Genomic DNA, 288,358 nt, shown 5'->3' with positions numbered 1-288,358 from the left:
TAATATAAAATTTTGGAATTGGCTTTTGTCAAAAAGCACAATTCTATGGAAATTCTTTCAAGTTGTTGCATAAATCAATAGTTCTTTCTATGCTGTTGCTGAGCGGCATTTTTTGGTGCAGGTGCACACACTGATTCTCTGTGCACTGAAGGACATCTGGATGGTGCCTCACGTTTAACTATTGTGAGCAAAAGTCAGCAGAGTGTGGTTTTAGTGTCTACATGTCTATTCCTTTCTGAAGGAAATGCTCCAGAGTACAGTTGTTGACTTAGACTACAGTTGCATCTGTGGTTTTTAAGAAACCATGTTTCCAGATTGGTGCCACATGAGTGTTGCCCTTCTTGCCCTTTTTGTCTTTGACTTTGATCTTTCAAATTTTGGCTGCACCTTAGGTGAATTTGTTTTTGAGTGATGCTTTTCAGAGTTTGCTCCACTTATTGAATATGGAGGTTCATAAGGATTTTGTAAATCGAGCCGGGCAGTGGCGGCGCACACCTTTAATCCCAACACTCGGGAGGCAGAGCCAAGAGGATCTCTGTGAGTTCGAGGCCAGCCTGATCTACAGAGCGAGATCCAGGACAGGCACCAAAACTACACAGAGAAACTCTGTCTTGAAAAACCAAAAAAAAAAAAAAAAAAGGATTTTGTAAATGGAATTTAGGAAGTTTTCACTCATTGTTTTGTGTGGGTTAAATTATCAGGGCCGTCGCCATCTTCTTTACTTTTGGAAAGGCATGAGCGTTAGCCCTTTGGTTACTGTCCTGTGTGTTTGGTTACTGTCCTGTGTGCCCTGACACTCTGTTCACAGTTTTCCTCTCCTTCTCTGTTGCCCAAAGAGACGATTTCTGTCTCCTGTCATCAAGCCTGAAGATTTTTTCCTTGGGACCCTCCCTTCTCCAACTGTTTTCTTATTTTCACTTCTAAATGTCCAGTGTCTCCGCTTTGGTTCATCTTCATCATTTATAATTATTTTCTGAGACCTGCCTGGATTTTCTTTCTTTTTTCGTTTGTTTATAAATGATTATTGAAGCATTTAATGGTTGTTAATTTAAAATACTTGTCAGATAATCGCTTCCATTGATTCCAATTTTACTCATATTGAGATGCTCCTTGGTTTGATGACTATTTTTTAATTGAAGTTTAATTGAAACATGGACATTTCGGGTATCATGTTCTGAGACTCTGGATTTTAATTAAGGCTTCTGCTTTTGTTAGCTTACCCCCACAAAGTTTTGGCAGGGGAAGGAGAATGCTAGGTTACTTCTGTCAAGTGGGGGCCAGAAGTCCAGCATCCTCATTTAGACTTCATGAAGATTCACAACAGCAAGGGCTGTCACTGTGGCTGAGAGGCAGTGAACTGCCCTCTAACACTAGCCCCTCACTGATGGCATCACAGCTGAGATAGGTCAGAGGACACTGTGCTATTCCTGGGTGCCTCTCACAGACACTACAGGTTAAGGATGCTCTTCATTCCTGATGAGCATTGGTAAACAGTCCTGCATCCGCACCGTATTCTCTGACATCACTACAACAGGGAGGGCTAGGGTGCTCCATCACTGTAGAGTGAGGCTAGGAATTTAGATTCCTCATCCTCGTGTGGAGGAATGGGGGCTCTTCCTAATTCCTAGAAGAAATGAAGATCTACAGTCCTTTTTGGCTTCTTGGGCACCATAATCCAGCCATGAAGGAAGCTTTGATCCCTGCTCTTTGTTGTGATGGCTAAGTAATGAGAATACAGTTGTTTCTGTTGTTTTTCCTGCGGCATTGGCTACAGAAGGGGTCATCATTTATTAAACTGTTTCCTGGTACCCTGCCTCTTTCTTAGTTCTTTGACGAGAGAGAACAGGCTTCCCTAAGGGCTTAGGATTCAGTTCTAGACTCTGAGATGCTCAACTCTGAATCTAGTGTCTGTGAGACCGAGAAAACACAGGAGAGAAAACAAACAAGAAAAGAAATAGGGGAGGGAAGAAAGGAAAGAGGGTGGAAGGGACTGAGTGGAAGAATTTACCTTTTATCCCTCCTTGGAGAACAAGGTCCCTTGTACTACTGACTTCTTCCTACCTCTTCAGCTCTTAAGTTGGCTGCACATTTGATGCTCAGGGTTTTGACTTGTGCTTAGTTAGAAGGGCTAAGAATAAGAATTGCTCTGACAAATTCATCTTTCTAGAAACATAAGCTCAAACTATAACATTTTAAACACTGAGGTTGTTACGTGTTACATTATCAAAATTCAGTATTTCTACATACTTGCCAAAGAGTTTCCCTTTCCTTGAACTCTTAGCTTCTAAGTGAATGTCTAGGACATCCAATCAGAGTTGAGTCTGTGGATACAAAAAGGAATTTTTATCTGATTTAGTTCTGGAGAGAAAAATATTATTACCAGGTGAATTAGAAGTGAACAAATAATAAGACACATGAAGATGGCAAGATGAGTGAATATAAAATAATTTTGACTTAGCTGTACTTCAGATGACAAAAATGAGCGACTCAAATACTTTTTTTTCTCCTGAGTAACCATTCCTTTTTCTGGCACAATATCACGTGATCTTCCATTATTATTTTATCCATATTTTTTCTTTTTCTTTTTTCTTTTTTTCCTTTTGAGACAGTGTCTCTCTGTGTAGCATTGGAGCCTATCTTGGAACTCTCCCTGTAGATAAGGCTAGCCTCAAACACAGAGATCTGCCTGCCTCTGCCTCTTGAATGCTGGAGTTAAAGGCATGTGCCACCGCCACTTAGCTTATTCTATTCATATTTAAAGAAGGAACAAAGTAAAAAAAATTCCTTTTGGACATTTATCTATTCTTTTTTATTTGTTTATTCAATTTTTTTTTCTGTTTTTACATCCCAACCAAAGTTTCGCCTCTCTCTTCTTTTCCTAGTTCCTCCCTCCCTCCCTCTTCCCCCTCCTCGAATCCTTTCTTCCTCTTCTGTTTCTCTTCAGATACAGGGCAGACAGCCCTCCTATGGATATCAGGCAGCAATGGTATATCAAGTTGCAATGAGACTAGGCAACCCCTCTTTTATCAAGGCTGGATGAGGCAATCTGGTAGGAGGGAAAGGGTCCCAAACGCAGGCAACAGAATCAGAGACAGCCCCTGCTCCCACTGTTAGGTGTCTCACAAGAAGACCAAGTTACACATTTGTAACATATATGCAGAAATGGAAGGATCAGGTTGGGGGTAGGATGGAGGGAGAGACTACTGAGAGAGACAACTGGAATCTGGGGCATCTCCAAGATAAATTCGAAACCTAGAGCAATGGAAATTTCCGGGGATCTATGAGGGTGAACCTAGCTAAGACTCATAGCAATAGGGGACATGGAGCCTGAACCTGCCATCTCCTATAACCCTCCAGTAGAGAGTCTGGTACTCCAACCCAACCACAAACCCTTTGACCTACAATTTGTCCTACCTACAAGATGTGCTGGGGTAAAGATGGTGTAGAAATTGTGGGAGTGACCAACTAACGATTGGTCCAGCTGGAGACCTTACCCTGAATAGGCCAAGGGCCAAGATCCAGAGGCAGGATACCCCTAGACCTAGGATAGAGCCAAACACAACTGCCAAAAAAAAAAGTCAATGAAATGATTCCTAATGGTATTCTGCTAGCCCAGCTGTTACCAGAGAGGCTTTATCCGTCAACTGATGGAAGCAGATGCAGAGACCCAAAGCAAACATTAGGCAGAGCTTGGGAAATCCTGTGGAAGAAGAGGAATGATTGTAGGAGATTGTAGGAGACCAAAAGAAAACATACAGAACCAACTAACCTGGGCTATAGGGGCTCACAGAGACTGAACCCCCAACCAGGGTGCCTGCATGGGACTGAGATTTATTTATTCTTTTGTGTATGAGTGTTTTGCCTTCATGTATATTTGTGTGCAGCATGCATACCTAGTGCCTGTGGAGGCCAGAAGAGGGTGTCTAATCCCCTGGAACTGGAGTTACCCACAGTTGTGAGCCACCATGTGGGTGCTGGGAATGTAAACAGGGACCTCTGCAAGAACAGTCAGTGCTCTTAACTGCTGAGCCATCTCACCAGCCCCAACCATTTCATTTTGATTACAGTAACTCGGATCTGTAACAATAACCTGAGCTACTATCCTCTTCTTCGTGCCCAATTGCTTCTCTTCAAATGGTCAGAACGCCTCTGCCCTGGATCCCTTTCCTACTCTCTGAACATTATCCTTATTTCCCAGTTCTTTTCTGAACACTTCTTAGATAATGTTGTCTCACTTGTCTTTTGCCCACTGTATTCTCTCAGAAAGCCTTTCTATGGCTCTGGGATTTGCCGCAAGCATGCCAGCCTACAATCTGCTCCAGGAATGGCCCGCCATCTCGTAGGAGAATTAATATACTAATCTAGTCTTAAAGAATGAGTGGATTACTTTAGGTGCCAGGCGAAGTTGGGTAAGGAGGGAAGAGTGTGCAGGATTAGCACTCTCTGTGGGCACAGTGGGAAAATGAGTTAAGGGACAGGAGAGAGGAAAACACTATTTTGTTTTCCTGCAAACTACTAACAGCTTTCAACGGGACTGACTTCTAAGTAGGCGTGGTAGAAAGGCAGCTAAAATGCTGGGCACCGCTTCAAGAGGAATGAGGACTCAGGCAAGAAAGTTACGCTTTCTCAAGGGCTGCCCCTCTTCAAGAGGAATTGGATACACACTGGAACCATGCTGATTAGATCCTGATCTGCCTGTACAATTTCCATGTCTGCTGCTCTAGGATGAGGTCCCTAAACTTCCATCAGGTAGAACTATGGATGATTGCCTTAACGTACACATAACTTTCCTGCTTCGGGATCTCACTCCGGAAAAGCAACTTTTATTACTTGTCTTCTGCAAAAATACATGTAAGTTGATCCAATGGTGGTTGCAGGGATTAATGAACCAATGCACGAAAGCAACTGTACTGCCTGTCACCTATACAATTTTTTCCCTCCTGGCTACTTCTCAAATCTACTTCAAATGACAAATTCTGCAAGATGGCACATTCCTTAAGGCTAGGACTGTGTCTAAAATAGTGGCTCTAACCAAGGGCAATTTTGCCCTTTAAAAGGGACATATGGCAATGTCTGGAGACATTTTTTGATCGTCTCAGTGGTTGGCTGTCTTTGTTGTAGAATGGTCCTGTTTAAATGCGCACAGCTTCCACCGTGGAAAGCTGCCTAATCATAAATGTCAGTTGGCAACCCAGGGTTAGTCTCTATGGTGGCTTAGGTAGCATTTAAGAGATGCACGGATTTAGAAACATTGGAGATTATTAGAAACTACGAAACTCTCTACTGTGGGTAAATTTTATAAATTGCTACTGGAAAGACAGAATTAAATTAGAAATATATAGGTGCAGGAAAATTGGAAGATAGCAGAGTTTCTGAATCTGATGAATTGGGGGAAAGCACATTTACATTTGTATTTAGAGGTGACCAATTTAAAAGCTAAACTTCTTTTAATCAGCAGGCTTTTATAATGGAATGCAACAGGATTTACTTTTGTATCAAAGGAGCTCCCCTGGTAGTTAGAGAATGCAGCTGAATACAATTATAAGCTCACTGATAAGCAGGATGCAGGTCCTTAGCTGCATTCAGGGAGAGTACACTTAATAATTGAGAATCTAGCAGCGACACCTTAATGAGGAGTTTAAAAGCGCACTGGCCCTGAATCTCAGAATTTGTCAATACTTGTTACCTAGATTTTCATTTCAAAGTAATGAAGTGATAAGTAAGAATCAAAAGGAAAGTTTGTGATTGAGAAAAAATTGCTTTACAAATAATTCAACAAGTACTTAAAGCCTGAAATAAGAGATTAAACCATTGATAAGTCAGTAAAACTTGGCCACATATAGTAGAAACATAATGTGGTAGGGGAAGTAGAGAGTTACAGGCAGTACCTAAGGGACTTAGACAACATCCCAGATAATCATTAACTAGCTAGGGCCAGACCCAAGTCCCAAAGATACAATAGAGAATAGAGCCTTCCCATGGCTCTTGGCAAATAAAAGATTAGAAAAGGTTAATATAATCCCATGTAAATGCTCAAATCACTGTGACTTTTTTTTCATTTTTATTGTTAGTTTTTATAATTGTGCTCTAGTTTGCTTTCTGTTGCTGTGATAAATGGCCTGACCAAAACCAACTTGAGAAGGAGAGGGTTTATTTGGCTTACACTTTGAAGGAAGCAGTCCATCAGTGACGGAAGTCTGGGCAGGAACTCAAGCAAGAACTGAAACAGAAGTCATGGAGGGATGCTGCTTACTGGCTTGTTTCCAGGCTCATGTTCAACTGCGTTTCTTTTTACATCCCAGTCCCACCTGCCTAGGGATGGCTTTACATCCCAGTCCCACCTGCCTAAGGATGGTTTGACATCCCAGTCCCACCTGCCTAAGGATGGTTTGACATCCCAGTCCCACCTGCCTAAGGATGGTTTGACATCCCAGCCCCACCTGCCTAAGGATGGTTTGACATCCCAGCCCCACCTGCCTCAGGATGGTACCACCCATAGCAGGTCCTCCTACACCAACTAGCAATCAAGAAAATGCCCCCCAAGACATGCCCACAGGACAATCTGGTGGAATCAGTCCTGCCACTGAGGTTCCTTCTTCTCAAATGTGTCAAGTTAACAACAATTTAGACATCACAACAACAAAAAATGGATTTTGGATAACCGAGTGGTCATCCCTAAAACTATTTATTTACAAGAAACGCAAAACAGACTCATCAGGTTGTATTTATATAACTATTCATTATACATAAACAAAACAATGTATTTATCAACTAGATGGATACAGCTGGAGTCAAACATCCACAGTAGAGTCGAGATCCCAGTGACGATCATGTTGGAAGCCCACATGGGAATCTAACTGCTTGTCCTTGAAATGCTGCTCCCCCAGGGAGGTCAGACACTCTGGCTTTTGTGTGATGTCTAAAGCTTGTCCATTTTGTTTCAGCTGGCGGGCTTCATCTACGCCTGTTACGTTGTGAAATGTATAACTGAAGAAGAGGACAGCTGTAAGTATTAAAACTCTGCTCTGTGTCTTTCAAGTTCAAAGCTTCCCTTAGTGCTTCCTCCCCGGCCTTCCTGCTCTGAGACAATACCCCTCAGCACCCCTCAGAACAGATAATAAGCCTTTGGTGCCCATCATGCTAAGCTAGTCTTCACAAAAGAATCAGCATACTAAAGAAACAGAGCAGCACTCATTTTGGAAACATGCTTTTCCCCTTTCATTGAAAAGTATTTCAAAAATCTGTTCTTAGAACAATTCTAGTAGAGACTACAGATGGGAGATTAGAGACAGACGTGAATTCTAAATGCAGTTAGCTTGAATATTTTCCTTTGTTACAGTTCAGTTATTGTGTATTGCTAATTAATCAGTTTCATCAAGGACTACCAATCTCAACAATCAATAACTTGTAATAGTTCTTAAAACTCTGTCAATAATTGAATTCCTAATGGAAATCAGTTGCTATGACAATGATACGTATGCCATGATCTGAGATGGCATGGCATAAAATGCTATGATATGATCTGATATGGCATTGTATTGGCATGACATGTTAAGATATGATGTGATATGGCATAATCTGATATGAAAGATATCTGATCTGATATGACCTGATCTGGTATGTTATGATATGATATGGCCTGTTAGGGAATGACATGACATGATATAACATGAGATGATTGATATGATATAATATGACCCATGCTAAAACATTTTGAGTAGTGGGCCAGGACATGGTTGGCTACTGTGGGAAAGGGAAAGCTGGGGTCTGATGGGTTCCTGGATGTCTGTTATAAGTGAATGAGTACATAGAAATGCCCCTTAAGGAATGTAGAGCAGGGACACAATAATTGTCTGAGTGTAGACAGGTTGTTTGAGGTGTAAGAGAAGGTATGCAGCAAGCACTCATCATATGCACAAAAGCCTTATTCAGAGACCATGGCCGATAAGAGATACAGGGATTTTTAAATGTATGGACCTAACAGGCCATGTAATCGGCATCTTTCCAGAAGAACACTTTGCAAAAGAGATTCCTGAAATGCTCATGCTCATTTTACAAGTCTAAAGACAAGCAAATTTGACACTGAAGATTCAGAGTGCTTATTTGTACACTGACGTCCCTGAGAGTGGTCTAATAAAGAAGTATGTGCAATTTTTCCTAATTGAGTTTTGTTAGCATAGTACTAGGTAAGCAGAGCTGACAATACGGATCAAAGAGAGAAACAGAAAGATTTTCTCTATAGTCACAGTTCCTTAGGGAGAGTACAGCTTGTCCTGAACTGTTCCATAGGGAAGATAAAAAGGGTAGTCTTAGGACAGAAAGTAACAATGATAGAACTACCGTGAGCTGAGGCATGGTAAGCATGTAGGACTGACTAGTTGCTCTTAAAGGGAGTGTGCCTAATGAGCTAACTAGATGGCTCAGTGGTTAAGAGCACTTGCTGCTCTTACATAGCACCTAGATTCAATCAATACCCAGCACCCACACTGCTGCTGTTTGTAACTCTAGTTCGAAATGATTTGACTCCCTCTTCTGGCCTCATCTGGCACTGCATGCATGTTGTACATAGTATCATAAGGTAAAACACCCACACACATTTTAAAAAATAAAAATGATCTGCCTAGGCCAACAAAAAAAAAAAAAAAAACCCTGATCACCTAAGGTTGATCCCCAGAACCCACATGGTTGGAAGGAGAGAACAAACCCACAGGTTCTCTAACCTCTATGCACAGGTAAATTAAATAAATACAATTTTCAAAGAGCAGTGCCCTGTGAAATCCATGTTCACAGTCACTAGTAAAGCAGCTGGTTTCGAGCTATCTAAAATCCAAATGTGTTTTATAATAAGCTTAAGAACAGCTAGTGGGTTTTGTGGATGTTAAAACTTTGATTTATGGGAACTAATATATGAATAATACAAGGCCCAAATATTGGTATAAAGAACCCTTTCATAAAAATTCTTAATATGTCAGAGAATGCAAATTCTAAGGATGTGTCTTAGGGAATTCTTTCCTAAGTAAAAGTTTTTCCAGTATCATGTAAATCCAAAGAGATTAGATGTTTCCAACCTCTTCAGATGAATCTTCTGCCACAGCATCTCGTAAAATGTTACCCAAAACTTCTGAAAGTAATGTATTTTATCTATTTTGTTATCTCCCTCATTCCTGCTTTTATTAATCCAGAGTATAAGAAGCCATTTCATGAACAAGTTTCTCAGGTTGGTCTGAGAACTTAAGGAAATCTTTCTCTGTCTTCCAGTGGCCATTGGCACTGAGCTTAGATGCTAACAGGCCCAGTGGACAGTCTACAGATGTGTATCAGGGCTCCTTGGGTACAGTGATCTTTGGTGACTTCTAATTACGTTTGTTTGTGGTCATGTCCAGCAACCATCAGGAATGTTTACACAGCCAACTGTCGACTGGTATTTCTCACACATTACCATCGTCTTAGCCTCTTGCCATGTGCTTATCTGAAGATCCTGCCCAGAAATCCGACTTCTAATAATCTTATGTCAAGAGTTGAAATTTTTGTCCAACTTTGGGAAATCATAAAGAAAATTATTTTGACCCTTAATTTTTATGAAAAACAAAAAGTGTCCTCTGAAAGCAAGCCTTGGAGAATTTGAGAGAGGTTTGATGTCTGTGCAACACTAAGGCCAGTGTCAGGTCTGCTTGAAGCCACCTGCTTGCCAAATCAGTGACGTCTCCATCCCTAAGAAGACAGTCCAGGTTCCCTAACTTGGTGAGAACACACGGTAGAGATGAGGTCAGGCTTCTGACTGCTAGGTGAATAAAGTAGGCTTGGGGCTGACCTGCAGTTGAACAGCTCTGTGCTCGGTGCTCACAGACAGGAGTGTACCCAGCCAAAGTCAGAGGGAAGAGGCATCAACTCCCAAGGAACCATGAACCAGGAGCAAGGACACACGTTAGACTCTAGGACACAGTAAGACATAGAGGATGCTAAACTGCACAGCACAGGGATGAGGGGAGGAAGGGAGGGAGGGAGAGAGATTGAGAGTGAGAATTAACGTTCCAGGCTTCTTTCACACCTGCTACATAGCCAAGGATGACTTTCAGCCTCTGATCTCCCTGACTTCTCCTCCCAAGTGCTGGGATTGCCAGTGTGCCACCATGCCGTGTTTGCGCCACGCTATGAATTAAGCTCAGGGTCTCATGGGTACTCAGCGAGCACAGTACCTACTGAGCTACACAGCTCGCCTTACAGCAGCTGCATTAATACAAACATCTCTTTCCAGTGGAAAACCCCTGAACCTGGACTTATCTGTGTTTGACCCCTTCCTCTAAACCAGAACTGCAGCCTGGCAAATGAGCTAAAGGCACACAGTCACAGCACACCACTGCCACCTGCCGTGCACACTAGAGTATGACATCAGGTAGTGTGACGAGGATGCGCTCCTGCTTTCTATAAATCACTCGGGCTGCCATGATAACATACCACAGCACTGGCAGCTTAAACAACAGAAACTCATTTTCTCCCAGCTCTGGAGGCTGAACCTCCAAGATCAAGGTGTTAGCAACGCACTTTGTCCTGAGACCTCTCTTTGCATTTTCAAAATCCTTACATGGCCTTTTCCTCTTATTTAAAAATTCCAATCCAATTGGACTGCTGCCCTGGCCTGATGTAGCAGGAATCTTAAAGGGTCTTATTAATAAAAACAAACCCAGCCAGGTATTGGGGTGAATGCTGGAGGATCAGAGAAGCAGAACAAGCCACAGCCGCCTCACCTCACCAGTTCCTCAGCTGATTCTGTTTCCTCAGACTGGAAGCCTTTGAGTCCTCATCCAAATGGATCTCAGCTGAACTGTTGCTCAGAAGCCTAAAAGCTTAACCAGCTCTAGTTCCTTGTTCTCATGCCTTAAATATCTTTCTGCTTCCTGCCATCACTTCCTGGGATTAAAGGCTCTTGTTACCACGCCTGGCTGTTTCCAGTGTGGCCTTGAACTCACAGAGATCCACCTGGAATGCTAGGATTAAAGGCATGCGTGTCACCATTTTCTGGCCTCTATATCTAGTGGCTGTTCTGTTCTCTGACCCCAGATAAGTTTATTAGGGTGCACAATATTTTGGGGAACACAATTATCACCATACCCTGATGACCATATTTAACTTTAATGAGCTCTTTAAATGCCCTGTCTCAAAAATGTCACGCTGAATTTTAAGCCTTCTGCTCATGAGTTGAAGGGAGGGGACACAAATAAGGTTATAACACATACACACACATACGATAGTACACATGCATGTGCACACATACATGCACATGAACTCACAGTATGTTTCTTGGATGTATGAGTATATTTATGGGGCCAGAGTAGACCTAGCCTTAGATTAGAGCTTTGGGGTGCTAACACTGCCCACCATGCTTGCATGCTCACTGCCATCAGACAGGAAACCCAGCCATCACCTCCAACTGTGACCTTGTTGACTCTTAGATGGAAAGTTCCACACCAGGAAAAACTAAAACCTTGAACTCCAGCTCAACCAGGCACCCATCTCAGCACAGTGACCCTCACACCACGTGTGGGTGTGTTTGTTCTGCCTAAAGAGGACAGGCTTCCCCCAGGAGAGTGGGCGTCCTTACTGTGCTCTGTGTGGCCAGCTCTCCTGTCTCTGGCCATACAGAGTTTTCCTTCTAGCCCCAAGTCTCTTCCATCCCACTGTGTTTCTTCCTGTTTACAAACATCTGTAAAAGAAATGGAAGTGTCAGAGATTCTTGGTCTTTGGGACTTTTATCTTATACGTGGCTCTTTTCTCTTTCTTAGTTAGACCTCCCCTCTCCTGCACAGCTGTGGCTTGTACCACTTCTGTGACACAGATAAGAATTTATCTTTATGTGTCACCTGCTATTAAAAGATCTTTACAGAGGCCGGGCGGTGGTGGCGGCATACGCCTTTAATCCCAGCACTCGGGAGGCAGAGCCAGGTGGATCTCTGTGAGTTCAAGGCCAGCCTGGGCTACCAAGTGAGTTCCAGGAAAGGCATAAAGCTACACAGGGAAACCCTGTCTTGAAAAACCAAAAAAAAAAAAAAAAAAAAAAAAAAAAAAAAAAAAAAAAAGGGAATGGGGCTAGAGAGATGGCTCAGTGGTTAAGAGCACTGACTGTTCTTCCAGAGGTCCTGAGTTCAACTCCCAGCAACCACATGGTGGCTCTCAACCATCTCTGGCACTTATAATAAATAGCTAAACCTTTAAAAAAAAAATCTTTACAGAAAGAATCACTAATCCATGGCAGGGGGGAAGTCCTTCAATATATGACTTCTCAATTTTCATTACTGTTTTTTTAAGTATTGCCATTAGCACAAAGTGCAACTAAATGTTGGTCTCTTGCACATGCATCCATTTTTGAGTACCCTTTAAGTACATTTTCTGTATATGTGGGTTCCTTTATTTGATGATTCAACCAATGGTAGATAGGAAATATTTGGGCGGTGGAGGGAGTGCATTTGTACCAAATATGTCCAGGCTTTTTGCCCTTGTTAAAAGTTCCCAAATAGGATAACAGAGCAACTTTTATCACACAGAGCATTTGCACAGCATTGGGTATTAGGAATGATCTAGAAATGACTCCGTGTACCCCGCAAGGTGTGTGTGGGTTATATATAAACTTTGTGTCATTTTTTCTAGGGTACCTGAGCATTTGTGAGTTTTTGTATCCACAAGATGGTCCTGGAATCCCCATGGTTACTGAGGGATGACTGTACCTACTACCTTATCTAATGGAGATGCAATGTATTTCCAAATGTTATTCAATATTGAAATCACCTGGGAAAAAAGATGTGGAATGTCATTTAAAGATAATAACCTAAGGGACTTATTCTGAAAGCAATATTGGAAAATGAATTCTAGCTATTTAAATTTGGAGTTAGACACATACACATGCCCACCAACTAAACGCAAATGAATAAAAAACCTGTCCAGAATTCTCTGAAGTCAAGTAGCCTAGGGACAGAAGTCACAACTGATTTATAGAATCTTTCTTTTAAAAATGAAAACCACAGAAAATTATTCACTGCTTTCAGGATAATAATTTTCTATTATTTTTGTTTGATTTTTCTTCTCAAGCCTGCTGGCCTGTAGTATTTATCAAACTACATTCTGTATGGTTTGAGCATATCTCCAGATATCCAGAACCATCAGGCTTGAATGTAACTCCTTGAGCACAATCACTTACTATGCAGGGGCTGTACATGGAGATATATTCTGCCCTTAAAACATGATGCCTCATCTTGCTCGTAAATGAATAGAGGTTTGCTACAGAAAGCATAAAAAATACAGATAAACCAAACAGTAAGAGGCAAGAATATCAAAATGGCCAGAACTGAGTCCTTGTCTTCAGTTTATGTTTTGACAGATCATATCTTCGCGAATTTCATTCTGTCCTTTCTTCTTATCAACTGCCCTCCGTTCTGTCTTGTCTTTCCTCCTTCCCACCCTTCCTTCCTTCTTTTCGTACCATCAGTCATCTGTCTTACTTCAAATGTGGTTGTTCAGAGCATGCTACACACTGTGCTTGGTAACCTGAGGTCTCTTGTTCTTTTGAATCGCTCCTCAAACATAACCTCAGATGTGGCAACAAACAGTTCAGAAAAAGGTTCAGAGTACTGTGTGCCTGATTGATGGATGGAGTTGTGACGGGCAGAAAAATAGTCTGTTTTATTTACCGAGAGTCATACTCAAACAATACAGTGGAAGATGCAGAGTTCATATATCGTCATTTGGTCACCTGTTTATAATGATTGCAGTCTTAGGGGCTTAAAGATTACCAGATGAAATAGCCTTATCTAAACCTGCCAATTTCCAATCAGCCCCAAACTCACCATTTTTCCTTATCTCTGAGCATCATCACATATTATTAAAGGCTAAAGGTCCGGACGTCAGATGCCATTAACATGGAGCTGTGCCCTGTAGAGTCCTAGTGGAGTCCCGGTGGGAGATGTCATCGTCCTCCCTTCCCACCCTCCCTACGCACTGACACTTTGCATTTTACGTAAAATCCTCTCATTCTGCCTGAGATTTCTTTCCAGTGATGATTTCTTCAAGCTTTGAAATGATAAGATAAATGCTGCCTATTGCTCTAGTTCAACACCTAAATTTTATAAACCTCTAAAGATTAAATCACTGAACTCCCGTAATCCAGAGTATTGAAGCTGACTCTCCGGATAAAAGGATGTTGGGGTGCCAACAGTTACCCAGACACGTCTCATTTCCCACTGTGTCCTAGCACGGAGCATATCCCCACCTGGAGGAAGACTCAGTATGTTTTTGAGAAATAAGGCGTTAACCATTAGGCTGTCCCCAAACATTTCTTGGGATATATGGAAGATGGCACGAAATGCGATACCTCCTTAGATTTTGGTTGGTTCCAGGTGGTTGAAACGCTGAGTATACTAAAGCACCTTTTGTCACTTTCGAAACAAAAGGCAAAAGGGAGGAGGGCGGATTTTGCCATATGTAAAAATTAAAGATTGAGTATGTGATCAACACATGAGACAAATGAATACGCAGTGCCACCTATGAGTCACATGGGAGTTCCTTTCAGCAGCCGCTGCCTTGGTCTCTAGCAGTGATCCATGTCTCTTCACATTGCCTAGCTAGCGCAGGTCTCATCTCGAGCTCTTGCATTGCTCCCCCCTGTGGTCACTTCGGAGAACCGCACCAGCTCTGTTTCTGAACTTGGATTTTCAAATAAAAAGTGGGAAGCTGGTTCTTCAACAATCATTTCTTGTTTTCTCCCTTTTCTCATATTATCTACTCTGTTATGCTAGATGGCTTCTCATTCACACAAACACAGTATATCCGTCTTTATGTAAATCTAATCTTTCCGAGTCAAAAATGTGAGGGGAAAAGAAATGATTCGTTTTCTGTTGAGGCCCGGCTTTCTAAAGAATCAATATACAGGCAACAGCATTCAGATAAGCAGAGAAGATTTTTATCCTCGGCATACAAAGGAAGTAGTTCATGCAGAAACTATTTCTGGCACCAGGAACTTAAATTAACTAGTAGGGGCAAAGAACAGGGCGATTGTTTTAATCAGGCTCAACAGGAAAGAATTCCAGAGAATATGAATGGAAAGAGAAGTGTGATAGCATTAACAAAAAAAAAAAATCATTTGAAGAAAAAGAAATCTTCTATTTGATCATTTTTGCACCTTCCCATAGTGTGGACCCCAGTCCACCTGTGGTAAATGCTCTCTGTGCTTGTTACTTCACATAAATAATGGCATAGGAAAACTAGGAGCCAAGAACAGGCTTTGTGGCACCAGGATTGTTAGATACATGTTCATAAAATAAAGTTGCTTGGATACTTTTGTCCCAACTCCAAAGAACAAAATGGCGGCAAGACAGAGAGCTAGCTTAGGGGAAAAAAAAAAAAAAAAAAAAACCCTCTGGACCAGAGACGTCTTGACGGTTGTCTTCTCGTGAATGGCTGGTGTCCGCTGCACCATATCCAGTTGGGCTTTGTTTTGGAAGTGGTGTGGAAGAGAGACAGGAGGGTGATCTTAGCCATCCCCTTCTTGACAGAAGAATTGAGATATACCAGATCTCTGAGGATCCACTAACAGATATGTGAAATACAAACAACGGAGCCGGGATGCCTTGCGTGTGGGCCCTGAAAGAGGACCTTGTCACTGAGTGAGCTTGGAGGTAAGCCCTGGATCCCCCAGTGACATTTAAAGGCCTCTGTAGCAGAGAATGCTCTAGATGGCCTCTGCTACAATAGGTGGGTATTGTGTGGTAAGGAGTGAAAGAGAAACACACCTGAAGCTCACAGGAGGTACAGTTTGTTTAAATAATAGAAAGTAATTAGGCTGAAGACAAAAATCAGTGATGGCATTTTATAATTCTGATTAATTTAAAGGTTAATTTCCTTTGGTGCAAAAATCTTATTTAAAACGTTTACCAGGAAAGGAAATTAGGATGTTACTATCAAGGGGTTTAGAGCACTTCTGGGAATCCATGTCTATTATCAATTGGAAATTAGGTTAGGTCTGTAGTTGGAATTTCAATTCAGTGTGTGTGTGTGTGTGTGTGTGTGTGTGTGTGTGTGTGTGTGTGTGTGTGTGGTGACTCAATCTCCAAACCAACTCAGTTAGTTGGGGCAGACAGTGTGAAATTTGCATTTGTTTGTTTATTTGTTTGTTTACAGGATTAATTATAAATGTTTCCAACAAAGGAGTCTAGTCTATACATGAACAATCCTGACACAAAAAGAAAATTGGATATGGCTTGCTGCCTTTGTAACTAATGAAGTTGATGTTGAAAGAATTCCCAAGAGCAGGTCCGCTAAGGAAGAGCACAGGTGCACATCCAACATCACTGAGATAAAATGAACAGGAACAGTACTTCAGTGGGCTCCAAACCTGTCAATCCCACTCTCCTCTCCTGGGCCCTGAATTGTTCATCCCTCGGTTTTCCCACCGAGAACTGTCAGGTCTCAGGTTCCAGCTGCTATAAGCAATCAGCCTTCTATATCCATGGGAGATACCAGGATCCTCCATGGAATTGTAGATGCTGAAATCTCTTACATAATATGATATGGTGCTTGCAAATGACCTACACATAACTCTGGTATATTTTGAATCATCATGATAATACCTAACACAGTGTAGATGCCATATAAATAGTTGTTGCATTGTATTTTGAAGAAATATTGACACAAAGTCTTCACATGTTCAGTATCGACATTATCTTTTTTTTTTCTAGAACTTTCAACCCATGTTTGCTTATATCTATGCATGTGGAATGTGTGTGTATGTGAGAGAGAGAGAGGTAGGAGATGCAAATGAATTCATCTTCCAAGAAATTTGTTTAATAACATAATCATACTATCCAGCTAGAAATAATTAAATTATGGATTTACCCCTTTAATGTGTCCATCACTCCCATTGTGTGCAAACCAATCCCAGAAATACGGAATTATGCAAAATTATAGAACTATAAACAATATTGACAATCACATTTTTTAATTCCCTAACTTTACAGTAGCGGGAAGAGACACAGGAGATGTCTTGCTAGAAGTAGAGTAAGCAAGGGAGGCAGAAGTGAGACTGGAGTCTGTGGTTCTCAGCACACTTTCCTCATCACTTCACTCTGGTACCCCAGAGAGCTTCTTTCTTTCAACGGCTATTTGTTGAACAGCCCATCTGTGCACACTTCCAAGGAATGAAGCAAGAGACAAACTGATACCAACTTTACTTTCATGATGTCTACAGTCCAACAGCCAATTCCCAGGAGAAAAGAGACTAATAATAAGTCAAGAGAACTCAGACAAGGAAAGCCAGGGTACCATGGAATACAGTTCAAAGAATCTCGAGTGGTAGAATACAGGGGCATTATCCCCCAGGAAATGATACTCCAGCTGAAATTAGAAGGATAATTTACAGGGACACATATACAATTGAATGAAAATAGACATGTCTTTTGGTTTTTTTTTTTAAACCAGAAAACTACTTTAGCTAATTTTTAGGTCCATGTTGGCCAAAATTCTGCCATAATCAACATGTGAATAATTTTACATGTTTTCAATTAGCCTGAAATAGCTAAATTGCTTTCAATGTGTCTACATATCAATAAGAATGTTGGGTAACCACTGGCTACTCTCTTTGCTGAAACCACTACTGCTGCCCTAACAAGAGTTTAGGCTCGGGGATTTTGTGATTTTTCCTTTCTAGACCTTGCAAGATAATATGATTACACAAACATTACAAGGCACAAGGCAAGGAATATTTCTCTAATGGGTGATTATAGCATGCATATTTACATTTTATTTCTCTAAATATACATACATTAATGTGCCCACCATCCTAATTAGAACTGTTGCATTTAAATGGGTTGTGCATTCTAAATATATCCTGGATGTCAGCTAAGATATGCCAAATCATGTCTAACTAGCTCGTCTGTAACTTGCAATAACTGCTCCCTTCCATTTCTTTCTAAAAGGCATGTCATATGTAATTGAAAGCAATTCTAACAAGGGTGAACAAAACAAAGACTGCAGGATCCAGTCAATCTAAATGCTAACCAAGCCCAGGCACATGGAAGATGAAGTTGGCTTAGCCATGTCATCATAGTCTGTGTGCTTCTCCACATTTATGGAAAGTAGCAAAAATAACTGGATTCATCATTTTCTGACACTTTAGTTTCTTCACTTTCTCGGCGCTTATCCAGGTGCCTGATCAAGCCTCGCTTCACCCTCCCTGCTCCATTCTTTGCACTCGGCAGGTTGCACTTGGAGCACCTTCCTTACCGTGGGAGAAAGCTTCCCTGAGACCACCGTTCCGAGACTCTCTACCTTGTGTAACTTCTCTTTCTCCTCATTCTCCTGCTGCTGTCCTGGAGAAAATTTCCCTCACTCATACTTCTGAGCTTTGCTGCTCCTTTGACCCTCTTTCTTCTCATCCTCTGCCTCCAGGGAGGGCAAAGGCAACATTGCCCTTACACGCACACTGGATGCCCATCCTCACCTGCCTTTTTTTTTTTTTCTTCACACTTGCATTTGCAGCATCCATGCCTGAGTAAATAGCAATGCAGTTTCTCCATTTCTGATCATGGTTGCTTGCCCGTCAGAGAGAAAAGGCACTAACGCTGGCTGCAAATGCATACTCCACATGCCTGGCTGGCCGCTCGCTGCTGCTCAACAGTGTCCTTCACCCTTCTGACAGTGGTGTGTCACAGTCTCCACAAGGCCTGCTCCTAATTTTTTCAGGCTCCCTAAGCCAAGTATTCAGACACAACTTGACTCTTTGGTCCTCTTCCCCAGACCCTCAACAACTCTGGCAAATATCCTTTTGTATCCCTGAAGCCCTGCCCAAATCTGAAAGGAACTGGTAAGTTTCTCTTGGCAGAGTACTACATCCTCCACCATTTGACCTGCTGCCCAATCCAAGATGCTTGGCTCTCACTATCTGTGTTCTTGCCCACTTTCTCCTACACCCTTGCCAAATATGCACAGGCCATTAGTAAAATGGGATGGTCCCGGGCTCCCCTAGTCCTTATTGATAACAGACAAGCTGATTTCTAAAAATACTCAAAATACAAAAACTGTCTTATGCAACTGTCCTTTGATAAATCTCCCTGCAGTCTGGCACACGAGCTATTTTTTAATTATTATAAGACTGAAGAGTCTCCATAGACCTGCCTCTGCCCCCACCCAAGCTTATACTGATGATGTCCTTGTTTATATCACTCTGTATAAAACTCCAGTAAATTCAACTACAGGGTTTGCTTCTTTGAGCCTTATCCCCATCTATCTATTCACGTGGCCTGAGACATTCTAAGTTTGTCAGGAAATAGTCTAAATATGCATTTAAAGTATAACCCCAATCAGTCCCTTGTATAAATATTTTATTTAATAAAATAAAAATGGGATCTAACACCTATCTATTGTGTGTTTTTAAATGTTTTACATAGCTGAGAGATCTGATACTCTCAATCCTTCAAAGCTAAAATTGTTTAGATATCCCCAAAGGTGTCAATAGTGGTACTTACATCTCAGGAGTAACCAAAAGACATCAATGTAGACTTAAAGTCTACTTAATAGGAGGGAATTCATTTTTCATAAAGTAAACCTAGCCAACCACCTATGCATGGTGAGGTCATGGATCCTAGAGGAATATCTAGAGGAATGCCACCTTCCAGTTTAATCCATAACTGTATTCTAAGTATTTATTTTCATACCCACAGATACATGTAAATGCCACTCTTCATCAAGGAAACTACTTTTTGCAGCACATGTGAACAATTACAGAAAGTCACGACTAGTTAAAATGCAGAGAACCAACCCTAGTATAACCAACCCCAAACGATACATTTACAACACAGCTCCCACACTTAAGGCTCATGGAACATTCCAGAAGAGGAATAGGAGGACTATGAGAGCCAGAGACACAGGATGTCTGCTACAAGATGGTGTCTTCAGTATATAACAGGGAATCTGCATCCATGAAAACTCAACAATGTGTGTGTGTGTGTGTGTTTAGCAATAATCATTTTAAAAGAAGAGACCATGAATTTGAGAGGGTGTCCATGGGAGAAGTTGATGGGGAAGGAGGGGTGGAAAGGCCTTGAGGTCAGTACTTAAATATGAAGTTCTAAAAAAAAATTAGTTATATTTAAAAAGGAAGAAGAAAGTAAACTTCAGAGGAAATATGACTTGCTTAGAGATACCATACTGTAAATAATTACACACCCCCTCTGCCCAGATCTTATCCACCAGATCACCCACTTTAGGCTATCCCTCAGCTTCCCTGGGTCATTTCAACTGGTGTCATTATTCATCCAAAGATACTGACAATGAACTTGTGGTCTCAACATTAAACCATAAGACAGCCAGGTGGTGGTGGTGCATGCCTTTAATCCCAGCACTCGGGAGGCAGAGGTAGACAGATCTCTGTGAGTTTGAGACCAGCCTGGTGTACAGAGGGAGACCCAGGAAAGGTGCCAAAGCTACACAGAGAAACCCTGTCTCGAAAAAAACAAAAATAAATAAAAAAAAAACACACATAAGACAGTTTTTTTTTTTTTTCAAAAAAGGATTTCTCTGTGTAACAGCACTAGCTGTCCCAAAACTCACTCTGTAGACCTGACTGGCCTCGAACTCACAGAAATCCACCTGCCTCTGCCTCTGCCTCCTGCATGCTGAGATTAAAGGCATGCACCACCACCTAACTCAAAATTTTCTCTATGGCAAGACTCCCCTGGGGATTCAGCTCAGCCTAGTAGATTCAGTCAAGGCAGGTCCAGGCCCCTCTGCCCTTCACCCAGGCTGAGCAGTGTCCCAGCATTGGCCCCAGGCTCCAAAAAGCCAGCCCATGCACTAAAGACAGGTCCCAGGTGGGAATGGGAGTTGGATTGGGGAGCGGGAGAGGGGGCCGGGAGGAGGGAGGACAGGGGAATCCACGGCTGATATGTAAAATTAAATTAATTATAAAATTTAAAAAAAACAGAAAGAGAACTGTTTAAAATATACAGAAGATTAATCAGAAATGGCCCAAATTTACATATTTGGAACCTAGTGCCCAATCCTGCAATGTTGGGTGGTGGGATCTAATGGGAAATACCAGATCATATGGGCACCACCCCATTATATGGACACCATCTCATGACTGGATCCGTGCAGCTGTGTAAAGGAATTTAAGATCTAGGCTGTCTCTCTTGGGCTCTTCTGCACAGTGTTTGTCTTCTTGGCAAGATTCAGCACAAATCTTGAAATTAGAGACCTACTTGCCACTATCTTATTCTTATATTCTTTGGTTTTCAGAGCTGTGGAAAATAAATGTCCATTCTTTTAAAAAAAATCTCTATGATACTTTACTTCCTGAGAATTAGCAGAAACAGTCAAAAGAAAAAATAGTTAAGCATGTGCACGTTGTATTTCATTTTTATTAGATATTTGGAAACAGAAGCTTCAAGTAGTTATTCAAACAACTTCTAGCTAAATCCCCATTTTATTTATTATGATAGTAAAGTTGTTCTTGCTTTTCATTTTCATTGTTTAGCATGTGACGAGGGCTTAGCATTTTAAGCTTCTGCTGCGACTAAGAAGGACGTGAAAAAATAAGATCCCAAGACCCTAAGCAAATCCGCTTGACGAACAAAGGAAGGGAGAACCTGCTCTGAGTCAGTCCACAAGTTTCACGCCGTTCAGCATGGGTACTTGCTGGCTGGAAATTCTTCATAGCATGACACTTTAATGACCTTTCAGGCAACAGCAAGATCACGTGTCCTTACAGGGACTGTAGTTTCCTAATCAGAACTGAAGAAGGATTCAAAGTTCAAAATTCATTCAGGGATTTTAGCCTAGACAGCACACCTCAAGTTCGTACAATCAGTTTGAATTGCCGCCACCAAGGAGGTCTGAGTGGGAGGAAGGAGAGAGGCCCGTTCTTTTCATTTTGGCCTGTGGTTAATTGTGTTCTAAATTCCTTTTGTGCACCTGGATGTAAGAACCCTTGAAATTCATACCTGCAGAGATAACACTCGGTTTTCATAGGCCTACACGTATTCTTTAATGTCTTTCAACGTGCTCTCCTAAATATTTAGGCTTTGCTTTTGACAAGCTGCCTTTGCAGATTTCCCTTTATGGTTCTCTCCAGCTCTGTCTCCAGAAGAAAATATGTTGATTAGTGACCTTGTCATTAATAACAGAGGGACGATTTTATGTGACAATACCTCACTGCCAACTTGTATTTTAAAAGGCAGTTTTAGTTTGCTGGACTAAGTGTTCATGATTGAATTTAAAGAAAAGGGAGGCTCACAACAGGGAATAGATTTTAGCAAAGAACATTTTTATTTTCCTGGATAATTTTTTTTAATTCTGCTATGATTTGTGTTATTAAATTCTGGTTATTAAATTGATATGGTACTTTTCTAATTTAAAATAATTGCATCTCCCTCTACATCCCTCCTACCATAGGTCGGTATATACAGACACACCCTCATTGTAGATAAGAAAACTAAAGCCACAGGAAAGGACCCCAGAACTTGAAATAAAAGTCGTACTCCTAGAAGGTCGATGGAGAGGATGGATGTGCTGGCATCTCTGCTGTAGGGAAAGGTGCATGGGCATGCCAATGTTCACATTCATTGAATTTTGTGTATTAATTACGTAGGGATTTCGCATATTTTTTGTCTTCCTGGCACCAAACACAAATCCACCTAATGCTAAAGGCTAAACACGTTCAAATTTTATTTTGGCACCTTCTGTCCAGTTCTGCGCCTCACCTCAGGGTCCTGTGGATGTTCAGTAAGAATAATGTTTTTCCCACCACTTGTCAATAAATGAAACACTAGGGTAGCATCCAGTAGCAGATGGTCCTCTGCCATGCCACGTTGACACTAAAGCATGCCTCGACGACATCCTTCTTTCTCTCTTGCCTCTTAGCCAAAGAAGATGAAGTGGCAGCCTCTTCCTGATGAAATCTACAAAATTTATTTTGTTTGTATCTAAAAGATGTTCTCTTTATTATTGTTCAAGGCCTGGTGGAGGGGAAGATAAAAGCACTCGGTCAACTATTGCTTGAAATTTTGCTATCATCTTCCACGTTCAGATCAATCGCCTGATTTTCCTTTGTAACCTAAAGTGTATACAGTCTGTCCAGTAAATATGAATTGAGTGTCTTCCACAAGCCAAATGCTATTGTGTGTGTTTTTAAGCTACTGTAGTAAAAAAGCACAGGACAGTAAATCTCATACAACTTACATTATAGTGGCAGAGACAATCACAAAGAAACCAGTAGATTCATACTACGTCAGGTGGTGATAGTTACAATGAAGCAAAGAGAAGCTGAATGAGGAGACAGAAATCCATCACTTCAAGCTCCTGCTTTACAATGGTAGCTGCATTTCCCTTTTCCTGCGCCTGACATTTGGCTGTATCCCTTTTAATTTAAATACAATATTTCATAAAGGAAGCCAGCCACTAACTCCCTAGTGATATTTGCTTTGGTTCTGTGGAAACACAGCCATGTCGCACTAGTCAACAGATCCCCCCTCCCATTCCAACACCTACTACAGCCTGTGTTTCCTACCTCTTTGTCAATTTCTCTTGCATCCAATGACATCTTTCCCTCCCCACAGCCCTAATTCTGCTTCTGACCTCAGGAATTCTTCTGTCTGCCTTTCACATTTTTGTATTGAGGATTGAAATAACATAGACAATATGCCAAGTCGCTATAAAGAAAGCATCTCATTTCACTTTGAAAACCCTCACTATAATCAGAATCATACAAGACACCACTGAGAACAAGGACAACTCTGGGCAGAAAGGGCTGCTTAGGTGCTTATTTGGTGTCCTGCAAAAGTTTTCAGATGCCAAGCGCAGGACCCAAACCTTGAGCGCTGTTGCCCATCACCTTGAATATATTACAGAAAACAATGGCACTTCATTAACAATTCACTGGTAAATACTAGCAAAATAGTCTCCAAGTCAGTTCCTGTTGACACCAGAATCTTCCTAGATTATTAGATTGGAGACAGGAAAGAGATGAAAGCAGTTTTCCAAAAGGGACAGAATAAAGGTTCTGGAAAAAGAATAATAAGAGAGACATCTGCAGCTAGTCAATGACTTAAAGGACTCGAAATTTTGTTTAATGAATGATATAAAATGAAAACAAAAGGCTGAACGTTTTAGCTTGAATACAAGATGTAATTTGGTCCCTTTGATCACTTTTGGAAACCTTAAAGGGATTTACTAGGTAGGAATGAATGAGGAACAGTCCTCAGGTTCCAGTGTATTGAGGAAGAAAACAGAATGCCCCACTTCTAACACCATCCTCAGCTGGTCATTGCCTCAAGCAAAAACTTGGCTTTATTTTTAAAGATAACTATTACTGCTCCCCTGACAGTAATATCATAAAGATAAATGACAAAAACTGAGAAGGTCTGAGCAGCTACTCAGCAGTTTTAAATTGTCAAGAACTTGTTTTACTTTTTCTTTCAAGAGCTGAGGAGATTTCTCATTGATAAAAGGTCATGTTTTTCTAGAAAATAAAAATAAATGAAAAATACAGAGATAAATTATGACCCAAATGGTTAGCTGCTGTCTCAATTACATGGAAAAGATGGCTTAGATATTTCATAATCCCATCATTCAAGCAAGTTTCAGATAATGCATTAGCTCCTATATGCTATTTGTTCGATATAATTGTTATAGTCCAGGAGAGGAAGTTACAGACCACAACACATATGAAGCCAAATTAGAGTCGGCCACCCAGAGTAGGCTAACACTATAGAAAGACTATTAACCCTGAAGCTCAGGGTGCAGCACTTATAAAGGCAAAAGCCACAATGACATCATTGTCAGATACAGGAGAGGAGAACCTGGTAACATTGATTTGGGGTATACATTTAAGTACATATTTTTGGTTGTGCATTTCGGCCATGCACATGTTGCCAAGGTCAATGAGACTGTTTGGGTGGATAAGAGTTGAAAAGCACATGAGCAGACACAAAATGGATCAGGCTAAGATCAGGACAAGATAGTGTTACTTTGGTCACTCAAGTGATTATATAAAAGAAATTTAAAATAGACCAATGTGCCATTAAGATACATTTTTTTCTAATTTAGTCTAATTTATTTTTCATTGTTTTTATTTTAAGGTTATAATATAATTGCATCATTTCTCCCACTTTACTCTCTCCAAATATTCTCATCTACCCAACCCCCTTACTCTTTTTCAAATTCATGGCATCTTTTTCTTTAATGGTTGTTATTGATATACATAGGTAGGTAGGTAGGTAGGTAGGTAGATAGATAGATAGATAGATAGATGGATGGATGGATGGATGGATGGATGATAGTTAAATTCCTAAATACGTAAATACAACCTGCTCAGTTTGTATAATGTTACAGTGCACATATTATTCAGCGAATACAAATGGCTGACCATTTGGTATTGGATAACCATCAGGGCGCCCTTCCCTGGGGAAGACCATTTCTCCCACTCTCCGCATTCCTTAGCAGTCTGTAGTTCTTGGTCGAAGGCTGAGCCCTGTCATCTTTGGCCCTTCAATGTTAGACTATCCATTGCTATTGTCCTCACTAGGGTTCTGTCTAGACAGCCACGTTGATGAGGCTTTATAAATAACGCTCTGACATTCCTAAGATACACAATCTCATACCAAATTCCCTGTTCCTCTGGCCTTTTTAAAGTTCAAGTAATCCACAAGTAGTTCAACTTTTTCAGTTGAACTCAATCTTTTATTTCTGCTCTCTTTATATGTGCCATCCCAAAGACACCCACACATGGTTCAAAGAATTACCAGATTCACTTAACTGTATGCTCCACTAGGTCCATCTGATTCCTGTTCCTTCTCAGATCATGTAGAGAATCATCTAAACACTTAATGAGAATAAATACAGCCAGAAATTGACCACACACAACTTCCTAGACTGTTGGGCTTTGGCATGTACTTCAAACAATAAACAGTGTCAAACATGCCCTCCACTTCTGGTTTAAGTTTGCTTCCTCATGTGTGAAATGATAAAAGTCCATATAAATTACATACAGAGTTTTTTTTCTTTTCTCATAGATAACTAATGTTGGAACCAATACCATGCCCCATGTCTACCTGCAGGATCACAATCATCAGAAGAACTGCATTGACTCCTTTAGAGCTTTAGAGTTATCTTTCTCAATACCATTATTGTAAGCTAACCCCATCTACCCATCCACTCCCAACATACTGATCATGTATAATGAAGAGCAAGCTCCAGGCTACTCAGGCTGCCTTCATAGCACAATCTTGGGTCACACCTTCATTCCCTTCTGATCCTTCCCTAAGTCTTGAGGTCTAAATCGCCCCTACTTAAGTGGTAATCTCTGTTTTCAGATCTAATTCTGTCTTTCAGACTTGAAATTTTATCTTGGTTTCTTCAGGCTATCTACCCTTTAGTTCATTCCAAAATCTTTGACTCATGCTTCCCATGTGGTTTTTTTCATGTCATCCATCTTAAAGCCTTGAAAACAATGAAATAGCTCAAAGCAGCAGCAACAATCTCAACAAGCCTGGGTCTTGATTTCGGTGAAGACCTTTCTTCTTACTCCTGCCTTGGTCTTGAACTACTCTAGAGGCCTCCATTCTCTGATACTGTGGAGGAAACCATCCTAGGGAAAGGGAGCCTCAGAGCAATGATGTCTCACCACGTCAGTGCATCTCAGAAAACTAGTTCTTTAAGAACTATCCTTGGTAGCAAGAGTCCACATGCATAAAAGGGAATTTAGACACTGAGTCTCCTTCTCAAATGAAAACTTGTCAAACTTTAAATATGGCTGTCAACTATTGCTCATCCCGGTATTGTCTGTATTATAGATAATACAGAAATAGAGGCAATTTAGAAGATGAAAGTGCTTCACTCTGTTTTTATTACTCTTCCATAAAATACTTGATTTGGTTTGAAAGGTGTCTCAAATTTAGAATTTGTCATTTGGAGAGTCTGCAAAGTCACACTGGAGTCCCTGACCTTCTAACATTGTGCTCTCTCTGTTTCATTACATCATTCCACTCTTAATGAGAAAAGAGAATCTGCTTCAAACTAGAATACTAAAGTGAAATCCACTGCCCACTGCCATGCTATAGACACACACACACACACACACACACACACACACACACACACACACACACACACACACAAATGAACAATAAAACAGGGTGGGGTGGAGAGATAATCCAGTCAGTGAAGTATCTGGCCAGCAAACATAAAGTCCTGATTCTGCACCCCAGCACCCATGTTAAAAGTCAGGGGGCAAAAAAAAACAACAAATAGATGTGGTAGTATACACTCCTGTCTCAGTGCTGGGGTAGGAGAGGGGGAGGGGAGAGACAGATGGATCCCTAGAGTTCAATGCTGGACAGCTTAGCTGAATCAGCAAGTTTCAAGCAAAACTGAGATACCCTGTCTCAGAAACCAAGGTGGAAAATGAACCAAGGGAAACGCCAAATCTGTTTACACACATGTGCACATATTCACATGTGCACCTGCACAAACATGTGAGCCAGTTTGCACACACAATTGGAAAATACATAGAAGGAACTCAAAGGGAATGAAGTCAGTTGGAAAGTGCTGTATGAGGAGGGGCAGGACAACACACTTGGTAAAGCACTGCCACACGAGCCTGGTAACAGGAGCCCAATCCCTGGAGCCCACAAAGTGGAAGGAGAGAACCAACTCCGTAAAACTGTCCTCTGACCTCTGTATGTGCACAGTAATGTGCAAATGAGCACACACACACACACACATAAAATATCGGTTCTATGGTATTTTGCAAAACAGGAAAATTATCGAGACACAAAAAGATCAATTGCCACAGGAGCTAGGAAATAAGGATATTATATGGAGCACAGGGACATTTTTACACAATGGGGCTATTTTTTATACTATACTGCCAGATGCATGCCATATATATTTGTCAAGACCCATATACTGTACAAGACCAAGAGTGAACCCTAGAGGAAGCTATTAACTTCTGGTGATAGTGATGTAGTGATGCAGGTTAATCAATTGTAACTCACATACAGCTCTGATGGGGAATATTAATATTGGGAGAAGGTATGTATGTGAATATGACAAAAAGAGGAATATAAGTAGTTGTACACCCTTTACTAAGTTCTGCTGTGAGCCAAATATCACACTAAAGAATAGCATCCTTTGTGAGAGGAAGATTTTCTGTTGCATAGCCCTTATAGACTTAATGTTAGCTCACTCTTTGCTGGATGGACTTCCTATCTGTACTACTCTAGGGTATGAACAAGAGAACCAAAGGAAGACAACGGAAGCCAATGGAATAAGCTACTAGAAAAACCAAAGTCTCTGATGAATTCTAATCTGGTCTCTATTTTCCTGTAATCTCTTTTGTAGGCCTTTTATAGTTTTTTGTCTTCTATCTCATGGCACAACCTCAATCCGTGCGCCTGAAAAAGAGAGGGCAAAACGCAGCTTTTTCACAGAACTCAACTACCTTCCCCAATTTTGTTGTTGTTTGCTTGTTTGTTTCGCCAAAGCTTAGTGTTCCAACATAAGCAGTTGTTAAGCTTTAATCCCAGCACTTGGGAGGCAGAGGCAGGCAAATCCCTGAGTTCGAGGTGAGTCTGTTCTATAGAGTAAGTTCTAGGACAGGCAGGGTTACACAGAGAAACCCTGTATCAAAATAAAAATAATAATAATAATAATAACCTGAAGGTTCTTATTAATAATAACTCAAACAAGAATGGGGTAGTGATGGAATCATCTATGTTCTTTGGTGTCAGAGACCAGCTGAGCTAGGAATACCTCAAGACTGAGCTGATTCAACAGCTAGGGTCTGAAATCAGGTAGAGGCATTTTTCTCTCACGTGTCTGGAAGTGAACGGCAGCTATGGGCTAGGACCTCCGCTAAACAGTGGGTTAAATATGTGGGTGCTCATGGTTTTCTCTGTGTGGATTTGCTTGGGCTTCCTCACAGTATGGGGGCTTGTCTCAAGAGAGAGCCTGCCAAAGGAAAACAAGAAGAAAATAAATGAGCCTCAATGAGCTAGCGCTAAAATAACATAGCATCCTTGCTGCGAGACTCAAACCTGCCCCAACACCTCTACCCGTGTTTGAGAGGAAATGTCAGAGATCAAAAACATGGCATGGGAAGAGGGCCAGTGTTACTTTGTAAGAACGTGTGGAATAGGCAATGTTCTTGCTGCATTTTGGAAAATACCATTTGCCATAGTAATTCTTGCTGTATCTTACTGAATCTTTCACTTGACATCCGGATATGCAATGCATTTGAGTGATTGGCTAGACCTTGTTCCACATCTAACTTCTTATTGTTTTTGATTGTAAAACATATGATGGGATGGCAAGCAAAGCGATGTTGAGTTGCATGATCTTCAACTACAGTACTCTGTACTTGATCATCAGAATACATAATATTGATAGTAGTGTTGCAACTGTGGACAGATACATTGAACTGATTATGATTGTTGTGTTATAACACTTGTAATGTGTTCCCCCAAACTCCTCCACATTAACCAAAAATTCATAGTCCATCTTTAATGTGCAAGAGAAGTTTAATTAGTCCAATTATGTCTTCGTTACTTAAGAAATGTACAAAACTCATCTCCAAAGTATAAAGAATATTGTAAAGCAGTAATTAAATCTCATAGCTAAGGAAAGGAAATCACTACCTTGAAGAAACTATTTTTTCTGCTCTTTCATCATTGGTTAATTTAGTTTATTTGATTATTTTAACGTTTACGTTAGTAATTTGTGAGGACCTTGATCATTCATTTCTATATCTCCTGAAAAGTGAACTAACAAATGTAATTGTCTCTTTTCAGTTGACTTCATAGGTGGCTTTGACTCTTATGGATATCAAGGACCTCAGAAGACATCTCATTTACAACTACAACCAATGTACATGTAAGTACTCTACTTGGAAGATATTTGGGGGGTGGGGGTATGAAAAGATAATCAAGTAAATGTATCATGGCACAAAAAAATGCATGCAGCTTTCCTCTGGTTGTATATTTCCATTTTCTACTATTAATATTGTTTGGACTAGGATGATTCTAAAACATTTTCTTTGTGTTTAAAAAAATGACATCAAAAACGCCATCTTTAAAGTTTTCTTTAGTCTTATGTAAGTATCATCTAAATGGCTCAAAAGCCTCCAATATACAACAATTCTTTGAATTACCTAAAATGTGTGTATTTTGAAAATATCCTAACTGTATAGGCAGTTATATGCAACTATATAACACTCTCTGGCTTCCTCAGTACAGTCCCAACTGATGCTGACTGTGTTCATATCGTTGTTATCAGCCCTCCATAATAGTCTTGAGTGTTCATTTAGATGATAAATGCTAGTTCACCGTAGTGATGGATACATCTTCCAAAAACTCAAACTCTGAGCCATACTTTATCAGCATGGAAGTCAACATGAAACCGGAACATCAGAACTGAAACTGATCAAACCCTTAACTGTAGCACTCAAGAGCACAGACAATCAGAGCCTGATTTTTATATCTGTGTTTAGGCAAATTCCCTTGGATAACAACTGATAGCAAATTCTATATCTCAGCATCAAGTGATATGCTGAATTGCAAGAGAAGATCAAAATAGAAAGTAAGCTTCCAATTCATTTTAAAATGTGAACTTCTCTTTGAAGATATGTGTTTGTTGTCGTTGTCCTCCGCCATTAAGTCATCTGCCTTTTGATACCTCCAGCATGTAGGATAATGAATGGAGTTTGGGGGTACTTCTGCTCCAAACAGATGAGTCTTTAGACATGTCTCCTAAGTTTCTCTTTTAAAAGAGCATGATGGATACATTGTGCCTGCCTTTTTCTATGTGTCCCTTGTAGTCTTCTGCAAGTGTTCCAACAGCACCACTCATAAAAACAGATGACATCTGTTCAGAAGTCAAGCAAAACCACAAGCCATTCAAAGCATTACCTCTATACACAGTAAATCACACATCCTTCCTTTACATCCAAAACCACTGCCTAGTTCAAGCATCCATGATCCACTGTTGAGTTTGCCAGTTTCATTATTTCAGAACTTTTGTCCCATCCTATGCATGGCTGCCAAATTAGTGTTCCTAATTCCTAATTCCTCACTGATGCCTTCCCTTCCTTTCCAAAAGTTAACAGTGATGCTCTGAGCCCCTGACCATAGCCTTGCAGGAGTATGTTGATCTGGACACAACGTTTTATTGAAATATTCTGTCTTCCACTCTTGATAACTTTTGTGCCCCCGCTATAAGCAAGTGATGTTAAATGTTGCTAGGAAGACACAATGCTGGGGTAGAAATTACTAAACTTTTTCATTTGTTAGGAGCATAAATGCTCTGGAAGCTTCTCTCAGCCACTTTTTTTCCAACAAAACTGGAACATTTGTGTTCTCCCGACAATGACATGTGTTTTTCCACTCCCCACGTTTTTTCCTTGTACAAGTGTATTGTAATCAAACATATTGTTTCCAATCAAGCATTTCTAATTCTAATGTTAATATTTAAACAAGAATTTTAAAAAGATTATCTTTGTTAAGGATTAAATTCCCTAAGAACAAAACTTGCCCTAATTTTCTTAAATAGAAAACTTTGCCTGCCAAATAAACATAATCAGATATCATTTTTTCCCACCAATGCCTGAGAATGGCACAATTATATGACAGCTTTTAAATCACATTGTTCATGAATTTCTAAGCGTTTAATAGGACACATGTCTAGGATGTTAGGAATACTTAAGGTACATGAAAAATTACCAGTCAAAATTCTGCCTTCCACCTCTTCCACAAAACACCCCTTAGAAAACATCAGATCACAAAAATTCTGTGATTTTATTTTATAAATGAGGGAACAGAATCAAGAGACAGGAAAACAAAACTCACCCAACTTGCTACTGGTGCAGCTGAGAGCATCATGCGCTTTTCCTGACCCTGGTTTGATATCTCTTCAGTTTCTTAAATGGACTGTGAATTCAGCCTGGCATTGCCTTCCCTGGTTTGATTTCACTGATTTGCCCAGTTAATTTGGCTGTCACATTTCCATGCATGTGTCCCACCCTGTTTCTCCATCTCCCTTATCTCCTTTTGATTTTACACTATACAGTGTTGAACGAGGAGCTTTACAACTATGTGACCCTCAAAATCTGTCCTCTGAAAGCCTCTGCCTAGTGGGATCCTGTGAAAAATCAAACTTGATTCACCTATAAGCCTCATCCCCACTGCGAGGCAGAGCCCTGGGCACCTCCTCTGTCTTTGTCATTTGGAGTATACCTTTTCTTGTCAACTTGTCATAAATATGTCTTATAAAGTAAGAGTAATTTAACATCATGGACCAGTTCAAGCATCCCAGCAATATTATATAGCCACTGGAAATAAAAGCTGTTCTTTTGAAAGAAAGCAAATGCTAAAAAGCAGTGTACAGTTTTAGCTATGGGATTTCTATTACATCCAACAAATCTGTGACCTGGCTCCTGGGCAAAGCCATAAAGTCACTGACAGCAGGGACTCACAGTCACAGCCAATGGATAACCTTTATTGATAGTTCAGTTGGGTGTGTTCTTAGTTTATAATTCAGATATACAACCATATAAAAGAAAGACTTTCCCCCCTCCCCCCTTACAGTTTGTCACATATATACAAAATAAATTTATGGCTATCAGAAATTCCCATGTCATCCCATTAACTTTCTACAAAGTAATTGTTTTTTATCCCAATTTACTTACGTGCCATGGCACATATGGACATGATGGTGTCCCCTTCCTAATACAATCCTGCAATGTATTAAACAGCATGCGAAAACACTGCATCATTTTGGCAGCTTATAGCAGTACATACTCATTTCATCTGTTCCCTGAATGATCATAAATGGCCTCTATTGGTGGCATGAAACAGAGATAAAAGGGAGATGAAACACTGTTTAAAACCCAATTTGAGATTCTACTTCCTTTACGTCCCCAATCTTTTTCTTTTCTGTTTGCTCTTGTGTTTGGAGAAGTGGGAGTGGGAAGCAATAACCACCTAGCATTCTCTCTTGACTAAAAGCATCTTTTCTCTCTCTTAGGTCAAAATAACACAGATGACTTCTGTCTGCAACCCATGGACTTCTCAAATGACTTGTACAGTGGCCTCCTGCCTTTTATGAAAAGCAAGAAGCAAATGAATTTAAATACACATACATGTTATCAGACCAAACAGGAAGTTTCTACATAGACACGTGTAAAAACACACACGTGCATACACACACACACACACACACACACACACACACACACACACACACACACACACACACACACACACCGCTGTCACTATCATGCACACATCAACTCCACTGGGCATCCTCTTTCGGACTGAAACTGATAAATATGCAGGACACGCCCATCCTGGATTTCCTTAAAGCAGGCTCCTTTCTCCCAGGCCTTTGAAGGTGGGAAAGGAGACACGTTGGCGCCCTCTGCAGGCTGTTACTTACTCCTCCACAGCCCAGCCTGTTGACTCTGTGAGGTGCCAAGTTAACCCAGGCACACCAGTTTGGAACCCTTTTTCTGCACTCCATACCATACATCTTGATAGCACCACAGCTACTTAGGGAACATAACTGAAAAAAAAAAAAAAAAAAACAGACAGAACATGCTGTGATGACCTTGTACCAAATGCGAAATGGCAGGTTGTTTGCCCTAAAGGCTATATCGTACTCACTTGCCTTAACCCACCTAAGTTGTGTGCCCGAGACTCTCAGTGCAGGCGTCCCCCAGTCACTTCCTTTAGGCTAACACACTGCTATTGATTCCGAACAATTTGACTCTGTCTCACGTCAAGGAACAAGACAGAAACTCTCAGCAGCAGCAACGCGTCTGTGTAAGAAAATGATGCTTTACCACTGAGCCTCTTCAGTGGCCACAAAGAGACAAGTACCAACGACAACAAACAACTGTCATCTTCCTGTCTCTTAAACATGGTCTTCTGATGTAGTCGGGGGTGAAACAAAGTAAAATGTATTAATCTACTAAACTCATTAATCTACTGAAAGCAGAGATGGCTTGACCGCTTGGTTGTTTTTTCTTGCACTCTAGGTGCTTTTCTAAGTATCTACAAATGGCTTTTCCTAACACAGGGAACAGCTGTGGATTTCTATGACAGAGGCCAACTGACTATGTATTAGCTATGTTTACTCTTTTATATCTAACTCAAATCCAAGACCCAATGTAGGTGAACTTTCTTTTCTAACTTCGGCGTACGAGATTATTTTTGGGGTGGGTTGGGGGGGGAGCAATAGTTAACTTAGTGAAATCTTTGAGATCTCTTTGTGGTATTTGGGGGATCTGTTGTGTGTTAGAGTGTATTTCAATCCTCCTGTATTATTGTGGCAGAAAAAAAAAAAAAAAACCTGTGCTGTTGACGTAGTTGGCAATGAGATGCCTTTGGAGACAATAGTAGGTCAGTGTGTTTATGGGATATTCTGAACTCCTAGGAAATTTAGTTCTGTATTTTCAAGCACTGTTTGGTTTTCATTAGTGGAAAACATAACTAGCTCAAGCTTATCAGTAACACAAATGAAGTCATGTTTTTCTTGGATCCACTTGGACACTAAAATCAGGTTTTCTTTAACACATCATCTTGACGTGCAGTGCAATTCAGACTGAGAAGTTAGACACTGGCATGGAGCAACTTTGTTGTTTTTTTTTTTTTTCTTTCGGTACTTACAGTTTTATTTACTGGGTTAACCCTTTTTTCGTCTTGACCCATTCAATTCTCCGTAAGACAAGCCAGTGGCTGTCTTCACATCGACGTTGGTGAAACATGCCCACCTACCCATTTAAAACCGACAAAGGAACTGAAAATGACCATTGGAACATAAACCACATGCACGAAAAGATTTCAACACTCACACTTGAGTTTTCCCGGTGGCTTGTTTATGTTGGCCCCTACCTACATGCGTGAAATGAACAGTTGCAAGCATGTCGGTGAAACCTCATATGGTGTTTTTATAGTGATATGCATGTTTCATGTTTGAGGAAAACTATTCACCAATGTGCTGTCCCTTTATTCCTAAAATATAAATACTACACATGCCAGAAGCTATTCTAATGTGACTATTAAAATGAGGTTTCACGGCACTGCTACTGTGATGGGATTCCACCTTGTAGTACATGTGTTAGGGAGGGAATAACATAAGCCGTCATGTTTCTTTTTAAGTTGCAGCCAACTCTCCACCAAGTCACTATATCATCGCCACCAAATTTTTCAGAAACAGTTGTTGACTACTAGAGAGTAGTCAAAGGCCGGGCCTTTTTAGGAGCAGTAAGCACAGTCGTGTGGTTGATTCTATCTGGGGAAACATCAAAGTTGTACAGCTGTATCCTCCTCAAAATCTGGTGAAGAATGCTATTTTTCTAGGCTGAGCTTTTGTTATAAACCTAATATTCTGAAAGCAAGAGTTAACAACCCTGATCTGTCTTTTTTTTTCCTCTCTCTCCCTCTCTCTCTCTCTCCTGCATTTGTTAATTCTGAATGTATTTTTAACAGAGTGATTTTTTTGACTTACTAGTGTAATTTGCATTTTAAAAAATAAATGGAAAAACAACGAAGTTTCCGAGCCATCCCTGAAAGCCCCTGCTGCTTCTCACAGTGTGTCTGACGTCACTGACAGGGAAACCCTAGTAGACTTGGATGATGGATGATGCTACTAATAGTCTATGCAGTCCAGTGAGTGGTCAGCCAGGAAAGAGAACCGCCAAGTCCCAGCGCCGTTCATAACTCAGCTGTGGGTGGCACCGACTTACACTCTTCCAACACTGGACTCCCACTTCAGACTACCTGCAACAGGCTTGCTGTCACCTGAGGAACATTTCTTTTTCCTTTCTCCCGTGATTTTGTACATTAAAAGGGCACCAGATTAAAATCATTTGGTTTGGATCCAAAAAGATGGCTCAGGAGTTGAGTTAAGAGCATTGGCTGCTCTTCCAGAGGACCTGAGGGTGACTCCCATCACTCACTAGCAGCTCACCACCATTGTCACAATTCCAGAGGATTCATTGCCCCCCTCTTCCGGCCCTCACAGGCACCAGACACAAAATTGGTGTACCGACAGATGTACATACAGACAAAACACCCATACTCGTGAAATGAAATAATAATTTTTAAAAATCACTTGATTAACTTAGAGGTGGGGATTTTCAGTTTGATAAAAAAAAAAAAAAAATACTTGTTTGTGTGCTTGTGAGTGCCCATGTGCCTGTGTGGGAGCAGTATGTACGTACATGTGTATGGAGGTCAAAACTCAACATAAGGTACCAGTTCTCAGGAACTACCCACTTTGTTTAATGAGACAGAGTCTCTCACTGGGCTCATCAATTAGGCGAGGCTAGTCTGTCTCTGCTTCATGAGCACTGAGATTACAAGCAAACTGGAATCCAGCTCAGTTCCCAAGCTTATGTGGCAACGCTTTACCAACTGAGCTATCTTCCCGGCTCCTATTTTATTTTAAATGAAATAATTTAAAGACTACTGATTGCCCCTTGGATAACATAAGCTGTTGTTGATGTTGTTAGAATATGGATGTTCCCTTCAGTGGAAAACAGCTGTACGGAAACAGTCTGGAGTAGTGGAGGCAAACAGAAAAGACTAGCCCCTGGTAATTAGTCCTTAATTGCTGCCGAGGTTCACTGTAGGAATGGAAGGGCAGACAGGAGCTGGCCCAGGCTGACCAGAAGCTCAGGCTGCTGCTGACTTATGCTCCTCCCACTGTACACAGACACATACCAGCAACCACAAACCAAAATTCCAGCACTGCAGGAGAAAGTCGCAGAAGTTGCGCTGTGTACCAAGAAGCTAGAGATGGACTTTCAGTGTTTGATTTCCTGGCCACATGGTGAGAGCCTTGAAAGTGATAAAGCAGCTTTTTAGCTCTGGTTCCGGATGAGAACAGAATGTCCAGGTGGTGTTCACCGAAGCCTGCGAGGATGCATTTCAGGATGGTTCTTCACTGACTGTAAAGTCAAAGATACATAGCTTCTCCACGGTATCAAAAGTGATGAAATGAACAGCTCAACCATACATAGACACATACATACTCCCCAAGGAAAATGTTCTTCTGAAAGTCTCACCTAACTTATAAGATGTTGAAACAGCAAACACAGCTAAGGCTACAGTTGTAAGTATTTAAAACATAACCATGGGTACAGTGAAGCGTGTATCCAATATCCCACTGATGTGGTGAGTGCAGCATTTTAATTTGGAAATACAAAGTATTTTTAAATAATTTGCATTAATAATTAGCCTCTGAAATCCAGATCCATTCATTACAGAGACAAAAAAGTTCCAAGCAGTTCAGGAAAAAAAATCCAACATTACAATGTACTCATCTGGAAGTGTAAACAATTCCCTATTCCACAGAAAATTCTGCTCTACACTCTGGGCAGCATACAAACCCCAGACTCTATCAACTGACCCATGATTGTGTAAATTCAAATGACTTATGATAAGGAAGCCCCCAAGACAGTGTCAAAACATAAAATGCTTCTGAACTATTATATATTGGGCTTGAAGTAGTTTTGATACTAAAATATATTTTATTCTATTACAGTTCTTTCAAAAACCAATAACCTATACCCAGATATAAACAAGGATATATGATATGTCCTTCTGTATTAACCTACCAATTGTATTCAGTTTTATGAACAGGTTTCTTAGGGTGCATTTGGCCTACACTTATGAATAAGTAAGTTAGAGAGATTAAGATTATTTAAGCATTCCCATCTTGAGCAGTACATGAATTCATCAAGGAAATATTTCCTCAAACATTTTATTTGTCTTTGGTAAATTTCAGAACTCAGGGCTTATGCTAGAAATCTTTGATGTCAAGATCTCTACACTGGAAAAAGAAGTTTCTATTATTTTCATCCCATTTAAATCATTGAGGGTCTCTTCTCCTTTTATTATATATATGCCTCCTACCTGCTTCCAAGGAAGAAAAGAAAAAACTCCATGACCACTATGTGATTGTCCAATTTAAAACAAGTCAGTATACTGAAACAGACATTTTTGATGGCTATGGAGGAAGACTATCTCAAACATTTATATATTCTATGCCATTTAATCTAATGAGAAATTGAGCAAGATGATATGTGCTAGCATCATATTTATCACTGAAATCTTCTAAAACTTTGTGAGTTTTGACAGTAAGTGAAAACAGAGAGAAGTTCCTCCTGAAACAGGTAAAGAGGCAGGTGTATTTTGTATTCTATAGAATTATAATAATATCATTTTTTTAATCATTAAAGATTAGAATTAATGAACTCAAGGTTTGGATGGGCAATGAAAGGTGATATTTACATGATAAAATTTATATGATAAATTAAGAGAGGAAACCACATGTTGACTCTCTTAGACTAAATCATTATTAAAATTAATGTAAATCTCTTCCATAATGAAATTTCCTTAATAATATGTCACCTTAATATTAAAATAAGTATTTTGTTGGCTGTTCATTCTGCCCTCGTGTGAATTTAAATTGTAGTAGCAATGGAATAAAACAGCTCCCAAAAAAGATTACAAATTGATGCTGTCACTTCAAGCATGATGGATTGATTCAATTAATCAGTCAGTCTTTCCTAAGAGTCCTTCAGGGAGTTGCTTAGCAGAGGCATACCCTGTTTATTCCCTTCCAGGCGCCTGTCATTTTTCTTCATTATTCTTCTAGTTTTATTCATTATATCTTTGGGGGATATGCTGATCTTCACGTGCAAAAGGTTTTACACACAGCTGTCCAGACATAAATCTTCCAAGCTTCAAGCTGGAGGCCACCCAAACACCTGAGGCTCTTGTCACTGTTCTATCAGTATGACCAAGATGCTCACAGGATGAAGTCTAACAAATAAATGGACACTGACTTAGTAAATGGTTAATAAATAAAAAAAAAAAAACAGGCAAGGGAAGGTTGTGAAAATATTTCATTCAAAAAGATAGTCACAGTGCCCATGTGCGCCACGCATGTGTACTGGCCTTTCTGTCTAAGGCCAACCTTCTCAATCCCAAAAGAAGATAGGTAGAGATAAAGAGTTGAAAGTCTGGAACTCATGCCAAATACTCATGATAAGACAACACACACACACACACACACACACACACACACACACACACACACACACACATACACTCAGTGATTAATTTAGCTAATAACAGACAAATAAATATTCTTCAATATCAAATATTTCTACTTTCAATGAGTCAAACCATTTGCCTTTTAAAGTTGTAAAATGTGGTGCTGGGGATGTAGCTCAGTTGGTTAAAATACTTGCCTAGAATGCATGAGGTTCTGGGTTTCATTCCCAATATCACATAAAGCTGGATATAGTTTAAACAACTACAATCACAGCATTCAGGAAGCAAAAGCAGGTGGATTTGAAGTTTAAGTCATTTTTGAATATACAGTAAGTTTGAGACTAGGCTGGGCTACATGGGACTCCAAAGATATAATGAGTAAAACTAGAAGAATAATGAAGAAAAATGGCAGGTGCCTGGAAGGGAATAAACAGGGTATGCCTCTGCTAAGCAACTCCCTGAAGGACTCTTAGGAAAGACTGACTGATTAATTCAGTGTATGGAAGTGTATGGAAAAAAAAAACTATGATTTTGCAACCCAGGTAAAACTATGAGCAGAGAGGATCATAGAACACTAACGACATGGAAGAACAGGAGGAAATAATCTGAGCTGAAATATAAGTAGAGATGAAGATAGGAAGATAAGAAGATAAGAAGTGATTTAATCAAAACAATGATATATGATGAAGTCTTACAGAAATCCACTGGTTTGTAAGCTGTTTTAAAATATAATATATAGCAAAAAGTAATTTGACCAGAGTACCCTGCATGGGTAGACAACACTGCTCCCAGAAAACATAGGTCATTAAATGAAAACCTCAGTGCTAGGCACAAAATTTCTCCCTGTGAGTTATTGGTCAGGAAGACCCCAAAGGCACCCAAAACAGCACACAATGTTACTCTTAGTTACCCACCATAAACAGGAGGTGGACACCCTATTGCTGAAGATACCGTTCACTTTGAATGCAGTATATTGACAGATCAACTTCAAGGAAATTCCCTCCCTACAGGGTAGCTTACAAGTACCAAAAGAAAGTATTCAGGCTGCTGGAAAAGAAAAGCCACTGATCTCACTCAAGGCTGGACCTGAGTGCAGCACACTACAATAACAATCCCCCTGGCAAATGGTGTAATAGTGGCATGACAGTTATGGAAATGACCAAGCACTTTCTGATTGAATATGAGGCCTGCTTCAAAAGAGGGACTTCATGCCTGATATTGCAAACCTGGTCTAAAGCTCATGATTGAGGAGATGATAGGCACTGGGGTGGCGGGGCAAACCTACTGTTGTTATGTTAAACAATTAGGTTGTCAATCTGCCTCATAAATATTTATGCTTATACTCATATATTTGTGTTGCTCTCAACTTTGGTCAGAGAAGACTCTCTTTTTGCAGTGGGTAACAGGGCAGATACTCATTCTGGTCAAAGTGCCAAGTATAAGTAGCTGAGAGCTCAGCTATAGATGAACCATCCAAGATTCAGGGAACATCATGGAAGGAATGTGAAGAGCTGGCAGATGAGGAGGAGAGCTGGAGATTTTGGTTTCTGGAATGTCTCAGTGGATGGTCCCACATTCATGTGCTTATGGCAGCACTAGCTAGACTCAAGGGTTCATGTCAATATAACAACAACAAAAAATGGAAGACATAAAGTTTGGAGTGAAATGAGGTGGGAGACCCTAAGGGGAACTGGAAAGAAGAAATAGTAAATGTATATGATTAAAATGCAGTGTGTACATGTATAAAACTTTCAAAGAATAAATATCAAATATTTTTAAATAGCAATGCTTATTTCTCATCAAAATAGTACAATAGAAATCATTAAGGTTGATGATAGCACATGCCTAAGACATTTAAAAGAAAAACAAATGTGTCATTAAAATACACATAGAAATTGAAAACGTAGCTAACTGGAATACACACTACATGTCAAAAGACTAAATTGATAGAACTATACTTTTTGTTCCTTCATATTTTCTGTATGATGATACATGGGAAACTCTGGAGTCCACAAATTCCCATTCCACTCCTTTTCTCTCTCCCAACACTCTTTGATGCAATAAAATACTACTGAGTTTTGATGAGTCACATGATAGCCTACATGATCACCAACTCTAATAGATCCCAACTTCAAATCTTGTGATTTGTCTGGAGCCTACAGTTCTGGAAACTTCCTTCCTTTCTTCCGTCCTACTCCCATCCCTCAGCCCTACCCCAACTGAGTGGGTTCCTGCTCAGGGTATCCAGACAAGGAAACAAACTGAGTAAAAAGATAAGAATGAAAATCCAGTGCAGAATGACAACCCAGATCAGACCTTAGGGAGTCTAATGCCAGGTGCTTCGTTGTCAGCATATATAAAACACAGTACAATCTGAGAAAAAGTCTCCAGGCAACAATCAGCCCAAGCAGTCCAATTCAAGATATACGATAAAGCTTAAGGTGTGACTACATAGAGACTCTTCTACACAGTACATGTGACCACGAGGGTGGTCTATTAAAGGCTTAGAATTTAATGTGTCTCTGACCCATAGCATAGAGGTCAGCAGGCCATAAAGTACATGTGACATCTCCCCTAAGAATGAGTAATGGTCTAGGGAGGGAAGAGTTTGGGATAATCACTTGGGGGAATTTGGGTGAGATCTGCCTCTATAACAAAACGTGGTGAGGTCTGCCAGTACAGAAACAAAAAGGTCACGAGGTTGTTAACAAAATCCACTCTCAGCTTTCTGGATGGAATGCAGGTATGTGATGTCTGTCTCCTCCATTGAGGAGATGACAACCCTGCATGATTAACATTCTTGGTTCTCTTAGTGCTTCTCTGTGAGTACAAGGACCTCTGTGCCCCCAACACCTAACGTCTCCTGAAGGCTTTCACTTCATATAGGAAATGTGATTTCTCAACAGTGATTGAAGGTGTTGGACACAGAATAAATTTTAGAAAAAGATCCTACCTACTTTCATTGTGGATCTATCTGTCACCAACATGACTTCCTGCCTGTTCAGGGAGAAATAAAAGCACCGTATGTGTTGCTTCTGTGGTCCATTCTAAACAAAAACAAGGCTCCTGTGATACAATGTTCACACCTTCCTTTCTGCATCATCCCCACCTTGGTGGTGTTTGACATTTAAAATTGAAACACATGAAGGAATGTTAATCTAAAGTCCAAAGGAACATGGTCACAGTAAGCCGGGCCTTGCTAAGTTTTTGTTGCCAATGTCATTCATTCTCAAAGGCTTGACTGAATATCATCACAAAAAGTCATTTATTCCTGTGGGCCTATTTATGGTAGAAGCCTAGAAGAAAGCTAAATAAATCCCTTACCATTTTCCGACATTCATACAAAATGGAACGGTATTACCTCATCCCTACTCTGAACAAGTAGTTATCAGCAGTTTCTATTTCATAAATGAAAGCAGTAAATCATATTTCAACAAAAAAGCAAAACAAAAGCATTCCTTACTGATTTGGTTTTTCTTATATTTTATCCAGAAAAGTCAACAATTTTATATATGCATTGCGTATTATTCATATGGTCACAACTTTTGTTCATTCTTGCTTTAATTGATGAGTTATATATAAGGAAATTTTAAAAAGTACAACAGTTAACACGGTCCTCCAATTTTAATTCTAGATATAAATTAGCATGTTCATGTCTTGTTGTGGTGGTAACAAATCGCTACATCATATTGATTTAAAACGGCACAAACCTACCCTACCATTCCATCAGTCAGCAGTCTGGAATGTGCTTCACTGTGATAAAATGAAAGTGTCAACAGGGTTAATCATATTCCTTCTAAGGGACAGAAAAAGAAGGATTCATTTCTTCGCCTCTTCCAACTCCAGACGTTGCCTCCACTCCATAGATTGTACCCATGCCTCCATCTTCAAACTTCTCTGTGACTTTCTGCTCCCTCTTGTCATGGCCAGCCTTCTCTGGCTCTGACCATCCAGCTCTCTCTTATCTCTCCTTCTGATAACCTTCAATAATCCAGAGAAACCTTCCCATCTCAAGATGCTTAAATTAACCACATCTGAAGACTGATGCCCAGAGTCCCTTTTGCTATGCAAGATAAAATATCTACAGGTTTCATGTACATTGGGGAGGATTATTAGTCTAGTTACTACCACAATTTAAAAATTTAAAAGAAGGAACCATCTATTTGTTGCCTATAGAAAGAAATACATCATATTGAGAAAGAGAACAGACAAAGTAAAAGAATGAAAAGGCATATTGTAATCAAGGGGAACTAGAAATCAGGCGTGTGTAACAATACTAACATTGACAAAATAAACCTCACATTAAATTAGTCAGATGAGATCATTGTCATATATTATGCATAAAATAAACGTTTATGAAGAGAATACTTTAATTCTTTCTTATGTGTCAAACATCAGTACATGGAACTTCATAAAACAAACACTGCCAGATATCCATGCTGACAAAAAGCTCATCTAGATTAAATAAATAGATAATAAATAAATATAAATAAATAAATAAATAAGATTAAATGGCATTATAAATCAAATGAACTTGACAAACATCTAAAAAATAGCCAATCTAAACATTGAAGAATACACATTCTTCTTAGTATGGATAAAACATTCTGCAAAATATATATCATGTATTAGTACATAACCCAAGTCATAACAAATAGAAGAAAACTAAAGAAATTTCTTTTATCCTATCTAATTACAATCGATTAAAACTAGAAATCAACAGAAAAGAAACTACAGAAAATGCACAAAATCATGGAAATTGAGCAACAAAGCAATGAATGAGTGGGCCATCAAAGACACGGAGACAGGAATTTTAAATTCCCCAAATCAAATGAAAACAAAGCACAACATACCCGAACCAATGGAACACAGTGGAAGCAGTTCTAAGAAGAAAATGTATGGCTATAAATTTCCTACATTAAAAAGTCTGGTTTTCAACAGGTGGTGATGGCTCACGCCTTTAATCCCAGCGCTTGGGAGGCAGAAGCAGGCAGATCTCTGTGAGTTCAAGGCCAGGCTTGTCTACAGATCGAGTTCCAGGACAGGCTCCGAAGCTACACAGAGAATCCCTGTCTGGGAAAAAAAAAGTCTGGTTTACAAAAAATGGATTAAAAAAATAATGGAAGATTTACACAATGGTGTATTACTCATCTGTTAAAAACAATGACATCAGGAAATTTGAAGACAAATGGATGGATGGAACTAGAAAAAACACTCCTGAGTGAGGTAACCCAGACCCAGAAAGACAAACATGGTATGTACTCACTCATAAGTAGATATTAGCTGTAAGGTACAAGATAATGATGCTACAGCTCCAGAGAGGCTAGGTAAAAAGGAGGCCCCAAAGAGAGATGCATGGATTTCCCTGGGAAGGAGAAATAGAAGAGATCTCCTGGGTAAACTGGAGGCCAGTCGGGATGGGAACACGAGGGATCAGATTGTGGGGATGGATGGAGAGGGGGAGAAATGAATGAGACATCTTGATGGGGGCATTTCAGGGTCAGGTAAACCTGGTACAAGGGAAACTCCCACCAATCTACAAGGATGAGCCCAGCTAACACTCCTAGCAATAGTGGAGAGGGTGCCTAAACTGGCCATCTCCTGTAATCAGATTGGTGAATACCCAACTGTTACCAGAGAGTCTTTATCTAGTAACTGATGGAAGCAGATGCAGAGATCCACAACCAAGCACTAGGCCTTAGAATCCTGTTGAAGAGAGGGAAGAAGGATTGTATGAGCCAGGGACGTCAATGTCATCACAAGGGAACCCACAGAAACAACTAACCTGAGCTCATAGGAGCTCACAGAATCTGGACCAAGAGCCAGGGAGCCTGCATGGGACCAACGAAGGTGGCGCTCTACATATGTGTGACAGTTGTGTACCTTGGTCTATTTGTGGAATTCCTATTGGTGGAAGCAGGGCCTGCTTGTCCCTGACTCTTTGGCAGGCTTTTGGGAACGTATTCCTCATACTGGGTTGCCATGTCTAGCCTTAATACAAGGTGAGGGGCTTAGTCCTACCTCAACTTGATATGCCATGCTTTGTTGACACCCATGGGAGACCTGCCCCTTTCTGAACAGAAAGAGAGGAGGAGTGGATTAGAAGGAGGGAGGTAGGGAGAAGGGATGGGAGGAGAGGAGGAAAAGGAAACTATGGTTGGGATGTAAAATAAATGAATAAATGTAATTAATGATAATAATAAAGTCTGGTTTGTCAGAGGTGTCATGGAGACCCCCAAAACAATATAGACTATTCCCATCATTCTTGGTTGCCCACCATAACTTGGTAAGACACAATTGCTAAAGTAATCACATACATTGGTTATAGGACATGGAGAAATCAAGTTGGTAATGACCAGGAAGCTTCCTCCCTGCTGGCTAGCTAGCTGGCATAGTACTGGAAGGTCCCATCCAGGCTCCTAGAGTGGGGAAGGCATCAATAGTCTTACGCAGTAGTGTGGTGGTATTGTGTTTCCCAAAATATTGTGCAATCTAATAAACTTATCTGGGGTCAGAGAACAGAACAGCCACAATATTTAACATAGAGGTTAGGCAGTGGTAGCACACGCCTTTAATCCTAGCATTCCAAAGGCAGAGATCCTCTGGATCTCTGTGAGTTCAAGGTCGCACTGGAAACAGCCAGGCATGGTGACTCACACCTTTAATCCCAGGAAGGATGGCTGGAAGCAGAAAGGTATGTAAGGCGTGAGGACCAGGAACAAGGCCTGGTTAAGCTTTTAGGCTTTTGAGCAACAGTTCAGCTGAGACCCATTCGGATGAGGACACAGAGGCTTCCAGTCTGAGGAAACAGGATCAGCTGAGGAACAGGGTAGGTGAGGTAACTGTGGCTTGTTCTGCTTCTCTGATCTTTCAGCATTCACCCCAATACCTGGCTTCTGAGTTTGTTTTTATTAATAAGAACTTTTAAGATTCGTGCTACACAGTAGTAAATCCTATGAACTGTAATAATGACCAACACGGCAAGATATGCTCATAGCTGTAATAGTGTCACTAATGGCAGTAATGAACTGCTTCCTGATTAGATTTAAAGCCCTCCCCATACAAGGAAACATGGTACTGGTGCTGCAAATTTAGCCAAGAACCCATGGTTGGGATCTCATAGCCCCAGTGCTGAACCTGCTACTATCGATTTGCTAAATGAACATAGTATCAAACTGCCCTCTAAATTTGTATCTCCCTACCTGTAGGTCAATTCAGGTGTCAGTCGTCATCAGAGAAGTTTCCTTGTGCAGTAGATGGTTGCTATTGCAGAAATTCACAACGGATCAAAGTGCAGAGAATAAGTGACTGAGGGGTGCTGGGTCACCAATGCGACATCTGTATCACACCTCTTCCTCAGTGTTGAGGGACCATGATGGAAGAGAGGGCAGGGAAAGATCTTAAGAATCAGTGGCAGAGGAGTGGCCAGAGCAAAAGAATGTCTTCTGGACATGACTGGACTGGCACCTCACAGCAGCTGCGGTTGCCTGCGCAAGACCAAGTCAGCATTCAGCATTCTAACATGGAATGGGAAGGAGATCACAAGCTTTTACCCATAACTGAGAAGCTGCTGAGAGATGATGGCTTCCTGGGAGAGGGAGAGTCAGTTTTCTTTAAGAATGTGGCCCTTAGTAGGCTGACATGTTCCAGTGGATGGTCCCATACCTAGAAGTGTATGGATAGCACAAATGCAGCCCAAGGGTTATTAGATTTCAATAAATAAATAAATGTGAGAGAGAGAGAGAGAGAGAGAGAGAGAGAGAGAGAGAGAGAGAGAAAGAAAGAAAGAAAGAAAGAAAGAAAGAAAGAAAGAAAGAAAGAAAGAAAGAAAGAAAGAAAGAAAGAAAAAGACAAGAAAAGAAGTTATAGGATTAGGGCTGTAGGGGCAGACCTAGGAGGAGTTAAGAAGACAAGTTGTGGGCTGGAGAGATGGCTCAGAGGTTAAGAGCACTGACTGCTCTTCCAGAGGTCCTGAGTTCAATTCCCAGTAACCACATGGTGGCTCACAACCATATGTAATGATATCTGGTGCCCTCTTCTGGCCTGCAGACATACATGCAAGCAGAACATTGTATACATAATAAATAAATAAAATAAAAAGAAGACAAGCTGTGATGAGTGGGATCAAAATATTCATATAAAATTCTTTAAAAAATTAATCAGAGAAACTTTAAGTATGCAGCAATGATCCACTGCAAGTTCTTAGAAAGACAAAGAGAAGCAAAACCTAAAATCAATTGACAGAAAGAAATAATAAAGATCAGTGTAGAAATCAATGGTGCTTCATAAAAATGACCAAGGTGGGGCTGGTAAGATGGCACAGTGAGTAAAGACATGCACACAAATACACACACACAAACACATGCATGCACACGAATACACACACGCAAATATACACATGCAAACAATACACACATGAACACAAATACACACATGCACACAAATACGCACACAAATACACCAATAAAAATGTAATAAAATTAAACATGAAAAAGGAGACTGTATAAAAAAATCAATGAAGATTGGAGGATCATTAGGATCATACTTTGAAACCACATATCTAATGAATTAGAAAATCTAGAAGTGGATTAATCTCTAGATATATGACATGCCAAAATTAACCTAAGAGCATATAAACAACTTAAATAGATAAATAGGTAGATACACAACAAGCAACGAGATTGAGGCAAAAAAAAAAAAAAAATCCCAAATAAATGCCGGACCTAGCTGGATTCACCTCTTAATTTTACCAGATCTTTGTAAAATTATATCAATGCATCTCAAACTAGTCCACACAATGAAAAGCTGATTCTGGTGGCATGTGCCTATAATTTTAGCACTTGGTAGATAGAGGCAGAAGTAAAAATAATTTAAAGTTAATCTTGTCAGAGTTCAGTAAGAAAACAGAAAAATCACACAATGGTTTGAACAGAAAAAAAATCAACACATACAAAAAAGAAGACGGAAGTCGTGAAGGGTTGGCTACGTCATAGGAGGGACAGCGGGCGTAAGAGGCAGGTAGTACCCCACCACCCCCTACCCCTCACCCCTGAGCTGAGATAAGGAGCTCAGGCTATCTTTTCACAAGCTTGGCAACCAGACCTCACTGTGGAGTGTGAGAGCTTCGGGAGCGGCATTCGTCGAAACGCTGATTTCTGGAGTGGCAGAGAAAGCCATCCACCCAGAAGTTGCTTTGCTTCAGAGGAAGCCGTTGCAGAGCAAATATCCACCATGCCTCTGCCTATGCAGAATTCTCAGGTAAGCGCCATCTCATTCATAACAGAGGCAGCATCTCTGTTATATTCGTTAACTCTTTTTTATTCTTCAGTAGTCTCATGCAATCTATTTGTACTACACACACACTCTTCTCTCCTCTCCAACTCTTCCCACACCCCACCACATCACCTTCCCAATTTCACTTCTTCTTCCTCTCCTCCTCCTCCTCCTCCTTCTCCTCTTCTCCTTCTCCTCTGCCTCCTCCTCCTCCTCCTGCTTCTGCTTCTTCCTCTTCTCTTGGTAACCCACTGAATCCTATTAGTACTGCCCATATGAGCCTTTCCACTGGGGAATAAGTCATTTACCATGGGTCACACGGAATAAAAAGGCTGACTTTCCTTCTCTCAGCATCCATCACCGGCCAAAAGCTCCTCTGGCAGTAGTGGAGCCTTGTGACGCCCTCCCCATCCATGCTGGAGTATTGACTGGCTTGACCTTGTGTTCATCTTGAACGGGCAAACAACAGCTGCTGTAAGTTCATAAGTGCAATGGCCCTGTCATGTACTAGAGACACTCTTTTTCATCAGTCCCTGCTGGTGGCTATGTCAGAGGAGCAGCAGGTGGCAATTGAAGTTCAAGGTGTCAGCCCACCGGGAGGAAACTCCCTGATGGGTCACTCTTGGATAGGCAAGGCCCCAAGACCATAGACCCTGGAATGTCTTTTGCTTCTGCTGTGCCTTTGCATATTTGCTACTGCCATCTTTCTCTGGCATCTGGCATGGTGAAAATGGGTTTGAGGAGATCCCCACTGCCTGTGATGTCATGTGTTTTTCTCATGGATATATCCCACTCTACTTGGCATTTTTACCTGTGGACTGTTATGAAGATGATTCCTCCCTAAGCTGTACTGTCTAATTGATAATAATAATGTTAGCTTGTACAGAGTTTTGATGAATAAAAATAAATGCAGGAATTGTTATACAGCTAGGACCTATGGGTTTTACCTAAGGAGCTGCCTAGATGGCAGCTCAGGTTAATGATTAAAAAGAAAACAATTCAGTCCCCAGGAGGCAGGGTGGCTCTAATTCGCTTAATGCTGAAAGATGTAGTCACAGGTTTTGGTGTGCATCACTCGCTGAAACAGAGCCTCAAAAAGATTAGATCAGATGTTTTGATAATAGTTTTAAAATTAATAACCCCAGAAAACAATCTAAAGTTCACAAGGACACATCGCTGAGTTATACATTCATTAGGTTAGAGTCAAAAGTACAAAGCAGCCCAGTTGCTGCTAGCTGGTGTACTTTCCTTGCTAGGTTTGGTTGGTGATCAAAGATGATGAGGAATTCTTTGTGTCCACTTTTGCCCTCAATCTCCTGATATAAGAAACTATTGATAAGTGGATATGCACCCCAAAGATTTAAAATAGAGCTGACTGATTCTTTTTCATATATGAACGTTTAAGTTTGTGATTCCTTTAAGATTCCTTATAAGATTACCCTTCAAGAAAAGTAATAAAGTAATTGGCCCTTTCTTTGTAACAGCAAAACTGCAGCCTGCCAGTAAAAGACCTGACAGAAAAATATCTTGTTGGCATACACACTTAATCTATAACAAGTTGTTTAGGTATAAATGTATGTGGGTCCACGGTGGTAGCATTCTGAACCGCCCCTTGGGGACCCACCCAGCATCCTGATGTCATCTTACATAAAGTCCCTTTTAAGAGAAAAACCCTCCCCTCCTTCCTTCTTCTTCCTCCTTCCTTCCTCCCTTTCTCACCATGAGGTAGTGCATACCTCCAATCTCCCTCTTCCTTTCTCTCTCTCTCTCTTTCTTCTTCTTCTTTTTCTTCTTCTTCTTCTTCTTCTTCTTCTTCTTCTTCTTCTTCTTCTTTTTCTTCTTCTTCTTCTTCTTCTTCTTCTTCTTCTTCTTCTTCTTCTTCTTCTTCTTCTTCTTCTCCTTTCTACCCCCCTCCTCTCCCCCTTTAATAATAAAACTTTCCACATGGATGCCATATCTGCATGGTGTGAGGAACTTTCCACGACACCCCACCACCACCTGCTGCATCTGCATGGCATACCTCCTTGGCTGCTACAGGGCACCTTGGCCCAAACCTGCCAAGGCCTCTCAAGCACCATTTTACAAAACTTGGGATAATTTTTTTTCACCTGAAATATGTAAAATGTTTAATCTTGTAAGGGATATGGAAAACATGCTGTTTTTTACTGTTTGTTTTGTATTCACTGTAATCATTCACTTAAAAAACAGAATGTAACAACATTATAATTTGTATATTTCCTGAAAGATTTTGCTGTGATACATAAGCTATAAGGGGAAGAAAGATAGAGTTAAAATGGGCTAGAAGAAAAACATCAAGAATGAGAATTAGAAGGAGAACATCAAGAATGAGAGAAGGAAGTCACCAGGAAAATAATGAATAGAAAATGCAAAAGAAGAATAAAGAAAAGGTCTGAAGGAAACCCATCAAGACAGTGAGTGTCTTTTCCCTAACCCCCTCAGATAAAAAAGTCTTAGTATGTGCCGATACTGTGGCTTCCTTCGAGCCCTGGACTGTCTGGAGGCTGGTCCTCCAGGCAGCAATAAGTCCCCCTGACCCCTGGCTCTTACTATCATTCTGTCTGATTTTCCACAATGTTCTCTGAGCCCTGCTTAGAGAGAGGTGTAATATAGATGTCCTCGTTAGGACTGACTCCAGAGTCATTATTCTCTGCATTTTGACCAATAAAACAAGATTATTAAAATCACAGAATTGAAAGACAAGGAAGTTGACTAAGGTAAAATGTACCACAGAGATGAGAAGTGGAGCAACATTAGCCTAAGGAAACAAAATGAAATTATAAAAAAAAAAAAAAAAGGAAAACTCTCCAGGAATCAGCCTATAGAGGTTTTTTGTTTTTGCTTTGTTTTGTTTTATTTTGTTTTTTTAAAAAGCCAAATCTGTGCTAGGTTCATGTTTTAGGGGAAGAAGAAATAGGACAGAAGTGATGACTGCCCAAGAGGGGTAAAAATGCAACCACCTCAGCCTCAAGGAAGCTGCACCCATATTCTAAAGTTTGTGGAGCTCACAATAAAGGAAGTCTCAAAAAGCTACTTATATGTCTCTACGGGAGACAATTTTTTATTATGTTAATGTGTAAAAGGAAATAGTCTCAGAATCTGTACTTGAATCTTCCATCACCTGTCTTTGCATTGCATTTACAGGTAGATACATATAAGTTTCTAGCACGCTAATTAATATTGTACAGGAAACCATGTTTTATCCTAGTACTCTGAAAGTTTAGATATAACAACATTCATTGGAAAAAGAATATGCAAAAAGTCTAACAAAGTCCATGGAATTCTGTGAGGATTTATATCCTGATGCTCACTGATATTCATAAATTAAGTTAACCCCGATTCCAAACCAAACAAGCAAAGAGAAAGAATGGAGTGCTGAGCCATCCTATCCCTTCCTGTCTGTGAAACTGTTGCTTCTAGACAATGAGAAGCATGGACTCAAAGCTAACCCTCACCCGCAACCCCCGCCCCAAACCCATGATGGTTTCAGAGCTTGTGTCTGATGCTTCATTTATTCTCTGCTCACACATTATAAGAAATGATTTGGAATCTCCTTCCAGTCGTCCGGGAGGGTTAAGACAAGGGACAATGGCAGAACTGTTTTTTTTATTTAATACAATATAAAGGCCAAATAGAGATTTAGGTTATGCTTCTGTACCATCTCCAACACAGCTACTCAACTCTGCTATTGTAGTTTGAAACAGTTGCTGACATTATTCAAATAAGTGACTATAACTTTGCGATAATAAAATGTTATTTACAGATGTAGGCATCTGGACAGATTTAGCCGATGGACTATAGTTTGAAAACTCATATAGAATATTTAAAAAGGCTGGAAGAAGCAGCTATGGTCTTGTGGAATTGTCTATATTGAGATGAAATCACCTTGCTTTCAGATTGTTACATATTATGCTTAAATACAAGAACATACCTAAGACCACTATGCTAATAGTTCAAAAACACAGAGAAAAGCATAGGCTATGACCATAGAACAAGCGACTTCCATGTATATTTGATTTATTTTTCACATCCTTATGGGTTGCCTATGGCATATAATGAACTATGTTTTTTTTTATATAATGCTAAGTACTAAAAGGTACAAAAACATGGATAATATTTAGACCCTTTCATCAGGAATCCAGGAAGCCCAATATTATAAATAGTATGTTAATAAATATACATAATACAAACTATATATAGAAATGTGTCATGAAAAATGAAAACCTTTTTTCTAGATGGGGAAGAAATTGCTTTTGTCTGGCTGCAGGAAATGTGGAGGTTTCTAGGAGACCAGATCCTTTTCTTCAGGCAAATGATATCCAAAGAAGGTTTGCCAAACACAGTCAAGCAGAGATCAGAAAGGCAATACCCAAAGGGCTACAAAACAGTGGTCAGTAACAAAACAGCAAAAACTGTGGGGAATAAAAATGAGCAATTTTTTTTATAGGAATGTAAAACAGATGACTTAATGTAGATAAGGCCAGAAAGAAAGTTAAATAGGACAAGACTTAGTAAGACTTAGCAGTTGGAATGGGTAGATCCAGATGTGTACGGTGTCAGAGCCTGCCAACGAGTTGACTGGGTATCTAGGTGGACGCGTGCGGATGGAAGAGACAATGAAGAAGACAGAAAAGAGTCGAGAGGTCTGCCAGTCAATGCCGGACAGCCCCGAGTTTATTTCACAGCCAGCTTATGTACAGTTTTCAAGGACAGAAGTAGAACAACGCACAGCACAGGCATCCAGCCACTATCTATCCTGTCCTTGAGTCAAGGAGCAGGCAATTTCATAGTCTATCTCAATGTACCTCCAGCTGGCATCAGCAGCCTACGTCTAGCTAAATAGTATGCTTCTTCCCCTGGGCTAATCAGGACTTTCTCACAGCCCTGGAGCAAGCAAGCCTGAACTCTATTGACTCAGAATAGACTTCAGATTCAAACTGGGAAACTGAGTCAGTTGTGGGCTCCCACAATATATATAGAAGTTTATATGGTTTTTTTAGGCCTTATGAAAGAAAAGTTATCTAGGCTGTATGTGATGACACATACCTTTAACCCCCCACTCCAGAGATAGACATAGGCCTCTATCTAGCTTAGTCTTCTACATGGAGAGCACCAAACCAGAGCTATATGTGAGACCCTGCCTCAAAAAGAAATCTAAATTGACCATACATATTTGGAAGGAGAGAAGAAATAACAGCAAATAACTTAAATCAAATTAAATCAGATGAATACTGGCGGGGGTGAGGGGGGGATTACAAGAACCACAAACTAAATACTTGGACTGCATTCCTGACATTCCACGGTAGCCACACACCTCACACATGTCTCCACCTGACAAAGAATCCAAACGAACATTTCCTCTAAGCTGATCAAAATCTGCTGTTGGTAGTAAAGAAGATGTCTTTTAGCTTCATAAAACATTGCTAACCATGGCAAATTTTTCATATTATGGTCAAGTTTGGGAAAATCTTTACATTGCAAGGGTTTCAGGGCATTTCAAGTGATCCTGCACAGTAACTAATTTTAAGTTTTCCTGGGAAGGATGACCAATGTGTCGCTGCTATTCTCTGCTACTGGCATTAGTTTTGTGCTATCTTTGTTGAAGGAAGAATTATGAGTTAAGAATGCAAATATTTTCCCAAGGTGAGTTTGAATGATGCCTCATGATTAATAAATATCAAATAGACCAAGATCTGCCCATTACTTCATTTGGCAATACATTTCCTCTTAAGAAACTCAGAGGAGAATAATCTTGTGTGAGAGAGAAAACTGAAATATGGCATTATCTGTAGGCCACAAAAGTAGCACTTCAGTTAAACCTAATTATGAAATGAGACTTTCTACAGTTGATTCTTATTACCTACTTGAACCTAGCATGAAAAAGAGAAAGCTAAATAATTTGACACATGTGAAAAATGTACCAAACGAATCATCTTTGTAAGGTTCATAAAATTATCACTAAAGCTTGATGAATAATAAACTTATCATCGTATGCTTTTACTGCCATCTGGTGTTCAAAAGTATATATGATGTTTTCAATTAAAGATACCATATAGAAAGAATAAGCAACTTAATTTTAATTTTTTTCAACCTGGAGTCTTTGTTTCCACATTCCAGGAATTATAAGATTTTTATATTAAAAACTGATAGTAAAATAACTAATCATAAGACCATATAAGTTTCTAGGAATTCATGCCTCATGAAATCAGAAAAAAGAAAGAATTCTGTAACTGTTATGACAGGAGTCTCCCATCAGAATCTCAAGCTACCAACAATGTCTCATTCTCAATGAAGTGTCCAACCCAGCATGCTTTTCTCCACAAATCTTGGGCCCAGAAAGATAGAATTAGTTAAATTCAAACTACACTTAGCTGTTTCTCTTATTTAAAACAATGCTTTAGTTTCTGACTAACCAGATAGCCCTACTAAAAGCACATAAGTCATTTAACCAGTCAATTTATTACCACCATTAGATAAATCTTTAAATTTTATTAAAATTTGCTTGGTCAGTTTTATTTTTCAAAAAAAAAAAACTTAAATAGCCCACGATGAAAATAAGAGTTTCTTTGAAGTCTTCAAAATAGTTAATTGTTTTCACTTTTATTTTATTTGTGTGTGTGCACACACAGGTGTGTGCATGTTGTGTGTGGGTGTGTGCCATGCACACCACATCTATGAACATGAGAGGAAAACTTTCAGAAGTTATTTTCTCCTTCCACTGTGGCTCCTAAGAAGCAAACCCTGGGTTGGACCTCCCCTCTCCTTCCCCTGTTACTACAATGACAATATAAAACAGCTGTACATATGTGGTGTTAAGTGCAAATTAGTATTATATCCAGAAGCTTGAGGGTGAGAAACAGTGTCAAAGAAAATTACAAGTTAAAAAAAAAATAATTACAAATATCAAAAGATTCAGAAAGTCCCATCATGTTTCCATGTGTCTTCAAGTGAGATTCATTTTATAAAACTAAAAGTTGCAAACTACACTCCCATCAGCTCACAATGGTACTTAGAAGGCAGCAGCAACATAGCACAGAACTATTATCACAGCACATGCCTAACATGGTTTGTTTTGTGTATCTCCATGATTGAGCTAAGAGATACTTTGGGAGCTGGCAAAATACTGCTTCTGGGAATATCTGTGTGCATGCTCTCAGAAGAGGTGAATATTTGAGTGGGTGGATAAAACAAATAAGATGTCTCCACCAATGTGAGTGGGCATCACAAAACCCTGACTAGTACCAAGGCAGAGGAGTGGTTTCTCTCCTATTGGAAGCTGGGATAATGGGCCTCCCATTTATAAATCTTTAGACAAACCAGAATTACATACCTCTGATGCCTTTTAGTCTCCAGTTGGCAGACAGTGTGGGATTCTCAGCCTCCAAAGTTACAAGCTGATTTTTCATAAAGATAGATAGATAGATAGATAGATAGATAGATAGATAGATAGATAGACAGATAGATAGACATAGACAAATATAGATATAGACATGGAGAGAGAGAAAGAGAAACTTAACTAATCCAATCCATGCTCCTAAGAACAAGTAAATGAATGCTCACTGTTCAGTCCTTAGGAAAGTGAACAAGTTGTCACCTCCTGTACTACCTGTCTCTACAGAGACAGCTGCCCCAGGTCAATCAGTCTAGGCCCACAGAGGCCAGAGCTGTTTTATCAAACACAGTTAGAATGAGTCTGTGTGGCCTACCAAGAACTCAGAAATAGTGGATAAGTTCCTTCCATTTCATTATCAAACAGTAGATTGCCAGGGGTGCAAGGCCATTGCCTGATTGGACAGCTCCTTGTTTAAAATGTTGAGTAGACAACAACTGAAGTTGAATTGTGTGGGTGGAAGTGAGAATTTTGCATCTTAAATGACAAGCAATACCAGTAAACTTTTCAAATCATCCAACAGGGCATGCCTTGCTGTGAATTCACCTTTGATTCCTAAGCATGTATGTTATCTCTCCTATCATTTACCCTCTAGGAATTCATTAACAACTGTGAGTGATTTCCCCCTCTAAAAAGAGCTTATGCAAATGAGATATTTTTTCTGCATCTACAGAGGAAGCAATTTTTTCCTTATTAGTTTCTGATTAATCCAGGTGCTATTAAGTTTCACCTGCTGATTAGAGATGCAATGTTTGAAAAGCTCCTAGAAATATTTCTTGAATTATTTATCTTTACCCAAAAAAATTTATTCTGGTTACAATATTGGATATTTGATTTGGAGGTGATAATTCTTACTTATAATCAATTCCAACACTATTCCTCAAGCTGAATCCAAACATAATAAACAAGGAAAAGCATAAATTTCACTTGCTACTGAGTTTTGCTCATAATTTTTTTCTTTACACCCCGCATTAAAATTCAGATGCAATTTCAGGAAAATCACTAAAAGATTTAATTACATATTGTACTTTCTCTAAAACTATACTAATAGAAGAGTCAACTATCAATTATCTATTTTATTTTTAAAAATTTATTATTTTAATTTATCTGTTTATCTAACCCATTCCACAGAGAATCACAAAGAAGTAGCATTGGGCAGATTTAAAAGTTATTTCAAAGGATCCCCAAATCCTGATTACAACCATGCTCACTGATCATTTCAATATTTCATAGTTTCCTCTGTATAGAAATTATTTCCAATAAGTACACACTAGCATTATTGTACATTTCTAGTAAGTGCCCAAGCCTTTTTAAGGTCTTATATTCAAATAAGATCAGTATGAAAGCATCACTGTCTTCCATATACATGAAAAGCAAGCTCCCCAGTGGCTGCTGAAGCTTTCCTCTACAAGATGAGTGATTCTGTTTCCCATGGGCTTCATCACAGACCTCTAAAGTTCAGTAGTCTTTTGTTTTTGTTTTCTTTTTTTATAGTATTTTTATTTTATAATTAACTTAATTTCACATATCAGCCACGGATTGTCCCGTCCTCCCTCCTCCCATCCCCCAGCCCTCCCCCCAATCCACCCCCCATTCCCACCTCCTCCAAGGCAAGGTTTCCCCTGTGGAGTTAGCCCAGCCTGGAAGACTCAGCCAAGGCCGGTCCAGTCCCCTCCTCCCTACACCAAGTCTGAGCAAAGTGTCCCAGCATAGGCCCCAGGCTCCAAAAAAAGCCAGCCCATGCACCAAGGACAGGTCCTGGTTCCACTGCCTGGGGGCCTCCCAAACAGTTCAAGCTAATCAACTGTCTCACTTATCCAGAGGGCCTGGTCCAGTTCCATGGGGGTTCCTCTGCCACTGGTTCACAGTTCATGTGTTTCCACTAGTTAGGCTATTTGTCCCTGTGCTTTTTCCAATCATGGTCTCTATATCTCTCGCTCATACAATCCCTCTTCTCTCTTGCCAATTAGGCTCCCCGAGCTCCACCTGGGGTTTGGCCGTGGATCTCTGCATCCGCTTCCATCAGACACTGGATGAGAGTTATCATGACAGCCAGGGTGTTCAGCCATCCCATCACCAGAGCGGGTCAGCTCAGGCACTCTCTCGACCATTGCTAGTAGTCTACAGTGGAGGTATCTTTGTGGATTTCTGGGGACCTCTCTAGTGCTCTGCTTCTTCCTATTCCCCTGGGGTCTTCATTCATCATGGTATCTCCCTCCCCATTCTCCCACTCTGCTCCTGATCCAGCTGGGACCTCCCTCTCCCCTAAGCTCTCTTTCCTCTGACCCTTGCCCTCCATTAACCCCCACCCCCACCTCCAGTTTGCTCATGTAGATCTCATCCATTTCCCTGTCATTGGGCGATCCCTGTGTCTTTCTCTGGGTCCTCTTTACTAGGTAGCCTCCCTGGAGTTGTAGGTTGCAGTCTGGTTATCCTTTGCTTTATGGATATCCACTTATGAGTGAGTATATACCATGTTTGTCTTTCTGAGTCTGGGTTACCTCACTCAGGATAATGTTTTTCTAGTTCCATCTATTTGCCCGCAAACCTCATGATGTCATTGTTTTTCTCTGCTGAGTAGTACTCTGTTGTGTATATGTACCACGTCTTGTTTATCCATTCTTCAGTTGAAGAGCATCTAGGTTGTTTCCAAGGTCTGGCTATTACAAATAATGCTGCTATGAACATAGCTGAGCATGTGTCCTTGTGGTATGATTGAGCATTCCTTGGGTACATGCCCAAGAGCGGTATAGCTGGGTCTTGAGGGAGATTGATTCCCAATTTTCTAAGAAAGTGCCATATTGATTTGTTTTTGTTTTCTTGACCAAATGTTAGCTTGTTCATTCATTTAATAACGTAATTCTTCCAAGACTCCAGAGTAACTGAAAGCATCTGGCAGATCTTAAGTTTTCAGGATAAAGCATTTAGAAGAATAAAGACAAACAAAGAGTATATACAAGGAGGAATGAATGCCTTCTACCCATGAACATATTTCATTTCATGTTGCAAAACTTTTTTTATTCTACTCTCATACAATATATCCTAAGCACAGTTTCCCCTCCCTCCTCTCCTTCCAGTCCCTTCCCTCTCCTCCCCTCACCCCCAGATTCACTCCTCCTCTGTTTCCCTTCAGAAAAGAGCAGGCCTCCCAGGGATATTCACCAAACCCAGCATAACAAGATGCAATAAGACTAGGCACATACCCTCATATTGAGGCTGGAAATTGCAACCCAGTAGGAAGAAAAGGGTCCCAACAGCAGGCAAAAGAGTCAGAGACACCACCAAGCCCCCAAGTTAAGAATCCCACAAGAACCTGTCCCTGGTGCTTGAGCTGACTTTTGGGAACCTATTCCCCAGCCTGGGTTGCCTTGCCCAGCCTTGATGTAGGGGGAGGAAGCTTGGTCCTGCTTCAACTTGATGTGCCATGCTTTGTTTGCACCCATAGGAGGCCTACCCCTTTCTGAACAGACACCAAGGAGGAATGGATGGGGGGGGGGCAGAGGGGAAGGAAGAGGAGGAGAGGAGGGAGGGGAAAACTGTGATCAGGATGTAAAATAAATGAAAAAAATAATTAATAAAGATGAAAGAAAAAAAGAGTCCCACAAGAAGACCAAGCTAACAACTATACGTGCTGCCAAACTTAATGCAACATGAACAACACCATTCTTGGTATTCTCTGGGTAAAACTACCATCACTGTGAAGCTGTGTTCAACAGGGCTTTTTGCTTTAGAAACCAGGAAGCATTGTGGGAATAAGAATCACTGTTTAGTACTAGAGAATCGAGGAGACAAGCACAGTCAGCATCAGAAGGGCAGGGAGCATGTCCTCATTTCAGTGGCGCCACACAGTGTCACAAGAAGTGACATTTGATAGATCAAGTCAGCAGCAAGAGATGAGCACCAACAGCCTGAGAAGCCTGCTTGGATGGTCAAACTACCCAGGAAAGATAAGAACCTGTTCATCCCACTGGGTGAGACTAAGACCACTACCACATTTTTTAGCCAAATTTGAAGTAAGCCTTATTAAATACTGGCCAAGATGATGAACACTGGCCACGTCCATACCTAGAATTCCCAGACAGGGAAGTATAAAGGCAAATCCCACTAGGTCATGTACTTTCCACCTTTGTCCTATCAAGGGCAAGCATATATCCTGATGTATTTCCTCGTTACCTATTGCCTACATGTGATCAAGCACATCCTGCGCAACTGGGACAACCCACACTGTTTACTGAAGTGAAAATATGTGGCTTGTTGTCTTACATGATTAGTTCCCAGCATCCCAGGAAGTTATCTGTCCTTGGACAGGTGGGGCTTACATGTGGGACTTGCAGGTTAGAGACATTTTTGTTTTATAGATCTCATAAGCTGTACAGCAATTAAAACTTATGATGTTAGCCCTCACAAACTATAGCCATACTGCTTCCTGGAGGAGAGAGCATTCTCTGTGAGATATGCCTTCAGTGTATCACGTGAAGAGTCATTCTATGGATCTCTGCCACAAACCACCAGTTTCCCACTCTTGGATCATTGCCCTAGACCTTCGGGTAGCCTTCCCATTCCTTGCCTTGTCTTCTTCTAAATTCTAAAACAAGTGAAATGAAATCAACCTTTCTGACCATGGCATGAAAGACACACCCTCCCCAAAGCCCATGAAGCAACCCCAATTCCCATACACAGGCTTGATTCTCATCATGTTCTTCAAAGCTCTACTGGCCCACTTAAAGTACTTAAAGTACCTTACTGACCCACTAAAAGTACTCCAGTCTCATCTTAGAATTACAGTGTGGAGGAAAATAAGATGGTTGTGAAAAGCAGGAACAGAATAGGAGTCTCAAGCAGCTTTTCGTTCTCTCAACTTCTTTGGTTTCAAAAAAAAACATGTGGTAATGGCTCACGCCTTTAATCCCAGCACTCAGGAGGCAGAGCCAAGCAGATCTCTGTGAGTTCGAGGCCAGCCTGGTCTACAGAGCGAGATCCTGAACAGGTACCAAAACTACACAGAGAAACCCTGTCTCCGGAAAAAAAAAAAAGAAGAAGAAGGGACCTAAACCAACTGATAGGAAATGACGCAGTAGATCGAGGACAGAGAGAGTAAAAAAAGAGAAGAGGGGATCTCTTCTTAAAGTCTCAACAAACTGCTACACCTAAGCTGTTAAAAAGAGCAAATTTTATTAGGTGGGATTCTGTAAGTCAGAAATCCTACAGCTCTCCAGACCCCACAGGCTCAAATCAGAGTAGTGACAGGTCTGTATTAATTAATTAATTCGTTGGTTAATTAATTAATCAGCTCTGGAGCTGATTCTATTTCCATGTTTATGAAAGGTCATTGGCAGAATTCAGAGCCACGGAGCTGTACTGAGGCACCTGTCAAATTCCAGCTGTGGGAAGAGGTTGTTTCCAGTTCCTCCAGCCTGCCAGAGTTCACAGTAACGCTCAATCAAGTCTTTCTCATTCTTTGATTCTCTGATTTCTTTTTTTTCATTGTAGTGCTGAAATACTCTGCCTTCGTCTCTTGTATGTGTGTTGGTTTGGGTAGGTTTTTTGTTGTTGTTGTTGTTTTTTAAGACAGGTTGTATGCAGCCCAGTCTGACCTCAAAATTCCCTCTTGAGCTGAAGATGTCCTTGAACTTCTTGTCCTGCTTCTTCTGCCTCCTTAGAGCTGGGAGTACAGGCAGGAAGGCACTGCCATGCCTGGTTTAAGATGGTGATGGAGCTGGAACCAGGGCTTTGAGCATGCTACCCAAGGACTCTTATCAACTGAACTACATCCCAGACCTGCCTTTTTTTATTTTTTTAAAATGTATTCTTCTCTCACATATTACATTCTGATTTAAGCTTCTCCTTCCTTCTCCTCTCCCAGTTCCCCCACCCACCCATCCCCATGCACTCCTCCTTCGTTTCTCTTCAGAAAAAGGCAGCCCTCCCATGAATATCAACCAGACATGGCATATCAAGTTGCAGTAAGACTAGGCACCACTCCTTATATCTCATTAGGGTACTCTTATATATATTTGTAACTGGATTTTTCGCAAGTGTGGTCTGTGTGTGTGTGTGTGTGTGTGTGTGTGTGTGTGTGTGTGTGCTAAATTCTTTTTTTAAAAAGACGTTTATGTTGCATAAGCAAGGCATAAATCTAACAAAGGTTCTTTTCAATCCTGTTTAAGACATTTCAACCTGCCTTGTCTCTATGCTCATTTCAATAGTGCGGCCAAAAATCCTAATACTGAATCAGTGATCATGGCATTTCCATGGCAACACACCAGGGTGCCTCCGGCATGAAGCCATCTTCACTTAACACAGCATAAACAATTCACCTGATTATGGGCTATTAAAAGGCTAGACACAAGAGCACATGAACAGAAAAAGAAAAGGACAGGGTGGTGATGTAAATTGCTTTACATTTTGGCTATCACTAATAAGCCAAGATGAGAAAGAAGATCCCGAGAAAATGGTGTAGCATTCTTCTGGCTGATTTTGCTAAAATTGGACAGTTCTCTGCTAGCTGACATTGTCAAAGGGCTTCCACATGTCCCTTTTGCTTTGCAGATTTTGAAATGTTTCTTTCTCCTCCTAATTATCCACCAAAAAAAGTCTTTTTCTTGCTACATAAAAAAATACAAAAGTGAGAAAATTTATTTTATATATATATATATATATATATATATATATATATATATATATATATATATATATCCGCTATTTGGGGACAAAGGAAAGAAGAAAAGAATGTATTAATTTGAATTTTTACATAAAAAACAAAACCCAGAAAACTGCTTTAAAAATTATCACCCACAATGATTTTCAAAGTACTCCTGAATTCATGGCACTCTCCTGAGAGGTACTCAGTCAACTGCCCAAATTGCCAGATTATATGCCCCTCACCTGAGGTTTAAGACACTCCAGACACATCCTCACTGAAGTATGTATCTTTGTCTCTGCTGTCAACAGATGCATACTGTCTGTCTATCATATTGCTTTTTAAAATTCAAATACCTCTGAGATTAGAAAAAAGTTAATAAGTCACATTAAACTTAATGAGCCTTATCTTGAACAGTATCTTATTATATCACTGCTTAGAGCTTGTGGTCATCCTTTTATTTATTTATTTTCTTTCTTTTCTTTTTTTTATTATTAAGAAATTTTCTACTCAGTTTACATACCAACCACAGATTCCCCCTCTCCTCCCTCCTCCTCCCTCCCAACCTTCCCTCCCAACCCACCCCCATTCCCACCTCCTCCAAGGCAAGGTCTCCCATGGGAAGTCAGCAGAAACTGGTACATTCAGTGGAGGCAGGTCCAAGCCCCTCCCCCTGCACCAAGGCTGTGCAAGGTGTCCCACCAAAGGCACTAGACTCCAAAAAGCCCACTCATGCACCAGAGACGGATCCCGATCCAACTGCCAGGGTGCCCCCTAAACAGTTCAAGCTAAACAACTGTCTCCCCTATGTAGAGGGCCTAGTCCAGTACCACGGGGGCTCCACAGCTATTGGTCCACAGTTCATGAGTTCCAACTAGTTTGGCCTGGTTGTCTCTGTGCATTTCCCCATTGTGATCTTGATGTCCCTTGCTCATAGACTCCCTCCTCTCTCTCATCAATTGGACGCCTGGAGCTTGGCCTGGCACCCAGCCTTGGATCTCTGCATCTGCTTCCATCAGTCACTAGATGAGGGCTCTATGATGACAGTTAGGGTATTCACCAATCTGATTACCAGAGTAGGCCAGTTCAGGCACCCTCTCTACTACTGCCAGTAGTCTATGGTGGGGTCATCCTTGTGGACTCCCGGGAACTTCCCCAGCACCCTGTTTCTCACTATCCCCATGATGTCTTCATTTATCATGGTATCTCTTTCCTTGCTCTCCCACTCTGTCCCTGTTCCAGCTCGAACCTCATGTTCCCCTATGTTCTCATCCCCCATTCCCTACTCTCCATTACCACCTCCCTTCACCCCCAGTTTGGTCATGGAGATCTCATCTATTTTTCCTTCACAGGATGATCAATGTGTCCTTCTTAGGGTCCTCTTTGCTAGCTAGCTTCTCTGGAGCTGTGGGTTGTAGTTTGTTTATCCTTTGCTTTACATCTAGTATCTACTTATGAGTGAGTACACCATGTTTGTCCTTCTGAGCCTGGGTTACCTCACTCGGGATGATATTTTCTAGTTCCATCCATTTGCCTGCAAATTTCATGATATCATTGTTTTTCACTGCTAAGTAGTACTCCATCGTGTATATGCACCATATTTTCTTTATCCATTCTTTGGTTGAGTGGCATCTAAGTTGTTACCAGGGTCTGGCTGTTATGAATAATGCTGCTATGAACATAGTTGAGCATGTGTCCTTGTGGTATGATTGAGTATTCCTCAGGTATATGGCCAAGAGTGGTATAGCTGGGTGTTGAGGTACATTGATTCCCAATTTTCTGAGAAACCACCATACTGATTTCCAAAGTGGCTGTTCAAGTTTGCACTCCCACCAACAGTGGAGGAGTGTTCCCCTTTCTCTGAATCCTCTCCAACATAAGCTATCATCAGTGTTTTTGATCATAGCTATTCTGACCGGTATAAAATGGTATCTCAGAGTCATTTTGATTTGCATTTCCCTGATGACTAAGGATGTTGAGCAATTCCTTAAATGTCTTTTGGCCATTTGAGATTCTTCTGTTGAGAATTCTCTGTTTAGTTCTGTAGCCCATTTTTTTTAATTGACTTGTTCGTTATTTTGATGTCTAGTTTCTTGAATTCTTTATATATCTTAGAGATTAGCCCTTTGTCAGATGTGGGGTGGGTGAAGATCTTTTCCCATTCTGTAGGCTGTCGTTTTGTCTTATTGATGGTGTCCTTTGTCCTACAAAAGCTTCTCAGTTTCAAGAGGTCCCATTTATTAATTGTTGCTCTCATTGTCTGTGCTACTGGTGTTATGTTTAGGAAGTGATCTCCTGTGCCAATGCATTCTAGGCTACTTCCCACTTTCTCTTCTGTCAGGTTCAGTGTAACTTGATTTATGTTGAGGTCTTTGGTCCACTTGGACTTGAGTTTTGTGCATGCCGATAGATATGGATATATTTGCAGTCTTCTACATGTTGACATCCAGTTATGCCAGCACCATTTGTTGAAGATGCTTTCTTTTTTCCACAAAGAAGTTTTGGCTTCTTTGTCAAAAATCAGGTGTTCATAGGTGTTTGGATTAATGTCAGGGTCTTCAATTTGATTCCATTGGTCCATATGTCAGTTTCTATGCCAGTACCAAGCTGTTTTTATTATTATAGCCCTATAGTAAAGCTTGAGGTCAGGCATAATGATGCCTCCAGAGGTTGCTTAATTGTACAGGATTCTTTTAGCTATCCTGGATTTTTTGTTTGTTTGTTTTTCCATATGAACTTGAGTGTTGTTCCTTCCAGGTCTGTGAAGAATTGTGATGGGATTTTTTTTTTTTTTTTTTGGTTTTTCGAGACAGGGTTTCTCTGTGTAGCTTTGCGCCTTTCCTGGGACTCACTTGGTAGCCCAGGCTGGCCTCGAACTCACAGAGATCCGCCTGGCTCTGCCTCCCGAGTGCTGGGATTAAAGGCGTGCGCCACCACCGCCCGGCGTGATGGGATTTTGATGGGGATTGCACTGAATCTGTAGATTGCTTTTGGTAAGATTTCCATTTTTACTATATTAATCCTGCCTATCAATGAGCATCAGAGATCTTTCCATTTTCTGATATCTTCTTCAATTTCTTTTTTCAGGGACTTAAAGTTCTTGTCATACAGGTCTTTCGCTTGCTTAGTCAGAGTTATTTCAAGGTATTTTATATTATGTGTTGCTATTGTAAAGGGTGATGGTTCTCTGATTTCTTTCTCATTCCGTTTATCATTTGTATATAGGAGGGCTGCTGGGGTTTTTTGTTTTTGTTTTTGTTTTTTTAGTTAATCTTGTATCCTGTCACATTACTGAAGGCATTTATCAGCTGTAGCAGTTCCCTGATAGAATTTTTGTGGTCACTTATGTATACTATCGTATCATCTGCAAAAAGTGAAAGTTTGACTTCTTTCTTTCCAATTTGTATCCCCTTGATCTCCTTTTGTTGTCTTTTTTGCTCTAGCTAGAACTTCAAGTACTATATTGAATAAATATGAGGAGAGTGGACAGCCTTGTCTTGTTCCTGATTTTAGTGAAATCGCTTTGAGTTTCTCTGCATTTAATTTGATGTTTGCTGTCGGCTTGCTGTGAATTGCCTTTATTATGTTTAGGTATGTTCCTTGTATTCCTGATCTCTCCAAGACCTTTATCATGAAAGGGTGTTGGATTTTTTCAGAGGCTTTTTTCAGCATCTAATGAGGTGATCATGTGGGGTTTTTTATTTCAGTTTGTTCATATGGTGTATTACATTGATAGATTTTCATATGTTGAACCACCCTTGCATCCCTGGTATGAAGCCTACTTGGTCATGGTGGTTAATTTTTTTTTATGTGTTCTTGGATTCGGTTTGTCAATATTTTGAGTGTTTTTTTCATCAATGTTCATGAGGGAGGTTGGTCTGTAATTCTTTTTGTTGCATCTTTGTGTGGTTTTGGCATCAGGGTAACTATAGCCTCATAAAAAGAGTTTGGTAATGTTCCTTTTGTTTCTATTGTGTGGAACAGTTTGAAGAGTATTGGTATTAGCTCTTTGAAAATCTGGTAGATTTCTGTGCTGAAACTATCTGATCTTGGGCTTTTTTTTTTTTTTTTTTTTTTTTGGTTGGGAAACTTTTCTTCTTTTGGTTTTTGTTTTTTCAATACAGGGTTTTTCTGTGTAATTTTGGTACCTGTCCTGGATCTTGCTAGACCAGGCTGGCCTCGAACTCACAGAGATCCACCTGGCTCTGCCTCCCAAGTGCTAGGATTAAAGGTGTGCACCACCACCACCTGGCTGGTTGGGAAACTTTTAATGACTCTTTCTATTTCCTTAGGAGTTATTGGCCTATTTTAATTGTTTATCTGGTCTTGGTTTACCTTTGGTATGTGGTATCTATCCAGAAAATTGTCCGTTTCTTTCAGATTTCCCAGTTTTGTGGAGTACGGGTTTTTGAAGTATGACCTGATGATTCTCTTGATTTCCTCATTGTTGTTAGGTCTCCCTTTTCATTTCTGATTTTGTTGATTTGGATGTTCTCTCTCTGTCTTTTGGTTAGTTTGGATAAGGGTTTGTCTATCTTATTGATTTTCTCAAAGAACCAACTCTTTGTCTCATTGATTCTTTGTATTGTTCTCTTTGATTCTTTTTTATTGATTTCAGCCCTCAATTTGATTATTTCCTGGAATCTACTCCTCCTGGGTGAGTTTGCTTCTTCTTGTTCTAAAGTTTTCAGGTGTGCTGTTAAGTTGCTAGTTTGAGATTTCTCCATCTTCCTATGTGGGCATTTAGTGCTATGAATTTTCCTCTTAGCACTGCTTTCATAGTGTCCCATAAGTTTGGGTATGTTGTACATTCATTTTCATTGAATTCTAGGAAGTCTTTTCTTTATTTCTTCCTTGACCCTTTGGTGATTTAGTTGGGCATTATTCAGTTTCTATGAGATTGTAGGCTTTCTGTAATTTTTGTTGTTATTGAAATCTAACTTTAAGTCATGGTGGTCTGATAAAATACAGGAAGTTGTTTCAATTTTTTTGTATCTGTTAAGATTTACTTTGTGACCGAGCATGTGGTCGATTTTAAAGGAGGTTCCATAGGGTGCTGAGAAGAAGGTATATTCTTTTGTGTTAGGGTGGAAAGTTCTATAGGTATCTATTAAGTCCATTTGAGTCATAATATCTGTTAGTTCCCTTATTTCTCTGTTAAGTCTCTGTCTGGCAGAACTGTCCATTGGTGAGAGTGGTGTATTGAAATCTCCCACTACTAGAGTGTGGGGTTTGATGTGCGATTTAAGCTTTAGTAATGTTTCTTTTACAAATTTAGGTGCCCTTGTGTTTGGGGCATAAATGTTCAGAATTGAGACTTCATCTTGGTGAATATTTCCTGTGATAAATATGTAATGTACTTCCCAATCTCTTTCAATTGATTTTAGTTTGAAGTCTATTTTGTTAGATATTAGGATAGCTACACCAGCTTGCTTCTTAAGTTCATTTGATTGAAAAGTCTTTTCTCAGCCTTTTACTCTGAGGTAGTGTCTGTCTTTGAATTTGAGGTGTGTTTCTTGTATGCAGCAGGTTGGATCTTGTTTTCGTATCCATTCTGTTAGGCTGTGTCTTTTTATATATTGGTATTAAGGGATATTAATGACCAGTGATTGTTAATTCCTGTTATTTTTTTGGTGGTAGTGTTGTGTGTTGCCTTTCTTTGGTATTTATTGGTGTAGGATTATCTAGTGCCTATGTTTTCATGGGTGTAACTTCCTTAGGTTGGATTTTTCCTTCTAGAGTTTTCTATAGGGCTAGATTTATGGATGGGTATTGTTTAAATCTGGTTTTATCATGGAATATTTTGTGTACTCCTTCTATGGCAATTGAGAGTTTTGCTGGGTATAATAGTCTGGGTTGGCACCCATGGTCTCTTAGTGTCTGCATAACATCTGTCGAGGACCTTCTGGCTTTCAGAGTCTCCATTGAGAAGTCAGGTGTTATTCTGATGGGTCTGCCTTTATATGTTACTTGGCCTTTTTCCTTTGCAGCCCTTAATATTTTTTCTTTATTCTGTATGTTTAGTGGTTTGATTATTACATGACAAGGGGACTTTTTTTTGGATCCAGTCTATTTGGTGTTCTGTAAGATTCTTGTATCTTCATAAGCATTTCCTTCTTTAGGTTGGGAAAGTTTTCTTCTATGATTTTTAATATTTTTTGTGGCTCTGAGCTGGTATTCATCTCCTTCTTCTATCCCTATTATTCTTAGGTTTGGCCTTTTCATGGTGTCCCAGATTTCCTGGACATTTTGTGTTATGACTTTGTTGGCTTTTAAAGTTTTCTTTGACTGACAAATCTTCAATGCCAGAGATTCTCTCTTCCATCTCTTGCATTCTATTGGTTATGCTTGCATCTGTAGTTCCTGTTTGTTTACTCAGATTTTCCATTTCCATCATTCTCTCAGTTTGTGTCTTCTTTATTGTCTCTGTCTCAGTTTTCAAATCTTTAACTGTTTTCTTCACCTGTTTAATTGCTTTTTCTTGGTTTTCTTTAAGGAATTTATTGATTTCTTCCAACTTTTTGTTTGTCTTTTCCTCTATTTATTTAGAGGAATTTTTCATTTCCTCTCTAAAGGCCTCTACTATCTTCTTCAAGTCATTTTCAAGGTCAGTTTCTTCTGCTTCTTCTGCATTGGGATGTTCAGGTCTTGCTGACGTAGAACCACTAGGTTCTGTTGGGGCCATATTGATCTTTATGTTGTTGACTGTAATTTTGTACTGGCATCTACCCATCTTTTCCTCCACTCAGTGCAAGCAGTGTCTATGTTTGAGGGAACCTTTATTGGTCCAATCAATACTCTGGGTCCAATCAGAGCTCTTGGATCAATGGGAGCTCTTGGTCCAATCAGTGATGATGGACTCTGTGCCTCAAGGAGCAGCTGCAGTCTTGGAGAGTGGATGGGTTTGGGGTGTGGGGTAGGGCTTGTAGGTTACAGGGCCCATGGGGGATGGTGGCAGTATGTCCTGCCTGCAGAAGACCTGCCTGATGGCCTGAAACTGGGACTGCAATGTTTGGTGGTGTGGGGGCACAGGGTTGTGCCCCTGGACCCAAAGCCTAGAGGCTGGGGTGATCGGCTGTAGGAACAAAGACTCATCTCTTAGTCCACTCAATGCTGGCAGGCTCTCGCAGTCATCCCTTTAAAGGAGGACTAGAATCCTGGAGGCGCATGCTTCCTGTGCACCATCTAGGCTGCCTTTTTGTAACTTCTTCCTCAAATTCTGTGCTTGCTGTGCATTTCCCATGTTGGTTTTAACTTAGCCTTGACCTTTCACCAAGCATGTTCACACAAAACATTTTCCCCGTACACAGCTGTCTTAGGGATAGATCTCAAGGTTCTGTACGTGACCCCACCACCGGAAGTTTTAATACAAAGGGCTCGCTCTTCTCTAACAATCATTTTATCAGCAACAGTAAAATTAGTATTCCGCAAGTTCGACACTGTAATCTGATGGAGACTTACTGGACAAATATCAAATAAAGACAAAACAGAATTTCAAGATTGTCAGAAGGCTTTGAAATGACCCAGTGGAGCAGGGCATGCTCATTGATCTACAAACAACTAAAGGTAGCCATTTAAATAGTTGATAGCATTTATGAGCAGCTGCTTTAGCAAGACTTGGGGTTCAGCTTGAAAACTGAATTATGTTTTATGTGTAAAGTTTAACTGCAGTGATGACTTAGCCTTTAACATCTGCGAGATGAACCATAAATCATACTGTGACAAATACCCAGAAGAAATTACAGAGGTGTTACATATATACACGACCTTGACACAGTGGAAAGAGTGGAATCTTTAAGGACAGGAAAATTTTTCTCCCAGTTACAGTACCAGATAACTTACAAACCCTCCAACTTCTTTAGCTTCTCTGGCTATTAGTCTTCACAAGTATAAAATATGGAAGACACAAGGTCATATGATACCTTATCCCAACTGGATAATTTCAATAATGCTATTAATAATTACACAAGGACAATGGAAATGAACCCAGAGTGTTGACACATGCTAAAATGTATAATCATCTGTAAGATTAATTAACATTTGGGAACCAGAGAGATGACTCAGTGGTGTTCTTCCAGAGGACCCAGGTTCAATTCCCAGCACCCGCTTGGCAGCTCACAACTGTCTGGAACTCCAAGATCTGACATTCTTACATACATGCAGGCAAAACATCAATGCACATAAAATAAAAATAAATAAAAATATTTCTTTAAATTGGACTGGAGAGATGGCTCAGTGGTTAAGAGTACTAACTGCTCTTCCAGAGGACCTGGGTTCAATTCCTAGCACCTACATAGCAGCTCACAACTGTCTGGAATTCCAGTTCCAGGAGATCTGACACCCTCATACCAATGCACATAAGATGAAGTTAAATTATTTTTTAAATATATTAATTAATATTCAATATCTCTGAAAACAATGCTGTCAGGGAAAGGAAGTCATAGCCACACTGAAGGGAATCCACATTGGCAGAGCCACTTTGGAAGAAGACAGCTTGGTAGTTTCTTTCCAAATTAAACAGGTGCTTACCATATAATTCAGCAAATATACCTCAAACTATTACCTCAAGGAATTTTAAAAGTTATGTCCAACAAGGCAGCGGTGGTGCACACCTTTAATCCCAGAACTTGGGAGGCAGAGGCAAGTGGACCTCTATGAGTTCAAGGCTAGCCTGGTCTACAAGGTGACTTCCAGGGCAATCAGGACTATTAAACAGAGAAATCCTGTCTCAGAGAAAAAACAAAAAAAGTATGTACACACACACACATACACACACACACACACACACACACACACACACACACACACACACACATACACACACACATACACACACACACACACACACACACACACAAAAGGCACATGAGTGTTTACATCAGCTTCTTTCATAATTCCCAACACTCAGAAGCAACTAAAAATGAGTAAACAAGCCAGGTGGTGGTGGCACATGCCTTTAATCCCAGCACTTGGCAGGCAGAGGCAGGCGGATCTCTGTGAGTTCAAGGCCAGCCTTATCTACAAAGCAAGTTCCAGGACAGTTAGGACTGCTACAAAGAGAAAGCCTGTCTTGAAAAATTAAAAAAAAAATGAGTAAGTAACAAATGAATGAGTAAAGTCTGTTCTTTCTAGACAATAGGATGCCCATTCAACATTGGAAATGAATAAGCTAGCAAACCATTAAAATATACAGAGGCAAATTAAGTGTGCATTGATCAATCTGCAGAGGCTAGATATTGTATGTTTCCAAATAAATGGCATTCTGGGAAATACACAAAGATGGTGTAAAAGTCATTATTTGGCAAAAATTTTGAATAATGGAGAGATTAAAACATGGAACTAATTTGTATTTTTTATGACATGAAGCTGTTGTGAGCCAATAATAATGGGAATAATATGTCACTATACTTTTGACCAAACTCACAGAGGATACAGCCTCAAAGGGCAGATGTAATTCTCCTAACAGCAATCTCTGAAGCCTCCAGAAGGAAGATGGGGCCCCACAACAGCGATTCTACCTGGTTCATATTGAATCCATTGAGCTGATAGACACCACTCAGTGATAGGCTTTGGACTGCAGACTGTTCAGGACGGTTCCAAGATGGCTAGCTGAGAAGGCCCATCATATTATACTTCTAGCCAGAACTTCAGATAAGTTTTACCCATAACTCAGAGACTGACTACAAATATTAAGTCCAGTTCCTATGAGACCTAACCATTGCTTTAGTTTTTCACAGGATCCCACAGAGATACCATCGCCCCCTTCCCCCCAGACAGCAGGAAGCAATTCTAAGAAAACTACGCCCCCTCTCCCAGAAGGTTTTGTTTTCTCGAGATATGGATAATTGCCATCTGTTAGGGGTTGGTTTTAAGTTGTAATAGGGTTGGGGGTGGAACAATAAAATTTAGACTCAGTATTCTCCTTTAGAAAAGAAAAAGGGAAATGGATAGGTATATACTAAGGTAGATTATTGTATCTCCTAGTAAACTGATTTAGCAAACTATCAGCCTTGGATAATTTGCACTGATATGGATTCTTGTATATTTGATACAAATGTAAACTATTCTTTTTTTTTTTTTTTTTTTTTTTTTTGCAATACAATTCAGTTCTACATATCAGCCACGGATTCCCTTGTTCTCCCCCCTCACCTTCCCCCCAGCCCAACCCCCATTCCCACCTCCTCCAGGGCAAAGCCTCCCCCGAGGACTGAGATCAACCTGGTAGACTCAGTCCAGGCAGGTCCAGTCCCCTCCTCCCAGGCCGAGCCAAGCAACCCTGCATAGGCCCCAGGTTTCAAACAGCCAACTCATGCAATGAGCACAGGACCCAGTCCCACTGCCTGGATGCCTCCCAAACAGATCAAGCCAATCAACTGTCTCACCCATTCAGAGGGCCTGATCCAGTTGGGGACCCCTCAGCCATTGGTTCATAGTTCATGTGTTTCCATTCGTTTGGCTGTTTGTCCCTGTGCTTTATCCAACCTTGGTCTCAACAATTCTCGCTCATATAAACCCTCCTCTTTCTCGCTGATTGGACTCCCAGAACACCAGTAGCACAGACACTTGAGAGAAACAATCAATCAATGGGACCTCTTGAAACTGAGAAGCTTTTGTAGAGCAAAGGATACGGTCAACAAGGCAAAGTGACAGCCTACAAAATGGGAAAAGGTCTTCACCAACCCCACATCTGACAGAGGACTGATATCCAGAATATATAAGGAACTCAAGAAATTAGACATCAAAATGCCCAACAGTCCATTTAAGAAATGGGCTATAGAACTAAACAGAGAATTCTCAACAGAGGAAACTCAAATGGCTGAAAGACTTTAAGGAATTGCTCAACATCCCTAATCATCAGGGAAATGCAAATCAAAACAACTCTGCGATACCACCTTAGGCCTGTCAGAATGGCTAAGGTCAAAAACACTGAAGACACCTTATGCTGGAGAGGATGTGGAGCTAGGGGAACTCTCCTCCACTGCTGGTGGGAATGCAAGTTTGTACAACATAATGGAAATCAATGTGGTGCTTTCTTAGAAAATTGTAAACTATTCTTATATTCCTATTTAAGATAATTTGTATATTGATACAAAAACAAAACTATATTTGTCGTATTGTACACATGTTCCTACTCCTATTTGAAATATTTTGTATATTGATACAAATGTAAAATTATATTTGCCATGCTGTATGTATGTTCTACCTCTGTTTAGGATATTTTGTATATTGATACATATTAAGGATATTGTTACCATATTGCACTATACATTTCTAACTCAGTTTAAGAAATTTTGTGTATTGTCACAATTTTGAGGTCATTGTCCTTATATACTACATCTGTTTACAGACTGTTTATCTTATTAATGTGAAGCTTTAGTCCTTAGGTTATTTATGTAGAGAAGACTTACTGATTTATAGTCACCCGTGCTTGTCATTTCTATAGTTATGTTAGTTACATTCTCCAGATTTACAGAAACATATGTCAGATGGATAGGTAATCTTCAAACACTTCATAGACCTAGAGAACATGACATTTAAATGTTTTGATAACTTAGAATTCTGTTGATGTGAGACACGATTGCTCCTGGCAGTACTGATATGATCCCAAGAGAATGTTGAACTTCTAAGATATTTTTGTTTAGAAGTTTGTCTTCTTCTTGGCACACAATGGCCTGCTGGGCAAAGAACTGCCCTTGCTTCGACTGCTGACAGTACGAATGCTGTCCTTTCCAGACGAGCAGGACACAAGGAAAAGTGACTACTGAACTCTGCTATGACAGGATAAGATGGTCTTTCAAAATTCTTGCTTCTGAAAATGGTCTGTCAGATATTCTAGGCCTGTAACCAAATTGGATGTCCTAACAATGCTGAGAAACTTTAGGTGACTGTCCAGGCTGCCAGCTGTCTCTGTCTATTCTCACAAGAATTTCAGAAATTGCTTGCTTGCATTTTCTGTTTTCTCAGGTATAATTATGTTCCTTCTCAGGTCTTTGATGGAGTTGAAGACTGGATAGCTACAGTTACAATTTTCTCATATCTTAACTAGAACATATTAAGTACTAGAGTTAGAATCTTCAGGACAGGACAGCTATTGGAGGAATCTTTGTCATTTACCATTTACTTTAATGATCTGGACATTTAGCATGTCTTTCTTGTTTGATGTTGTGCTTGTTTGTTGTAGTTTCATTTTTGTTTATGTTATTACCTTTTGTTTTTCCCGAACAATACTTGATAATCATTCTTATTGTACATAGTTTGCATTAAGTTTTGAATCTTCTTATTTAGACAAAAAGGGGAAATGTAGTGGTATTTGCTCCACCCATGACCTTGGGCTATAGGGCCTGAAGGAGGTGGTGCTTCCTGCCATTGTATGTGACCTCTTAAAAGGTAAGGGAGAAGAGTCACGAGTCACAGAGCCCCTTCTCCCTCCTGCCTGCTTCCTGGTCTGATTGAACTGCCAGGTGGATTGGCTCCTAGTCAAATCAGAGGACAACTTCAGTTGTCTACTCTGTTCTGTATTCATGAGCGTATTTCCTCACTTACTCATTAAATAGACTCTCGTGGATTGATCTTCATAGGCAGGATTTTAATGCAAACCATGGACCCTGAGGGATAATGATATGTCATTGTCATTGTAGATCATCAGTGACACCAGGCATGCAACTTTGCTGGGGGTGCTGATGAGGGTGCATGTGTGTGTGGGGGGGGGGTTGACAGTGAATGGGATCTCTGTACGTTCTCCTAACCTTTGCTTGAACCTAAAAATAGCTTTTAAAAATAAAGACTATTAATTCTCTTAAAGGAAGAAAAAGTCAATGCCTAACACCAAAAAAAATTGTTAGGACAATTAATAAAAGCAAGATAATGAGATATCTAGCATATAATCAGTACTATCTAAAACTTAGTATCCTTGGGACTGGCAAGATGGCTCAGGAGTTAAGAGTACTTGCTGCTCTTGCAGAAGACCCAAGTTTGATTCCCAGCACCCATATTGGTTGGTTCACAGCTGTCTCCAGGTCTAGGAGATTTAATTCCCTCTTCTGACCTCCTGCACCTGCATGTATGTAGTACATACAAATACACTCAGACCCACGCCCCCCTACACACACACAACAAACATGCATAAAATAAAAATTTTTAAATCTTTTTTAAAATTTGTATCCATCCCTTATCTCAAAGATAAGTGTAGCTTCCTACCTTATTAAAGAATCTTGTTTTTACAGAACACAGAGGTCATTGCAGAAAGTCACAATTGGTTCAATTGACAAGAGCAACTTATAGTTGGGTGCCTAGCATTAACTGATATGTCTACAACACTATCCCTATGACTAAGGCTTGGGAAATGTCACAGGAGAGAGGGTGGAAATTTTGTAAAAGCCAGCAGACCAAATCATTTTCTAGGACATTTGTCTTCCAAATATGATATGAAGGCTGCACCTTTGGTATCTGAACAATATGCTTGCCTTAACAAGACCTGAACAATGACAACAGGTGACACACAAACACGGAAGGCAGAATTCTCCCAAGGCTCCATCTCTAGATGAAAGAGCTATAAGCAACTAATGTCTACTGAGAGAGAAAGAATCAACCTTCCCTAAGGTTGCTTATCAAATATCACGTGATTGGTCATAAAATCATATGCCTATGAACAACTCTAATGGACTCACAGGTTGTATTTATATATTTATTCATATCTGTAACAATAATAACTAAAGAAAAGAGGCCACAAATTTGAGAGCAGGGGGTGACACGGGAAGTGTTGGAGAGAGGAGAGAAATAACATAAATAAAATGACATAAATACTACATATATGAATCTTTAAATAGATGCAGAAATTATAAATTAGGATATATTTGAATTGTTTTAACAATACATACTGTACAACTTACAAGTCCAACCAGATTTGTTGTAAGCCACGGAACAGATGGACCACACACCTTTGCTATGCACCTCTCCTCTCCTTCCCTCTCTACTAGTCGTCATGTGAGTGAGGACAGAAGTTGGAGATGAAAAAGCCTGGATGCCTAGCCGCTCTGCCAGGGACACGAACTTGAGGAAACCAATTAAACTCTTGGTACCTCAATTTCTTCATCTGCCGAGCCATCTGTCACCAAAGCCTTTGAGACGATGGCTAGGGAATGACTCACTTCACCTCACAAACCTTCTCCTTTCCTTACTGGGCTCACACCTGACTCTGAGACGAGGGGGAAGAAATGGTTCTAGACATATATATTTTAAAAACTTCTGGTACATTAATAGCTCCTGGTCATCATGAATGGTACTTTAAGTATATTGCTTAATCGCTGTTAAAATTAGTCATTTATAGTTGCCACATTTCAGAAATTTAATTATAAAAATATAAAAATTGCTGGGAAGACGGCTCAATTGGTAAGTGTTTTTCTGCAAGCATGAGGGTCTGCTTTCAGATCCTCAGCCCCCACATAAAAAGCCAACATGGATGTGCAGGCCTGTAATGCCCCCACTGAGGAGCAGAGACTGGGAGATCTCTGGAGTTTGCAAACCACCCAGTCTAGTCAATTGTTCAACTCTAGGTTCAGAAAGGGACTCTGTCTCAAAGAAATATGGTGGGGAGGAGACAAAAGAAGACACATTATTTTGACTTTGTCCTCCTGAGGGGTATGCATGGACATGTGAATCTACATGCATGCACCATACACATGCACACGTGGAAAGAGAAATTCTGATCCAGTTATAGGAATCCAATTTTAAGCTATTTTTTCTTACCTAGTAGTAAACAGAAGAGGGCGCACTAAGACTAGAATTCAAATCCTAGTCTTACCTATTGCTACACCAAGCAATTTCTAAATCAGTGGTTTTCAACATGAGGGTCATGAATGTTTCACAGGGGTCCTATATCAGATATGCTGCATATCAGATATTTATATTGTGATTCATAACAATAGCAAAATTAAAGTAGTATGGTGGTTCTCAACCTGTGGGTCACCTAAAACCATTAGAAAACAGATATTTACAATTTATAACAATAGCAAAATTACAGTTAAGAAATTAAAATTATGAAGTAGCAATGAAAATAATTTTATGGTTGAGGGATCACCACAACATGAGGAATTGTACTAAAGGGTCCCAGCATTAGGAAGGTTGAGAATCACCCCTCTAAGCCATCATTACCTAAAATATGCAAACTATTTAATGATTTATATCCAACACAGTTACATCTACAACAGTAATAATAGAAGTTTAGGCTATTAAAGTCAGAGACACAGTAAGAAGTGAGTCTTGAGTTATCATTCAAGGATCTGAATATAGACTAATTTATTTTAATAAATGCAGTACAAATTCCTTTAATGATATTAACACAGTATGTTTGCTCTTTTTTCCATTACACATGTAGTTTTAAATGACACTCACATATCTAAGAGATACACAATTCTTTGTAAGGTTTCTTTATGTATAATAACATCATTTTAATGTTGAAAATATTTGATTGTAGAGAATGAAGTTATTTTCCTTTGGTTAAAATACTTCTTGCTTTCTCCTCATTGCTAAAATTTAGGACTTATGCCCAAGGTAATCCAATGGTCAACTGTTTCAATTACCAGTCACTTATCATATGACCCAGAGTGTAATTTTTCTGATAATTATATCTATTTTATCTATCCAAAATTGTATCTATGCTTAGATAGATAGATTTTTCTCTATCTATAATTTTATCAGTTCAGACCTCACAACTGACACGTTGGTAATTTGACAAAGTTCCACCAGACATTGTACAAACCATTTCATGACTTATATCCAACAGTAACATCAACAACAGTTAAAAAAAAAAAAAGAAGTTTAGGGTTTGCGTGCTTCAGTCAATAAGAAGAATTGAAGCATAGAAAGAAGAGAAATTAATCCCTCATCAATCAGCCTTTATCATATTTCCCATAAGAAAGCAAAAATAGGCAACCAGATATTTTAATTTATATTTAAATGCCTCTGTTTATCTGTGGAACTCCTGAAGCAGAATTTGTCTTACTCCACTCGGAATCTCTAAGAATTCTACTGCGGTTCCGGGTGGTTGAGCAGATTCAGTAGAGTAAAAACACAACTTCCTTACACAGTAGCTATAATAGCTCAGCTGCTAAATGATAGTGGCTGTCTTCATTTCTAATACTGCATGAACTTTATCAATGAAATTTTTGTTTGATACTATCAATCACATGCAGGAACCTATGAACTAGAAGATTTTCATATGAAAGCTTTCTCGGTAATAGAATCAATAGTTTGCTATAAAATGAAAGCACCAAGAAAAAGCCAAATTCTAATGAACCCCAGGACTTTTTTTTATCACTTCCAGGCATTTTGTGTCATAAGTCAGAGTTCATTCAGCCCTCAAACCTATTGCAATAGATCCTTTCATTGTTACCCTTTGAATCATAAAGACATGGAGAGACGTCTTAATTATCTCAAACTCCCACAGCTGGTGATTAACAGGTGATGCATTTGACCACAAAAGCCTGAATTTCCACTCGTTACCCTTCACTTCTCAAATCTTTTTTTTTAGATTGACTTAATTCCCATGTATATGTACATGTGCTTACACAAGTTTTCGCACACCACATAAGTGTAGGTGTAAGTTCCCGAGGGGTTCAGAAGGCATCAGATCCTCGAGAACTGGAATCACAGGAAGCTGTAGGCCCTCTGATGTGGGTTCGAGGAACCAAACCCAGGTCCTTTGCAAAATCTGTAAGTGCTCTTAACCACAAAGCTGCCCCTTCAGCCCCCTTAAATCTTTTCCGAATTAAAGTTGTTCAAATATTTTTTTGCAGTGGGATTGAAACATCTGATAGATTTTAATGCATTGGTAAACATATTCATTGTGCACATACCACAGTCCTAAGAGAAAGCTTTAATATGGAAATCACCTAGTAGTGGTTCCAGGCCGGTCTGTGCTCCATAACAAGATGGTATCCAAAAATATAAAACAAGGGAGTGGGGGGAGGATGAATGGCAAATCAAAACAAAAACAAAAATCTCAAACAACTTCAAACATTATTCCAGGTGTTATAACAGGCATTTTAAATTTTGTTTTCAATTTATTTATTTAGATTGATTTTTCTTCATTTATTTATTAGACAGTGTCTCCCTATGCAGCCCCTACTGGCAGACCTGCTCACAGAGATCCACCTACCTCTGCCTCCTGGGTACTGGTCTTAAGGCTTGCGCCACCATGTCTGGCTGAAAGAAAATCTGAAATAGATTTGTCTGTGTCTAAATTCATGTTATTGGGAATTGAAATGAAATTCTACCGAATCTGCATACCCGTTTGGATAACAGTTAGAATGTTTGCTCTGTTCAGACTTCTAGCCTGAAGCGGGATGTGTCATTCTGGGTCATTTTCATTTCTTTTATAAGAGATATTGAAGGTTTTCAGCACAGACTCTGTGTTTGTCTCGGTAAGTCTACGGTGAGTTTTTATGTTATTTTACACAGATTTATATTTCTAAGCTCTGTTTCTTCATCTTTCTTGATTTCTTCTTCCATCTTTCTGTGGATCCTAGGACTTGAACTCAGGTCACCAGGTCTGACTCCTTTGTTTCTTTAAGTACTAGATCTGTGAATATTCAAGAGTAAAGTCGATGTCTGTTTTCATTTTCACCTCCTGGACACCTACCCCATATGCTGATAACAAATGATACTGATATTGGACAATTATCAACAGAAGATTCTTAATAATGCAGGAATAATAATTTAGGTGTTTTTATATTGATTCTCTTAACACTACTAACTGTTCAAAATATAGAAAGTATATCCGTATCCCATGTGAAAGAACTAAAATCCAGAAAAAGGCACATTGCACCCAAGCTTGAAAATTAAAATAACTATGCATATGATGCAATATTATTGATGTCCATATGAAATAAATTTAGTGGTTCAAAAAACAAGATTTTCAGAATGTTCTAATGATTATTATTCAATAAAATATCATCAAATAGTTGTTTGGACTCATCAGAAATATTAGTCTTTGACAATAATTTTTTAAATTAAAATTCAGTATAACAATATTAATAGAGCCCTAATTATAGTTAATGAATTAGAACTGAAGAGTACCTAAACTGAAAATCAATAATACACACAGAGTTCACATTCTTTGAATGCTGGGAAGGGCACACCAGAACACTTATTGAAGAAAGTCATGAGTTCTCCAATATTACACACCCGAAAGACTAAAAGTCACTAGCATTGCTAGCTGTAAAGAAGGTAAGTTGTAGACAAAGATCATGTCTTTATCTGTGCTTGTCAATTGCCAGCTTGACACCTACTAGAGTTACCCAGGAAGAGTTTAGGAGTTACTGAAGTCAGATTGGCCAGTGGTCATGTCTTTGAGCATTTTGTTGATTAATGATTGATGTGGGAGGATCCATTCCATTGTGGGCTGTGCCACCCCTGGGCAGGTGGTCCTAGATTGTGTAAGCTGAGAAAGCCATGAAAAACAAACTGGCAACAGTGGTCCTCTGTGTCTCTGCTTCGGTTCCTGCCTTAGCTCCTATCCTGGTTCTCCAAGATGATGGGCTATGATGTAGAAGTGTAAGCCAAATAGACCTTTTACCCTCAAATTGCTTTTGGTCAGCATTTTATCAACAGCAAACTAAGATGTTATGCCTCTAAGGCATGAGTTATGTATGCATTAAGGTGAGGAAAATTATTAGAAGTAAAGAAGTAATTAGAAGAGTTCACTGAGAGTTTTGTATTGTCTTCGCAAGATAACATCCTCTTTCAACAGAAGATCCTCCTGAAAGTACCAGGTAAATTTTCCATTTACCCACCCTTTTCCTTCAATAAATAGCATAAGGTTCCTGTTATATGCCACACACTGCCCTGTGTAGCAGAAACACAGGAAGAGCAAGGCTCACAGTACTCACACTTCAACCGCAAGCCTGTATTGCCATCCTTAGATGACATAGAAACTCACCACATTAGACCACTGGTTTCTTCGTCTGCTTTACATAATGAAAACCCCTATTCGCTGATGAGAGAGTTCCGTGAAGTTCCAAAGAGCACAAACGTTGGTAAGGCTGGTTGTCAAGATCCGCAGTCAAAAGAACAAGAATTATAGCCTTTAAACCCTTGAACTTGGTGCTAAATCACAAGTTGTCACTGTTGTATATTAAGCACAACCTGCCTTTCAGCTACTTAGCACCGTCACCTACCACCACCAGGTGTGGTGCATTTCCACTGTCCCTAGGAGTTGCTTAGTAACACATGCACCCTTTAAAAGGTCCCTCTGATTATCACAGCTCTTTCCCATTCTCTCTCTCTCTCTCTCTCTCTCTCTCTCTCTCTCTCTCTCTCTCTCTCTCTCTCTCTCTCTCTCTCTCTCTCTCTCTCTCTCTCTCTCTCTCTCTCTCTCTCTCTCTCTCTCTCTCTCTCTCTCTCTCTCGTTCTCTCTGCCTTGTTCATTCTCTCTGTCTCTCCCTGTCTGTCTGTCTGTCTCTATCTTCGCTTCCCTTCCCGCAACAAACCTTTTGGGTTAGATTGGATCTGGCGCACGGTGTGATCTCTTCGTGGCTCACCTTGCCCGGAACCCACAAAAGTACATTTCTGCAGCTTTATCCTAACAGTCACGTCACACAACCTCAGGATACATCTAGACAGAGAGGGGAAGACTCGATGGGGAATTTCGAGTATCTATCTGCCTTCTCTGAAAACCCAGGGGAAACTGAGGGTGAGTCACAGTTGAAACCCAGCAACCACAATAGACAAATAATATAAACGGCACTGCTCTCTGTCACTGAAGCGTGGTGATGTGCCTTTTTCTAAATTAAACTAGAGCCATTGCTTTAAGTTGGTAACTTTTCATACCCACCCAGATGTCTGTCCACAAATGGCCCCCATCTTACCTAAGGATTTTTTTTTTTACAGGGAGAAAATGAATGGTGGAGAGTTTTTAGAGACTAGAAGTACCATCAGAGTACCATTTATAGCACTGACTCATCGTCCTCCGTTACACACGCTGAGGATTTCCTCTATTTATAACATGGGGGTCATAGAATTCGCCGGTGAGAATGTGCGAACCCGCAGGTGAAACTTAGTACATGGAGCCCGGTACTCGGATGGTTGTTACAGTACGGCCCAAATTGGAACTGGCTCTGTGACAGACGTGAAATACTGTTGTCCTGCAGAGCAACTGCAGCAAGTCTGTACATTCCTCGCAGACCTGAGAACACAGTGGAAAGAAAGGTCAGTGCTCTGGTTTTCCCTAAGGCCGCAGCTGTCGCTGCTCAAGTGACTGTGGAATGTGAGGTGAGAGGCCCCCTCCTGGCTGGCACAGTCATTGTCATCAGGGAGACAGATCACAGAGCCTCTATCATTTCTGCCTTGGACCGTCGCTCGCACATGTCAACAGACGACCAGAAGGCTGCCGGGAGATTAGAAACCTGAAAGACAGGAATGGTGGGTCCAGTCATGGAAGTTCAGCCATTGCTGATGAGCTTAGGAAGACCTAGGACCTCGAGAAAATTGCACCTGAAATTTTCTTAGGTTTTTACCAAGCGACAAAGAAACCCAAGCAAAAGAAACTTGGTGCTGAAATGTATATGTATGGGGTGGGGGATGGAATGGTTAGAAAGAACATGTCTCTATTGGCTGAGTAGGGTAGAAATTTAAGAATACATGAACAGAGTATACGTTTCTTCCCTTTTCAAGACCTTGGTTTTTTTGTTTTTGGTTTTTGTTTTTGGTGTTTTTTTTTTTTTTTTTTTTTTTTTTTTTTTTTTTTTTTTTTTTTTTTTTTTTTTCTAGCAGGATTTCCTGGTCACATCATCAGGGACAAAGTAAATATGCCCCATTTTGACTTAGTGACAAGAATCATTTCCTGTAAGGTTCTTCCAGAGAAGAAGAAAAAGAAAAAGAAAAGAAAAAAAAAGACCCCACACAACCCAAAATAGCCAAGAACAAAGTGCCATGTAAAATTTTGTCAGGAAGGTTTTCAAGAAACGTGAGCATGTTTCTCTGGTTTGCTCTTAGACTGACTGTTTCAGTTTTGCTTCGTGTTGCTTCTTAGCCACGTAAACCTGGTTGTTGCTCAACTATATCCCACTACCTGGAGTGCTTGGGGCTGTGTCTGCTTCCCAGACTTGTTCTTAAAAACCCCCTGTTTGTCTCCATTTCCCACCCCCTCCGTACATTTCATCGTCATCCTGAGTACTCCTCTGTTGACCGACCGAGCTGTCTAACTTAAAAAGGGAAACGTGCCATTTTTCCACACACCAGAAGAGGAGAAACACATGGAACTAGATGGGCCATTTGCCTTTCCGTTTCAACAATTCTCTTGCTTTCACTGTGGCCTTTATTTTCTCCACTGGTTCTTTAATGCCTTCATGGAGCACTATTCAGATTTGGGGAGAGGTAGGTAAGGATCCCAGATTTTATGTCTAAAGTATCCTTGTCACGTCTTTCCACCAGGAAGTCCTTATAGTGTTCAGCTGGTAATGGCTTCCTTGGACAAAAGTGCTCACGCTCCCCTCCCACCCACCTACCCCCACTGTCCTCCGTCCTGGTCATACTGAAAATCCATCTCTTAGTCTGTCAAGTTAGTACTCACCTGCATGTGCACTGAAGCGGCATTTACTCCAATGTCTTGTCCTGATATAAAATAGTAATGAAAGATGTAGGCAAGGGCTAAATATTAACTGTTTATACAATATGTTTTCTGTAGAGGAAAAAAAATGTTACAACTAGTATAATATGTGATGTTTTTATGGAGAACTAAATTTCTACAAAGCTCTTTACGTCATATGACATGTTTCTGAATGTTTCATTAGATGGTAATATTCCTAGATATATTCTAACAGAAAGAGCAGGAAAGTATTGTTAGCTCCTGGGAAAGTGTAGACCCTGGTAAGGTGACCCTCTCCAGTGGACTACCACACATCCAAGAATATTTGGGCAGCACAAATTATTCTTGAAAGATAAAAGAGAGAGAAAGACAGAGCAGGAGTAGAGTTGGGTAGGTAGGTAAGGAAGGGAAATGAACTAGGAGAGACATGGGGATAAATATGATCCTAAAACACATTCTAGGAAACTCTCAATGAACTACCAAGATATTCTTTAAAGGAAATTTAATGTACTCTGTACCAACCACATACATTTCCTAAATGCATCACCAAGTATTGAAAACAATGGTAGATTTAAAAGAATTACTTCATGTTATTTGGGATGGGGTGTTGATAATAGTTAAGCCAGAAAAGGCCCCTGTGACCAAGTCTGAAGGCCCCAGCTGGATCCCTGTGACCCATATAATTAGAAGAAGAAAACTAACTTCCACAAGTTGTCCTCTGACCATGCACCACATTATACTCATAAATAAATAAATGTTTACAAAGCTTTTTTAAAAGTGTTATGGCATAGAGAAAAGCCAGTAAGGCAAGTCATTTTCTAGGAAATGGAGGGAACTGGAGACGGTGTTAAGAAAAATGAGTCAAACACAGAAAGGTAAATACCACATGTTTTCACCCAGAGGCTGCAGTTGAAGCTGGAACAATCTTTTAAACATTATAAAGACACAGGATTGGCACCGGTTATGATAAGCTTCAACATACTTGAGGCAAAATATAGATTAAGTTTGTGACGAGGAACCTGTACCTTTGAAAATTCTTTTTTTTTCCCTATTTGTTCCTATCCATGGCTGAACCTGGACATTATATTACATACTCTTAGAGAAATTAGACTCTTGAGAAAAAATTCCTGATGGTTTCATTAAAAAAAAAAACTAGTATGTGGGACCTGATTATTATTGTAGAGAAAACATACTCTAACCTCACTCAGTGCAGCCTAAGGAATGTTCAAAGTAGAATTTAAAGAACCAACAAAGATGAACCTAGTATCCTAGCTTACGTCTGCTCCTTCCCATTATATCCAAAGACACCCATCCTCTTGTCCTAGGCAATATCTTAGCCATGTATAATGCAAGTGAAAGGTAAGTCTTTTTTTCTTTTTTTTTTTAAACTGGATTTGTCAGGCTAGAAAAGAAAAATCATGCTTAAGAAAAACCATCCCCTGTGAGTAATCCATGCCCTTGATGAGGTTTGGTTTTTACTGACTACACACACACACACACACACACACACACACACACACACACACACACACCCCTTGGGTTTTTAAAGACTGACTTCCAGAGCTACATTCCTTACGCTGTTATCCCATGAGCCTCTGTGCACACCTTCTCTCCATAAAATGCCAGGATTCTGGAGATTTCTATCCGTTAATCACAGCCTAAAGGCCAGGCATTTCTCTGCTAATTGCTCTCTAGTCTTATCTCAAAGTTTTCTTTTTCTGGGATTCATTGGGCTGTTCCTTTGTCCTGGGGTTTTCCTGTATGGTTACCCTCCGGGCCTGACCTGTTCTGTCCTCTGTCCACTTTACCAAGCTTTCTATTTCCTTTGGCACCCTTCCTCTTCCAGCAGAAAGCCTCCCTCAGACAGAGATTCTGGTTATTTTCTTCCTTCCCGGGTAAGCCCTTCCACTTCCTTCCGTCAGCCTCGTTTATTGTGACTGACTTACCCAGTGACCCCTAACTCCATCAGCCCCCACATTTCTTCCTGTTTTCAGACGATGGCACGGCCGGCCACCCAGTCTGTGAAAACAGATAACAACGCGAGCTCTCTTCCCTCCCAAGCTGTCTTCAGCCTCAGCAACTAGACTGTCCCCCATGGCTCTGAGTCTGCACGATCCTCTCTGCTTTCTCTTCAGTTTCCCTGAATCGCCCCTTCCTTATCACACTTACCAGGGGCCAGATTTGCATTTCCTTCCTCTGCCCTATCTTGGGCATCTACCTTTTCCTCCCCATGCAGATACCTGAGGCAGAGGTTCTTCTCTTTCACTAACGTATCTCTGACCTTTCCTGTGGCAGAAAGTCTTCATTTTCAGTTTCCAGTTTAAAAAAAAAAAAAAAAAATGGATGGCCATCCCTTCCTACATCTGCATTTTACGCCAGCTCTCCTTTTCGCTCTGCACTGAATTCTCTGTAATTCGAACATGTTTGGAAGCATAGCCTCCAAGGCTCTTTGCAAACGGCGCCTGTCTTCCCCATGCTATTTCCCTTTCTCATGCAAAGGAGAGAACTCTCTGCCAGCTCTTCATAACGCCCCCAGAGTATCCCGAGAGCCTCACCGGTGAAATTCCAAGACTGGGTGGCGGGCATCAGTGCCAGCTAATAAAACTCCTGTGATGCCTATGACGACACGAGTCTTCTGTGCTCTTCGATATGACAGCGCTACACAGGAGTGACTACTAGCAGCTGACACATGGCTGGCGCATCTGACGCATGTGTCCAGCAGCTACTGTATTAAACAGCACGGTGTAAGTGTACGTCCCGCATGTAAACGATACTATGTGTGATTAACCTAGTGAACATACTATAGGCTTTTCATCACACGCACACACACACACACACACACACACACACACACACACACACACACAAACACACACATACAAAGATGATAGCAAAATAATAACAGACCACATGCCGGGCGATGGTGGCGCACACCTTTAATCCCGGCACTCAGGAGGCAGGTGGATCTCTGTGAGTTCGAGGCCAGCCTGGACTACAGAGTGAATTCCAGGACAGGCTCCAAAGCTACACAGAGAAACCCTGCCTCGAAAAACCAAAAAAAAAAAAGAAAGAAAAGAAAAGAAAAAAGAAAAAGAAACAGACCACATAATCAAAATTAGATTTTAATATAAACATTGTGAAGATACCTTGCCAACTTAAAAATGACTTCATTAAAAACTCAAGAACGCCTTTAATCCCAGCACTTGGGAGGCAGAGCCAGGTGGATCTCTGTGAGTTCGAGGCCAGCCTGGTCTACAGAGTGAGTTCCAGGAAAGGCGCAAAGCTACACAGAGAAACCCTGTCTCGAAAAACCAAAAAAAAAAAAAAAAAAAAAAAAAACCAAGAAAGCTACACAGAGAAACCCTGTCTCGAAAAACCAAAAAAAAAAAAAAAAAAAAAAAAACCAAGAACACTGCGTTATGCTCCTAAATAATCTGTTAATTGTCTTTTCCCTATTTCCCACAATTTGTAATGCCCAGAAATCAAGTCATAGACAGTTATAAACTGAGTGGGTTTTTTAATCACCAAACTCTACCAAAAACAAAAATATATTTTAAAAAAATCTCTAAAATTATTATAGCAAAAATAAATATTTAATGTGGGATATTTTGTGACATGAGGTAATGAGACCTCTACAAGAGTAGTTAATCTGTATATTGAACTGATAGCGTGGGTTTCATACACACACACACACACACACACACACACACACACGTATATATGTATATATATATAAAATATGTGTGTATGCATATATATATGTATGCATACACACATATATATCCAGCTGTTTCACCCAATTCAAAGTGTGCTTCAAACACACACCCAGTCTCTCTTGTTCCTTTTCCTCATGCCTGCTCTTAGCCTTGCAGGACAAGGCAGAATGCTATTCCCACCTTGCTTCCCACTCACTTCATCCTCGACCAAGAAAGACTTCACACTCACACATAACCTTTAGCCTGCCTTCCGACTTCATCTGACTGCCCTGGGACTGTGCATGCTTGGCTCATCCTTCTCGGACCACAAACCCCGGCCCTCTCTCCTCTCGGAACTGGATTTGCTGGTGTGAGTAGGTATGAGGAACTCTTGAACTGCAAACCAGACTGTTAAGGTATTATAGCTGGGTGTTTTACCTTTCTATACTTTTAAAGTAGAATTTAAATTGTCTAAAACGTCAGCAATAATGGGTAATTTTGGTATTGCCTCTGCTGGACTTACGCAGACTCTGCATGTTATGATACCTGGAATCACAGATATGAAAATATCATCTGGTTTAGAGAAAAGGCTAATTGCTTATTGAGGAAGTATTTGGGGTGATTTTCCTGTAAATTAAAGTCATACTAGAACAGTGGCTCTCGTCCTTCCTGATGCTGTGACCCTTTAACACAGTTCCTCATGCTGTGGTGACCCCAGACCATGAAATTATTTTTGTTGCTACTTCATAACTGTAGTTTTGCTACTGGTATGAATTGTAATGTAATTTCTGTGTTTTCCAATGGCCTTTGGCGACCCCTGTAAAAGGGTCGTCCAAAGGAGTCGCGACCCACAGGTTAAGAACCACTGAACTAGAAGGACGTAGGTTTTGAAAACATGTGTTTAAAATGAATGGTTTCTCATCCTGTTCCAAGCCTTGGTCTTGGTTGGTGGGGATAAAATCAAAGCCTGGTCCAGTGACCAGGTTCATTTCTTCTTAATTTCCTTTTTGTGTTTTTTTTTTTCTGCTTCAATATATTGTCTGTGTGAAACTGAAGTCTGTCACCTATTATTAAGCTGTCAAACCAATTTAGTGTTGTAGTTCCACAGTGTAGACCACAGAGCCCAGGTAGTTTTCAGGGAGTCATTAGGTTAAAAGCACTCTCATAATAACGCTGAGACACCACTTGTTTTGTCCACAAGGATGCTACTCCCTGCACCGATGTCACAAAGGGCATTGTGGGTAAAATTATAGATCCTAGGCAGTGCAATCAGACTGTACAAGCAGCCATTGTATCATTCACAGTTTAAAAGTGTCAGTTTTACCTAGGTATGTCCCTGGCAAAATGGTAAACGTGTTTCTGCTATTAAATCTAACCCTAAAGCACATTTCTTTAACATTCTTCATGGCAAAATTAAAACATTTAGTAAGATTGCCTATGGAGAACTATTGTGACGATTTAATATGTCGACCCAATGGACTCTAAAAAAGCAAACATCTAGCCGCCTCTGTGAGGCAATGTTGAGATTAGGTCACGTAAGATGAGAAGACCTGTGGCAACGGCGGGTGTCACTTTCTATGGTTGGAGTTCTGACTGACGGTGGGTGTCACTTTCTATGGCTGGAGTTCTGACTGACGGTGGGTGTCACTTTCCATGGCTGGAGTTCTGACTGAATACAAAGGAGGAAGCTAGAGACGCTCAGCATCCATCACTCTCTGCGTCTTGACCACAGACACAAAGTAACCAGTAGTTGCCTTCGCATCCGCACACCAGGCCTTCTCAGCCAGGAGGGGCGGGGCCTTCCAACCGCGAGCCAAAGTAAGCCCTTCTTCGCTCCTTCAGCTATGTTTACGGGGCATTTTGCTGTAGCAAAGAGACAAGTCATGAATACAATTACTGTGCAACCAAGTTGTGAGCGGAACTGCATCCGTTACAGATGAAACAGCCTTTTTATTTGAAAGAACTATTGGAAATTGTTACGCCGGCTGCAGAATTGGACACTTTTCGGGACCAGGAGCACACTGTGGACTGGGATAAAGTTCCAGTGTCCAGCAGAGAGTGGAACATTAGAAAACCTGAAATAAAACTCCCGCTGTAGACTTGATAGCTTCCTGGTAACTTACTGACTTTTCTAATGAGTCGGTGACACTAACAAATGTGACTTCGAGGTATCATAAAGTTAAGTTGACAAACATTTGGCAATCTGTATCCCACAGTGAAAAGCTTTTCCTGACGGTCAACGCATGGTGTGCCAAATTGCTTATAGCTAAAAGAGCCACTCAAAGTTCAAAATAGGTGGGTGGGGCATACTGGTAATAATCCAGCTACTTCAGAGACTAAGACAGAAGTACAGCCAGGTCATTGTCACATTTTCAGACTCTATGGTGCAAATAACGTTTTAGAAATCACGCATTGAAGCCGGGCGGTGGTGGCGCACACCTTTAATCCCAGCACTCGGGAGGCAGAGGCAGGTGGATCTCTGTGAGTTCGAGGCCACCCTGGGCTACAGAGTGGGTTCCAGGAAAGGCACAAAGCTATACAGAGAAACCCTGTCTCGAAAAACAAAAACAAAAACAAAAAACAAAAAACAAAAAAAATCACCCATTGAATGTGGATGGGGTAACAAAGAATATCCACAAGACCTGCTAAGCTTCTCATCCCCTGGTGACACTGAACCCACTAGCAGGTTGTGTTTGCACATTGATCCATTTATACGAATTTTTTTTAAGATTTTTATTATTTATGTATATGAGTGCTTTATCTGCATGTACAACTTTATGCCAGAAGAGGGCATCAGATCCCACTAAAGATGGTTGTGAGCCACCATGTGGTTGCTGGGAGTTGAACTCAGGACCTCTGAAAGAGCAGGCAGTACTCTTAACCACTGAGCCATCTCTCCAGCCCAACAGCAATGGTTAAAAAAAAGAGGCAGCCTTACATTTGAGAGGAGGTGGAGTCTGACTTGGGATGGACAGGAGCAGTGAGAAGGAAGAAATGATGTAAGTATATTTAAATTCAATGAAGAATTTCTTGGAACAGCAAGGTATAACTAATCTGTGGAAATGCCAAGATAAAAGGTTAAAAGTATTTTCCTGTTTCTTTTTCCTTTTTCTCCAGTCTTCTATTTGCAGACTGTCCCAATGGTTCTACTTACAGAACAGAATAGTGGCTATCAGATGCCACGGAAAGTAGGATGAATAGAAGGTTGGGACATTGACCAATGGATACTAAATTTTAGTGACACAGGGAAAACAAGCGATTTGTAAATAATGCACTGTGGAGGACTGTCTTAGTTACTGTTCTATTGCTGTGAAGAGAGACCCACCACGACCAAGGCAACTCTTATAAAGAAAGCATTTAATTGGGAACTTGCTTATAGTTTCTGGGGGTTAGTCCATTATCATCGTGGTGGGGAGCATGGCAGCATGCAATCAGGTACTGGAGCAGTAGCTGAGAGCTATATCCTGACCCATAAGCAGCAGGGGAAGAAAGAGGAGACACAGAGAGAATGGGGGAGGGAGGGAGAGAAAGACTGGGCCTGACCTTGGCTTTTAAAACTTCCAAGTCCACCCCAGATGACACACCTCCTCCAACAAGACCACATCTCCTAATCCTTTCCAAACAGTTTATCAACTGGGAACTAAGCAAGCAAATGCATGAGCCTGTGGGGACCATGCTCATTCAAACCACCATAGTGACTGTAGGTAAACAGAATATATTGGATATTCCTAAAAACCAAGAAGGAAAATATTGAATGTTTTAACAGCAAGAAGTAAAAGTTTGAGGATGGATGGATAGATAGATAGATAGATAGATAGATAGATAGATAGATAGATGATAGGTAGATAGATAGATAGATAGATAGATAGATAGATAGATAGACGATAGATAGGAAATAGATAAGTTCACCTTGACATGAACTTTCTACAGGGTAAGCCTGTACATTACATGGTACCTCATGAGCATCTCCACTTTCTTGTTTTTTGTTTTGTTCTTATTGTTGTTGTTATTGTTTTGTTTGGTTTGGTTTGGTTTGGTTTTTTTGAGACAGGATTTCTCTGTGTAGTTTTGGTGCCTATACTCTTTCTCTCTCGCTCTGTAGACCAGGCTAGTCACAAACTCACAGAGATCCGCCTGGCTCTGTCTCCCAAGTGCTAGGATTAAAGGCGTGCACCACTGCCACCCTGCATACATCTCCACTTTCTATGTATCAACTCAATTCCTTTTAAATTTAAAGCATAAACTTAACAAAGGATAGTACAAAAGCCATATACAGTCAGTGGAGATCATATTTCAAATACTGACTTTTGATTCCCTCCCCCACCCCCCACCCCCACCCCCGGAGAGCACATGCAGTATGATGATCTTCTGTAAAGTTGGAGAGTAGCAGTGAGCTGCAGAGCCCACTGAGATGCATGGTCACAAGGAAACAGCCCTCACCCCATAGGGTACTGTGTGACTAACCTATGAGATGCAGAAAATTAGAGATTTATATTTTATGCATTTTCAACATATGATATTTATGCTTTGTTAGAATATAACCCTGCCATAAGTCAAATCTGCCCACAGTTTCTTCGTATATTTCAAACAAAATAACATACCTCATGTGACAATACTTAGCACAGACTGGGGAAACAAAAATAAATATGGGAATCTGGCTGTCACAACATAAAACTAATATAAAAATTAGTTCTAGGTTCAAAAATATAAAACTGTCTCTGTGCGTTTCCTGTAGAATATTTCCATCAAGTATAGTTATATTAATGTGTAGAGTGCAACTGTCATTTTTAGATGACTTAGTGTTTCTAATTGAAAGGACCAAGCAGATGACATAACAGGGTGTTCAGTCTTCTCTCAGAGATCAGGCCTCACTTTCAGTTTCCTGAGGCTTGAGCAAGCAGTTTCTGGGAGGGCCGTAAACAAAAGACATAGTCCTTGCAGTAGCTCCCTTTCTGCACGTACTCTGACTGCTCCAAGTTCAGCCAGTTGTTTATTGTCTGGGACCCCTCACCAACTTAGAGCTACGTGCATGGGTCAATGTGAATGTGTGGGGCCAGCCAGCCTCCATGGCAGCTCAAGGACAGAGCCTGGACCACTGAGTCAACCCCCACAGTCAGTATGTGCTAGGCCAGTCAGCCTCCATGGCAGCTCAAGGACAAAGCCTGGGACCTGTCCAGGCCTGCCCGAAAATGATAACTGTAACCCCCAACCAGTAAACTCAAAGGTTACATACTCTTACCCAATCATATGACGCAAAGGCTTGTACCACCCTGCTTGAGATGGCTCAGTGGTTAAGAGCACCAACTGTTCTTCCAAAGGTCCTGAGTTCAATTCCCAGCAACCACATGGTGGCTCATAACCACCTGTAAAGAGATCTGGTGCCCTCTTCTGACCTGCAGGGAGTACTGTATACATAATAAATAAATCTTTAAAAAAAAAAACAAAAAACACCCTCACCCTGAGAGCTCAGGGCCATCCTCCACCCCCGTGTCGAGTGGACACAGACCAAACCTGGGCTTGCGTGTAATCAATAAACCCCTGTGTGTTTTGCATTGGATATCGGCTCTGTGGTGGTCTTGCTCGGGGGTCTCGTGACGTGGGCACAACACTAATTATCTGCTTTCATTTTTGATATGGTAAATATTAGTCGGTATAACTCATACAAACAAAGGTTCTTTAGAGTCTTTAGATGGTAGAGAGTACTGAGACCAAAATATTTCACAACTACCAATTTAATGGATTTTTGTCAGCATTTTGATACTGAAATAAAGTATTAAAAATACTTTTACAGTATTATTAAAATCACATTTTATATTAACTTTGTGTTTTGTATTCTTAAACACAATATAGGTCAATATAGTCTCTTGAAACAAAGCTACAATTTATTCATATACAAATATGCATATAGATATATCACAAAATAAGAAGTTTTTTATTGATGCTCTCAAAACATTTTGAAAAATCAAATGTCCCAGGTCTTCAGTGTCGCAGTGTGGCCGTGCTTTGTCATTGCTCTAAGCCAAAAAATAGCACAATGCATACGACATTCACGCGATGACCCATGAATCAACTCAACAAATACAGAATGAACCCTGTCATTCTCTCAACGTCCACTTCCTCTGGGTCAGCACATCCTGTCGGCTCCGACTTCAAAGCCCCTCACCATGAAATCCAGGCCCCTTCATTCCTACCCTCGCTGTTCCCCTCAGATTCAACTTCTACCCTACAGCTTTTGTTTGTTTTGTTTTATGTTGACACAGGGTCTCACGATGTAGCCCTTGCTGGTCTGGAAGTCACGATGTAGACCAAACTGGCCTTGAATGCACAGAGATCCACCGGTCTCTCTCTACCTCTTGAAGGGATTAAAGCCATGTGCTACCACATTTGACTTCCTTCAGTCCGTTCTTAACATTCATGGTGGAGTTATTCCTTTGCCTGCCTATAGAAATTATTGTATCTCCTAAATACAACCTGCTCAGTCTGAAAAAAAAAAATGTTACTTATATGTATGTTTTCAGAAATGAAGGGGAAAGTGATGTAATTATGTTATAAGCATATATATATATATATATATATTTATATATAAAATCTCAGCTCCTGCTTTTTTCACTTTGCTTAGTCCCTGCCCCTCACTTTAACCACTCCCCCATCCTCATTTTCTGGATCATGCAGACCTTTTGCTACGGCTTAGAACTCATTATTTTAATAAGTTCCCTATTTATTTAGGAGCAACTAACTATGTACATATCTGATGCTGTAAACCTGATCATAAGTCCTGGCTAGAGAGGTCATGGGCCTTAGGGAGAGTGTATTACTGATACTATACTAAATGGACATGTTGTCAAAGTGCCTTCTAAATATTTATGATTAAACTCATAGGCTAGTTGGTCAGGGAAGCTTCTTTTTGCAGTGGGTGACCATTAGTGCAGAAACTCATAGCTGGTTGAAGCTATGCAAATTAAGAACTGTTGAGTGTTCGGTCTTAAGAAGATATCCATATCACCCCCTCTTCCAAGCCAAGGAAACAACGCAGATTTGGTGGTAGAAAGGTTGTAAGAGGTGGGGGATGGGAAAGCGATTGTGAAAAGCTATGTTCTAGATATGATGTGGTTACTGCAGTCCTGAACATACAGCAGCTGTGCTACCCACATAAAACCTGAACATGCATAGACACACACACACACACACACACACACACACACACACACACACACGCACACTCATGGGAGATTGGGGGGAGACCATGAAAGTAAGAGGATGTACTGGTAGGGTTTTGTTAACTTGACCCAAACTAGAGTCACCTGAGAAGAAGGAACTTTGGATTGGCCAGTGGGCATTTTCGTGGGGCATTTTTTGATTGACGATTGGTGTAGCAGAGTCCGCTCCACTGTGGGCCGACCCACCCCTGGGCGAGTGGTCCTGGGTTGGAGAAGAAAGCAAGCTGAACAAGCCATTAAACAGCGCTCCTCCATGCTCTCTGCTTCAGTTCCTGCCTCTGGGTTCCTGCTTGAGTTCCTGCCCTGACTTCGCTCAGTGTGGGGCTGTGATGTGGAAGTGTAAGCCACACAAATCCTTTCCTCCCCAAGTTGCCTTTGGTTGTGGTGTTTAACACACACTAGGTCAGAGATGATTCACTTTGGGAAGGGGAGTCAGCAAGCATGGGAGGGTGTTAAGAAGCTAACAGGGTGACTATGATCACAGTTCACTGCATATGTGTATGAGATTCTCAAAAATAGATAAAAATAAATTAGAACCATCTGTTCACCTTCTATTCCCTTGCCACCTTTTGCCACCTGCTTTTCTCAGTGATTTCATTCTTTTGAGGACTTCTTCCCCTATTCCATCGAAGCTCTCACTGCCAATGACAATCACCTCCTTATGACCGGGTAGGCAGCAACACCACAGCTTGTCACTGAATCACCTACATGCTAATCAAAGCTTCGCAGAAATTAGCAGCCCTTGACTCTGCATACTGCCCATAAATCAGCTCTCTGCAGATAGTTGGGGGTCATGTGAAATAAGAAATACTCCTAAAAAATGGATTGGGGAAATAAAAGTAAATTCAGGTGCACTAGTTCTAAAATAAATGGTAGACAAATTTGCAAGCAGAAAGGCTTCCTGATTTTGTTGGTTTGTTTGTTTTATCTTTTTAGACAGGGTCTCTCTGTGTAACAGCCCTGACTGTCCTGGAACTCACTCTGTAGACCAGGCTAGCCTTAAACTCTGAGATCTGCCTGCCTCTGCCTCCCAAGTGCTGGGATTAAAAAAATTCACCACTGCTGCCCAACTTGCTTCCTGGTATTTTAAGGAAGTAAAATCTGATGGGTGATGTCATTCTGTATGATGTAAAAATGTGTTGCTCTGATTGGTTGATAAATAAAGCTGTTTGGCCAATGGTGAGGCAGAATAAGGTTAGGCAGGACATTCTAAAGAGAGAGAAAAGAAGGAAGAAGACAGAGCAGGAGAGACACTGTTAGCCACCACCAGAAGAAGCAAGATGTAAAAGTACTGGTAAGCCATGAGTCACATGGCAAAGTATAGATTTATAGAAATGGGTTAATTTAAGATATAAGATCTATATAACAAGAAGCCTGCCATGGTCATAGTTTAAAAATAATCTTAGCCTGTGTGTGTTTATTTGGGTCTGAGCAGCTGCGGGACTGGCAGGTGAGAGAGGTTTGTCATGACCACAGGCCAGGCAGAACACAGGAAAACTTTCAGCTACAAAAAATCACTAAATTTTTCCATTTCTAAATTAAGAAAGACATGCAAATTTGTTAATAAGGCAGAGCAAGAAGGAAATATGATTAGAGACCAGCACTGCTGCTTCCTGCCCTTTGCATCAAATTAACTGAGTTGTCAAAAGTCCCAGCAAACTCAGGTAATCATATTCCAGGAGTTCACGCATAATAATGAATTATAATACTTTGATATTTAATCTGATAAATAGTTAAAATAGTTCAAATAAGTAGTTTAAAGAAAGAATTCCCTGGAATAATTCCAAACTATCATGATCAATACCCTTTTTGGAAAAGTAGCAAGGAAATCATGGTAGAGTAATTACTAACTAGGTAGCAGTTGTCTTAGTTAACGTTTCCATTACTGTGATAAAACACCATGACCAAAGCAACTTGGGGAGGAAAGTGTTTATTTCAGCCTACATGTTCCCGACACAGTCCATCAGGAAGGGAAGTTGGGGCAGGAACTCAAAGCAGGAAGCTGGATGTGGGAACCAAAATTAAAGCTATGGGGGTGCACAGCTAGATGGCTTGCTCCTCATGGCTTGCTCAGACCACTTTATAACTCAGGACCACCTGCCCATGGGTGGTACTATCCACAATGGGCTAGGCCCTCCTGCATCAGTCATTAATCAAGAAAATGCTTCCACGGGCTTCCGCACAGGCCCATCTGGCAGGACCTTTTCTCACTTGAGGTCCCCCTTTCCCAAATGACTCTAGATTGGGTTACATTGACAAAAAAAAAAACCTAACCAGGACAACACCAAACACAATACATTCTATACTTTGCTAAAGTTGTGGTTCTACCCCAGCCCCTAAATGATTATAAATCACATCAGACTTCTAAAGATGCTTACATGATACTTTTATTTGTGAAGATTTTATACACTTTAAGGAATAGAAAACAATATTAGAAAGAAACTATCTTATTTATGATCATGGAAATGAACAAAAAAGAAAGTGAGAGGCAAAGAGCATATGTAAGTGAGTACAGAAAATACAATTAAAATCATGGAAGATTAAACGAAAGCAAGATCATAATAGAAAAAAAAAATCAACTGGCTGCTTTTCCAGACCTTCAAGACCATAAGCCCAGACATTAGCTCTGTGTCCTTATCAGCTTAATGTTTCAGCTCATTTTGAAATGTTTCCAAGCTGCTCTTCTGGGTAATACCCTTCCTGTCTGGAATGACCTGGAATGTTCTTAATCAACACAGGATGGCATTGTAGCTAGAATTAATCTGTTCCCATAGTGACAGAGATGTTGGGGCCTAGGGTTAAGTGAGGGACGGCCAGTATCGAGGCATTATTGCATTAGGAACTTCTGGGGACATTTTTCAAGGGCTGCATCTAACAAACCAACTCAGGTTGAGTCTGTGTCCATCATGTATTTCTTCTCGGTGATGGAAGCGAGGATACATCTATCTACTTTGTGAAAATGGAGTAAAAACACTTCTATATTCTTCCCATTAACTACAATTAAAGCTCTGATATATTTACAAACATATATGTCATATATGTTTACATATATGTTTATACATATCATATATGTGTGTATACGTGTGTGTGTGTGTGTGTGTGTGTGTGTGTGTGTGTGTGTGTGTAAAATCAGAGAGACAGAGACAGATACAGAGAGAAGAGCCTTGCTGGGGATCACAGCAAGTCAAGACACATGAGGGTGGTAACTTTACTGTGTTGTTGCTCTATTTTTTAAGATTTTTGTCGCATAAATAGCACACTTAGAGCCCAAGAATATCCACATAGTCACATCAGTAGGTTCAAAGGAAAGGTCTCAACAAAACTGGGTGCTCTAGCCAAAGCACCCAAAATAGGACATCCTAGAAAGGCAAAAACCATTCAGTCAATAGCCGCTCTGCTCAAGCCAGGCATCCCAGGGAAAACTGTAGTTTCCACAGAGTCAGGGGCCGCAGAGAACCCACAGCTCTACTTTTGTGAGGCCCTAATCTGGGACACAAATGGCTACCTTCCAGCCCTGCTAAGACTGTGTCGAAAGTAACAGGAAACAGTAAAGATTTGTGTCCCTACCAGGCTCCCTTCCCTGCCTCCTCAGTGTCCCAGTATCTGCACAGAACCTGCATGGAAGAGACTGCCACACTATTCTGGCAGTAGTGAGGAGCCCTCTGTCTGCCTCTCCACCGCAGTGGTTTCAGGGTTTTAGAGCTTGCATTTAAGTCTTCTCTCCATTCTAAGTTGACTTTGTCACTGGTAAGAGAGGGCATGTAGTTTCTTTCTTTTGCATGTGGCTACCAATTTCCCTAGAGTACTCACCTTATTGTGTCGTTGCTGGCTGCCCCGTTTGAGATAGAGTCTTGCTTTATATATTGCGATCTTCCTCTCTCCTCCAGCTGCTGGGTCTACAGATGTATGCCTATACATTTGGCTCCTTGTTCTTTTAAATAACATGCCTAATTGTTTTGTTTTTTTTGTTTGTTTGTTTGTTTTTTTTTTTTTTTTTTTTTGGTTTTTAGAGACAGGGTTTCTCTGTGTAGCTTTGCGCCTGTCCTGGAACTCACTTGGTAGCCCAGGCTGGCCTCGAACTCACAGAGATCCGCCTGGCTCTGCCTCCTAAGTGCTGGGATTAAAGGCGTCGTGCGCCACCACCGCCCAGCCTAATTGGTTTTTTTATCTCAAGATTCAAGCAAAGTTTGTGTGCTATCTCTCTTTGTCAGAAAATAGTTTTGAGACGCTAATGTGATTTTTTTATTTTTATTTTTATTTTATTATTATTATTATTATTATTATTATTATTATTATTATTATTATTATTATTATTATTTTGGTTTTTTGAGACAGGTTTTCTCTATGTAGTTTTGGTGCCTTTCCCGGAACTCATTCTGCAGCCCAGGCTGGCCTCGAACTCACAGAGATCCGCCTGCCTCTGCCTCCCAAATGCTGGGATTAAAGGCATGCGCCGCCGCCGCCGCCGCCGCCGCCGCCGCCGCCACCACCACCACCACCACCCGGCCACTAATGTGATTCTTTAAGTTTCATTATTCCTGGGTGTGCTGTTACGTTTTTTGTCAACTTGACACAAACCTAGACATGTCTGCATAGAGAGGATCTCAACCAAGGAATGGCCTCCTTCAGACTGATCTGTGGGTATGTCTATGAGGTGTTTTCTCAATTGCTCACTGATGTTAGAGGACAGAGCCCACTGTGAGCAGTGCCCTTCTTGAGGCAGATGTGCCAGGCTTTCCTAAGGAAGGTAGCTGAGCAAACCGGAGGCAACAAGCCAGCAATCAGCACTCCTCTGTGGTTGCTGCTTTCTTAACTCCTGCCTCCAGGTTCCTGCCCTTCAGTGTATGCCCTGGCTTCCCTCAGTGATGAACCTGTCAGCTTCCACACATTAGCATGGACAAGGACTTTTTGGACAAAGCCTCAGGATTACAAGAAACAAAAGCAAACAGTGTAATATGATTACTTTAAACTAACATGCTTCTGGTAGATCACCTCTCAAAAATGGTGGAAGACTGAGGAACAACACCCAAGGTTCACCTGCTCCCACATCATGAACAAACAAGAAAGACAAACAGACAAAGAGAGACAGAGAGACAGAGAGACAGAGTCTTTAATGTGTTTCTACAGAGTTTTAAAAATACTTAACCAGACAAGTCAGTTGTAGTTTGCAATTTATAACCTAGATCTTAATTCTAGTGGAGTTTTTTGTTTGTTGTTTGTTTGTTTGTTTTGTTTTGTTATTTTTGTTTTTGTTTTTGAGACAGGTTTTCTCTGTGTAGCTCTGGCTATCCTAGAACTCATTCTGTAGACAAGGCTGGCCTTGAATTCGGAGATCAGCCTGAGTCTGCCTCCCAAGGGCTGTGATCAAAGGCGTGCACCACCACCACAACTGAAGTGAAGTTCTTATAGAAATGTATTTTTAAACCACTCTGACAATCTTAGTTTATTAATGAGTATATGCATGCCATGTACATTTAGTGTAAATACTGATATTTACTTTAAGACAAACATTTTTTCTTTTTTTTAATTCTCTCAATTTTTTGTGTTTTATTTTCGTATCTGTCATGAAGGTGACTTGAACACATATTTTGAATTCTATTTTAAGTATCCATGTAAATTGTTTTAGTATACATTTTTGTGGGACTTTGTAAAGCAATTGTTCTAGTGCCTACACACATACATGTACATAAGCATACAACAACCTGCTGGTGTTTCTATTACCTACAATTGGCTTCAGTAAATATAAAATAAAATCTCCTGTCCCATGTCTTTACCTAAACATTTCCAGAGTTAAATTTAGAAATCCAGAACATCTTAATTTTTTTTATTATTTTTGAAGTTTCATATTAATATTGTATTTGCATCATTATTCCCCTCTCCTTCCCATATCCCCACAGTTCCTCTTATATCCCTCTAACTCCTTATCAAGCTCATGGCTTCTTATCCTTTCACTATAGCATATACTTTTAATTTTAATGTATCATATAAATATCATGCACACACATATATATCCTGCTGAGATCACTTAGTGTTGCTCTTATGTCTCCAGGGCTGACATCTTAAGATTTGGTAACCTATCAGGGGGTCTCGTTTCTGGAGAAGACTGTCCCTTTCTCAGCAGTTATTAATTGCCTGTACTGTCTTCATCTAGAGGGTGAACCTTTATGAGAATTCCCCCATCCACATTGGCATGTCAAGTGATGTTGTCGTTTTTAAGGTCTTGTTTAGGCACACATATTGCTGAGATCTCCTAGGACAGCTTCCCCATGGTAGACAGAAGACACACTCTCACAGCGGACAGCCTTTCCTCTGGCTCTCACAATCTTTCCATCCCTCGTCCTCAATGTTCCCTGAGCCTTAGACGTAGGATGTATTGTACATACCTCAACTGGGGTTTGACACACCATAGTCAGCTGTTCTCTGCGCTTTAGTCATTTTAGCTTTCTGTAATTGTCCCTATCTGCTGCAAAAAAGAAGATTCTCGGGAGCAGGTGAGAGTTACACTTATCTGTGGGTATAAGGATAAATATTTAGAATGTAGAAATTATAGCGCTTTAATAAAGTGGCAGTAGTGGACTCTTCTGAGCTTTATGACCTCACCACACAGGTAGCTGGCTAGGCTTACAGTATCAAGCATGAATTCCCTCTTATTGAGTGGGCCTTAAGTCCAATTAGAGGCTGTTGGTTACCAACGACATATAAGGCAGCTATTGTGCCTTTGGGGATATCTTGCAGTGCTGGTCATTGTGGCAGTTTAGAGGCATCACAACTGGGTAGGAGTGTTGATGGCTTTTCCCCCTTGGCAGCTTGCACAGCTCCTTCGGATAGTATAAAAGCTGGTCCTCAGATAGGAGGCTTCCAGATCACTCCAGCTCGGTTCCTCTGTAAGTCCTCTGTCTGAAATGTATGGCAGCTTCAGTGATATGGTCTTGTCATAGGCAACAATATTTGCATATTTTGCAGGGGTCTCGGACTCCTCTAGCCAACAATTTGAAAGGAGTTTTCCTATGTCTGGCACTTGGCGGGGAGGGAGTGTGGGAGAGTCTATGGCTCTTGGGGATAACATTGCTATTCCAAGTGGCTTAACTTCATTTTAAAAAATAGATATATGATACATAGATAGATAGATACACAGATACATACATAGATAGATAGATAGATAAATAGATATACAGACAGATAGATGATAGATAGATAGATAGATAGATCATAAAGTATGAACATATATTTAAATAAGTCTAATTTAAAATTTTTTACTTCTTTTATTTTTTGAGATTGTATTTACCATCGTTTCCCTCTTCCCTTTCTTCCCTCCAAATGTTCTGATGTACCCCTTCTTGCTCCCTTTTAAATTCATGACCTTTTTTTCATGAGTTGTTGTTTTTATATGCATGCATATATGTATATACATATATGTGAAAGTTTAAGTAAGCATAAAACAATGTGACTCCATATGGCTTTTTCAAACCTCCTTACTCTTGCCGATTCCATCTCCCTTCCCTCCCTTCCCCCTCCCTGTGTCTCCCTCACTGTTGCCCTGTCTCCTTTCTCTCCTGGTAAGTCACACACACACACACACACACACCCCACTGCCACCACTTTCCTCGTTCCCTGACATAGTACCTAACGCACTGCTCTTCCCTGTCTAGAGTTCCTTCTCTCCACCACTGGCTGCATTTCTGTTTCCTCTGTTCTTTCTTCCTTTGTGATGCTCAAGATTCTTCCTTCTGTTGTTTTCTGTTTCCACATTTTCCTATTAGCCTGCTTGTGAGGGCAGGTCTGTGGCTAATCACTCCTTAGATTTCCTTCATCTGATGATGCTTCTGCTTATGAATATTCTACCAGCTTTATAATTCTCTTCCTTCCGCCTTTGGAAACTTTTCTTTCCTTCTGGTCTGCATGGTTTCTGACGAGAAATCTATCACTTAAATTGTGCTTTTGTCCCATGGGCCTGAGGAGGTAGTACAGTGGCCCAACACTCACTTGACTAGCAAATGTGAGGTCTTGGATCCAATCCCTAATATAAAAAAGTTAGGAGAAAATAAGTTTCTTCCTGTAAGAAAGGTGTGCCCCTCCTTCCTCCTCCTTTTCCCTCTTCTTTCCTTTTCTTCTGTCTCCCTTCCCATCAAGACTTTTTATTCGATTTCAGAATTTGATGACTTTGAACTTAACTGCTTGAGATTCACTAAGCTTCTTGGCTCTATAATTTGGTTTTGGAGGAGCAAATTCAGAATGTTTTCAACTGCTATTTCTTAGAATTGATCTGCACTGTCTCCTTTTCTCTCTGCCCTGTGACTGCAACTAGCAGAAATAGTAGATCTTCTATAGTTTCGACTTTTTTCATTGTATCTTTCCCTAGTGGTTCTTACCACATCATTTCTCTTAATCTATCTTGATGTTCATCGATTCCTCTGCCCACTCCATTCTACTTTTGAGACCAGAGATTGCATTTTTTATTTAGGTTCTGGTATTCTTGCCATACAGATTTTTACAGTAGATTCACACACACACACACACACACACACACACACACACACACACACACCTGTTTCTGTGCACAGACTCTTTTTATTTGCCTGCACTTGTTTTTTAATACTACTAAAGGGTATGCATGATAGTCATTGAAAAATATTTTGTATTGTGTGAGTGACCAACCAATGACTGGCCCAGCTCAAGACCCATATAGTGAGAGGGAGCTCACCCCTGAGGGCCAAGACCCAGAGACAAGATAGACCTGAGACCTAGGATAGAACCAAACACGATGGACCAAAAAATAATAAATAAGTCAATGTAATCATTTCTAGGGATATTCTGCCAGTTGCAAAGATTGGTTCCTAGCCCAATTGTCATCAGAGAGACTTGTATCCACGAAATGATGGAGACAGATGCAGAGATCCACAGCCAAACATTAGGCAAAGCTTGAGGGGGGGAAGGAACAATTGTAGGAGCCAGAGGGGCCAAGGACACCATAAGAAAACTCACAGAATCAACTAACCTGGACTCATAGGGGCTCACAGAGATTGAACCGACAACCAGGGAGCCTGCATAGGCTGACCTAGGCACTCTGCATATATGTTACAGTTGTGTAACTTGGTCTTCTTGTGGAACTCCTACCAGTGGGAGGAGGGCCTGTCTCTGACTCTGTTTCCTGCTCTTGGAACCCATTCCTCCTACTGGGTTGCCTCATCCAGCCTTAATAGGAGAGGAAGTACCTAGTCTCACTGCAACTTGATATACCATGGCTGGTTGATATCCATAAGAGGCCTGCCCTTTTCTGAAGAGAAACAGAGGTGGAAGAATGGATGGGGGAGGGGTGCAGGTAGAAGAAGGGAGGTCGGGGAGGGACTGGGAGGAGAGGAGGGAGGGGAAACTGCAGTCAGAATGTAGAAACAATAAATAAACTAATAAATAAATAACAAAAATGCATTTAATTCTAATATGCCTGTTATCATAGTATTGACACCTATTCATAGAATTGTTTTTGTTCACTTTTGAGATGGAAAGAATGGTTCCTACATTCTTTGAGGCTAAAAGAATCCAAAATAATAAGAATGAACCATTCCACACATCATGGTAGAAATGGGCTTTGAAGAGGGCGGATTGAATCCTACTTCTAATTTAGCATAATCAGTCTACAATCCTTTTGAGCTGAAATTTTGCTCGTCCTCACCATACTAGTCTACTCATTTTTCTATAGCCAGAAGTCATTAAGCCCTTAACGGAAAGAATGACTGAGGAAGAGGGATCTGAGAAATGACCTGCTTTTCTATGGCTGACCCCAGGGAGAGGAGCTGCTGAGAGAAGGTGTGATTGGCATGGAGAGGTAAAGAAGGTAGAGGCCCTGACATCCCTTAGAGGAAATAGGGTGGTAAGGAGTCAGCCTAAAGAGAACCCAGTGCTGGATTTGAGCTCTTGAGTTCCTGCCTGTTTCTAGTACGTGTTTTTCCATCTCTCAGGGAAAGGTTATTTTAGCTTTCCGAGACTTCATTTCCATAAAACCCTACATTTATTTATTTTTTTTTTTGATGAATGTATGAAAAGAAAAACAAAGCAAAATGACGACACCAGCCTCATCCCTTCTTTATGGAATGGCTAGCAAGGGTTCCCACACCAAAGGCAAACGTGGATACGGTGCGGATTCGTGCCAGGCAATCTGTACTCCCTAACCCATTTAATCTTAAAGGAGCTCCATGACGTATGCCCCTGCAAATAAACTTCATCTGTACACGACATGAGTTAGTAGCTTAATATCCATGATCCTCCCACCAGTGAGCTCTGTGGCTGCGGATCAAAGGCTTGAGGTCTTACAACGTAACTGCCGCGGGGCTTATTTCAGCCCTGTCCTAATCTTGTTTTCTAATGGATGTTTTGTTTACTGAACTCATCAGTGATGTCCTTTTTTCCCTCACTAATAGGATTTACACCAGAAGTAGTGTGCAGTCTGTAAACCTCCTGGCTTCTGTTACAGCCACACTACCCATGGATCTACGACATCAGAGGCCAGCTGCCATATCTGCCGGAGTCACGAAATCCCCCCAGGTCTCTGGGAAACTCAGAGTCAGATTTGATTATCTTTGAGCTCAAGGACTCTGTTGTTGATTTTTCCCCCCCTTTCTGGGATAAATTACGAACATCGAAGACACTTCCAGAGTATAATTGATTACATTTCATTACATCATTTTTGTTTACAAATAAAGCTAGGAAGATGCTAATGAATATTAAAAAAAATTCTTCATATCAAATTGACTTTCAAGCAGCTAGGAAAACTAGAAAAATCTAAGTATGAAAAAAATATCAACTTTTTTTTTGTTCATTCTGTTGCCGCTACTGGGTTGTAGGAATTCTTAATATGTTCTGTGTATTAGTCTCTCACGAGGCAGATGACTAACAAAATTTTTGCACATTCTGTGGTTCATGTGTTCACTTTTGATAGGGCCCTCTGAAACAAATGCTTAATTGTTAGGAGATTCAGTGAGGTGGTTTGAATGAGAATCCCCCCACAGGCTCACCTACTTGAATGCTTAGTCCCCAAGGGTAAAACCGTTTTTGGAAAGGATTAGGAGGCATGGCATTGTTGGAGGAGGTGTGTCATTGGGGTGGGCTTGAAGACTCAAAAGCCAGTCTCTCTCCCTCCCCCTCCCTTCCTCCCTCCCTTTCCCTCCCTTCTTCCCCCCTCCCTCCCTCTCTGTCTTGGTCTTGTGGGATAGAGGTAAGCTCTCAGATACTGCTCCAGCACCATGCCTGCCTGCCTGCTGCCATGCTCCCTACCATGATGGTCATAGACTCGCCCTCTGAAAGTGTAAGCAAGCCCCCAGTGAAATGTTCTCTTTTACAAGTTGCTTTTATGGTGATGTCTCTTCTCGGCAATAAGACATATCTACTTCTTTTCTCTGTTTGTGGTGTCAAAGCCTATGCAGACCTTTCTGCTTTCATCTAAGAACTATGTAATTTTTACCTGTTTCATTTAGATCTTTGGTGCGTTTTTAAATTTAATTTTGTATGTAGCATTTATTTGCTTTGCCTGCCAATGTCCAGTTTTCATAGCATTTGTTTAAAACATTGCCTTTTTTTTCCATTAAATAATCTTAACATGCTTGTTAAAAAATCTTTGGCTAGGGGGCTGGAGAGACGGCTCAGCCAGTTAAGAGCACTGGATACTCTTCCAGAGGATCCAAGTTCAATTCCCAGCACCCACATGGCAGCTCACAACTGTTTGTAACTCCAGTTCCAAGTAATCTGACATCCTCACACACAGACATACGTGCAGGCAAAACACCATTGCACATAAAATAAAATAAATTAAAAAGAAAATCTTTGGCTAACTTTTGGTATGATGAGGCATGCTTTCATGCCAGCACTCAGGAGGTAGAGGTGGGGGAGATGGGTCAGGGGAAGTGATCTCTGTGAGTCTGAGACAAGAATAGTCTACATAGCAAGTTCCAGGCCAGTCAGTGCTACACAGTGAGACCCTGTCTCAAAAAAGAAAAGTCTTTGGCCCTATATGCCCAAATATATTTCTGGCTCTCCATTTCACTCCTTTGGCCTGTGTGTCCTTTACCAGTGCCACACCACACTGGTTATTGTAGCCTTTAGAAATTGTTGACCTTGGAAAGAATTAGTTTCAACTTTGTTCTTCTTTTTTAAGATTGTTCAGACTAAAGAAGACGAATTGAGTGGGTAGGGAGGCGGGGAGAATCTGGGATGATTTGGGGGAGGGAAAAACACACGATCAAAATAGAGTGTATAAAAAAATTTAATAAAAATAAATGTTAAATAAAAAATCAAGTATAGAAAGAGCTACTAATAAGCCTGTAATATTTATAAATATGCATGACAACATATAAATGCTCAAAATCTCTGACACACATAAATAGAAAAAAGAGTTGTTCAGATTATTGAGGAAAAATTAATTTTTTTAATGAAGCAAACAAACGGAACTCATCCTTCAGAGTCGGGGAGACGGCTCAGTAGACAAAACCACTGGCCGTGCAAGCCTGAAAACCTGAGTCGGGACCCAAAAACCCACCTAAAAAAAGCCCGTTGTGGGGGCATGCATGTCTAATCCCAGCATTCCTATGGTGAGCTGGGAGGTGAAGATAGATTGCCCAGAAGGTCTTGGGACTACCATCTGAGAGTACATAGTACAAAAGCAGACTCTGCCTCAAAACAAAGTGGATGTGGTAAATGAACTCCAAAGTCGTCCCTGTGATCTTACATTGCCTAACACACACACACACACACACACTACAAAAATCACACCATTGAGGTTAGCCTTTGATGTAATCATACAAAAATGTATTAATCTTAGCTGAATAAGAATTCATCAAGGAGCTGTTCCTCTGGGAAGATTTGCTCTAAATATAATACAAAATAAAAGCATAATCAGATAAACAAGCAAGTTTCAGGACGCTGAAACTTAAGGGGAGGGTTCATCACGGAGGAGGTGAAGCTTGACGTGCAAAAAGAAAACCAGAGGTCGAGATGGGAAACGTTACATTGGTTCTTCTACTCTCCATGTCTACCTTGGTTCTATGTGCAATGGTAGGTGCTTCCAATATGTTTTTATATTATTTTTAAAAGCCATGATTAAAAAAGAACAGTCAAATAGTTACTTAGATAATGCCCCAAAATTCAGTTTGTTACATACTTCTCCAACTTTGAGGATAACAGCACACATATTTTTGATGTTTTTCAAGCTAGTAATCTTAAATGCCTTATTTAAAAGGCCCTGCTTTGAGTATCTGCGTACAATGACAAATAGCTCTAAAAGCAGACAGCGGCAGTGTTAGTATTCTGACCTGCCCGGCATCCTCCTGACACCATCCTACTTTAAGAAGGAAACTGCTCCCCTTTTGTCTCTCTTCCACCCTTCCTCCCTGCTCTGCTATGAGGTGTGCACCCCCCCCACCCCCCACCTCTTTTCTTTCTCTCTCCCTCTTTCCTTATCTTCCTCTCTATCTTTCTATTATTATAAACTCATTTCCACATGGATGCAGTGCCCGGGGTGTGAGTGACTGTTCACGTGACACAGCCCGCCGCCGCCGCCGCATCTGCCTGGCACCTTTCCATCATCCGCGAGACACCTTGGCCTGACCAGCCAGGGCCTCTTACACACAATGTCATTACAGGTAGTGGTTGCATATGTGTGTGTACTTCATGCTACTGAATTGTGCACTTAAAAACAGTTAAGATGAGAAATCGTATTTATGAAACCACTACTTTTTTTTTTTTTTTTTTTTTTTTTTTTTTTTTTTTTTTTGGTTTTTCGAGACAGGGTTTCTCTGTGTAGCTTTGCGCCTTTCCTGGAACTCACTTGGTAGTCCAGGCTGGCCTCGAACTCACAGAGATCCGCCTGGCTCTGCCTCCCGAGTGCTGGGATTAAAGGCGTGCGCCACCACCACCCGGCGAAACCACTACTTTTAAAAACAAAGATGCCTTTACTATCTCAGCTATATTATCTTACTAACCAGAAATATTTTGTGTTTAATTGGTGATCTGTATATATATATATATACAGATAGTATATATCCATGACACACGAGTGGCAGTACTGGACGCTCCTGCTTGTATGAGTGGATTTATAGTCCAGGGTAGGTGAACTAATAATGTGGGACTACAGGAAGCCAAAATGTTTCCAGGCACCTCCAGGAACAAAACCCAGTTATTTTTATTTAAATGATATATGTTCCAAAGCATACAAGAGAAAATGATTATTTAATCCCACAGCTTAAGTCCCAGGCACTACATATTCATGATGTAAAGTCAACTAAACAGAATTGTGAAATTAAAATAAAGAGATGGCACCTGGTGCCCATGCAAAGGGCTTCCTCTGGAAATCCGGTGGACAAGATAGAAGGAGATCCGAGTCTGGGACCAGCCATCAAGGGCTGCCAGGACCTCTAGCCTTTTCTCATCCATCATAAATCCTCTCCTCCTGCAGCTTCTTGCAAAGATGAGCCATGCGACTATGCCCCAGATCCTTTTTCCTTCCTGGTGCCCAAACAAATATTCTGGATCGAATTATCACAAGGCACTGGGTCTGATAGTGGAAGTCTGTAATCCCACCAAGTAAAAGGCCGAGGCAGGAGTGTTATTTATTAAGTGGCTCAATGTTATTCATTAAGTGGCACTATCTACCATGAGAGAAAAGCCACGTGGTACAACAAAGCCCACTATAGGAGTTTATTAAGGAGAGGAAATAGAAGGGGGTGCTTAGGCCTATGGAAAGATCATGTAGGAAGAGGAGGAGGGTTATGTAGAACCCACTTTTATAGATGCTCCCCTTGCACATGCACATATGAGCTTACGTAGCTACTCCACGCATGCACAGATTTTGTGATCATGCTGCGGCACGGATTGTGTAGGATGTAAGGCCCTGGGATGACTAAGCATCTTGCCGTCATATGTGCGGTCACAGGGGACTGACTAGGAATTCTAACAAGGAGGGTAGTGAGTTCTAGGGCACCTGGGTAGTTGCAAGCTAGAAGGGGCTATGTAGCAACACCGTATCTCGAATGAATCAATCCTATTAGCATTTTAGGATTCATGTTTTAAAACGATGGCAGTCTGACTGAGATCTGAGGTAGGAGGATATGAGGCTTCCACTCTACCCTATATTGGGCCTTCAGAATTTGATCCTTCAGATTCCTTCTCACTGAAATAATTATGACAAGATCTGCAGCATGCATTTGTCTCTTAAATGTTTGCTCAGACCTATTTTGTGAAGCCAGATGTGGTTGCCCATACCTGCAATCCCAGCATTTGGGAAGTGGAGACTAGAGGAGCAGGAGGGCAAGGTCAACATTGGCTACTGGCTACGCAGTAAGTCTAAGAATGAACAGGCTGGGCTACTTAGGACCCTGTCTGCCAAGAACAACACAAAGCAAAGTGTAATTTGCACATCAATAGGAAGAAAAGGGACATGACAGAGGCCACTGGCATCAACAATCTTTTAAAATAAAAGGAAAAGCTGACAGAGTCAGTCAGACTCTGTGGAGTGTTTATGCCTACAATATCACCAACTGTTCATGCATATAGCAGTCACTGACGGAGCATCACTCATGAGCTATGTCGGATTCAAGCATATCCTATCACCCGGGGTGATAGGTCTTGGGCAACAGCAAATCTTGTGTGCGAGCAGCAAGCAGAGAATGGAGAGGGAATGAAGGCGTTGGTGACATTCTGAGTTTATAGCGCTTTTGCTATCTTTCAGTCACTTCACTAAACACTTCGTTTTGAACATATCTAATCCCAATCAAGCTTCTTTTAAAAAGGAATAAACATCATCATTTTATAGTTTGGGGACACTGGAATATAAAGAGGTGAAGCAATTTACCCATGCTCATAATTATGTAATTTTCAAAAGTAGTTCTGCCAAATAAATGTAATCCTTTTTTGTTATAAAGAAAAAAAATACCATCCACACAACAAAAAGCAATCTGCATAGCAGGTCACTGTAGATTTCTATCAATAATAAGACAAGGGGGGGAAGATTAATTTTCCCTCTATTTCTAAGAGGTGGCTACTTGCTTTTATCATGTTTTAACTCACATGCATTATTTGTAATAAAAATGACTTGAATTTAAGATGTAGTTCTCTAAGATAAAGCAGCATGCACTTTGGTACCATGTGGTCTGCATCCCAGCTGTAAATATCTGAAAGCCTGCCCAGCTGTCTCCTGCAGGGGGGTTTCTCATTTGATCTTAAGGAAGTGTAGAATGTGCTGAGAAAGCAAAGCTCTCTCCCTCCACAGGAGCTGGCCTGAATCATTCCTGGGGTCTGATCCAGTCTCTAAAGATAGAGTGTCCATCCACACTTAAGTCCAGCATATCACGTATCACCCAAGATATAAAAACCCAAGGAATGCTGCTTGCTGGGGTCCCTCATTGTGCTACATGTGAGGAACATAGAGACAAGGGTCACCTTTCCAGGGCAGCTCTCCTGAGCCCCTGAGACCGCCTTACCATGAATCCTAGGTCCCTATTACCCCTTGCTGTCTCTGGAAGTAAGTCCACTTTTTATGACTTGTGGGAGAAGGGGGTCTCACCAGACCACTTTTTACATGTTGGTAACCCACACCCAGTGAATCTATTTCCTGACTCTTTGGGGATAATTCATCAGAAAGAGTTCTTCAGCTCCTCTTGGGCCAGAATGAATTGTTGAAAGAAAAATGAAATGTCCTTAGTCATGTTAATGAATGTCGGGTGCTCCTACTGACACTTCCTGCCTGGTGAGAGCCACGAGGTAAACATGCTCCCAATGCTGCATAGCTACATGATTCTTTTGTTGCTTGGTCAGTTTAAGCTTTATTTCCTTGAAAATCAGAAAAGCAGAAGCAATTTCTTTACATACCCCCCCCCCCCCCCCCCCCCCCCCCCCCCCAGGAATGGTTCACAGCCACTTCAGCAACAAGAAACCTAGAAAGGAAGACAGCAAATAGAGCAGGAGGCTTCACACGTGCAAAACTGTGGCCGGTGTTTGAAACCAGACGCTTTCTTTTGTGTGTCCACGAATGCTGGGGTTATAGTTAACTTTCCTTAGAAATTAAAATAACGCAGGAGATGAAGCCATTGGCACATAACCTAAGAAAAAAATAAATGCATAAATAACCAGTTCAAGAACTTCATTCACTGGGCAGTGGTGGTGCACAACCTTAATCCCAGCACTCAAGAGGCAGAGCCAGGCAGATCTCTGGGAGTTCGAGGCCAGCCTGGTCGACAGAGCAAGATCCAGGACAGGCACTGTTAGTTATTTGGCAGCGCTCTTACCCTGAGAGGAAATGTCACAAAACACGACAGAATCCACTAACAAGAGTTTTATTAAGATAAGAGAGAGAGAGAGAGAGAGAGAGAGAGAGAGAGAGAGAGAGAGAGAGAGAGAGAGAGAGAGAGAGAGAGAGGTGACAGGCCTGGGGAAAGACACGTGCATAAGGAGAGAAGCCAGAAATATGGCGCCGGCTTATAAAGGCTGGGCTGCGCCTGCGCACACAGGCTCATGTGGCTACTCCACGCATGTGCATAGATCACATGGTTGCGCTGCGTGCTTTACGCAACCATGCAAAGCCACGGGGTCCTGGTCACATGAGACGTTTTGACCCGGAAATGGCTAGGCGGAAGTGTCTAGGTCCACCAGACGTGCAAATATGCCCAACCGTGGGGCATGTTGTGAATCTATCAGGCACCAAAACTACACAGAGAAACCCTGTCTCGAAAAAAACAAAACAAAACAAAAAAGAACTCCATTCATTGGTTCTAACCATGCAGTCATTCCCTGCCTATATTCAGTCTCCAGAAACAGGACTATCATTGAACACAAACACAGACAAGGTTTATTACAGGCAAAAGTCAAATTAGAGAATTCATAATTAAAGATGTGACTCAAAAATAGCAACAATAATGTTTTTCACATCGTAACCTTCCCCCCGGACCCCCGCCCCCCCAAGACAGAGTCTCACTATGTAGCTCAGACTGGCTTCTAGCTCACAGTGATCCACTTGTCTCTGCCTCCTGAGTGCTGGGATTAAAAGCTTGTGCCATTACACATGGCTCCATGGTAAATTTTTTTAAATGTATTAATAAGCTTTAGAAATATAATTTTAAGTTCTTTTTTCATGTCCTTTCTTTCATTAAGTAAAAGCTAACATCACTGGATCCATTTTCCTTTTCCCTGGAGCTTGCCCTCTGCTAATTAAGGCAGATAGTGATGGCACTCACGTTTCATCTAATCTGGCTCTAGGTAATTACGCTTCATTGTAGCAATTAGAAGTTACGTTTATAATGAACAATACAGGGAAAACCTTTCCAGTGCACTTTATTAGGCTTTGAAACCTACAGAAGGGACAAAGAAGATAGATTTAAAGGGCAATCAAATTCTTTACAATGGATGCTGAACATGGACTGTGATTTCATTTACTCTCTTGCTTAACTCTAGAATAGCACAGCCATCCGAATGTCTCCCTAGCATTCTACAGAGAAGGTCTATCCTGCTAATTTACATAATGTGTAAAATATGGTCCTCTGAGTATTTGATGAAGTCTTTCTGTGCTTAGGGTCTTAATTTTCAGTGAGGGTGGAACTCATCATCTCTTTTTTGGTTTCCTTTTGTGGAGTTGATGCAAAGTCCACTTTGTGTGTTCACTTCTTTCCACCTCCTTTTCAAATCCCCTTCACTGGATGGTGCCCTAGGTCAACTCAAGGTCTGCCTGGGGACCTATCTTTTTAAGACCGTCTTCCTATTTATTTTAGGACTGTGTCCTTTCCGCTATGGATCCATAACAAAATTTCTCATGCCTATCATTTGCTTGATCCTTACAATATATTGTTGTGTATCAAAGATAGTTAGTTGCTTTAAAAAAAAAAAAAAGAGTTCAAGATAAGCCTGGTCTATACAATAAGTTCCAGTATAGCCAGATCCACAGCATGAGATGTCGCCAAAATAAGTAAATAAGTAAAAAGCAAATAAACAAACAAACAAACAAATAAATAAACTCTGTGTGTGTGTGTGTGTCTGCCCTATAGTGTGTTATATCTTACTTTGTCCATTTATTCCCAGGGTACTTACTAAACTTTTATTTTGATCATTGGCCTTCATATATTTTCACTTCACACTTTTTTTTCTGGCATATAACGGCCAGAGTGTCATATAATGACCTCTACATGCCAATAATTTCCAATAATATCAACACAGATCTTAGTGTCCAGTAAGGGATCACAAGTACATATATCTAGCTTGTTCTCAATATCATCATTTGAACATTCTGTAGACATCCAAAAGTCATGCAGTTCAAAAGTGAAGTCATCGTGTCTCTCTCCTCTGAAGTTTGACCTAGTTGTTTAAGCTAGAAACTTACGAATCAACCTTAACTGCAACTCTCCTCTTCCTGAGAAGTCACATACAAATAGAATGACCTGTCCCAGCCAGCCTCTGCTCTTTCTATCTGCCACTGCTTGGGATATCAAAACCTCTCAATCTGAAATATACGTGGTGAATCAGAGGGGCTCAGTGAGACCTGACTGAGTAAATAGTTCATTTAATTCATGATTTCACTTTACGTCTGCCATCGTCTGAGTGTCTCATCCATAATATGTTGAAACTTATTGCCAATGTAATATGATTAAAAGATGAGGCCTGGGGGTGGTGTTAAGTCACCCTAACAGTGGAGCCCTTATGGATGGCATCAGTGACCTTATAAAAGATGTGTAAGGGAGTTGTTCCTCCTTCTGCCCTCTTGCCCTTCCATCCTTTCTACTCTAAATGATACCATCTATGAGAAATGAGCCTTCCTCATACACCAGGCTTGCAGGCACCTCAGTCTTGGATTTCTCTGCCTTAGAGCTATAAGGAATATATTTCTAGGTATAAAGTACCCAGCTCCAAGTATGAATTCAGTCAATATCCTTTCATGCCTTTCTTTTCGCAACACCTGAACTTCCTCATTGATTAAATGTAGCCAACAACAGTACTTCCTCAGAAGGTTGGAATGAAACTTAAATGAGGTAATTGATAAAAAAAAAAAAAAACCTCTCAAATATAGCTGGCACACACAGCAAGCACTATAAATGTTAACTCATATTATACTACTATTATTTACAAATATAGCTGGGCATAGTGGCATGTATCTTTCATCTCAGGCTTGAAGGCAGATGCAGGTATATCTTTATGAGTTCCAGGCAAGCCTGGACTACATAGAGAGCTCTAGGACAGCCAGGGCTACATAGTGATGCTATGCTTCAAAGAAAAAAAAAGTGGAAAAAAAGAGACCCTCTTAACAGCGGATCTACATGTTTAACAAGTTCTAAAAAATGACTGTCGGGCAGTGGTGGCCCACACCTTTAATTTCAGCACTCAGGAGGCAGAGGCAGGCAGATCTCTGTGAGTTCAAAGCTAGCCTGGTCTACAGAGCTAGTTCCAGGACAGCCAGGGGCTACACAAAGACACCATCTTGGGAAACAAAACAAATGAATAACAACAACAAAATGACAACATTCCACTTAGCTATAGGTGCATACCAGTTGTCGCTTGAACTCTAAAGTTATCCCTCTTTCAAAACTGAAACTTCCTCTCATTGCTAAAAGACCAACTTTGTTAGGTCAAATTTTTCAAATGCTTATTTGAGCAGACAGAATGCATGGACCAGACAAATACTACCTGGAAGAGGCCTGGGACTCTGCCAAAGTAGCCTAGATGTGTAGGAGAGACTTCACAAAGTAAATATAGTAGCAGAGCAAGGAAAAGTCTCAATTGATGAAAGCATAGGCTTCATTTGGGTCATTCTAGTGGGAATTTCTTAGTGAGACATTAATTGACATTTCTGTTTGGTTAAAGACCTTTATGCCAGCTTTGGTTGCCATTTGCTTAATTATGAACCGGGAACACTGTACCAATCTGACTCATCACCTCTCAATTACTATGGAAACACCCTTTAGAAGCAGCTTCCCAGTCTTCTCCATCCCTACCTATGGTAAAGACTATTCCACTGTGTTTCTAAGTCTGTCTAGTTTAGATTCCTCATGAATGGAAACACGCAGAACCCTCCTATGCCTTGCTTATGTCCCCAGCACATGTCCTGTCACCCCATCCATGTTGCCACACTAGGAAGCATGTTCTTCTCTTCTTGTGTATAACATTCTTTTTTTGTTGGTTTTGCTTTTTGTTTTTTGAGACAGGGTTTCTCTGAGTAGCCCTAGCTGTCCTAGAACTCGCTCTGTAGACCAGGCTGGCCTCAAACTCACAGAGATCTGCCTGCTTCTGCCTTCTGTGTGCTGGGATTAAAGGCGTGTACCATCATCACCGAGTTATGTATATGACACTCTTTTATACAAAATTGTAAATGAATTCTTGGGTCATGAATATAAACTCTAAGTAAAATATACATTAGTAATAGGAATCTATTAATTGCTTCACCTATTAATTTACAAATATCTCAAAACCGATATAAATTTTCAGTGTGGCTCTATTAAATATATTCTCCAATGTATTTAAATTGTTGTGATCATAAAAAAGTGTAATTCAGTATATTCTGTCTCTGCAATGTATTCTTTTATCAAAATATTGTGTTTGTTATTTTTAGGATTATGTAAGCTTTAAGAAACATTGTATTAGTAGCCATCTGTTTGGGGGTGAAATCTAGAACTGGTGTTGAAATGTACTACATAATTTGCTAATTACCATCTTTTCTTAACTTTGTCTGCCAAGAAGTCATCAAAATGTTATCTGTTGGGTGTGAAGATCCACATCACTTTTTATACATGTTGAATTCATACTTGCAGATTTCTTATGGCAGCTGGCTATAGAGTGAATGGGATCAGAATATGGATGTCTCTTTAGTAAATGATACTTTGGCATAGACCAGTGGTTCTCAACCTTCGTAATGCTGCAACCCTTTAATACAGTTCTTCACGTTGTGGTGGCCCCCAACCATAAAATTATTTTTGTTGCTACTTCATAATTGTAATTTTGCCACTATTACGAACTGTCATGTAATATCTGATATGTGGCCCCAATGAAAGGGCTGCTTGTCTCCTGAAGGGGTCATACCACAGGTTGAGACCCACTGGCATAGCTATGAAAGGATGGAGGTTACTGAGAATCAATACATACAAAGAGAAGTCTTTCTGACCCTTCCACTATCCGAGCCAAAGTAGCATCTGCTGGGAAATCAACCAGGCCACAGCAGGGAGAGAGCAGCTCCTGTTTGGGACAGAGAACAATGATTTCTCACAACTAAACAGGCAGATGTCATCATAAACTTTCACGTCACTCGTGTGCTCTTCAAAACTCCACTTTTCCTTCCGTAAGTCAATTGTTGTTTTTCCTCTTTTTCTTTCATGACTGTCTTTTACCTACTAAATTAGGTTTTTAAGTCCCTAACCATGGCCATTTAGCAAGGTAACTATTTCATTTGCTGGCTCTCTATGTACAACGATGACCCCTTTCTTCTATTAACCTGTCCTTTGTCGGCCACATTCACCAACCCCGAGAAGCTAAACATGATAAAGTAGTAAAATTTTTGGTTCTCTTCTTCTATAAGAGCTGTGTTGCTATATTCTCAAATTGTAAAACTAATGAATAGACTTTCAAGCATGTTGTGATGGCCTGTAAATCTTTGCCCTATAAGTGTCCTTTGAGTGAAATTATTTTTAAAAAAAAACCATCTATTTAATATTGTATTACCTTTCTATGGCTGTGATAAAACACTATGACCAAGGCAACTTATAGGAAAAAGAGTTTATGGTTCCAGAGGGATAAGAGTTCATCATGGTAGGCAACATGGTAACAGGAAGCTGAGAGCTCATGTCTTAACTGCAAATAGGAGAGGGGGGGAAGGGAGGGAGGGAGGGAGGGAGGGAGGGAGGGAGGGAGGGAGGAGGAGAGAAAAGAGCATGTACATCGGGAATGACTCTAACTTTGCAACTTCACAGCCCACTCTCAGTTACATACTTCCTTCTGTAAGGCCACACCTCCTAAATTTTGCCATCAACTGAGGACCAGGTTTTCAAATACATGAGCCTATGCGGGACATTCTCATTCACACCACCACAGACACATCCCCAGAGTACTTTGTCAGATAAGGCCCAACAGTACTCTGAATAAGAATAAAGTCGGTTTTGTACAGAGGATATTAGCATACAAATGTCAGAGTCTCCTTTAGGAACATCCTGTGGAAGGGGAGGTCTCCAAATAGCCATGCTCATGGGGCTGTCCAGGAACTGGGCTTGATCAGGGGCCAGTGCCAACCATTTCTGCTGCTTGGCCCCTTTCTCACACCTTCAAATAGTCTAATTCTCATCTACCTATCTCCTACATGCAGAATGTCCTTTAGATACAATCCTAGATGCCTAAGGAATGAGACATACCCTTTGCATATATCCGATTTTCAACTCACCAAGCCTTTTAATCAAGTTAACACTATAAAGGATTTAAAAGTGGGCTGAGGGAAACATCTTTCCTTGCAGCTCTAGGTACAATTTCCTTCTGTCTAAAAGGGAAAATTATATAACAGTAAACAATGTTGACTTGCTCTTTTTACACAGAACTGGCTTTTGCTCTACAAAATTAGGATTTCTAACACTAATTATTCCCATTTGAAAATAGTTGGTTTTGTATGTTAAAGAAGCAGACACAAAATCCAAGGGTCAGACATCTTCACACTGGAGAGATGGCTCAGCAGTTAAGAGTACTGGAAGCTGTTATAGAAGACTCAAGTTCAACTCCCAGCATCTACTTGGTAGCTCTCAACCATCTGTAACTCCAGTTCCAGTGGACCTGATGTTCTTTTTTGGCTTCTGTGGGCACCAGGCACATAAACAGTACACAGACACACAGACACGCAAAACATTCATACATATAAATTAAATAAAAATAAATTTAAAAATCAAATACAAGAGGTTACTGTGGTGGTTTTAAAGAAAATGGCCCACAAAGGGAGTGGCACTATTAGGAGGTGTGGCTTTGTTGGAGTAGGTGTGGTCTTGTTGCAAGAGGTGTGTCACTGTGGAGGCAGGCTTTGAGGTCTCTTATATGCTCAAGATACCACCCAGTGTCTCAGACCACTTCTGGTTGCCTGTGAAATGTAGGACTCTCAGCTACCTCTCCAGCACCATGTCTGCCTGCACACTGCCATGTCCCACAATGATGGTAATGGACTAAACCTCTGAACTGTAAGTGAGCCGCCCCAATTAAATATTTTCCTTTAAAAGAGTTGCCATGGTCATAGTGTCTCTTCACAGAAACCCTGACTAAGACAGTTACTAAATACAGATCCTAAACAGCAACCCACAGAATCTAATCCTCTGATCTCCTGCATTCCAGTGCTTTGGGTAATGATTTGGAAATCCTGTTAGAATATGACTCAGTAGGACTTGTTAGGTATCTAATTATGGCAAGTGACACAAATGAATGGCATTTGTACAGGAAATATTCATAAGCATTCTACTTGCTCATAAAACTTAAGCCCTCCAGCCTTAAACACTGCACTTTTGTTCAACTTTCTAATTTTTAATTTGTGTGTGTGTGTGTGTGTGTGTGTGTGTGTGTGTGTGTGTGTGTGCCTGTGAAGACTTGAAGAGGCTGTCAGATCTCTCGGAAGAGAAGTTATAGGTAGATTTTAAGCCACCAACATGGATGCTGAGAACCAGGTCCTCTGGGAGAGAAGCAAGTGTTCTTCACCTGTTAACCAATGAACTACCTTGCCAGGCCCAACCTTCTACATTCAAAGAAATAAAATAATTGTATTATAACTACCACATACTACAAACCTTTCTATCTAGAATAATCCAATTTTCAGTTAATAAGAAGCTATTTTTCAAGTTATTTATGTATGTATGGGACTGGACTAGGCCCTCTGGATATGGAAGACGGTTGTTTGGCTTGAACTGTTTGGGGGGCACCAAGGCAGGGGGATCAGGATCTGTCCCTGGACTATGGGCAGGCTTCTGGGAACCCGGTGCCTGTGGTGTGATGCCTTGCACAGTCTTGGTGCAGTGGGAAGGAGCTTGGACCTGACTAGGCTCAGTGTGCTGGGCTCTGCTGACTCCCCATGGGAGACCTCAATTTGGGGGGTGTGGGGATGCGGGGTGGCTCAGGAAAGAGGGCTGGGGGGTGGGAGAGGGAGGACGGGAGATCTGTGGATGGTATGTGGAGTGAGTAGAAAATTTCTAAATAAAGAAAAACATTCGAAAGGAAAAAAAGAAGAAAATAATTCAATTTTCAGTTAATAAGAAGCTATTTTTCAAGTTATTTATGTATGTATATATGTGTTTGTTTGTTTGTTTGTTTGTTTGTTTGTTTGTTTGTTTTTCAAGACAGGGTTTCTCTGTGTAACAGCTCTAGCTGTCCTGGAACTCACTTTGTAGACCAGGCTGGCCTTGAACTCACAGAGATCTGCCTGCCTCTGCTGGGATTAAAGGCATGCACCACCACTGCCCATCAAGAATCATTCTTTTTGGAGGGCCTAAATTCTGGTCCTGTTTGAGGGCACCATGGTTCCCATCCTTTTCGACACCCTCTTCCCTCTCCAACGAATTAAGATCTCCAGGAGCAATCCTTGAACATCTTACAAACTTTCCGTGTTTCTTGTGCTTTGGTACACATATCATTCTGGAAGAAACTCCAGTTTCTGTAACCATAGGATGACACATCTGTATGCCACAGCAGCATTGAATCTACCAGCTTTTTTTTTTTTTTTTTTTTTTTTTTGGTTTTTTCAAGACAGGGTTTCTCTGTGTAGCTTTGCGCCTTTCCTGGAACTCACTTGGTAGCCCAGGCTGGCCTCGAACTCACAGAGATCCGCCTGGCTCTGCCTCCCGAGTGCTGGGATTAAAGGCGTGCGCCACCACCGCCCGGCAAATCTACCACCTTTTTAATTCCACTTAAAAATAATAGCATAGAGACCTTTTGGATAAAGCGAGCCTGCAGCACATGCCGTGGAAACCAAATAAGTGGGTCACACTCAACTGTCTGTATTCTGTAAGTGTGGACGGGTGAAGCAGAGCATGCCTTGTGGTGCCTGGGCACAGTAAAGCTCACGACGGGGTTTCTTTGAAAAGCGTGAGCTGCTGCTGGCTCTGCCAAAGGTCGGGATTTTATTGGTCAGCTCCCCCCCCCCCCCCCCCCCCCCCCCCCCCCCCCCCCCCCCCCCCCCCCCCGTAAGTGAAAGCATATTTCTTGCAGTTCTCCCCTCCCCCAAGCGATGACATGGAGCCCTGTGGAGCAATTTCCAGGAGAGACAGACATCTTTAGCTAGACCATTACCCGGGAGTCACCTCGGCATTCCTTTCTACCTACCAAACACATCTTGAAAAAAGAAATCCATTTAATCCCTTTTTAATGTGACCCGGTATGTTTTCCCAAATGAGAGATTTTTCTCAAATGTGGCATTCATACCAGTCCGCATGGGTTTATGTGGCATGAGTAAATCAAACAGGGAGACTTGCCATTTTGACAGTCTGATTTAATAGGACCATTTTTATGCCCAGAGAGCAGCAAGAACAAATACAGACAAGCAGACCAAGGAACTTCTAAACTGGCCCACCTAAACCTCATCTTTATTCACACAGACAACCACACTCACCTGAAAAACCCTGAATTTAATTCTATTCCACGCTTTCAGAGATTCCATTAGAGATTTTTGAGGACAAGGATTACTCTGTGCCCTACCAAAAGAAATATTTGTGGTTAGCATAAGTACAAGATCGAGATCATTTCTCCCACTCTTAATCACTGCATCATCTATTCCAAACCCAGAGAGCATGTTTGGGCCAATACTAGACATAATTGTTTGGTTAATTCCATAGGAAGCTGGAGTCTCGAGACTTCATTAGAGACAGCTACGTTACTGCTTTTCTATGTAAGCATCAAAAGAGAAAGAGCCCATTTTGTTTCGTGTAGAATAATTGGGCTCAGACAGTTTGCAGTCTAAAAGCTGACTGAAGAGATCCTAGCTTTGACCAGACAGATGTCACCAAAATCTGTTCACCTTCCACCCAGGTCCTATAATTTGATGACTTCGGGGCTGTGGTATTTGCGTTGCTAGGGCTTAACCCTCTGAAGGGGTATCATCGTTACCTGAGAGAAGCACAGAGATGACTAAGAAGGTACGCTCACTTCCGAAGCCAGTGAGTAGTTTCCCAATTACTTAAGAGCTAGGGCTAGTCTCTCAGACTTAAAAGCCAGCTCTCAAGCTTCACTGTTTATGGGAGGAAGAAACTCAGCACCGAATATCAGTCTGATTACTGCCAGCACAACTACTACATAAATGTCTATGAGATGAATTAACAGGCCTTTCTCCTAACTCAAAAAACAAATAAACAAAACCCTCAACAAACATGAAAACTTTAGACAGGAGATAGATAGATAGATAGATAGATAGATAGATAGATAGATAGATAGATAGATAGATAGATAGATGATAGAGTGAGTGAGTGAGTGAGTGAGTGAGTGAGTGAGTGAGTGAGTGAGGCATGGTGGCACACACCTTTAATTCCAGCATTATGGAGGCAGAGGAAAGTGGACCTCTGAGTTCAAGGCCAGTCTAGTCTACATAGTGAGTTCCAGGCCAGGTAGGGCTACATAATGAAGCCCTGTCTCAGAAAGACATACAACAAAACAAACTATAATCTAACACTATGGTCAGGTTAAAAAAAAGAAGAATTTATTTAGTAAAAGGGAAGAAAATAAAAACTCAAATATAGACACTCCTTTGTCTCTGCTGTACTGGACATTAGCCTTAAGCAAGCAGGAATCATGGTTTTGCAAAGCACTTGAAACATTGTCTTCTAAAAACCCAGAGCTTCAGATTCAGGTAATAACACGGTGATGTAATTGACTTGATAATATAATACATTCCTTTGCATCTAAGCAAAAATTTCAAACTAAGCAAACATTTCAAAGAGATTATTGTGTGCTCAGTTCTTCCTTAGAAGGCAAAATACCTATTTCAGTGCTCCATAAAGATTTCCCCTTACAAATCTATTCCCACAGAATTGTAATGCCTGCTTCCTGCTTTAGCACCATTACCATGTATATTTGAGTGGGTGTGTCATTTATGTGCCTTGAGTTCTCATTTCTTTTATATTGTTTTCAGTTCAAGGCCTAAAGCTAAAAATAAAACCAAGTTTGAATCGTATCCCAGATATTTATTACCTATGTAACTTAACTAAGGCATGCTTTTAACATTTACGAGATTCCGTTTCCCTCCTACAGAATGGTGATAATAATAATATTTTTCTAGTAGGATCACTATGAACGTTAAATGAAACAGGGCTTGTGAAGCATTTTAAATGCAGGGAATTGTAGTTGTGATGATTAGTTTTTAACTGACAACTTGTTTGAATGGAGAAATGCCCAAGAAATTAATAAAAAAATTAATCTGGATCTATCTGTGAGGATATTCTCAGAAACAATTTGATCATGCATTTTCTGAGCTAATAAATGGTTTTATCCATTTATGGATTCAGAATTTACACAGACTATGAACTGAAGTGTGGAAAGTGGGGCCTGGTTGGAGGCAGTAAGTCACTGATGGTGTATCTCCCCTTATCTCCTTCCTGTTTCTGTTCCTCTCTACTTCCCTTGCCCTGTGTGACCTGTTCTATTCCCCTTCTAGCCACGATGGACTGAAGTGTCTGGAAGCATGAGTAAATAGATCTTACCTCCTTTTAAGTTTTTTAGTGTCAAGAAATTCTGTCATCATAATGATAAAGATGACTGACGTAACAGTAATTGCAAAAGAAATGTTTTGTTTCTTACATTAGCAAAAGCATAGATTCTCACATAGTTTTATTTCTGTCCTTGTGAAGGTTATATTCAGATGGGACAGGCAACAGATTATACAATCCCAGGTAATAAGAAGTCTGTCTGAGTGACACAAAACAGAGCAACTTGTTCAGAGCCCTGGCTGATGAGCAACTAACAGCCATCATAGCTGAGAGAAAAGTGTGAATGGCTGAAAGATGCCTGCTGTGGATATCGTTCTGTATGCTGTGAATGTGTTGCTCTGATTGGTTGATAAATAAAACGCTGATTGGCCAGTAGTCAGGCAGAAAGTGCAGGCGGAATAAACAGATAAAGAGAATTCTGGGAGGATGAAGGCTGAGTCAGGAGACACCAGCCCACCGTCCAGGGAGCAGCATGTAATGGCACACAGGTAAAGCCACGGAAAACGTGGCAACATATAGATTAACAGAAGTGGGCTGAGTTTAAGTGTAAGAGCTAGTCAGTGGTAGGCCTGAGATAATGACCAAGCAGTTTTAATTAATATAAGCCTGTGTGTGTTCACTTGGGTCTGAGCAGCTACAGACTGGGAGGGACACAGAAAAACTTTCAGCTACAGATGCCCATGAAGGAAATGGCTTTGTAAAAGAGCCAAAGAGAACATAAAGAGACAGGTCATTTTATAAGAGTCAAGCAGATCTTGTAGGCCATGGCAGATAGGCCAGAGAAGGATGTCTGCTGTCACTCTCTGTGATATTCTCTTGAGACAGACTCTCTCACTGAACTCTAAGCTTGCTGGTTTTCCCACTAAGCTGGTTACCCAGCCAACCCTGGTAATTCTTTACTCCCAAACCCCAGTACCAAACACAGGTCCTCATGTTTATACCGTGGTTCCTTTTACCCACTAAGCCAACTCTGGGGCCTCATAATTTAATTTTTTTTAGTTATAATTTTATACTGTTTGGTTTACCTGGTTGATCTGGTCAAGAACCAAAAATAATTCAACCATATCAGTTATAGACCAGCAAGCAAATTTCTTACTCATCAGCATCTTGACTTCTTGATCTACAAAAGGAGGACTCTCGACTGAAAAGATGTTTTCCCCTAGGAATGTTATAGCCGTATAAGATGTAAACATTCAAGTTTACTCTTACATAGTATTAGTCTTTGACTTACTGTCGTCATCCATCTTCCTGCTACTCTAATAGAATAGCTGAGGCTAAGTAGTCTGTAGAGAACAGAGAACTATTTGTTACGGTTCTCGGAGCTAGAAAGCCAAATATCCAGAGGACCACATCTGCTGAGTGTCTTCCTGCTGAGTGTCTTCACCCCATGATGGAAGACAAAAGAGAAAGAAATCACATGGTAGGAAGGAGGGAAGGAGTAGTCCGGAGGTTCGGTTCATCTTTTGTCTAGATCACACTCCTGTGAAAACTAACTCAATCCCACAACAACAGCATTAATAGTTTTGAAGGCAGGGCCCTCATGATATCATCATATCCTAACCTTTCTACTTTTCAAAAGCTCTTGCTTTGGGGTCTGAATATGAAGCCTAGAGGACACATTCAAATGCAACTTTTTGTCTCTGGCCACCAAAATCTATGTCCATCTCACACCCAAAAGTCATTCATAGTCTGAAAATCTTAACTAATTTTCAACATCAACTCTAGTAGCCCAAAGTTGAGATTCTAGAGTCTATCTAAATCAAATGAATCAGAATTAAGGCATCATTGTGAGGCAAGTTTATTTCCAACTGTGAGCATATGAGTGCTAACAATTTTCTGCTTCACAAATTTAGTGGTGGGATAAAAATAGCACAGACTTTCTCCTGTCAGAAGAGAGAGATAGAATAAAAGGCATATCAGCTTCCAAGTAAGGATAAAACCAAACAAGGAAAGAGTGTTTAGTCTGAAAGCTGGAAAACCATAAAATAAATAAAATTTAACAACAAAAACTCCTTTGACTCCGTGTCTCACATTCCGTGGGGTTTGGACCTCTAACCTTAGGTAGGTTTACCCATTTCTGGGCTCCATTAAGTCTATATAAAAGTTCTTATATGCTGAAGTTTCATGCTAATGGTTTTCCAGGGTGGTGGTATATACAGCTTGCCCTACAGTTCTGGATCATCTCCTGTGGCATCACTGGACACCACACTCATGGGAGCCCTCTGAGGTGGCCCTGCCACAGCAAGTCTCCCCTACTTTGCAGCATCTCCCCAGCCTGTTGATAACATCCTGTGAAATTTAGGTGGAGATCACCACGATCCCACAGCTCTTGTGTTATAGATGGGGTCAAAGTTTATGGCTTATGCTTTGGGGAGGAGCAGGCCAAGGCTCACTTGTGCTGTGTGTGTCATTTGTGACTAGGGTAGCTCAGGAGGACTGTGCCAGAATTCAAGGAAGAAACTCATGTACTATGTTCCGAGAAGCATCCTTGGGCAATCGTTCCCCCCAGCTTACAGCTTGCCCTGAAGATCTCTAAACATCTTTGGGGTCATTCTCGCTTTGCTTTGGCAGAAGGAACCTGGCTGCTCTTCACCTGTATTAATCTCTTTAGCAGATCATCATTTGGCCATTCCTCTGATAGTCTCTCTCCAGGACACACTTTTTTAAAAAAATCTTTTCAAATAGCCAAGCTAGGAGTTATCCAAATCTTCCCTTTCTATTTCTTTTTTTAATTGCTCTCTTAAATAATGTCTTTTTCCTTTTTACTGCAAGTGGCCAAAAAGGAACAATGTAGTATGTCAAACCGTGCAATGGCTAAAACAGGGCATGGTCTTCAACCAACAGAGTCTTAAACCATACAGTGTCTTAAATACATTGTTGCCCACACATTTCATCAATGAGAACTCAATGCCTTTAAATTCTGACTTCCACCAAGTGTGTGGACACAGACACACTTGCGCCAAGTCTTGGCAGCTGTGTGACCAGGATGACCTTCACTTCACTTCCCAGTACCTTGTTCCTCCTTTCTGTCTGTGCCCTCAGCAGGGATGAATCTACCATTTGTATCTCTACCGATGATATGATCATGACCACTTAAGCCAGTGGTTCTCAACCTTCCTAATGCTGCGACCCTTTAATATGGTTTCTCGTGTTGTTGTGACCCCTCCAACCACATACTATTTTCCTTGCTGTTTCATAACTGCAATTTTGTTATCATAATGTAAATATCTGATATTTCTGATGATCGTAAGTAACCCCTGTGAGAGGGTCATTCACCCCCTCAAAGGGGTCACAACCCATGGGTTGAGAACTGCGGATTAAGCGCTCCCTTTAAAAATGTAGGCATGCTGCTTTTGTGTTCTTCTGAGCGTTCACAAGATCTGTCCTTACTACCACATTCATGGCCATCTCAGCGTTTTTTCTAGCCTGCTCCTTCAACGACTTCAAATCTCCATTACCCAGTTCTAAGCCACGTTTACATTTTCAAGTATTTAATATACCATCAGCATCACTTCTTAGTACAACTTGCTTCTTTCATCTGCTTTGTGCTGTTATCATAGAATATACGAGACTAGATAATTGGCAAGGAAAAGAAAAAGAAAAAGGAAGAAAAGGAGAAGAAAAATATTTTTCTTCTAATATCTTTGTAGGCTATTACATCTAAATTCGAAGGGCTCACATCTGCCAAGGGCCTTTTGTTGCAACCTCCCAGGGTAGAAAACAAAAACAAAAGAGCAAACTCACCATTTATTCAGAAGTCCTCTTCTATCATAACTAACCCATTCCCACAATAAAGGTGTTAAATCAGTTCCTGAAGGTTTCAGTGAGTGTCCCACCTCTTGACACTGTGGTGTTAGGGGATTAAATTACTAACACATGAACACCGGCGGAAATAGTCAAACTCCTATACCTCATTTTCCATTTAGCCTGACTTTTTTGTTGTTGTTTTTCGAGACAGAGTTTCTCCGTGTAGTTTTGGTGCCTGTCCTGGATCTCGAGCTGTAGACCAGGCTGGCCTCGAACTCACAGAGATCCACCTGGCTCTGCCTCCTGAGTGCTGGGATTAAAGGCGTGTGCCACCACCACCTGGCTAGCCTGACTTTCTAATGTGTCACTTAACAGACTCATTAAGCTGTTACACAGTGTTCGGGTCTTATGGGATTTTTAAGGTGGCTGTACTTTTAAAATGATTTAGTGTGTGTGTGTGTGTGTGTGTGTGTGTGTGTGTGTGTGTGTGTGTGTGTATGTGTGTGTATGTGAGAGAGAGAGACAGAGACAGAGACAGAGACAGAGAGACAGAGATGGCTGCAGGTGTCTAAAGAGTCCAGAGGAAGGTGTATTAGATCCTCTGCAGCTGGACTTACAGGCAATTATGAGCCGCCTAATGTTGGTGCTGGAGACCAAACTTGGGTCTTCTGAAAGAGCACTTTACCACTCAGCCAGCTCTCTAGCCCAGGTGATTATGGTTTTTGAGATGGTCTCACTCTGTAGCCCAGACTAGCCTTAAACTCATATGCCAAGAAAGAAAGAGGCGGAAGGAGGGAGGAAAGAAAAAAGGAGGGGAGGGAGGGAGGGAGGGAGGGAGGGAGGAAGGAAGGAAGGAAGGAAGGCAGGCAAGCAGGCAGGCTAAGTTAAGAAGTCTACACATCCGGGTGTGGTGACACGCGCCTTTAATCCCATACTCAAAGGCAGAGACAGGCAGATCCAGCTGGCCTGGTAGCCTGATCTACATAACGAGTTCCAGGACAGTTGGAACTACATAGTGAGACATGTCTGAAAAAAAAAAAAATCCACAAAACTAAAACAACTGAACTTTGTGATCATGGAGAGTTGAGTCAAAACGCTGTACAACAGAGCCGAATTATCTTGTACTATTTTTAGTCTTTTGGAAAGACATTTATGGCCCACCTCTATGTCTGACCTAACATCCTTGTGACCATCAAAAGCCTTTAAAACGTCTTCTTAGCAAACCACCGACTTCTACCAATTCAAAGCTAAGAGTGTCCTCAGATAGTTGTGAGACACGGGGCAGAGTTCTCTCCACTTCGCTGTGGCCTTGTACCTGCGGTTCCCACCAGTACGTTTTATTTTATGATTTTAAATCTTCCTATTTCACTATTTCATGTGTTTTACCTGCATGTGTATCAGCGTACCACGTGAATGCAGTGCCCACGGAGGCCAGAAGAGGACTTCAGATGCCCTGGAATTGGAGTTACAAACAGTTGTGAACTGCCATATGGGTGCTAGGAGTTGAACTCAGGACCTCCGGAAGAACAACCAATGCTCTTAACCACTGAGCCATCTCTCCAGGCCCGGCACCAAATATATTTTATAAATGTCTTGTTTCATGACTTGTTTGCTGTCCTGTGACGTAACAAAACTTTATGTATTATGTATAACCTGAATCAGTATTACTGGGTTCTAATCACTCATGTTTGGCTCCAAAATAAGCTGTCTTTTATTCCCTTTGAGGTTGGAGTTATGTTTTTTGTTGTTTGGTTTGGTTTGTTTGTTTTTAGACAGGGTTTCTCTGGGTAGCTCTGGATGTCCTAGAACTTGCTCTGCAGACCAGGCTGGCCTAGAATTCAGAGATTCCCCCAGCCTCTGCCTCCCAAGTGCTAGGATTAAAGGTGTGCGCCACCGCCACCCGCCGCCGCCACCGCCACCACCACCACCACCACCATCCAGCTGTGTTTGTATAGTGACACATTCTTTCTTCTTCAGCCTCCCCAGTACCAGGATTACAGATGTCACACCATACATGGCTACATAAGATCTTCACTTCCAAACAGCACCGACCTAGCTCCATATAGGGTTAGCAACAATTTTTAATTTATTATTAGTTATTTACTGTTTTCCTTATATTCACAGGAAATGGGTTTTCTCGGTGGAAACTTACGTGCTGACCCGGTTCTTAGGAACTGATGCAATGGTAGCGTGTATCATCACTGAGTAGACGACTTTCACCTGAATTTAGAAATATCTTTATATGCTGTATTATAAACCCCAAGGAAAGCAAAACGGCTTGTATTTTAGAAGTTTAAGCATATTTTAAAAAGCAAAACGTTTGCTTTTTTTAAAAAGCAAAAACGACTTGTATTTTAGCATTTTAAGCATATTTTAACTACTTACAACATAAACACATATTGAACATCTAAATAATGTGTGCTCAAGTCTGGAGCCTGGAAAATGAGCCCCTTCTCCTAGAAAGCTGGTCTTAATTTGCATTGAATTTCAATGGCTTCCTTAAGCAAACACCTGGAGGTCTTCCAGTCTAATGAAAATACGTGTCCACAGACACAATTCTGTAAACACAGTGAGCTCTTTGGCAGTTTTAGAAAGGTTGAAGGTTGGCCATGGTCCAGACCTCAAGCTGTTCCCTCTGTTATTCTCAGGCAGAAAGCTCGAGCAAGGTACATTATGCCTTTGCTCCAGGAAAGAGATTAATGCCAGATCCTGCTACAGTCTGATGTTCGTGCAATAGAGGAGTTCCACTGTCCTCACAGCCCCACTCTGAGGTCAGGAGACTCCTAAACAATGAGTTTTGGGACATTGGCCAAATCTCTGAGTCCTGAAATGTCTCTCCAGAGCTGCTCAGAGGAGTCTACACTAGGTGTAGACTAGAAGAGAAACAAGGGTCATGTGCTTCTTTGTGTCTCTGTCCTCATTCTTGGAGTGTGGATCTAAGGATCCCTTCACTTCCTTTATTGTTCTCTATTCCATCAACAACAAATACTAGAGTTAAGCTAAAGAAAAGCAATCATTGGTAGTAGACATAGAAAAGGGAGAATAAAAAAAAAAACCCTGTTAAACAGCAACAAAATAGAAATAACACTTGCTGTATATATTGGGAAAACATTAAATGATGCAGAATAGGAGAAAGTTAGCTCAAGTGCAACACCTGATCAGGAGAAATGGCAGTGGTCATAATCAGACTAGACTCTTGTGTGAAATAAAGTATGCTCTGCCCTACAGGGTTCTTCAGATTTCGCTCTATTGGGAGTTTGCACAATGTGGAAAAATCCTGTGTTTGTAATGCATTTGTCTAATGTGACAATGGGAAGATGTGGGTAGGTTGGCATGACAAAATGGGGTAGAGCAGGGGTCTACGAAAGAGGTAAGCAAGTATAATCATTGGCTGGGCATGTGGATCAGTGGGAAGGGATTGCCCAGGGTGCTGTGAGGTCCACTTTGAACACAGCATGGGGGTGATAGCAGACAGGACAGGGATGGAGGCAAGGACAACACTCCATTTTAAAGGAGTAACATTACACATCTACAAACATGGGTGATACATTTGCTTTGTGAGCCTAAGACAGAGGTAAAGTATTTACCCCAAAGGTACAAGTCAGTAGAAGTGATTAAATGACATGGTGCCTGAAGATGCTTTTCTGAACTCTGTGCCATTCTGATTTGTTTTGGGGCCTTCAAAAGCACAATATTTTTGTGTTCTACAGGGATTTCCAAGTACAAAAATGCTCTGGATTCATTACCTAAACAGTAATTTTAAACACCACTCTAGCTTGTTTCTAGCATGCCCATCAATGTATCAAGCTACCAAGGCCTTTCCAAAGAACTGTTGACATACTCTGGAGAAAAAGAAAAATTTAATTTTGTAAAAAAGATTGATTTATTTTTATTTCACATGTATGAATGTTTTTCCATTTATGTATGACTTGGCACCACGTGTGTGCCCATTGGCCACAGAAGCCATATGGTTGTAAACTGTCATGTGTGTGCTGACATCTGAAGCCAGGTCCTCTGGAAGAGCAGCCAGTGCTTTTAACCACTAAGCCATCCCTCCCCTAACCCCTGACCCCATTTTAATTTTTAAAAAAAAAATTGAGAAAAGTATTCTTTGAAAAACCATTTCAAAATTTGTTAACATTCTGGTTATTATTCTTATCTTATTAGGCCCACAGATTCAAAAAGAAAGACCACTGACCCAAATCACGACCAAATTAATTAAAGCAAGCTTTTTTTATTCATGAACATGGGCTGTCTCTCCCTAAGGTAGGGTTCAAGAGATCGGCATTTGACGTGAGGAAGATAAGGGTATTTATAGCTCAGCAGTGGGGGTTGGGGGGTTTCCAAATGGGGGATTTGGCGGGCAAATGGGCAGAGGTATAGAAACAGAATATAACCATAGAAAGTTAATCACAACAACCTCCTGAAACAAAGTCATGGTGGCAAGGTGGTCATAACAACCTTTAGAAACAAAGGTATGGTTGCTGTATCCTGACAGAGGCAGTACATAACCATTTGTAGTTAAGGTTACAGGTGGGGCACAGCCCAATCCTTGAGAAACAGAGATTTAATCATAACTAGGAATGAACCTAGTTTGTCTTTACTATAAGATGGCTTTTAAGCCCAAGATGGAGATAGGCTGGCTTATCAATTTTGCTGGTCTTTCAATACATCATGGGATTATTTAAGTAAATTATGTACTACATGTTCTGGGGATTATGCCATTAAGAAGAAATAGGAATAGATAAACTATGGCATTTTGGGTATCCAGTTGTCTTACATCTATAATCAAATCGGCATTTATTAAAATTTGACTAATACTATGATTTGAAGGTCAGTCCCATAATAAGCAGAGGAGCTGTGGGGAATAAAGTGAATTTCTTCAGGGTGCAAATGGATGATGTGGAGTCAGGTGATGAAAGTAATCTTATTTCAACAAACTTACATAAGCACAAGAACTTTAAGAAATTAATTATGCTTTCTCCCTTTCACCAGAGGGTAGTGCGTACCTCTCTCTCTCTCTCTCTCTCTCTCTCTCTCTCTCTCTCTCTCTCTCTCTCCCCTTTGCCCCCCCCCATAACACCTTTCTTTTTGGTAGACCTACATACCCACCTCCACCCTTCCCCTTCCCTAATAAAAACTCTTATAGTGGAAAAAAAAAAGAAATTAATTATGAGAAATAATTTTGTCTGAAGGTGAAGAAAAAGGGGAATTAACCAGCAAATTTAAGCTGTGTCAGGTATCTGTACAGATTGATTACCATTAATTGTTCTATTTAATTATATTCTAGAACACTTTTACATTATCATGAAATAAATGTATATATTCTGATTCATGAAATGGGCGTTGCCATACTGCTTCTCTAAATGAACTTTTTATAGATGTTCAGTGCTTAATAAAGTTACAGGGAAAAAGAAAGAAACCTACGATAACAGGAACGGCTGTTCTGTTGAGAATGATCCATGATCTAATTTCGGCCATGCAGTGACTGAGTCTTAATTTGTTCCAACATTCACTTGCGTATTAGGATGAACAGCTGGCTAATTTAATCCTTTCTGCTGTAATTCACTTGCTTCTTGGTTATAATTTCATCTGCTTGTTTTTTTTATCACATAACGCAATGGATATATTCAATTCCTATTTTGAAGATAACATAAAAGTTTCCAAATATTTCCTTTAGGAAACAGTTTCTTCGTCACAGGTGGATTCATATGAGATTTCTACTCTCAATAAATTAGGTTAGTATTTTAGAGTTCTTTAAGACCTTTGCCAAATAATATAAAATTGGGCAAAGTTGTTCCATTCTGATTCTACTGTGCTAGCTCTAAAACGATGCTCTCATTTGATGCTGCTCTTTTTGCAGTGGTATGATCTGTACAAAGCTCAGCAAGTTGCCTAAGCAAGTCCACTGGTTGCTATTGTCTCTATTCTCTTTGCTCTTTGTGGATAACTGTTAAAACTGGCAAACTTTAATCTTGAGTTCCAGAAGGCTAAAGTCCTGCATGCTAGGAAACACACATGTGTGCCAAATACTCATGATAAGACAACACACACACACACACACACACACACACACACACACACACACAGAGAGTACAACAAGTCAAACACAATCATGTGAAAAGAAGTCAGAATATGTGGAAAGAAATCAGGAGACATATAAGTGCATAGACCAGTTGAATGAAGGCATTATGCTTTTGTATCATTTTGTTGTTGTTGTTTTTCTAGACAGGGTTTCTCTGCGTAACAGTTCTAGCTGTCCTGGAACTTGCCTTGTAGACCAGGCTGGCCTTGAACTCACAGACATCTGCCTGCCTCTGCCTCCTGCATGTTGTAATTAAAGGTGTACATGCCCATCGTGACATTATGCTTTAATCTAACTGTCCTATGGTATTGTGAGCAGACTTTGAAAACGATAGCTTATTAGAAATACCAATGATACCTACAGACATATTTTCTGTGGCTGCTGACCTATAGGCTTAGATCTAATTTGCTACACCAATAAAATCATGGATGTTCATAAAGAAAAACTTTAAGTAACAGAAAAGTGACAGCTACAAAAATACTTCTCATTTACAAGGCAAATCAATGTATCTATAACAGACACCAGGTTAGCGTCTTTAATAAACATAAGATAATAAGCAGGAAAATGGCCAAAGATTATGCTCAGGCAGTAAAAGAAGAACTAAAAATAGTGAATAAACATGTGCTAAAATATTCAATGCTGCAAGGTACCAAAAATTGCAAGTCTCCTTGTAAGAAGAGGCCAAATTAGTAAACAGAAAAGCAATCCCTTCTTGTGTGCTCAAACAGAGCAAATAAGCTGCTCTCTGCTGTCCTGTTATCCATGGACACTCCTTTTCTCCTGTCCTTATAGCATTCGGGGTGGTTACTTCAACTAGCCTTTCAGTTTCAACAGTGAATTCCGGGTCTTTAACAATAAATAAGGTTAAGAAATAAACAAAGTTGAAAAATTTTTATTTGGCACTTACTTTCATACTTAAAAGATTCTATTAAATATGCCTTGTATTTTTATGATGTGGCAATAAAAAGAGAATGTATCACATGTTATCATAACTTTGTATGGAAATTAGAAAAAAATTACAGAACCTGAAATTGTGGAAACTTTTTAAAAGAAAGATTGCTTAGTTTACTATGTATCTCAGCAGGGAACATAACAGTTTGATTTTTTTTAATTATCATCATTTATTTTTCTAGAGTTAAACTTTCTTCTCCAAGATATCAAAATATGTTACATCTTAATATGCTCAGAGTCCCAGCACCTACAAGATGACTCACAGCCATCTGTAACTCGAGTTCCAGGGTATCAGATGCCCACTTCTAGCCTCCATTGGTACCAGTCACACACACAGTCCACTTACAAACATCTACGTGTAATGATAAAATACTCATTACACATAAAGTAAGAAATAGACATTTTTGTTTGTTTTTTGAGACATGGCTTCTCTATGTAACCCTGACTGTCCTGGAACTTGCTCTGTAGACCAAGCTGGCCTCCAACTCAGAGATCCACATGCCTCTGCCTCCCAAATGCTGGGATTAAAGGTGTGCACTACTGCTGCCTGGTTAATATTTTTTTAAATTGAAATGAATAACAATATTTATTTTGTAAATATTTTTTCATTATAGCTATGTGATGGATCCTATGCTGCATGCACGAATGGTTTCTTTGCCTTGAAAGAAATGATGCTTTCTTTGATGAAGAAGAAAGATGAGCAGACAAATAGTTCCAAGCCAGGGAAATCTCTGCAGGGTTAGCTGTATGCAATAGCCAGAGTGAGAATATTGATATAACCCCAGGATAACTTCAAATCACATCAGAGAACACAGGAAACAGGGGCAATCTTTATTTGACTGTATACTTTTATTACAACTCACTCAGCTTTTCCTAAAATAAAAAAACATGGTACAATTGATAAACAATAATGAACTGTATAGTGCAAATGAAAGTTCATTAGGAAATAGGTATTTAGAGAAGAAAATATACCTTAAGTCAGACTACCACGGTGAATGTTTGAATTTTCAGCTTAAAACATATTGCTGAAACTACATCATGAGAAAGACCATCTGTCTTATGTGTTATGGTTGCTGATACAAAGGATATATGTCATAAACCTTTTCCATCTGTTTAATAGATCATTTATTGTCTTGTAGATCACGACTAAATGTATGGTCGTTTGGAGATAGAGATGGAAAATCCCTTTTCAAAGTTGTCAGAAAGATTTACACAGGAGGACTGGGAGATGTCTCAGTGAGTAAAGTGCAGGCTGTGTGTGCATGAGGATCCAAGTTTGGGTCCCCATCACCCCCGAGTAAAGAAACGGGACCTGGAGGCCAGTGTCTATAATCCCAATGCTGGGGAGGCAGGTTGGGAGGGATCTCAGAGCTCTTGGTCAACCAGCCTTACTGACTTGGTGAGCCCCGGGTTCAAAGACACCCTGGCTCCACAAATAGAATGGAGAATCTGATGTCTGTTTCCAACCTCCATGTGAACCTGCACAGAGAGAGAGAGAGAGAGAGAGAGAGAGATCTATCCTCCATGTGAACCTGCACAGAGAGAGAGAGAGAGAGAGAGAGAGAGAGAGAGAGAGAGAGAGAGAGAGAGAAAGGGGGGTAATAATTTACATTTGTATTTTCAAAAGGACGATATAGTCACTCTTTCATGTTCAAGCTTTTTTAGAGAGTCAGATAGAGCCAGGCGGTGGTGGTGCAATAATCCCAGCACTCAGGAGGCAGAGCCAGGCGGATCTCTGTGAGTTTGAGGCCAGCCTGGTCTACAGAGCGAGATCCAGGACAGGCTCCAAAACTACACAGAGAAACCCTGTCTCGAAAAGACCAAAGACAAATTAAAAGAGAGAGAGAGAGAGAGAGAGAGAGAGAGAGAGAGAGAGAGAGAGAGAGAGAGAGTCAGATAGAGCAAAATGTCTGTCAACAGACAATGTCCTTCAGGGCCCTGCAGCTTTTCTTCATTTGAGAGCCTGGCTGGCTGCATCTGTTATTCCAGAACTATCTGTTCAAGTTTCCACACTAGATTAAGTTAGAATTTCTAAGCAGAAAAGTTAGGTCTAGTTTGTGCTTCTATTTTGTTTTTACCTGTAAATTACTGATGATTTCAAACTCTTAATAGAATTACCTTTAAGATTCTACAGAGTAGTAAGCTGGGCAGTGGTGGAACTGTCCTTGAATCCCAGTACTCAGGAGGTAGAGGTGGGTGGATCTCTGAGTGGGAAGCTGTGGAGCAAGTTCTAGGACAGCCGGGGTTTCACAGAGAAACCTTGTATTGAAAAACAAACAAACAAAACAAACAAGCAACAAAACAAAACAAAAGAGTCTGTACAATAACACAAAATTGGTATTTTTCCTCAATCTTATATGAAGGCATGTGATTAAAGAAAAAAAAAAAAAAAAAAAAAAAGAGCGAGATCCAGGACAGGCACCAAAACTACACAGAGAAACCCTGTCTCAAAAAACCAAAAAAAAAAAAAGACTTCTAAAAATACCTTTGAGTAAATGCTATAAGAATTTCAAATACAAAATCATTTGATCATTTCCAAAACATACCTTCTAGTTTGAAAAATACAAAATCAACAGCTTTGATCATTTCCAAAACATATCTTCTAGTTTGAAACTTCCCTGTCCCTCCAAATTATTAAAAATATCTAACAGAAAATTTGAAAAGAATATAGTAAGCACTCATTTATCCACCATCTGGACTCCCCACTAGTATATAACAACGTTTATACCTACCTCCCCATCTATTCATACATCGACTGACATATTGTTTTTGACATAGCTCAAAATGAATTCTAGCATCTGTGTACTCCCCTTAAATACTTCACTGTGCATATTTCGTGTCCAAAATTTTTTAGCAGCTGAGATTTAATAAATGTGCATATTAGAATAATTCAGCATATACCAAGACATTAACAGCCCCTTGGAAGTTTTCTCATACACCCTCTCCAGGGCTCTCTCCTCTTGTCTTCAATGCAACATCGTTCTGATTTTGTCGATGCATTTTATTATAGAACTTCACGTAAATGGTGGTCCACGTAAGGTGCCTGTCACCAGGCACAGCATTTTAAAATTTAAAAGCTCATCTGTGCTAACATAATGTGGTGATATTTTGTTTTACTCGTTAACAAATAAAATTTGCCTGAAGATCAGAGGACAGAGCCAGCCACCAGATTAAACACAGAGGTCAGGCAGTGGTGGCATGTACCTTTAATCCTAGCACTCAGGAGAGAGAGGCAGGCAGGTCTTTGGGAGTTCAAGACCAGCCTGGTCTACAAGGGGAGTTTCAGGACAGCCAGAGCTATTACACAGAGAATTCCTGTCTCAAAAAAAAATATATATAAAAAGAAAAGAAGAATAAATTTAGAACAACAACAACAACAGAAAGTAATGTGACAGATGTTTCTTTAAATACTAATATGCAATTTAAGGAAATTAAGAAGGAAAAAGATTTTAGACTGAAAGCATCCATATTTAATTGGTATGTGTGTGTTTGTGTGTGTGTGTGTGTGTGTGTGTGTGTGTGTGTGTGTGTGTGTGTTATACTCATTTGTGTATGTTTGTGTGTATGTGCACATATGTGAACGCCAGAGGTTGGTTTCTGGTGTAGTCCTCTGTTGCTCTTCATCTCATTTTTAAAGACAGAGTCTTGAAACTAGGGCCCTCAGAATCAGCAAGACTAGGTGGGTAACAAGCCAAGGCTCCTCCAGTCTGCATGTCCCCAGCACTAGGATTTATAGGAGTATGTCACCACATCGGGCTTCTCCAATGTGTGCCAGGAATCCAAGTCCTTATGTTTGCATTGCAAACTCCTCTGCTGACTGAGCCATCTCCATCCCCGTTAATACTTATTACCTTCTTCATTTCCTTTCCAGGATAAGGCAGACACTCCCTTGCTTCATCCCGAAGATCTGTCTTCACACTGGTTATAAGTGTGGTTGGATTTATTGATGACAACGCCGCCTACTTTTATGGTGATATTTTATTTGTATGTTAATAAATAAAGTTTGCCTGGAGATCAGAGGAAATAGCAAGCCATTAATTAGCACAAAAGTCAGGCAGTAGTAGCACATGCCCTTAATTCGATCACTTGGCAGGCAGGGTCTCTGTGTGTTCAAGGTCATACTAGGAAACAGAGCCAAGTGTGGTGACACATGTCTTTAATCCCAGTACCAACCATAGAGACCTGGAGGTCTGTACAGACATGCAGTGACAAGGAAGTGAGGTAGCTGGGCTAAGAGCCAATGAGAGGGCAGAAGAGCAAGGCAATAAAGGCATGGGTAGACAGGAAGTATCTCTCTTTGGAAGCTACGGGTGTGGTGAGGTAAGGTTGGTTGGTGGCTCTCACTATTTCCCTGATCTCTAAGGCTTTCACCCCTATATTTGGCTCCGTGTTTTTTATTTAATAAGACTGCTTAGAAATTCGGCTACATACTTTCTACCTGAAATGTCTTTATTTCACCTTTAGTCTACAGGGATTTTTTTATTTGTCAAGTAATTCTAAGTTGAAATTTTTTTTTTCTGTCTTAACAGAAAGATGGCGTTGCAGTAACGTTTAGCCTCAGAGTTCAATGTGTCCATAAACAATTGAAGCAGTGTTTTCCTACACAATGTTATTTTCCTTGCTTTATAAATGCTATCTTATGTCAGATTTTCAGCAATTTGATCATGACCAGCGGGGGCATTTCCTTGTGTTGACCATATGTGTGGCTTGCTGGAACCTTTGGTCGTTAAATTAGGGCAGTGTTAAATATTATGTCCTTAAAGTACTTTTTAAAAGTCACAATTGCAGCTGGGCGGTGGTGGCGTATGACTTTAATCCCAGCACTCAGGAGGCAGAGGCAGGTGGATCTCTGTGAGTTCGAGGCCAGCCTGGTCTACAAAGCAAGATCCAGGACAGGCACCAAAACTACACAGAGAAACCCTGTCTTAAAAAAAAAAAAGTCACAGTTGCTCACTTTCCATTCTGAGACTCCAGTTGCTCGCTGTTCTAGGTGAGGTTGGCTTCTGCTGCTGTGATAAAACATTCTGAACAAAAACAAGTTGGGGAGAAAAGGGTTTATTTCAGCTTACAGTTACAGTGGGGCATTCAGGGAGGCCAGAGGAGGAGGAACTGAAGTACGGGTCAAGGAGGAATGCTATTTATTGGCTTGCTTCTCCCTGCACATGCTCAGTAAGGCTTCTTACATAGCCCAGGACCATCTACCAGGGGTGACACTTGCCCACTGTAGGGCAGGCTCTCGCACATCCATTAGCGCTCAATTAGCGGCTGCGGTGGCGGTGGTGGTGGCACATGCCTTTAATCCCAGCTCTTGGGAGGCAGAGCCAAGCAGATCTCTGTGAGCTCCAGGCGCTCCTGGTCTACAGAGCGAGATCCAGGACAGGCACCAAAACTACACAGGGAAACCCTATCTCGGAAAACACAAAAACAAACAAACAAACAAACAAAAGAGAAAGAAAGAAAATGACTCACAGGTATGCCACATGCTAATGCTAGCAAGGCAGCTCCTTCATCAAGGTTCCTCTTTACAACTCTAGGCTGTGTCCAGCCGACAGCTAAAGCTAACGAGGCAACTTGCAAATCAGATATTTTGCGGTTGTTTCAGCAAATAAGGAGTACGCATTAAACATTTTGCTCTTTTTCAGATTAAATAATCAGTACTTACCCATCTTCAAGATTTATTGACTCTCTGTCATCTCTCTTTTGCCGTTAAGTCCACATAGTTATTGCATCCTGTATTTTTCCATTAGAATTCTCCTTCAATTTTGTTTTGCAGTATCTACATTTTTGCTGAAAATTCAAAAGCCCATCAAGAACATTATATTGCTGGTCCTAAGTGTAATGTCTTCTTAAAGACGTGGGTTATCCTGTAGATGCTGTCAATGCTGTCTTCTAAAAATTTTCCTTTTTGATTATATCAAGTACTTTGGGATTAAATTCTGGGAATTGAAGCAGTGTGTTGTAGAAACTCTCAATTCTTTGTATTTCTAAAAAAAAAAAAGCGTTTTCCTTTTTCAACCAATTTTACTTTTGACGTGATTCAAACTTCAAAAGCTGTTTCTCTGCGGCAGGGTGCAGCTCAGTTTCATTGTGTTATTAGTTGGGTTGCTCGCAACCTGTTAATGCACGTGTGTTACAGGGTCAGCCAGAGACTTTTCGCAGAATTAACACATAGAATATATGGCTTGGCTTTCTAGCATTTTTCTCTGGGTTCCCTCTTCACTTTCCAGTAGCCAAGGCTATTGGTACCTCTGCCTTCTGGTTAGTCAAACTTCTGGAATGTTAACTAGACTTCAGAATGTGATGATGCCCTGATGCTCCTTGTCTCGTATGAGCTACTTGGAATATATCCTTGAGGTTTGGGTCTCTACCGCAGCAGTTCTCAAACTGTGGGTCACGACCATTTTGTGGGTAGCATATCAGATATTTACACTACAGCTCATAACAGTAGCAAAATTACAGCAATGAAATAATTTTATGGTTGGGGGTCACCACACCATGAGGAACTGTATTAAAGGATCTTAGCTTTAGGAAGGTTGAGAACCACTGATCTACTACATCCCTACCTGTTACTAGTTCTATATTTCTATTGAATTCAGTGATACTATATAATTTAATGAGCTACCGAAAATCAAGGAGGGTGGTGTGCAACAAAAGTTCATATATATAGGGCAAACAAGATTGAGAAACACAAAATTTTCAATTAGTCTGTATAGAAAAGTAGGTCATAAAGTGCTGCTTGGCATAACAGGTATATCTAGTATCATCAAGGTGGCTCTGTAGGGAGAAGCACTTGTTCCTAATCTTGAAGGCCTGAATTCTATTTGTGGGACCCATGTGGGAGAAGGGGAGAGCCGACTCCCTGGAGGTGTCTTCTGCCCTCCACACACGTGCACCCTATACACAAGATACAATAAATAAATTAATAATTTTAAAAACCAATAGCTAAAGTAATATGCCCCAAATACTATCATCTTCCCACTTCTCATCCTTATTATCAGTTGTTCATAATGTCGGGACTAAGGGACACCAAAAGAAACTAGAATTCTCAGCCCTTTGGAGGGAAACTTCCGCCTTACTATTTTAAGATAGATTTAAAAGCAATGACTTCTACTTCTTCCTCCACCTGTGGCTTTTAGAAAGTTTCCCGACTGCACTTCATTTCTGCATTATTTGTGTGCATGTGGAGGTCCGAGAACAATTTGAGGGAGTGAGTTCCCCCCTTCCACCATGGAGGGGGGGGGGGTTCAAACTCAGGTCTTCAAGATGGGCAGAAAAAGTGCCTTAATCTCACTGGCCCCATCTGGAGTTCATACTGTTTACTTCTCTCTTTTTTTTTTTTATTAAATTTTTTTCTTCATTTTACATACCAACCACAGTTCCCCCTCCCTCCCCTCCTCTCCCTCCCTTCCCCACTCCATACTCCATCCCCCACCCCCTCCTCAGAGAGGGTAAGGCTTCCCATGAGGAGTCAACAAAGCCTGGCATACCAAGTGGAGGCAGGACCAAGCCCCTTCCCTTTGTATCAATCAAGGCTGAGTAAGGCATCCCCCAACTGGGAACGGGCTCCAAAAAGCCAGTTCATGCACCAGGGATAAATCCCGGTCCCACTGCCAGGGGTGCCACAAACAGATCAGGTCACGCAACTGTCACCCACACTCAGAGGGCCGAGTTTAATCCCATGCAGGCTCCCCAGCTGTCGGTCCGGAGTCCGGGAGCTCCTGCTAGCTCAGGTCAGCTGACTCTGTGGGTTTCCCCATCATGTCCATGGCGGCATTATTATTTTTTATTCTTTTGTTGTTGTTGCTCCCTCTTTAAACAGTTCCTTAACGTGTATAAAACCATTCTTAGTGTGAGAGGCTGTATGGGAACAGTGAGTTCTAGTTTACTATTTCCGGCTTCAACATTCTTACTGCATAGTGTGGCAGAAAACCAGACAACATGATGCATGTGAAAACACACTGGAAGTCGCTAGAGATGGATGAGCTATTATAATAATAAAGAAAATTACCTATTTGTCCTTCAGAGGGCTGTACAAAGGTCTGAGGGAATTAAGCATAGCCGAAGTAAGATTTGGTGGGGGGATGATATAGGAAAATTCTAGGTCTTGTCAGATGAATATGGCAAGTATTCTATTTTCTGTATAGTAATGTATAGTTCCTGTCCTAATTCCATGAGCAAGATAGGGGGAGTGAAATTCAGTGCACATATCATTTCCCAGTGTCCCAATGTCCCAATGTTTCTCTTTTTTTTTTTTTTTTTATTTTTTGAGATAGGGTTTCTCTGTGTAGCCCTGGCTATCTTGGAACTCACTCTGTAGGCCAGGCTGGCCTCGAACTCACAGAAATCTGTCTGCCTCTGCCTCTGAGTGCTGGGATTAAAGGTATGTGCCACCACTGCCTGGCTCATTTCCCAATGTTTCTAAAGCCAGACTTTAGCAAACAAATCCGCTTAGTCTGGGGTTAGAGGGAAAATATAGAAACTCTCTATCTTGATCATTTTCAGCCAGGAAAGGGCCATCTTGACTTTCCATAACTAGATTAGGACATGCAGGTTATCAGGGAGTGAACTTGTCTCTGAGTTCCTATCTTTCACTTTTATGTAAGAGTTTTTCAGCTGATTTTGGTTGGCTAATTTAAAAGTGAATGTCTACACCCTGTGAGTCTTCACTGATGCTTTTGAATGGCCATGAAAAACAAAACAAAACTAAAAAAAAAAAAAGAATCAAGGGCTGGAACAACAACTCAGTAGTTCAGAGTTACAGAGGACCCAAGTTTGGTTTCCAGTATCCATATCAGAGAACTCAAAAGCCTGTAACTACAGCTCCAGGGAATTTGATATTCTCTCTCTCTCTCTCTCTCTCTCTCTCTCTCTCTCTCTCTCTCTCTCTCTCTCTCTCTCACACACACACACACATACACACACACACACACACACATACACACAATTAAACACAAAAATAAAATCCTAAAAAAATTAAATATAAATTTTCACTTTTTTTATTGATCATAATATTTTTAGGAGAAACAGACAAGCCACCTTCCCCAAGATTCAAGTTCTGTTTAATTCAAATTCATTGACATTGCTGATAACAAAATCTATCCTAATTTAATTCATTAACCCTTTACATTTAAAGGGAGTATTTTTTTTAAATAGTCCAGCATGTCTTGTGAGCAAGGGACTAAGACTCTTGTGTGTTCAAGACTCCTTCTAACAATCAGAGATCAGGATTCTATCAAATCTCTGTATGCTGGTGCAAGTCATACACAGTCACTGTTTTAAGCAACAGTGGCACCAAGCTGGCTGGGTCCTTAGGTGCAGAAAGCACCCTGGTTTTGCAGTTTCACAAGATCTCTTAGTCATGTCAATAATTGGAAGCAGATGATTAAATAAAAACGTGCGTCCCAGAACATGCTTTTTAATCACATTACATGCATTGGCTAAGACTGTAACTTGACCATCGGGCACTGCATCAACTGAGGAAGTGCAGGAAGAGTAAGATGAACACAAACAGGTATCAGGAGAAGGAAGACGCTGGGCACCCTGGAGCCACAGCCCATGCCATTCAGAATGGTATTAGTGGAATTTGCCAGTACAAAATAACAATGTACAAATCAGAAGGACAATCTTAGGATTGTATTTCTGAATCACACAACCTACAGGCATTCTCATAGGAATTGCTAATGCCTATGACTAACATCCATTGGGATTTTTTTTTCTAATAATATTGGAAACTAACCCTCAAAATGTAAAATTCAAAACCTTTTTAGCAGATCTTCTTGACAGCCTTATAAGAAATGCATAAAGAAGCTACTTGTATGAAATCAGGATTCCCTAAGTAGGCATGGAACACGTCTGAGGCTCATATTAATTCTTCCTATTCTCTTTCTGTCACTCATGACTATATCATACTATTACCATTTGTTATAGATTTTACTTCGAATGGTTATGATCAATAATGAATATTTATTGAGCACCTTTTTTATGTTGGGTGAATTTCTATCAATAGACAGAAGAGTACTTTTCTCATGAAATTATAAATATATTATGAAGTAGATAACTAACAGAAAAATAATTATGTACTAACTCAGGTGGGAAGATCCTTGGGAAATACAATAAAAGGAGAGATGTAGGCAGACCTTTCTGTCCCACCAGCCAGCTCCCAAATAAATGACATTGAGACTTATTATTAATTATAAATGCTCAGCTGATAGCTTAGGCTTGTTACTAACTAGCTTATACAACTTGATCCATTTTTATCAATATACATGTTGTCATATGACTCGTGGCATTTACCTATCCTCTTGCATGTCTTGCACCCTTTTTGTCTGTCTGGGGACCCTTCTTCTTCCCAACATTCTCTTAGTCTGGCTCTCCCACCTAGCTATTGGCCAGTTGGCTCTTTATTAAACCAACAAGAGCAACACATCTTTTTTTTTTTAGTGTACAAACGGATTTTTCTACAGCAGAGAGAAGACTGGGATGAAGCAGTGAGAGTGGTAATGGTGTATGATCCAGAATGGCTTAGAAAGGTATCTCTGACAAAGGGTCTCTTGAACAGAAACCTGAAGAAAGTTGGTCTACAATCTATTAGTTAGGTTTCTCGCTGTTGTGAAAAACTGCTTGACCAAAGCAGTGTAAGAGAGGGAGGGCTTACATTGGTTCATAGATTGAGACTGTAATCCACCATTACAGCATGAAGGGGAGAGAAAGAGAGAGAAATGCTTTCCATTTCTCCAGCTCCGAACCCCAGAGTATGGGACAGAGCCACCCATATTTAGGGTAGATCTTCCTTCTTTAGAAACAGCTTCATGAGAGTCTAAATTCTGTCATGCTGACAATGAAGATTAACCATCACAGGGTGAGGATCTAGTGTCAGTGCTAAGGACACGGATTAAAGAACTAAGGCTAGAGCATGGTGGGATATTTGAGGAGGAACAAGAAGCTGATTAAGGTATGTGCAATGATTAAGGAAGAGTGGGAAAAATGTACACCACACAAAAGGTCAGAAGAAGACTTTGGATCATACCCTGGGACACAGGAAGCCTTTGACCATTGGTATCCTTTCCCACTTCCCATCCCATCATGACTTAACAACATAGTAGCAAGAGGTCCTTTCTTCATGGCCCTCTGAGACTCCATTCCCTAATACATATTTTAAGTTGCCAATATAACTAGTTTTCTTAAACCCAGACTGGATCATGATTCTCTGGTTAAAAGCATCCCACAACAGAAGACCTTCCAAATCAAAGTCAAATCACTCCAAGGGTAATCAAACCTACATAGTCAGACTCTCTGGAGAATAAAGATCTAAACAATGCATTTCAGAGAACTTATTAATGGCATCAGTTACAAAGACTGGACAAAGGTAGGTCTTGAGCAAGAGATAATTTAGTACCGTGGGGGGTAGTTTTCTCTTGATGTTAGTTAAACTATGTTACTCAAGAAGATCTGTAAAGTTCAGATCCCAAGCATTTCAGGATGTTTTTCTTACTTGAAGTAGAATGTATGTCCATGGAATTAGTTCAGATAAAGCCATACTGCAGTAAGGTAGGATTTTAATCCAAACTGACTAGAGTCCTTATGAGAAGAGGAAAAGAGACACTGATAGACAGATGGCCATATGATGGCAAAGACAGAGATGGGAGTAAAACCTCAACAAGGCAAGTGCTTAGTTAGTGTTCTACTGCTATGAAGAGACACCATGACCACTGAAACTCTTATAAAGGAAAACATTTAGTTGGGGCTTGCTTACAGTTTCAGAGGTTTAGTCCGTTATCATGATGGTACTGGAGAAGCAGCCTGGAGTTCTACATCTGGATTTGCAGGCAGCAGGAAGAAGATCCTGAGCCTGGCTTAGGCTCTTGAAACCTCAAAGCCTGTCCCCCATGACATACTTCCTCCAACAAGGCTACACCTCCTAATCCCTCTCAATGGTGCGTCTCCCTGATGACCAAGCATCCAAATATATGAGCCTATGAGGGCCATTCTTATTCAAACCACCACAGCAAAGAATGTCAAGGGTCATTAGCATCACCAAAGGTGAGAAGAGGGAAGGAAATATAACCACCCATACTTGGGTTTCAGCCAATACCATGAGTCTAGACTTGTAATCTCAGAACCACGCAACAACAGATTTCTAGAACTTTGAGGCATTCCATTTACTGCAGTACTTAATGTTTGTTGCTACTATGAGGGCCCCAGGAAGGTGTCTTAGACACAGAGGTGATAGCTCGGCCTTTGTCAGAAGACACAGATAGCATACAGGGACTTGTCAGGTTAGGAACCAGACAAGTAAACACCCCCAGTCCTTTCATCACCTGTCAGTCAGTTCCCTTGGATGAACTGGAAGGAAGAAGGCAAGGGAAGTATCTGACCTGTGATGCTCTGGGCCAATATCCGGAAAAACAATGGGTGGACAAGAGAAGAAACAGGACCGAGAACAGCCAACACAACTATCCTGCCCAAAGTCTCCAGATACCTGTGTGTCCTCTGTGTGCTCTGCGAAACCCATGACCAGTACCAAGAGCTGCTGCTGGCTGCCACTTAAGTCGTCTTATTTGCTGTCACTGTGGGCTTACTCCTGTAGCCTCCTTTTTCAATCATTTACTGCCTTTTCCACCTTCTCCGACTCCATAAAATTTGCCATGACAGAAGTCGCCACGAACTGACGTCCCCACAGGACTGAGTGTGTAGTTCAATGTTCACACCCACAAATTCTGTCTGAGGTCTTCATTGTCTATGTATCTTACTCCTGAAGAATCGTAGTCGTCAGGGGTCTGACTGAGTTATAGCCACCAAGTATAAGCCCTATCTATGCATATCAGGATGTTATGCACAAAAGACATATGAGCAAGTTGATTGAATAGGAAATTATAATTCTAGTAATGAAATGAACTCTAGAACAATTCAGTTAGATCTGCCCATATTGCAGAAGTGAAAACTGAGGCCTACGGAGTGAGGGCAAATGGATAACTAATAGAAAACAGGACTGGGTTACACACAAACCTTGGTACTTATTCCCACAGGATTATGGAACAGAAGTGATTCCCCTAAAGTTCATTGGAGCTGCATCAGAGTCATATAAATACCAGAAAATGTAAATGAGTCATGAATGTGTGAATAAAAAGCTGTTTTTGATACTTGCATATTGAGAAATTTAAATAAAAGTATTTGAGAAAATATTTTGAGCTATATTGATGCCACAGTATTTGAGAAACAGCTTGTGGCATTTAACATCCCCCAAAGGCAGCTGGGTTTTTCCCATTCCAACTTGGTAGCAGTGTGTTAAGAGATAAATAGATAAAAATTATTTGGCATAATTTTAAAATAAATTTAGCTGGATGGCTTCAACTGTTGGCTTAAAAACTTTCAGAACCATTTCATTCTCTTGATAGATTTTTGTCAAGCAAGAGATAACCAACTTCAAGTAGCCATTCTATCAGAAATGAAGGAGTTTTCTTTTCTAGACCATCTGAGAAAATCAACTTTCCCTTGTGACAAGAACCACGTAATTCATTTTCTCTCATATTTTCCTGTCTTTATCTTGAATTGGCAGGTACCCGATCTTCCCAGTGACACCCTTCCGCTTGGGACAAGAAAGCAAATGAGAACCTACAAGGACCAGTGAACTTCTGCTTTTCAAAGTATTGTCATTCAGGAGGTTCTTAAGAGAATCCTTGAGATAAATAATTCTCTAGATGGACACAGAACTTGGCAAAGCAGCCTGCTGTCAGTTATGATTGATCACAACGAAGAGCTAAATGCAGATAAAACCATCAGTAGGAAAGACAAATAGAGCCAACAGGCCCAGGCAGAATCACCTATTATCCTCTGCCGGTGGGACTGGCAGAGACAGTGCTCCAGTCTCTCAGAAATGATAAATGACAACGTCGATGGAATACAGGGAACCAGATGGCCAACAGAGAAGCTCACCCAGGCCTCCATGTTCAAGTTTTACTTGAGGTCAACAATGTAGACATAGTTGATCACCCATGTAGTTGACCTCAGTTTCTAACTTGTCATTGCTCAAGCTGGCACTACATGACTCAAAGCCTTTACCATAAATCATATTGTTGGTGTATACTGTGTTGCATGGACTAAAGATTCCCCCAAACCCTCTAGTGACTAAAGATAGGTCTAGTGGACCATTTCCAAGGCTGAGAGACTGCTTCCCAGGAGGCTGCGGGTAAAGGCAAAGCTACTTACTCCTCAGACAAAGTTAGTGCTTTACAAGTATGTCTTATAAATCCAAATGTTCAGTTTTTTTTTTTTATTTTTTTTATTTTTTTTCTTTTCTTTCTCTTTTCTCTTTGTAGAAAAGTGTTGCTAAAGTTTATTGAAGGTAGGAGCTTGGGTATCCAGAAGACAGCTATTAGGGCATTAAGACATCATCAAAAGAAGTAGACTGCAACCAGATTAACACTCAGTATCTTGACAGTTCAGTATCTTCACTATGCAATCTCTGAAAAGTAGCTCTGTTGCTAAAATTTTGTTTTATTTTAAGCCAAAATAGCCTGAAATAATCCTTTCTATTATAACTTTTTCAGAGGAAAATGGGAAACACACAAAGCAGGTAATACTACAGGACAGGATACCTGCACCTTCTGACCAGGTCTCAGTGAGGATTTATAGCTTTGGCTGGCCTATGATGCCTTTGCTCAAATGTTCAGTTTTAACAGACTGTATGCTTGCTCTCTGTCTGTCTATCTCTCTTCTGCTTCTCCTCCTCCTGCCCACCCCTTCTTCCTTATCCCTACTACCCCCTTAAGACTTACTGGAATTGGTTAGAATTGATCAGATTCTTGCGCCTAGGTTATTTTCCATGGCATTCTTTAAGACACAAGACATTTCTAATAATAATCAGGACCAAACAACCACAGTAGCTTGTATGGCGCCCAATAATAAAGTAATTCCTTCGAGAATTTTCAGCACTACATCATGCTCCTGCAAGTTTGTCATAGCTCTTCAGGATCTCTTGTTACACAGTTTGGAGACTACAATTCTACATGATGCTTAAGTCACTATAGAATAACATTATGCCATTGCTTCTTTCTAAATATATGCAGAAGGTTAGCTACCAGGCTTCCATATTTAGGTAAAACCTACTTGGGACAGTTTGGTATATTTCACACATGGAACAAAGTCAAGAATTAAAAAAAAAAAATTGGGGAAGAGGATTATTTTCTCCATTGAACAAATGTGTAAACTTCAGAGTTTCCCACAGGATCTAACAGACATATCTGCTGAGTCATAGCAAAAGAACCAGACCAGCTTGCCTTTATATGAACATGCATGCAAACAACTATCTTTAATATCTAGCCCATATTTTTTTGTTCTTAGGGATGAAACTGTTTCACTTTTATTTTTAAAAAAATGTCTTCCCATTGCATACATTATAAATGCAGAAACAGAGACCTGTCAGCATGAACTGAAAAATATTAACTGTGACTGAGTTTAGCTGATCAGAATACTACGATGAATAGTTAGTTAAAGAGAAAACTCAGGAAAGATGAGGAAGTGATAGTGTCTGTGATGGTTTGAATAAGAATGGCTCCCAAAGGGCTGCAGAGATGGCTCAGCAGTTAAGAGTACTGGCTGCTCTTCCAGAGGTCCTGAGTTCAATTCCCAGCAACCACATGGTGGCTCACAGCCATCTGTAATGAGATCTGATTCCCTCTTCTGGCAGTTGTATATGCAGACAGCACTCATATAAAAAAAAATTTTTTTTTTTTTTAAAAAAAGGGTCCCCATAGCCTCTTATATTTGAATGCTTAGTCATCAGGCAGTGGCACTATTTGAGAAGGATTAGAAGGATTAGGAGGTGTGGCCTTGTTAGAGGAAGTTTGTCTCTCACCGTGGGTAGGGGCAGAGGTTGGGGTGGACTTTGAGATTTCAAAAGCCCACACCAGGCCCAGTCTCCACTCCCCCCACCCCAGGCCTGTGGATCAGGATATAGCTCTCAGCTACTTCTCCAGCACCATACCTGCCTGCCCTGCCACCATGTCCTCTGACATGATGACAATGGACTAACCCTCTGAAACTGTAAGCCAGCCCCCAATTAAATGATTTCTTTCATAAGAGTTGTCGTGGTTATGGTGTCTCTTCACAGCAATAGACCAGTGACTAAGACACTGTTAGAACCCCAACCTTAGGTCAGAGAACCACATCATGAATATTTAATGATTTATAGCTAGAGGGGGCTCAACAGTTAGTACAGGATTTCTCTCTGTTTTTCTCATTTAGAAAACATGCCCCTGAATTTAATGTGCGATGAATAGTAAACAACCCTTAGCCTGCTTAGAGAAAGAGATTATCTTATACCCAGCAGGTTGCTGAGACTATAAGTTGGTGCTAAATATATTCGATAATGTGTGCCAAAAGCCTTCAAAATATACCTACTGCTTTCAGTAGTAATTTAATTCTTAGGACTTTATGGTTTATTATATTAGAAATGTGCATAAAAGTTACACTAAATATTAATAAGGTATTAATATTATAAGCCTGATGTATTTATTGAGATTATAAATTAGCTTTTTTGATACAGTATAAAACATATGACACAGGTATACACAGAAAAGTGTCAAATGGTCACAAAGCATGATGACTTACAGATACAGCAGTATAAAATGTGTTCAGGATGGATTATTACATAACAAAAGCACAGAAACATAACAAAAACTACCCAACCCAAACCAAACCAAAAGCTACAACTTCAAATATATATATGTATATAATTTTTAATTAAAATATTTATTTATCTTTATATGCATGGGTGTTTTGCTTGCATATATAAATGTGCACCAAATGTGTGCCGAGTGCCTGCCGAGGCCACAAGAGGGTCTAGACACCCTGAAATTGAAGTTACAGCAGTCAGTTGTGAGCTGCCACGTGGGTGCTGGAAATTGAACCCAGGTCCTCTAAAGAGCAGCCAGTGCTCTTAACTATTAAGGGATCTCTCTAGTCCCACCCATATATAGTTTATAAACACAGATGCAAATGAAAGAACAATGCGCGCCAATGTGTTAAAGTTATTTAAACGGTTATTTGGGGTCGGGATAATTGGTGGCCAGCCTCTTCCTCCTCACAGCCCATTCTTTCTCTCCCTCCCCTCTCTTTCTTCCTCTCTTTCTTTCTTCTCCTTTTTCTCCCTCTTCTTGGCTTCTTCTGTTTTCCAGGCATTTGGGCACGCATTGTGTTACTTTACATTTTAAAGAGATGACCATGTTTGTTTTTCTTGTAAACTTTTTCATAAATTTCCTTCTTTGGATTTTTTTCTCTTCCCCTTCCTTCCTTCCTTCCTGTCTCTTTCTTTCTTTCTTTCTTTCTTTCTTTCTTTCTTTCTTTCTTTCTTTCTTTCTTTCTTTCTTTCTTTCTTTCTTCCTTTCTTTCTTTCCCTCTTCTCTTCTCTTCTCTTCTCTTCTCTTCTCTTCTCTTCTCTTCTCTTCTCTCTCTTTCTCTCTCTCTCTCTCTCTCTCTCTCTCTCTCTCTCTCTCTCTCTCTCTCTGCAAGACAGGGTTTCTCTGTGTAACAACTCTGGCTGTCCTGGAACTCTCTTTGTAGACCAGGCTGGCCTTGAACTCACAGAGATCCACCTGCCTCTGCCTCCCGAGTGCCGGGATTAAAGGCGTGCGCCACCACCGCCCGGCTAGTAACTATATTTTTAATCAATCTTTAAAAAAAGAAGAAATTCCATCTGTGCAATTACCACTGGTACTTCATGAATTTGGTTGAAACTGAGGAGAAAAACCACAATTATAGCATTGCATTGTAGTGGGATTTGTCTGTGGGTTGCAGCTCAAAAATAATGACAAGGAGACTTATTATTAATTATGAAAGTTTGGCCATTAGCTTAGGCTTGTCCCACTAGCTCTTATAATTTAAATTAACCCATTTATATTAATCTACATTCTGCCATGTGGCATTACCTCATCTCTCTACTGCCCATCCTGCTTCCTCCACATCTGCCTGGCAACTCTGCCTTTCTTCTTCCCAGAGTTCTCTTATCCCCAGAAGTTCTGCCCAACCTCTTCCTGCTTAGTTATTGACCATTCAGCTCTTTATTACAATCACATCAATTATACCAATCACAGCAACACATCTTCACACAGTGTACAAATATTTCACAACATTTCCCCCTTTTTGTCTAAATAAAAAGGGAAGGTTTTAACTCTAACATAGTAAAACTATACACAATAAGAACAATTATCAAGTAAGGATTACATTCGCAATGTCTAGTCCATTTGTATTTGGCAAATTTGAAGACGATACTCTAATATCTATCTTACTTTGATGAGTCAAAAGCTTTATACCTAAACCATTTATTTTATCATAACTTGTATTATCATCCTAAAAATATCTTTTTAGACCTTAAAACATTTCTTAGATAAACAACTTAAGCTTTTATGTTTTTCAACCTTACAAACTTTACATCATTTGTGTAAGTTTTTTTTCTGAATATGCTAACAATGAAAAATGCATAACTATCTAGTCCTCAATTCCCATCAAAGACCCAAGAAAGATAAAAATATTACTTGAGTAAACAGGAAGATCATAGCAAACAATTTGCAAAACTATAAAAATGACAAAGACAAATGGCTGCCTAACAGTCAACCAAGGTTCCTCTGCAACATTTGGGCATTTCTGTGAAGCAGGAATGTTAAAGGACTTTCCTACCTTGTCTTGGTAATGTTTGGCAGTTGCCTTCCTTAGTGTCTGGCTTGTCCAGTTTGGACAGTATTCTGTCAATAGTAGAGGCAAGGGCAGTTTCTTGCCCAGTGGTTAACTTTGTCACAATGAAAGCAAACTTCATATAGAGGTTCTTTGATGCCCATCATCCTTTTTTGAAATAAATTGGTGCTGCCAGGAGCAGATATGTTTCACTGTCATGAAAAGCCTTATGTTATTAAAATATCTTAAATGCCATATTCTGTAGGTCTCTGAAGTGTTTGAAGACCATCTGTCTCTAAAATATATCTGTTTGACCTTGAAAATATATCTAACATGGTCACAAATATGACTGTTAGATAACTAACTACTGACCTGTGTTTCTTAATTATCCTAAGCAGTTTGTAATAATAACTTTCAAGGACTAGAAAATTTACATTACATTGTTAAATGAGCTGCATAAGTACTATACCTTAAATAAGAGCAGAACATATATACAATATAACAAAAATAAACTTAAATTATATCAATATAGAAAATTCGATACCAATGTTAAATATTTGAGGTTAATATTTGCTTTTTAGTTTAAAGTAGATCCAATAATCTATCTTTTTCCTATTGTTTCTATATCCTCCCTTTTCTTTTCGGAAAGAGATCTTTGAATCTAATCTCCTTCACTCAGCTTTCTCTCCGAACATGACCAACAACAATTTGTAACCAACCCCCTAAAATGATGATAAACATCCATAATCCATTGAACAACCAAAAACCATCTACTCCAACTCTTGGGAATGTGGGCATCCTGTTCTCTAGACTGCTTCCTGCTATCTGAGAAAACTGTGATAATGATCGAGACCTGGGAGAATTAGCTATATCATTTGTTGTCCAGTCTCTGTGTGATGGGAAAGTGCAGGGCTTATCTGAAATTGTGGTTAGAGTAGTGTGTGAGGCTGGACCATCTCAGCTAGTAGCTTTGAAGTTATTTTGGATGCAGAATTTTGAGAAAACTGCAACAGAGGTATTCTGAGAAGCTGGATTACTTGGGCTACTTGTCTTCATTGGTATCTAGTCCTTTTTTTCCTGAAAACACACAAATTCTTAAAGGTAACATATATGCCAGTAATAACACAAGTATGGAATGTGCGATATGCACAAGTCAGCTAAAGATGATTTTTTGTTTTATGTTTGAGCAAGTAAAAGGCATCTGTTAACTTTACAAGTCTGTTTGGACTGTATAACCAAACCTCTATCCATGCCATATGAAAATATGGCATTTAATAATAAGTCATGAAGACTTTGTAGCCAACAAGATTTATCATGTCTCATCCAATCTCAGAGCTGTTCCCATGTCAAGGGATTAGCATATACATTACCTGTTCTGTAGTTTTTCTTTTTTTTTTCTTCATGTCTGTAGCCAAGACTTTCAGGAGGTCTCCCCGGATCAAATCTGTTCTTCATTAATTTTGAAGAGATCCATAGCTTTTTGTTTCCTATGTAAACAAAGTCATAACCTCTCCCCCCCAATGCAGTATGTTTTCTGACTTCCATTCTGAAGTTAAGACATTTCAAAAATATATAGTTTGGTTTAATTTAGTAGTTTCCATAATCCAGTGTCTCTCAGCAGCTATTGTTTTTGTACTTTAGCATTTAAAAAATTCAAAGTCAACAAAGCTATAAATTCAAAGTCAAAAAACCATACAAGATCCAGACATCCTGTGCATTTTCCATTGTTAAGTGGCTTTTTCCTTTTATATTACTTTACTCTCTCTTTAAAGACTTTATTATTTTTAAATTATTTATTCATTTTGTAACTGTCTTCTTTTCTTTCTTCAGCATCTAAGAACATTTTTAAGCATACTATATCTGGTCAGAGGTTTTCTCAGTCTGGACCTGACTTTCTGCACATCTTCAGTGTTTTTCTGACCATGTAAGATGAATTTTTCCCCCCTGTCCTAACTGCCTGCTCCCAAATAATGAGCAGCTGCTTCCCAAATAACTGACTTGGAGACTTAATATAAATTATAAATGCTTGGCCAATAGCTCAGGCTTGTTACTAACTAACTTTTACAAGTTAACACATTTCTATTAATCTATGTGCTGCTCCAAAGCTCATGGCTTTTACCTTTATCCCACTTTGTGTGTCCAACTCATTTTGGTGACTCTCTGACTTTGCCCTTCCTCGTCCCATCATTCTCAGTTTGGCTTTTTTGCCTAACTTTATCCTGTTCAACTATTGGCCAGTCAGTTTGTTTATTAAACCAATCATAGCAACATATATTTACACAGTGGACAGAAGGATTATTCCACAGCATACTATATCAGTTCAGAGGTTTTCTCAGTCTGGACCTGACTTTCTATGCATCTTCAGTGTTTTTTCTGATCCATGAGCCAAACCTTAAATGGCTACACCAGCCTCAGTGCAGCTCTGCTTATGTCGCTGGTGGCTGGTCGGTGAGAGTTGAGCCTCATGCCTGTGGGCCCCAGCCTAGAGCAGCGTCCATCAGCACCAGCTCTGGGAAGTTTTTGGGTGCACACTACAGCAGGCATTTCTACCTAGTCTCCCAACACAGAGTAGCACAGGCTGCTCATAGCAGGGCCTCTTAAAGGAGTTGTGTCTCTGTATGCTGCCACAAGCACCCAAGACCAGGGTCGCTAGGAAGCCACCATCTACTCTGAGTTTGGAACTTTTTTTTTCAGGCCCTATGTGCATTGGGCACCAAATGTAGCGAGCTTTCTTGTTGGACTATCTTTGGATACCTAGCCCCCAAATAATGACATGGAGACTTGTTATTAATTATAAAGCCTCAGCCATTAGCTTAGGCTTTTTCCCAACTGGCTCTTATAACTTAAATTAACCCATTTATATTAATTTACATTCTGCCATGTAGCTTTACCTCATCTCTGTACTGCCCTTCCTGCTTCCTGAGTCTGACTGGTGACTCTGCCTTTCCTCCCAGAGTTCTCTCTGTCCCTAGAAATCCCGCCCAACCTCTTCCTGCCTAGCTATTGGCCACTCAGCTCTGTATTACACCAATCACAGCAACACATCTTCACACAGTGTACAAATATCCCACAACATTGCATTGTGACTTGTTTTTATACTGTAGGGGCCCTGTGGGTCTCAGAACCAATTCTAGGGGTGCCAGGCCCAGGATTCAGGCAAGAGTGGATTTATCTGGAGGAAGGAGATGGGACAACATGTTCCTATGATCAGAAATGGCAGAAGCATCCAGCAGGAAGAAGTCATGATAAAGAAATGGCAATGAGAATGGGCGCCTTCAAGAGTCCCAGTAGTCATCCATTCACCTGTCTGGGCTTCACTGCTGGCCTTTTACTTTTGAGGTGTGTTCTGAGGATTGACATTGGGTCTCCATGCTTCGACTGACTGAGCTATCGCTCCAGGCCACTTGAGTACCATTTAATCTTCAAAATAAGAATTCTTCTAATCCCAGCACTCCAAAGACAGAGGCGGGCGGATCTCTGTGAGTTCAAGGCCAGCTTGGTGTACAGAGCAAGTTCCAGGACAGCCAGGGCTACACAGAGAAACTCTCGAAAAAGAAAACCAAAACAAGACAAAGAATTCTTCATTCTTGGGTCAGACTAATGAGCGCTAGGGCATTTGGAGTGATGTAATTCAAGCTGCCCAGGTGTGCCTGAGTTGCAGCTGCATCTGATAGAAATGCATGGCCTTGGGTTCCACTGCTTCACCAGTACTGAATTCTTAGTCACCTTGTAGCATTTGCATCTGCTTTGGAAAATATTTTAGAACAACTCAATAACAACTTCAAGATAAAAAAAAAAAAATCTACACACTTCACAGTTTCTTTCTTTGACATGAATGTGTAAATTGAATTCCCTCCTAAGTTTAAAAAAAAAAACGGGGGGGGGGTTGGTTTCCCAAAAATGTTTTCATTGGCTTTAGAAAATTAAAACACACCAGTGTTTGGGTGACTAATACTTCCTGTAAAATAAAGATAGAGCAACACATAATTAAGTTCTGGCTCAAATATAATTGTTGTCTTGGAAACAGTTTTGGGTATGAATATGGTTATGTTAATCTCCCTGATTCCTAACAATGATCCAGTTGATTAATTAGGCCAGACTATCCACTTAAAAGGGTTAAGAAACAAACAAACCAAAACAACAACAAAAAACCCCACAAAAACAATTTCCCGAGAGAACACCGAGGGGCGGAAAAGGGATAAATCTCGGATTAGTTATTTGTTAGTGCTTCTAAGTATTCTAGTTGGAGGAGGAGGCGACAAGTGCTTTTTTGGATTACTTGTGGTTTTCAAAGATCTTGTCGCTCTAGACAGAGAACCCGGAACTAGGCAGAATACACAACAGTGTGAAGAATCCCTGCTGCTGCTTCTTGGGTGCAACATCCCAGTGTTTTTCTCGGTGTAGAGCCCAGTTTCCAGCAGTTTGGAAGGAAGTTCCACTTAAAGCACGGCCCTAAGGGGCCCCCCGGCCGCGCGCTTACGGGTTTGGCTGGGGCCAAGTGTGAACTCTTCAGGCGTGAGAGCGCATCTGAGCTTAGCTCACACTCACTCGGCTGTGCGTGCGAGTGTGTGCGCGGGTGCCCGCGCGCGCGCGTGTGTGTGTGTGTGTGTACGTGTAGGGAGGTGTGCGCTCAAGGGGTGGGGTGAGGGGGAGGGAGCAGGGCCCTAGGTGAAGCACGACGGGGGGGAGGGAGGTCGCCCGCTCCCGCCTCTCCCCCCCGGGGGCACCAGGCGGCTCGGCCACCTCTCGGTGACGCCACAGGCCCCGCGACCCTCGGATCGCCGGCCGCGCGCCCCGCCGCGGGGACAGGGATGGCGCGGGACTGACGGTCGCCTCTTCTCCCCTCCCTCCTCCCCAAACCCCCGGGACTCCTCCGCCCCGCCCGGGGCTCGCGGGATCGCGGCACCGCCCCGACCTGCATGCGGACCGGGCACCCGCAGCCTGAGGCCCTCGGCGTCCCCGAGGCGGTGCCCTGCCGCGCCAGAGGACGACGACGACAACTAGGCAGCGGCGGCAGCGGCGGCGGCGGCGGAGGAGGAGCCGGCTGGCCGCGCGCTGCGGCCCGGGAGCACGGGCTCCCCGGAGGGAGCTTGGGGCGTCCCGGCCCCGGAGGAGGAGGGACCCGGAAGCAGAAGCGCAGCCGCGAGTGGAGCCGAGCCGCTGCCCGCGCTGCCCGGCGCCGGCTGGGGGTCCCGGCGGCTGGATGGGCGGCGGCGGCGCGGGCCGCGGGCGGCGATGGGCGAGGAGCAGAGCACGGTGAGCGGCGGCGGCGGGCCCTGGGAGGCGCGGGCCCCTGGCGGGGGCTCAGCCGGCCAGCCCGAGTCCCCCAGGCCGCGAGGGGACCGCGCCGGGGCTCCCGGGCCGCGCGCCACCGCCACCGCCGCCGCCGCCGCCGCCGCCTCCTCCTCCTCCACCTCCTCCTCCTCCTCCTCCCCGGAGCTGAGCAGCGGCGGCGGCTGCGGAAGAGACCCGGGCTGCGTGGACGCGAGCGCCCAGGAGCCTGCGAGCCATCGGGCCCCGGCGGGGCAGCCCGCGGGACTGCCACTCACCGGGCCCCTGGACCCCCAGAGTTTGGAACTGCAGCTGGAGCGCGAGGCGGAGGGCGCCGGGCCACGGGAGGCGACCCCCGGTCGGCCGCCCCCCGACGGGCTGCTCCTGGACGTGCTGGCCCAGCGACACCCGCCCCCCGCCAAGCCGCAAGTCTTCTGCTCCGTGTACTGCGTGGAGAGCGACCTGCCCGAGGCCCCCACCGCCGAGTCATTGTCGCCGCCAGAGTCCCCACCTCGAGCACCACCACCGCCGCCGCCGCCGCCGCCGCCGCCGGGGCCGATTCCCGCCAGCCCGCCGCCCTCCTTCCCCAGCTCTCCGTTGTCGCTCTCGGCTGACCCCCTCTCCCCCGACGGCGGCAGCATCGAGCTGGAGTTCTACCTGGCTCCGGAGCCCTTCTCCGTGCCTGGCCTATTAGGAGCTCCACCCTACTCTGGCCTGGGTGGGGTAGGGGACCCCTACGCGCCCCTCATGGTGCTGATGTGCCGGGTGTGCCTGGAAGACAAGCCCATCCAGCCCCTGCCCTGCTGCAAGAAGGCGGTGTGCGAGGAGTGCCTCAAAATCTACCTGAGCTCCCAGGTAACTTCCACGGCTCTGGCTCTCTCGGCCCACTTTCAGCCCATTCACCATGCCAAAGTACTGGTGAGGAGGCTCTCCTCTAAGCTTCCTAGCAAGGGAAGAGGTGACAGGGCCCGCTTACCCAGGGCCTCTAGCCATGGCTACAGCCTTACTTGTTATTAAGTGTGTTTTTCACCCACACTGGTTTATTGGCTGGTTAACTCTGCCCTGAGCTTCAGGTTTTGGTTGGCAGCTGCTGGAGGAATGAGGTGGATTGCCCTCTGATTATTTCTTCTGTAGATTGCATGCAAGAGCTTGCTCCGGGGAGAGCAAGAAAGGCTGCCTCACTGGCCTGGCATCCTAGAAACTAACAGACAGTGAGCATAAAATAAATATTTGTGGAGCTGGTGAAGAGGAGGCTTGGGATTAGTGTGTCAGGGCTGTGATACCTGCATTTTAATTGTGTTCCCTTTCCATATCGAAAGGCATGTAAACTAAAAAAAAAGAAAATTAACTCTTGCCCGCTTCTCAGTTTTCCACATGAAAGTTAAAGTACTTTTCTCTACTGAAATTTTAAGCCTGCACAGTACTTTTATTTCCTCAAGAGAGAAACAAAAGAGAAGGAGCCAAACAAAGCAGAGAGAGAGAGAGAGAGAGAGAGAGAGAGCAAGAAGAGGTTTTTAACCCAACAGGCGGCCGTGGAACTTTCCTTCCCTCCACCCTCCTTCAGAGAGCTTGTTGGTTTTTTTTCTTGGAAAGCTTGAGAAACAGAGCAGCCCTCCTTCCTGGTTTTCAGTCTTCGGTGTTTCTGCCAGTGTTTTGCACAATCCTTAATGCCCTTTGATCCCGTGTCTGATTGTCCCAGGCCTGTTCATCTTTCAAAACCGTGTCTGTTCAGGTGCCAGCTCTGCTGTGACGCTTTACCTCATCCTCCAGGCCCCTGCCTGATCAGATATTTTTAAAATCTGTCTTCCAACCTCTCCTGCCCTGAAATTGTTCCCTTCCTGCCTGCTTGTCTGGCTAGACTGTCTGGATGTCGATTTACAGTCTGAGTTGGGTTGTTTCAGATGATAGTGTCTGTAGACTGGCTGAATTCAGTGAACCGACCAGGGTTCTCAGCGGTGGGGTTGCTGTGTAGTTTGTGGTCACTCCATTGCTGGGGTCTGGTCTGAAAGTGCGTACTGTGCCCCACTGGAAATGGGAAGAAAGACTTAATACAGACTGGAATGTTACACAAACAGGAGCTTGGCCCGAATGGCTGAGATTATCCAAACGCCCGGGAGGGAGACACCGTGGTGTCTGTTTTTAGGATTTATCTGCCAACGGAGACTTAAAGCAGGGGGAAGGCTGCCTGCTTGTTTGTGGTCGTTTCTATGACATCACCCTCGTGGAGATAGTGCTGCCATTCCTGTGCAGAGCCTTGTGGTGGGACTCCGACATTACCAAAATATGGGCCTTGCTCCAGAGAAGTCACGGAGAGAGCAGATGTGTTCAAAACATAGTGCACAGTAACATCCAGTGAGCTTTAAACACAGATACCAAGCGGCACCTTTATTTACTGATTTGTTTGTTTGTTTATTTATACGCAGGATCTTGCTGTGTAGCTCCGTCTGGCCTTAAACTGGCTAAATACCCGAGGTTGGCCTTGAATCTTTTAAGCCTATGGCCTCCACTTCCTTAGTTCCCCAGCTCCAGCCCTTACCTACTTACTACCTGCCGGATATAACCAGTAGCTGGTTTTGAAGTTCGAGGTTGGTACTCCTGGTGGGTTATGCTGCCTGATGGTTTGATTTCCTTACGCCGGGCCCTTTTTGTCAGCAAAAGTTAGTTTTTAGGAAGTTGGTGTTTGGAGTTGTGATGAGAAGAGGGAGAAGCAGCAAGTTGGATGAGTCGTCCTTTTAGCCCATTCCAACAAAAAACCCCTTCGAAGTGACCGCAGTGTCTGAACCATGGTCTGCAGTCTTTGAGACGACGCCAGCGTCCCTGACCCCCCCAAAGCAACTGGCAGGACTTTCTCCGGCAAGCAAGAAGTAGGCATTATTTCAAATAATCACAGCACAAGTGAAGTCCAGAAAGCCAGGCATGCTTCCACCTCAGGGCTGCGTACTTACTCCCCGGGACTCCCGCTCCCTGTTCCTTTACTTGCTCCGTCTGCCACCCCCACCTTCGGGTCCGTATTCACACACCATCCTTTGTGGTCTTCACTGAGTGTCTTTGTATGTGTGCATGTGCACATGTATGTGCCTGGGTTTGCAGGTCTGTGCCCTCGCACAGAGGCCAGAGGAGGACCCTGGATGCCCTGTTCTGTCACTGTCCTTGTTAATCCTTTGAGGCAGAGTCTCTTACTGAAGCTGAAGCTTGCTGTTTCGAATAGGCTGTCTGGCTGAGTTCCTGGAGTTCCTGGAGCCCACCTGTCTCTGCTCCCTAAGGTTGGGGTTGTAAGCGTTCTCATCCACGCCTCCCTTGTTTATGTGGATGCCAGTGAGGCATTTGCACTCAGGTCTTCAGACTTGTGCGGCAAGTTCTTACCAACTGAGCCATCTCCCCAGTCTCTGTGACCGCCTTTTAAAAGTTGAGCCTTGTCCCAAACTCCTTGTGTCTCTTCAGGGGTTTTAGCTTTTCTACATAGCACTAATACACTCTCTTGTTCCTCAGTAATTAACTTCTGTGAAGACAGAAGTCTCCATACGATTTTGCCTATTTAGCATATAGCAGATATTTGCTCAATAGTTATTGAATTTGTAAAGAACCTGAGGTCACCCTAGAAAGCTTGGGTGCCAAAGTTTGCTCAGAGATTTTTTTTTTTGTTGTTGGTGTGTGTGGGAGATTTCAGGATTTCTCTGTGTAACAGCTCTGGCTGTCCTGGAACTAGCTTTGTAGACCAGGCTGACCTTGAATTCAATAGAGATCCGCCTGCCTCTGCCTCTGGAGTGCTGGGACTAAAGGTGTGTGCCACCACTGCTGGGCTTGCTTTGCGCATCTTTACATTTAAGTTAAAAGACAAAGACTTAAAGAAGATAAATGAAATAGGGCTGCATTTGTTATTGTATCTAAAAGAGTCTAAGGAAACTTCTAGTTTATTTATTTTTTTTATTTTTTGGTTTTTCGAGACAGGGTTTCTCTGTGTAGCTTTGCGCCTTTCCTGGGACTCACTTGGTAGCCCAGGCTGGCCTCGAACTCACAGAGATCCGCCTGGCTCTGCCTCCCGAGTGCTGGGATTAAAGGCGTGCGCCACCACTGCCCGGCGAAGCTTCTAGTTTATGAAAACCTAAGTCCTTTTCCACTGGGTGATATACAGGATTGTGGTTGTCATATTTCTGATAGGATCCTGAATTTTATGATCTGGCCATCTTCATATTCAGAGCTCTCCGTTTCACGGTCATCTGTGCGTGGATCTTCTCATTAGTGAAATTTAACTGTAGACAGTGATCTGTGGTGAACCCACCAGTGCCTGAGTGAAATCGGGTCTAACTGTGTGGTTCCTGCCTTACTGAACCAGGGCAAAAGGGCATTGCAGCCAGCCTGATGGTACAGATCTATAATCCCAACTGCTTGGGAGATTGAGGCAGACAGAGAGCACAAGTTCAAGGCTTGCTGGGACAACTTTGTGAGTTCAAAGCTGGCCTGGGCAACTTAGTGAGACCCTGTCTCCAGGTTTTAAAAAAGGTGTGTATGTGTGGGTGTGGGTGGGGTACTAGAATTATAACTCAGTGGTGGAGTGCTTACTTAGCTTCTGTGTGGCTTTAGGTTTGATTCACAAAAACAAAAAACAAAAAAAACCAACAACAAGAAAAATAGGCAGGGGAGATGTTGCATGCTTTCCCTTTTGCATCTGATAAGATTTTTAAATTAAATTGAATTGAATTGAATTTTTGAGACAGGTTGTTTTTTTTTTTTTTTTTTTTTTTTTTTTTTTTTTTTTTGTAGCCTTGGCTTTCCTGCAACTAGGCTGGACTCAAACTCACAGAGATCCACCTGCCTCTGCTTCCGGAGTGCTGGGATTAAAGGTGTGTGCCACCACCGCCTGGCCTGATAAGATTTTTGACCTAAGCAAATCTGGCAAGCCTGGACTTCCAGGCTGCTTAAAACCTTTTGGGGGGGAAAAGCATGCATTTAAAGACCTATTAGTGACGTTTTCACATTTGAGTTTCTGCCATCTGCTTGGTACATTATTTAACATCATTTAAGAATGTAAAGCAAATGAGTATTAAACATTTTATACAAACATTAAAAATGCATATTAATTGTGAGTTGAAATCATGCCTGGTTGAGTGAACTCTTCTGACAGGAGTTGCGGCGTTCTTTGGCGGAAGACAGGAATTTGGGAGGTAGAAATGCTTTCCGACTTGGAGCAGCAAAGAGTCTTTCAGGGATTGAAGACGTGGCCAAGGGTGATGAACAGGTATCAGCAGTATTTCAGTATAGGCCTCAGCAATCAGAGAGTGACAGCATCTCTGTGTTGTGATTGGGTAGGAGAATCCTTGGTGGGATCACTTTGTAGTGCCGTAGTTACCATGCACTTTCTGAATACCGTGGTGAGGAGTTGAACGGTAGATTAGAACGTCAGCCACTGCGCTTGGCACTGACTGAGAGGTTACGGCACACCAAGACACAGAGAGTGGAAGTTCCCTGGCTTATATTGCTTAGGTATATGCAGGCTTTGTACATCTGTTTTTAGAAGTGCATTTCCCAATGACATACATGGTTAGCACATAGTCCGCAGGACGCCTGCAATGTCTCCCAGACTCCCAGGGTCTCCAAAGTGGCGTCTCAGCTCCTTTGGCCTTTGACGCATTCTTCTAAGAAGAAAGGTGCGTGGTTGCCATCTTTTCTTTCCAGACACCATCCACAAATACCTTTCCTTCATGACTTTGATTTAGATAGAAAAATGGGTTGTAAATATGAAATATGAACATTTAGTGCTTTGGATAACACAAAGGAAGAAGTGAGCCTTCTAACGGACTAGCTGAAGGCAGCAGCTGTTGTGACTTCCAGCACGCTGCTCAAAAGTGCAGGAGATTGGCAGATGCAGATGACTTGGAATGTATACACCTGTCCGATGGGTATTAATAGCAGCAAGCAACACATTTCTTCTACACACTGTGAGGAGAACAGCTGCTACACGGTAATGTCCTAAAATGACTGCTACTGTAGTCACCCTAGAACCAGTGACCTAGCGGCCAGAAGGAAAATATTCCCTTAGTAAATCTCAGTCACCCAGTCTTCATAGGTAAAGCAGTGTAACCTCGATTCTTTTCCTTTAAGTCTTAAAGCAGATGGATATATATTTTTTTTATCTTATTGAACATGGAGTTTGACTGTCATCGTCTTCACTTGGATAGATTTACAGATCCCGCCAGGCCAAATATGTTTTGGTAATCCTGAAAGTGTGAAGAATAACATGAGCATGCACTCTGTTTTGGAGTCATTTTACAAATTTCAAAATCGAGAATTGAAGACGATGTATGTATGCGTCTGTGTATGCAGTGTGCGTGCGTGTGCTCGCAGTGTGTATTTAGGGGGATGTGGTAACCTTTGTTTGCACATCTTCCTGACTTGTGCTCTTATTTTCTTCTTCTCTCTCTGCACCCTTCTCTTTAGCAATTGCTTCCGTTTTTCTTTTACTTTTTTTTTTTTTTTTGAGACAGAGTTTCTCTGTGTAGCTTTGGAGCCTGTCCTGGAACTCACTCTGTAGGCCAGGCTGGCCTCGAACTCACAGATCCGCCTGCCGCTGCCTCCAGAGTGTTGGGATTAAAGGCGTGCGCCACCACTGCCCGGCTTTTACTTTTTGTAGTCTGATTTTCACTGGCGCTTAATTTCTGCAGGGCAGTCTCCCGCCGAGCACTGAGGTCCAGGGCCAGCTTTCCCTTGCTTTCCAGCTGGCTGGAAGAGAGGCTTGGTAGAGCAGTCCTACACCAAGCTCCACCGTTAAAAGATCTCAAGTAACACTGCAAGTATTACTGACTCTCTTTATCAGCGGACACCTTTAGATGTGAGTTTTATTCTCCTAGAGTGGATGGAGCCTCAGGTGTTTAGATCTGAACACTCCTTTGTCCAGAGGTGATAGACCAAAAGGATTGTGGTAAAGCTTGAGTTTTCGGCATTTTATTAAGAGTTTGTGATGGGCAATGGAGACAGGCAGCTGGCAGTGGTTTCTTATAATTACCCTATTTGCTAACTAGTGTTCTATTTTTGCGTTAGCCCTATACCAGGAGATGCTCTATAAACATATTAAGTGCTCTCAAGAAGCCATTTAACAGCCTTGCTGGAAGTATTTTTTGTTTCCAGTTTTATTAATAAAAGCTCTTTTTCAAGCAGTTAGATACTTATCTTTTTCCTTTTTCTTATTCTCTGGGAGCTTCTTTTAAAACCATTCTAGGAACCAACTAACCTTTTATTAAGTGTTTTTTTTCTCTTACTATTTAATCAAAAATAATAAACCTATTTATAGTTAACGTGTATATGTATATTTATATGTGTATACACACACGCACACAAGCATGTATGTTTCAGAATACATTGCAGTTTTTAGAAATAGAATATCTGTAAGCACCCTCCTCTTTAAAATATTTACTATGTTAAGTTAAGGGAAAACATTATTTTTGCTAATTTTTTTTTGGTTCATTAATGACAGTTTGGCTGATGTTTATAAAGAAAGAATGTTTTTTCTTTATGTGCTGATGATGAAATGTAGGGTTGGAATATGCTCATCAGATGGTCTAGCTTCACTCTCAAACCCTACAGCTGAAAAACGTGTCTATTTTGTTCACGTTGATTTTGTTACAAGTATTTTACATACTAAACTAAAATGAAACTTCTCACATGAGTTTCTTTTATAAAATGATAATTTAGTGTCTATAGGAATATAGTATCCACTATTTACCATTCTCTGTGGCTTCCAACATCCCATTTACACCATCCCTTTCGGGATGATCGTGCTTGAAGTGTGTACGTACTCACAAATAGTGAGAACAACCATTGGTTCAAAGTCTTCATTCTAGTCATTCTCCTCATCCATAGTTTATCGTTTCATGTTACTTGACTTGTGTGTCTGCACCCTCAGTGTTACAGATACTGTGGTCTGTGCTCAAGGAGAAAAGAAGACAGCAAAATCCCTGGCTTCATGGAGTTGATATGCTAGGCTATGAAGAAGATAAACGCAAATTATTTAATATATTAGAGGCAATGAGGGCTGTGGAGAAAGAGAAACAAAGGAAAGTTGGTAAATACCAAAGAGGGGATTGCTACTAAGCTCATCATTTGAGGGGTTTTGTTAGAAACGGTTTCTTTTACAAAATCTCTTCCCTGTTAAGACCTTTGTAAGCCAGCAATGGAACAGACCATATACTATATCTGAAAAAAATGGCAATCGAGTCCCAGAGGCAGAGACTGCCTGGGCTGTGCCAGGGATGGCCAGGAGACCCATGTGGTTGGTACTTGCAGGTACAAATGGGTGCAGTAAGAGGACACAAGACAGGTATTTAAGGTCATAGAGAATTTACTTTTCATCTGAGTATGATGGGAAACTACAAGGAAATACTGAAGAGAGAGTAACCAGCCACGACTGTCCTTTCGAAGGATAGTCTCTGTGCAGAGTATGTTGTAAAGATCAAAGAGAAAAAGACCAGTTTGAAGGCAGCGACATTATTCCAAGCAGGAAAGGTATAGCCAGAGGATGACTGAAACTGACCATCGCCTTTCCCAACAGGGAGGTGGTCGCTAAATGGGAGTGGATCTGTTTTCATTGGCAGTTGTGCGGTTGGCCTTCAGATTACAGTCTTTCCAAGTGAGCAGGAACAACTCATTTGGAGCTGTAGGTAGTAGAACAGCAGTTCTCAACCTTCCTAATGCCGCCAGCCTTTCATACAGTTCCTCATGGTGTGGTGACCCCCAATCATAAAATGATTTTCATTGCTACTTCATAACTCTGCTTTTGCTACTGTTATGAACTGTAAGGTAAATATTTGATATGCAGGATATCTGATATGCAACCCCTGTGAAAGGGTCCTTTGACCCCGCCCCCCCAAGGGGTCACGACCCACAGGTTGAGAACTGTTGTAGTAGACCATTCTATGAGAACACCGAAGGTTAGAGAGATTCAGTAATCTCCTCAACGTCACTGAGCTACGAAATGTTGGACGTGGGATTTAAATTTTGATCGGTCGGTTTGGCTCTAGAGCCTGCAGCCCTTTTATAGTCTTTACGTTTGTTATCTTATCAAAAAGGCCATGACAGAAGGCCTGGGCAAAGCGGGGTGGATGGGGGCATAATACTATAACTAATTTGCATTTCCTCCCAGTGGGATTCGAGGGATAAGAAATGAGGAGTTGTTAGGTATGACCATCCCTTTAGAAGAAGTTAATGTCTGCCTGGAGACCACATCGTGGGAGTCAAAAGCCCCTCAGATGAGGAAGGCAGTGTTCCAGAGGGGAAATGATATTGCACGGAACCGAATTCTCCTGGTTGAGGAAAGAAAAGAAACGTAGTTGCACAGTTTAAGAAAGTGGGAGCTGCTTGTGGGATTTCGTAGGGAAAGGCTCCCACTCTACAGGAGTAACCGGAAACTCTAGAGAAGCAGTGGTTTGGTTTGCTGCTGAGTTCTAGTGGCACGTGCTCCTGTTGTCTTCTTGCCTTTGAGTCATTACTCTCTTTGAACCCCCCCACCCCAGCTCTCTACTGTTTGCTAATGTTTACTCCTGGGGTTCCGGTGGCCTCTCTCTGTTTTTGTCTCAGAATACTCAATCGGAACCCATTGCTCTTCCTAGCTTTTAACCATAAAGCTATCGTTCTAGCAGGACGTCCTACCCATACCTACCTGTAGACAATTCATTTTAAATCTTCCAAGTGGATTCCTGCTTCTGTTCTCTTCTTTCCCAGAGCTTATTTTCTGCTTTCGGAGTCCCTGCGTTCCTTCCATCAGCCATACCCAGTTCAGAAGCCCAGGCCATGCCTGCGTTCCTTCTGCTCCCTCATGCGGTTCTTTGTGTCCCTCATCCTGAGGTATTTTGCATTCTGCTATACCGTTCTTCATTTCTGCTGCCATTTCCTGTGCTCCTGACTCTACCTTTTCCCTCCTGGATCTGAACATTGTGTGTGTGTGTGTGTGTGTGTGTGTATGTATGTATGTTAAATATATGCAGGTGCGCGTGGGGGCCAGCGAAGGGCACTGGATCCCCTGGAACTAGAGTTACAGGTTGTTGTGAGCCCGGGTCCTGGAAACCTGTCTTGTGTCCACTGGAAGAACAGGAAGCCGTCTTAACTGGAGCCATCTCTCCAGTGCCTCCCTCCTGGACTCTGGTGATTTGATTCCTGTCCTCCAATCTCGACTCCAATCTCTTTCCCAACACTAAGGCCAGAGGGTTCTTTAAAATGCATGACCATTTTTGGCTTTCTCCCTCTTACTTGTTTAGGGGTGGCCTCTTGCTTGTAGAGTAGAATGTGAGGTTGGTGTGTACATGTCCCTGAGTGATCTGACTCCTGTGTTTTCCAAACTTTATCTTCAAGTAGCCCCAACTCTTTGTTTGTTTGGTTTTTACGAGACAGGGTTTCTCTGTGTAGTTTTGGTGCCTTTCCTGGAACTCTGTAGACCAGGCTTGCCTCGAATTCACAGAGATCCACCTGGCTCTGCCTCCCGAGTGTTGGGATTAAAGGCATGTGCCAACGCCGCCCGGCACCTCCAACTTTTTGATCTTTGAAGACTCATGACCCGCCTGAGTCTTTGCATTTGGTAGCATGAACTTCTGCCTGAGGAGAGCCCTTGTTCTGCCCTTGTGGGTCCACATCTCTGCTTCTTTCAGTCCTCCCCATTCTTCTAGTCTCAGGTTAGGTATTATTCTATGAGGATTGTTCTTGACTTCCTACATGTGGATTAACCATTCTTCCTATAGTCTACCCTTTTTATTTGAGGCTATAAAACAGTGTAAGAATCCTTCTGTAGGATTCTACTTACTGCATTGTATCTAAATTGCCTCTTTCCTGCTCTGTGTTCCATTAAACTGTGAAACGGTCTGTATGCAGATAAAGAACTTAGTACTGTTTTGTTTAGGGACTTCTGGGGGATCTGTAAAGTGCTGGCCGCACAAGCCTGAGGGCCTGCGTTAGGATTCCCAGTAGCCAGGTGGAAAGCCAGGTGTGACAATAATGAACTTTGGTTAGGTGGAGCCAGGGACCCCCCCCCCCCCCCCCCCCCCCCCCCCCCCCCCGCCACGCACACGCACACAAACACTATACTTAAATATACAGTAATTTTCTTTTGTGTTATAGGCATAGGAATGGTGCATATAAACTGGGCTTGTTTATTCTATTTAATACATTTAGGATGGTGTCGTCAGTGTAGGAAACACTGTACTAGGTAATGCTATGGTTTGGGTGTTGAATGTCTTCCCAAGGGACCAGATGTTGAACTCTTGATCTGCTGCTTGTGACACTATTCTGAAGTGGTAAAATTCTTAGGTGATACAAGCTAGTATAAGGAAGTCAGGACATTATGGACACGATTTGGAGGAGATGTTGGGACTCTGGCCCTCGCTCTCTCTTCTGCTTTCTGGAGCCATGAGCTTGGCAGCCTTCACAGTTATGCCCTCCTACCAAGAAGAGGTACCATGCTGCTACAGGCCCAATGTAACAGTGCTAGGTCACCTTTGAAAATGAGCCCAGTCTCTTCTCTCCCTTCCCCTCCCTTCCCCTCCTCTCCCCTCCCTTCCCCTCCTCTCCCCTCCTCTCCTCTCTCTTTCTTTCTATTTGGCTTTATGAGACAGGGTTTCTCTGTGTAGCCCTGGCTGTCCTGGAATTCTCTCTGTAGACCAGGTTGGCCTTGAACACACAGAGATCCGCCCGCCTCTGTCTCCCAAGTGCTGGAGTTACCGGCACGTGCCATCACTGTTCAGTTTGTGGGTTTTGGTTTTTTTTTTTTTTAATAAATTGATAATCTCAGGTATTTTGTCACAATGATCCAAACAGAGCTAAGAGCCAAATTAATCCTTTGAAATGAGAATTTCAGTATTGCATCATCTTGTTCAAAAACCTGCAGAACGTTGCTTCCCCGCACGCCACGTGAAGATCCTGGTTCCGCACACTACCAGGAGGATTTGTCGTGTCTTGTGTTTTTCATTCCTTTCTGTCATCGCGCTCTCTTTTCTCAAGGCATAATGTCCTTTCTGTGGTCAAGTCCCCTCAGCCTTCAGAGCTCTGCCAAGTCTCCATGTGACTCTTGCTTGCTCTCAGAGTTCTTTCCACCCTGTCTGTCAGCATGCACTTGTACCTTTTGTGTTCACACGCTTGTAGGATGATTGGTGTGTGATTTTTGTGATACTACCCTTGGTGTCTTAGTAACTTTCATAACTAGCACCTTTGATTGGCACCCAGGATAGGAGTAAGTGTTCAGTTAATATTTAATGAAACCAAAGGGAAGGACAGAAAAAAATGAGGCATGTTTAGATTGGTCGAAAAGCTAAATGATTTGGATCTGAACTTTTGACGCACTGTCCTGTGATCTATTTCAATTTTGAATGTGAGTAAATAGGATGGCTAGAGTCTGTCTTATACCACCCCACCAACACTCAAGGGTTTCTTCTTCAGTTCAGAGCCCTTGCTCTGGTTATGCCTGCTGCTGAACAAATTCTTCCAGAAGCCAGGGGCTTAAGATGACCGTTTTATTTTGACCATGACACTGTGGGTCAGGAATTTGGGAACTGCTCAGACGGCCAGTTCACTCTTGGAGTTTCTCATGTGCTTGTCGTCAGATGGCATACTCTACTCAGCTCACAGCTGTTGCCAGGGAGCTCAGCTGTGGCTGTCTACCAAAGTGCCTGCATGTCCCCGGGTTCTGTTTTGGAGATGGCTTTCCCTAGAGCCAGCGCCCAACCAGGTGAACGTTACCTAATTCTTTCCGCCCTCATTTGTAAGTCTCTCAGCAGCAGCATCTGGGCAAATCAAACACAAACACCACTCAAAGGGAAGGGCTGTTCACCCTATTCTTTTTTTTTTTTTTTTGGTTGTTTTCCAGACAGGGTTTCTCTGTGTATCCCTGGTTGCCTCTCGAACTCACTCTGTAGAGCAGGCTGTTCTCGAACTCACAGAGATCCGCCTGCCTCTGCCTCCCCAGTGCTGGGATTAAAGGCATGTGCCACCACCACCCCGGCCACCCCTACTCTTTCAAGCTCTATGTCAAAGGACTTTAGAGACATATTTTAATAACTACCATACAATTTCAGGTAAAACGCAGAAACATTGTTAATTTAGGTAGTAAAACTTTTTTAGAGTGTGTATTTTACTTTGTTTTTTAATGTTTATGTTTTACCAACCATTCACATATTTCCAATATATCATTCTGTTGGTTAATACAATTTAATGTTGTATTCTTGTGCATTGTGTTTGAATAATTTTATAAGGGCTCATATGAAAGCTATTCCTTCTCAGAATTATTTCAGATATTACTGTAACTGAAATATTTTGGGGTCAAGGTCAACTTTTAATTATTCTGACTAGCGTTCCTTAAAAGCATTCTCTCTAGTACAGCTTCCTTTCCATTATATCAGAATTTTTGTCACAGTGGTAGTTCAGAGTCTCCCTTGAAAAATTTAAGCTTTTTGATATAACAGATTCTTTTATCATGTAGGTATATTCTATATGGAGATGGTATTATATTTAAGGATACTTTAGAATTACCCCTCCCAGTTAATCCTCATTGCCTGCTGTTGGGGTTTTGTGGTTTATGACAGTCTAGTTTGTTTGAATGGTTTTATTGTCTGCTCAGTGTCTTCTTGAACAGGTAACTTGACATTTCCAAAAGCAAGTCTGTTGTCCTCAGAAGTCACTTCTCTGCAGAAGAGGGGATCTATCTATAATAGAGGGGCCCTGTAGTGGAGGGGGATCTATAATAGAGGGGCCCTGTAATGGAGAGGGATCTATAACAGAGGGATCTATAATAGAGAGATCTATAATAGAGGGGGCCTGTAATGGAGGGGGATCTATACAGAGGGATCTATAATAGAGGGGTTGTGTAATGGAGGGGGATCTATAATAAAGGGGACCTGTAATGCAGGGGGAACTGTAAGAGAGGGGATCTGTAATGGAGGGGGATCTATAATAGAGAAATCAATAGTAGAGGGGACCTGCAATGGAGAGGAATCTGTAATAGAGGGGATATATTGCTTGTGTGATGTGGCTTTCCCCCCTGGCTCAGGTGACTTAATTCAGGGATTAGTCATTGCCGTGAATGACTAATCCCCTTTTAAAGTCTTCCTAATCTATTCGCCTCAATACTATTCTCCACTGTAAAACTTGGAAGCTAATTATAGGCTACCTGGCAAATCACTTCCCTTTTGTGGTGTTCACCCCTGCCGCCTTTCCTCACGTGATCATTGGCCATTCTTAGCGGTGTGGGTGAGGCTGATTAGCTCTGGGTGGTGTGTGGCAAGTACCATCGCCACAGCCTTTTCTCCCAGTTGCTGAACAATGGCAAGGGCAGGGAAACGAGACAGTTGATTGTAAGCTGTTTTTTCTAATGCTTGGAATTTAATTAGTTCATATCTATCTAAGGACAGCTGTCTGGAAAATTTAGAAGTGACTTTGATGCAGCTGTATTGTCCTACACTTTCTGCTTGAATATGTGACCTTGGGAGGAAAGGCCAGGTTCACTGCTCCGCCAAAGATGCCCTGGATGGGAAAGGATAGGCACAGTCCCATGTGTCCTCATTTAGTCCCCCTTAACTAACCATGTCTCTAGGTGGTCTTCTCTCCCCTAGAGCCAACGTCCAACCAGGTGAACGTGTGTGTGTGTGTGTGTGTGTGTGTGTGTGTGTGTGTGTGTGTGTGTACTATGAGTATCTGTCTGCCTGTCAACTTTCAAAGTTACTTATTTGTGTCACAGGAAGAATAGTTACTAATTTTGAGAAATGCAAGTGTTCTCTTTCTCCAGCTAAGTTTCTGTTTCAAGTGTAGTTTGAATTAACCAAAATAGAGAATTCTTTTTGTGTTGTCCTAGGTTCTAATGTTACTTTGTGAGTCACTCGTAAGAAGTGGGAAGTAGTACTTAGAGGGAATGCTTAGGAGGAAGACGCTGAAAAGAGAGTCACGTTGTTTCCTAATACTTTGCTTGTATCTGAGTCTTTGTCTAAATGACGATTTTCAGAGAGATTTTGATCCACTTGTTTAAAGATTTGCAAGTTTAGTGCTGAATGTTTAGTTACAAGAATGGTGGCTTGTGGTCAGGGAAGACATGCCTTTCACAGCAGCCAACTTTCCCAAAAGCTATAAACGAGAGGCGAACGTGAGTAAGACGATGTAGCAAACGTAGGCCACAGTGCAATGTTTTTCATCTGTCTTCAGTTTGGGATGCTTTCTCAGATAGTTGTTGTCAAAATGTCAAAATGAACAGAATGCAGGCTTCGGAAACCCAGCATCACCAACAGCTGCCCCAATTTTCAAAAATAGTGAAGGCAGTTCTATGGCATTGCTTTTGTGTGGTTAATTGATTCATTAAACTTAAGATGTAAACAAACAAACATTAACCGATCACCGGAACTTGTGGATCGTTCCATTTCAGTATCCTTTTGGTTCGTTACAATCTAGACGGACTGGCAAAGCCCTTTTGGTTTGCTCAGAGTACCAGCTCAGGAGGCCAAGGTCAAGTGGGCAGTCTTCTCCGAGGCTGGTTAGCAACTTGATCTGTGGCCACATCCTTAACCCTGCACAGTCATGGAAGGGCCGGCCTGCTGCTGATCATGAGACCAGAGCTCTGGCAAGGTGGGGAATAATTAATCTTGTCACCTTTTCTGGACAAACCAAATCGCGGTTGAACAGGCAGCCAAGAGTTCCAGAGCTTTCTACAGAGAGGAATCTTCACTGTCCAAAGCTTTCTTTGCCTCGACTAGAGCCAAGTGTTTAGAGACCATCCCCCAGTACAGAGTAGACATAAGAGAAACGAGGAAGGAGGGACTCAAGTGTTCTTATTCCATTAAGACAATTTCAGAGCAGAGTGTTTGGGAGAGAGCACATACTTATCTTTTTGAGACAGACGGCTCTTCATACGGAAGTCCATGTTCAGTCTTCTCAGAAAACTTAGAAAATCAGCAGGTGTGAAATAAGCAAAGATTAGGATGTAACGTATGAGGCTAAATTGTATGTTACTGATTGTTGAAGACAGCAGTTCGAGGAAGAGAAAGCTGTGTTGTGTCTGAGTTGGAACTTGGCTGGTATCTGAACAGTGGCCGTTGCCGTAGGAGGTGGTAGGACGCAGTGAAGGGTTGGACAGTTGTGAGCTAGAGTTAAGCAGACACACACATAATCAAAGCACAACTGTGCAAATAGAGAGGATGTGCAGGTGACCATGATGGGAGAGGGGACGCCATCGGTCCATGTCTCAGCTACAGAAGAGAAACTGAGCCCTGAATGATGCGAGGCCTGTGAGACCCCCCACAGAGTGAAGTCTAGGCTGGTGCTGGGTGGGGGTGGGGTGGGGGTGGCCTGGAATAGACCCAGGCCTGGCCTTCTTCAGGAACAGGAGGAGGCAGCATGGCCCCAGCCGCTCAGGCAGTGGGAAGCTGTGGAGGGTGCACAGAGGCCACTGTGGGACCCATTCTAGAGCTCCTCTGTGGAATCGATACTTTATTCCAAGTGTGATGAAAGATCACTGGACCATTGGGTACCAGCTGCAAAGGAGTCATTAATGTTTTAAAAGATCCTCCCCTTTGTGTGGAGAGTAACCTGTGTTTAGAGGGAAGAAAAGCAGCAAGGAGGTGACTAGGAGGCAGTGGCTGTGAGTAGGGCAGAGGGGACAGTGGCCTTGGGCTATGGTGCAGGTGGTGCAGATGGCCTGTTTCTGCCTTATCTCCTCCTTGCCTTTAGCCGTCCACAGGTGTTGGGGGTGCACCCGCTGCAGTAGCCTGCAGCCACTCGGTGGAAAGGCCTGGAGGTTGCGCAATCCTGTCCACCCAGCTGCGGTCTTAGCCCCCGGGCAGCACAGCGAATGTCTCCTTAGCTTGATTCTCTGTCCAGATCTCACCTGCCTAGGATGGCTTTCTGTTTGCGTGCTTGGTTTTGTGTGGTTTGGAGACCCAGTGTAAAAAGTTGCTGCCCTAAAATACAGATACCCATGACTGTAGTTATTTCACTGATGGTTAAAACCAGTTCTGTTTTAGAAAAGAAGTTAACTGTTTGGTTTCCATTTAAAAAATTTCCTTTCCCTTTTTCCTTTCTTTCTTTCTTTCTCTCTTTCTCTTTCTTTCTTTCTTTCTTTCTTTCTTTCTTTCTTTCTTTCTTTCTTTCTTTCTTTCTTTCCTTCTTTTTAATTTATTATTATTATTATTATTATTTGGAAAAGAATTCTCTCCTTAACTTGATGCCCGGCAGTTAGCCTTCATCATCATGTGAGGCCCACAGGAGCTCCATTCTCCCCGCACGTGGACGGCAGAGGTGCTGCAGCAGGAGGACAGATAGTATTAAAGGATTCCGGGAACTCTGTTGAGTGCATGCCCTGACTTCGTTGAGTTGGGTAGGAACCGCCCTTCGCTTCTCTAGCTCATCGTGTCTAATCACCTGTGTTCTTCCTTCTAACTCTTGCTGTTGTAACCGGGTTCTTTTCTGTCCTCGACGCCACTTCCTCTGCCTTCAGTGGCACAGGCTCTGGGGTCGAGGCTCCACCAGACACAGGCTGCGCTGTTTTGATGTGGCTGTCCTGGTCTTTGTTTTCAGTAAGCATATGGTGATAAAGTGGCCGCTTAAACAAAGGTTTGCTCTGTTGGGCGGATGCCGAGTAACTGAGTTGCTCCTCCTCCCATAGACTGATTTATTCACCCAGTGCTTGGGGATTTCCTCGGATACATTCTAGGTTCATTGTAAAACCAGTAACACTGCAGTTGAGGTTAACGCCAGTGTGACGTTCTTCAGTGTGAGATAAAAACCTCGAGTATTTTACCTTTCCCCTAGATCTGTGCTCTAGTTATGTTTTGCGGGTATTTAAAAAAAAAACATAAACATGTACATATGTTTCACCATCAGTTGTTCAGCTTACTCTGTGTGACTCAACCACTAGGAAAAAGCAGTTTAATGAGTAGTGTTTGCTAAATGCAGAATATTTTCAAAGTAGATAGCGTGATCAATGGAAGGTACTGGGTAGTGTCCAGCAGTACTTCAGTATTTAAGTGTTTATAAAATAATTTTGGAAACATTAATAGTTTCACTGTATTTATGTTAACAGAACATTTCAGCTCTTTACAGGAACTTGGGCTATTTTTGTCTTATTTTATCCTACTTTGTTTTCCCAAATGGTACCCTTTCATAAAGGCGCAGGCAAGTTCCTTTCCACATACTGCAAACAGTACACATGAGCAATAAGTAACATCAGCTTATTTTTTAAAAAAATTAAAAGATCTCTTTGTATTTATATGTGTGTGTGTGTGTGTGTGTGTGTGTGTGTGTGCTTGCGTGCACGCGTGCGTGTGTGATGTATGTATAGGTGCTTACGGAGGCTAGAAGAGGGTGTCAGATCCCCTAGAGCTGGAGCAGGAGTTATGGGCAGGTGTGAGCAACTCCACTCCGGTACTTGGAACTGAACTTGAGTCATAATGTGAACTCTGAAAATTTCTTTCTAGATTTATTATTTTATGCGTATGAGTATTTTGCCTGCATTTATATATGTGCACCACGTGTGTGCTCAGTGCCTACAGAGACCAGAAGAGAGTGTAAGATCCCTTGAAACTAGAGTTACAAATGATTGTGAACCACCATATGGGTGCTGAGAATCGCACCTGGGTCCTCTACAAGAGCAACAGGTCCCCTTAACTATGGAGCCATCTCTCCAGCCCTTTTACCCTTTGGGGGCATATTTTGGCATGTACACAATGATGGATTTTATAAATATATTTTTATTCAACTGTATTATGTTCTTTGGCTATGTTTGTCTCCCTGTAGCCACCCTTCACCCTTCCTCGTGTGCTTATTTACACTTTGATATCATATATGTGAAGGAATGTATATGTCTACACAAACACAGTTTGTCCATTCATCTGTCGGCTCCATAATTTGGGCTGCTTCTCTAATTTAGCTATGTAATCGTGCTATAATAAACAGATATGCAAGTACGTCTGGGTATGCTGCCTTCAAGCCTTGGGATCTATTTCCAGGAGAGGTGTACCTGAATCATACAATAGTTCTGTTTCTAGTATTTTGGGAACTTTTCCTACTGATGACTATAGTGGCTGCGTTATTTATGCTCTTCCCAGCAGTATCCAGAGTTTCTTCTTCACACCCTCCCTGGCATTTTGTATGCTCATCTTCACTCTTGTTTTGTTACCTTGCTTATAAACTTCATAATTTCACGCAACGCCTTTTGTCGATTCTCGCTGTTGTTTCCTTAGATGTTGGAACCCTTTTGATAAAGTCCTTGCTAATGCGCTGTATTAGTTATTCGTTTTGTCGATGTGACAAAGTACCCTGACAGAGGCAACCTAGGGGAAGAAGGGCTTATTTTGGCCATCAGTTGCCAGGGAACCAATGGCAGCAAGAGCTTAAGGCAACTGATTACATTGCATCCATGGTTAGGCAGCAAGGGAGATGAATGTTAGCATTCAGTTATGTGTCCTTTCTTCAGTCCAGAACTCCATCGCATGGAATAATGCCACACTCGTAGTTAAGGTGACTTTTCCCATGTCAGCTACTATAATCTAGATAATCCTAATAGGTACGGCCAGAGGCTCCTTCCTGGGTGACTCTAATTCCTTTCAAGTTAAAGATTTAAAACTTCCTATGCCTGTACTTAAAATGTCTCCCCACACTTCCCTCTTACGGCTTCAGGGTTCCAGGTCCAGGTCTTAGTCAAGCTCCTTGATCCATTTTGAGTTGATTTCGTACAGGTGAGAGACAGGGATTTAGTTTATTCTTCTACACATGGAAAGCCAGTTTCCCCAGTACCATTTGTTGAAGAGGCCTCTTTTCCCCCAGTGACTGTGTTTGGACCTTTGTGGAAACCTCGGTGGCTGTTGTGGTACACGTTTGCTTCTGAGTTTTCTACTCTGTTCCAGTGTTTTGGCGACCTATGATTTGTTTGTTTGTTTGTTTGTTTTCTGCCATCACTGTTTTGTAGTAAATTTGAAATTAGGTCTTGTGGTGCCCCCAGTATGGTTCTTTGTGCTTTGGGTTGTTTTGGTCATTGATTTAAGACCTTGTTTTCTCTTCTATTTTTGTGAAGAATGTCATTAGAATTTTGATGGGAATTGCATGGAATCAGTAGATTCCTTTTGGTAATATAGCTATTTTCACAAATTTAATTTGGAACAGCTTTTTTATATCTGTATAATATGTAAACACTTAGATGTGAAAAAGTCAAATGTTGATGACTTCATGGTATATGAAAGCACTTTATTAAGTTCCTCAGAAGGGGACATGAATTTGTGTCACATGCTACCTTTGATCAGGTTGAAGGGTTGTCAAGAGGAGTCAGTCAACATTCTTGAGTTAGCAACTTTGGGAAGTCAAGGAAAACAGAAGTGACTATTGTTGTAAAATGACTTTTATAAACTATCTTGTTCTGAATGAGAAGAAAAGTATTTCTTAGATAGTTGTCCCTCCTTCTCTGTGGGAGATACATTCTAAACACCCCAGTCAGGGCCCACACTGAGGATGGTACTGAACTCGCTGTGCACATTCCTATAGACACATTCATGCATAAAATAGTTTAATAAATTAGGCACAGTAAGATTAACAATAATAAGATTGGTGGCTTTGTCAATAATTAGAACAAATGAAGATAATGGCGTACTGTAATAAGAGTACAGTTTCTCAGCATACCTTACTGTGTTTGTTGTGCCATGCTTGTCCATTTTATGATGGTGATGTGAGGTGATAACACAGAGCCGATATGATGAGATGAAGGGAGATGAGTGTCCTACATTTAGTTCAGGTGTTGTGATAAAAATACACCAACAAAAACCAACTTAGGGGGTTGTTTTAGGTCAGGTTACAGTCCATTTTTGTAGGGAAGTCAGGGAGGAACTTGAAACAGCTGGTCCCATCCATAGTCTGGAGCAGTAAGAAAATGAATGGATACACACATACTGTTCAGCTCCCTTTCTCTTCCCTTACGCAGTTCAGGACCCAGACCCAGGCTGAGTCTTCCCACATCCATTAATATATTCAAGACAATCCCCTCACACATGCCCACAGGCCAATTTGATCTTGACAGTCACTTACTGATACTCCTAGGTTATTGCAGAAAGTGTCGTGTTGGCAGATAAAGCTAACCATCACAGTGAATGACATTAGATTTGTAATAGTAGTAGACTAGTACTTGGAGGCTATCTAAACACAAGCACTAGTCGTACCAACAGTTGATCTCCTAACCAAGGGGAATATCGAGTGACTATCAAAGTAGGAAGCATGTATAAGGAGGTAACACGATACAGAAATGCTGGTCAAAGTGATGATTCTCATGTGCCACCAGGACCCACTGGGGTAGTGCAAGACCCCATCATACTATACAACTTAAAACACGAGTCACCTATTTCTGTTTTCATTTAATTTTTCAGTCTACAGTGTCTACTGGGTAACCAACCATGGAAAGTGAAAGCATAGATAAGGGAGACTGTTATATTTCCTGTTGAGCACACCACCCCAAACACTCCAGGGTCGATTAGTTCATAGACTGGCTTCAAAAATGTTATAAAACACCTGGAAATCTTACCCCAAGTCCTTTCCCCTTGTGATTTGGTCTATAATATTTATTACATTTTTGGACCATTACCCAAAAAATGAGTCACCAAATTTAAAGTTGCATGTAGAGACACACATGCAAATTCCAGTGATTATTTGATTTTCATGGTAAATGAGATATGGACTAGTACTCAAAATATTTAGCCAATTTAGGGCACAGAAGAGGCTGCAAAAATAAGATTAAAGGAGTGGGGAAAATATGACCCAGGTCTATGTAACTTTAGAGCCTGACTGGTAGGTTACTGAAAAGGACTTTAGAGACTAATCTGACCAAAGATGGGTTCTGTGTATCAGACCTCGCATGGTCAGTCATATACTTACATGAATGGAGATCGGTAAGAGACACTGAAACTTATGTTATACATTCCGTTATGTCTTCTGTAGTGACAAGTGGAGGAAGATGTATAATGAACCTTTACCCTTAGTAAAATTACTTAATTTCCTGTAGTGCTTACTGGACCTATTCGAACTGCAGAGCTTACAGAAAGTTAGAAGATTTGGTTTTGAGTCTTTGCCATATAATAATTCTTTAAAAAACATATAATGAGTCAGTGTCTTAGTCTATTTTTGCTGTTATGACAAAATACCTCAAATTGAGTAATTAATAAACATATCCCTCCCCTCCCCCAGGTTGTGGAGGTTTGAAAGTCTACCAGAATGCAATGTCAGCCTCAGTGTCTCAGGCAGTCTTGTTTTAGCTTCCAAGATGGTGCCTTTACATTGTGGCTTCTGGAGAGGATGATTGCTGTGTCTTCAGAGGGTGACAGAAAAGCAAGGGGCACTTCTTTCCACTGTTTCATAAGGTTCCTAATTCTGTACACGAGAGCTGTGTCTTATGACATAAGTGCCTTCCAAAGACCCTCATCTCTTCTTACTATCACATGGTGATTACATTTCAACATACGAGATTTGGAAACATTCAGAACATGGCGACTGATGTATTTGAAACCTCTGTACATTGTAGAGTTTGTTTATCAACTCTATTGATCAACAATACAAATGTGACAAAGGCAGACACAAAGAACACACGAACTTTAATGAAAAGATGTGACGGGAATTGGAGAGAGAGCTCAGTAGTTAGGAACTCTTGCTGTTCTTAGAGAGGACCAGAGTTCCATTCTCAGCACCCATGTTGGGTGGCTTACAGCTGTCTGTAACTTCAGCTTCAGGAGATCTGAAGTACCCTTTAGGCATGTACACATACACACATACAAAAAATGCATAAATAAAAAAATCATTTTAAAAATGAGGATACGATAGTCCCATTTCCCTTCTTAATTTTAAAATCCTAAATAAAACACTAGAAAATAAAATTGAGCATATATATATATGACCAAATATATATATTTGGTTTTTCAAGACAGGGTTTCTCTGTTTAGTCCTTGTTGCCCTGGAACTCACTTTATAGACCAGGCTGTCCTTGAACTAAGAGGTACCCCTGCCTCTGCCTCCCTAGTGCTGGGATTAAAGGCCTGTGCTACCACCGCCTGGCCAGAGCAAATATATTAAAAAGAAAAAAAAAACCCAACTATTTCATCAGAGGTGCAGAAGTGTTATTGAATTATTTACCACTGGAATTGATTAGAAAAAGAATTTGTTCAAACGTATTTCTAGAATTCAATCTGAAGATGTGCAAGACCTTTCCAGAAAAAAATATTAATAAAGTAGGGAAATAAAGGAAGACTCGAAGTCATGGAGTGAATTGTCCCATTAACAGAATGATGCAGTATTATGAACACATTTGTTCATGATTAATTTATAACCTTACTTTGTATATATTGATAAATAAAGAGCCAAGACTCACAAAGTTTGAGATAAGCTAATAGAGAAATTTTCTCTAATCAGCATCAAAATATGTTTTCAAGATAATTCTTAGTCTACTTAGATTGCTCTAAGAAGAACAATCTGACTGACAGAAATGACCAAAATTCATTTTTCACAGTTCTTCACAGGAGATTGAATCATCCAAAACCAAGAGGCCATTCTTCATGGACTATACCGTTCTTAGATGTCAGAAGGGGCAAAGTGGCTCCCTCAAGCTTCTTTTATGTGTACTATAAGGACACTGATGCCACTCCTGAGGACTATGTCAAGATTACTTCCCAAAGGTCCCACCCCGTAATGCTGTTGTCCCTGGAAATTAGGTTTCAACTTTACTTTTAGGGGAAAACAAACATTTAGACCACAATCATGGTAATTAAAATAACATAATATTTTTAAAAGTAGAAGTTCATCTGAAGTGCTTGAAGCCAGAAGTATGCAAGATTTCAGTTTTCAAGCAGTAAGGGTTTTAGGAGGTGATATGGTCATGAAGGCTCAGACCTCATGGATGAAACTTGTGCCTCCTGTTTGAGACCATGGAGAAGATGCATGTGTCTGTGAAGGACAGGATCTTGCTGGATACAATCTCCTGGCTCCTTGAGATGTGCCCATTGTTTATAAATCAACGAAGGTAGGGTATTTTGTTATAGCAGCTGAAGCAGACTTGGACCGTTCTTTGGTGTTTTCTAAGTTAACTGTAAACAATCAGAGACATCCTTGTAAGGACCGATGCGTGAGCACTGCAGTCTTTGAGGTTTGTTCTAGTCCCAGCTAATTTCTGTGGTCAGCAGCACCTTTATGATGCATGACACAGTATGTAATAGCAGCATGTCCCAGCAGAGGTGGTTGGATTTGAACTCCCCTTCTCAGGCTGGCCGAAGTACTCAAACCACCAGAACCCTCTGATGGAGTATACCTGACATTTCATAGTTATTCACCATGCTTTTAATTTTTTAAATTAGCACGCAAAGCAATGGGTTTCGTTATGGCCCTTTCACGATTTGTCCTGTTTTTCACTATTGTCTTCTGCCTTCATGTTCTCTGCACTTTAAAGTAAATTCTGGGTCAGTCACAAAAGCGGCAATTATCACCTTCATTACAGGAGTACAATTCACGTCTCACTCCTGTTACTCTCCCTTTTCTTCTGGACTGACAGGGTTCTTGAACTTACAGCTGTTTTGATGTGCAAAGCCAAAGATCACTGTTCCTGCCAGTGCTCTGCCCTCTTCTGTAATCTCTCTTGTTCTAGTTGGTGCCACGCTGACCTTTTTCTCTGTGTTGAGAAAGTTGTAGTTTCATAATGGAGAGAGGACAAGACCTGCCAGACCGTAGACCCCCTCTTGCGATAGTGTCATGTACAGATGTGAAATGTGCACTCCTACTGCTGAGATTCCCTCTCTGGCTGGCTGTCTTTGACCCCTTACCCCTCCAGGCTAATGTATTTTGATTATCATGCAACCTAACTCCATGCTAGTAATTGTGCTGATCATTGTAAAGTCGACTCTTAAAATGGTTTTAAGAAAGCATTTTATGTGTACGAATGTCTCCCTGTGTGCATTAAGTATACCATATGTGGGTCTGGTTGCTCACAGATGTCAAAATAGGACTTTGGATCCTCTGGAGCTATAGTTACTGGGCGTTCGTGAGCTGCCAAGTGGATGATGGGCACTGAACCCTGCTTCCTCTGCAAGAATAGCAAGCACTCTTAAGCCATCTCTCCAAAACCTCAAAGTAGATTTTAAAAATAGTTAAAAAAATTAAAACAATTATGTCCGCAATAGTTTACCTATTCAAAGCAATTCTCTCACATTTATCTACTCTTCAACATATAACAGAGTAGGTTAACACTTTCTGTAAAGGGCAAGATTGGAAATATTTTAGGTTTTCCAGTTCAAGAGATAAAAATCCCCAATTTTATGCAGGTACTTTAAGTACTAGAGAAACAAATTAATCAATTTGCTCCTATTTTAGATGATACATTCAAAACAACGGTAGTTGTGATACTATCAAGATATTTAAAATTTGTAATGCTTTTCTACAAATAAAAAATTTGTTTCAGACCACAGTTTGCTTGATGAGAGTCCAAAGTTATCAATGCTGATTTTGTCAATATTATCATGTTGTTCTGTATTGAGATTTTATATGTTTCATTATTGAACATCTTTTTACACAGATGGCGGCCAATACTGTGTCAGGCCACTGGCTCCTGTGGGTAGTCATAATTCAGAAGTCCTTCCCAAGATTCTCGAATTGTTATGCCACTGCCAAATCAACAGTGTTTTGCTGTCTTATCCATTCTTCACGGTGCCAGCCTTCAGAGCATGGGCCTTAAAGTCTATATTCTTTCTTCTTTTGATACATAGAACAAATAATAGTAACAATAAAGTGTTACAGTAGGGGCTGGAGGTATGACTGTTAAGAACACTTCCTGAGTCTGATGGTGGTGCATACCTTTAATCCCATCACTCAGGAGGCAGAAGCAGGTGAATCTGTTAGTTTGAAGCCAGCCTGGTCTACAGAGTGAGTTCCAGGACAGCCAGGGCTACACAGAGAAACCCTTGTCTTAAAATACAAAAACAACAACAAAACCCCAAAACAACAAACAAACAAAAACCATTTGCTTCTCTTCTAGAAGACCTGAGTTTGGTTCCAATCACCCATGTCTGGTGACTCACAACCTCCTAAAACTCTAGCTTCAGGGAATCCAGCATCCTCTCTTGGCCTTCCTGGGCACCTGCATACATATGGCTTACATACATACACACACACACATACACACCTTTTAAAAGTCACTGAAAAAAGAGTTGCAGGAAGATGACGCAAGTCCCTCAAAATACTGTCAAGTTATAGGGGTGTCTCTGCTTCACAGTGATCTGAGCGGCAGTTGGAGTGTCCTGTATTATCTCGTTCACAGCCGAGCTCTGCTCTTGTTGTACAGAAGCAGCCGCCACGGACACTGATGGATGTGGAGCATAACCATTATTCCCAGCAAAGCTTTGTTTGTGAACATGGAGACATGAATGTGATATGATTTTCATATGTCATGGAACGGTCTTGATTTTTCATCCACTTGGAAAGGTAGAAACCATTCTTGGCTTATGCTCTGTACCGATCATGCGGCACTCTGGATTTGGTTCATGGGCCAGTAATGGTTTACTGAACTGCATCCTGTGTCACTTTCCCCTCGTATTGGATCTTTCCCATCTGCATACAAACCAGTTGTTACTGCTATTTTAAGGAACAGGGCACGGGGTGGGGTGGGACCGCTGGCTTTTTTCCCGTTATCACAGCTATCCACTTCTTTCTAAAATTGGCTAGTCCCCCTCTCCTCCTACCATGTCATCTGATCCTACGTCATCCAAGCTTCATCTCCGCCTTCCACTGTGACTGTGTTTGTGAGGCTCACGGTGGACTCTCCTTTGACTTAATCCAATGCGCCATTTTGTTGTTGTTACATTATTTGATTTCTCAACAGTATTTGAAACAATTGATCCCTTACTCCACTTTGAAATACTTCCTTTGCACAGTTTCAGGGACATTATAGTCTATTGATTGTCTTCCTTCCACACTAGGTAATTGTTTGTGATTCTTAGTGAATTCATTCCCTTAACTTTCCTTTGAAATCTTTAAACAACCTCAGCCCTTTTTATTCATACTCACCGCTCCTGGTTTGGCTTAGGCTAAATGTTCACTGATATTCTAACTGATGTCTGCGAATTATTTACCCATCTGTAAAATGTACACGACTCTTGGGTATCTTATATATACTGTACAAGTCAAAGACTCAACTTCATATTTCTTTCTAAACCTGCTGGCTAGAATGCATGCAAGGTGCTTGGATCAGAACCTCAGAGTTGACTGACTTTTCTCTGTCTTATAACACACTCATATATTTCATTTACTATTCTTTATCCCATCTTTAACATATAAACAGAATAAAGCCACTTCTCATTATTCCGACTCCTGGCACTGGGCACCAAGCCACCATCATAGCTCACAAGGTACTAGCCATAAAATCCAAGTTCTTCTCCCTGGTTCGGCCTTAGTGCCTTTGTACCGTGACCTTAAGAGTTAAAGCCAGAGGATTGGCTCCAAAGCCTATGTTGTATCATGCTACTCTTCTATATTGGCTGATCAGAGTAAAGGCCACGAGTTCATAGGATTCATAATTTCTGTGCTCCCTACCACTCCTCTCACATTGTTCTTCAGGACCAGCTTCCTTGGACTCTTTGCTCCTACAGTGTTCTTCTCTTCTGCTCACACGAAGACTGTTTCAGTCGCTGCCTGCTCTCCTGATGCGTCCTGGCTCCTGTCTGCTCCTAGCTTTTGCTTGGATGCCATCTTCTCCTGGGAATCTCCTCTGAGCATGTGTGTAGGAGGGCCACCAGTCCTCATCTTCAGGCTAGCATTCTTAGTTTGTTCTGTTTTCCTATAGCATTATTCTCTTCAACCAGTGTGCCATTTTATTTTTATTATCTTCTTTCATCATAAGACCGTAAGCTGTAAGGACACTTTGGTCTCTTTTCTTCTTTGGTGAAGTCGGAATGAAGGCTACATTAGTAGTTACTCCAAAGAGAACTCCGCTTCGATCACCATCATTGCTGTCATAATTATTATTATTATTACTGTTACTACTACTTATTTAGATAGGTGTTTTGCCTGCATATATGGCTGTATACCACATTCATGCCTGGTGTCTGTAGAAGCAAGAAGAGAAAGTCAGAGCTCCTGGAGCTGGACATACAGATGGTTGTGAGTCACCATGTGCCTCCTGGGAATTGAACCTGGGTCTTCTACAAGAGCAGCCAGTCTTCTGACTCACCTCTCCAGCCCTGAGAATTAGTTTTAAACATTTTTGTGAATACAGTTTTATAAGGCAGTTTTATTTCTTTTATTTTGATTTTTGGGTTTGGTTTTGAGACAGGCTCTCTGAAGCTCAGGCTGGCCTTGAACTTTATGTGTGCCAAGTAGAGGGGTGTGTATGTCTTTGTGTGTGCATGTGTCTGTATGTGAGTGTGTGTGTGTGTGTGTGTGTGTGTGTGTGTGTGTGTGTGTGTGAGATTTGTTTGTTTTTTAGAGACAGGGTTTCTCTGTGTATCTGTTCTTGGCTGTCCTAGAACTCAATCTGTAGACCAGGCTGGCCTCAAACCCACAGAGATCTACCTGCCTCTGCCTCCTGAGTGCTGGGATTAAAGGTATTTGTTGCCAACACCTCCTGGAGGAGGGAAGGAGGGAGGGAGGGAGGGAGGGAGGGAGGGAGGGAGGGAGGGAGGGAGAGAGAGGAGAGAAGGGAGGGAGATTGATTTTCAAGTTGGTTAGCACTTTATTTAACTTTGGGGATTGAATCCAGGGCCTTGAAAATGCTAGGCAAACACTGCATCCTGAACTGCTTCCCTTTCTGAGACCGAGTTTTGGTTCTGGCCTAGACAAGTTTCCAGGGCCTGGGCTCAGTTGATTCTCCCACCTCAGCTTCCAGGGTAGCTGGGACTCCAGGCCTGCAGCACTGGTCCCAGCTGGGATTTTTTTATATTATAGTCCCTATATCTAGCTGTATTAATAGACACTTGGTGCTCTATATCTATACATTAAAATAAATCATTATTAAATAAATGAAGGATGTGACTCTTCATTCTTCATGGACATATTAAGTGCTCTTGTGAGCTGTGACAACAGTCTCTGGCGGCACAGGCACAGAACTTTTCCGTCATCAGAGACAGTGAGAGTGGACATTCCTGCCTCGGGTCCTTGGATTCCTCAACGCCATGCAGATCATGGTCTAAAACCCCGAGGACCCAACTTGGTTCATGCAAACTGCAAAGTAGTGTTTCTCATATGAGTGCTCTGGAAGGAACTCTTCTCCGCATTGTTAACACAGCGATTGTGTAGGACGGGGCGCAGGAAAGAAAAGGCGGACAGGAGCACTTCCTGGTATGGTTCAGGTTCTTCTTGTAAGTCAAAGAGAGAACATATCCAGAGCAGAGATGAAAAGAACCGGACCGGACATGGCCGGCAGACTGGGCATCGCCAGGGCTGTCTGCGAGAGAGGGGAGGATGGCAGGGAGGCGGGCAGCGGAGATAGTGAGAGACCGTGGGAGAGCAAGGGGATAGAGATACCAAGGGAGGGAATAGTGAGAACGGCGGGGGCGGGGGCGGGGGGATCCACCTTGCAGTTATATAAAGAGAACAAATAGATATCTGGAAGCCCGGGGAGGTTCAGACAGCGATGTGATGGTGAAACTTCTCAGGATCTAGATCAAAGCGTTCTGTGCTAGGCAGCCGGAAACCTCACTGAGCATGCGTGTCTCAGGCGCAGCAGGTGCTGGGTTAGGATTGGGCGTGGCTGCTGGGGTAGGATAGGACAGGAAGGCTGTTAGGAGGATGTGACCTCTGAGGGCAATTTAGGAGTGAGCCAGGCAAAGAAAAGGAGCTGAGGAAAGAGCTGGCCCAGCCTGCGAGAGTGAGAGGACCGCATGGCTCTGAAGCCTCCAGGGCTTCAGATTGGCCCAGCAGAAGCAAAGGTTCTCCGGGAAAGCAGCCCTGAGTCAGAGATTTTGTTCCATGGCAAGGGGTTTGTATCCTGCAGCTAGTGGGGAGTCATTTAGAGAAGTAATGTACATTTTAGAAAATAAATCATCCGGGCAGAGTGCAAGGGAAGGATTTTTAAAGAGGGAAAGAGCACAGTGTGCATTATTATGTGAATCTAAAAATGTTTAAAAGTGGCTAGAATGGTACAGCCCTCACACCAAACTGGAAAAAAGAAAGCTTACTGGTAGTTCTCTAGGTGGACACGTAGTTTCAGAACTTGTTTTTACATCCTCGATATACCAAATACTGACCTGCCCAGCATTTTCTACTGCTTAACAAGGCTGCTAATGCTGTGTGTGGCATTGCATTCCCAATTATGCTTTCAGCTTACTGCGCACCTGCTATTTGACCCTGACTTTCTTAGCTCATGGCCGATCCTGGCAGCCTCAGGAATCTGGATCTCACTGTCTGAAAGAGATAACTCTGAGATAGTCAAGGATATATTAGAATCTTTGGTGACCTGGCCACTTACAGCTTCATTTGTAAAGCCAGGCTCGTAGTACTGCACACAAGTGGGATGCAGAGTCTTCAGATTTCCCCGAGCATGACTTACAGCTCTATGGTTAAAGAACCTCAAGCAAGGTTATTAGTAGTTCTGGGCTGTGTCTGTTGCTTTGAATGCGGAGGTACCTGCATCACTTTCTAGATTCAACATAACAAAGTATTAGTATACTTTGATTGCTTTTCTCTAATCCCGTTAACATTTTTTGTTTTGCGATATAGTATACATACAAAAGAATATATAAAACATACCATCAGCCGGGCGGTGGTGGCAAACGCCTTTAATCCGAGCACTCGGGAGGCAGAGGCAGGCGGATCTCTGTGAGTTCGAGGCCAGCCTGGTCTACAGAGTGAGATCCAGGACAGGCACCAAAAGTACATGAAGAAACCCTGTCTTGAAAAAACAATAACAAAAAGTAAGGTGGATGATTGAGGGAGACCCTTGCTAGCAACCACTGAACTCCATATGACTGTACACACGCATGCACATGTGCACAAGCACACACCTACACACATGTACTGCCATGTCAAACACTTGGGCCATTTTTCATGTTTGGCGTTGCTTTTACAGACAGCACACAGGGAATTCTACCCAGGAAAGATATAGCTGCTTTACAAACCTGTGCATCTTTAGTTTGACTGGGATTACCAAAGCGTCTCCAGAGTGATTGTTCCCACTGCTATTTGCTTGAACGTTCCAGCTTTTCCATTACCTCTGTAGTAATCTGCATAGCGTATTTCATTTGGCCAATATGCTGGATATGAAAAAGAACCGTGGTTTGTAGACGTATTTCCCTGGTTTACCGTGAGGTTGCACTTGCCCTTCGGTTTTGCAGGTTACAGGTTATTTATGTTTTCTTTGTCTCTTCCCTTAAGAGTGTAGTTGCATCTAAAATACTAATCCTCTGTTAATTTAATGTGCCTCAAAGAGCTCCCGGTTTGTGGCTTTCTATTTTTAGTTGAGCGTGTGATGTTCTTTTGTTTGTTTGTTTCCGTGTTTGTCTTTGTGGTGCTAGACTTCCCCGCACCCAGGACTTCTGGAGTGCTAAGCGTACACTGCATCCCAGAGCAAAGTCTAAGCTATTCACAAACAGTGGACTCTGAAGATCCACGCTTTCTTCACATTATTGTAATTCGGCTCTAGTATCAACAGTTGACATTTGTAAGATGTACACAGTCTCATGAGGACTTGTTTGTATCTGTACGGGTTCACAAATGGGAATGGCTGTAGATTCTGGTTTGTTTTGTTTTTTTAATTATTGCTAACAGAAAAGGCTTTCTTTCTCTTTTTTTTTTTTTTCTGTGTGATTTTTTTTCCAAGTGTTAAACTGGTAAGAAAACTTTGGTTCTGACCAAACACAGGGGGCAAGCGTACTGTTAATTGTTTTGAGCTTGGTGATAGGGGAAAGGTTTTCTGCATATGAGTTTATGGCTCTATGTTTCATACCTTGTTTATTTATCTCTCTCTGTGTCTGTGTACTTTCAACAAACACAGCCAAGTGAGTGCTGTCCCAGTCAGAGATTCCTCGGAGCTATTCCCATACCAGTGTTCCTTAACTGTGTATCCGTGCTGACTAGATGCCATACAGATTCATCCCCCATATTTGAAGTGAATATAAGGAGACACTTAGAGTCTCCTTAGGGAAACCTGGACAAAGGCCGCCTCCTAGCTGCTGTGATGACCGCAGACACATGGATGGAGGGAGAGCAGAGTGGAAAGAGCCAGGGTCCTGACTGAGTCTAGCCAAAACATTTCTGTAACAACACCAGAATAAAGGAGCCCGTTCCTGGGACCTGGGTAGAAGTCTGTGTGGATGAGGGCCCCTGACTCCAGGCCTGGGTCAGCCTGCTGAGCCCGCTGACTCCGACCCTCCACCGACTGTCCCTCCTCTCCCTCTGCGTCCTCTCCAGTCTTAGCCTTATCAATCTCACTCCATCATTGGCATTTCCCAGTCTTCGCTCCTCAATTAATTTAATATATATTTAATTAATTCATAACACACTTAATTACTATTATCTTTTTACTTTCCCTTTCTTCCCCGGCAGAATCCTCCTGACTTCATTGATTCCATTATTTCAACTGCTCTTTTGTGGCTCCCGTACCTGACTTCTGCTGTTTAAGCCCAGATCCTTTCCCCAGGCATCAGCCTCCCTTTCTAGAAAGAAAGTTTAGGAAAACATTTCCTCGAGACAGTTTGTCACGGTGTCCTCCTCAAAGGCGCATTCCCAGCCCTCGCCATTTCTGTTCTCTAAACGTGTTCCTCTCCACAGCCTCACGCTCCACTCTGTGCTTCCCGACTCCTGCTCTCTGGTCTCCCTTTCCACAGATTCTGTTTTCTCTAAGCTTCATGGGTGCTGCCTCCCTCAGCTCCTGTCTCCCATTTCACACTGTCAGAAGTACAAACTGCTAGGAGTAAGGAGAAGACCAGCTTAACTGTTTCTCTTTTTCAAATGTTCTGGAAACACACAAGTTTTCCTAGGCCTTCACTCTGCTAACTGCCTGCAACTTCAGGCCTCTGACATTTTCCATGCACACTGATTTTACTTTCCTCCTTACCTTACGAAAATTTGAAGCGACCATTTGGCAGCAGATTTTTTTTTTTTTTTTTTTGGTTTTTCGAGACAGGGTTTCTCTGTGTAGCTTTGCGCCTTTCCTGGAACTCGCTTTGGAGACCAGGCTGGCCTCGAACTCACAGAGATCCGCCTGGCTCTGCCTCCCGAGTGCTGGGATTAAAGGCGTGCGCCACCACCGCCCGGCTTGGCAGCAGATTTTAAAAAGACTATAAAATTAGGAACTTGTAATGGACAAGTAATCTCTGTTCTCATTTTGGTCAGAAGCATTACGTGACATGTAAACTGGCTAAGGTCCTTTTTGAATAGACTCCTTCGGGATCACTTTGCTGCTACATCCCCCCAGCTATGGGTTGAGCACCCCAATCTGAAAACATCATACTGAAAATGCTCCAAAATTAAAATCATTTGAGTGCTGACCTATCACGCTTAAAAGATGCGTGCACACCTTTAATTCCAGCACTCGGGGTGCAGAGCCAGGCGGATCTCTGTGAGTTCGAGGCCAGCCTGGGTTACCAAGTGAGTTCCAGGAAAAGGCGCAAAGCTACACAGAGAAACCCTGTCTCGAAAAACAAAAACAAAAACAAAAACAACAATAAAAAGATTTTTTTGAGCATTTCAGATTTCTAGATTAGGTGCTCAGTCTTTAAAGTCTATGCAAATATTCTAACACTTGGAAAACTCTTAAAATCAGACACTCTTCTTACTCGAGCATTTCAGGAAAGGGATATAAGCCAGGACAGATCTATCTTCACATATAGCCTAGAACCTGTCATTGACTAATGGCAGTATTTGACATCAAGCGAAGGTTCATCCCTCAAGGTGACCTTGATGGTCTAAGAAATGCATAAAGAAAAACATAGCTATTCCGATGAGAACGGGCCAAGCCTGTCCGCTCTCGTCAGCTCTGGTTCTAAGTCTCTCAGTCGAGTTCTGGGAGGAGTTGGTCTCGGGATGTTTCATTTTAAATTTCCTCCTGTGGGAACATCAGTCCACTTTTAGCCTGCTTGTGACACCAGCGGCTAACCGCGGGTGGCCAAGGAGCTTGGCACTTGCAGCTGGCAGGAATTCATTTCTCCCTCAGCTGACGGCCAGCAGGCGTCCTCTCCAGTTTCTCTGGCCACCTCCTGTTGTGTGAACATCTTTAAGTGTGTCTCTTCCCCTTTCTCTCCCACTTCGTATCATTTTTTTTTTTTATTTTATAGTACAGTTACATCATTTTCCCCTTCTCTCCTCCAGACCCTCCTGTGTACCCCGCCCTGCTCTCTTTTGAGTTCATGGACTCTATTTTCAGTAATCGTGCGTGTGTGCGTGTATGCACGCGCATGGGTTTGTGTACCTAAATACATAAATATAACTCATTCCGTCTGCGTAATGTTACTTGTATTTGTTTCCCTGGCTGACCACCTGGTATTGGATAACCAAGTGGTGTGCTCTTCCTCGGGGAAGACTGTTTCTCCAGATCTCGGCGCTCCTTAGTTGCCTGTAGTCCTTTGTCTAGAGTCGAAGCGTCATGAACTCTCCATGTCCATATCAGCATATATATTGGTGCCATCCTCGTTCAGCTCAGCTCATGTTTAGGCGTCCACGTTGGTGAGGCTTTATGGGTGTAGCTTTTGACATTCCTAGGAGACACTGTCTCACAGCAAACTCGCTCATCCTCCGGCTCTGTCTTTCCACTCTCTCTTCCACAACGGAAGTGCTCTTGACTGACGACCCATCTCTCCAGCAAGTTTGAAGCTGTGCTGGTTAGCACTGGGAAACATATAGACCTTGGCATTACCATTATAATATACACAAAACACCCACTAGTACTTTCCACATGCTTGTCCCTCCTGTACAGTTACGCAGCTATAAAACAGGAACAAACATGGGAAGCACAGTGATCTCAAAGCAGACTAGTCACACCTTCAGATTAACAGAGTAGAACCGTTGTGGTTCCCTCCCTACCCCAGCACCTTCTCGAACAATCAGTGCGGATGCTGTTGCACTGATTGCGGCCGCTGGTCATGTGATGACTCCGTTCTCTCTGGCCTTGTCTCCTCCAAGCGTTGAGAAACCTTGGGTTCAGTGCTGGGCTTTGTCATTCAATGTATACAATTTGCATTCAGATCTCTCTTCCTTCCTCTTGGTTGCTCGGCAGTCAGAACCACAGAACCCTGCCCCTTGGCGCCTTTACTGTGCCCATAAGTCAGTGTTGTGATGTCTGTCCGACTCTATAAACTGAAGGCCTGTGCTATTTGGTACGAAAACTGATCCCCTACAAAGAAGTTTGGTTTACAAAACCAGAGCTGGAGAGAGGGATCAGCAGTCAGGAGCACTTACTGTCCTTGCAGAGGACCTGAGTTTGGTTTCTGGCACCTACACAGGGTTGCTCTCAACCTCCTGTAACCCTACCTCCAAGGGATATGACACCCTATTTGGGCCTCCATATTCACTTGCACTAACACACTCACAAATTCACACACACACACACACACACACACACACACACACACACACACGAAACATATAATTAAAGATAAACTGGTTAAAAAACAAAAACAAACTTCTGGACTTACTTATATATGTATATGTGTGTGTGTGTGTGTGTGTGTGTATATATATATATATATATATATATATATATATATGAATCTCTGAAAAACACTGGCACATATGTAATACATCATAATCTGTTACATAATGCATAAGTGCAAGGGTATTATAGATTATCTGATGGCAGTTATGGCTTATTTATTATCCTTTTTATATGAATATAAAATGATGTAAGTAAAACTTTAAAAAATATCGTTACTTCACCCTTAAGTATCTATTTCAAGAATTCCTAAGGAAGATTTGGTCCTATTATTAAGTATTCTAGGAATACATTTTGCCTTTCAGATTTGAATGTGTAGTGGAAAAATAGACACACTGAAACATATTTAATCTAAATACACTGACTTAAGATACATGAGTATTTGCATGCTTGTGTCCTAAGGAAGTTCTTCATGTTCTAGCTTGAATTGTAGTTTCAGTTCAGCACTATTCTGTATTAGTGGAATACATAGTCCTGAATGAATTATTCTGGCCAAAAAAAGGATTTTATAAAACAGAATGAGCTTAAATCCCTAGACTTCAAGAGTGGCATGCTTATCTCTAGCACCCTTCATCTTTTCTTTTATATTTTATTGCATAAATTAGTTTTCAGAACACCTGTATTCGTTAGCAGTATGATGTAAGAGAAAAATGAAAACATTTAAAAGCGACCTTGGCAGGCAGTCTCAACTTTCTAATCAACTCAGAGATCATCTCCTACTTATTGATTTGGCATCTTGCAGAATATTAATTTCTAAATTGCCCTTCAATTTCTTTATTGATTAAATATTCTCCAGCTGCTGATTTAATAGATTTTTTCCCATAAGGAAATAAGAGAAGGCGAAAGTATCTTAAGGGGTTAGAGCTGTTAGAGCTGTGCAATTCCGTCTAAGTTTTCTTACCTCCTTATCTTTTCACCCCCTTTTCAGTTTGTTATTTATTTATTTTTAGGCAGGGACTCAGTCTCCAGGGCCTGCTAGGCTGTTTCTCACTATGTAGCCCAGCTGGCTGCAGCCTCCTGCGTGTTGAGGTTACAGATGTGAACCGCTGCAGGAGGCTCTTCACGTGGTTTTGTCATCCATTTTTTTGTGGGTTTATTCTCCTCCCTATCCCACCTTGCTACCCTGAATCTTTAGCGTCTAAAGTGAATTTGGCTTTCAGGTTTGTTGGATTACATCTGAAAATTCTAGAATAAAGGATCTACTGAATGCTGGGTGAAGAGTCCCATGCTAATGCTACCACCTATTACTATTATGCAACATGGCTGATAAGATGTAATAATATGTTTTATCAACTAGTAATTAAAATATGACAATAGGAATAAATTAAAATAATTGAGTAGATTCCTTGCAGCTGATTCTTAGATGTGCATTCTCACAAAGTTGAAATTTGAATCATAATTGTTAAGATTAGGAGTCATTGTTTATTCAGAATTCACATGCAATCTGCAGTGTTTTCTGTTTTAAGTTTCCAGTTGGCATCAAGGGTAGAGTTTCGCTTGTGTGCAGTAGATCCGCATTGTGATGAAATACTCAGTGCCTTACTGCATGGGTTTTGTATGATTTGTGCTGAGAGAGGGGAACAAAATGATTTTTTTTTATGCTGAGTGATATGATTCAAAGCAATGATAAGTGAAAAAATGCACAGAAGCTGAAGAGTAAGCAAGGGTGGTCCCATCAGTTATCCTGACAGGACGGAGTGAGAGTTCTGAGCAGGCTTCTAGAATTACTGTTTCCATCCAGGTGGGGAGAGGCGGGGGCCAACACCAGGACCAGTTCTTCATGTAGGTTTGAGCTGCTGTTAGGTTCTCAGTATGAAATGAGATTTAGTTATAGACATTTTTATGGACTCCAAACTCCCGTGGATGGTGTGCATTGAATTATTTTCTGTGAGAAGGGAGACTGCTGGAGACTAATTAATCCCTTCCGCCTTGACTGTCCCCACCAGGGCACCTTTCTCAGCCGGTAGCTGCAGTTTTTTACAGGCCTGGTGCTGAGTGGGAGGGACCTGCCTGGGTGCTGAGGAGTTAAACTGCTGCTTCCTGAGCTGTGAACAATGTACTTATGGCCCGAGTTCCATCCTTGGAACGCTTATTGTGCAGGAGAGCACTGATTCCTGAGCGTGTCCCCTGACCTTCATGTGGGGGCCGGGACAAGGCAAATGCCTGCACATTCACACAGATGCTAGATACTAAGTGAATAAATAAATAAGATAAATAGAGATTTACTGCATACCATTGTGACCATGTCTCAAATATTTCAGAGCCACTCACATTGAAAATATTTACCAAATAAACATAAGCAGATGAGGTGATGGGTATGTTAATTAGCTTGACTTAATCACTCTACAGTGGATGCTCAGATCTTCATAATCTATATGATTATTATTTTTAAAAAATAAAGCCAGCAAGATGCTTGGCAGGTAAAAGCACTTTCCACAAAGTTCAATCCCAGGACTCACATGGGGAAGGCGAGAATCAACTTCTGCAGGTAGTCCTTCAGCCACCGTGTGCTCACCAGTGTGCTACACACACACACACACACACACACACACACACATACAGAAACACATACATACACACAGAGACATACAGACATATACATACACACAGAGACATACAGACACACACAGTCATATACACACACGCAGACACACAGAGACATACAGACACACACAGTCATATACACACAGAGACATATACATACACAGACATATAAATACACACAAGTACAGACACAGACATACAGACACACACAGTCATATACACACATGCACACACACATACACATACAGATACACACATGTACAGAAACACATACATACACACAGAGACATACAGACACACACAGTCATATACACATACACATAAACACAGAGACATACAGACACACACAGTCATATACACACACAGAGAGACACAGAGACATACACATACATATACAGATACACATACAGATACACACATGTACAGAAACACATACATACACACAGAGACATACAGACACACACAGTCATATACACACACAGAGAGACACAGAGACATACACATACATATACAGATACATATACATACATACACACACAGACACACACATACATACAGACACACAGATATACACACACAGACATACACATACACAAATATACACACACACACATACATACACACACAAACACACATACACACAATACGCACAGACATACACACGCACACAATAAACAATAAATGTTAGAAAATAAAGGTATCTTCATCAGAGAAGAAGGCAGGTATATTTTGGGCATTTGCATGTGTCTGTTACTGCAGCTTGCACCAAGCAGTTTCACTTAAGCAGTGTCCTTTGCTTTAATGTCTGGTGAGGCCTGTAGTTTCTGGAAGAGAATTTAGGTTCAGGTAAGTTAGGCAAAGCCCGTGATGGAAATCGAAAGTGATCGATGTCAACATTTATGCTTAATCTTATTGTCCAACAGCCAAATAATGTCAAACCCTGAAAAACATTCTACTTGAAATGCTTTTAAATTAGATTTTTGATTTTAATCTTTTCTGTATATGATGGAATGGGATAAGGTCCCCCCCAACCTTATTCAGTAGTCAAGGTTACCTTTCTTCGAAATAAATTTGAAAACTGAGTCTTGCCAGGACACTTTAGTCAGCCTCAGGGGCATGCCAGGTTCGTCATCTGTGTCTTGATATAGGGCATGCAGTCTACTCCTTACCTGTCCCTGTAGCATGGGTCACATGGAGCCCTGGGGCTGTTCCAGAAATGCCTGTCATCAGACACTAGCATGTTCCCACCTGTGCCTGAGCCTTTCTGCTCTGGTTAGGAGCCTACTTGTGCCCTTCCCCTCCAGCCATACCTGCCAACTTCCAGCCAGGCCAGGTTTCCCGCCCTAAGAATCTTATCCTTAAGAGAGGTCAGCATAGCCGGGCGGTGGTGGTGCACGCCTTTAATCCCAGCACTTGGGAGGCAGAGTCAGGCGGATCTCTGTGAGTTCTAGGCCAGCCTGGTCTACAGAGCGATATCCAGGACAGGCACCAAAACTACACAGAGAAACCTTGTCTCGAAAAAACAAAACAAAACAAAAGAGGCCAGTGTGGGAACTGAAGTGAGCTAACCAGAGCAGAGGAGTCCTTCCTAGCTATGGGAGAATAAATATCTACCAAATCCAAGGTACTAAGAATGACGGCCTTGAATCCTTAAAGGCAAGCACAGGAACATACCGAGTCATGATATCACCCTTAGGAGAAGGCAAGGCCCTCAGGAGGGTCTGGGCCTTTGAACTAGAGGTGCTTTGTGGGAAGGGAAAGCAGAATTATGAGTGGGTAAATATATACAAACACCAAGGACCACAACTCATGTCAATTCTTCCTGTTCTTCAAAAGCCGGCCTCCCTACTCTACAGTCGTACGAAGTCTTCATTTAGATTCTGTGAAGTTGTCATAACATTAAAAGCTTCTTCCTAAAAGCCCCTGTGCAAGATTGACAACAGCAGTGGATTCTGGGAACTTGGTCTTGGACACGGGGCTTCCTCGGGCTGTGCAGGGGATCATCGGATACTGCTCGACATTGATATATCAGCATATTGAGACATCAGAGGATAAGAAGCCTCCATGTGAACATGTTGACTCTGCACTTTAAAGACAGACATGTCTTGCATAACATGAGGGCTCAAGGTGAAATGACTTCAGGGTGATGAGAAAGCAGAAAGATAATTCTGTTTTTCAGGCAATAGAATAAACTTACTGTCGGCTGGAAAGCCACAGTAAAGGAGGATTTAGCTGGGTTGGGCGTTGGGCCATCCAGCGGTCATCACCTAAGCTTCCTGGAGCAGCTCTTTAGATCCTTGGAAAGTCTTTGGAAATACTTTTTTAAGCCTGAATTTTTGAAAGGCTATTAAGAGAAACCCTTTAATTTTTAAGAATTGTTATGATATAATGCTAGAAATTCTTCTACCATGTTAACTAAATATGAAAGCACATGATAACTCTCTTTGCACAAACTATACAGTATGGAGTGTTTGAGTATAGATTACTAAAGTTTCCTGTGAAATAGACAGTATTAGACATGTACATATACAGGGTATATAGTTAAGAATTATGGGAAATAGGACTGGAGAGATGGCTCAGAGGTTAAGAGCACTGACTGCTCTTCCAGAGGACCCAGGTTCAATTCCCGGCACCCACATGGCAATTCACAACTGTCCATAACTCCAGTTCCAGGGAATCTGACACCCTTACACAGGCATACATGCAGGCAAAACACCAATGCATAAAAAAAATCAAAAATAAATAAATTTTAAAAAAGAATTATGGGAAATTATTATTTACATGGAAAATTAAGTCTTGATTTATACTACTGTTGCTAAAAATAGCATTTAATATTTAGTTAAGTATGATCTGTACTTTGTTCTGTTGCCCTGAGAAGTAGGTAAGGAAAATTGTTTACCAGGACCCAGTAATGCACTATTAATCCAGTAGATGCTTTTTTGGAATCACTCTGCTAGGCTCAGTAAAGTGCTACCAAAGTCCCCATCATCTCAGGCAGCCTCTCTCAGCGACTAGAGGCCTGGGATCTTTCCCAAGAGGTCTTGCTTTGTCTGAGATAGCTTTGTGCGGGTCACTTCAATAAAGGGTGACCAAAGGGTGGCCAGAGGTAAAATGTTCTTCTATGTCGAGGATGTTTATGTTGTAATTAATGAAAAGAGATCTGTAAATGAGGTCCCCAATTTACATTGTAACTGTGAATCGAGAGTCAAAAACAGGCTGGAGAGATGGTCCAGCAGTTAAGGACACTGGCTGCTCTTCAGGAGGACCTGGGTTTGATTCCTGGCACCCACATGGCAGCTCACAACCATCTATAACTCAGTTTTCAGGGGATCAGTGCCCTCTTCTGGCTTCCTTAGACAGGAGGCATGCAAGTGGTGCAAGTATGTCTACACATGCACCAAAACATTTATACACATAAAACAAAATGAAAATAGGAAGAGCTGAGGTCGTCCCTTGGAAAGAGTTGCCTGATGCAGGTGTCCTAGTCAGTGTTTTATTGCTGTGAAAAGAAAAGCTACCGTGACCACAGCAGCAGGTTATTTATTTATTTTTTTTTTGGTGTGAGGGGCTTGGTTTGAGACAGGGTTTCTCTGGGTAGCCCTGCTGTCCTAGATCTCGCTCTGTAGACCAGGCTGGCCTCAAACTAACAGAGATCCACCTGCCTCTGCCTCCCGAGTGCTGGGATTAAAGGTGTACACCACCACCACTTGGTTCTAAAGGAAAACATTTAATTGGGGCTTGCTTACAGTTTCAGAGGTTTAGTCCATTATTATCATGGCAGGAGAGAGCCTGGCAGCAAGCAGGCAGACGCATTGCTGGAGAAGTAACTGAGAGTTCTACATCTGGATCTTCAGGAAGAGAAAGACACTGGGCCTGGCTTGGGCTTTTGAAACCTCCACCGTCCTGCCACTTCCAGATACCTAAGCATTCAAATTTGTGAGCCTATGGGGACCCTTCTCATTCAAACCACACAACAGGTAATTCATAATTCTCAGTCCTTAACTACAAGTCTACAGGCAAGATCAACAGAATAGCCCCACCTCCCTAGCAGAATCTCCCATCATTATTTTACCTGTAGTTATTTTTTTCAATGACATGGTAAATAGTTAAAATTACTGAACTGAAAGTTTGAGCATGCCTTTTCCCACTTGGTTTAATCTTACATTTCATCTTCCAATTGCTTCACAAACTTTGTTCTTAATTTTAATCAAGGCTTATTGCTCCACCAAATGAGTGTAGAGCAGCCTAATCGTCTGAATCATTACAGTTATTTTTGGCTTTAAATTTTAGCATTAAAATTGACTTAAAAAGAACATCTCTACACTTGTAGCGTTGTCAATATTTTAGTTTTTTAAAAAAATTATAAGTATAACTATTGGATATGTATTGACTATATATAAATATATATGCATATATATATGAGGTTGAGACAGGGTTTCTCTGTGAATCTCTGCCTCTCCTGAGACTCAATTTGTAGACCAGGCTGGCCTGGAACTCAGAGAGCCACCTGCCTCTGCCTCCCAGGTGTGTGTGCCACCATGACTGGTTTATTTTATACATTTAGAGTCAACATTTAGTATAGAGTTGTAGATAATTTTCTGAAACTCATATTTCAGTTCACTGATTTGTCTTCCATTCTTGTCTGACTATAAATCAGCTTGTCAACTGAATGATTTCAGTGGCTCTCCACTTACCAAGAATGTGTTTTATTTTACTTTATTTTCTCCATGAATTTCTTTCCTTGACTAGTAGTTTCTTTTCTTCTCACTGTTTGAAACTCTAAGTCCTATGTATTTTCAAGTCTCTTTTGTCCCCAGTGCTTGAAATGCTGATGTTGTGTGGTGGTGTTCTTGGTGCATTCGTCCATAGGTTTGTGTGTGAACTTTCTCATCTCCTTTTTGACAGTGGTCATGTTTGTTAGGTGACAAAGTTTTTGTTTCCTCCAGCTTTCCTATGTTCTCTGGCTTAAAGAACCATGTGGACAGAAACAATGAGTGTTACTCAGTCTGACCTGGTCATGGCTTTGCTCTGCTTGGGCTCCAGCACTGGTAATGAGGGACACTCCCATCAGCCCCTTGGAGGCACTCCCATCAGCCCCTTGGAGGCACTCCCATCAGCCCCTTGGAGGCTTGCAGCACTGGTACTGTCTGGCACTCCAATCAGCTCCTTGGAGGCCCCGATGCACTGCCTCTTGGAGTGACTTTTTATGCTCAATTTAGTGCTGAAAAGAAGCCTTTTGCTTTCATTGGGTGTTGGAGTTTGGATCTTGAATCTTCCAAAAGCCAGTACATTATAGGATAATCTCTTTCCTGTGACACTGTTAGGAGGTGGTGGGGCCCTTAAGAGACTGGCCTAGTTGGTAGACATTAGTTATAGGGGACATAGACCCTTGAATGACAGTTTCTTTCTTTCTCTTTGCTTCCTGGTGGCCATGAGGTAAATAAAATAGGCCTTTGGAAATCAACCTAGCTGGTGATATATTGTGACCCCACACGCCCAAAGCTACAGGGCTAACCAACCATGAATTAAAACTTCTGAAGCTATGAGCCAGAATGAACTTCTTCTCCTTTTAAGTGTGTTCATCATAGTAAAGAAAACAGATTCATACTGTAGGATGCTGTGCGATCTTGTAAGTGGACCAGCCTTCCATCCCTGCATCTAACAGAACTTCTTTTCTCCAGCTATGGATGACTTTAGCTATAGGTTGTATCTGTCTCTAATCCCTCCCTATTGCTGATCTTGGATATTTTCTTTTATTAGTACCAAGCTGAATTGCTGAATTAGGTGCAGAAATATGTTGTTTTGTTTCATTTCATTTGATACCGTAATGGGCACATGACTTAGGAAATGTTTCTTCTTATACATCCAATTTACTGGATTGAACTAAAGTTTACAAATTACTTGTCCTAAAACCAGCAGTATGTGAGCATTATTCTCCATGCTGGTGCTAACATGGAGTGTTGCCGTTTATTTGATGGTTTGAAAGTGATGCCCTGTGATGTGTGTTCTTATATCTCATAGCATTCAGTTATATATCGCTAGTTCAGAGAGCAAGGAACTAGATAGAATGTGCTTCCCTAAGTAGATGTGGCAATATAGCCATGAATATAAAGGATTTGTTCCTTGACCTTGTACCGTGTTTTCCTACCTTCATACTCATGGGTCTGTTGCCGGGACCGGTTAAGGTCCGGAGTAGGAGCATCAGGCTGTTGTGTAATTAATTTCCTTCTCATCCACAGTCTTGAGCCAGTTCCCAAAAGGAATGAAGGTAGATTATATGGAAGACACAGTGGCATGTCGGTAGAATGCTTGCCTAGCATTTATGAGTACATAGGTTTGAAGAACCCAGGTACTGTAACAGAAAGCAAAATCTCCTGCCTTGGTGGTACACACCTAGATTGGGAGGCAGAGCGAGGGGGAACACAGATTTGATACCACACTGGACTGCATAGTACGTCCCAGGCCTTCCTGGGTCACAATAGTGAGACTGTGTCTCATCTCTTAGGAGCCCTTAGATTTCTTCAAACACTTCTCATCAAGCCGTTTCATAGAACTGGAACTTTGGAGAACATTTTTTTTTTTTTCTTTTCATTTTCGTAGAAGCAGAACTAGCTTTCTATCAGCTGAATCTGTTGATAGTTTCTTTCTGTTAGTAGAATGAATAAGAGAAAGCAGAGAAAGAGGGAGGTGGGGGGAGGAGGGGGAGGTGCGGGAGGGGTATATGTAAGAATGAATATCTGCTGTGGAGCTGTATCCACGGAGTAAAGTGTGTCTTGGGGCCATGGGACTTGGATGCACAGTAGCAGCTACTGTCCTTTCACGATGATTAGCTGAAGGCTTGACTTTTCCTCACTTCCCTCTTCTTTTCTCCCCTCTCCCCTTCCACTCTTGCCTATTATGCAGTCCTCCTGAAAAACATGGATACCAAAGCCTTTGCTTGTGTGTGTGTGTTGTGTGTTATGTGATCATATGTGTGCGTATGTAGAGACTCGATGTCTCCATAGGGGAGACACACTCAGTCACTCTCATTTTTTTTTAAAATAGGGTTGCTTGCTGAACCTTCGGCTCTCTGATGGATTGGCTAGGCTGACTAGCCAGCAAGCCCCTGAGCTCTGCCTGTCTCTGCCCCCTGGGTGCCGGGGTTACAGGCCTGCGTCCTCACACCCAGTTCTGTGGATCCAGACTCAGGTCCTCTTGCTTGCACAGCAAGCACATTGCTAACTGAGCCCTCTCCTTAAGCCTTTGCTTTTGAACTCATGCCAGAGACACTGCTGAGAAACGACATTCTGTGTCCATGTAGAACTGCAGTTCGTTTCCTGGAGACCTTACCTCTGTAGTAATAGTCTAGACTCCTTAAAACAGTTTAGATTCCCATGTTCCTCCAGTTACTTTTCATTCATTTTAGGAGATTTTCGCTTCCTGCTAGTTCTTTCCCACCTCATGTTAATAGCATAATGACAGCTCTGCATTCTTTTCACCAGATCCTAGGGTCAGACAGATTTTCAGAGCAGCAGGGTTAGCTTTCCCAGACCCAGAGGGGACTCTAGTTGCTGGCCACCCCCACGTACTGTCTTTGAACTCTCCACTCAGGAGAGAAATCTGAATTTTCTTAAGTTGCTTCTGAAGAGATTTGTGTCAAAGCAATGAGGATGGAGTTATTCACTAGCAGAGGCTCTGTGTTGATTGTGATGAGAAATGGCTTCCTCTCAGATAGGATTGCCAGACATAATGACTTGCCATGTGTCTTAGTTAGGGTTTCTGTTGCTGTGAAGAGACACCACGCCCCCGGCAACTCTTACAAAGGAAACATTTAATTGGGTGGCTTACAGTTTGGAGGTTCAGTCCATTATCATCATGGTGGGACATGGCGGAGTGCATGCTCTGTCATAGCACCACCCATGATGGGCTGGGCTCTCCCACGTCAATAAATTATGAAAATGCCCCACAGGCTTGCCTACAGGCCAGTCTTGTGGAAGTAGATTTTTTCCTCCCTCTTCTCATAAGACCCCGTCTGGTACTAAGCTGGCAAAAAACTTAACCATCTCAGCTTATCTTCCTCACCGTCTGGTGCTGGTATGTGTGATAGCACATTCCTGCAGTTACAGCATCCTGCAGGCTGAGGTAGAAAAATGCTGAGTTCAAGACTAGCTTCAACTACGTAGTGAAACTGTCTAACCTTAAAAAAATCCAACAAATTTAAAAAGAAGAAAAAAAGAAAGAAAGGAAAGATGTTACAGGCCTGGAGAAATGACTTAGCAATTGAGAGTAAGATTTGAGTTCGATTCCTAGCGCGCACGCACATGACTGCTAACAACCAGGCTGTAACTTCAGTTCACCTTTCTGGCCTGTGTGGGCACTGCAGACACATGGTGCACAGAAGTACATGTGGGCAAAAGACCCACACATGTAAACTAAAAAACAAATCTCAAAAAGTCAGACTGAGAAGAAATTATCTGCGTTATTATAATTGTCTCCAAAGTGAGCAGTTCATGGGAATGTTGACTCTTGAAAATTTGTATATCTTTACCAAATTCTATCCATGTGATAGAAACTGCTTTTTAAGATGTCAGGAAAAAAAAATCACATGGACACTTTTACCTCCTAATGTGTGACTTCGGGGATATAAACTTTTTTATTTAAACTCTAGGAAATTTTATCAGAAGTACTTCAGTCACGTATAGTTTATTCAATAGAATTTGTTGTATACAACAAGATTAGTGAACCTTTGAGAACTTGAGACATACAGTGTAACTAGTTTGGTTTAGTATATACTGCTTCTTAGACCCAGGCTACTTAATCCTAGTGACAAAATTCACAGAAAGGCCACTTGCTTCTTTTCTCCTAAGCATCTCATTACTTCACAGCCCTTCGGGGAGGAGCCTGCCCCTTCACAGGGCCTCTGAGGCCTTAGCCTCCTCAGGTTTGCTGGGCCTGTGCACAGCAGACTGGAGCGTCGGGAATTAGCGCTCCTGGCTCCAGACTCATCTCTCCCTGTCTGCATGGCTTGGAAGATTCCGTGGTTAGTTAGTCTCATGGTTTCAGGTCATATGTGCTCCCAAACAGACAAGAGGTGAAATTAAGTCATTACTCGGGCAGGAGGCCATTTAAGGGGGTGATTGACACATTAATTAGCCCAGCTTCTTTAGATTTGTGAAGTCACTGTAGAAAGCAGCAATTTTGAGGGTGGCATGGTAGAGAGAACACAGTATTTCATAATTGAGAGCGTGTTAAGGAAGCAGAACACAAAAGATGGATTTTTTAATTTTAATTTTAAAGTTCTGTTTAGGAATAACTCCAGACAAAATTTAATTTCTGAGGACAGTAGAAGGCTGAGGACAGAGAAAACACTAAATGCAACTGGACTGTCACCTAGAGCTATGCAGAGCAATGACCACAACCACATTCTACATGTAACACAGGTTAAGCCATCACTTTCTGGGCCATAATAACTGCGGTTTTTTTTTTTTTGTTTTTTTTTTTTAAGTTTTTCGAGACAGGGTTTCTCTGTGGAGCTTTGCGCCTTTCCTGGAACTCACTTGGTAGCCCAGGCTGGCCTCGAACTCACAGAGATCCGCCTGTCTCTGCCTCCCGAGTGCTGGGATTAAAGGCGTGCGCCACCACCGCCCGGCAATAACTGCGGTTTTTAGACTCACCATGGTCTAATTTGAGTGCCTCAGGATTTTATTCATCTTACTCAGGACTTTGAGTTTCTTGGTCTTCTGTTTCAGCCTTGTCAGTAATTTTCACTAATAAACTCAGAAATCTCTCTGTTTGTCTCAAATTTGTGCCAACATGGCTGTAAATGCATCATCATTTATCATTATCATTATTAATAATAGCGGTTTGATATCTAATCATTTGAAAGAGAACAAAGAAATGTTGGGTTCTGAAAAAGTCACCTTTAGTCGTAGCAAATGACTTTCAAAAACAAGGTGTTTTTATTTGTGTATATACATGTGCCTGCAGAGGCCAGGAGAAGGCATTAAATCCCGTGGAGCTGGAGTCACAGGCGATAGGCTTTGGGATTTGAACTCAGGTTCTCTGCAAGAGCTGAGCGCTTTAACCATTGAGCAATCTTCCCATCCCTTAAAAATGTGTAGGAGGAACAATAATTTATTGTTTCTTTAATGATGTTTCAGTCTACTTTTTCTTTCTATTGCAATGCATTTTTTTCTTTCCATTATTCCTTCTTTGTGTACATTTTCATCAGTGGTTCTGTGTAAGGGTTTTTTGTTTTGTTTTGTTTTAAGATAGAGTCTCACTATAGTCTAGTCTGGTCTTGAATTTATAGTCCTCCTGTTCCTTTAAGTCTTCCAAATTCTGGGATTACAGAAGTGAGCCACTACACCCAGCAGGAAACTCCTGGCTAGATTAACTAGTGTCTCCCTTTAGGCTCTGAGTCCTTGGCTTTTTCTTTGCCTTCATAAGCATCGTGGTGTGAAATCAAGAGGTTCTATCAGGAGGCTGACCAAATACCATTTGGATATCCCAAGCCACTTTCTCTTTTTAAAGAGACACTGAGTATATATTGAATTTGACTGAATAGTATAATCAAAAAAGGTAGTCAGAGTGGTTTGATATCTAATCGTTTGAAAGAGAAAACACACTTAGAAAAAAGTAGCAGGAAGTTATGAAAGAATAACGGACCATGGCAGTTTAGATGTTTCTAAATATTTAAAAGATAGCACATAAGTACAATGGAAAGTATTCCCAAGCAGCTGTCTTGGTTGGCTCGACAGAGTGAGTTTTGAGTTGAGTACTTCACTGAATAGAATTTGGGAAGAAGATTGCAAATTCGTATTTACTGACAAATGTGAGCCGACTGAAATGAATGTGACATTTTAATGTACTCCATCATTTCTGCAGTGTTTTTTCTATCAGTTATATTAATGCTGCCTGTAGCCATTATGGTTAATGGTTCAGAAACTTTTATAAGGCCTTTGGGATTCTATTTAAAACATTTTCATAATTGCTGTCATTTTATTCAAGCCTTTTTTGATAAAGATGGATTTACAGCTAGGCTATTATACATATTCCAAGAGGGTATTAGTTTTGTGCTTTACAGAAATTTCTTCTGCTCCAAATTCTTAGGAATTTGTTCCTGTTTTCTGCTGGTACCATAGCACACTGTGGTAGCAGACAGCTTGTGGAAATAAAATTAATTTTATTTTTATAGCATACTTATCTGCCAGTGTTGGAATAGAGTATGTAAGTTTTTATTTAATTTGCTTTTAACTTTATTGGCAAATCTACAATCATTTTTGAAATATTTATTCATGAGCATTATGTTTGATGGCTATAATCTTTAGATTAAAAGTATACTTTCAGTACTAGAAGTAAAATGTCTTTATACAGTACATCTTTTCAATGGGTAGATTTTAAATATAGAATATTATAAACTACTAAAAACTACTGCTTCTACATTTTTCTTAAAGATTGTATTGAAAAATACAAGTATTGAAAAATATTTAAAATATTAGATATTTTATTTGATTTTTTTTATTGAGTCAACATATGTTGCTAGAGCATCTGTGTACTCCACAAAGTTTTTATTGTTCTAGAGCTACGCTAGTTAACTAAAATTACATACTTTATATAAATATGAAACAGGATACATACAAGTTAAAGAAGATACAGATGGGTGATGTAAGGGTGTGGGGGGCAGTTCTTGTCCAAGTGCTGTTTTAAGTATGATTATGGAAGGATTTATAGATGATAGAAAGCTTTCCATTACAAGATGAGAGCTTTAGTTGTTTTTAAAATGTAGATTTATCCATTGTATAGTTCTTACTCATCTTCCATATCTGGTTCATAATAAATAATGTAGAAGGAAAAATATCTAAACTCTCCAAGAGAGACATAGAAAAATATTCCATATTTATTCATCATGTTCTAATGATTCACTGCTACATGACTGAGTTACAACCAGGAAGTGAATCATACCTTTAGGCCTAGCATTAGATCCCCACTTGATCATTATTCAGCTACTGAAGAATATTTATCAAGTAAATGAAATCTAACAGTATTGCAAGTAAAAGGTGTTCTTCATTTGTAAAATGTATTGGCATGAATCCCATATATATTGTCATCTTGGCTACATGTGCAAACGTGACTGTCAGTTTGTCACTGTTTGCAAAAGCATTTAGTTTAGGTCAGACTTGTCTGTCTGTTTAGTGTGAACACAGGTGCAGAGGGCACGGCTTTCCTGGACGGCCCCAGGTATCTTCACCTTTGGTGCTTTTTTTCCCCCCATGGAGCTGGGCACAGTGGTTGGTCCCAACTAAAATCAGTGATCGAGAATCGACAGAAAACTTTCCTCTACCTTTATCAAACTCTCACTGTGGAGAGTAGGCAGGGAGAGGGTCTGAGTAACAGTGGTAGTGGTGCAGGTTATTGGGTGCTATTGCTTCATACTGGGCTCTAAATGCCCTGCTCACTAATCCTTGAAGCAAGTCTGTATGGTACCTACAGACAAGGAAATCAAAGTGCAAACGGGAAAAATCGAATGATAATTGAGGTAAGATTCAGCTTTCTCATTATTTCGTATTATGATTAATCATTTGGTACAGCATTCAGTCAAGCAGTATATCTGGCTTTCTGATTCAGGAAATGGGGTATGAATGCATTTCTGTGCTGATTAAATCCAACAGGACAGACTAATCAGCCTCTGGAGATGACCAGATCTTTTAGCCAATTATAGTCAGAAGCTGAACAGCAAAGCCGAACTTCCATTACCAAAGACTTCGTTCTTCCAGTGACTCACTCATGGATCTGGGGTGCAACTTTCTGAAGAAGCCATTTCTGTAATAAAGAGAAACTAGTTTTTAAATTGAAAGTGAATGCTATTTCATGGCAAGCCGTCTCCTGTATACGTCATTATGGTATTGTTGGGGACTCAGTCATGAGCTTGGCTGGTCTGAGCAAATGCAGAGCTGCTTCTTCCCTTCAGAGAGACCCAGATTCTCTGTCGCTGTCTCTGTTTCCCTCTCTCATTCTCTCTTTCAGATATAGACACACAGCCTGTATAGGGATTTGGGGGGCTAGCCTATATTAATTTTAAAAAATTAGATAACATTTGGAGATAACCTCCAAGTCCACCAAAAAGATAAAGAGCTAATAAAATTTTGTATAAAGTGGAATATGATGCAGAACTTTAGCATTCAGTATATATTATATGAAGAACCATAGAATTTTCTTAGAATTTCATGTTTCTTTCCCATTGACTTCACATGGTTTTCTCAGTTGGACAGAAATGGCTACATGCTATGCTGTGATAATGACTGCATTATGGCAATACTGTATTTCTGTTTAAACACCATGTTTTGTCTTCCGTTTGTCCTCACAACTAGAAAGTCTTCAATCAAGTTGGGGATTAATGGAGCTGCCTTGCAAGGCTTTGTAATTAAGGTCCTAACTCTTTGATAAACCCACAGGTGTTCCCTTAACTTCTGATTCACAGTATTTCCTCTCTGTTACAACTTGTTTTAAGATTCTTTTATGGAATAAGTTGGACATAGAAATAAAGTACCACATGAATGCCTAAAATAAATAACCTGCTTTAGGGGGGAAAGGTTTCTTTTTAAGTATTGTTATTGTAAGTGGTACCTACATTCTCTCCATTGGTACTAGGATTGTGTGTTGTATAGGCGTTTAAGCTTAAGGGAATGTAACCCTATGTTTAAAATAGAGATTAAATTCTTATTTGTGTATATTCAAACATCACTGAGTTTTTACGGGGAAGTTACTGAATTGTAACTTTTTTATAGTGTGAGCAACAATCCCTTAAATCCTTCTATTCAAATGTGTTCAGTGGTTGTTTTGACATAAGCGCAGTATTATAATGAATTAACTCATTGAGTACTGAAATATTGAGCTAGAATGTATATAGTTACACAGCAATGAGTTAGGAAAGCAGCTAATCACTTTATAAAAGAGGCTACCACATGTCTTATTCAATTCACACAAGAGGTTACTATATATTTTATTAGCCAGATTTTTCTGAAGCATTTAAATTACTTTGCTTACACCCAACCCTGTAACAGCATAACCTGCTGAATTAGAATTGTTCTGAGGATAACCACTGGTTACTGGTCGTTTGTAATACTCGCTCTCTCAGAGCCTGTGAGAAGGTAGCATGAAACAATTTAAGAAAGACTTTGTGTTTCTATGGAGACAGTGTGGGGGCTCCTTTGGCATTGGCACAGACTATAGCGTAGAACCATGTAATGCTTGGATTGGCATAGCAGTGGTACACAGTCTTAACAATTTCCAGTTAAGCCTCCTGCATTACATTGGGGAAAGTTAGAATTATCTTTTATTTTTATCAAGTCAAGTGACTTGCTGTAAATCCAGGGGGCCTTAGAGTTGATGAAATATGAGTTACTTAACAATATTTTCTTTTAAAAACTGGCTTAACTCATATCTCATTTTTTATGCCACAGAATGAAGTCTTTGTATCATTTCAGGGACAGATGTCCTTCAGCACAAGAATTGAAAACATAATACCTTGTTTGTTTTTGTTAAAGACTTTCCAAACACATTCACAAAACTTGAGTTTTAGCTCACCAGGACAATGGGAACAAAGAGGAAAAAAACAGTGGACCTGAAATCCAGACTGATTTTTAGAAGGAGATTGTTGGAGAAATAATTGACTTAACAGAGCTCTTTGAAGTTTGGATGACTATAAAAGAAATACCAGGAAGAAATATGTTAGTCCATACCAGTGAATATCAGAAGATCCTTGGTGTAGATTAATGGTTCTTAACCTGTGGGTTGTGACCCCTTTGGGGTCAAAGGATCCTTTCGCAGGGTCACCTAAGACCATCAGATAAATACAGATTTTTACATTATGATTCATAACAGTAGCAAATTTACAATTATGAAGTAGCAATGAAAATAATTTTGTGGTTGGGGAGGTCACCACAACATGAGGAGCTGTATTCAAGGGTCTCAGCATTAGGATGGTTGAGAACCCCTGGTATAGATGGTATTTGAATATTTATATTGATAAATTATTGATATTGAATATTGAATAAAATATTGATAAATTATGCATGTGAAAATAGTAGGATTAGTTGGAAATCCGAATAAAGATAGGAATGCCCACCCTCTGAAATACATACTTCTCTCCAACCTTGAACAGATAGACGATTCCTCTCCTTCCAGGGTAATGGCTGCGGGCTTAGCCAGTGGGCTTGGTGCCTTGGATGAGGTAGCCCTAGATTGAGACTAGGGATTTGTGAAAAGTACACATAAATTGCCTGTTCTCCCCAGCAGCTTCTGGCCACAAGTCCCACAACCAGTAGCACCAGGCATGAAATAGAAAGATTCTTCTTTGGAGAATGTGGACAGCCCAAGTTAACAACCTGATATTATGACAGGTGGTGATTTCCCAGCAAAAAGGCCAGCTGGCCAGTGATTGCAATAGATCTTCCAATTCGCCTTTTACTACTTAATCTTAACTATGGGTTTCATGATTCGTCTCTGAGTATCTTCTTCAAAAATACAGGAACCAGGAGGCAAGTAGCAGGTCTGGTACCCATCTGTGCCGGTTCTGGGCAAGGCTTCAGAAAGTATGCTCCAGGCCAGGCATACCAGCTTGTAGCAGGTCTTTCTTGTCGGACTTTCCTTGGACCTCCAGCCCATAAATAATGACATGGAGACTTGTTATTACTTATGAAAACTTGGCCTTTAGCTTAGGCTTGTTCCCAACTAGTTCTTTTAACTTAAATTAACCTGTTTCTACTAATCTAAATTCTATTACATGGCTTTTTTACCTCTCCTCCATTCTGTACGTCCCACTTTCTCAGCGTCTTGCTGGCATCTTCGGAGCACCTAGATTAATCCCCCTGAGTTCCTCTCTCTGTCCAGAAGTCCCACCTAGCCTCTCCTGCCTAGCTACTGGCCATTCATCTTTGTGTTAAACTAATCAGAAGGCGTCTTTTGTACAGTGTGATCAAAGATCCTGTGATACTAGCTGATGTTTGTAATCCATACTTGGGATCTGGGGCTGGAGGATTGCTGTAAGTTCAAGGCCAACTTGGCCAATAGAATGAGAGCAGTCTCAAAAACATAAAACACACACACACACACACACACACACACACACAATTAAAGGGGGAAAAAAGAAAACTCCAAGAAAAGAAAACAGTAGGTCTTGGTAGACTGACCCAATTTCATGGAAAAAATCTTCAGAGAAATTTATAATTCAGTTGGAGAGTATTTAAAAGCAGAGAAATGGGGATAGAGAAAACCAAACAAACACATAAAAAACAGGAAAATTTTAAGTCTTAGCAATAACAATGAGTTCTGTGACAATGTAAGATGAGGCGCCATCATGATTCAGTGAGCTGAAGAGTAAATCCTGCCTGTTTAGCCACCCTCGGTCAGACGTGGATTGCTAGTTAATAAAACATTGTGCTGTAACTGTTGGGATGATGAAGCGAAAAATCTAAAATGTTGAGAAATGCATGAGCATTCTCAGTGCTGGTCTTCTATGAGAGGAAGTCAATACATGTTCCCTAACACAGGTGCATGACCACAAGGGACACAAAGGAACATGGGAAACAATAACCAATAGCTGAAACTCTGCCTCAGGAATGGAGCTTAGGCTTGCTTAAATTTTGTCATCCTCCTTTTAACTTTTTTTACTTCAAACACTGTGGATGTATAATGTTTTTAAGGTAGGGTTGGCAGATACATGTAAATGATGTACCCAACCCTAACTTTGAAGTTCCCTAGATAGAGTTGTGTTGGTTTGTAACTTTGATACTTAGTCTCATCTTTTGCAAAATGGGGATAATTGCAGTAGTTATAATAATAGAATAAGCTCCCATGAAATTACACAGAGAAAAATGAAATTACAAAGAGAAAAGTGATGTGTGCGAAGCCCTTTGGTCCAGTGTTTGCCATAGTTGCATTTGGCTCTCAAATCCACTGTATTTTTGTTTAGTTGGGAGAATTCAAATTACATCCAAATGATCTTTTGACTGTAATTCGTACTCTTTAAAGTAGGAAGTGACTGTAGCCTGGTGGCATGGCTTCTTGGAAGCTAGAGGTGGATCCTAAGTTCCAAACCTGCTTGAGCAGAATGAGTTTAAGGCCGGCCTGGGTAACTTAATTAGACCATGCTACACACTGGAAAGTAGAAAGAGGGCTGATGGTGTAGCTCTGTGGTACAGCACTTGCCTGGCATGCACAGAGCTCCTGGTTCAATCCCTGCCATTGTAGTATATATATATATATAGCGCTGTTTGTAGAAATCTCCATTTTAAGTTTTGTTTCAGAAGACCATTGGCTTGTGTAGTCATTATATCCAATTGAGTTTTTGGCTTATCTCTACTGACATCACTGAACATCTCAAATTTACTTCTGAGGTGCCTTTTTGTGGTTCTGGTATATCCTGTTATAGTGACTGCTCCGTTTTTCATGTGTGTGGCGCAGTTACAGATGTACATAATGTCTGCTACCTGCCTTCTTACTAAAAAGTCCATTTAGTGAGTGAAAAAAAAAAGTTTGTTTTTACTGTGACGTGCAACTGGAAATGCAAAGCTTTAGATGATTGTGGCTTTTAAATTTAGTGCATGATTGATCTGCCTGTCAAAATCTGCCTCTGACTGCTTCTTATGGCATTGCTGTGGAAGGTCTTCAGAACACGTAATAGGCCTGTGTGCATTTTCTCTATCGTTTTTGTCTCTAGGGATCTGCCCTGTATTTGCCAGTTAAGTTTTTATATAGAAATTCCTTAACTCAAGTAGATTTAGAATGCTTTGGGGCAACATAGGGAAATGAAAATAAAGTTGTATTTGTTTCTGTATAAAAGAAACATGTTGGAAACAATGAACTAGATAGAGATGGGAAGGGATGGAGTGGAAAGCATGGTGTGTGGCAGCCTGCGTTCCTACGTGGAAATGCACTATGTATTTTTCACATAGTCTTGATTCTTGAATGACATTGTTTTACTTACCAAGACCAAAATTAAATAAAAGATGAAAATGTTAAAAAGCAACCCTTAGCTGGGTGGTGTCGGCGCACGCCTTTGATCCCAGCACTCGGGAGGCAGAGTCAGGCGGATCTCTGAGTTTGAGGCCAGCCTGGGCTACAGAGCTAGTTCCAGGACAGCCAGGGTTACACAGAGAAACCCTGTCTTGAAAAACCAAAAAGAGAAAAAAGAAGAAGGAAAAAGCAAGCCTAAAAATAGAATAAGAAATGAACAAAGGAACTTAACTGTTTAGCAGATGGACTGTAATCAAGCTGAAGAATTAATGTGGAAAAGTTACAGGCACCTTGCTGTGAGAGTTGCTCAGAGAAATACACCTTGGATGCAGAGAAAGAAAGTGTTTGCAGCAGTTTTCTCACTGCAGAAAAGAGTCGCAAACCCAGAATGAGAAGAGAACTGGAGGCATTAGTGTGTAATCCTACTTGAGAATAAGCAAGGGGATGGATGGGTATTGTGGTTTTGATGCCGAAGGGTCCAGAAATGGTGATGCTTAGAAACAAGTGCATCGCCAAAGCCCAGATCATGATTAACTCCCCATTCAAAGATGCAGAGCTCTGGAGAATCAGCTGATTCCAGCCCCAGGACAAGGAATTATTCAAGACTAATGCAGACCTGCCAAAAGATGCTGACGTAATAGGTTCACTGGCCAAACTTGGGACAGTTGGGAAGATGGTAATGGATTGTAACACAATGATTAAAAAAGGAAATGCTGAGTATACAATGTTATTTAAAAAAAAAGCATGAAAAGTACTCTATCAGTCCAAAAACTTCCAGCTAATAGATGTAAAAGGAATGCTAAAATGCTAGAACTAGGAAAAAGTGTTTTGTGACACCCGCCCCCCCACAGTGCAACGTCTGATTCAGGGACAGGTCATCAGCAGATGGGAAAGCCACCATGTAAAACATTCTTGGGGATGTTTTGGAATGGAATGCGGTTCCATGTCTAAGTACCAACGTATATATTATAAACTAATCACAAAAGGAATAGGCACCGCTGTGATGGAGAGCTCTGGCAGACATCACTAAGGGAGCACACTTGCCCTCAGCACCTGTGGGGAGCTGGAATTGTGTGCCTCCTGATGTCGTGTTGAGGAAGACACAGCGCAGGAAAAAGTTCACCCAGGTTTTCTTAGGATGACGCAATCAACACATCCGAATTGTGAGACAGTCTTCAAAATAACTGACCTGAATTTCTCACAGTTTAATGACAGTATTTTCTTCAGATGAAGGCCTGAAGCAGCTGGTTCACTAGGACAGCTGAGTAGACTCTGTGATCCTTGGTCAATACTGAATCATTTGAAAAACACAACTGTAAAGGACATTGTTGGGGAAATTGAGGAAATGTGAATATGACATTAATCTTAGGTAAAAATGCTTTATCTATGCTGTTCTAATCACATGGTCACATTGTGATTAAATAAGTACTTTCAAATGACTAAGGCCAATTTTAGAAAAATGTGTGTGAGAAAGAAGATATGAAATGTTTCAAAATAGAAAACTAGAAATGAATTATTTGTTGGATAGATTATAACCTTGTGTATATATATTTTTCTTTTTAAAATAAAAGATATATTAATAATGCTTTGCCAATAAAGGAATTTGACATTTTTAAATCTGCAAACAAAGGAGACTGGAACAGAAGACAGTATTGTATTTTCCTAAATGTGGGTTAAGTCTGAGAAATGTTTTGGAAATATCAGATCACGTCATTTGGGGACCTCAAAACAAAACTCCTTCTTAGTTGCCATGTACATCCTTTGAAAAGCACTTTCCCTTTTTAAAAAAATCACCTGTAATCATCTGTTTCGTGAGAAAATGGAAAAAAAATGTGCTAAATTATGTCCAGAAAAATCTTATACTGCCAGTTTTGCATAGGAGATTAAATAGCAGCTTGCCTTCTGGGTGGCCTGCTCTGTGGAGGGCGGGACAGCTGATCTGGGCAAGAAGCCTGGAAGGTCCTGAGTCGCCACCTGCTCCCCCTCCTTTGTGTGGCTCCTCTGGTGCAGGGGGCTGGAGTGAGTGATCTGTGCCCTACAACAGGACAGAGTTATCCTCTGTCTCTGGCCTGGGGACATATGTCTGACAAGATTTTGATGATTTCGTTTCAGTTTATGGCAACAAATAAATACTAAGTCTGGTCGTCTGTGGTACAGGTCCCGGTGGTACTCAGGATACCAAGATTTAAAAAAAAAAAAATTCAGCATGTACCTCTGAGAGGTAATCCATGGAAAGAGGGCTGGAGACTGTTAACTCACCACCTATTAGGTAGAGAATCGAAGCGGTCCAGGAGGCAGATGCACGTTAAGCTGTGACTGCCTAGTGACTGAGGTCCCTGCCTTTCTGTCCCGTCAGCCTCACTTTCTCAAAATGGAGGACCAGGCCCAGGCATCCAGATGGTTTGAGCCCTTTACAGAGCCATGATTCACGGACCTGAGATCTGGTTGTATATTTTTTTTTAAATTGCCCTGCTTTCTGATGCTAATTACTGCAGCGAGGTTGCCAAGTCAACATCTGCTCAGGGCTGGATTCTGGATACAGGCTGCCCTTTGGCTGGGCCTGCTGGAAACTCTTCATGCTTCACATAGAATATTAGATAATCTCCATGAATACTGCATAGTGTGGGAACAGGATTAGGCTGTGATGGGCCAGTACATGGTTAGGAACCTCACAGAAAGGGGGAAAATGTACTGACGTATACTGAGGCTTACAGTTAGCAATGTATACATACATTAACATAATGGCATTGCGATTTCGCTTGTCAAATTGAAAAGATTATGAGGGGTGTGTGTGTGTGTGTGTGTGTGTGTGTGTGTGTGTGTGTGTGTGCCTTTTTTTTTTCCTTTAGGTGATCATGTTCCATAGAGAAAAAGTAAAATGGTTGATATTATATAGTATTAATACAACCCTGGCAATATGTTTTAAGAATATTAGAATAATCATTCCCTTTGACCTAGTAATTTCAATTCTGGGAGTCTAGCCTAAGAAAATAACCTCAAATACAGAGCACTGTTTTGCACTGAGGTATTCATCCCACATTAGTGAAGTACGTCAAGCTGGAGGCAGTGTCCACATGGAGGGTGACTGTGGCTTCTCACTCAGGGGTATGTTCAGAAACGTTCTCTGCTTCCTGAATACCGGAAAGTAATCACAGATAGTAATAACACGAAAAGAGCTCCCATTGAGTGGGTATGGAAAGGTAAGACACTAAACCGAGTTACATGTTGTCTAAATAGGATATAAGTATATTTATATGATATATACATATATAGAAAGTACATTCTCAAGGAAAATAACTTGTTTAAAATGATAGTATTTAGATGATAAACCAAAAGCCTAATTTTTCTACTTTTCTATTTTCCATATCTCTTTTATAAAATCCTTGATCAGTTATGCAAATACAGGTCATCTCATTTTTTTTCTATATGAACAAAATAACTAGGAAAATCAGATATTGTATCCTTCAGTAAATAAGACCATTCACTGGCCAAAGCTGGCACAAATGTTTCCCGGTGCTCTCCAAACCCCCAATATGTCTTCATCAGAAAAAAGAGAAGTACAGTGGTTACCGTTGCAGAGTAAATAAATACAGCTTTTGCAAGTCAGTATGTCTTAAGAGTCTTACAGTAATCACACACTTTGACCCAACAATACAGTCCATTTCCCTGATACTTCCACCCAGTGAGACCCAAATTATAGCCTCTTGGTTTCGGGGGGAAAAATCTCTCTCTCTTATGAAATAATGAGATTATTCAACAATTAGATAAAATTTGTATAGTTCTATAATGTTTAGCAGAAATCCATGGACGTCTTAGTCCGCCAGTGAAAGTTTGGTAACTAAAGTATTAATGAATGTCAGCAACAAATGTTTGGGTTATTTAGCTTTGGGTCACTAAGACAAACACGTAAGAGAAAACTTTAGTGGGATTCTTCTTGGCTCATGGTCTTAGTGTTATTTATTTGCAGCATTATTTACTGGGCGAGAGAGAACACGAGGTACCATGGAACCCAGTATATGATTTTTATTAGGGGATGGAAAGGGGGGAACGTGAATAGGCCTACCAGAACGAATAGTGTGGGGAGAGTTGGGAAGCGGGGTACAGCCTGCTTTTATGGGTCACCTCAAGCATGCTCATATGGGCTTATGTAGCTATGGCAGGCATGCATATAGATTACGTGATCACGCTGTGTGCAGATTACTTGACCACACAGCACATGGATTATGTAGGACGGAAGGCCCTGGAGTGACTAAGCATTTTGCCTGGCCGCTGGACAGTGCATGTGCGGTCATGTAGCTAGGAATTATAACATTCAGAGTGGCTGGAGCTCTTGTTTCTGGGCTATGGGGTGTGGGAACAAGGTGATGGAAAGTGTTGTTGACTGTATGGTTTCCAGGAAGCTGGGAGAATTGGCAGGATGGGGCCAAGTACAAGGTCTACCTTCCAGAACACATCCTTCAAGCATGCCTTGCCTTCCTGAATTTCATCACCTCCCAATTTTCTATGGAGATTTTGAATGAATCAGTGGATTAATCCATTGATAAGGCACAGTGCTCAAGAGCACTTGTATCGGAGATTAATCCTTTGATATCTGAGACTCTTGGGGGACACTTAATATTCAAACCATAATGTTGCCTTTTCTCCTAAGCTGCCTAGGACACTTACTTGCGGGAGGCTGGACTGTGAAGAATGGACAGAGAGGGTCATAGAAACTCCCTTGCTTACACACCTCTTTCAATTGTTAGCACTAGCGTCTGAGACCTTAGCAAGCCAGAGATACAGGTGATCTCTTACGAGCCTGGCCTTCCAGCCGGAATGAGTCTGCCCTGGTACTTAGGCCTGGTCATTTTTATCCTCATAACCACTGAGTGAGGCCATTTTGCATGCCCCCTCTCCCTCGTTAAAATAGTCCAGAACCATACACTGTTTGTTCCATAACAGGGTCATTTTCTCACCTACACCTTATCACCAGTGATACCCGATCATTACATAAACGGCCTCATGCAAACTGTATTAACCTCTTTTTGAATTTCAACACATGTTTATTAGGTACCTCCTCTGTGCCAGGTAGTCAGCAGGGTGTAGTGGGTACAGGAATAAGCAAGACACAGTTCCTCTCCTTAAGGAGCTTTTAAGATAACAGGAAAAACAAGCAATTCTAACATAAAATAGCTTTCACAAACAGCATTTGCCAAAGGGGCATATATTGTTTAAGATCGTCAGATGCAGTTTTGAGAAAATAGAAAAGTCTTTCAGTAGGATTTGACATCTATACTAAGATCTAAAGAATTTATATGAGAAAATGTTTATAAAGTATGTCCTAAATGATGTAAAATGTGCCCTAGCATATGTAGGAGCCCAGAGGAAAACAAATATGATTGAGACATGGTCTGTGATGGGGGAAATAGGGAGCCCCCCAATGTGGCCAAATCATGAGTTCGGGCTTTGTTTCCCATGGGTTCACATAATGAGAAGTTTTCATTTCATTTGAATGTAAAGGTGTTGGATAAATTAATTGATGAAACGTGATGATCAGTATTGTATCCTAGAAATAACCCTGAACACTGTTGGTGATGATGTTAGCATAGCTGTTCTAGGAACCGGTTACAGTAGAGCTACCATATAACCCAGTGACCCCACTAGTGTGTGTTTCCCAAAGGAAGTCTAACAGTGGTGTTGCCATCCCCATTGTAGTCCTGGCTGTAGCTATGATGTGGAAACAGCCCGGATGTCCATCGGTGGATGAGTGGATAAAAAAATGAACATGTAAGCGATGAAATGGCCTTACAAGAGAGGGATGCTCTGTCGTTTGCTAACCTAGAGGACATTGTTTTGATCAGGATAAGGTATGCACAAAACCCAGTTACCACACGATGTCACTTAAACATCAAATCTAAAAGCACCAAATTGATGGCAGCAGAGACTAGAGTCAGGGTAAGAGGGTCCAGGAGGAGGGACTAGGGAGATGCAAAGGATGCCAATGATTTCAAAGAGGGTGGCACAGCCACCTTAAAACCAATGTTAAACTCACTTAAATACAAAAGTATAGAAATTGGACATTAACACATATGTGACACCTCAGTTTTCCTTAAGCTCAAATACTTGTTCAGTAATACGGATTTTAAAAGCCCTTTTTGGTAATACTCGCTGGGGGTTGATGAGAAGTAGGGAGCTATCTTCTCAGAGAATCAGGAGAAGTTATCAACTACTAAAACTCGATTGGTATCTGATAACACATCTCAGGGTGCTTCTCAAAGAGGGAAATTGCATTGTAGTTATGAGTCTTTGCAATAATTAAAGAAAAAGCATGTATTGCCCTATAAATTCCTGAATCTAAACATTCTGCATACCTATTAGGAAAAGCTTTGTTTTGCAATTAGTCATGAAGGATTCTCTTAGGTTGCCCTCTTGTTTGTTCAGAGATACAGTCTTACTGTGTTGCTCCAGCTGGCCCCTGACTTAATGGTCCTCCTTTTTCTGCCTCCAGAGTAGTGGAGTTACAGGTGTGAGCCACCCCACCCGCTCTCTTCCACTGTCCAGTGGAGAACAAGTTAGTCCTACCCATTAAATGCAAACATTCCCTTTAGACCCAATAAGTCTTATCTAGGGCATTCATCTACTTAGCAATTGTGTACAACTGAATAGCCTATGTAAAATATTACACATTCCAGCATTGCTTGACACAACAAAGTACTAGGAATAATATAAATATCAATATGGGCAGTATGATTGGTTACAGAAAATGGTATACTGTACTGGGAGTTATGAAAAGACAGGAACACCTACTCATGTTAATATAAAAACAGCTACAGGATGCATTCCTTGGTAAAGAAAGTAAGACAAGTGTTATTCACTAACATTGGAGTTTGGGAAGGATGGAGTAGATCTTTGCATTTCTCACTCATGTTTTAACATCTCTGCAAGGCAGTCGCAGCCCTGTGGGGAATGGAAGCAGCAGGGTGATGCCAAGACATAGGCTTGCTTTTCTGTGTTTGCTTTGTACTTCTTAGTTTAAGAACCATGAGAACTTACAACCTTACAACACATGAGCCTAAGTGCTTACATCTGCTTAAGCAAATGATTATAAAAATTCCGAGAGTAAAGTAATACAGGAGGATGGTTACTGATTGTGTAAAATCCAATAACCCGTTAATTCTATAGTTACTTCAATTATTTAATATTTGTTGTCGTCCCCCCCCCCGTGTGTGTGTGTGTGTGTGTGTGTGTGTGTGTGTGTGTGTGTGTGTGCGCGTGCATGCTGTATGTGTGTGAGTGCTGTGTCAGCAAACGCTTGCCATAGTGTGTCCAAGGACAATCTCGGGTGTCCGTCTTCAGCTTTTGTCATATTTGAGATCAAATCTCTCATTTCGTGGCTGACTGTACCAGGCTGCCCGGCCCCTCCATGAGCCTCTGGGGCTTGTCCCCTCTGCCTCCTGTCTTGGCACAGGAGCACTGGTGTTCCTAACACGTGCTACTGCACCTGGCTGTACATGGGCCCTGGGAGCTCAAACATAAGGCTCATGCTTCCCCAGTGAGTTCTTTACCAATTAAGCCATCCCTTCCACTCCCCACAGGCCATGTATTGAATCTTCAAGTGCTAGGAGAGATGCGTTTGTTGATTCCGAAGCACCTGCCCTGTGGCTCTTCTCTGAGAACTCAGGAAGCTGAGCACACTTTGATATCCCTACTGGTCATATGGGCGTCATGTTTTCTGAAATCCTTCTACATCCTTTGACCATTTTTTAATGGGTTGGTTGTCCGTATTTTTATATACTTTATATTTTCAGGAGATGTCCCACTTGTCATTTCTGTTTTGTGGATACCATCTCATAATGTTGAGTTTCCACTCTCCTAACTATTTATTGGTGAGTATAGGCTTAAATTGACCCATTTTTATAATGAATGTCTCCCTGTCACGTGTAAGAAACCTTTCCACTCCAAACGCGTTCTCTGTCATCTTTGGAAGCTTCCTTTTTTAACCTTTCATGAATGTAACTATAATGCACCTCATGTAAAGTGTGTGTTAAAGACTAATTTTGGTGGCTATTTAAGGGACCCGGGGAGTTTCTGAAAAAGCTGGCAGCCACCCTGCTGGGTGGTGTCGGCACGTCTAGCTTCCCTGTAGGGTGATTTTTTTGTTCTGTACTCCCCTGTGGTCCACTGTGGTGGCAACTGTCCTTCTGCCCGCGTCACACTATTGTAATTCCCGTAGCACTCTGATTGGTTTTAAATCTTGTAGAACAAGTTTTACTGCTGTGTTTTTCTAGATCGAGTGTTTACTTAGTCCATTCATGCCTTTATAATCAAATATCACACGCTGGGGAGCTGTTCTCATTCAGACATTGAAAGCCCCTCACGGCTTTACATGTGGGAGGCTGGTTCACATCCTGTGGTGCTATAGGAAAGTGGGGGTTCCCTTAGGAGGTGGGGCCTAATGCAAGAAAGGTGGGTCACTGGTGACTTGAAGGGAATATTAGGATGTTGCTTTCCTTTGTTCTTTCCTTTCTAGATGCCGTGAAGTAAGCCCGCCTTCTCTGCCACATGTTACTGTCACATGCACCCCTGTGCCACTGAAGGCCAAAGGGAGCATGAACTGGAACTTTTGAAATTGAGCCCTGAGACTGCCTGTGTCTCTTAGACAGCTTTTTTCCAGTGTGTCCTCTCAACATGGAAGGAGAGAAGCAGATCTCTGGGGCATGTTTCAGAAGGTTACTAATCCCACTTGCAGGGGCTCCCACCTTCATGACTTAATCTCCTGATAGTTATGGTGGTAATTAAATGTCAATATGTGAGCTTTGGGGAGCACAAACGGGAGAAAGGGTCGTGATTATGCATATATGTTTTCAAATTATCTTGTAATTTTGAGTCGACTTTTCCTCCAAAATAAAAAAGGAAAACTGCTAGAAATTTCACTGAACTTGAATTTGTAGCTCCTTGTGGGTTGGCTTTCCGTCTGACAGTGTTGAATGTTCCAGTTCAAGAATGCAGTGTGTCCTTCCATTCATTTGCTGCTTTCCTAACTCCAAAATACTCCAGATGTTTCTGCAAGGAGGTATTGTGTTACATTATTTCTGTTGGAAATATTTATATCATCTGAAATGTCATTGGCTCTTGAACATTATTTTTAATTTCTCACAACCAGTCTATAGAAGTACATGAGATTTGTATTACTGACCTACTTAGCCGTACTTGTTTATGTGGAGCGGAGGAGGCCTTGAATGAATGTGTATGGAGTGGATGAAGTCCTCAGTGAATGTGTGTTGTTGACTTGAGCACAACTATGTCAACAACCCCAGTGCCTCAGACCCATGGGAACTGCAAAGCCTTCCTCTGGTGAGGCTCAGAGGAACAGCAAAGCCTTCCCCTGGTCCAAGTGTGAATGTTGACAGCCTATGCAGAAACTCTCAACCACAGCTTCCTCCTTCCAGATGATTGCAGCCCAAGACAGCAGCCCTACAGAGACCTTGTTCAGCTGTAACCAATAAACCTGCCTCTGGTTCAGATGCATAAAAAGAACATGCCAAATTTCTAGTTGCTGTTTCTGCTATTGGTGGTGCATCTCCATCCGCAGCCAGCTTTTCTCTCCATGTGTCTGTCTGTCTGTCTGTCCTTTCTTTATTCCCTTCATCAAGTCCGGTCAGGTCAGGTTTCCAGGACCAAGCTGCAGGAGCCTGTGCTCACTGGATTCACATTTAATTCTAGGTTGTTCTCTGTTAGAACTTGACTTTTCTATGTGTATAATCATGAAATCTGCAAGTCATGAGGGATCTGGGTTCTTTATTCCCAATGCTTTCACTCTCTTTTCCTCTTTCTCTCATTTTGCTTTGGTCATGAGCACTAGTCAGTGTTGAATAATAGTGGCATTGGGTATAATTTGCCCCATGTCCAACTTCAAGAAGAAATTTCACAATTGTGATGTTTCCTGTGGGCTCTCTTGTAGCTATTCCTCATCACATTAAGGACATTTCCATGTAACCCTAGTTTGCTAAGATTTTTCTCTTGAATGGGTGTAGAATATATCAAATATGTTTTCCTGTGTAATGATCAAATGATTTTTTTCTCCTTTATTGTGTTTTAAATTTTATTTTTTTTAAAAATGGGATTTTTTTTTAAAAATTTGGCCCTATTAAATTTTGAATTTTAAACAGACTTTAGACTGGTGCTTCGTGGTCATTGGCATCTGTCCCAGCAGCAGCCACTCCAGACCTCTTGCCTTCACCATGAAGCTCCAGGAGCTTTCCCGGCTCAAACCTGACCTTCTTCAGTATTTTTCCTTTTCTAGGGAAAGCACCCTTGAAGGGTTATCTGGACTGGCAAGCTGTCCCACGTTTTCCCCAGTGCTGGCCAGACTCAGTGTATTAACCACTTCTTTCAAGATATCTGTGTGTGCTCTTGGATCCTGATTCCTGTTATCAGCTTCTGGGTATGGCTGATGTGTTGGTGCTGAGTTTAGGAGGTCTTGCCCACTGGTTGTTGTGTTTTGTAAAGCCAACGGAGAATAGATGAAGCCAGTCACTGTCAGGAGGCTTAACATTTCCATAAACTGTAATGGCAGTCGGCCTTTTGTTGTTGTTTGAGAATGTCATAGATGCATGTGTGTTTTGATCAAATCCACCCCGTACCTTCCTCTACAATTCCGTCCCTATCCCCTCAACCACTTTTCCTTCCTAATTTTATGTGCTTGTTTTTAAAACCTACTGAGTTCCTGTATGTGCAAGGGCGTAGGACTGTCTACTCTAGCATGACTAACCTCTCAGAGGTCTCATCCCTGACCTGAAGAAAACTGACTCTGCACACCACACGAGACGTCATCGGTTGCCAAGAGTTCCTCGGCTAGGGCTGTAACTTAATGAGCTCTCCCGTCCACGCTGGGGTTTTGGCTGGCTTGGTCTTCTGCAAGCCTTTTGGATGCGGTCACAGCTGTTACGAGTTTCTGTGTGCGGTGGCTCCGCCATGGCCTGCAACTACCTTCTCACTGCCAACAGTTACTACTGCTGGCTCTTCGGTTCTCACTAATCCCTCTTCTGAGGTGAGCCTTGAGCCTTGAGGGGAGGGGTTTGTTTCAGATGTCCCAATTAGAGCTGAGCACTCCACAGTCTCTGAAGATCTCCATGTTGACCAGTTGTAGGTGTCTGTATTAACCTCTGTCTATTGCAAAAAGGACCCTCTTATGAGCACTGAGAAATGCATGATCTATAAGCATAAAGAAAAGGACTTGTCAGGGGGCACTTTGATGATGTGTTCATTTGGCAGTATATTAGGATCTTCCCAAGGGCCAGTGACCTAACCACATTCAGGGTTTTGGTGCAGTTAGTGGTACTAGGCATGATTTCATCTTAGTGTAATGGGCCTTAAATCCAATCAGAAAGTGGTTGATTAATCCCCTAACGTTCCTGCCACTATTGCACTAGTGGACCTATCCTGTCAGGCTACTCATTATTTATAAAACAGCTTCCAGGGTTCACAGCTGGGTAAGACTGGTGGTTATGTTTCTTCCCCAGGAGCATGAGAGAGGCTTCCAGCACTGCGAAAAGCTAGCCAGTGGGGAGGAAACTTACAAGATTGTAGCAGCTTGATTTCTCCATGTCCTGTGACTCACATATGTAGTATCTTCAGCAACAGGGTCTTTTTTTTGTGGGGGAGGGGGAATTGAGACAGGGTTTCTCTGTGTAACAGTCCTGGCCATCCTGGCACTTGCTTTGTAGACCAGGCTGGCCTCGAACTCACAGAGATCTGCTTGCCTCTGCCTCCGAGTGCTGGGATTAAAGGCATGTACCACCATGCCCAGCTAAGCAACAGGGTCTTAACATCAAGGGTAACCCAAAGCAAGGACAATAGCCTGTAATGATTAAGGGTGGTCTCTAGGACCTTACTGATCAACTCCATTTTTTTGACCATAGAATACATTTTGTTCCAGGTAAGATCCTTTCCGTGGAAATTAATCGGACAGTCTTACGTCATCAGTAGTTACACACATGGTCAGTAGTTAGGTCAAAGTGCCAAGCTGGTCTGCAGATCAGCTTCATACACTTCACTTCATACACAGCCACTGAGGCTGTGGGACGCTGTTCCAGTTCCTTGATTCTTTGTGACCATTGGTTCCCCACTCTTTCTAATACTGATCTATCCAGAGCTTTCGTATCTGACAGAGCTTTCTTAGAAAATGGATGAACCAGTTTCTTCTTGGCTCCCCTTTACCACCTTTTGCCCCAACCCCTTGTTCTTGACAGATACCATGGCACTACTCAGAGCCAAGAAGGCTCCTTTGTACTATTGATGTGTGAACTGCTTCAGCTGACAATCTTGCTTGCAGTTTTGAAATATAGCCAACTTCATCATATCTCTCATGCACTGGTCTGTTTACTTTGCTAACACTTGGTCAGGGTTTTTGCATCAATGTTGATAGAAGCAATTGCTCAAAACCTTCGTTTGCAGGTTTTGTTATCAAGATTTTGCTAACTTCATAAACTGACCACAGCAATGATTTCCTTCTCTCCTCCTTCTTTCCCCCTTTCTCCAAAAATTACTGTGCCGTATTAATGTTATTATATCCTTGGATGCTTAGTGAATTTACCTTCAAGGTACCTAGGGCTGAAGTTTTTCCATTTGGTGATAGCCTTTTTTCATTGGGTTGCATTTATTAGTGTGTGTGCTCGCGTGTGCGAGCTTATGTTTGGTGTTTTTGCTTCAGGTCCTTAAATACAATCTTCTTTGCACCAATCCTGCTTGTACCTGAGAGAATTCTTGCTTGACGATTTCCCTCATTATGAAAAGAAAAAAAAAACTCCCAAGTCGTCATCATAGGGTGCTATGGAAGCTGCTGAGTATACAAAAACCAAACCAAACCCAAAAACCATGTGTAGATGACTCAGTAGATAAAGTCCCTGTTATGCAGTGAGGACAGGAGTTTGAATCCCTAGCACTCACATGGAAACCCAGCCTGTATTCCAGGCACTCAGGAGGGAGAGACAGGGGATGGCAATGCCATGTTGGGTAGGCTAACTAGCAAGCTTTGGGCTCAGCAAGAGACCCTGCCTCAGTAAGTAAAGAAAGCAATGGGTGAAAACACCTGTCTTTAATCTTTGGCCTCCTCACCCAAGTGCACACACATGCATGCTCATCCACACACATGCACACATATGCCCCCTGTCCTCCAAGCATGTGCCCTGGTAGAGCAGGAACCTTTCAATGGTTGCTCATGCGGCACAGCAGTGAGCCAGGAAACCATTTGCCCAGTGGTGCCCGGCACTCACGGCACGTAGTAGTTGCCGAAGGCGTCTTGCTGCTGTTCTCTATAGTCAGGACAGGCAATAAGAAGTCCGTCCGTATCAAGTGAGCAAAAGCCTGTAAACACCCTGTAAAAATCTCATGTCTGGCACTTAAAACCAAGGTCCAAATCAGGCTATACATTTGTCAAATGGAGTTGGCGGCCCTAGACTGTGCTTTTTTCTGTCCTTTTCTTTGGAGAATTTAATTAATTAATCCGCCACTTCAGAGGTCCCTCTCACCTTAGCCACTAAATTACTTTTGAGTTCTCTCCTGTGGTAAATTAGCCATCCAGCTCAGGTGTTAAGTGGATAATTATGCCTCCTGCTGACACCTTGGAGATTGTCTTACAGTTAAGTAATTTTTTTTTCTTACAAGAATGAACTTGTTCAGAGGAAACAGAGAACATATTTTTCAGTGATGTAAGTAGTGGCATCAGCATTGAGCACAACAGAAATGCAAAGTGAGTTTATGTATATATATTCAGAACACTAATGTACTGTAAACAGAGGTTAGGTGACATTTTGAAAAACGTTGATTTGATATTAACAGACGTGGGAAAATGTTTGGCATCGTGTGTGTAGTTGCCAAGGAACGTCTCAGTTCTTGGAACCATCTGAAAATGTTTATGAAAGGAATTGACATGATGTTGGGTATTTGCTTCAAAATAAGATGCAAACACTGAGTGAGTCAAGGCTCCCCCCAAACAGGATTTGTCAAGAGTTGACAGTTGTCGCAATGAGAGAATGAATTCTTGAGGACTCATAGTGCCTAGCTACCATTTTTACCATATGTTTGTGATTATTCCTAAGGAAGGTTTTACAAAACAATGGGCAGATTTTAAATGAAGTGGTTCCACCAAACCCAAGTGGCAAAGACTGTCAGCACTAATTGATGTTGTCAAGGCCACGAAGGATGGTTTCACTGATTCATCGACTTTATATGCCTGTTATTTTTGTTCCTATTCCTATAAAAATGTTCCTACAAAATGTAAACAGGGTAAATGCTACAGAAAAGAGAATGTGGGGCAAAGAGAGCACTTGGGTACTAGTGATGGGAATGTCAGTTTCCACAGCCAGCCTGGTGGGGTGGCTCACTGGGTAAGGGTGCTTGCTGGTAAGCCCGAACATCTGCGTGGAATCCCCAGGAGCCACGTGGCAGAAGGAGGAGAAGTGACTACTGCACACTGCCCGCTGACCTCCACATGTGCTGCACATGCTGACCCCCCCCAAATGAATTTTAAAGTAAATCAAATAAGTTACTGCAGCCATGATATACAATGAAAGAATGGTTCCCCTCAAATTAATCACCACAGAATCACTCACCACAAAATACGTGTTCATATATTTTGCCCTATCAAATAATTAAATACACACACACAATAATTAATATGTAAAAGAGATATCTCCACTCCATGTTTATTGCATCATTGTTCACAAGAGCTGAGATGTAGAATCAACCTAAGTATTTATTAGTAGATGAAGACAATAAGCTTTCTATCAGTGGCTCTCAACTTTCCTAATGCTGTGACGCTTTAATACAGTTCTGTAGATGAATTTCTAAATGATCTTATTAAGTGAAAAACACGGAGTCAAATATTTGCGTTAAAGCCTTAGAGAGATCAGGGAAATACAGAAAACCCCAGCTAACCTCACCTCACCAACTCCTTAGCTTCCATGGAGAGCAACTTCCTGTCTTCCCAGGCTTATATGCCTTCCTTTTCTGCCCTTTCATTGGCTCTTAGCCCAGCTACCTCACTTCCTCTTCCTACACAGCTCTGTCACTGTCTGTCTGTCTATCTGCACAGACCTCCAGGTCTCTATGGTTGGGACTGGCATTAAAGGCGTGTGTCACCATGCTTAGCTGTGTGCCCTAGTGTGGCCTTGAACACACAGAGATCCTGCCTGCTAAGGGATTTAAGAGCATGTGCTGCCTGACTTCTTTGTTTACTTAAGATGACTGGCCTTCCCTCCCAATCTCCAGGAAAGCTTTATTTATTAATGCACAAATAAAATATCACCACACAGTTCCTCGTGGTGTGGTGACCCTAACCATAAAATGATTTCCGTTGCAACCATAAAATTGATAGCTGCAATTCTGCTACTGTAATGAGTCATAATATAAATTTTTTTTTTAGAGATAGAGATTTGCCAAAGGGGTCATGACCTACAGGTTGAGAACCACTGCTTTATTTATAAATCTGCATACCCACACATTGGAGTACTATTCATTCCTTAAAAAATCTTGTCATCTGTGACAGCATTACAAATGTTGAGTGACATGTTGAGTGAAGTAGGCAGACAGAAAGAAAAATGCTAGATGATTTTAGTCTGAAAATTTAGAACCTGAAAAGGATGAACTCAGAGAAGCTGAAAAAGCTATAATTATCCAGAGCTGGCTGGCAACCGTGAGGGGAAAGATACTGGGCAGATGTTGGCCAAAGGATACAAAATTTCAGTTAGAAGGAATAAATTCAAGGAAACTGTTGTCCAGTATGGTGATGATGGTTAAGAATGATAAGCTTGAAGGTTGCTAAGAAAATGGGATTTTAATGTTCCCACTCCAAAATAATAAATATTGGAGCCAGATGTAGCCAGTCCACAGTTTATTTATATTTTAAAGCATCGTGTCCTGTGGCATAAACACAGATCATTTTTGTCAACTTAAAAAAGTCCCCATTGGTCTCACTTCCAAAAGTCACACGGGCTGCCCCTGAGTTACCCAAGTTCAGTCACCAGCTGCCTGCTCCCTGGGCATCTGGTGGAGCCAGGTTTCATTCAGCTGAGGGCTGCTGTTTTCTTAGCCTGCACTTTGGCTCCTGTATGGTACATTCTCCTAGAAGACCTTGAGTGTTTGGGTTTTTTTTCCCCGCTTGTTCATTTGTTTGTTTTTAGTTTGACAAGTTACTCCTTCTTTTAAAACCCTGGAAATGATTCATAATGAATTTATAATTTAATCCAGAATTCTTAATATGATCAGCAAGGCCTATATGATCATATCCCACCTGATACTCCAGCTTCATTGCACATATTTCTGTCCTTGGCTTAGTAAACTTTATCCTCTGGCCTGTGTTCTGAACATAGGCACACCAGTTTCCTCCTGTCTGGGAGCCATAGTTCCTTTGCCTGGGGAAGTTTCTCTGTATTCCAGCTCTTCAGGCCCAATGGAAAGTGCCACTTCTCCGTCACAGCTAAGATTGTAATCTGCATTTTTTTTCTTCATTTCTTCCAGCAAGCCTAGCACAGCCATCCCCTTCTATCTCCCTAGGCGTCCTTCATGGTACCCCCGCCATGAAGCCCACAGTTTGCTGTAATCCTCCAGGTGACTAATTGGAGGATATGCTGTTGTGCCATGTACCACCCAGAAAGACTAAATGCTTAACAACTCTTGCTTATAGGACAATTTTTCCTTTTTTAGTGTTAAAGGGCTTTTCTAAATGTATCCTTGAGTTAATAGACTATATATTGCTGGATAAATAAATGCGTACACATTGCGTACTCAAGATGCTTGTCTAATCATCTTTTGAGAAAACCACCCTGAACACAATATGCATGTAACTGCCAAGAGTCAGATAAGTCATTAGTCACACTGTGCATGAAAAGGGGGTGTTGTTCTTAGGAGGAAGTATGAGTAATTGAAAGGTTTGAGTCATTGTTCCAACTGCCAATTATTGGCTTCCTGAAAAAATTCAAATTCTGAACGTGTGGGTCTAGAGTAGGCCAGGAAACTTAAACCCTCAAAAGACTTTTCCAGGGTCTTTTGTGCAGTTGTTCTAGAAGTTAATTATGTCTTATATCAAAGGAAGCCAGAAGAGAGAGGGCCAGATGGAGATAGACCGATGGAATTGCTAGCGGACTATTGGGTAGAATGTACAGCGTGTCTCCCTGTGATCAGTTAAATGCTGCGTGAGGTCACTGGCTCAGTGTTGTGGGGTCAGGATTTCAGACCTTTGAGAAAGAATAGAGAGTATGAAAACTACGTGAAATGAGGTGTCCATGGAAACAGAATAGGTTTGCAGAAAGAGCCAAGAACCACTGAAATAGAAGAGCAGGTGCCTGGCTGGATGCTGGATGGCCTCCCAGTGTGGTCAGGTAATAAACACCCTCTGCTCCAAGGGTAACAAGATAGCCTCGTCCTTGGGATGTCTGGAATGGATCTACTCTCCAAACTGCCTGGCATTCCATAAGACCTGACTGTTCCCAGATAGCTATAAAAATGCTGTATCCATCACTACCACTTATATGGATAAAATAAGAACTACAAAAGTAGAGGAAGATTACTTCAAACATCAAGCTGGGAACAGGTAGCCTGGGCCCTTAAGCACAAAACTGGGCTGCTCCCCTAATAATCTAGAGAAACTGTGCCTTCATGTGCGAAGAACTGATTATTTGTCTGTTTTTATAGGGAAAAAAGTCCAGGGGCCTCAGAGATCGTAATGACCTGCCTGCCCTTGTGCTCTGATCTAAGTTCATGTTTACAGCCTCTTCTGTCCTCATACTTTGGGGTCCAGTCTTATATTTTTAACCCCCTTTTAAGGGTGTAATCTTAAGTTCACATGAATGTTTACTGTGTAAGTCAATACTGTAGGAGTGAACAGAACACAGCACCCCTGCCCTAGAGAGCTTGGCATTTCCCTCCAAGCCTTTCATCTGTTAGTTCTTTTGGCTGCTTGGAGCAGCTTCATCCTCATTGGCTAAGTCCCATTGATCGTAAGCTCTCACCCAGCTTCACTCAGTCGAAGACACTTAGGCTGACCCTCCCAGGTCTGAAGTGACCAGGCTTCCCCCAGCTTTTGGTGACACCGTGCACCACCATGTCAGGCTGACATCGTCATCACTGTGGGTCCCGACTGTGCCTGCCTCATTCCGGATAGGCACCTGCCAAGCTTCAGCACTTAAATTGGTGCCCTGTTCTGAGCGGGGCTTCACAGATACATACAGAATATTAAAAGAAGGAACATCTTATCATCTTAAAATATTTGTTGCAAACTTCATAAACTCAAACTCTTACTATTCCGTGGGTGTTTTTGTCTCTACGAAAAGCTTATAAGGACTTCTTTCCTGAGGTGTAAATTAAAATAATTTATTATAAAACATAGTTGGAAAGCGGGGTGTAGAGGCACACCCAGCACTCAGGGGGGCTGAGCAGGGAAGACTCAGTTGGAGGGCAACCTGGGCTATAAATTGAACCGTCTGAAAGTCTAGTTTACTCCAGAGACCTTACAACCTGCATTTATCCAGAAGACCACGGAGCTAGATTGGGAGAGAAGGATGTTACCATTCGCATTTGGAATGGGTACTAGATGCCACTCACAATAAACTTGACAGGAAATGATTAAAACAAGAACTTCTAACACAACTGGTTTTTAAGAGATGAAGAAAGTAAACTTTGAATAAAGGGGAGCTGGGATGCTTTCCAAAGCAGTGACGGGCGACTCTAGCCACAGCACAATAATCTCCTTTGCCCCCAACCCCACGCTGTGCCAAAAGGTGGCACTGGAAACTCACACGACAAACAACAGCTCTCTGATTTTGACACGCTGCTTTCTCACACCCACCCACGAGAGAGAAGAACGCAGGAAGACAAAGGTAGAAATAGGAGAAAGCCACATGGTCTGGAGAAGAGAAAAAAACATGGCCGAAAAGAGCAACTAAAAATAAACGTCTCAAACACACACTGGCTCTCGCCTTTGCTGTTCATCACACACAAACTTGAGAGAAAGTAGGTGAGAAGTTGAAAGTGGAAGGAAACTGGGGAAGACATGGTAATGCCAGGAAAAGCCATGAGCCAACCTGATAATAACGTAGAAGAGGTTTGGATGGTTTTAAATAAATGCCCTTACCGGTACATTAGTATACTGGTAAAGGATAAATTACTCTATAATTCTACATTAAAATTGTAAAAATTGTGTCACAAGCTGGTTTATTTTTTTAAATGTCTCCATGATATTCATTTGTTGATAAGTGTGCTCATAGAGACAACCAGATTTTACCATTGTACTTACAATGTCATGATACCACCAATGTGTTTTTGGCCGTTTTATCTTTAGTCATTTGGTATATGTGTGGGTCAGGGGACTTGCTTATGCCAAAGTGTGCATATGGAGTCGGAGGACAACTCTTGGAAGCTGGTCCTCTTCTACTGTCTGGGTCTGGGGGATCGAATTCACACCGTTCGGTTCAGTGGCAAGCACCTACACCTGCTGAGCCGTCTCAGCAACCCAGGCTTTTCTGGTTTTTCTTTTCCTCCTGACTTCTAAGATTGTGATAACATCAGCGCTATTTATGTGCTTGTCAGGGAAGGGCCAAAGAAAACATTAATTTGGGGTCATTATTTTTATAAACTAATAGCTATTAAACATAAACGCTTCGTACAATTTCTCTTTTTAAAGATGTGCCCAAAGCGTAGGGCTGAAACAGTGCAGTGGGGCAGAAATCTCTGAAATGCCTTTGGTTGGCAGGTCCCGGGATGCTGAGTCATGTGCACGACTTATAGCTGGCTCGCTGCCTGCCTGTTCTCTCCCCCTGCAGTTTCCAAAAAAGTGGAATGGTCATTTGCTTCTTTAATGAGCCCTGTGACAAACACGGTTGTCAACGAGCTCTTAAGCATCCTACGGATCATGATTAGCTTTTGGTACTCAATGTCGGTTTCAAAATGACTTAGCGTTCGTTATGCTATCTGGAAAGAACACCGATAACCTGTTCTTGAAAGCATGAGATAATTCATGCTGTGTGCAAAAACCAGCACCCAGGAACCTTAATAACCAGTGGGCTTTTCCTTCTCCTTCTGTCCTCTCGCCCAGGTACAACTTGGCCAAGTAGAAATCAAATGCCCAATCACAGAGTGTTTCGAGTTCCTGGAGGAAACTACTGTCGTCTACAACCTGACCCACGAAGACTCCATCAAGTATAAGTACTTCTCGGAACTTGGCCGAATTGACGCCAGCACCAAGCCGTGCCCCCAGTGCAAACACTTCACCACCTTCAAGAAAAAAGGACATATCCCCACTCCTTCCAGATCAGAGAGCAGATACAAAGTAAGCATGCTCTCTCCGGAGTAGTAGGTTGAAGGTCACGGGATGGGAGCAGCCATGGTTGGCTGACTGGGCGTGGGCATTGGTTGGGCTTCCTTCTCCCATCCCCTTATCCAGAGCCCCAGGTCAGCAGACGTTGCCTGTGAGTCTAACTTGTAGTCTGGGGAGGCCAATGCTAAGAGATTGCTTTGGAGGATTTAACTGAAGTTTTCTTGACTTTAATCACGTTGAAAATTCTTTTAATAACCTAATGAAGGCTGAGCATAAGAGTGACAGTCGCCGGGCGGTGGTGGCGCACGCCTTTAATCCCAGCACTTGGGAGGCAGAGGCAGGCGGATCTCTGTGAGTTCGAGGCCAGCCTGGGCTACCAAGTGAGTCCCAGGAAAGGCGCAAAGCTACACAGAGAAACCCTGTCTCGAAAAACCAAAAAAAAAGAGTAACAGTCATCACTGCTACCAAGTGCTAAGTAAATAGTAGGGCTTCCCTCCCCACCCCTTCTTTTAAGTAATGGGCTTGGCTTTTCAATTTTCATTTCCTCAGCCTTTGTCTATAATGAGCAAAAATGTATACAACACGGTTCATTCACTATTTGCCAAAAAACCAGAACAGTGATTGATATGTGCTTGGCATTTACTCACATTAGGTGACAAACAAATGTGACCCTGTCCCTGCCTCAAAACAGTCTCATAAAGGTGTGTTGGCCAATTTTCTGTTACTGTAACAAATACCTGTGGCGATCAACTTATAGAGAGAAAAGGTTTGTGTTGTCTCTTGGCCAGTTTGAGACGTTACAGTCCAGGGAACTTTAGCCTGGTCATTTTGGGCATATGTAGGAGAATCAGCAAAGCAAAGCTACTCATCTTGTGGCTGTAGGCAAAAGAGAGCTGGGGGAGGGGGAGGTTGGGGCTCCAAGGTCCCCTTCAAAGGGCATAGCTCCAGTGATCCGAAGGCTTGCCATTAAGCCTTGCCTCCTAAAGCTGGAACACCTCTCATTACTCCCACCCTAGGAACAAGCCTTTATTTACCATACAGACATCCGAGGGGACGGTGCTTAAGATGCAGTCTGTTGCAGAAGGGACGTGTGTAATACGCATATGTAAGTGGACAGCTTGGGTAGGCACTAGCTGGGATGGTCAGAATGGCTTCATGGAGAAGGAATTGTTCTGGCTGCCAGAAGAAAGCATTTCAGAGAAAGCATGAGTCAGTGCTTGGGCCCAGAGGCTGAGGCTGGGTGTGTTGGAAACAGCTGAGGAAAGAAGGGAGAGGCAGCTGGGAAGAGAGGTAAGTGCAGGTCAGGCTGAGTCTTGTACAGCGTGCTCACGAGTTTGGATTTAATTCTGTAGGCATCCGAGAGGCATCGGACCGGCAGCGTTCAGAGGCTGCCACAGAGGGCCAGACCAAGGACAGGAACCATAGGCTGAGCTGTGGGATGCAGCCTAGACAGCCATCAGGACACAAGAGTGCATTAGCCCTGCCCAGAACAACGGTCTTGCAATATGTAACACCTTCCGAGGAACAGAGTAGGGGACTTTCAGAATGGGACCGCGAGGCTGATGCCGTGGTGTCTTTCTTCACCATCACAGCCTCTCCCTTTAGGGACAGTTCCTGCCCATGTACTGTGTCTTGGAAACAGTGGCCGCTCCATTATTCATCCTGGAGCCTCAAGGAGACTGGTTTAGTGGGTATTTTCCTCCCCTCCACTGTGGCAGTGGGGAGCTAGAGTCCTGCGTGGTTAGTCAAAGTCTCTTCATGACTAATTGGCCTTTGAGGCTGCTCAACTCTCACAGCTATAGTATTTTATTTGTGGTTTCATTAGGTACTCTAGTCTCTTTAAGGCCTAACTGTCAGGAAAAAGTCTTCTGTTAAAAGCCTGCCATCTTGAGATTATGAAATTGTGTCACTGAAACAATGCTCTACAGAGATGATGGATCTTAATAGACTATTTTTTATGTCATGCTTTGTAATCTTAGGCTATTTTGAGGAACTACACCAGTTGTATTTTATGAATGTTATCAAGAAATGTTTAGTTTTAGAAAGACTTGTCTTTCCCTAACTTAGAGTATTTTTTCCTAAATTATTTTTAGAATTAGATATATGTATAAAATGAGACTACTCAGTTTTTGTGATAATCTAATTTGTGATAATCAAAACATGAATGAATAGTTGAATCAAAGTGAAAATAATTTGAGTAATTTAAACTGTAATGTTATTACTAAATGGGCAACAAGTACTATAATTTACGGTACAGTTGCTGTAAGAATAAAATATTATGTCTTGTTTCATCAAAACCATGTTAGGATAAACATAATTTATCACCTCACATATCTATTTAGCTCTGTGTGGTTTTGAGTGAAGCAAAGGTATTTGGATAATATATCCCAATAACAGGCATCTTCCAGTGACTGTCAGCTGGCCTGTAGGTATGCAAAGGAGCAGGGGACAAATGGCCCAGGAGAAGAGAAGTTGCTTTGAGGAGAGCAGAAATTTAGTAGAAAATAAATGTTGCTCAGAATAAAGCAGTTTACATCTTCAGGGTTTGAGAAAGATTGGACAGCAAGTATGTGCTAGCTAGCTTTATGTCACTGAGACAAAATGCCAGAGACACTACTCAGGTTACAAGGAGGAAGATCGCCTTTTGGTTTCAGTTCATGACTGGCTGTCCACATTGTCTTGGAGCCTGTGGTGAGTAGCAGGAACATGTAGAGTGGCAGAGGAAGTAAAAAGGGGAGGGAGGGGCTGGGCCTCAATATTTCTTCAGGGACATACCCATAACGACCTAACTTTATCCCCTAAACCCCACCCCTAAAGGTTTCATACCAACCGGTAACACTGTAGGTAACAACCCAGCCTTCACCAGCATCCGTGGCCTTTTAGGACGTTCCAGATCCAAACGGCGGCACAACTCGAAGCAGAGCTATTGTGCAGATGTCAACAACAGCCACGCTACCACTGAATGTGTGCATGGTTATGTGTGTTGCCCCCTGGTTATTCTCCTAGAGGAGAAAATCACGACAGACAAGAGACATATAATCTCCCTGTCCCATCCTGTCCATAGTTTGAGGCATGATTCCAGTGATTCCTGAAGCAGTGTTTCTTACTACTTTAATATAAAGCTCACATAGCATCTCTCATCACCAAACTCAAGCTGTGCCTTATTAGCACTACATGATTTGCATGCTCAAAATTATCTCCATACTGAGTTAAGAATGGCGTGGATACGGTCATTCCAGCAAGCCCCATGGCATACATGCTTGCAGGGTGGAGTTGTAAACTGACACTAAGGTCTTGATACTTGAGGTGAGCAAATGGACTTTTTTCATTTTGATGTATTTTAATCATCTATCCCAATAACCAAATCCACTTCCAATTTGATATAGTGAAGAACTCAGTCAAACTGTGGCATAAGTTAACAAATAAAAAAGGTCACCTGTAATCCCTAATGTCTCTGAGTAATTTAATATCTCTTTATGATATTATTTATACTCCTAGGCAGGTTTGTACCTATCAACAAATCCTTTATTGTGTTTAATTATTTCAGTAGTACTGTTTTTGAATCATTGGGTTACAGTATCTTCTTTGAAGATGTCACTTTGAGCACTTATTATACTTTTGCCTATCAAGTCAGAAGCACTTAAGATAAGATTGATTTAAAATGTCACAGTCATTTTCTAGCTGAGTGAATGCATCTCACATGAAGCTAAGATCTAAAATGCCATAGCTGAGCCTTTCATTTGTATAGTTTTCTTCATAAAGACAGTTTGTTAAATATTTGTACTAAACAGATGAAAACGGAACAGGTAGAAGATACCACCAGTAATCAGAAGTCTGGGTGCTCATTTGTCCCACCCAGGCCCCCAGTTAACAGTTTGCATAGTTTGAATAAGGTGTGCTGTGTTCTAAACACCATCAAATTCATATCAAATTGAGTAAGTGCTTTCCTAAGTTGAGAAGTTTACATTGAGACAACCTTGTCAAATCAGTTTTACTTTTTTTCATTAAAAAATTTACATCATTTCCCCCGTCACTCATGCTGTAAGGTCAAAAATTTGTGCAGTTCCTTTTCTGTAAGGCTGACTTCGATTTCTGATTAAAAATACAGCCGGGCGGTGGTGACGCACGCCTTTAATCCCAGTACTCGCAGGAGGCAGAGCCAGGTGGATCTCTGTGAGTTCGAAGCCAGCCTGGGCTACCAAGTGAGTTCCAGGAGAGGCGCAAAGCTACACAGAGAAACCCTGTCTCGAAAAACCAAAAAAAAAAAAAAAAAAAAAAAAAAAAAAATACAATTTCTAGCCTAAATAGTCCTTTTAATGTCTTGATGTCATACTTACTGCCTGTCAAGCTGCAAGCAAGTAAACAATGAGAAAATCAATGTGGCTTACATGTACTCACATCACACCTAGAGACAAATGCATCACCCGCCCCTGAAGGTCTTCTCCATAGAGATTATCATTTGGGATTTTATGGTACATTTGTGTAGTTGTTTGGTTAGAGTCTTGCCTTCTAACTGATCTCTAGGAGGCTGTTTCAGGCTGACTTCATTCACTGCTAATATGTAGCCGTATGACCTTGAGAGTACGCTTATGAAATCTACTTGCTAAGGGAACTAATAAAGGGCCAATATGTAAATAATAAATAATAATAAATATGTCCTGCAATAGGTGGCAACTGCTTGGAGTGTAGGAGAAGAAAAGAGGAAGGATTGGAAAGGCTTCTTTAAAGAGTAAAAACATTAAGCTTTTAAATGTTGAGTTTGCCCAAGTAGGTCAGAACACTGGCTTTAAGCTTGATTTATATTCTCAGCCTGTCACACTTTCTCTCATACCATGAGTGTAGTTTACACATCTCTAACTGGAGGTAGTAATAGCATCTCTGCCCTAAGAGTGTGATAAGAATTGAATGAAATCACACATGTAAAGGCCTGCACCATGACTAACACTTCGTACATGTTCAACACAAACCAGAAACCGCTATGGTCATTATTGTTAGACAATAATGAGCAAAGTCAACAGCCCTGAGTATTACAAAAGGGCATAGAGTCAAAAAGAGTAGAGATGGAGCCAATGATAGGGCCAGAAATGAATGGTAGGAATAGAGGAGTGATGACATTGACTGTGGAAGAAGAGAAATGGGGTAGGTTGGTAGGTCATACATAGAAAACGACTTCAGTTAGAGCTATGCTAATGGTACAAAGTGTAAAGACCCTTTGGGACGTCAGAGAGATGCCCTTGAACTATGGGTCAGAAGTGATTTATACAGGTCATCAGTATTAGGAGGTTGGAAAACAGATTGATAACTTTATTATTCAGGGTTCTGTAGACTCTAGAGTCTAGAGGAACAGAACTGATGGGTGGATGGATAGATGAAATCTTCTGTGTCATCTATCCATCAGTGTATGTGTGTGTGTGAATATATCTATATCTATATCTATATCTATATATATATATATATACACACACATATACATACATACAGAGAGGGGGGTGGGGTGGGAATCCAGTGTATGTTCAGTTCACGAGACTGGATATTTCAGCTGGTCTTCAGTAGATGCCAGAATCCCAAAGAAGTAAGCTCTAATGCCAGTGGATTGAGAGTGAGGCCAGCAGGCAAAGAGCTTCCTTCTTCTACATCCTTTATATAGGCTTCCAGCAGAAGATGTGGCCCAGATTAAAGGTGTGTCTTCCCACTTCAAATGATTTAATTAAGAAAAATCCCTTCCAGCTGTACCCAGTCACTTGGGTTTTAATTAATTCCAGATGTAGTCACATTGACAACCAAGAACAGTCATCACAGTAACCAAACTTATAAAAATGAAAAGAAAAAATTGCTTCAGGGGAGAAAAGTGAGGGTTGTTCTTCTAGGGAGAGAAGGAGAAAGAAACAGCTTACCATCGAGGATCACAAGTAGCTTCTTGTAGTTTACCGAGGTCCTTCGATCCCAAGCTCCCCTCTCCTTCCAAATGTAGACTAGGAATGAGCCACCTTTCATTCTGACTCAGCTGGAGTTGAACGTCATACATATCAACACAGCGAACATGTCAAAGGCACCTCTGTGGTTCCTGAAGGCAAAACTAACAACAGCCCTTCACTCCTCACAGGTGTTAAGCAGAACTGTGGTGATTTGCGCAATGCTGCTGTGACTCACCATCAGGTAGAAGGAAAAGCTACTCAGATGTTCTGGAGAAACGGCCTTACAGCTTTAGCACCTTCTGGGATGATCACAAGCCCCCCTGGGTAATCATTCTATAAAGCTGCACGAATATGCTGTTTCAGTGTGTAGTGAAAATAATTTCTGAAGGGCTTTCAGAAGGCTGTGGAGTCAGTCTGTGTTGGAAAGCGTACTTTGTCTTACTTCCAGTAGAAATGAGAGAATTTCTTTCTATATGTAAAAAATATTTCAGCCTTCCCCACGAATGTGAAATTAGTATGCTTTGCTCTTCTTTCTATATGCACTCCCTCCCCCCCGCCCGGCCCTCCCCACACCCCATCACTTCAAGCTGACTGGTTACAAATGAGAAGCAAGCTGCCAATCACAGGTCAGTTTAGCTCCTAACACACACTGATTTCTCTTGGGATTGATGCATCATCCATGTCAGCAACTGACAGAAAACAAATGTAGTTTCTCAGATGCTGTTGCACAAGAGAGATAAAAATGAAGTTGTCCAGCCAGATTTAAAGAAGCCAGCTAAACAAAGGGTGTGTTGCATATGTTAGCCTTAAAGTGTTTACTAATGCTCAGCTCTGATGCAAGCCTAGATTTTATGAATACATTTCTTTCTTTCTTTATTTATGGAGTGGCTTGCCAAATTGGCTCTTTTTTGTTTCTTGATTTCATAAAATAGCCTTGTTTTTTTTTTCTTGCCTTCAACTTCTAACAGCCAAATATTGAAATTCACCTGATGCTTTATCCTTACATCTACCCCACAAACTCCCTAAATAATAATACCAATCCAGACCTATAGTCATCATAAAATGACATACAGTGGTGTTTGGAACAGGTTTTGTTGTTTTTTGTCATCACGCTGTCTCCGGAGTCTTTAGAACAAAAGACAACCAAGAATCATTTCTGGTGTTGACCATCGAGGAGAAGGGTAAGTGAGCCAAGCCAGGTGCTGGTGAACAGTGGTCAGAAAGTGTTGTGGAACAAGAAGAGTTGGGACTCTCTATTTCTTCTCCTTCATCCTCTGCACACCAGCCTTTTCTCATTTAGTCCCTCATCTGACCAAGCTCAGTGCAGGGCCACACTGGCCTGCGGAATAGGCAGCTCAAGGCAGAATTTTCCAGTTCTTCCCTTTTATACATCAGTGAAAAAGTAGATTCCCAGACAAGATGTAGCAGACTCTTCTCTAGGCCTTGCTTTCTGAGCTTAGAGGGAAGGTCTATAAAGTATTTCTAGGTGGGCTGATAAGAAATGATGATCCCAGCTAAGGGGACAGAGCTCTTTGGAAGCAGTCCTCCTTTGTGGGTTCGGATAAAATACCTTAGATAAACATGCCTCCAGCATGAAAAATCTTTTTTAAAGTTTTGAGGTGAGTGTATTGTGCAATGACTGTGTATGAAATATGTAATATTAGCCACAAAGTTGGTATTATGGGAGGTTAGCAAGGTCACAGGTTTGGATAAGCTTGGTATCTTGATACACCTTCTCCTGCCCTGTGTGACTCTTCACATGTTTTCTGCCTTTTTGGTTCCCAGTCTTGTGGGCTTTCTCTTTTCTTTTCTAGCCTGATTTCCTCTCTGCTGGGCAACCAGCAGGCAAGACTCATTTGACCACATCCAGGCTCTGTTATGAGATCCTTGACTCAAGCCTGTGGGTTCCTGTACTTCTAGAAGAGACCCCAGTGAAATCTCTGAGAATAGGATTGTACAAGTCCACCATGAGACGGTCTGGCTACTGCTGCCTCTCTGGCTTTAGGACCGGATGTTAAATAGGATCAAATAATGCCTCTTGGAGGTGTTTGAAGCTGTATATCAGATTTATTTACTCCCCTCTGTAACCCCTGCATACCTTCACATTTTCTTCTCCACAAGACAAATAAATAAATAAACGAACAAAGTAAATGACGAGAAAGAAAGAGAAGGATTTTCCATTCTTAAAAAAATATAGTCTTATAACTCACTTTCTGATAATTTATTATATTGGTTTGATTCTTTAGGACACACCATAGGCTGAATTTTAGATGATTCATATAAGGAGTGTCTGAATGATTATATATCTTGGTGCATATGCCAGGATTATAGAGATTTGTAGACTCTGTCTATTGGATATATCAGCAAGGCTCAGGGTGAGCTGGCCCGTCTTAGTTCAGATTGTTAGAATACTTTGTTTCTTTGTGTGCTCTCAGGGCCCTATCAAGTACTCCGGGTAGACTGCCTGACAGAGGGTCTTATCTCATGTTATAGCAACATTATGCTCCTTGTGCAAGACCACAATCACTCTGAGAATTTGTCTTCCAGCCTTCCCTGAAACATCTTTCCCAGGGCAATGACTTGATCTTCAAGCTTCTACCCTGGCAGTTATACACGATCTTATTGCTGCCCAGCTTCGTGTCTGTCTGCTCCTAGTAAGTTCCTGACAGACAGAATATTTTCATTCTTTTCTGTGTGGAAAAAAAAAAATCAGTATGGTCAGTACATGCCACTCAGGCGCTATGTAAATCTGTTTCTCATGAATTGGTGACTGTGTTTCCTTATTGAGAATCTGTTTGACCTGATATTCTAGTAAAAGGAATTCCTCCTGGAAAACTGAAGTAGCTCTTAACCTCATACTACTTCAGTTATGCATGAATGTTGTCTAACTCTGAGCATGATTTATTTAAAATACAGGGCTGGGCATTGGCTCAGTTGGTAACTTGATATGGAGAACCTGCATTCAGATCTCCAAAGCCTATATAAAATCTGGGCATGGTGGCATCTGTAATCCCCAATACTGGAGAGGCTTGGAGAAAGGCAGATTCCAGGAGCCCTCTGGCCAACCAGCATAGCTTGGTGAGCTCCAAGTTCACTGAGAAACCCTGTCTCAAAATCAAGAGAAAGAGCAATAGAGGACAACATCAGATATTGACCTCTGGCTTCCGCACACAAACGCAGAAATCCAGATGAACCTACACATACATACACCACGCATTTACACAAGTCGGTTTTTAAAAAGTAAAACTGTATATAGGAATATGGAAAGTTAGTGAAAAAAATTGTCTACATTTTTCTTTAGTTTGACTTATCTTGAGTGTTTTCTTGGTGTGATGAGTCAACTGTATATAGGAATATGGAAATTAGTGAAAAATTATCTACAGTTTTCTTTATTTTGGTTTCTTTGTCTTGAGTGTTTTCTTGGCATGATGAGTGAACTGTATATAGGAATATGGAAATTTAGTGGAAAATTATCTACCATTTGCTTTATGTTGGCTTCTTTGTCTTGAATGTTTTCTTGGCATGGTGAGTTTGCAGGCAAACATCATTTGCTTAGGGCAACTGAGTTTGATTGAGTCTTATCACCTGAGAGTGAGTATGACAAAGGTTCCTGTGAAAACTAATGTGCTTCAGGTATCATGCTGTAAAGTTCTTTTCTATTTCTTAATTCATGCAGAAGACTTTGCACCTTAATCATGATGATTGACAAAGTGTCATGAAGATGAAATAGTAAACATCATCTGGTGATGTGGTAGTACCACATCAGTTACTGGATTTAATTGGATTCCTTTTACAAAGAATTTACTGATTGCCTATGTTTTACTTATTAGTTTAGAGAATCCAGTCTTTGCCCTTAGTGAATTTGTAAACTCTTGGAGAGGTTGGATGTCTGCATACCTAACGTAGTAAATTTCCTGGTGAAGGTACTAAATCCTGTTGGGAAGTATAGGGAAGTCATTTTGAAGAAAGAAGCTTTCTCAGGATATGTCAATGGACAGATTGTGTTAATTAGACCCTTTTAAATTATAGGAAGCAGATAGGTGATCTTTCTTAGGCCATGGAAATAAGGTTTGTTAAGTACTCCGCCCCTCCCCTTCCCTTGGAAGTGGGAAGCAAGAAAGCAGGGCTCAGGGCGAACCAGACAGTTCTGGTAGCGTAAGAGCACAAGTCAGTGACAGTTCTTGTCTCCAGAGATCTGCACACACACTTGTCTTTGCCTCCACGGTAAAGGCTGAATGCATGTGTATCCCCATTTTGCATCTAAGGAGAACAGAAATATTTTGCTTCTCATCATTGAAGAGTGAGTAGTAACCTCTGCTGTCGAAGCAGAAGTCAGCTACTTCTTCGGCAACTTGTCAACTCTGTCAACTGGTAGATACATGTATTTGGAAGATTCTCTGAGTCCAATAGTCTGTGGTCAAAGAGATGGAGTTGGAAGGCATAGACTAGTCCATTTCAAACTTTAGCATGGTTCTGAATCACCTGAAGAGAATCTTGTAAAAGTGTAAATTCTTGATTCATTATGGATGGGCTTTCATGAGTCCTGTGTTTCCAACAAGCTCCCAGAGCTGCTGTTCTCCGAATTAACTTTGAGTAGTATATTAGTGACCTTTCTCATTGTTGTCAAGGATACCCGACAAGAGGCAGTGAACATGAGTTGTTTAGGCCTGCAGTTCAGGGGGTTGCAGTCCATCCTGCTGGGGAGTGTGTGGCAGGAAGAGCAGATGGGGCAGCTTTGCATCTGGGGCCACATTGTGTCTGCACTCAGAAAGCAGAAGAGTAGACAGGAAGCAGGAAGCGGGGCAGGGCTCTAAAGCTTCAGCAACTGCCCCAGTAACCCACTTTCTCCAGTAAGGCTTCACCTCCTAAAGTGTCCACAACCTTCCCCAACACTGCCCCCAGCTGGAGACCAGGTGACACATCTCACATTCAGACCAGTCCAAGTGGGAAGAAGGGAGTACAATGCTTCTTCAGCGTGAAGATGATTTTATTCAGAAGGCAGAGTCTCCATGTGGTAGGCCTGTGGTTGTGAACTGGCATTTCCCGAGAGCAGTAACTGAACACGGGAGCGGAGGAAGTTGCAGTGTTGATGTCTGTGCATAAGGCCAATTTTGAATATGGTTAAGAGCATAATAAATAAGGCATGGCGTCTTCAGACAAAAGCCAGTACTGTAACAATCTGGGTATCCTCTCTGAATACCAAAGTTGCTATTATTGTTTATTATTTTAGTTCAAAGTATGGTAAGCAGTTGAGTGTGAGTTTTTGTTATTCCTAGTTACTTCAGATCTTGCTTTAAAATGGGCTTCTCAGTTTGTCTCTACATCTGTGTTGATAAGAATTAGTAGTAGGACTCACCTTCTGTTGGGCACCACATTCTTTAGTTGTGACACCAGGTACCAGGCTCCTTCATTATGGTACCTTAAGATAATCACATATTTCTAATTATCACTGTTCAAAATCTGTAGATGTGATGATAGTTCAACTTTTGGCCACATGGATCCTTGAGCCATTGTAGTATCCCACCTTCATGAAGTGATTCTCAAAGTAACTTTGTAATACTTCTTCTATTCACTAATAAATATAATCTAAATCTAATTAAAAACCCTGCAGGGGAAGGAGAGAGAGAGAGAGAGAGAGAGAGAGAGAGAGAGAGAGAGAGAGAGAGAGAGAGAGAGAGAACGAACATGTGCATAGTTCAACCTCAGGCACCATCCACCTTGTGTTTTTAATTTTTTGAGACAGAGTCTTTACTTGACCCTGTACTCAACCTTACTGATTTAGGCTATGCTGGCTAGCCACTTAGCCCTGGCTATACCTGCCTCCAACTCCCCAGAGCTACAGTTACAAGCATGAACAACCTCCATGCCTGGCTTTTGTTAAATAGGGGTTCTGTGGATTGAACTCAGATCCTCAGGCTTGTTTTAGTTACTTCGAAAAGGGCCTTACAATTTTTCGTCTAATGATGGCTAGAGTTTGGTGATTGAGACTGGTGCATACTGTCTAATAGGAGACGATTGAATTGAGTACTCAAGCTTTCTGACATCTGCGAGATGAGTGGTGGGAAGATGTGTTCTTCACTTCTTTCCCGTTCATGTCTCCCATTTGCATGCAAAGGGAACTCCCCCCCCCGCCCCCGTTTATAATAATGGTGTCTATTCTGCATTGTTGAATAACCTAAGAGGAAAAATAGTTTCCCTTGCTTTATTTTCTGAAGCTTACCCACGTCAACTCATTATTCTTACCTTAAAAAAATTACTTGCTTGGGAGATGGAAGTGGAAGATCAAGAGGGAAAGATCATCCTTTGCTACATAGTCATTTGGAAGCTAACTCAGTTACATGAAACCCTCTCTTAGGGGCTGGAGAGATGGCTCAGAGGTTAAGAACACTGACTGCTCTTCTAGAGGTCCTGAGTTCAATTCCCAGCAACCACATGGTGGCTCACAACCATCTGTAATGAGATCTGGTGCCCTCTTCTGGCCTGCAGGTGTACATGCAGGCAGAACATTGTATGCATAATAAATAAATAAATCTTTTAAAAAAAAAGACAAAACAAAACAAGCTTAGTGTATAGACACTTACTGTTGGTGTACCCAGCCCATATTGTATAAGCCAATCTAATAAACTCCCTTTTGTTATTTTTAAAAGGACTAATCTTAATTTTAGTATACAGAAAAGGCAAATGTGTTTTTTTTTTTTTTTTTTAACCACTGAATAGTAGTAACCTGCCCCTGCCCCAAAACTAAGGCGTCTCCCTATTTATATCAGGAGATTGGGAATCCTGTAAAATGGTGGGTAGCTGAGCAGTGTAACCATGGTGACTTTTGAGTCAGAATTTGAAGTTTTCACTTATGAAGGAATGCCACCGAGTGTGATCAGGTGTTTTGATTCAGTAAAGAGTATGCTGGCCATGTAGCCAGACAAATTTAGGCTCTAGTACTTTCTTAATACCTGTATGCTATGTTACTTTGGGTGGGTTACTTAATATCTGTCATCATCTGTTCTGTATACTTATGAGGGCCTTTTGTAGCATTATTTTGAGAATAAGAAAAATAGGATGCATTATTACCATTTAACAGAATTTTGAAGTTAAATAATTTTATTCTAACAGTTGACATTTTTATATAAAATTGAAAGCAAAATTTTATTACTTCATATTTGCATAGACAAAATATGATTTATCCCTGCTTTCCTTTTTATTTTATTTTTTTTGAGACCTAGTCTCTCTCTATAGCTCAGGGTAGCCTCCAGTCTTTCTCCCAAGTGCCAGCACTAAAAGGGTGTGTCGCATGCCCAGAGTTTTTAATTCTTGACATGAGTGGGAACTAGAGTCTTTTGACTTATAACCAAAAGAACCGTGATTGTAACTGCTGGCACACTGGCCGCCCTGTTAAAAAAGCATCTGTAGCGAAAAATGTAAGTGGTAGTATTAGCTACAGTTTGTCGTTCTCAGGATGTCAGTAAATTCAGTCCAGCTGCTGTGATGCAGTGTTCAGAAGCACAAAGAGTAAGAGAGGTCTTAGTTATAAGATCATTCATAGTGAGGCATTTGAATGAAGAATACTATGTGCAAATTTAACACTTCACTACCATTCAAAACAAAGAAAGGCATAAGAGATATCTCCCATGTTGAGTAGAAGACAGATAATTTCAGTGAGCATATTCTACAAATTCATATTCCTGAAGAAGGTTGCTTTCGATGGCTTCTTATGTGTTACAGCAGGATCAACACACTGATACCTTTCTAACGGGATTCTCAGTGGTCACTGCTGATGCAGCAGTGTGGCATTGCCAGTGTGTTTTCCCTTTGACGAAGCACCTGTAAAGTAAACCTAGCCTTTGATAAGAAAAGCAATGGATTTTTTATTTATTTTGTGTATATGAGTGCTTTATCTGCATGTACAACTTCATGCCGTAAGAGGGAATCAGATCCCACTATAGATGATTGTGAACCACCATGGGGTTGCTGGGGATTGAACTCAGGACCTCTGGAAGAACAGCCAGTGCTCTTAACCACTGATCCATTTTTCCAGCCCGGGAGAGTTATGTATGATTCCCAACAGCTGCAACACTTTTGAGAGCAAGGCCTGCACCCCACCAGAGCAGCACAACAGATCCAAACCCTTTAGCAGCAGTATGGATGAGCCACCTCTGAAACTGTGAGCATGGGTCAGCTGTTCCCATTTCCCATCTGGTGGGCCAACCCTACAGCAGTTGTCCAGGCCCAGAACCAGGGTTATAGCTTGGCCTGCCCCAACATCCAACCCATCTATGATCTGCTGGAGCATGTGATGGGATCTGACCTACAGACCCAAAGCTGCAGGATCTCCACAACACAGGGTGCTAGCAGGATGTCCAGGAGGAGCCCTAGCAGGGGCCCAGCATCAAACATGTAGTGGAGACCAAGGGCCTAGAACTAGACCAATGACTCTTTGCAATGAACACTTGCAAGTAGAGATGTATGGACCAAGGAATATGCGGTGTAACTTGTTGGTTTGCACTGCAGCTTCCATGATGAGATTTTTAATTCCTTCCCCCCCCCCTTTTTTTTTAATTTTCTCATTTTTTTCTCTAGAATTTTGTTTTATTTGGGGGAGGGGATACGGAGGCAGAGGGCAGATGCAAAAGGAACAGGGAATGAATGGGATGAAGATACATAATATGAAAAACACAGAATAAATAAATTTTATTAATTGAAAAAAAAAAAAGAAAAGAAAAGCAATGGAAATGACTGGAAAGCTGGCGCAAAGGACACATGAATTGACGAGCAGTCAAAGTGTTTGGATTTGGTGCCTTCAAGATTTACTTTGTGCTTCAATATGGGAGATTTTCATAAAAAATAAATTGCTTTTCAAAATGTCTCACATATTTAATGAATGCCTGAGTAGTCTCTGAACAATAAACTATCCTTGTCCAAACAGTCTTTTTCTCTTTTGGTAACAGAGTATTCATATTTTACCGAGACATGGTCTGGCTTGTTCTTGGAGAAAGTATTTCAAATAATAACCTTTCAGCTAATTTTCCAAAGCATTGACATTCTTATCCTTTTAGACGCCATGCTGGTTAATTGTTTGCCAACTCCACACAGGCTCAGGTCATCTGGGAAGAAGAAAACTCAACTGAGAAAATTGCTCCATCAGATTTACCTGTAGGGCATTTTCTTGAATAATGATGGATGTGGGAAGTCTATCCCTAGGTAGGTGGTCCTGGGTTCTATAAGAGAGCAGGCTGAGCAATCCATAGGGAGCAAGCCAGTAAGCAGTGTTCCTCTATGTCCTCCCCTTCAGTTCCTGCTGCCAGGCTCCTTCCTGCCCTGATGTCCCTTTACGATGGACTGTGATTGAGATGTGTAAGCCAAATAACCCTTTCCTCCCCAGGCTGCTTTGGGTCATGGTGTTTTATCACAAGAGAAAACGTTCGTGTATCTCATAGGTACTAATACTGTTTTTTCTCGCACAGATCCAGTGTCCCACCTGCCAATTCATCTGGTGTTTTAAGTGCCATGCTCCTTGGCATGAAGGTGTGAACTGCAAGGAGTACAAAAAAGGAGACAAGTTATTGCGTCACTGGGCCAGCGAAATTGAGCATGGGCAGAGAAATGCCCAGAAGTGTCCAAAGTGCAAGGTGAGATAACCCCTAGCAAGACAGGAAAGGAAAACGACATCCACATGTAACTGAGCAATATTCACAGTATGGAAGTGTAGCGTATTCATCATTGCCTGCTCAGGTGCGAAGAAGGCTTTACTGTTTCATTTCTCAAGACTAATTATGTTGCATGTCAAATGGAACATGTATGTACACATAGTGTCTATTGTTGTCATTAGCATGATAATTCAGACTTTAAGAACGCTACTAACAATATTGGTCTAAAACGCAGAAATCCTTATTTTTCACTTACACGTTAAGATACGTGAGCAAGTAGATGCTGTTGTGAAAACAATAGAAAAGTTCATTTCACTTGCCATGGATAACTGCAGGCCCTGTACCTGGAGCAGACTGAGTCCCCTGATCCTCTGCTCTTCTGCTGCTGCCGTTGCCTGTCTGCTTTACGTGCCTGTCGCTGCTTTACAGTGTTGACCACCGTTGTCTTTTTGTAACTCTGAGGACAAGGCTAGTGCTAATATCAGGAATTGGTGATTCTTTGAGGCCTGTTTTTCCATTTTTCTCTGGACAACCATTCATGTCTTCAAGAGTTAGCACACCTCTGAGCTGGGACCTAGATATTGAAAACTATCTCTGCAATAGCCAAGGAAGATGACCTCTACAGAGGTCAGCAAGTCATTCTAATTCGAAAATATGAGACTGAATGCTACATGATACGCATCTGTTGGAGTCTGACATTTTTATTTTAAGGTTTACTTTAGAAAGTGTGTGTTGTGTGTGTGTGTGTGTGTGTGTGTGTGTGTGTGTGTGTGTGTGTGTGTGTAAGTCTTTGTGTGTGTGGCTTCTATATTTGAACAAATTTACTTTGGGTAGCCATACTGGGCCCAATTTTCTTTAAGGATAATTTTGCAGTTGCTTCCTTGAGACCTAGCACTAGGTAAACAGAATTTCAATTATTAGAAAAGAATTTAAAATTAATGATGGTGAATCCAAATTGTAGTAAAACTATTTTATAAATTTATGTATTAGTGAGCATGTCATGTTTTGCTGTACCAAATTCACATTCTTTTTTATGCATATAGAAAGTAAACAGTGAAACTAGTTACTGAAACTAGTTAGTGAAATTTATGCTATATTCTTAGATGACCGGAAGAATTTTGTGAGGAAATTTCTTTCTGTGTTATTCAGGCTGGCCTGGAACTCCTGGCCTCAAGTGATCCTCCTGCCCCAGCCTCCTCAGTAGCTGGACCTCCAGATCAGCTTGACTTAATTCTTGAAAGTGGTCCGTAGTGACTTGAGTTAAGGTTTTCTTATTTTTCCCTGCCCTGGAGAACAGAACCAATTGCTCGGTACACATTTGTTTTTGTCCCATTGTAGAGGAAATAAACTATGAGGCAGTTCACCTTTCTCTTGACGACCACTTCACTCTGAGGTATTTCTCAGTTTCAAACCCGATCCAGGCCAGTAGGGGTTGAGGAGTGTTATTAACCCATTCTCCTGAACACTTCCCTGAAGAGTGTACTTCACATCTCTCTAAATTGCTGTAGAAACATTTAGTCTGGTTCTAAAACTGTGCTCTGAACAAATGGCCATGCAGCATTAAATGCAGTGGGGGGATTTCGGAGTGAACAGAAGCAATACAGAAAATCAGGCATTCGTGACATCCCGTGTCCTAAGCTGACACTAAATGGAAGGCTGAAAGCAAAAGCAGCCAGTGTGTTTGTTTACGAAGGGCACTAACAAGGGCACTAACAACTTGTGTAGTTTCAACAAGTACAGATAAATAGCTAAGAGAAGATGTAAGTGCTGCAGTCCTTTAGAGTAACAGGTAAAAGGTAAAGAGGCTTTCAAAAGAATTACCCTATAAATAGTCCAAAGGAAGGAGCCGTAGAACCATTCACATGGCAGTATCAAAACCACCATTTGCTGGTGCAATCCACACCCATGAAGTGTAAGTCACACGTTGGTGTAAGTCGTATGTTATGGCTTGTTTTGATTGCAAACACTCTCTTTCTTCCAGGCATGACTTGAAAGCTCTACATTTCCTCATCTTTTCTTTTTCTTTTTCGTCTTTGAAGTCATTCCTCTTTCTTCTCCAAAGAAACATTTCTTCTAATAGGAGTTAAGGAGACGGATTCAGTGAGTTGTTGTTTTATACCCTAAGACCTCTTTTCACAAATCATCCATTGAAATTTACAAATACGAAAAAGGAAGATTGAAATTTTCACACACAATGCTTCCAAGTGCACAATTGTCAATTTATTTTCATGTAAATATTCTCAGTATTTGTAACAAAATGTATTTGAATTTTATTTTGAGCAAGCTTATTTTTATTTTTGCATTCTGTTATCTTTATGTTTTTAAGTTAATTTTATAGCCCCATCATTACCTTTTCTTTTTCTTTCCACCTCTCTCTCTCTCTCTTTCTTCTTCATCTTCCTCTTTTTTCAGAGAGACAGTATTCTCACCATATGGCTCCCGGCTGGATCTTGGTTGTAGACCAGGCTAACATCAAACTCACAGACATCTGCCTGCCTCTGTCTCCCTGCTTCCTGAGTGTTAGGTAAAGATGTGGGCCAGCCCCCACTCCCATTCTCACTTTTGAATACAGAGGTTTACTCAGCAAATTATGACATAGCATTCTTGTAAAAATGAATTTCCTGTCTGTGTAAGTTCTGACTCTAAAGAAAACATAAGCTGATTTTGACAGATTCCCTTCAACTGAATCACAGCAGAACAAAACATCGTTCACAGTGACTTGACCTGTAAATTAAATTTAACACAAGTAAAGAAATTAAATTTTACTGGTGACAAAAAACTGTTCAGTTTCGTGCCCAAAAGTTCATCTTGACACTATACATGTGATTCTCTAGTGAGTTAAGATGCACTAAATTAAATAAAATTAAAAGTGCATCCTTCTAGTTAACAAATGTGTCAACAATATAGAACTAAATAAACACCACTGTTGTAAGAAATTTCACAGCCACACACACATATTTTAGCCTTAAACCTTCAGTCTAGTCAATAGCTGCTCGTGAGTGTTCAGGTTTTCAAACAAGGCATTTGATTCCCAACCTTGAGTACTTCTTTAAAATCTTGACCTAAAACGAACAGACAGAAAAAAAACCCTTACATTTTATTTTCTTATCCTTGCATGACCATGACTGCCTGTAGTCCCAGCACTCAGGAGACAGGGACTAGCCTCATTTTTTTCTTTTTTTTTTTTTTTTTTGGTTTTTCAAGACAGGGTTTCTCTGTGTAGCTTTGTGCCTTTCCTGGATCTCGCTCTGTAGACCAGGCTGGCCTAAAACTAAGCCTCATTTTTTTCTAAGGCAAGACTCCTGCCCTCCAAACATGTGTTTTCAACACATGAACTTTGAAAATACAGCAGTCCATACCCTCGGGCTGTTTTGCGTGATACTTTGAGGCAAGTGCAAGGCAAATAGGAAGTTGAGTGACGAAGACAAGAAAGCGCTCTGCAAAGAAACCGTTCTCTTCAGCACTTCTACCGCGAAGGTTGCGCTGTTTTTGCGTCATTAAATGTGGATGAGTCCACAAATAGCCATTAAATTATCATCAGTAATCTTTAAAATATTTGAATTTGCTCATAATTAAAAATAAAATTCAACTAGGAGACAGGATGTCACAGCTTTGTGGTATCGCATAGCTCACAGACAAACATCTCATACAACCTGCATAACTTTTAGGGACCCAGATATCTTTTTGATTTATTTAGTTTGCTTTGCTTTGTTTTTTTGTTTTGTTTTGTTTTTCCCTTCTGTGAGTAAAGGGCAACTTTTGCTCAGAATTCAGAGCTTACTAAAGCAAAGTTGAATTAATGTTTTCCAAAATTATTAGGGTATCAATTTTGGTGGTGGATGCTGGAGACAGGGGTTAAAAGGGAATTCATTAAACCTCTTCTTCCAAATTACTTTTTCCCTTAATGTCAAATTAAAAACTATTTACTCAAACTTCTCTGCCATGTGATGGAAATTAGCCACAGTGAACCATCCTGATGATCTACAGCTGAGCACTTTGATTCTCCTCTTATGCATATAAGCATTAAATATAGATATATAAGCATATAAATGTATGCTTCTGTTTGAGCCATTTTATAAGACATGGTGTAGAACTAATTAATTGGGAATTACATATATTCTAAGGCTAATAACATGATTTGTGAAATAATATGAAACAATGGTAGTTAAATAATTTATTCTAAGCCAACACATCCCTTATTTCAAGATAAAAGGACAGTTACTTTTCTGCTTTTAAAGGACACGTCGGAGCTGTGATCAGTGGCAGTGTTGACCTTTGCTTCCACGTGCTCTGAGTTAATTCCCCAGTAGCACACACATGCACGCACAAATAAGCCAAAATATTAATAGGTGATGCTAAATTCTGGTATGCAGTCTTTTCTTGTGTTTTTATACTGTTAACACATTAATGATGATAACAGTGCTGTCTCAGATGCCGACATCTACTGCTGCCCAGCAGCCTCTAAGCTTACAGTCATCCCACATCAGCTACCAAGTGCTGAGATGATGGACATATGCCATCATACCCACCCAGAACTGTATTTTTATGACCAAAAAAAAAAAACCTTACCTACTCTTTGAAGATTAAATATATAATGCAAATATATATTGCATTCTTTTTTTAATTGTTAAGTTGCTCTGATTATAAAATAGAAACAAGTGACACTTATAACAACATACACTTATAAGATATAAATATGTATTACATTAAAAGAAATAGGAAACAGGTATATACATATAGTGATGCTTAATAAAGTTTGAAATTAAAACATTATCTGTCCTTTGTATTTAACAGTTTTAAATGAAAGCCAAAAAGTGTATGACTATGTCTAGACATGTATATATATTATATATATGCATATATATGCATACATGCACACGTATATGAAAGTATTTGTGTTTATGCAGTTATAGCATGAGAAAAGTCAATGCATTTTAAAACCATGCAAACATATTTTGGGCTTAAATATAAAATGGAGTTAGGTTCTAAGTTCAGATACAATCAATATCCCCAGTTGCTATATGAAAACTATGTAAATATCTTTGTGTTTATACATGTAATACTTACGGTCTAAGTTCCGATATTATAAATAGATTTCATCTGTGTGAATATCTAATGCATTTGAAAATTACATGCCCAAAGTCTAGTTCTTCCAGGAGACTCCAAGACAACATCAGCCTCATTTGTGATAGCCAGACATCTCCTGCCAAATAAAACAAGAAGTCTGAACTCTCTAAAAAGGGATGAAAGGGCCTATTGAGAGTCACCCAATGGCACTTCTGGAAGGGGTGGAGCCTCATAATCCATTTAGGCAGAGGTGTGTGAGTAAAACGCTGGAGGCCCAATCTTTACATGAATACTAATGCGGCCATTTTTCCTGAAGGATCTAATGCTCTCGGGTAGTTCAGTTTGAAGACGTGCTTTCTGGTTCTGTAGTAACTTCAACTCAGAATTCAAACTAAAATGGAGCATGCAGCTCGGTGATAGAGCAGGGACTCGGCATGTGTGAGCCCCAGGCTCAGTCTCCAGCACCAAAAAAGAAAAGAGAGAAGAGAGGGAAGGCTAAGTTAAAAGAAAGAATGAGTGAGGAGGAAGAGAGGGAGGGAGTGACAACCTTGTGCTTTAGTGGGATTTTACAGAATGTTGTAGCGGGGTTCATGGTGAGAAGACACCTCCTGGGGAGTGCAAGCCAATTTGTTGAGAACTTTTATTGCGTGATGAATGGTTTCCAAGAGAGGGTGTGACCAAGGTGCAGAGGTAGAAAATGTGGCATATGGGAGCCACAAATGCTTGGTGGTGACTTTAGTGTCAACTTCACAAAAGTAGTGGCGCGGTGGTGCTGGAGAAGTCGAGCAGACCCCAGACTTTGCATACTTCTTAATCTTTTTGTCTCATCTAGGAGCCATTACATGGATTTGAGCAGGAGTTGAGTGGTATCAGATTTATATTTTAGATTGCTGTGGACACTTTGAAAGTAGGTGTAAATAGCTAGAAAGAGATGATCATATAAGCTTAGGCTAGTTGTCAAAAGGCTGAGAAGACAAGGATCAGACGTTACCTGGAACTAGATCTCTGTGACCCTGATGATTAGTTCCACATAGGAAGTTTAGAGGAGGTTAACCAGGCTGCCCAGTGGACACTTAGCTGTGTGCCTAACAGGATAAGGATGCCATAAACTGAGTTGTGTATTGGAGACAAGATAGAGTTTTGTCTTGTTGTTGGTAGAATAAAGCACTCTAGAATGATCGTAACTTGAGTTTTGTTTATTTGGCTTGAAAATGACAAAAGGCTTATGTGTATGACTAGCGAATAATTGTGTGGATCTAAAGGCTAAAGTCCAGGCCGACAGATGAGATAAAGAAACGAGATATAGTGGAGGGACAATGAAACCAATGACCTGTATGTGGAAGAGGTCACCCAAAGAATATGTATGAAGAGTTGGAAGTATGGATGGAATTAGGGCTCGGTGAAGAAGTAGGAATCTAAGAGAGATCAGAGCAGAATGGAAACCAGAGGTCATTGAAAGAAGAGTACATCAAAGGTCAAGGAAGAGATAGTCATCAGCTGATTAAATGACACCAGGTAATACAAGAAGAAAACCATTTTTTTTTTTTATTTTTTGGTTTTTTCAAGACAGGGTTTCTCTGTGTAGCTTTGCGCTTTTCCTGGATCCACCACCACCACAACTACCACCACCCAGCGAGAAAACCATTTTAAAACAAGTTCCTTGGGTTTGGCAATTGAGTGATCGTAGATAACACCCATCTGTCTTTTTGCAAGCGTTTGTTGAGAACATGCTTGTGTGCGGATTTATGCGAGACCCTTAATAGAAATAATGGAAAGATGTACAGAGGGCTGTAGAGGTGGCTCTGCACTTGCTTGCAACCCTGAGGACCGGAGTTCCCATCTTCACAACCATGTAACAACACCGCACACTCCCGTCACTCCAGCTCTCGAGTTACAGATTGCCAAAGCTAGCCGGCTTCCAGCTTAGCCCAGAAAATGAAAGCCTCAGGTTCGCCTGGAGACCCTGCCTCAAGGAGACAGGTAGAGAATAGAGGAAGAGGACACAGATCTCTTCTGCCCTCTGGGCTCGATCACAGAAATGTCTGTCCCCTCCCCACCCCCACAGAGACAACACAAACACAAATAAATACATGGATAAATAGATAATTAAAATATGTACATGATCTGGACCAACGTAGACTTTATTAGCCAGGGCTTAAGCAGAAGGATGCAGATAATTAGCGGTCCCAGTTATAGAATAAGCAGGCACCCAGAGACCCAGTGTCATGAGAATGCCTCCCTGCCACTCTTCTGAGCTGGTCAACTGCTGCTGGCCAATCATTTCTGAGATCAAATGTCACTTCCTCAGATAAACCTCTTCTCACCCTCACCACCACATCCAGCTCCTCCATGAGGTGTTCTTCCCACCCATACTTCATCGTCTGCGTTGACTTTTTTTTATCGTTCGGGAGATATATTTTTGTACAGTTGATTAACATCTGTTACACTTTAAATAATACACTTCTTACGAGCAGGATCCATGTAAGATCTTTATCAGCAAACAAGTTATGGTCTGTTGGACAAAGGAATACATTAAAAGACAGCTGGATGTTTCTGGAACATGGGTTATGTTCCGCTGAGGAAGAACTGAGATGTGAATCAGAGGAACATGGAGTTCAGAGTAATGTTTGTAAGTGACAGAAAGGACAAGGTGGGAGTAATCTAGACAGCCATGGGAAATTAATGGATGTTCGAGGTGTCCGGAGCAAAGGGGAGGGGTTGAGAATGAGTGTGAAGGAGAAGATGCTGAACTCCAAGGTTTCTGAGGACCTGGGGACCTAGGCTCAGGGGAGCTATGGTAAAGGAGGAAAAAGGAAGTGGGGGGCTAATTTGTAGCAAAGCTCTACGTCGAGATTTGGAAATCGGACAGTGTTTTATACCCACTTCAAAGACTTCCTGTCATCATAAACTAACTGTAATACAGAAGCATGCATAACACTCTCTGTAGCTTACTGAAACCAAATACACTGGAGATGATTAGAATTGCCTGTGCTGGCTTGACTGAGCTAACATCGCAATAGGAGATACCAAGTCATCATAAAATCAACATTTTATTTACTGTTTAGAACTTGTTTGGGCTGGAGAGATGGCTCAGTGGTGAAGAGCACTAGCTGCTCTTCCGGTGGACTGGGTTCAATTCCCAGCACCCACATGGCAGCTCACAACTGTCTGGAACTCCAAGACCTGACACCCTCACACATACGTGCAGGCAAAACCACTAATGGAAGTAAAATAAAAATTTTAAAAAAAGAGCATGTTTGACAGTAAAAGCAACTGCTTTTCATGCCCTTGGTCTTCAGGGTCTGATAACTGTCAACAATAAGCTCTTACCCTCTGTCCTTGACATTGTCTATTGACTCCCAATGGCAGCTACAGATACAGTTTATTTATTTATTCAATTTATTTTATTTTACATTGCTATTTAAAATAGGATCTTAATATGTGACCCAGACCATCCTTATGCCTCAGGCTCCCAAGTGCTGGGGTATACAACTTGTTAGTGTAATTGTTCCTTTGGTTACTTGTTGGATAGTGCCTGAGGAGATCTAGTTAACTACATTTGTCAATTTGCCACAGTACAGGGTTATTTGAGGCCATCTCTACTGGGGAATTGTTTTGACCAGACTGACCTGTGAGCATGTTTTTGGAGTCTTGATTACTGATTGACATGGGGAAGTTCAACTCACTGTTGGTAGTCCTACCCCTTTAGCAGATGGTCCCAAGTTACAAAACTGGCTGAAGGATAATACTAAGTTCTCATCTGGGGTCTATGACCTGTTTAGCTATAGGTTCGTGGCCCGAATAATGGTGCCAGGTGTGGATTTCATCTGTGAAGCAGGGTTTAAATTTAACCAGAAGGTCCTTGTTTACTCCCACGACATCCATGCCACTACTTTAACGATGGTCATGACTTGCCAAGCCCATCTTTACGGTACTCACAAGGTTCACAGCTGGGTACGACTGATAATGACTTTTCTCCTCTAGGAGCATCTGTGGCACCTTCCAGTAGGAATAAAGCTTCCTAGTCCCAGTTGGATTTCTACATGTTTCATGATTCAAGTATGTAGGGTGTTTAGCAGGAGGGTCTTACCATCAAGTTCTGGAGGGTAACAAAGAGATTTGGCAATATCTTGTAATGTTTGGGGGACTCTGGGACTTCGCTGGCCAACAAGTCCTGCTAAATGGACATGATTTGGCAATTCATAAAGACACCTGTGCCCATAGATTACTGTATCTCTGAGCCTTCATCAGAGAAACTTCTTTTTGCAGTCAATAGTGATTAACACCAGGACTCACAACAGGTCAAGGAATAAGAGACTGGAATGCTTAGCCCTAAATGGGACATCTACATCAATATCATACCCCCCCTCCTCTCAAGGCTCTGGAATCATCTCAGAAGAGGAGGGTGAAAAGATTGTAAGAGATAGAGATAGTGGATGGTTACAACGAAGTAGTGTTTTCCAGATTCAACGGGCACCTGCATGTAGGAACATGTGACAGTATGCACAATACCTAGACAAACTCAAGCCAGACAGAGTCCCATCCTGGGGAGGAGAAGTGGGCAGGAAGCCCCACCACCTTATTGAGGAACTCTTGGCAATTGGGAACTGCTAGAACAGGGAGTCATTTTTGGTTCTGTTTTTATTTTTGTTTTAAAGATGTGGCTGCCGTAGGTTAACCAATGTCCAGTGGACAGCCGTTCATCACATCTGTTTGTAGCAGCACAGACTGGACTCAATGAGTTTCTTTTTAAAAAAAAATGAAGACCCAAAGTTGGATAGTTAGGGGAGAAGCAAATGGTATGGAGAAGCAAAATACTATGGAAGTTGTTGGGGAGGGAATATGGTCAGAATCCATAATATGAACTTCTCAAGGGAAGGAAAGCTAGCTAAACAGAAGCCAATAAGCAGCATTTCCCCATGGGCTCTGCTTCAGTTCCTGCATCCAAAGTTCCCGTCCCGAGTTCTTGCCCTGATTTGCTTCAGAAATGGATCATTACCTGAACATGTAAGCCAAATAAACCCTTTCCTCCCTAAGTTGTTCTTGGACATGATGTTTGCCACAGCAGCAGAGGTGAGAGAGCAGATGAGCCCCTCAGTCCCTTCTTCTTCCTTATTCTAATTTTCTGTAAGCTGTAACTGTATTTCTGTATTGGAAAACTCAACAATTTTTATGTTCTATTCTACTTAAGACTACTGTACTTAATACTTCTGATTATATCTAAGGGATGACTTTTTAAACTATTAAAATTAATTGAAGGTTTACAAAATCAAAAATGATATCATCATGAAAGAAGGATTACATTTTCTTTGCTAATAATACCAGGTAGCTGTTAGGATTACATCTCGGAGTTTATATGGCTTCTGTTCTTCCCGAAGTCATTTGTCTTCTTGCTTTATTGAGAGGAGCAATAAGGCCCACTTGATGCATCGTTTCATTTATAAGTAGCTTCGCAGGAGCTACAGAATCGTATGTGTGCTCCATTGTTAGGTTTTGATGATGTCAAGATCAACTGACTTCCTATTCTGAGCTGGACAGATTGCTTTGAAGGTTTTTCCCCTTGGGACTTCTCAGTCCACTTTTTAAAATGTACACCATTGTCCTTTTTGAATTTTACATCCCTAGAACTTGGCGTTTTCTCAAGTGATAGGCTCAGGAAAGGGACTGAGAAGCCAGCATTTGGGAACAGGTTTTCTCTTTTTCCTCACATATTATTTCCTTTATAATTTGATACGAATCCAAGGCTCATAGTGTTTCTATTTGTATTTGAAGACTTTTATCTGCAGGTTTGTATTGAGGAGGGGGAACCCCTGTCACTTGGACTAAACGTTTAGGAACCATGAGTTGATAACTGTGATTCATGAGGTTTTCTTTAATTTTCTTATAATTGTTGCTCTCCCTTCTAATTAATTTTTCCAAATCCCAAGCACCATTTGAGGGAAGTAAATATGTAAATGTACCCATTTCTCATTTATTCATTTGTTTGTTTATTTATTTACTTATTTATTTTTATGTGTGTGAGTGTGTACCACGTGCATGCTTGGTACCTGTGGAAGTCAGATTAGGACAACAGATCCCCCGAGACTGGATTTACTGATGGTTGTGAGTTGCCATGTAGGTGCTGAGAATCGAACTTGGGTCCTCAGGAAGAGTAGCTATGACTCTTAACCACTGAGCCATCTCTCTAGCCCCAAGATTCTTTTTAAATAAGATTTTAGTATTCCATCTAGAGGAAAATAACCATTGTTAACAATCACACAGAAATAATACTTTGTTTTTTCCTGATTAATAAGTAAACCTTCATTTCTTAATGAAAGATAAATATTTGTGCACAGACATGTGCTGATATAATTTTTAAATGGTTGAATGTTTATTTTTGTTCTATCTTTTGATATGAGACCTATTAAAAACAATTCTACTATAGTTAGTTCTTTATATTATGGGCACAGAAATGGCTTGTTTTCTCATTTCCAACTATTACAATGAATCCTTAATATTAAACTCATATGGTGACTAGTGTCAAGCTTTTGTCTCATGACTTTAAGTGTCAGAGAGGTGACATTGGTATATAAATATTGAATTTCTGAAACAGCTCTCCTTATCTATTGTAGATGGAGAGAAGAAACTGAGCAGTAACAAATCATGGCCTTAGGAGTTATCAGTTTAATCCACTGGGTTTGGATGCTAAACTGTAACCACTTGAATACTTAGTTTGTTTGTGGGAGAGCTAAATGATGAATGCTTGAAACTATAGCAAAAAATGAAGACATCTTATATAAATATAATAGTAGCCTGTGTTTTAAAGCTTTATGTTTTTAAAATAAAAATAGCATTGTTATTAAACTGTAACATGTAAATATATTTTCTCCAGGACTTTACTTAGCATGTTGGATTTAGTGTACCTTGGATGTTAGGCGTTCAGAATTCCAAGTTGCTTAGCAAATGTTAGTTATGAATGCCTCCTGCTGACATGAATCTGCAATGTGTCAGTTTATTTCTAGAGTTATAAAATAATAAAATGTGTTTTATATAATTGCATTCATTACTTTTGCATCACAGGGATGAAAATAGTCGACAGAAACTTCGAGAATTTGTTTTGGTTCCTGCTTGTAGGGGAGTTCAGTCTTTCCTAGTTGGGAGGCATGGCAGAGTGGTTTCACCCATGGTATCAGGAACATGAGGCCAAGGCTAGTCACACTATGGTATACCAGGAAGTAGAGAGTGGGACCAGAACCAAGGCCTGGACTGGAACCTTCAAAGGCCCTCCCCTGATGACCTACCTCTCCAGCTAGGCTCCACTTCCCCAACTTTCTGTAGTCAAAATACTTTTCAGAGCTCAGGTTTTGAATGAGAAGGGTGGTCTCACAGGACAGTCAGAAGACTTAGAAGTAGCAGTCTTTGTCCAGTACATAGAGCACAGCAGATTCTAAAGAAATTTAGTTCTTTCCTTTTATAGGTCTCCCATGGCATTGCTGTGTTCTCTGGAAAAAAAAAAAAAAAACCATCAACTGTTATCTCCATTTCAATGCAGCATAGAGTCCAAAAGTTGGCCGTAGATGTTGAGTGTTTAGCAGTTCATGTCAAACATGCTTTCTCCTAGTGCCTTGGCAGCTTGAAAGATCAGAAGCGGTTCAAGAGTGCTTTGGCCCCATGTTATTTATTATTATTATTATTTACTTTGTTTTGTTTTTGAGACAAGGTCTCATGTAGTCCAGGTTATCCTTGAATTCTCTCCATGTGATGGAGAATGGCCTTGAGCTTCTGATTCTCCTGCCTCCCTTTCCTCTAAATGTTGGCTTTTACCGTCATGGTCCACCATACTCAGTTTATGAGGCCCTATGCATTGAATCTGGGCCTATGTTCTGTATGCTTAGCCCTGGTCGGAGTTATTTCTTAGCCCCATCTGCAGGATGCATGACTATGATCCCCTAAGTATTGACAAGTAGGCACAAGAGGAGAGTTCACTGGACCAGGGGCTGAGCTACTAGCACATCCCTCTCTCAGGCCTTTTATTCCAGTTCTACTTACAGTTTCCATCTGTTCTTAAAGAGAGACCCTCAGGTAATTGATAGGCTGCACAGAGCCTGTGTCCACTGCCACTGGACCATCCTATACAAAGCGAAAACCGTATAACTGTTGAAGGGTAAGGTGACCAGGAGCAATAATCAACAGCTTTGGTTTATTGCTCAAATCATAATTTAATACCGACCCTGAAGCATAAGTTCTTATATACCCTTGATCACATACTAACTCTGTGTACCTAAGGAACATAGAGTGGCAAGTAAAGTGTGTAAAGTTGTAGGCTGTGGCCATGACTTACTTAAATAAGATCAAACAGCAGTCTCTGGCAGGTTTGACTCCTGTGTTAATTATAAAGTTCCTAAGTACATTAAAATATTCACCAGCACACAAGTCCCAAAGCAACATTCCAAGCTTAAAATGGTAAAAAAATAGTACTGGGAACATTTTAAATAAAACTATGATTAAAAACAAATTGAAAACTTCAAGAATGCCACGTAAGACTTTTAATTTGGTAAAGGTAGTTCTGTAGTATTTGACATTTTGCTTTTTTTTTAAGACATTAATTGCATTTCCTTCTATTTATCCCTTTATCCAGATCCATATCCAGAGAACGGAAGGTTGTGACCATATGACTTGCTCACAGTGTAACACTAATTTTTGTTATCGATGTGGAGAGAGATACCGCCAGCTCCGGTTTTTTGGAGACCACACATCAAACCTCAGTATATTTGGATGCAAATATCGCTACCTCCCAGAGAGACCTCATTTAAGAAGATTGGTTCGAGGGTCAGTCTGTGGTGAGTAGTATCACACATGCTTGCTCTTGGTGTTCCGTAGGACCTGAGGAGTATTGGTAGAAGTGTCTCAGCCTTGAGAATTCTGGGTGCTTGCTATGTGCCAAGGATTCTAGTAAGCCCTTTACCAAAAACTAGGAAGAGAGTCACTCCTTTGGTGATCAAAATTGGAAAGTTAAGTTTGTTAATATGACATTCTTTTGTGACCAACATTTCTGAAACACCGAGTATAAGCCAATTGGTGATAAGGAGAATGTCATATTTATTTTTGTATGGACATTAACGGGAATCTTAAACACATGTATGCTCTATTGATTCATAAAGTACACACAGTACAGCATGAAATAGGGAACAATGATTGAAAAAAAATACATCCCAGAGCCCTATAACAGAGTTGTAGAATACCTATAGAACTGATATTGTTATGTATCTTGGTCATTTTGTTAGTAATCAACAACTAATCAGATAATGGAATGAGTGTGAAAACTCCTAATTACATGTAATCCCAAGTCTAGTTACCCAGCTGTAAGTGCTTTGTGAATAGTCTTTAACGCCCTCTTCACCAAACACAGAGCCCTGTGCTCACACACATATACAGCACAAACAGAAACATAAATTTCTGCTCATATCACATCACTCCAGCCCCATGCCCTGCCTTCGTTCCTTGGTTTATACCATTCTTCTGGCCTCATTTGACTTCTTATTGGCTCCCTACCCCTGAGTAATGTGTCCCCTGTGAGATTTCTTCTTCCTCTTCCTACTGCATGGTGCTTCTGAGTTTCTTTCTCTGACAGGTTTTCTCCTGTGTATCCCACCCCATTTAAACATCTAAACGTTTTCCATCTTTCCCACCCACTCTGCCTAGTTCATGCGAATGCCCTTGTGACTCTCCTCAGCCATTTCACTGCTGTGACACACTTCTCTCTCTGAGGTCATGATGGCTGATTTGAGAAAAGTAGTCGTTTCAGTAGTTCTGAGCTACAGGCTCTTCATTTTAATGAATATTTTAATATGTGGACACCAGCATCACCACTTTCTAAAACCGTACATGATCACCATACAAACAAACAAACAAAAAACTCATCTAAATTTTAATTAAACACGCTTTTCCAAAGTCAACACCGTCCAATAGCCAATTGGTTTTAGTAATTTTCAATTCCTTTATTTGTTGTTAGGTGAAAATTACAATTATAAAACCAGTATTTACTTGCTGCTTCTATGGACTTTGAAGATAGCTAAGAAATGTAGCCAGTAATTTGTAAGAATCATGCCATGAGAGAAAACTGTGAAGTTGCGTATGATGTTGCGTCTGTAAATCTGTATGTATAGAGAACGACGTCAGACACAAAGCTAATCTCTTTTGTGGTTCTTTTCCTGTCTCAGCACTACCTTTGAATTCTGTTGCTTTGGTGTGTGTGTGTGTGTGTGTGTATGTGTGTATGTGTGTGTGTCCTATCTTGTATTCAGATGCATGTGTGTATTCGGATACAGCACACACATGTATATTCAGATAAGTCAAGATAAACCTGACATCATAAGGAGCAGCTGGCTTAAAATAAGTTTTCCTTCCACACATTTTTCCAGCCACCAAGCACAACTACCTCTAGCTGGTTATGATGGTTAGTTCAGTTGTCAAGTTGACACGACCTAGACACCACACCCCACTGGAGGGGTCCCCACCCCTCTTATCCAACTAAAACAGGAAAATGGATTACTCTGTAGCCCACAAAATTACTTACTCCTGCCATATGAGAGAGGATATGGATTATAGCTTAGCCCTCACGTCCATCATCCTGTCTGTTAGTGCTTTCAAGTGCCCTTGGCCAGAAACAGAGCAAGTACCTACATGCCCATCACAGCTGAGGATGGAAATCTTGGTCTTCATTCTCCGTGACTACATGCAGCCAGAGTCCCCAGGCACTCCAGGGTGGTGAGCAGCATCTGGGAAACAAGCAGAGTATTCAAGGAGTGGTACTTTGAAGTGTTTCTCAAAAAAATTTAATTACCTGTATTTATTTACTTTGAATATGTGTTCACTGCCATTCATGTGTCTATGCCAAGACCTGCATGTGGACATCAGAAACCAACTTGTGGAAATCAATTATCTCTTTCTACTAGGAAGGTTACCGGGATCAAATTCAGGTTAGGCATGGCAGTAAGCACCTTTACAGCCTGAGCTACGCCGTGGGCCTCCAAAATTTGAAGTTCTAAATTTTATAATTTTAAAAAATAATTCTTTAACTTATCTCTTCATAGCAAACAATTACCATGAGCAAGAACAATGGAGTGTCCTGCAAAAATTCTTTTGAAAAATACTCAATTTAAGGCAAAGAAACAGGGGTCTATATAGATGGCTCAGCAGTTAAAAGCTCTTTCAGGGGATCTGGGTTCAGTTCACAGCACCCACAGACCTGGCTTGAGCTAGAACTGTCTGTCCGTAACTCCAGTTCCAAAGATCCTGTTTCTTTAAAAAGAAAGAAACAGTAGCTGACATGGTGATGCACACCTATAATCCCAGCTCAGGGGAGGTGGAGGCAGGATGACCACAAGTTCAAGGCCAGAGTGTGCTACAGAGTGAATGAGAGACCAGCTTGAGCTACATAGCAAGACCATCTCTAATTTTTTTGTAACCAAACAGAAAGATGCTGAAAGCAGAATTAAAGAGTTCACATTAAAAATATTTACTGTCAGAAAAATTTAAATTATAAATGAATTACTTTGAATTATTTATTAGTATACAATTATCATTAATATTCAGTGTTGAATTTTTATAGTCTACAGAGTGCATTGAAAAATTTAAACAATTATTTTCAAAAGAAATGTAAGACTATCATTGCATGATAATGCACATGGAGAAGTCTTAGCATTCTCTGGAAGCTGAATCAGGAGGATTATAAGTTCAAGACCAACCTGAGCTGTATCACCCGACCTTGTTTTGAAAGAGAGGGAAGACCCACTGGGCAGTGGTGGTGCACGCCTTTAATCCCAGCTCTCAAAAGGCAGAGGCAGGTGATCTCTGTGAGTTTGAGGCCAGCCTGGTCTACAGAGTGAGTTCCAGGACAGCCAGAGCTGCTACACAGAGAAACCCTGTCTGGAAAAACCAGAGAGAGAGAGAGAAAGAGAAAAAGGAGTGAAGGAGGAAGGGAAGAAAATTAATACGATAGTAATGTGGACATTTTAAAACAGTGACTGAAACTGAGCACAGTGAAGTGTAGTTGGAAGTTTTTTTGTGTCCCGCCCAGCCATGCGGTCCCTCAGCTGCTTATAAAATAATCACTCAGAAGCTTATATTAATTACAACTGCTTGGCCATTAGCTCAGGCCTATTACTGACTAACTCTTGCACTTAATCCATAATTCTTATCTATGTTTAGCCACATGGCTTGGTACCTTTTCTCAGTTCTGCCTTGTCATCTTGCTTCCTCTGTGTCCTGCTGGCGACTCCTGACTCAGCCTTCCTCTTCCCAGGATTCTCCTTGTCTGCTTATCCCCTCTATACTTCCTGTCTGGCTGCTGGCCAATCAGCATTTTATTTATCAACCAATCAGAGCAAGACATATTCACAGCATACAGAACGATATCCCACAGCAGTGAAGCCTGCACTCAGGAGGTTAAGCCATGGGGGTTGAAAGTTCAAGTACAACCTATGCTAGCTACCTAAAGACCCTATCTCAAAAGAATAAATAAAGCAGGAAATCTACATTGACAATTAATGGTTGGTTGTAATAACATAAAATTAAGTAACATTTTACATTTAAAAATATTTAAACAAGATATAATTGTGGATGTGAAAAATTGTATTTGCCTATTGAAAATGATGGTTTAAGACAATTGTTATTGACTCTGGAATGAGAGAAAGCATGCTTACTTCAGTCAAGGCAATCTGAGGAGTAGGTTTAACTGTGTCCTACACTGTCTAGTTTATCCCTCTTACAGGGCAGGCACGGCATTTGCTCCTTGAATTCAATAGTGTTTGGGAGGGAAAGGTGAGCGCTGTTCCTTGACAGTCAGTTCTGTTGCTAAGATGAAAATGTCTTGGTGGTTACTTTAAGAGGAGGTATGATTAAAGAGACTGAGCCGTGTGGAGGGGTTAGGGGAAGAAGAGCAGACTCTTAATGTAAACTGGATGCTGTATTCTAGAATCTTCAGCACAGCTCTCCAGGTGGACAAGCAGTTGCTCAATGAGATTTAGTACTGCTTAACTGAGTTTTGTCAATAGTATAAAGCAAAAGAAGGACTCAAGGCTGGGCATTATGTTAAACTGACAAAAGATTCATATATAAATTTACTATATAGTAAATTACATTCTTTGTTTGTTTGTTTGTTTGTTTGTTTGAGACAGGGTTTTCTTTGTGTAGCTTTGGTGCCTTTCCTGGATCTCACTCTGTAGACCAGGCTAGCCTCGAACTCACAGAGATCTGCCTGGCTCTGCCTCCCGAGTGCTGGGATTAAAGGCGTGTGCCACTACCGCCCAGCTGTAAATTACATTCTTAAACTTGATATTTAAAACTGTGTTTTTCCATATCTAGTCATCTAATTCCAAGAACTATTTTATTAAAAAGTTAATTTTTTTTTTCTGCCAGACTCCCAACAAATGGCTGTTTATCTTTTCTCATGCAATTATCATTCTCATTGGTCACAATGCGTAACTTACTTGTTGGTGTGTGGTTCTTAAGTAGCTGTGCGATTCTCCTGCGCTGATACGGCATAAGTAACTGTCTTCATCTACATCAGTGCCTTTCAAAGTCAAAGGGACTCCACCCTTGGCTTCCGGGCTGCAGTTACGTGTGACAATAGTGATGGTTATCACAGAGCAGTTCTTTTTTGAGAAGAGACGTCGGCTGGCGCTGCCAAGGGTGGCATCCCTCCTAGCAATGAGCCTTCGTGAGTGCTTCCTTTTAAAGTTTGTTACAATGGTCCACTTGAATCACTTCTAACACATCATTTACGCCGTGGTCATTTTCTCTAGCAGCTGTCTCGAGGACTCCCATTTGGAGCTCACTCTATTAGATGTTCGTATGATTTCCCCTTTTACTCAACAAGTAAATAAAGCATTTTTCTTAGACGTGGGCCTGGTCAGACACCCTCTGTGGTTCCTACCAGCTCTCCAATGCTGTGAGCTCAATAGATTGTCCGCTGCATTCTCGACCATGCTACCCCTTTCTTAAGCTTTCAACGTTTGGAACATTGAAGGTAGAAGAAATCTAAGGGAAAAGTACCAAGAATAAAGTGTCCCAGTACAAAGGAGTATCATCAGTGGGGCAGTGGTGGCGCATGCCTTTAATCCCAGCACTTGGGAGGCAGAGGCAGGTGGATTTCTGTGAGTTCGAGGCCAGCTTGGGCTACAGAGTGAGATCCAGGACAGGCTCCAAAGCTACACAGAGAAACCCTGTCTCAAAAAAAAAAAAAAAAAAAAAAAAGGAGTATCATCTTTATGGTTGTAAAGAATAAATGAATTGGAGATGTTTGGCATATGCCCAGGGCTTTGTGGCACTGTATACTTAAACTTCAGTGATGGATTACATGTGTGTATCAGCTCTACATATGCCTTTAATCATAATGGCACTTCTTTAAAGAATGACTGTAATTGCTTGGTAAATCAGTTTTGAGACTCTTTAAATTGTTTTTATTTTGTTTTCCAGCTGGAAAGCTCTTCATTGCGCCTCTCATCCTGGTTTTGGGATTGGCACTAGGGGCCATAGCAGTTGTAATCGGTAAGAAACAGGCGACACGTTTGAGATTACAATTCTCCCGTGGAGATAGAGACAATGTGAGCTTGTATGTAATGCTGTGAGTGAGCGAGTGAGTGAGTGAGTGAGTGATTGTAGTTTCTTCTCTGTGCCCTGCTTTAAATAGCCATGCAGCATGGGGTATGTGAGATCAGAGGAACATGTTTCCAACCGGATATGTTTGTGAGACTCTTTAATATATGAACATACATGTTAAAGGAGTAGTTCCCGGACTTAGCATGACGTAGAATAGCCTGGGGAGCTGATGGAAACACACACTCCAAACCCCAACCTCTGTTTCTAACACAGTGTGGTATCTGGGTCCATGGATTTATGTTTCTAAGAAGTTCCTGGATGCTGTTGATGTTGTTAGCCCAAGGGCCACACTTTGAGAAGCATTGCTTTAGAGATTTTAAATGTTCTGGACAAAAGCTATTTTGATCATTATTCCCTATAGAAAATGGGATGCTTTTGCTGAACTCAATGATTTTTCCACATGTAAACTTCTCTCTCTAGGTAATGGATGTGTGGAACAGATAGAATGATAACGTGTCTCACATTCAAGTCATTTTAGTCAGCTAAGACTTTACAAAACAGATGTCATTATCTCAAGTAGAGAGAATCAAGTCTCATTAGGATCTCAAAATTGTTAGAATGGGAACCACACGGATGTTCGTAAATAAGATGTTATACTGACCGACAATGAAGCGTGAATATCACAGTGTGCAAATTATAGGATTGAGACAATAAGGTTTGCTAGGAACCATTTGTTTTTGATTAGAGCTGGTGTGACAGAGAGTGACACGGGACAGAGGACTACAGAGAAATAGAAAGAATGACGTCTTACAGAAAGACATCCTGTAGTAGCTTTATGTTTGGGAATTGTTAATAATGACTGTTGTAAATAGCTTGCATATAAGTAAAATTGGGAAATTTCACACACACACACACACACACACACACACACACGCGCGCGCGGCGCGCGCGCACTCCTCAGTGCTTTCCTCCCTAATTGCCTTTATTTTTTTAATCCCTAGGTTTATTTGTATTTCCTATATATTGCCTTTGTAAAAAACAGAGAAAGCGATCACGGACAGGCATGCACTGGTAATCCACAGAGGATTTCACATGACATCAGCCGGTACCAGGGGGAGGTGCAGGATGGTACACCGTCTGTGAGTCGGATCCTGAGAAGCACCTAGAGGAACTTCTGCCATCTTGTCTCCTGTGGTTCTCTGCAGGCCACAGTGCCTCCAGCTACGGTGCGCTCCCAACATGGTATCCTGTCCTTTCCCTAAACAAATTGCTGCTTTTAAAAAAAAAACAAAAACGGTCACTTTCGTTAATTATAGACATTTATATAGTAACTCTGACCTTTGTGGTTCTTGGAAGAAGAGATTTTTGAGAACAGGGTATCCTCAGATGTGTTTTGAGGGCACCTCACAGGAGTATTTCTTGGACTGTCTGAACCCTGGGCTTCCCTCCTGGCTGTCTGTGAGACTTGGTGAGCATAGATGAAGTCCTGTCTGCATCCACAAACAAAGCCACTTTGCAAAAGATAAAGTTCACCAAATGCACCTGTTGTCATCTGTAGCCCAAGTGGTATCATTCTTTTGTTCTTTTGGATACTGTAATTGCTTTAAAAAAAAAAAATCTCAGTACCCAGAAGGGAATTAATGGAACTAAATTAATGAGAACCATGAGTTCCTGGTGCGGATGTGTAAGGATGTGAATGTGTGTATATAAACACGTATTAAACCAGGCTCCATAACCATGTGCTTGTCCATTTCCATGTCTATTTTCGTAGAACCATTCAGCCATGATGGTTCCTTTTGGGGGCCTGACTTGGTCATGTACTGAATTAAAGCCAATGTCAACAACAGGTTGTTTCCATGGTAGCCCTGTCTGTTACTTGCTCTTCCGATGGTCACACACGTGATTTGTGCGATGTCACTCTGAGATGTACCAAACTTTGTAAACTGACAAAACCGAATGGGTGATTTTAGAAAGTTTCCAACCCTTGATATTTTTGGATTTCTTGGATTTGGGCATACATACTTTATCCTGTCAGTTAAGCCCTCCTGGGATAATTTAATTAAAATTTTTTTTTTCTGTTTTGAAGAAAACTCCTTAAACTTATAATTTAATTCCCATTCTGCTCATTATTGAGTTACCTCCTTATAATCCCAGATAATTCTGCTTTAGGTCCAAGTTTTTAAAAATTATTTAATGCTCTACTGCTCTCTTTTCTCTGGTTTTTTATTTGTTCCCCAGTTTTGTTTTTTTTTAACCAAAATAAATACTAGTTTTGAAGAATTTTGCCTATGTTTACTACTCAGATAGAGAGAGAACTTGAAAACAACTTTTTTTTTTGGTTTTTCGAGACAGGGTTTCTCTGTGTAGCTTTGCACCTCTCCTGGAACTCACTTGGTAGCCCAGGCTGGCCTCGAACTCACAGAAATCCACCTGGCTCTGCTTCCTGAGTGCTGGGATTAAAGACGTGCGCCACCACCGCCTGGCTGAAAACAGCTTTTTTATGTACATAGTTTCATCTAAAATATAAACTGCTTTTGGAGGAGGAAACAAATGAAAATATTTTCAGGAAGATGAGAAGTCTTTGAGAATAAGAAAATGAAATTTAACTAAACAGCTCCTTGCTTTCATCATAACGTTTATCAAGACAAAGAAGAGATATTAAAAAGCCTGAGGCTTACCTCTAAGTTCTTCAAGTTAGAATTTTACTGTACATTACTCTACTTACTGTAAATGTAAGTGTTTGACGTGAAGTAGACTGTATGATAACGCTCGCATTACGTAGCTATTTTGTGGTGTCCGATGCTAGAGTGTAAGAACTTTGTGTTTGACTAAAACAACTCATGTCAGTGAAGGACGGTCCGTGTGTAAGCTAGCATGCTTGTATCCCCTCTGAGCCATAGAGAAGAGCTGGACAACTTCCTGCTAAATGGTGAGTTTCCGGCGAGAGGAGTGTGCATCGCTTGTGGCTCTGGAATAGCCACTAGACTATGGTGTGAGGTAAGGAGCAGTGACCTGGTTTCATAGATTTCATCTTCCCGTGCCTTCAGCCATCCATCTGGCAAGTATTCACTATCGCTTTTGGTGTGCTAGTCCTGGACCAAAAGAATGAGACCTTCTAGCCCAAATACATGTTTCTATCATAAAAGCGCTTAATTTTTAGACATTCATCGTTCCTGGACTTGGGCATCCATTTGGCCATGTGTGAGTAGGATGGATCTGTCTGGTTATGATCTATGCATATATCTATATGTCATATGTAAACATGTCATGTTCATACACACCACCTGGGTGAACAGAGACATTCGGGTCTAAGATTGTCTATATTCTTGGGTTACTGTGCCTGTTGTCTTTGGCCTACTCAGGGATTTTTATTCTATTCTTTAGAGAACTTATCTTTTACAGGTATTTTTATCTGATTTGAAAAACTTTCCAGTATGTGAGTTACAAAGTGGTATTTGCTATCAGGAAAGATGGCTTCATCAGAGGTTAGGAGCGTGCACCCTGCGCCGCACAGGCATCTCATTCGGAATTGCGTAGGTTTATAAAAGAAATGTATGCATTTCTCTCTTTTTAAAGACTGCACACACACACAAGTATGTGTGTCCTTTCCATGGTAGTAGCTTGAAAGTATTTGTGAATATTTTAGTAAGTCTCAAAATCTTTAAAAGAGTTAAAAAAAAAAGAAAAGAAAAAATTATTGATACATCAGTGCCAACTTTGAAGGTAGAGCAGTTAGTGACCCTTATGGTAAATTCTGAAAACTCCTTTACAAAATGAAGTATACATGTTGTGTCTTTTTACCCATGGCTTGTCCTTATGTCTTGCCATTGTAAATGTATGTATGTTCCTGAAGAAAATCAAACCACATAGAATTATAGGCTACAAGTTCCTCTGCTTACCTACCCCTTGTTTTTCTAGGGGTGACGACTATCAATGGTCTGCTACCTGTCCTTCCAGACGCTTCCTTCAAGTGTACAAATACATGTGTGTCTGTATATGTGCATGCATGCACCCTTGTGTGTTAGTTTTCTACAAATAGAATGATATTCTTTGCTGTGACTCTTTTTCATGTTTTTAAATATTGGAAAAACACCTTGCCATAAGTGTTTACATCCATTTGAAAAGAACTGCCTATCCCACTGTAGAGCTACATTTTAGTTGACTCGGTCTTCTGTCGAATGGGAAACAAGGTAGTTTTTACTTATCACACACTAAGTGTTTTATGCATCCATGTATTTTCTCACTTACTATGACCATTTCCATGGGATTTTGAATTTTATTTTTTACACAATATTTGTAATAAAGACTTTTAATGCATAGTCAGGCAAAGAGATCGTAGTTGAGACCCTAGTTGTGAATAAACAGTGTAGAGAGTGCCTATTTTTAAAGCAGAGCATCTTTTGAAAGACTTCCTCCTTGATAGGTTAGCCAAATACCTTGCCAAAATTTAAAAGAGAAAATTAATCTGTTCCCAATGAAGCTAAAATGTGGTCAGCTGTCTTGAACGGTGTGAAGGAAGATGAATCGATCCTTGGCTTGCTTGCTTTTAACTTTAGTACTCAAGCCAAATGAATGGTGTATATCACATTTTATAAAACACTCGCCATGTTCGTGTGTCATTTATAAAAGGTAGAAGGGAAAGGAAAGGGGTCAAACCCTATGACACAAGCAGCATCCTCTTCTCACATTTATGGTCTAGCAGTTAGCCACTTACTGTCTCCTTCAAGAACAGACAGAAAAACAGTCAAAGATAGTTCAACAGCAGACATGTTACAGTGTGCTATCATTTCCTGCTGGGGGATCAAGATTCAGCGGGACCTCTTGGGAAATGCCCAACTCTGTGGCATCATCTCTTGAGTCCCTAGACCCTACTTGAGTCTGTCTTTTAATTTCACTGCCCAGATACATGGCCCAGTGTTTCCACAAAATACTCTACCCTGCTGCAGTCGCTGTCTGTCCCTATGGTAGTTTCAACTACGTTTTTTGTCCACACCTCTACTCTTCACCCTCAGAGAAGAACAGGAACAGGCAGGAGAGCAAAGTTCACCCTGATCCATGTAGCCTCAGTGTTTCTTTCAGATTTCAGTGCATTTGCCAACACATCGCCTCTACTGAACACATGAGACTTCTTTAACATCAGATTTTTATGATGCCTGTTGTTATGATTATAAAAAGTCAGTGGCCTGAACATCATTAGGTGGCATATAAGTACAAAACTAAGAAAATCCGTGCCATGAGCCACATTAGATGTTAGTTAGTTTTATAAGCAAGCTGCACACAAGCCTTAATGTGAGCCCTTCCATGTTGGTGGTTGAAGTCTGTCTCAACTCTTGTTTTATGTTAAGGTCTGCTATAATTGTTAGCCTTAAAATTGATGCACTTTCCAGTGTGTGTGCCATTTAAATAATTAAGAGATAAAAAGTGACATGTGTTTTTCAGTGGTGAGAATAGAATCACGTCAGAAAATATGTTCAAATTCTTCAAATATGTGAGGAATTGGAAGCTTAGTATTTTATGGAAAGCATTCCTAAATATATAGAACTATTCCTAATATTTTAGTACTCTTGGAATTTTTTTGCAGCAATTATGCTATGTTCAGAACTCATAGCAAATAACGATGCTACGTAATAACTTCACTTGAATCTTTATTTAAAATATTCTTACTGAAAGTTTTAATTGTATTTCCACAGTTTGTGAATTCTATAAAAGAAAATTTTCTTGACTGGAAACACAATAAATAAAATTAGCTGGAGCACATTTTGTTTTTCAAATTATAACTTAATTATGTACTTTTCTACAATTGTGGACACTAACTTCCAGGATCACATTAAAATGTGTTTCTGCAATGATCATATCAATTAAACTAAGATACTCGTGTAGAAACAGTATTATTTAAATAAAACAAAAATTCCAAACTTGAAAGGGTATTTAAGACTGTGAAAAGTTAATTTTTTGGGTGCAAATCAATGGATGTGACTCCACTGTAACTTCCTTTGTGCAGTTAAGACTGATTTCAAAGCTAAGTGCTGTATGGGACTTCTGTGCATCACTCTGTGAGTCTGCAGCTTTTGTTGATGGTAATTGTCTATTTACAGATTAACTGAAGCCTTGATATGTCACGTACTTTATACGTCCTTATACATATTGCCAGCTGTGCAAGCCTGCAATCATGCATATTAGAAAATAATTTTTTTCTTTTAACTAAAGAAGTGACTGTTTTTGGAAATAATGACTTAAAATGCAAAAAAATTATCTTTTTGAAAAATACACGAAATATTACCAATGCCCTTTGGAGGGTCATTTCTTTATGTCTCTATAAGACATTTTATTAGTTGATTAGATTATGTAGAGTCATTAACAAAGAAAATATTTTTTTCAGTTCTCAGTCATATGCTATCGCTCTGTTCAGCAATACACACCTATCTCCATACCGTGAACCTATTTTTTTTCTTAGTTTTCCAGATTATCTTGCTTTTTACTCCAGCAGTCCCCTCCTTGTCTCATCTTGGCCAAATGAAGAATAATTTTTCTTAACTATTAGTTCCTTTCACTAGAATGCAATGAAATTCTGTGCCGAAAGGTCTTTATGACCTAACTCAAGCAGTAAATGTCATTTATCCTTACTGTTTATTAGCTGAAATGGATCCAGAGTGCCTGGGCCATTTTTCCTGAGTCTTCATAGGAGGTGCGGGACTCTCCTAGCTCTCTGCCAAATAAGTCAAACAAATTAGATGCCACTTGGACCAGAGGGTTACTAAAACTCTAGAATCAAACTTTACAAATTCATGGTTATCAGCAGACAAAAAACATGTAAACATTCATGCAACCTGTCTTTCATCCTTCATCTAAAATAAGTTATAGTTATGATCACTGGTCTCTACGTAAAAACATCCTCCAGCTTCAACTTGAGGTGGATTGAAATATAGGAGCAATTGTATGTAAGATGCAGCTGTCAATTCATGTCCTGTGCTTATTAATAGATGTTTTTGATAATCTAAAGTAGTCACTTTGTCTATAACCTGGATCGGCCCTATTCTAGAGAATCGGCCCTATTCTAGAGAAATTGCTTATCATTTGAAAACAGTCAAATAGTTTAATTAATCAGATTTACATATAAGCCACACTCAAAATTTATTTAATATAGGTTTACTATATAACAAAAAAGTTCAGAGAGTATTAAGTGTATTAAGTTACCCCAGGAATTGCAGAAATAATGTTATTTCAGGTTTTCCTTGTAGCTGGCAGGCTGTGCTGTAGTCATTGGTTCACCTTGTGGCCAGGTAGGGAAATTGTCTTAAAATTCTAGTTAAATTCTTAAAAATGCCAGTTTTTCATTAGCATCACTTCCTCTATATCTAAATATATTATTTCAAATAAATAGTATCTAAATATCTGATGCACATATCTAATTTGTAGCCTATAGAAAATCAATGTGCTTTATGTTTCTTTACAGAAAACTCTAGATATAATATTGTTGCTTTTATCAGCTGACTACAAATCATTTCTCTATTTTTTTAAGTTGCAAATGGTAGCTCAATAGCCAATATTTATTATTGATCATATTTGTTCACAAATTTCTGTAGATGGTGTTTTGAAAGCTTTCTTTTCATATGAAATTCAGAACAGTAATCGGTTTATGTAGACGTGCATATATAGACACCGTTTGCCAAGGCAAAACCAATCTGTTACAGATTTTTATGAAAATTAAAAGGTACCCAGGTAGTGCACTTGGCAGTTGGTCCAGCCAGAGCCCTTAGGTCTGGGGCCGGCTGGATTTGCTTCCAATTCCTCCTCCATCAGTTGACTGATGTCTTTGAAAGGTCCCGGTCTACTGTAGTTTTATTTTATTTTGTTCTGTTTTGTTTCCTTCTCTATCTGCCCTTTGAAAATTGGTTCCATGGTGAAAGGCAGAAGGCATACTGAGTGTGTCCGACATGCACCAGGCAACCTGCTGCATGTGTCTGTGGTGACTTGTCCGGCATGCACCAGGCAACCTGCTGCATGTGTCTGTGGTGACTTGTCTGTCGTCCTGGACCCCATACCAGCCCTGGCCTTCCCTGACACAGTAAAGTTAGGGACTTTAATTTAAACCCTTGTTTTATGTGACTGTTGCCCTCTGCATGCACACCTCTGCCACCTTCTAATAAAGGCCCCTATAACCCCTTGAGGGGAAGTTAATTGGCAATATACTTGCTTTTGAAGAAAGCTATTAATACACTCTTAAGTAGTACATATTTCATTCTTACAAAAATTTAGTCAAAACAGCAGCATGTCTGGGCATAGTGGCGCACGCCTTTAATCTTAGCACTTGGGAGGCAGAAGCAGGCATGTCTTTGTGAGTCCCAGGCCAGCATGGTCTCCAGAGTGTTTTCCAGGACAACCAGAGCTACATAGTGAGACCATGCCTCAAAAAATAAAATAAAACTCAACAAAACAAAACAAAAAAAAAAAGAGCAGCATAAAAATTTATTACATTAACCCATCATTTATTAAAAAGCCACAAGTGAGTAGTAGTTATTTGGTTCCTCTTTTAAACCAAATTGGTAAGACATTTTCATGTCTTGGAAATCTGAAGGACAGTTACATTATCCACATCTTTTTTTTTTTTAACAGTGTTAAAATGCTAAAAAGAAATAATTGGGGTTTGAATCTGTTGCTATTGCATATTCAGAAATTGATGTTCTAATGAATAGTTACCGTCTCTGATTTCAATTTGAGACTATATCCCATTTTAATTCTGTTCTCAATAGCAAGTGATGATTCATTTCATCATCTTAAGGTGAGTAGTTTGCATTACTGATTTGTACCAGGTCTTGTCACTTTCCTTTTATCGCACAGTTTAAAATTTTCTGTAAACTCTGTAGCCCTTTTCCAAATAATGTGCCATAAGGTTTTTCACGTTGAAAATGTTTGATTTTTTTTAAACTTATAACTGTTTCTACATTTCAGTAGTTGCACTGCTAACTTTGATCTTCATAAAGAACATGGAAGAAGCCATTTTGAATGTATTTTAGGAAATAGTCAAGTAGAAATAACAATATAGATGTCATTGATACTCTTAATTCATCCTGAAAAGCGATTGGAAAGGAAAAGCAAATTCTACCAAAATGAAAAGGTTGAAAAACAAGGGTATCCAAAAGACCTGATTTCTTATCTTGTTGAAGCAATCAACTTTCAGATGAGTACTTTATACTGTTGGGTCCATGAGTTGTGCAGTGTCCACTCACCACTGTAGTGTTGGTACACTAATGATTGCCAAGAAAGGAAGAATTAGTGAAGAAAGCCAGGGAAATCAGCCTTGTTTCCACTCTCCAGTAGCACGAACTATTGTACAGTCCCACCCTTCCATATGGTGCTTGTGTGATGATGTAACATTTGTGTATGTTACTAGTGCCTTATTTCTTTCACGTGACTTTATTTCTTATCAAAAGAGCCATAAATTTTGTTGGTGTTCTTTGATTCCTCTTTTTAAAGCATGCTAATCAGTTGTCTTTATAGATGTACCTAGCCTGCATTTGCTACTGAATCTACTATATTGTCTCTAGAATAATAAATTAGCTGTATTTTTCTCAAGTATGTTGCTTGTTTTTAAACTAAAGCAAGAAAATGAATATTAAATACCAGAAATTGAGGCTAATAGAATTAATTTTTATTTTTTAAACCACACACACACAAAAAAAGAAGGTCGAATAAATTGGAAACAGTGTAATAAACTTGTTGGCAACTCCATTTATGGTAAAACCACCAAATTTTACAAACAGCATTAAAAATAAACATAACTGTGATGTTTTAGAAATGCGGCCATTTCTCTACAACTTGTCTTTGACAATATTTTATCATTAAGTTTCTTATAGATGTAAAACAAACAAAAAAACAACCCAGTAGTTGTCACAATTTACACATCATTCACTCACAGTGGGCTGTAACAACTCAAGCCATGCTGTATATTATTTGCTCTTCAAGGTCTGTGCCTTTTATTTTGTACTATACAAAATACCGGTTTTGTTTATATATACATATACATGCACATTATATCACATATATATATATTTCCAATTCACTTGTGACTGATAAAAGCAATGCAAGTATCAGGTCACACAAATTGTAGGGACAATTCCTTGAGAAGATGAATGGATACCTTGTGGAGTCTAGTTGCAGGCTCTCCGTAATGTCCCTATATCCTTTTGTAGTGTTGTTTTTTTTTTTAAATGATCAATATTTTGGGTTAATTGTTTTAAATTGGGAGGGTAATATTAATTATGATATCAGATCATATGGAAGAATATAAAGACATTATCTGGATGAAACTAATGGGCGTCAAGTGGTTCCAATTGTCACTGTGTGTACAGTGTAGATTACTGTGGAGTGTGCTGTTTACCACACCGTCTGTGCAGAATATCACCGCAGCGTCATCTAGCAATGCCTAATAAAGGTTTTTAAAAGACAAGACTCATGTCTTTTTTCCAGTAGATTTTGATTCTAAATAAATAAAGGCAAAATCAACACTCACATATTATGAATTAATTTGGAATTATTGGAGTAGTGATTATTCTCCTAACTGAGGGAGTGGACGAAGGAGGGAAAATAGAAATCGTTGCATCAAATATTTATGCCTATTTTATACCCTAGCAGATTTTTCTAGTCCTGTTGCCTGAAAAGGACTTTTGTTGACCAAAGAACATGAAGATGATTTCTATGGACACAAAGTGGATAAATATATGACACATTTATGCAATGAAATACTACAGAACAATCAAATGAAAAATATATGACTGAGACCTCCATTCCAAAAGAGCTGAATTTCATAGATACTGTGTTGTATGAATTAAGCCAGACACCATTAAAAGTATAGCATACAATAACACTGATCAAAAATAGACAAAACTAATCACTGGTCACAAAGTGGTTGTTTGTGGGTTGGGGATTGTTGACTAGGGAGGAGAATGAAGAACATTTCTAGAATAGGGCAGTCTGTCTCCAGGATGCATACATGTATTAACTGTTGTGCATTAAAATCTGGACATGTTGGGCTGGAGAGATGGCTCAGAGCTTAAGAGCACTGACTGCTCCTCCAAAGGTCCTGAATTCAATTCCCAGCAACCACATGGTGGCTCACAACCACCTGTAATGAGATTTGGTGCTCTCTTCTGACACACAAGCATAACACTGCATACATTATAAATAAAAATAAATATAAAGATCTGGACACTTTAAACATATTTTGAATATATATCATACCATCATTTGAAAGAACAATGGAGGGAAAAAAAAAAGATAATCTGGAAGATTCCAGAAGAAAAAAGTCACCCATAATCTCAGATGCGGATAAAGGTGACTATGATATGGCACCTGTCAAATTGTAAATTCTATCGTCTTTTTTCATTTTTATTAGATTGTCTCCCCTGGATTGTTAAAACAATCCTCTAGCATGTGCTTTCAGTATCTGTACTCCACTGCTATCAGCTGAATAAGGGGGCCATTCTGGAACACAAATCCTGTCATACATCCTTAGTAATGGATTTTGGGGTCAGGCTGAAAACAACCATGTGGCATATGCACCCTCATGCATCCAGATGGCATCATTTAAAGTTGATGTCAAGTTATATTTCTGGCACCCATTTACAAGAGTATTCTTTCATGCATACTCCTCATTGAAACGTCTTTACAATGTTTGCTATTTAACCAGTGAAAAAAATGGGACCTGACAGCCAAGCCAAGTACACTGCAGAGTTTCAATTGCACTTAATTCCTCTCATTCTAGTAAGCACTCATCTCCAAGCATCATGCTGTAAATTTAAATGCAAAAAAAATGCTACTCCTTATAGTTACAGATGCCAACACCACCCACATGCATAATACAGTAGAAATGTATTTCATGTACACAACATGCCACAAATATTTGTAACATATGCTCCAAGCTAAACAAGCACTTTGAATTGTAAGTTTCTATTTCTTCTAGAACTCTAGTTCAAGTGCCTCTCCCAGTGTTGAGAAGATAGAATATGTCCTGGAATGTAATCAAAGTAGGGTACCTCATTATGGACATTCCCATTTGTTCTTACCTGTTAATCTCCATATTTATATTTCAACCAGTGATTTTTTTTTTAGGAGTTTCCTGTTGAAAAGTTAATGATTGTATCCTTTAGAAATTAACCATGCTGCAGGTTTTAACCCTCAGGTCACAGTTGAGGTAGCTTTATGAAGATGGCACATGCACAGCTCAGTGGTTAGCTGAGACACTTACAGCTGTATTGTTTGGGGCATGTTGTTTAACTTTGCTGTGACTAGGTTTTTCCTTTTACATGGAGATAGCATGCTTCTGAAGACAATTTTGAGGATTGACTGGGTCTAAGATATGTTTAAGTGCTTATCCTATTTTGTTCTTCATAATAAGCTTGCAGGAAATATTAGCTCATACTTCAGTTAATGACTGTTTCATTTGGAACATGGCCAATACAAGATGAATCACTGATGACAGGCATGAACACTAGAGAAAGCTAGTTTACTTTGGTTATGACACATTGAGTCTAGGATGTAGTCTCAAGTGTCCCAAAACGAAAATTATTTTAATGGCTAATGTCTAACATCTACATTTCTGGACTTTCTTATCGGTTAAATGTATAATTTTGTTCAAGGCGTCTATTACTTTGTTTTAGTCAACACATACTGTTTTGTTGCTTGAATGATTCAGTTTCACTCACCTAACTATGTAGCTCCTGTAGAAGATACCATTATTTCTCATACTCCACCATATCAGTAAAAACAAGGACTACAGAGATAGGCTCTAGAGTTAATCCAACCCCAGCAGTCTTTGAACTTGGTTCCACTGGAAGCGTTTCCCTTCTACTTTTAAGGGTGTGACTGAGTTTCCAGATACCATTTGTCTACAATCAAGAAGAGATAACCATGTGGCTGGAGTGATGCTCCTACCAGCCAGTGATGGCCAACAAACACAAGTGAGTAGCAGAAATCCTGTCCTCGAGCTCTCAGAAAGAGCATAGGCCAGCCAATACTTTGACTTCCAGAACTCTAAAACAGCAAGATTCTGCCTGCCTGACCCACTCAGTTTAGAACAAAGCTGCCAACAGAAGCTGAGAACTGAACAATCTTTTCAACATCTTCAGTGATGTGCGTTATCCTTAAAGACCTCAATGTTTTGCTGTTTGTCCAAAGTATTTGATTATATGACCTAAACCTTGGATCTGTTTCCCACAAGTTTTCTGCACAGAAAACTTCTTTGATTTCCTACCAATGTGGTGGCTTGAGTTCTAAGAGCAAATATCCCAACTGGCCTGGAAGCAGAGGCCTACCATTTTCTTTAAAGCCTGTCCAACAAACTGTGTTACATCACAGATGAATTCACAAGGACATCATGAAGCTTGCTTCAGTCCCTGGCTGGAGAGATTGACTTGGAGGCATAATTGTCATTTGTTCATTCATCCCGTATCTTTGGAGTCCCTGCTGTGTGTCAGACTAGTCTAAGTCTTGGTGATATATCAGGGAACAAGACAAAAATCCCTGCCTTCATGATATTTGTGCTTTTCACGAATGGAAAAAGTAGACAAGTAAGTTACATATGTAAATTATAGAGAGGAAAAATAAACCTCTGAAGAGAAATGGGTATGACTCAGAAACTAATGTGTGAGCAAAGCATGAGAGAGATGTAGGAATTGTGTTGATGCCACAAGAAGAGTGCATAAGACAAAGGAGACTGTGGCACAAAGGCTCCAGACAAGACTCTACAATAGTTAGAGTAGATGGAGTGGAAAGAAAGATGGGCAGAGAGGAGGAAGGGGTATTGTGACAGGAGCAAGTGAGGCACTGTACCAATTGCAGTCAGAGCGAGATGAGAAGTCCACTGGAGGTTAGGCAGAGGGGCCATGTGATCAACCCTGTGTCACATCCCCATCTCTTGCTGCCACAGACTAATGGCAAGAACCAGAGAAGTAGCAGAGCAGCATGGAGGGAACAAGAATAGTGAAGCCAGGATCTAAGGATGGCTTGGAGCATGGCAGTGACAGCAGGTGAAATGAGAACTGGTTGGATTTGAATGTAGAATTAACAGGATTTGCCAATGTGATGGAGAAGCAAGCTGTGCAAAGTAAACAATACACATTCAGCCTGGATGTTCTTATAGCAGGAAGACCCTATATCAGTGCAATCAAGAATTTCAGGTCTTACACTCCTATGCCTGGGCTATCTGATCAGCCTAGAGCACATTTCATAATCTCAAGCCCGAACCTGCTGACTTGGGAGCCCACAGTACATGTACAGTAATTGTGTAGCTATGTAAATTGAGAATACCTAGTCCATTAGCTGTAGCTCCAACTGCAGGTCTGGGTGTACTCTATTGTGTCTCCTCAGCTTGCTTCTGGGTGTGCACTCTCTGGAAGTAGGATGTGCTTGGATATCTGGCATCATTATTTAGAAGGAATCATTTTAGTGGGAGAAACAAGAAATGTGATTTTTCTTAAAATTCAGGAAAGTAGCTGAGAAAGAAATCAGGGAAACAACATCCTTAACAATAGCCACAAATAATATAAAATATCTTGGGGTAACTCTAACTAAGCAAGTGAAAGGCCTATATGGACAAGAACTTCAAGTCTTTGAAAAAAAATTAGAGAAGATATCAGGAGATGGAAAGATCTCCCATGCTCATGAATTGGTAGGATTAACATAGTAAAAGTGGCCATATTGCCAAAAGCAATCTATAGATTCAATGCAATCCCCATCAAAATTTCAACACAATTCTTTACAGATCTAGAAAGAATAATATTCAACTACATGTGGAAAAAATTCAGAATAGCTAAAACAATCCTGTACAATAAAAGAATTCCCAGAGGTATCAGCATCCCTTATTTCAAGCTCTACTACAGAGCTATAGTAATAAAAACAGCATGGTATTGGCATAAAAATAGACATGTAAATCAATGGAATAGAATCAAAGACCCTGATGCAAATCCACATACCCATTAACATCTGATTTGTGACAAGCCAAAATTATACAATGGAAAAAAGAAAGCATCTTCAACAAATGGTGCTGGCATAACTGGATGTTGGCATGTAGAAGAATGCAAATAGATCCATATCTATCACTCTGCACAAAACTCAAGTCCAAGTGGATCAAAGACCTCAACATAAATCAATATGAAGGTTTCTCAGAAAATTGGGAATCAATCTATCTCAAGACCCAGCTATACCACACAGGCATATACCTAAAGGATGTTCAATCATACCACAAGGACACTTGCTCAACTATGTTCATAACAGCATTATTTGTAATACCCAGAACCTGGAGACAACCTAGATGCCCCTCAACTGAAGAATGGATAAAGAAAATGTGGTACATTTCTACAATGGAGTATTACTCAGCTGTTAAATACAATGACATCATGAAATTTGCAGGCAAATAGATGGAACTAGAAAAAAAAAAATCATCCTGAATGAGATAACCCAGACCCTGAAAGACAAGCAAGGTATGTAATCACTCATAAGTGGATATTAGCTGTAAAGTAAAGGATAACCATACTATAATCCACAGTATGGAGGGCCCAAATGGAGATGGGGATGCATGGATTTCCCTGGGAAGGGCAAACAGAAGACAGCTCTTGGGTAGACTAGGGGCTTTGCAGGGATGGGAACATGAGGAATTGGGTTAGAGTGTGGGTGGAAGGGGAAAGTAATGAAAGACATCTTGATGGGGGTGCATTTTGAGGTCAGGCAGAAACCTGGTACAAGGGAAACTCCCACAAATCTACAAGGATGACCCTAGATAAGACTCCTAGCAATAGTGGATAAGTAATCTGAACTGGCCATCTCCTGTAATCAGATTGGTGACTACCCCAATTGTCATCAGAGAGCCTTCATTCAGTGACTGATGGAAACAGATGCAGAGATCCACAGCCAAGCACTGGGCCGAGCTTGGGGAATCCTGTTGAAGAGAGGGAGGAGGCATTGTACAAGCCAGGAAGGTCAAGGTCATCACAAGGGAACCCATAGAAACAACTAGCTTGGGCTCATAGGAGCTTACAGACTTTGGACCAACAGGTAGGGAGCCTGCATGGGACTCACCTAGGCCCTCTACATATTGTGTGAGAGTTGTGTAGCTTGATCTACTTGTGGGACCCCTGGCAGTGGAAACAGGGCCTGTCCCTAATGCTTTGACTGGCTTCCAGGAACCTATTCCTCATTCTGCATTGCCTTGCCCAGCCTTAAAACAAGGGGAGAAGCTTAGTCCTACCTCAACTTGATACGTGCCATGCTTTGTTGACACCAATAGGAGGCCTGCCCCTTAATGGACAGAAACAGAGAAGGAGTGGATTGGGGAGGGGGTGGAGGGAGCAAAGGGGAGGGAATGGGAGAGAAGGGAAGGGAAACTGCAGTCGGGATAGAAAATAAATAAATAAATTTTATTAATAAAAAATTACTCAGAAAAGTAAGAGTAAAAAGAAGGAAAAGGGGAAATCTATGCCCACACATATATAGGGTGGAGAAGTGGAGGCAGAGCTCAGTCTCTTTGGCCATTGGCCGGCCACATTCACAATTTAAAAGGTTGGGCATTTTTTTTTTTGGTCCAAGGCACAGAAAAAATGTTTCCCTGCTTATTTTGTCTTTCAACAAAGATATTTTGATGGTCATTTGGCATCTTTTTTTTTTTTTGGTATTGAAAGGATACCTAAATACTTTCTTTCCAGAAGGATCCTAGATGCCCAGGATGGACATCTGGGATTTCATCTCAAATGGCCATCTTTTACCAAGCTAGTCTTGAACTATCACTTGGCCCTATCTATCTTAAAGCCAAAACACTTCTCTAGTCACAATTTACCCCATGTGCAGATGCTCAGTTCTCCTTCAGAGCAATGCAGCCAGTGATGGATATGACCTCTGCCTGTCTCTTCCCTTCCCCAGGCCTGTGACAGTGGCTGGTCCATAGGAACTACCCGCTGTGTCTTTGGTGATTGACAGACAGTCCTTTACAGTGCTGTTCCCAGGATGATGCTACACAGACTACGGTCTGGTGTTGTTACTTGGGAGGGGCACAGTCCTCTCTGCAGGGGCAGGCTCAGAAATGGAGATTTGCATTTAGGATGGTTATTGCTAAGAGCGATCACCATCCACACCTGTGAGAGAATAGGGGCAGCAGGATTGGGGAAGGAAAGCAAGGCCCCAATGAAGTCTCTCCGTGAGTCCACCAGAAAGAGGCCACGAGGCTGGAGAAGCCCCGCCGAGTGGTCCACATTACAGCAAGAGGAACTCCGGGCTCTACTAACTAGACCCTCAGTGTGAGCCGCTCCTGGGAAGGTAATGCAGCATTTTAGAATAGGTGGCTGTCTTCAGTTGAGATCGCTAGAGGGGCTCAGCTAAGAGCTGTTAATCATCAGCACTCTCCCACGTCAGGAGGGAGTTCTGCACTGCCCTTCTGACGTGGGATAGGCAGGATGAGCAGGGATGACGAAATAGGCCGAATGGAGGGAAAGCTGGGGTAGGATGGAACTTGCATTACACATTTTTATTAAGTTCCTGGGACATGGGATGTTCTCATCTCGTAGTGAACAGAATTCTTTCTACCATATCTTGTAATTACCCAAGAAATTTCTTTTTACATTTATTTATTCATTTTATTTATGTTCTGGAATTACTCTTGTTGCAGTATTCCATTAACATGTAGGAACACTGAATAACTTGCCCGTCATGCCGTTTGGAAAAGGTAAAGCTGAGAGCCGATTGATCCTGGCGTTCAGGAGCAAGGAACCTACATTAGTTACTTGCCTCATTGCTATAATCGAACACCTACCTGACTTAAAGAAGGAAAGGTTTGAGAACCACTGCTTTAGATGATCCCTCACAAACATGGTCAGAGGCTGGTTTCCTAGGCAATGGTTGAGCCTGTCAAGTTGATGGTATTAACCATCACAGTACCCAAAGTCCTAAAGTCTGAGTTACAGAATAAGAATAGAATTGTTCCCATCAAATGTCAGGATGTATGGTGCTAAGTGTATACTATCTGATGTTCATTCATTGAAAATTTATTCAAGTGAAATGTTTTTTATTGAGCTGATGTCTTCTCATTTAAAAGATCCAGATTCTAACCTCTCTAGTGGAGAGGCCAGTAGGCAATGGTTGGGAAAATAAATGCCCATGTTGCTTTCGAATATCAGGTTAGACAGACGCTTAGCTTGCTAGACTTTGGTCTAAGACAAAGACACATGAGCAACCTCTAAGCCAGTGGTTCCCAAGTTTCCTAATGCTGCGACCCTTTAATCCAGTTCCTCATGTGGTGGTGACCCCCAGCCATGAAGTTATTTCCACTGCTAATTCATAACTGTAATTTTTCTACTGTTATGAATCATAATGTAAATGTTTTTGGAGACAGAGGTTGCCAAAGGAGACTCCACCCATAGGTTGAGAACCACCACTCTAACGTGTCTTTTAGCTCTTTAATCTG

General features: G+C 41.1%; 2 protein-coding genes and 3 long non-coding RNA genes across 8 annotated transcripts in view; 3 read left to right on the top strand and 2 right to left on the bottom strand.

The window, feature by feature from the left end:
• Positions 1-35,581, top strand: part of Nkain2 (sodium/potassium transporting ATPase interacting 2) — a 1,070,529-nt gene extending 1,034,948 nt beyond the window's left edge. For 2 of the 3 annotated variants that reach the window (XM_052751299.1, XM_052751297.1), the window contains exons 5-8: positions 6,945-7,005; positions 29,826-29,907; positions 30,524-30,612; positions 33,055-35,581. In XM_052751299.1, coding sequence (XP_052607259.1) covers positions 6,945-7,005; positions 29,826-29,907; positions 30,524-30,548 — 168 coding nt within the window. In that variant the 3' untranslated portion in view covers positions 30,549-30,612; positions 33,055-35,581. The remainder of the gene's footprint in view (positions 1-6,944; positions 7,006-29,825; positions 29,908-30,523; positions 30,613-33,054) is intronic. The other variant, XM_052751298.1, reaches the window with a different exon arrangement.
• A 12,418-nt stretch (positions 35,582-47,999) lies between these two features.
• On the top strand, positions 48,000-82,416 carry LOC128118560 (uncharacterized). The gene is made up of 3 exons (XR_008221260.1): positions 48,000-48,353; positions 48,720-48,842; positions 82,304-82,416. It is a non-coding gene; the product is annotated as an uncharacterized LOC128118560 (long non-coding RNA).
• LOC128118559 (uncharacterized) lies at positions 76,174-87,313 on the bottom strand. 2 transcript variants are annotated; one of them, XR_008221258.1, is made up of 3 exons: positions 83,985-87,313; positions 81,354-82,818; positions 76,174-79,994 (listed from the first exon to the last, which is right to left on the bottom strand). It is a non-coding gene; the product is annotated as an uncharacterized LOC128118559 (long non-coding RNA). The 2 variants fall into 2 exon arrangements; XR_008221259.1 differs by having other exon boundaries at positions 76,174-81,456; positions 81,904-82,818.
• A 70,922-nt stretch (positions 87,314-158,235) lies between these two features.
• Positions 158,236-271,759, top strand: Rnf217 (ring finger protein 217). The gene is made up of 6 exons (XM_052751294.1): positions 158,236-159,141; positions 234,489-234,722; positions 250,084-250,248; positions 263,951-264,152; positions 269,791-269,862; positions 270,915-271,759. Exons 1-6 carry the CDS (start codon positions 158,251-158,253, stop codon positions 270,986-270,988), a joined length of 1,638 nt encoding a protein of 545 aa, XP_052607254.1. The 5' UTR covers positions 158,236-158,250; the 3' UTR covers positions 270,989-271,759.
• Positions 271,760-273,538: 1,779 nt separating this feature from the next.
• Positions 273,539-280,354, bottom strand: LOC128118557 (uncharacterized). Its single transcript, XR_008221257.1, has 2 exons — positions 277,908-280,354; positions 273,539-277,861 (listed from the first exon to the last, which is right to left on the bottom strand). It is a non-coding gene; the product is annotated as an uncharacterized LOC128118557 (long non-coding RNA).
• Between the last annotated feature and the right edge of the window lie 8,004 nt (positions 280,355-288,358).

This window comes from Peromyscus californicus, unplaced genomic scaffold, assembly GCF_007827085.1.
Source record: "Peromyscus californicus insignis strain IS unplaced genomic scaffold, ASM782708v3 Scaffold_22__1_contigs__length_63687245, whole genome shotgun sequence".
NCBI classification, from domain to species: domain Eukaryota; kingdom Metazoa; phylum Chordata; class Mammalia; order Rodentia; family Cricetidae; genus Peromyscus; species Peromyscus californicus.
This window is presented reverse-complemented; position numbering and strand designations above follow the sequence as displayed.

Bases quoted from the DNA above. Each gene is read 5' to 3' on its own strand.
- Rnf217 (XM_052751294.1), top strand. From the start codon at position 158,251: ATGGGCGAGGAGCAGAGCACGGTGAGCGGCGGCGGCGGGCCCTGGGAG. The intron at 250,249-263,950 runs GTGAGATAACCC...CCCTTTATCCAG, and splicing joins AGAAGTGTCCAAAGTGCAAG to ATCCATATCCAGAGAACGGA. The intron at 264,153-269,790 runs GTGAGTAGTATC...TTTGTTTTCCAG, and splicing joins GGTTCGAGGGTCAGTCTGTG to CTGGAAAGCTCTTCATTGCG.